Genomic DNA, 281295 nt, shown 5'->3' on the forward strand with positions numbered 1-281295 from the left:
AGATTACTTAGGTTAAAAGACTTTCCAAATTTACAAAAATCCATCCCTGATAATATTCAAATTCATCTAACGAAGGCCAAATAACCCAATGAAGTAAAGAGACGATAAACCCTAACACAACATACACCCACCATCACAACCAGAGTATAAGAAAAACCCTAGAAGTTGCTACAGATCTCTGATTCTTCTTTGTCTTCTTTAAGAGCATCATTAGTTGAAAAAAAGGAAAACGATCTGTTGGTGGTTAAGATTAAATCTAAAAATGCAACATAAGTAAAAAATCCCTTTTTCGCTCTCCTTCCTATTTGTTTCTCTCATGCTCTTTCACTTCAAAATTAGACCCCTCATTTGCCGACTCCTAGCTCGATGTTGGTGAATTGATGGTATCGCATCCTTCACTTCATAGAATTTAGTTTAATTTCCCTTCTCATAATCTAACTACTCTGTTATGTCATGATGTGGCAGAGGAATATGGGGTTCAGGCAATGCCAACGTTCATCCTCATCAAGGGAGGGAAACAGGTGTATAAAATTGAGGGTGCCAAGAAGGAAGAGCTCGAGAAGAAGATCCTCAAGTATCAATCTTCTACTTCCATCTCCACTTTTTGATCATCATCGATATCACTCGTTCATCACATGAGCAAGCTCAATTTATCACTATAGCTCCTCTTTCCCTCTGAAGCAGCAAAGAGTAATAAGAGCAAGCTCAATTTATCACTATAGCTTCTCTTTCCCTCTGAAGTATTAGAGAGTAATAAGAGAAAATCAAACTATATGTATCGATGGAAAGGAGGAAGGAAAGGAAAAGAGGAAGAAGAAAGCAGGAGAAATTGGAAATACCTAAATTGAGTTCATCTAATCCGAGTGAAAACTAGGGACTTCTATTCGCAATACCAATGATGGTGGGTTTTGAACGCCAGAGGTTCCTGTGATGAGGAACATAGATGAGGAAGGTCTTTGGCTCCAATTCGAATTGATTAGAAGATATGTTTGCAGTGGAGAGGAAAGAGAAGAAGAGAGAAAGAAGACGGAAGGAACAACACTTAGATTTGGGAGTCGGGTAACGAGGAGTCTGATTTTGTAAATTAACAAACATTAAACCCTTCAAATGTAAAAAAATATATAAATTTACAAGTAACCTACACCCTTTGATTCTCAACCACTTGATTTCAAAGTATAAGGAAAACATAAACCTCATCATGTAAAAACGTAAACCTCTACCATGATGAGTACCAAAGAACTTTCAACCCTCGATGGCAAACTCTAATCAATTCTCACACATTCAGGTTATGTTTCCACTTCATCTCTTTCTTCACTGCACTAGTTGGAGTATTTGGCTGAACTAGGGTTTATTAATTTAGGTTATTCCCAAGGACGGGCCAAGGTTGATGCGGACTCGAGTTTGACATAGTTCGTGGATTTTTCCGATGGTAAGAAAAAAAGAAAAATAAATAAATAAAAAATACATATACATATGTTCCTAGTATCCGGCAATTACAGACACCAAAGCCATTTGGAACCAGCTGCTCCTCTTTTTACCGATCAATAACCATAACTTCTTGTAATCCTTAGACCAAAAAGGGTAACTTTCAACTAACGATTGTCACAACCCTGCCTTGCCTTATAGGAGGATGACATCCAACTAGCACCTGGCAAAACAGGTAACAGTTGGACCTACCTACCTATAAATAAATATGGTGTAAGAAAACCACCAGGCTGGCATCGCTTAGCATCAGAACAGATCATCTACATTGATTTTTGCTCCCAAGGAATCAACTAGCTCAAGCTAACAGAGTTCATGGCACGCCGGAGAATGAATGCCGGAATCAAATTAACCAAACCAAGAACCAATCCGACCACCAGTTCACTCAATGCATCCAGTTAATTCAATTTCAAAAACGTTTTAGGCAAGAGACAAACGTTTTGGACAAGGTTCTCATAAGAAATATATAATATATAATATATAATAAATATATATGGCTCCAATTATCCTCGACTCTCACTCATGGTCAAACATGGTGGTGGTAACACAACGTTATTTGACTACCATGAGAATCAACCCACCGCACAACATAAGCATCAGCAGGCAAGGCAGAGGAGACTGTAACAAGTAATTTGGCAATACGGAAACAGATGACCTGCATCTTCAGACACCTTGTTAATATATTTAAGGGCAACAGCATCAACCACAATTTGTACACATTAAGCAAAGTGGGTCGAGGATGAACAATTAAAACATCAAATGTAAGATACCAAGTCATTTATGAGCCAGCACACATAGTAAGTAATATATTCTGAAATCCAGATACTAAAGTTTTGCTTCTCATGCAGTAACACATAAATATATAGCAATTACTCTGGCTGCCAATGCCTGCTAAGAGATCTGCTCAAAAACCATGTATCTTGATGTGCTCCTTCTTCACAATGCCAGCCTGTTCAATAACAAGAAGACAAAGGAGCTGATTAACTTCAACATGTGAAGGTAAAGTAAAATGACAACAGTTATCTGCATGATAGGTGATGGATCACCTGCACAAGGAAAGATGACACATTCTTACGCTGGTCACCTTGAAGCTGAATAACCTGCAACCAACGCATAAAATCACCCATTAAGATAACAAGTCATTACTAAATCCAACAGAAGTTTAAAGGACTATTGAAAGACTAGACTGACCTGGCCTAGCTCTGGGTCCTGGACAACAGTACCATTGCAGCAGAATTCCTTCTTGAGGTCCTTGAGGATCTTATTGTAGCTAAATTCCTTCTTCAAACCCTGCACGGTAGTCAGGCTTTTCCGACCATTTCTTTGCTGTATACGGACATGCACATATTCTTTTGATCCAGCACCTGAGTCCTCAGCATTTGCCTCTGCAAAAGGATCTGCATTGCCACAGAGAAAAAGGGAGAATTGGCTTAAACATACGCTTACTGACAAGAGACTTCACATAAAAAATAACAAAATCCCCTGTAATCACAAACAATGACGGATGGAATGCATTGCATACCGAAGGCAGTAGGAATCTGGACGTCGAGTTCAGACATGAACCTTGGTTTTTCGAAGTTTAGTAGTGACAGATGAGGCTTTCTCAGTTTTAAACTAAGGGTCCGCTCAGAGCAGGAGCTGTAAAACTAAATCCATCAGATCAAAGGTAAATTACAGTAAGACACAGGAGAAAGATTGGCATACAAGTTAAGGGCCAATAAGTGTAGAAAATTAAATCCATCACATGCACAATAAATAAACGAACAAGACTAAAAACACAAGCAAAGAGCCACTATGTATAGAAATGTACCTAAAGTAACATAAACTTGGGCATAATAGAATGTTTGAACAGTAGGAACCATGTTGGAAGACAAATTTTGACAAATTCTCAGATAACAATTGAACCGAGAAAGTCGCTTTTATAAATATTTGGCACTGGATAACAATTATCCGTAAAGAAAAACCCCTTCAACCCCAGCCCTCCTCGGTTCTTCCCAACTGCATTCCTACAAATATGGGCGTGTATAAGTTATGTAACTCTATGCCCCCCCCCCCAACAAAAAGTTCTACCGTCTCAAGCACGGTGCCTCTCTTTTTCCCCCCTTGTTTTTCTTTTGGGGTAGAAGAATCACTGTGCTCTAAATCAATAAAATATGTTTTATGCAATTGACAGGAAAAACTAGCACAGACGAAGTCAAACCACATTGAATTAAACCTTCCCGCAAGCGAGGAAACCTTGTTAAGATAATATTATCGCGTTCTTTGTAAGGGAATAATACATGACGGATGACAAGAAATTCACCAGGATCCGCGCACAGACGGACACAGAAGAAAAGGAAATAAAATTTTAACAGGAAGTTGCTAAGCGCTACCGACAAATAAAACCATAGGAATCAACCAACCAATTTCTAGATGAATCCAAACACAGTTAAAAGTCTTCAACATAAAAAACTGAAATCGAACAACCTAAATCACAGATTTAAACAAACGTATATGCGCTATGTATTCCAGAAACAAGCATACATCACCGAACTCAAACAATCCTTATTCAAAAGAAACAAAGCAAAGAGAAAAGAAAGAAAAGGAAATGATCAACAACAAGATACACAAACCCTAGAATTTGACCAAGAAAACCCTAACATACAATTATTATCATCGCACAAATAAAGGAAAAGTAAATCTAAATACAAAACTGCTGAATCGGAATCTGGAAAGAAGAAAAAAAACACGATCCTTGAGACAAATAAAGAATCCGGTGACAGAAGAAGAAAATCACAAGAAACATAAGTAATTCGTGGGAAAAAAGTTCAGATCTTCGAATATTCAGAGATAAACAAACAATCAATAAACCGACATAAGAGAAAGAGAAAAAGAGAACGATCGATACCTGATGAGAGAGCGGAGACGACGAACAAGAAACCCTAAATCGCACAGAGCGAATCGAGAAAAGAAATTCGAAGAGGGTAGAATAGAGAGAAAGAGAGATAAGATAGCAAAGAGTGGTTGGAGCTGTTACGGGCTTTAGTTATATATAGTTATATGCGGAGACGACTCTCCGGTCCTTTAAGTCTTGATTCTAAAGCAAGCTGCAAACTACGCATCAGATTATATTTTAACGGTCCAGATTGGTTTACATAAGCGGTGTAGACTTTCAATGTCGCGTGATTTATTGGACGGTTGATATTGCATCAAGACAAAATAATTAGGTACCGTGCATTATACGTACGCGAGCAGGATATCAATTAACTAGTTGGAGTCATTTGGAGTGTTGTGCATGATCTTGATTCATTGAATCAGATGGCACACGTCGCGCACTTTAGCCCTGTAGAGAAAGGCTGGCCCATGCACATCCAATATAAAGGTTAAAAGGGCCGTGAACCACATGGGCCTGTGAAGCCTTATTTCAACGCTATCTTTATTTTGGAATCTTTGGTAGGTAAACGTAAACCCAAGATTTTGGTTTTCTTGGTTTTCCATTTTCTTAAATTTTTTTATTTTAATTTTTTATTTTATTGGGGTGTGAGGGAGAGAAATGTACATGCTGCCAGTTTATATAAGTAGATACTAAATATTATAAAATATAACCTTACGTTCTTATACGGTAAGTGGGACTATAAGTCCAAGTTTGGCCTTAATGGACTTGACTTCTTATAGAGCATGCACTCAAGCTTTTAGCTTTAAGGACAGGTTAAGGTCAACATATTTTTGCCTTGAATCAAGGTTAAGGGTGGGCTTGGGATTAGTATTTATCTTGTCCGATCTTTTGATTTTTTTTATTTTGATTTTGACTTTGTTCGAACTGACATGAAATCAATTTGTTACAAGACCAAAACATTACCTTGCTCTTTGTAGGCCACCCTCCCCTTCACCCAAAAAAAAAACATTTCTTTGTTTTGGAGATAATGCTATATATATATATATATATATATATATCAAATTTACTAGAGCCAAAAAATCAAACATTAGTTTTCTAGGTTCAAACAATTGCTTTTCTTATATCAAATTTATTAGAGCCATGTCCAGTAGGTAAGAAATGAGCAGCTAAGGAGTTGTATGTCTTCCATTTTCCTATTTTTAGGTAAGAAATTGTTTTCCTATTTCTATGCAATTTATTTGTTTCTCGAAATCATTATGGTTATTTAAAAAATAAAAAACAAAACATTTTTGTAACAAAAACAAGGAATGAAACTAGGAAAAAAAAATTTGAGCTTTTAGAATTTCAAAATGGTAGGATTATCTTTTGATATGACGAAAGATAATAATGCCCCTCTACCTCTTCAAGAAAAACAATTTTTTTGTGAACATGATTAGTGTTGTCATTCCAAATTGTACCAAAGTGTTAGTTTGTTTGGGAAAAAAAAAAATAAATAAGAAACAAACAAACAAATTGGATTATGCATACATGATTTGGGTTGTATTTATTCAAAAAATATAAAAAATAAAAAAACACAAGAAACATGAATATTGTCAAACAACCTCTAAGAGCATTCGAGGCTGGCATTGAGTTTATAAGAGCAAGACTTAACTTGTCCCTCTTTTGAGTTTTTACCAAGGTCCCTCAAAAATAAGGGGATACCTCAAAACCCCACTCCACTTGGCTTGGATCTTTGTAAGAACAGGCCTTGTGGTTTCCTGGCTATGAATGAGAAAAAAAAAAAAAAACTTGTCCTCTTGAAGTCCAAAATGGTACTCAATGTTAGGACCAAACCGTTAAGACCAAACCGGACCAACTCATTACGGTCTAGACCAAATCAATCTAAGGCCTATTGGGCGCAGTATGGGTTGAGGCATGAAAAACCAAACGACTTTGCATTAGTTTGGACCAACCAGTTAATGGCCTGTTAGCCCAAACCAAATAGACTAAACCATTATATATGCCAGCCCATTAAAATTACGTTGATTTATTTTTTATTTATTTTCTTTTCTTTTAGCTTTTATCCTCTTATCCTACTAGAGTTTTACCTTTATAATTATACTTATCATTTATTAGTTTCTCCATTCCATTTGCAAGAATACTCTCTCTCCAAAACCTCAAATATAGATAATATATTAGTATGTGAACCAATGATACGGACTATCGTGTTAGTGATTACTAAACAAACAATTCTCATTAAATCCGAGACCATTTTTTACTGCTTTCTTAGATGCCAATACCTCAGTTAGATCATGCTCATCATTTCGTAATCTTTAGTTTTTAACTTCTTATTCACACCTATTCTTTGAGAGTTATGGTCATCATTTGGTATTTTATTTTTATTTTTTATGTTAGAACGTATATATCTTATTTTCATCCCCCCCCTCCAAAATGATATTATGTACTTGAGTCCACACTGATATCTCATGTGTATATTTTAAAAGATCTGATATGTTCTTAAAGATGCTAAATAATCTAAATAGAGTGCTTTGGTTTGGACCTTAAACCCGGAAGCAAGAAGACCCATATAATTCTTAATTTAAAATGGAGTATAACGGTTGGTAATAGGTATGTCGAGCCCCCCACCCCAACGGACGACAGCCTTGGTCGGTGAATCGATGCCCACGGCCTCCACCTTCTCGCATTCATAGGAAGCGGAGACACGGGGCACTCCGGATCTTCTCGCCAAAATCGGAACGCGGGGACACGGGGCACCCCGGACCGGCCGAAACGGAAACGTGGAGGGAGAGGCGAGCGGCGGGGGGGGCGGGGTTATTGTTTACAACGAAAGCCAATAGGGATTTGATCGGAAAACAGAAGAAACAAGTCCTCAAAGGGCATAGAAGTCGGAGATGCACGCCACCAGGAGTAGAATGAGTCGCCATCGCCGGAGCAAACCCCCTCACCCCAATCCCGAAACACAACCCACCGAATAAAGACAACGGAATACGAACAAACCGAAGAGAATCGCACACCCCAACAAGCAAGCAAACGATCAAGTCCATTCACGATCGATCACCAACAAGAGGAAGGCGGGGGGGGGGGGAGGGTCACAAAACCCAAAGGGGGAGCCGACCGAACCAAGGCGGAACGAAACCCATCGGGGTTGAAGTTGGCCCGGGCCCAAGACCGACGCGCCGGGGGGGCGGGCCGACCGATCGGGAAGCGGGTATCGTCGACATATGGTAAACGGGTGGGGGGTGCGGCCCATGCCGATCGCGCTCGGATAAATCGGGGATAATATACTATGACTAAAACTATTATTTTGCAAATGCTTCGTGTTTGGGCTTTAGTGTTTTAACCCGAACTTATTAAGCCTAAATTGAAACTACCCCAAACTAAACCAGTGATGCCTTTAGTATGTGGAAACATCAATGGTGGTGAATATATATAACAAAGATACTCAACTATTAAGGAGATTCAAATTATTTATCTCTTAGTTATGGGGTGTTGGCCTTTTGCTAGTTGAATGGAAGGTGATACTCAAAACTCTTTTTTTTGTTAGAAAAATAAACATTCAAATCTAATCAAGATGAAGCGTCTAGATCACTTCCTCGTTAGGGGAGAGGTTAGGGGAGAGGTATATGTTGTTTTAATATTTCTCTACCATACAATAAAAGTGGAACTCATTTCTAAATTAAACAAAATAAATCAGATATGAGACATCTGTTGCTCCATATGGTAAAAAATCGTCAAGATAGCACATAGCTCTCCCCTAATGAGAAGGAGATCTAGACTTCAAAAAAAAGATAAAGACTTTGTACTGCGGCTTGAAGTGTTGACAGCCATGAAGCTTCACCATTTGACACGCTCAAGGCCAAACTACCGCCTATAACGCAGCACACATGACCGGCGATTAGCGTTGCCCAGCACCACTACCACCATTAAATTCACACTCATCACCTACCTTCTTCTTTTCTTTCTCATGCATTCTAGTCCTTAAACGGATATAAATGTTATCAGCTTATCTCTGTCTTTGCTTATATTTATCTGCAAAAAAGACCCAAAAAAAAGAAAGAAAAGATGCAGGTTACAGTAGAAGCATTGACAGGGACATTGTTCTATATTCAAGTGGAAGACAATGCGACGTTGGGAGATCTAAAGAATGAGATTGAAACACAGGAGAAGCTCCTTAAGGATCGTCTCATGCTTCTTCTCTCCCATGACAATGATGAACAAGGTGAACAACATTACAGTGATAATCGAAATTGCCATTTGATGATGACGGATGACACAGTTTCTCTGGTTGATTATGGTGTTAAAGATGGATCTCATATTTATCTATGCTTCAAACCCCTTGATCATGATGATGATGATGATTATGCTTTACCTCAATCTCCTATTATTGGTAATTAATCCATTATTAGAATAAAACCAACACCAAAACCTCTGCAAATTCTTATTTTTCCTTACCTTTAATTTTCACCATTTAAAAAGAAACCTCGAGATTTTAGATGATACCTTACAATATATGACAGTAGCTAGACCTGATAACAACTACTTAGTTTTGTAATAGCTAGATTTGGTTGCATTGAGTTGCTCACACATAACACAAATTTTAGTTTCATAGTGATACTGTCCAATTTGGGTTCAGCTCCTCTTCTTGAGAAATCTCACAATGAGTGTCCAATGAGTGATATAAAATTCAGTCATGTTTAAATATCTTAATCTCATTGTACTCATTGGATTTACCCTATTCATTATATTAAAATGATCAATATGATTGAATCCTATGTTACAATCCCATATCCAAGCTTAGAGCACAGGAATATTAGAGGGGAACAACAGTTTAGAAGATGGAATTGGGGAAGAAGAAGAAGAAGCTTAGAGAGGAAGTTAGAAAACTAAGGATATCATTCCCCTTCTCAGTTACCTTCTCAGTTACATTTATGGACTAGGGTATCCCTCTAGTCGTATGACCTCTCTACTCCTATATTCTCTCATATTCCCTAACCCAGACACATGTCTCACCGTGACATCCTATCACTTATTAGACATTCATTCGGAGATTTCTCCAAGGAGAGGATCCAAACGCAACTCTAATTTCCAACCAAAATAGAAAAGTTGGCAATTTCCAGTATATCCTAGAAATAACAACTCTCCATTCTCTATATATCTTCGAAGGTAAAGGATAATCCTACCTTAACATTCCTTTTACCATACATATAGGAGGACTCATCTCTAAATATTGATAGGATAGAAATCTAATGTGGGGTCAAGGTAAGATTATCGAACCCGACTCCCATTTTCTTAAAGTTGGATCGAGAGATTTGATAGACTCAGATTGAGCACCACATTCATGTACTTTTAAAATTTTCTTCAAACACTACAAATAACCATTAAATAAGTTCTTTTTTTCTCTCATTTTCATGATTGGACATTTGATGGAATAATGAGAGCCAAATATGATCTAAAAAGAAATAACATGCCATCTTCCATTAATCTTATACCAGAATATTCCTAAATAACCTAAAATTAGAAGAAGAAGAAAAATTCAATAATTCGTGAAACTAGCTAGGGTTATTTGATATTCAATATCCACGGCTCACAGTTCCTTTGAATACATATAAGAAATCTCCATTTTCTACTCCATGCCAACGAAGGTTGAAATTGTCTCTCATGATCCTTTGTTTGTGGATAAAGAAATAGTCATCCACAGGTAAAACCTTACCATCCACCAAGATTTTCCTCACCTCATGTATGGTGGTAGTATCTTTTATCTCCAAAGGAATACTTGCAGAGTTCAGCAAACAAGAAGAAGTCTGAACAAACACACTCAACCGTTTTGTAGGAGGTTCAGCTGTTGAACGATTTGAAGTTTTCAAGTACCCAATGATTTCTGATTGATCACAGATACCATACTCACTTAAACTGCGATATTCGTCTGCCATCTCTATACCTGAGAAGTACAGTGTTAATCTTTTGATTGGAATGCCATCAATTATATGAATTTTCTCCTTCAAGCTTCTAACAGTTTCTGTTTTGTCTACTGAGATATGTATCTTCTTTGATGATGTTTTAACTGTAACCTGCATCATAGCATCAGCTTCTGTAGGAGGTTGGATGGTAAGATCAATTTTGGTGCCTTCAAGAACAATTGGGTAATCTTCCATGTCAAGTCCATCTAAGAGCTCCAGACCATAAACTGATAGTGTCTGGAAAGCCACTGGAACACCCAAGAGTTGTTCTATCTTGTGCTTGATTTCAAGAATGGTTTCTTTGTCACCTACCTCCATTAGGAATTCCCCTTCAGTTGTTGCAATTACGACCCTCATTATCATCACAGTAATCAACCTGATGAACTTAACAAGGAAGAAGAGAACAAGAAATGATTTAATAGCTAAAGCAGAAGAGATTTCTCAGGATCAAATGAATAACTGCAACAAAGTAAACTAAGTGTGTATTTGTGCGAGAGAGAGGAAAAACTTAACTTTGACACAGATATGGATGAATCAGTTAGGAAATGAGTCTCAGAATTTAAATTTTGATAAACTAACTCTCCCGCTTGTCTTGTTAGAAGTGAAGAAGGGGTGAATTTAAATCTGAGGATCATGTCTAAAGTATGATTTGTTACTGTTTTTTGTTCAATTTTGAGTGCAACTCTTTTGCATGAGAATCGTTTGGTTCATATATACCAAATGTCTTGTGATAATTAACAAATGTGTGATAAGCATGCTGAAGAATCATTTGGACAATAATGTAATTTTCCTTTATTGACAAATAGGGCAAACTTCTAAATTTTTGGGTAATTTTCATTTGAACCCTTAAGTCATTTTTAATCGAAAAGAAATGACACTTCTTGAATTGATTTCCAAAAAATTAAGTAACACCATAAAATTATTATCAAAATATCCTTATACGTTTATGATTTCCTTTCTTTTCTAGTTTCTCATATTTTCTTGTGTCTTCTTCTCCTAATTCCTATGAGATTGAGAAATGACAAAATAAGCAATAAAAGAGAGCGTTTAAGAATTTGTAAATTAGGCTTTATCTGAATTTTGATCATCTCTTTTCTCTTCGCCCCTTGTTCCTTTTTCAGTGGGATGGCTAAGGGCATGAGAAAGATAAAGAAAACGAGTTCAATTCACAGTTAAAGCTTTTCGCATCAAACTCATGGTTGGATCTATACGCTCTGACATTGAAAAAGACTAAGAAATTTATACAGCCCATGCTCCAGGGATTGGCTAGTTAATCGCTAGATTTTTATTTGCAACAGCAGGCCAATGGTCAGGATTTGGCTCGTGGTCTCAGGAATACACCACATAGGGTTTGGAAATTTGAAATCAGGTAGAGTCATAGGGGTGCAAGTTTGGCCCTAACCCACTCTAAGCCTGCCCTGAGCCCAATTGCAATGAAGCTAAACCAATTTATTTATTAATTGAATTTTACCCAAAAAAATAACTAATCACATTGTTACTATGAAGGGGATATAATTCTCTTTTCAGTTGAGCCAAAAAAAAAAAAAAAAGAAGAAGCAAAATTTTGCAAATTTAACTTGCAATTCTCTATCATACCAATAGAGCTTGGATTTAGATATTTAGCCAACAATGAACAAGCTGGACAATAATTGAGAATTATTAGTTTTAGTTTTAGACATCAAGTTTTTTTAACTCTTCTGTGATGAGCAATGCCTAAGAATCATTTGGACAAAATGTAATATCCCCTAAGTTCAAAAAATTTGTACATTTAGTCTATAACTGGCAAAAAGAGCAAAGAAACACATTAATGTCATTGCAAGTTGAGTTCACAATTAAATGGCTACGTTTTGGTACTCTCTTTTGAAGGTAAACATAACTCAACCAGCCATTGAGAGGAAAGCGGCCAATATTTTAAGCTCGAAACCAAAAGGACCTTCTAGGCGAGGACAACTGCTACCATATTGGAGTACCTAGAAATATAAAAGGGGATACAATTTTCAAACTTGTGTTGTATCTCCCCCTTGATGCACTTGAGTAACTGCTAGCAGCCTGTTTCAATTTGGATTGGAGTATAATCTCCAGCTATTGCCTCTAACAGTCTTGTTCTTAAGGGCATCGTCTCACCCTCTAATGCAGAAGAAAATGAACCTGGATAAGAATAGGGCCCCAACATCTTCCCTTCGTGGTTCCTTATAACCACTCCAACACCCCCTGCTTCTTCCTGCAAACCGCGACGCGTTCACATTAACTCACTTGGTTTGTTTCCTCCCAGAATTTTGCCTTGGTGATTGGTTGAGTAAGGCACCATTTGTTTGGTGAATTTAAAGTGGGGTGGAAAAAAAGAAGAGGAAAAAAGTTTGAAAGTAATTTTTTATATAAAATCCCAAAATATAGCTTGTTTGATTCACTAGAGTGGGAAATCTAATGAATGTCATGCTAACTTTTGACCCCATTCATTTTCAAAGTCCCACAAAATAGGTGAAGTTTTGTAAAAAAGTATAGGAAACAACAAAGCAAGACCCATATTTGAAACTTTCCCCGGAAACCTTTCCCTTTCTTGTTCCCCCGCTCCATTATATATGGATCTCATATGTTTTTTTTTCCCACCCTACCTTTCATCTGAACAGATGACATCTACATGTTTTGAGGATTGTATGGGATATACAACAAAGGTAAATGGTTTGGAGCAATTAGGCTTGAAAAACCAGGTTTCATTTTAGACTGATATCTAGTCCATTTCTAACAAGCAAATGGACCATCCATTTCTTTGTAGATGTGTGATAAGTATCTTAACATCACATCCAATGGTTGAAATCTATTTACAAGTCACATCAATTTAATTCTAAACTTTAATCACAATATTTTTATGTGACTTGCAAATGAACATCAACCCTTTGATATGATATTGAACACACGTCACACATCTACAAAGAAATGGATGGTCTACTTCCTTATTAGAAATTGCCGGATAAATTTACGTTTCGTCTAGCGGTTTAAGTGAAGTTGCTAGGACACAATCGTCCAGGTATAATCATTCCTCTTCCGGGTTCCCCCAACTTCAGAGCCAATTGGAAGCCAAACTCCATTGATAGCAAGTCGCAAGGGAGATTTCATGGAATTGGCAACAAAAGTCAATACGAGTAAATGCCCATTCTTTGTCCTCCCTCCACAGTTCCTCATCACCAGATTGCCTGTTACAGGCAAGGGAGATTCTTCTATAACATTATTCATGTCTTCTTGATGTTCAAACTGAAACATGTATTCATCTGCTCTTGTTTGGGTGATTTCCACAGGTCTGACAGTGTTCCATGCCATAGCAACGCTTCAAATATTGCTTGCCATATATACGGTTTGTTAGGTAAATCCTACCCACTAGGATATTCAATCTAACCTCCTTTGCTTGGTATACTAATTCCTCTGCAACATCCAGGCCTTATTACCTGTGGATCTTTGTCACACTCACTGCTGGAGGAGAAATTCTGAAACACTACCGGAGGAAAACTAGTTCCAGAACACTCAAAAGTGTTATTTCTATTTATAATAAAACCATAATAAGTAGAAATGTTTTTGCTTTTACTTGAGATACATAGTGTAGTGAATAGAAATAACTAATTTCTCGCTTACCTTCAGGAGTCTCCCAATGAAACAAAAGTACTTCAGACAGTTAATCCTACGTGAAAAAAATTGTGAATATCCCATTTATAACATTATTGTAGTTCTGTAATTTTATGAAAATTAACATTCAAATCGACCAGTAAAATGCAAACAGAGGTATCTATTACATGGTCTATAATCAAAGTAAAGTTTTGGTTTCGTTTGAAGATTTTGTGGAGAACATTAGTGTCGTCTTCAAATCAAGAAAAGAGTTACTTGTACACAAAAAGATATTCCATCCTTACTTAAAATTACATTCAAGACTACTCCTTTCAGGATGCAATGCGACTCCTCTAAGGATGTAATCAAAGCGCACATAAATTAACCTGAAACAATTTATGTTTCAGGGGGGAAAAAATCACATTCAAGTCAATATCTCTCTACACATTTTCATTCACCACCATGATGCAGTTTTCCTCTAGTTTCTCAGCATTTTGGAATTTCCAACAAAGGTTTGGGGGAGGGGGGGGGGGGGGGGGAGACTCAATTTAATAAGGTTCTATGAGACCCCATAGTGGAACCCCTAATGTGTACTCACATGAAATGATTTTCTGCCGTCTAGCTTAGAGAAGCCCTCGAATGGGGAGGAGAGGAAATGTGGTTGTAAAAAGAGAGCTTACAAGAAATCTCAAGGGTCTGTTTTTCGATCAAAGAAAATCCCTAGCTAGACAGATCAGCTGATTGAACAGGACTAAACTGGAACTTGCCATCAAAACAATATCTGGTTCTCCTTCATGTCCATGGTGTCATGGAAATAGCAACAAAACCAGCATACTGTCAGGATTTCTCTCCACAAATTATGATCTATCAATTTCCAACTCACCTAATTCAAGTAGTTCAAAGATCTGTCAGACCTTCGATAGTACAAGGGAATTGATTTATTTGTCTGCAAAGCTGCAACTGGAGAAGATTGTTTTGGTTAAAAAATAGAAAATAAACGAAGTAAGATGAGTTCATGTTAGACTTAAGTTAACAGGTCAAGGATCTTGGCTTACATACATCTTGACCTATCGTGGCCACACTTCACCAAAGACATCCTTCTTGTTGTACCGTCTGTCCCATGACCAAGGAACATCTGCAGAAAAGAGAGACGGATAAGAAAGCAATAAATTCCCTCCATTAAACGAACCATTGGAAAAATGATCCTCCAATTTTTCACAGGAACCACTGCATGTACCTTCAGATGAGTATGGTTGTGGAGGGAGCTCATAGGGCACAGGCAAGGGAATTAATTCAAAAGAAGAATCCGTCTTCGGATTTCCTCGCCAACTGAGTGTAACAAATTCTCTTCTGTGCTCTCTAGCATTTTCTGATGATCCACATGTAATCTAGTCCAAAAGCAGCAGCAGCTTTATATTAACAAGGATTGACACTCCTGAAATTTACTAACACAGATATAAATATAAACCTATTACCTCTGAGGAACCACCATTATCAGTACAAGAAAATTCATAGACATGCTCTTCAGTGGAAGATGACAGGAACAACACCCCTAGCTGAAATGATGACCCAAAAAAAAAAAAAAACCGTAATTTAATAAATGAAAAGGCATTGGCACAGAGGTTAGTTTCATTTAGATGGAAGAACCACATGCTTACCTTATCAAACACAACTTCGCAAGACCCCATAAGAAGATGCATAATGGGAACTCACATGGAATGCCATTTTAGATGTCCAGTGTTTATTTTCGGGGTATGAATAGGGAGGTACTATAGATGCACAAACTGAATTTCATGTGCTTGTGAAGCCTTCCATGGAAATTGGAAATTGGAAATTACAGAACAATTAGGGGTTCTCTATTCCCCCCCCCCCCCCCCATGGGAGAGAAAGGAGAGGGGGGGGGGGGGAAAGATGTGAGTGCGGGAGGAATTGGTAGGCAGAGACAATAACAAAATACAGAAAAGAAAAGGAAAAGAGAAAAAGACGCAAATTATAGTCATGCTCTAGGGATATAAATTAGTTTCTCAAGGCTGTCAGTAATGAATGCATATAGAGAACAGGTGTAGAAACTAAATACAGTGAGATGCAATGCTGTAACAGTTCATAGTAATTCAAGCAGTACGGTTTTCAGAGATGTCAGCTCTCAGCTCCTGACTATCACAGATATCTTTATTTATTCATTTCCATTTTGTTTTGTTGTTTCTTTCTTTTTTTCCTTTTTATTATTATTATTTTTTGGGGGAGGGGGAAGGTGGTATCGTTTGTGGGGTAGGTTTAAAAGGTGAAAAGGAATACGCGTGGAGGGAATCAATCTCACGTATGTGCTGGGGCAAAAAACAGACTTTGCCATCAGGTCAATTTGGATATCTCACCTTTGATTATCAAGGATATCTCACTGAAACATTACATACAGTCAAGGTGGGCATACACATTTTACCAAGAAAAGGTTGGCAGAAATATCATCAATTATAATGCACGTCTAAGATCAATGAACCAAATATGCTAATAGTAGACGTATCTTCGAACTCCACTTGGAATCAGTGAGCAGGCCAAAAAAGTTCAAATTGCATAGGAGTGCCAGTTCGGAGAAATACCTCATAAGAACGAATCATGAGTTGTGAATTGTTCTTCTGCAATGCACCCCAAGCAGCTTTGCTGAGATTTGCTGAAGTAAGTAGAAACCAACTGTTGCAAGGTCAAAATTCAAAACTTACATGACTTAAAAGTCATCCGAGCTGAAATGTAAATACAATAGTACAGAAAATGAAACAACAGGATAAAAATTTCTTACGCAAGCTTTTGGCCACTGTATCGTGTATATGTCTTAATATGAGGCATTGCACGGCTGTGACATCAAATTAAAAACAGCAGCATCACCACGCAAGTATGTGACAGAATTGAGAGGAACCAAACAAATCCATTAATGAACTAAAAATGCTGAATTTTTTAACTAATGGTTACTAAAATTTAAGGAAAAAATCAATCCAATTAAAAATTAAGCTTCACTGATTTAACAATTTAGAAATAATAGAAACTCCCAACATCTTCCACTGCAAGGATCTGCTAGAATGATATATGGCATTCATACCAAATTCCTAAAACATAATTGTTTGCTCAAATCCTCACCATTTTTTAGAGTCACTTTCCTATTTCCTAGAATTAAACTCACTAGATATTGGACAGGGAACAAATGGTTTTTTATAGTGTTGAAGACAGGCTCTAAAACTGCAGAATTCAGAAATTCTGTCAAAATCCTAACAAATTTGGAACACCTGGAACTAAAATGCAGATTTGTTTTCTCAAGGACTTCATGATGATTGAAGGAGAAAAACAAATAAGGCATGCCCTGAGCATGGTACTAGATTTGTTAGAATTTCACCAAATTCTCAGTCATCTCGCGCCTACCGCAACGAAACATGATCCAAGATGAAATTGAGTCAGTTGACTGAATTTTGATGAAATCTCGACAAAATTTCAGATATTTCAAGAATTTCAAGGGGTTGTAGTCTGTAAATGGTAATTTGTAGTTGTAATTGAGATTTGACTACTTCTCAATATTTGTTCTTGCAATTTAATAAAAATTTCAATGTTTTCTTTTTTATCCATGTTTAGATTGTGAAAATACACAATCTAGTTTGCTCTGCATACAGCCAGGCATGTACGAATCAAGAAGACTAGTTTGTGTTAGGTTTTAGTAAAAATAACGTTGTTATTTCATTTATTGGACTCAAATTAGGCTGTACAACAAAAATAAGACTCAGAAACCACCTAAAGCCCACCAAACCATGTTTCATCGAAATTTCAGTCAAGATTTTGATATCTGGCTCTGAGATGCTGGTTATTTTAAGAGAAACCCTCGAGTCTGAAAAGCGACAGGAAATGGGATCAAAGGAGTTTTAGCAGGAAATCTTCTTGATCACTTTGGGAAGTCTAGGCTTTTCTACAACTATCATCTTCGGATAAGGAACTTAGAAATATGGGACAAGAAATGTAGGGCATTAATAGATCCATGATGCATTATCCAATAAAGCTTGATCACCATGTTTGATCTTGCATGGATACCCCAAGGATCATTGTTCTCTCCTGGGATCTTCCTTTTCAAGTACACTCCTTGAGGGTGGTTGCTGACTTGCTTGTATTTTTCTTTTCTTTCCTTTCTGTGATCTCATATTTCAGGGGCCTTTTCTGAAGTCTTGAAGCACATTTGACATAATTTATAGGGAATAATATATGATTATAAAACAAAGGAGAAATAACTAAGGATTCACTGCCTACAGTTAACCATGATCCATTCTCAAGCAATAAGCCATTATTGAGTTGGGTAATCAAAGAGTGGATACACCCATAACAAATATTTTCACATAAAATGGTCAAGACCTCAATGGATCTTGCCAAAGCACTTTACTTCAAGAGGAGAGGTTGCAATATGCCATATGATGATAGACTGAAGTCATTTTGTCCAGCCCTTGCTACGGAGAATTAATTAATAATTAACAAGTATAGTACCTCCGCCCAGTGTGGCTGGCTTTCCATTTTGCCCAATACTTCTTTAGGAAATCTTTCTCCACATTCTTTTGTGGGCTCGGGATGGCACTGCCAGCTGCATAACCCTGAAGACCAGGTATTAATCTTCAATGACTACAAGTCAAGCCCAGAGCAATGAAGAGATTAGAAAACCTAGGTACAAAGCATGGAAAATAAAATACTCAAACCCATTGAGTCATCACCAATCAAGCATTACTACTACCAATGAGAAACTGATTCACTAGAACCATCACGACAATGATACCCAATAACTACTACATAGACTCTAGCAGCAATTTTTTCAAAGTAAATGCAGAAATGTAGAGGACAAAACTGAACAGTGTCACTAAAAGTAAAATAGCATCCAGCAGCCTATCTTAAAGATAACCATGACTGAAGTGATTGCACTGCACCAGAGCCAGACAATGTACGCCAAATGATCTACAACAAAACGTAGATTGTCCGTCCAACTACGTCAAACTAAACAGTGTTCGATTTGCTTCTGATGTCAAAAAGCATTACTAATCATCCATCATCCTTTCACTCCCAAATAGGGATTATATGGGAGGCTAGGAGCATCATTGTCAAATTGAAGCATACTGTCATTTATAAAGTTAATGATAATGAATTTGACAACTAAAAATATCAACTATCATATAAGCCCACAATGCCAGGATGCTTTTACCATATAAATTTTGGTTCCTTATAATCAATATCTTTTAATCATGCAACATTGTGATATCCAATGGTATTTTATAGAGCCAAATTATTTCCTTCGTTTACAGCTACTGATTTGTATCTTCCAGTACGTATGCTTATCATAATATACTAACGAATAGAAATCTGTCAACCTATACATTTATCTAGAGTGGGAAAGCCCAACAGATAGCTGGAAAAAAATCAATGTTGATGGATCCTTCAACCCAGACTCACAAACACCGGGTTACAGAGGCATAAGGAGAGAGAGTAATAGAAGAATGACATTCTGTTTTGCAGTAGGCTGCCGATCTCAATGTGCACTTGTGACTGAAGCTTTAGCAATTCGATGAGCACTCTTTGTGCTAAGGATTTGGGCCTACAACAAATCCTCATAGAAGGGAATATAATCTGGGGGTGTAGTCATCGTGACAGATATTCAAGAATCATTAAGCTTCTTCTCTTTTGTTAGATTCCAGCATAACTTGAGAGAAGGAAATAACGTGTGACGCTCTTGCCTCATATGCAGCTCGGTACGAACGATGGCTTTTTGAAGTTTCTTCCCCCCCCCCCTTTTTCTCTTCCCTATGTTGGCCAATTCTGGTTGATAGCTTAGGTTGTAATTTCCCAGAGTTTTCAAGTTTAAATAAATTCACGTTTCCACCAAAAAAAAAAAGTGTAATTCTAAATTCTAGTATGGATTTGAAGTACATCCTAGTTGGGAATCCTACTTTATTGGAGTCCTAGACTGAGTTTGTGCTCAATGTTAGACATTGCAGCTATAAATATAGTTGTAATTTCTCAGTAGAGTCCATGATTTACTGAACAAGAATATTATTTTGAGCATTGCTTGGATTTGACAGTCCTATTCTGTCTCCCAATCCCCTTACACTGATTCAGCATTCCCCGAGTTTTCCCTATTCAATCTCTTGAAGCATCTTCTTCTAGTTGCTGGTCATTCTCTGCAACAGCTCCAAAACATTTTCAATTAATCAAGCTACTATTCAAGCAGATCTACGACAAGTTAAATCATCCCTAACCCCAAATCTTTTCCCTCTAATACTTTAGTCATAATAAACCCTAATTTTGCTGTCTTTGGGCATCAACCAACCCTGAAATATCTAAAGACCAAACCAGCCATCAGAACAGTCCCACATTGGGATCAAGTCTTCCCAGCAACTCAATCCAAGCTGCAGTCCCTTCTGACCACTAGAAGACTCAAATTCCTTCTTCTTCTTTCCATAGAACCCAAATTTTAATTTCATGTAATTTCAATCCCTGATGCAGATCCAGCTCCTATTTTGGAAATTTCTTTAGGTTAAGCCTAGGCTTGGATTGTATAGGTTATGGGCCTTTAATGCCATGGATTTTTCAGTTGTAAAGGCCTCCTTAAGGGCTCAGAATAGGGTAAATAGGTGGCACACGAATTTGGGCTTAATTAGTTGGTTTATTTCATACTCAAATGTTTGAACTGATTCAATGTTGGTTAAAAGAAGTTCAGAGTCTCTTAGATTTTAATTTGGCCCCTTTCACACTCCTATGGATATAGATGGGAGTGTGTTATATGTTTAACAGAAATTAGTTTTCCTTTTTAGATTAAGACTTTGTAATGGTTGATCAAAGCTGTTTGCAGGTATCAAAACACATCCAAATATTCATAATTAAATTGATGTCTGCAAAGAGGTTGCCAACTTGCTGCTTTTACGGTCTTCTCCATCATGGGAAACTTGGCTGGTGAGTTGCGTCCAACGGTTTATCCAAGAGAGTTCTTGACCAATATATATAATAACTAGCGGGAGTTTCTTTTTACATATGAAAGGAGAACACCAAAAGATAAGAAGTGATGCAAACCAGGTCAAGGGTTAGGGATACTTAAGTAATTTCACTAGACTTAGGGTTTACCCAGGAAGTTGCAGAGAAAGAGGGAAGGGCTTCAGGGTTTCTAAGGGGGCTTAAAGCCTGCTGAAACTTGAATTCAGATCCAAATTTTTTTATACTCTGAATTTCAGATTTGAAAATTGAATCTCAAAGGCCAATTAGGGATTCAGTTAGGGTTGGGAAAGAGGTTAGGGCTTCCTGTCCTTCAGTTCAGACCTAAGGGCTAAGGATACAACTGTTCTACAATTCAGAAGCTGTTTCAGAGAATGAGGGACTGAGGTAAATGCAATTAGAGTTTCTGAAAACTTTCAAATTTTGCAAAATCACTTGAAGAAGATGACGTGCAGGATTTCTCAAAATCCGAAAAATTGGGCTGATTTGGGAAGATAATGTTAGGGCTATGATCTATACTGCTAAGGACGACCAAAAGGGAAGGGTAATAGGGGTTTGGGTTCTGCAGGTGGGGGACTACTATGGTAGCCGCAAGGAAGAAGGAGAGGGAGGGGAGTTGGCAGGTGTTTAAGGGAAGCAGGGAAGGGGTTGGGAATGTCATGGTGATGAAGGGAAAGGGTTATGGGAGTTGTGGGAATTAGGGGAGGCTGCTGAATTGATGCAGCAGCAAGGCAGGGGGGAGGAAAAAGTTGCACAGGGAAGGGGAGGAAGGGGAATGGGCTGTGACTTACTTGACTTGCTGGACTTGATGAGTTAGCCTTCAGAACTGGAATGTAGGCTTCTTGAATGCTGAAAATCAAATTAAGGACTCTCTCAAAGACAACAGCAGGGCTCTTAGCAACCCTGCCAATCACTCAGGCAATTAAACACTCAAATACTTATTGCATAAGAGGCTATTTATAGCCTAAAAAGAAGACTGACTCAACTTTGGAAATCCTTATCAGATAAGGATCCCATTACATCTTTGACTGAACTCTTAATAAGGAAATAACTCCTGATGGATAAAATACAGAATCTTATCTTATCTCAACTATTGCTTAGGACTCCTTCAAAACAACTGCAACTCAAAATAAAATACTCCCAAACAAATCCAAACCTGACTCAAATTGACTCAACAAAATTGTGATTTTCCTAAATTAATTTCAGAGGTAAATTAACAACTTAAATGCCCAAAATACCCCTCCACAGGGGTTCAGCCAGCTTTATGGTGGCTTCTTGGATCCTTCTTAAGGGCCCCACTTGGCATTCGGCAGGGGGTTTTTGTGTTCATCAAGAAGGGGATATAGAAGAAGGATAGACAGAAGAAAGGGGGAAGGGGACATGCTATCTCAACTCTGGGTGTGTCACCCACAGCTATCTCAGCTGTTGAGTATGGATTTCTCCATACTGAGGCTACTAGGCCACAAGGCAAGTTCTACAGAAGTCTTCTCTATTACTGCTAAGAAATGTCCTATTTATATCTTGGCTAAAGGTTCACAGGATTTCTCCATACTGAGGCTATTAGGCCACAAGGCAAGTTCTACAAAGTCTTCTCTATTACTGCTAAGAAATGTCCTATTTATATCTTGGCTAAAGGTTCACAAAAAATAGAATCTCTCTTTAAACTGAAAATAGAAACTAATAACCTACTAACTAGTGACAATAGAATCACATGGAAAACAATAACTAATTAAACTAGAAATTTTCTATGCTTTATGATTCAGTCAGATGCATAAATAACTAAAATAGAAATTAAACTAAGGTCCCGATGTCCCAAGAATAAACTCTTCATGTAATCTGATTTTGGGCCCCACAAATCCTCTACGAATATTTCCACTGTGCCCAATAATGGGCTGTCACATTGTTCCCGTGAATAGTGATTTGGACCTTTTTCTGTCTTCATTCATGCTCTCCATCGATGCAACAAAGTTGCTACATCATCAGGCTAGGATGCCTCCCATTGCAGTCGCATCCCACAACCTTGATGGGCTGAATTCGGGGCTCGTTGCTATGGGTATATATGGGCTTTTGATCTACACCAAAAACAACCATGGGAAAACATTTTGGTGAATTTCGCCCGAAATATGACAAAATTCGCCTAATTTGACACTTAGCAAAATAAAAATGGGCCAAAAACGAAATTTACAAAAAGTTGTAAAAAAATCACCGATTTTCCGGTGAACCAGCGAAATATTGGAGAAATTGCTGAAACTTTGCCAGATATCTCTTTCTTTCGGTCGAACCTTCATTTGCTTCTCCGACTTCCATTCTTGAGTTGTGAACAAATTGTTGGTGGTAAAAATCAATTACTAAGGAGTTGTAGACTTGTAGAGAAGAGGCTCTTAATCTATGCTGGAATCACTTCGGTAGGGTTGTAGGAGAGACCATTCAATTGTATTCCATAGTGGGCGCCAAAGGCCTTGAACACCTCCTTGAAAACACTGCAGTTGCGCCATAATCCGCAAATAGTTCATGCACCATACGACAGCTCATGGCCGATAGCCTTTTGGGTAGCCTATTGCCGACCCATAGAGACTTCCACAGTTCCACAAGAGGTAAGTCTTGCAGTAGTATGAGTGCAGGTGTGAGCAAAAGATAAGGGTTCTTAATTTAATGAGACAAGAGATGTGATGGGTGAGGAAGTTTCACATTTCCTCATGCCTCAAATGTCAAGCTTGGCTATGTAGCATACTTGAACACCACACACTACACCTGCAAACCTCCACACGCTAGCAGCCACTCAGCTACTTTAAGAAAGAGATCAGAGAAGAAAAGTCACGAGATGCGCCAGATTTCGGAAATGTTGCATCTAGCCGAGATGTCGCACCTTGAAGACAACTCTAGGCGAGTCATATTCTAGTGTTGAACCTTAACTTGGTGAGTCATATCTAGATTATTCTACCCACTATACAAAATTTGATCGAAACATCCAAATTTTCGCACTTTTGGAGCCTTGAAACGAAACTTTGGGTGACCGAAGAAAAATCCCAAGTTTCAATCGAACCGTCGAAATTTCATCAATGCCTAGTTCAACCTAGTTGGTTCATGAGGGGGGGAAAATCCCCAAATTTCGTGGGAAACATGGGAAATTTCGTGAAAATTTGGGATTTTTCCTACAAGTTTCTTAGTTTTCTCAAATTTTTTTATTTTTTTGTTTCTTTCATGTTTCCCCAGATACCACGACAAATACCCCCTCCATCAGGACTTCCCTATCCAAATTATGTATTCCCTCATACTAGTTATTTTAGGCATGTTGGTGACCAGACTTATAAAGTTGTAGTCGTTGATTACCTTGACAACCATAGGCATTAAAAGTCATGGGATGAGCGCTGTGTGAGACCTAAATCATCGCCATTCTTAACCGAGACTTAGGTTAAGCTCCATCTATGTTTGTTGGTTGGAGGAGAGGAACAGGAACAATATTACTCAACTCATAGGATGGATCCACCGAGGCACTCCTCTTGGCACTGAGTTGTACTTTCCTTTTATTGTTAGTTACTTTGTATTTGATGTTTTGAACTTAGAAGCTATATATTGAATGTTATGTACTTAAGTAGTTAAGTTTATAGTGTACTTCTCAGACAACCCTACATTGATGTTATGTACACTAAATGACATATCTACATTGATTTCTTTAGCAATATGCATGTGCCAATGTGTTCTTTATACTCTAATTAGCTTAAATGTAGGGTCCCACCCTAAAATAATCCCTTAAAGTTTCCCATTTTCACCTGGTCAAAACTTGAGTTTCCCTCAAATTTTTTTCTATGATTCTACCCTCTTCTTTTCTTTCCTCTTATGGTACTATTTTCAATTTTGAAGAACTTGTGAATATATTTCCACTATGATCTGAGAGGCCTACTATCCATCACTTAGTAGCCCAAACCTATATCACAAATCATTAACCACAAATTAGACATGGTCAAACCAAAAAAGCAAACTATAAATAAAAGATCCATTATAATAAGATTATTATTTCAACTTTTACACTTTTGAAGTCCTTTATTTTGGAGTAGACTAGTTTCATTTTCCTCATCTTACAGCTAGCATGTAATGAGTGAATAACTTTTCAAGTTACCCTTAAAGCCCATCCAAGCTACTTAAGCATCTCAGTTTAATAGGAAGTCTTGGCATTCTAACCAGAGTCAAATTTCCATGCCAAATCAAAGTAATGAATGTAAAATAACCAACTATGCAAATCAATGTTAAATCAGTTCCAACAAAATTCTAAACCAAATGCTGAACTGAGATATGAACTTGCTGGTCAAATAGATAGAGCCTTCTAACAGATATAAAAATTAAGGGCATGAAGGTTGTTAGAAAACAAGCTTTAAACAATCAAAATAGCAGTTGAACTTGAACAGAGAAAAGAAGAGAGATGAAGAACCAATAGAAAAGACATATGATTCTTAGCTAAAGAGTCTAGAATCAAATAGCACTTTTATTTATAGCTTCTAATGAATCTAATACAACTTGAGAGACAAGTAATTGTCCTCTAGAAGAAGGAAACAAAATATTACAGCTTTAGTAACTTCCTAACTCCAAAAATAGAAAGTTCTTAAATAGAAACTACCACCAAAATAGAAACTATGCTTTCTAAAAACTCCCAAAACTTATGTAGCAAGACTCCCACATTAGAAATAGAAAATATAATCAAAACAATAGCATAATACTGTTCACGTGAACCGTAAGAGTTGTTTTTACTATTCACGTGAACAGTAAAACTCCCAAATTTACGTATACTTCAACACTCCCCCTCAAGCTAAAGCATACAAATCTCCCATGCCCGACTTTGCAGATAGATTGAAAACTTGGTTTGAACAGAGCTTTGGTGAACAAATCAGCTAGTTGGTCAGTAGAGCTCACAAAAGGAGTTGCTATAAGTTTTTTCTTCACTGCATCACGCACAAAGTGACAATCTACCTCTATATGCTTCATTCTCTCATGGAACACTGGATTACTAGCAATGTAAGTGGCTGCCTGATTATCACAAAACATTTTCATAGGGGCAAAACTGGAAATCCTATTTCCTCTAACAATGAACGAAGCCACATCAATTCAGCAGCAGTGTGGGCCATAGCCTTATACTCAGCTTCAGCACTAGATCGAGCAATGGTGGACTGTTTCTTACTCTTCCAAGTCACAAGATTTCCACCAAGAAAAGTACAATAACCTGTGTTTGACCGGCGATCAATGACGGATCCAGCCCAATCTGCATCAGAAAAGGCAACCAAGTCCATACTCCGATTTGGTCGATAGATGAGCCCTTTTCCAGGCGCACTCTTGAGGTACCGAAGCACTCTCATTGTTGCATCCCAATGAGCCTTCCTAGGAGACTGCATAAACTGACTCAACACACCAACAGAATAAGAAATATCAGGATGAGTAACAGTAAGATAAATAAGTTTCCCAATAAGACTCCTGTAACAATGGACATCATCTAACAAGTCACCATCATCACGTCCTAACTTCAACTGAGGATCCATGGGAATGTCACTAGGTTTAGAAGCAAGCATGCCAGTCTCAGTCAAAAGATCTAACACATACTTTATTTGTGACAAACTTACTCCTTTTTTACTGCAGATCACTTTAATCCCCAAGAAATATTGTAGATCACCTATATCTTTTGTTTGGAAAGATTTTTGTAAGTGTGCCTTAACTGTATGGATTGCATCAACATCATTGCCTGAAAGGACAATATCATCAACATAAACTGCCATAATGACAACACAATCACCCTGCTGTCTAATAAACATAGAGTGATCAGAATAACACTGTACAAAACCAAAAGACTCCACAGTCTTGCTAAATTTCTCAAACCAAGCCCGTGGAGATTGTTTGAGTCCATAAGTCGCTTTATGAAGCCTGCAAACACGGACACTGTCCTCCCCCTGAGCAACATACCTTGGAGGTTGCTCCATGTAAACTTCTTCATGAAGATCCCCATATAAGAATGCATTTTTATGTCAAGCTGAAAAAGAGTCCAATCATAATTCATAGCCAAAGATATCAAGACACGGACAGAATTAAGTCTTGCCACGGGAGAAAAAGTCTCAAAATAATCTACACCATATGTTTGTGTATAGCCCTTAGCAACCAAGCGAGGCTTAAGCCTTTCAACCGTACCATCAGAATGTTACTCAATAGTATACACCCACCGACAACGGACCACATCTTTCCCAGGAGGTAAGTTGACTAAAGACCATGTATGACGAGAATGTAAAGCATCCATTTCCACATCCATAGCGGCTTTCCAGCCAGGAATTTTAAGAGCTTCGGTATGATGGGTTGGAATATGAACGGTAGACATAGACAAAGCAAGGCAACGAAAGCTAGGAGGGAGATGAGAGGTAGAAACAAAATTGGAAACAGGATAAACAATGTTAAAGTGTAAAGTGCAAGTATGAGTACCTTTCCTTAAAGCAATTGGTAAGTCATCTGAAGGCAGAGTGGGATCTCCACTAGAAGAATCCGCCGGTGGAGAGGATGAAGAAGGAACATCCGTAGGGCCAGCTTCAGGCTCCACTAAAGGAGAGCCACTAATATTGTTAGGAGGAACTCTACTATCCACAATATGTTATGGCAACTTATGTATTCGCTGATAAACCTGTAGAGGAACATTGCTAGTGGAAGGAACTAAAGAGGGAATAGGAGGAGTATCATCCAAAACACAATTTTCAACAGACATAGATTGACTAATATAATAAGGAGTGTCTTCAAAAAAGGCCACATCCGCACTTGTAAATTATTTGCGAAGAACCGGATCATAACAGCAAAAACCTTTTTGAGTTCGTGAGTACCAAAGAAAAATACACTAAATAAAACGGGGGGAAAGTTTATCCAAAGCATGTGGTATGTGAACAAAACACACACAACCAAAAATTTTGGGTGGAACTGAAAACGGTTCTCTATTAGGAAAAACAATTGAAAAAGGAGATTTTTTCAAGAAGCAAAGGCATAGGCATGCGGTTAATTAAATGACCAACAGTCAAAATTGCATCACACCAGTAACTCTTTGGAACATTCATCTGAATCAAAATAGCGCGTGCAACCTCCAAGAGGTGACGATTTTTGCATTCAGCCACTCCATTTTGTTGGGGAGTGAATGAACAACTGGTTTGATGAATCATTCCAAGAGAATCACACAAGTTAGATATATCATGTTGCACATATTCTAAAGCATTATCAAACCGAAAATTTTTAATAGGAAGAGAAAATTGAGTCCAAATTTCATGAATAAAACTTTTAAATGTAGTTAAAAACTCTGTCCGATCCTTTAAAAGATACAACCATGTAAGACGGGAGAAATCGTCCACAAAAGTAACAAAATATCGAAAACCATCCCTATTACTAATTCTACAAGGGCCCCAAATATCGGAATGAACAAAAGAAAATAAGGACTCACTACGAGAGATAGAGCGTGGAGGATAGGTGGCATGATGATGCTTCCCTAACTCACACGCTTCACAATTTAATCTAGACACTGATTTAAAAGAAGGAAACACAATTTTTAATCTAGGTAAAGACATATGGCCTAAACGTTAGTGCCACCGGAGAGCATCTACACAATCATCAGAAAGAGCCATAATAGGGGTAGCATAGTCCAGATAGTAGAGTCCGTTCCTTTCACACCCTCCACCAATCGTCTTCCTCGTGTGAAGGTCTTGGAAAACACAATAAGTGGGAGTAAAAGTCACAGAGCAGTTTAGTGCTTTAGTTAATTGAATAACAGATAATAAGTTAAAAGGAAAGTTAGCAACATGAAGTACGGATGATAAAGTAAGAGAAGGTGTAGGAGAAACACTTCCAGAGCCTAGAATAGGTGTGGAAGTCCTATTAGCTATGACAACAGAATTTTTAGTGGTAGATTTAGAAAAAGAGCTAAAAAGTGATGACTTACCAGTCATATGGGAAGAGGCCCCTGAATCGATGATCCAAGGGGTGGGAGTAGAAGTGAGAAGTGCTGTGTTACCTGCATGAGAAAGTGTGGCAGCAGAAGTACTAGTGGATGTGGAAGCGCCAGTTTCAATATTTTGCAATCGGCGAAGGATTTGGCTTTCATCATCTCTTAGAGTCTTAGACAAGTCCCCTGAAGAAGATCCAGAATCACTATCGTTGTTTGCTACAATATTAGTCTAAACCTCTCTTTTTTTTTTTCTCCTATTCTATCCTAAGGTTGTAGAATTTTTTTTTTTTTTTGTGCTCTTTCTATTTCAAGTTTTGGAAAACTGATTTGAGTGATATCTACCTCAATTAAATGTCTTCACTTACACATGACTCAATCATGAGTACGGCTGAATCAAAAGGATCTCAAGGAGATCATATAAACGTTCAAATTACATCTATCAAACTCAAAGGTAGTTCTAATTACTTGTTGTGGTCACAAGCGGTTCGGGTGTACATACTTGCAAAAGGTAAGCTTAAGTTCATTGAGGATGAACCTCCTGCTGAGACTGACAAATCTTATTTTAGTTGGATCCAAGATGATGCAATCATCAAAATTTGGATGTGGAATAGTATGGAACCTGATATTGCAGCGAATGTTATGTTCCATAAGACTGCAAAGGGAATATGGGATGATTTGCAAGAGACTTATTCCCAAGCTAAAAATATGACTCGGATTTTTAGTATTTATGAAAAGCTATTTCAATTTCAGCAAGCTGACAAGTCTCTGCAAGATTATTACAACTCCTTTAAAGGCATGATGGAGGAGTTGAATGTCTTTCAACCTCTCACCACTGATATAGAGAAGCTTAAGGCCCAACGGAATGAATTTTTTGTGTCTAAGTTTCTTGCAGGATTGAACCGTGAACTGAAATCTGTCAAATGACATCTTCTTGCTGGTGAGCATGTCCCTAATCTTAGTGAAGCATATTCTAGACTTCAACGTATTGCCTTGCCTGAAGGGAGTTCTCCAAAAAAAAGTTCTAAAGGAGAAAATTCAGCCTTCACTACCTCTTATGGAAGGGGACGTGGTCGTGGTTCAGGGGGAGTTAGTAGGTCTTCTGGAGGTCGTGGTGTTCAACTGTCTGATAAGACATCTCGACTTTGTACTCATTGCGGTAAAACAGGGCACTTAGTGGAAGCTTGTTGGGCCAAACATGGAAAACCAGAGTGGGCCAAGCACCTTGCCAATCATGCCGTTTCTGATGGTGGTACTGATATTGTAGCAAACAACGATAGTGGTTCTAAACTTCTTCAAGGGACTTGTCTAAGACTCTAAGAGATGATGTAAGCCAAATCCTTCGCCGACTACAAAATATTGAAACTGGCGCTTCCACATCCACTAGTACTTCTGCTGCCACACTTTCTCATGCAGGTAACACAGCACTTCTCACTTCTACTCCCACCCCTTGGATCATCGATTCAGGGGCCTCTTCCCATATGACTGGTAAGTCATCACTTTTTAGCTCTTTTTCTAAATCTACCACTAAAAATTCTGTTGTCATAGCTAATGGGACTTCCACACCTATTCTAGGCTCTGGAAGTGTTTCTCCTACACCTTCTCTTACTTTATCATCCGTACTTCATGTTGCTAACTTTCCTTTTAACTTATTATCTGTTAGTCAATTAACTAAAGCACTAAACTGCTCTGTGACTTTTACTCCCACTTATTGTGTTTTCCAAGACCTTCACACGAGGAAGACGATTGGTGGAGGGTGTGAAAGGAACGGACTCTACTATCTGGACTATGCTACCCCTATTGCGGCTCTTTCTAATGATTGTGTAGATGCTCTCCGGTGGCACTAACGTTTAGGCCATATGTCTTTACCTAGATTAAAAATTGTATTTCCTTCTTTTAAATCAGTGTCTAGATTAAATTGTGAAGCGTGTGAATTAGGGAAGCATCATCGTGCCACCTATCCTCCACACTCTATCTCTCGTAGTGAGTCCTTATTTTCTCTTGTTCATTCCGATATTTGGGGCCCTTGTAGAATTAGTAATAGGGATGGTTTTCGATATTTTGTTACTTTTGTGGACGATTTCTCCCGTCTTACATGGTTGTATCTTTTAAAGGATCGGACAGAGTTCTTAACTACATTTAAAAGTTTTATTCATGAAATTTGGACTCAATTTTCTCTTCCTATTAAAATTTTTCAGTCTCATAATGCTTTAGAATATGTGCAACATGATATATCTAACTTGTGTGATTCTCTTGGAATGATTCATCAAACCAGTTGTTCATTTACTCCCCAACAAAATGGAATGGCTGAATGCAAAAATCGTCACCTCTTGGAGGTTGCACGCGCTATTTTGATTCAGATGAATGTTCCAAAGAGTTACTGGTGTGATGCAATTTTGACTGCTGGTCATTTAATTAACCGCATGCCTATGCCTTTGCTTCTTGAAAAAATCTCCTTTTTCAATTGTTTTTCCCAATAGAGAACCGTTTTCAGTTCCACCCAAAATTTTTGGTTGTGTGTGTTTTGTTCACATACCACATGCTTTGGATAAACTTTCCCCCCGTTTTATTAAGTGTATTTTTCTTTGGTACTCACGAACTCAAAAAGGTTTTCGCTGTTATGATCCGGTTCTTCGCAAATAATTTACAAGTGCGGATTTGGCCTTTTTTGAAGACACTCCTTATTATCTTAGTCAATCTATATCTGTTGAAAACTGTGTTTTGGATGATACTCCTCCTATTCCCTCTTTAGATCCTTCCACTAGCAATGTTCCTCTACAGGTTTATCAGCGAATACATAAGTTGCCAGAACATATTGTGGATAGTAGAGTTCCTCCTAACAATATTAGCGGCTCTCCTTTAGTGGAGCCTAAAGCTGGCCCTACGGACGTTCCTTCTTCATCCTCTCCACCGGCGGATTCTTCTAGTGGAGATCCCACTCTGCCTTCAGATGACTTACCAATTGCTTTAAGGAAAGGTACTCATACTTGCACTTTACACTCTAACATTGTTTATCCTGTTTCCAATTTTGTTTCTACCTCTTATCTCCCTCCTAGCTTTCGTTGCCTTGCTTTGTCTATGTCTGCCGTTCATATTCCAACCCATCATACCGAAGCTCTTAAAATTCCTGGCTGGAAAGCCGCTATGGATGTGGAAATGGATGCTTTACATTCTCGTCATACATGGTCTTTAGTCAACTTACCTCTTGGGAAAGATGTGGTCCACTGTCGGTGGGTGTATACTATTGAGTACCATTCTGATGGTACGGTTGAAAGGCTTAAGGCCCGCTTGGTTGCTAAGGGCTATACACAAACATATGGTGTAGATTATTTTGAGACTTTTTCTCCTGTGGCAAGACTTAATTCTGTCCGTGCTGATGAATTATGATTGGACTCTTTTTCAGCTTGACATAAAAATGCATTCTTATATGGGGATCTTCATGAAGAAGTTTACATGGAGCAACCTCCAAGGTATGTTGCTCAGGGGGAGGACAGTGTTCGTGTTTGCAGGCTTCATAAAGCGACTTATGGACTCAAACAGTCTCCACGGGCTTGGTTTGAGAAATTTAGCAAGATTGTGGAGTCTTTTGGTTTTGTACAGTGTTATTCTGATCACTCTATGTTTGTTAGACGGCGGGGGTAATTGTGTTGTCATTATGGCAGTTTATGTTGATGATATTGTTCTTTCAGCCAATGATGTTGATGCAATCCATACAGTTAAGGCACACTTACAAAAATCTTTCAAAGCCAAAGATTTAGGTGATCTACAATATTTCTTGGGGATTAAAGTGATCCGCAATAAAAAAGGAGTAAGTTTGTCATAAAGAAAGTATGTGTTAGATCTTTTGACTGAGACTGGCATGCTTGCTTCTAAACCTAGCGACATTCCCATGGATCCTCAGTTGAAGTTAGGACGTGATGATGGTGACTTGTTAGATGATGTCCATCGTTACAGGAGTCTTATTGGGAAACTTATTTATCTTATTGTTACTCGTCCTGATATTTCTTATTCTGTTGGTGTGTTGAGTCAGTTTATGCAGTCTCCTAGGAAGGCTCATTGGGATGCAACGATGAGAGTGCTTCGGTACCTCAAGAGTGCGCCCGGAAAAGGGCTCATCTATGGACCAAATCGGAGTATGGACTTGGTTGCCTTTTCTGATGCAGATTGGGCTGGATCCGTCATTGATCGCCGGTCAACCACAGGTTATTGTACTTTTCTTGGTGGAAATCTTGTGACTTGGAAGAGTAAAAAACAGTCCACCATTGCTCGATCTAGTGCTGAAGCTGAGTATAGGGCTATGGCCCACACCGTTGCTGAATTGATGTGGCTTCGTTCATTGTTAGAGGAAATAGGATTTCCAGTTTCTGCCCCTATGAAAATGTTTTGTGATAATCAGGCAGCCACTTACATTGCTAGTAATCCATTGCTCCATGAGAGAACGAAGCATATAGAGGTAGATTGTCACTTTGTGCGTGATGCAGTGAAGAAGAAACTTATAGCAACTCCTTTTGTGAGCTCTACTGACCAACTAGTTGATTTGTTCACCAAAGCTCTATTCAAACCAAGTTTTCAATCTATCTGTTGCAAGCTGGGCATGGGAGATTTGTATGCTTTAGCTTGAGGGGGAGTGTTGAAGTATACGTAAATTTGGGAGTTTTACTGTTCACGTGAACAGTAAAAACAACTTTTACTATTCACGTTACTGTTCACGTGAACAGCATTATGCTATTGTTTTGATTATATTTTCTATTTCTAATGTGGGAGTCTTGCTACATAAGTTTTGGGAGTTTTTAGAAAGCATAGTTTCTATTTTGGTGGTAGTTTCTATTTTCAGAACTTTCTATTTTAGGAGTTAGGAAGTTACTAAAGCTGTAATATTTTGTTTCCTTCTTCTAGAGGACAATTACTTGTCTCTCAAGTTGTATTAGATTCATTAGAAGCTATAAATAAAAGTGCTATGTGATTCTAGACTCTTTAGCTAAGAATCACAGGTCTTTTCTACTGGTTCTTCAAAAAAAAAAAAAAAAAAAAAGAGGTAACAAAGGTATCCAAGTTCTGGAACATGTAAGAGTAAGGTAATAGGTAGAGAAGATCAGTTCACATGAATATCTAACGTGAACAGTAAAACTCCCAAATTTACATATACTTCAACAAAGGTGAAAGAATATATATACTATATATAAAAGGAGGCCAGATGTTAATTTTACCTCCAAAGAGCATCTAACATCTTCCACAGTAGGCCAAATTATCATTGGTTGCCCCAAACCCAGAGGTGTTTTATCATGCGAGAATCCTGCAGACATTGATGAAGCTAACTCCGCCATCCACTTCTCATCCAGGGAACCAAGGGAAGAAAACTGCAGTAATGGACTGGAGTTACTTCTCAATTTAAGACTTTTTCCTAGATCAAATAAGGAAGAATGTGCAAGATAAAAACAAGTTTTAAAAGGTAGTAGATGAGCTCTAGAGCAAGACACACCAACAATGTAGCACTATCATTCACAAATATGATAGTGTCAGCATCTTGGTGTGGGCTACAGAAACAGTAGTCTATCCAGGATGATATCTATGGGTAAACCCCCCCCCCCCCCCCCCCATACCAAAAAACAAAAAAAAACAAAAAGATCCTAAGTTGAAGAAAATGCTGATTTCTTCCCTCCTTTCATTATCTCAATGCTTTCATCTCCAATAAAAATAGTTATTCTGTACTAAAATGCTAATTTTCCTCCTCAAACTTGAAAAACTTTTCAAATGCTTTCATTTTACTGGTTCATAAAAAGATCTTGTCTGTTGGACATGATTAAAGCACTTGGTAGCTACTTGTTTAAACCCAACTTTTTTATAAAGCTCTATGTTTGGGAGAGACTTTTTACAAGTAAAACGTGGACAATTGGCACAGGTACACTACATTTTTGAAGTGTCCATACTGTATACAAAGAAATAGAACAACATGAAAGAGACACAATCAACAAGGCCATAATTATCTTGAAAGACAATGTTTTTTATGCAGTATCCTTTTGGCTGGGTGAGCTAATAGATTAATGATTTCTAATTGTTGATTTCCAGCAGCTTAACCACTGAAATCAGAAACAAACAATATATTCAACTCTATTCAGAAATTTTCTCCTAGCACACCGCATTGTATCATTTTCATGGTTGCATTAGTAACGCCGATACACATTTTTCAAGAAAACACACACATAAAGAGAGACAGGTCATACCTGATAAACAAGAGGGGATTTTTGAAATTCTTTGTCAAAATAAGACTCCTGCAGGATGGTACGTAGTTTCATATGCCCCCACTTTTTCAGGTTGGAACCCGTATGATATCCGGGGACAGATGCAATCAGCCTGACCTGAAAATTATAAATGAAAGGAAGAAAACAGCTTGAAGCCAAAATGCACTAAAAGTAAGATCAAAGAAATTCAATGAACAAAAAGTTGATGCAGGAGCACAGTTGCAACAGAATAAGGCAACACCAAGATACCAGCTCTCTTGCAAGCAGGAGAACTCTTGCAGCTGTTGTGTCTTGAAAAAGAAGGAGAAAACAACTTCTTGTTTGCAATTAAATTCTTAGGATTTAGTTATTTGCAAATAGGCCCATCTAGTTCTTTAATCCTTTTTCTTACTTCCCTAACCTTTATTTAGCCACCAAAAGTGCCCTCCACTTTAAAATGTCAATTCATTTGATCCTGTACACACAAGGAGTGGGATTGCTATCAAATTTAACAAAATCACCATTAAAATTGATTAATTAAGCCTTATTGTCGCTAGGCCCATAAAAAACCCAATAGGATATTTTGTGACTTGGATTCCATATGGTATCAAAGCTCAAATGCTCTATTCCCATTACCATGGGTTCAACACTCATTCCTGGTGGTCCAAAAAACTGAGCTGGACCATGATCTCCACAAGCTGTGGTTTATCTTTGAACTCACTTGGACATCTCAGTGGGTCTTTTGCTCTGTTTCAATTTGAAACTTGGTATACAGCCTATTTTGGGCATTTCAAACACAGTGGAACTATCAAATTCTGTAAAAACTCAGTCCAAATATGTGTTTGACTCTAGAACATAGGTTTGTAAATGCTATGATGTACCAGAAGTCTAAAATATCTTATTTTAAACCTAATTTAGCAATAGAGAGCAATCAAATCATAAATTTGATGTACAACAACTTCAATAATCATTTGAAATGGAAAAAAAAAAATTTTAAAAAATAAAATTAGTAAAACTCTCCCACCTTAACATAGCTCACACAAAGTCAAAATGTAGACTTACCCATCATCAAACACTAAAAAATGTTCAACTATTACTACACCATTTCAATGTTCAAACAATAAAAGTGCATTATACAACTAACATGTTTTGGGGGAAAAAAAACAGATCTAGGCAAAAATTGGCAAAAATGGTTTAGGGATTTGTCCAAATCTAACTTGATTTTGTTGTAGCAACGCCTTTGTCCAGCTGCTCTAGCAAATTTTCCATACAAAACCAAGCTACAAATGGACTTCTCAGCATTCCAGGAACCAAACCCAACGAGTTCAGTCAAGATCTGGACAACATACTGTGGATTGGACTGACATCTTTAATGAGATAATGTATTTTAATAGCTCGTAAGCCATCTAGTCTCAATTAACAAAACAAATGGAGAGATTACCAAGATCTTGGCAAGTTCTAAAACTATGCAGAATACTACTATCCATTATTATTTTTTTTACTCTTCTAAAGAAGCTAAAGAAGATATTCGATGGATGGACATCCAAAATTTTATTTTCACAAAACAGGATTCAAAAATCAGAAACTAGACTCTTTCATGATTCTATAAATGCAAAATGGAACATATCAGTAAATACTAGGGAAAAGATATCATCTATAACAACACCTAAATCCTAATTATAGGAACAGAAACATACCGCAGCACTGCTATAGTCAAACTTCTTAAAGAAAGATGAATTGATGGTGGCATTGCCAATATTTGGCAAATTAACACTAAATTCAGGCCACTGCAAAGAATTTAAAGGTAAGCATTAGTTCTTCCTAAGCAGTAAAATGAACATGAAAAAATACTCTCAAGGACACCTTAACTGTTCAGCTGCTTTAACATACATTATCAAGATCTTTCTCAAGAGAAGTTGTCACAATAATGATCTTAACATTTCCATCAGCTTAGTGTTAAAATTAAATGTTTCTTACGGCAGCATGGAAGTTTTACTGATCAGGTATGTGCTTATCTATAATCTTCAATTGTCTCTAGAATCCTTGAAATAATGCATATGGAAACAATGCTGCAAAATCAAGATTTTGATGTAAAAAGCAACAATCATGAATGACTAATACCAACACCAAGTATCCAAAGTAGAGCAGTTCAGCAAAACTATGAGAAAATCGGTGAAGATGATAAATGGACAACAGCAAGATTCAACTTCAAATTCGAATTGGATAGAAGTGGACACAGGACATGAATGCTCACATTTGACTGCAGCTGTAGTATTTAAATAAAAAGGAATGGCTAATAAAGAAAAATAAAGGATTCACATAGCCATATCCAATTAGTTGAAAGGACTCTCAAGATGAAGATGAATAAGTTGAGTATGTAACAAACACCACCAATTAATTTATTCCTCTCTCTTCTTTTTTTAACTAAAAATCAAAAAAGAAAATGAATGACTTACATATAAAAAGTCAAGAAGGAAACCAATTTGATAAGAATAGAAGCAGCCGAAACAGCCTAACACTAAAATCTAACCAGAAAATATGCCAGTCATCTGATTGAAGACTCAGCAAATAGCAAGAAAGGAAGCAGTTCACAGATATGACTTGAAAGTTGGAAAACCAAACTAATTATAAATAATGAAAGCTAGGCATTTCCTCAGAAACATCATTCTTACATATTTACTACATATAGTAATACCTTTAAAACACTGAGATAATCCATCAAGTCATTTTCAAACCCATGTTGTTTCTTCACACCCTTTTGATCTTTCCAAGGGAAGTCTTGCATCCATAAACCTTGACTTTTGTTGTTCCAGTCGACATATATTAAATTTGCAGTATGTACAATAATTCGCACCCCTCGAGGATAGACAAGAAGCATGGCCTTTGAGTGGTGTGTTCCATATGAAATAGGCAGAGGGGGTTTGTGCAGAATCCAGTTTGCAGGCTTGACCTTCTAAAAGAATCACAGAGGACAGCTTTTAGGATGTTCAAGAAGAAACGTCAAATGAATAACTAAGGAGAGTAACAAGACCTTCATATAATCCAGTCTTCCATCACTTTCTCCATGAAGAACAAGAACATGTGGGATCTTTCTTATTGCTGGGCATGCTACAGAACAAAATCACAAGAATTAGGAGACAAACAAATTGAAGAAAGAAAAAAAAATGCAAAGGCAAACATAGATTGGTCATGCAACATGTCTTGTGCCAATTTTTTTGGGGTTAATAAAAGTAAATTATAAACAGGTGGAAAGGGAAAATACAAGATGAAGGAGGGGGGGGGGGACTAGACTATCAATGCGTAGGAGGAAGAAGCAAAATAGATCCTAATCACCAGGTAACAAGAAGAGCCTGTCCCTTGGGGAATCTCAGAGAGGTTTAGGCACAAGAACAGAAAGCCTGGAGCTGACATCCTTGCAGATAGCCTTCCTATTCTGCCCAGGAAAGCAGGAGTTGGGGGTCCATCTACGGAGGTTTTGCTCCCACCAAATGTGGGCAACACAAGCACTAAAAAAGGGCTTCCCCACAATATCAGCAATGGAGGAGCGAAATAAAGAAAGATGCAAGCCAGCAGCACTATATCTCAAACGGCTGAGGGCATCTACTACGGGGCCAAATGACAGCAAGGGCATGGGACCAAATTAGAGAATGGCAGGTGAAGAAAAGATAGGCAAAGTCTTCTATGGTAGGGAAAAAATTGCAGGAGGGAGCTTGGATGGAGCAGCTAATAAGGAAGCATTGGGTGGGCAGACAGTGGGATAAGGCTCTCCAGGCAATGAAGGCATGGCAAGGGGTATGGCCTTTGAACCAGATGAGAGTACTCAAGAAAATCTAAGGGGAAGGAGCTCTAATATGGTTCCAAGCAGAAGCGGAGGAGAATGAACCTTTCTTGGAGGGCAGCCAAACAAGGGTATCTCTTGGAGGGGGGGGGGTTATTGAGAGAGGGGAGAGAGGACCAAATTCAATGAAGATCACAACAAAGGATGGGGGGAATAGCCAATTGACATCAACATTTCAGCACATACCGTTTTCCCAGCTAAAATGGCTTTTTTTTAATAGTGTTGGTGTCCTATCACTTTTCCATTGAGCCACAAGCAAATGATAACAAAAGTTACAAATTCAATAGAATTAAATCAAAATTAACCTGAACCTCAAACAGAATATCACACGTGTTTGAATAACTATATGGCGGAAATTCCCTGTTGATAAAAAAGAAACATAAATTAGGTATTTCATTCCCTTCAGCTTGCAAAATGTGGCAGTTGAACATGGAAGACACCATCATCTACTTTTCAAAAGCATTCTTGCTCCATACAAGGATGGGCGAGAGCGTCCCCTGTTAAGCAAAAAACTGCTTTGACTCATAGATGCAATGACAAGTAGGCAAGGGTTCTTGCACCAGGGACAAGGTATCAGTAAACAAGCTAGTTTCGAAAGTGTGGAATTGGATTAACACCTTGAAACATAGGATCCTTAACAGCTATGGTGCAGGGTCTACCCTTATGACCTAGAGGCTAAAGCCATAGTTGGTGCATTTCATAGGTGAGATTCAGTTCACTCATGTCACACCAGACATGAGTGAAGTTATGTACAATGGACGTGACTATGAAGATCATGCCTGAAAGTTTCAAAAGCAAGAGTATATACTACTAGTACATTTAGTCTTGACATGCATCTCAGCCTAGGTATGACCATAATTATGGTCAGGAGAGCATCAGCTCCGACTATAGTGGCTATATGGTCAGTCAGAGCAGCTGCACTCAGACTATGGAGGCAACCGGATCACTGGATCAATATTTACAATCCCAACAGAGCAATGCACACAGATGATAGTTCAATAGTCTGTTGGTAGTAGCATTTGATTGATCTCATTGCTATCGCATCTTTCATGCCCTAACATATGGTACCTTCAGTTTGTCGATGACCCCACTTTTATGTATCGTGTGGAAGAGTACGTGAGATTCCTCAATAGCACCATGACATGGAAGAACATGTGCCACAGTCAAAGCCAAACCTGCCTCAACCAAGTCAACCAGCATCTTGAGGTTTGATCCAGCACTTATTTGCATGATAGTGTTGAAATTTTGAAATGATGCATTAGTATTTGACACAAAAGTGAGAAGTGACTCAATTGAGAATGAAAGAGTAGATAAGATCTATGTTAAGATCAGTGTATTTTACACTTTTGCATTTCTATTGCTTTTGCATAATTTGTTTGTTTACACTCTTGAGAGTTGAGGCTTATTAGTTACTTTGTATTAGTTGTATGTTTTGATTGCTTTCTGAATCTCTGATACTAAGGTATTGAATAAGGCATTTTTTTACAGTTTAGACTACCAACTTAGGGTTTTAAGTCAAACTCCTATTTGGACATTAACTTTGCAAAATTTGATAGTGCTGTTGTGTTTAAATGACCCAGAATAAGCTGTATACCAAATTTCACTACCAAACTAGGACACCAACCACCAAAACAATCAAATGACTAGAAAAATGAGCATCAACTAGCCAAAATCTGGGCCCTACTTGGTTTTTCTGGCTCATTGAGGTGGGGATGGAAACCAAGTTCTCAAACAATGGATATCTGTCCTATCAGGGAAACTTAGTTTCTAATACCAGAACTTGGTAACCATAGAATTGATAGGCAAGAACTGACGGTGTTTCCTCTATGGAGAAACTTATCCTGCAGTACTCTTCTAAGTTGTCAAGGGTTCTATGAGTTGAAACACCTTACTGTTTCAGTATATTGTTAGTTTCAGTTATAATCTGCAGAAATTTATGTGGGATATGGAATGATCCTTCTGTTAGAGTTGTTCGTATTTTTCTAGTTAAGGGCTGGTCTTATAATACCAAGACCTGTAAAACCCATCCATCAGCAAAAATAGTCTTCCTTGGCCCAATTAAAAACCTCATCTGCATCACCTTCTCCAATAAATAGTCAACTAATGTAAAAATCCATTAAACCAAAGGTTACTCAATAAAACACTCACCTTCATTTTTTATTTATTTATTATTATTTTTTTTGTTTTCGGTGGCTTGTCTGTTAGGCTTGCCTCATCATCGGATATAGATCCAACAGCTTAAATCAAAACTGTGGGGAGAACTTGCAAATATGGTTTTTTTATTTTTTACATCTAAAGATTTTAGAATTTGCAAAATCATGCCCTTGTAGACACCTGAGTCTAAATCCCATTTGCATAAAGCAGAAATACCTAAGTTCCTCTTCCTGGAATGGAAGATGAATAACCCCTTGAATACCCAAAAACCCACTAACCCACCTTAAATTTTAACAAAAACAAGCAAACTCAGATTTAACAGCAGAACTGGAATGTACAACATGTTTTCAACACAACTGTTATTCTTTTTCTTGCTTTAAGAGTTAACCAAAAAAATATTAATTCATAAAAAGATCCATTAAAAAAATCTACAGGAAGAAGAATTCCACTTCACACATCTGGGACAACTCCAGTTGAAAATTGGCGGAAAGGAACTCACCATTGGAAGAAAATCATGTCAACAAACTCACCAAAAAGCTGGTACAGGAATGCCAAAATCACCAGAGAGGGTATGGCAAGCATCTAGGGTATGCAAATGGGATTTAGAGTTGGGTGCTTAGAAGGACATGATTTTGCAAATTTGCAAATTCTGAAACCCTTAAATTTAAAACAAAAAAACCCATATTTGCAAGTGCATGACTGTACTTCTGATTTAAGCCGTTGGATCTAAACCTGAAGATGTGTTAGGCATCTAACAGCCGGGCTACCGCAAAACGAAAAAAGTTTCTATGATATGCTTCTATGTCGTCACTTAAAATTTACATCAATAATATAAAAACGTTTTAACAAGAAAGGGTACAAGGATCTGATTCGTATTCAACAGACTTATACAAAATTTGAAAACAGGCTACTCTCTGATCTTAACTGCTAATAAACTCTTGGCAGACGGAAAATTTTTCTTTTTGTTGGCAAACTGAAGAACATGTTTGCACCTGACTTTGGATGTGAAAATATACAAAAAAAGACAACAATACAAAAAGCCATATCCAGTGAATCTCTCCGACCCCCCACCCCATTTTTTCTTTGAAAACTTACCTACTAAACCCCATGGCCATTTATAAAACATATTAAGAGCATGGAATAGATGAAGCCATTTCAAAAATGAAGGAAAATAAGTCATTTAAAAGAGTATAATAGATTGCTAAAACTCAAACTCACCAGATACCAACCAATCTATATCCACCATGTAATTTGAAAGTATAGCAATGAGCACATTGTCCTAGCAACAAAAACACAGAGCATTTGTTTCTTTAATGGGCAGTCCACAATACTTCCAATACAGGGTGGGGAGCTCATGATGATGATCCATTTTCTTAGAAATTTAATAATGTGTAATAAAGCTGAAAACCGATCAGCACATATTAAAAATGCCACAGGGAAGTTTCTATGAGCAGATATCGAGGGAGGAATTATTGGAAAAGAGACACATTTTGAAAGGAAAAAAATAACCTAAATTTATTTCCAAATGAAACTGACCTAGAAAACAAGTAGTATTACCTGGATGACATCACTTATAGAAACAGAGTTGGAATTCGCCCATGCAGGCAGCCCCTTAACTTGCAATAGTCTAAAGGTTAAAGGTAGTCTATTTTTATGTACATTAAACTGACAAATGGCTTCAGATTCCAAGACCCCATGTGTAGCAGAACTGGTTCCCCTATGAGACCGAGAGTTCTCAGAGCCTTCAACCACCAAAGAACGTTCAGTCACAGTAGTGTTGTTTCCCAGCTCTGCCTGTATAATAATGAAATGAAACATTAGATGTCAGTCAATTTGGGAAAGCCATTGAAATGATCCAATGATCCATGGCTGATAACAAAGCAAACAGGAGATATGACTTTGGGAAGTTTTGTTTTGGGGGGGGGGGGGGGGGGGGGTGTGGAATTCAATTTCCTTTTTCCAACCCTTCAGCTTGTCATGGTTTAACAAAACGAAGCTCAAATATTATAAGAATAATGAAACAGTAAAAACTAATGCATATCCACAAAGACACTAAGCTTCAAAAGTCAACCTAATCCAATATCAAGCGGTGTCATTTTAAAGTGCATTTATTAAGGCTTCACAAGGAATGGTCAAACATAAGAAAAGTTGTTCAGCAGTGAGCATAAGTATCTCAACCAAGAAGCTATACTACATTCAACCCCATTACTAAGGAAGGGCAGAACATAACAAAAGATTTGATCCAATAAGCCAAATGCAGCCACTGAGAAAGCATTGCTAAAATTTTTACAACCAATGAGGTTTCAGATCCAGCCATTTTACAATATCAACAGGCTGTCATAAGAGGGATCTGCTAGGTGGGTAAACGAGGATAAAACTATTAGGTCAAATACACAATTAGGTTCTGACACACTCTCATTGGGTCTGTCTCTGCTTTGGTTCAGAGAATGACCAGCATTAGCTTTGATCATGGAATAGCAATTCATAAAATTGAATGAGGAAACCATGTATTCCAGCCGCTAACCTGATCTAACCTCCATCTAGGGGCAGGACCAGAAATACAATCAGAATCTCATCTCACAGAAGAACTGAAGTAAGGCACAAATTACTATCACCTATAGAATTATTACTATCACCTTTCTTTCTGCACACACGCGTCGGGGGGGGGGGGTAGATTTTATTTTGGAGTTAGTTGGTATTTTCTGGTCAATAAAATGACATGTATTTTGAGTGTTCAAGTAGTTGTGAAATCAATTCTGATGTTGAATATTTTCTCTTAAGAAGATATCCAATTTAAGTAATGGAAATAGTTTGGGTTTTAGTCTACTTCCATGTATCTTACCAAGACTAGGAATTCTATCATTTACTCTTGCTACAACTGACATGTTTTTCTGTGCTTATGAAGCTATAACTAACAAGTTATACCAGGGATCACTGAACATTACTTAGTCTTTGAAGACCAATATGGAGAGAAGATTATATGAAGTCCTTGCAAATGCAATATTAGCTCCCCTTGAAAAGACAAAAACGTATTCTATTGAAGAGATCAAGGTATGAGGATGGAGTTAAAACCACTATCAGAGATGCATAGTTGGATATATCATATTGTTGAAGGAGGAAAAAAAACACCATGAATACATGACCATCAAAATATGTATTGCAAAAAAGTTAAACCGAATTATCAATAGCCCCTGCATGTTTCTTGTAAAAGCTTCATCTTACATGACAATCAGAATATTGCGAGAAAGTTAAAACAGAATTATTTACGGCACCTGTAAGTTTCTTGCAAAAGCTTCATCTTCAGCAATTTGTCTTTTCCTTTTCACTAATGTGTCATCATCACAAAGCTTTCCTGCTTCTTTTGAGGACCTTTTACGCTTCTGGGGTGAAGTGTCCTTCATTTCAGCCGATGGAACATACTTAAAAGCATGATGCCCAGGAATCAACTCCAGAATATCACCATAAGCAATCGTAGCTTTATCTTTAGAACTAAGTTTCTTCCTTTGGTCTCCACATCTAATGACAACTGGATTTGATCCCTCCTACAAAAGATCAAAATCCCAAACACTTAGACCAATTTAAATTCCTATCTCCAGACAAGGATTCACACACCAGAATGCTCACTGTGTTTGTAGTCAAGTCTCAAAGAAAACAAATTGGAACATATAGAAATTGCCAATAAGAAACATACAAGAAAGCTCCGAAATGTATCCATACCACACATGTTCTTGTTCAAAATTCATCATAGGCCAAAAAACATGACACATGACACATACCACAACCACTTCAGCAGAACCGTCAGCAGAAGCTTTCAAACTGATATGCTTGCGGCTCAGTCTTTTATCGGAAATGGAGACATTATTCCGGCCGTAAACATTAACTCCTTCAAGAATCGGTAAATTGGGAATTGAATCATCTTCTTCCGCATTGTTGTTTATAGCTATAGGGACCAGAAACCCAATCTTCATGCGAAGTATTAAGTACGGCAATAGTAGGAAACCGAATGAGAGAGATTAAATATGAAAATACAATAACGGCTTGGTTTCTGAACTAAGTAAGCTGTGACGAACGACTACCAATGCGAAGAGAAAGTACCTGAGAGTGAGGCATTGGCGAATGTCTGCTGGAGTGAGAGCTGAAGGATTTGAAAGAAATCAAATACCTCAGAGTGACAGTGCCATCATAGAAGTTCAGTGAGGGCGAACAGCCGAACACCGAAAGTTTGTTCTTGGGAGCTGATGTTGATTCAGGAAATGGCGGGAGAAGGACAAGTAGATTGAAGGCAGGTTCCTCCGAAACCTAGAAAGGTTTTGAATTTGAAATGATCGACGAATTCAGGAAATTTCTGCAACGGCATGCTCTATATAATGACTCATAACTCTTCGACTCTCTTCTCTGTTTCCTAATCGGCATAAGCTGCTGCTAATTTCACCATCACAAAGTGTGCAATTTTAGGATTTTGCGACCTGTACACGTAGATAACCTCGTTGTACCACGTGGACCCTGCCACCTTGCATTCTTAAATGCACACAACCCTAATAATCCCCGAATCGCAGTAGGGTTAGAATCCGATAACATTAGGGGTGCAAGGTGTAAACGGATCTGATTCAGATCCGATAGTGGTAATACCATATTTGCATCTTATTGTATTCCAACGGTTTCGGATAATATCCTATCGGGTTTTCGGACGGATTCAGTCTGATGGGATGATAATTGAATAGTTATTTTCTTAAGTAAATTCTTCTAAATGGGCATGAATACAAGTTTTCGACTACCTATTTACATCTTTACTATTTTATTTGTGAGGACTAGGTTTGAAATTTAAAAATTTAACAACTTAGAAAAAAAAAAAATAGAACAAAAAAAAAAAAAAAAAAAACACATATTACAGGTAAAAAAATGATAAAATACAAAAAATAAATCGGAATAAATAACTTCATCGGATAATTTTATCGGACGAAAACAGTCACATATTACAAGTAAAAAAATGATAAAATACAAAAAATAAATTGGAATAAATAACTTCATCGGATAATTTTATCGACGGATCATAATTAGTAGGAATGGGGTATACCGTTATACCCCTAGATAACACCATGTGTTGATAAGATGAACACTTCATTTAAAAAAAAAAAAAAAAAGTGCAAAGATGGTACCTAGGGGAGGCTTGGGTTTGCACCCACCGTGGCATTAATATAAAGTCCCCGAGGAAGTAAACGGGCGCAAGCAAGCCCAAGTCGTTCCAAAAAAAATCCTAATAAAAAAATTTAGGGTAATTCAGAGGTTTGGTCAGCATTCGGCTCAAAAAATTGAGACTTTGCATCTACCTCCCTTGTACTATAGAAAAAGTCAATTTAAGGACAAATTATCACATATATGACGAATTTGCCCTTTTTTTATTTTTACATTTTATAGGGTTAAAGTTTATTAATTTACAAAATAAGACCCTCCATACTCGATTCCCAAATCCGGTTTACCAATTCTAAATCCTTATTTCTAAAAAGTTAAACCCTATAAACCAAAAAGAAAAAACAATCAACAACAAATCCTTGCTAGGGCTTCACATATTAAAAGAACACAAGGAACAAAGAAATCCAAAACCAAAATCTAGGGTTTTACAGTATCTAAAAACCAAAAACACAAAAGAAATAAGATAGTGGAGGAGAGGAAGTGGAATATTTTCGTGCGTACCTGTTTTTTTTCTTTTTTCCAGTAAACTGAAAACAATTTACTTTCTATCCCAGCCCTCTCTCACTAGCCACTCTCCTCGCGGCCGCTCTCTCTCCCTCTCTCTCTCTCTCGAGTTTATCCCAAGCCCCTCTCTCACTAGCCACTCTTCTCGGCGCCCGTCTCTCTCTCTCTTCTCTCTTCTCTCTTCTCTCTGAGTTTGGCTCCTATGACAGAAGCGATGGAGATGGAAAATCAGAAATTATTGGTAAAATAAGTGGGTAAAATGAATTTAAATGTGAGTAGCAAATAAGAATTTAGAATTCGTAGAACTAGGGATTTGGGAATCGGTTAATGAAGGAGGGTTTGATTTTGAAAATTTAATAAACTTTAACTTCTTAAAATGTAAATATAAAAAATTTAAATTAAAAATAAAATAAAATAAGGGCAAATTCGTCATAGAAGTGATAATTTGTCCTTAAATTGACTTTTTTCATAGTACAGGGGAGGCAAATGCAAAGTCTTAATTTTTTTAGACTAAAAATGACATAGATCAAACCTCAGGGGGTCCAAATGAAACTTACCCAAAAATTTATTTCAAAAAAAAAAAATGAAAATTGAGATTTCATATACAAGTAATATTTCCTTTTTTTACATTATCAAAAAAATATTATTTTTTAAATTTTTTATTATAAAGATTCATTTACTTTGTAACTAAATTGTTTGGAGAATTGCATCGTAGCCAAAGTGGTTTATACAAATAACATTAGATAAAAATTATCAACGTTTTCTTTTAAATCTAAAATTTTTCACTTTTGTTTTTTCTAATTTCTCTTGCAATGAAACAGAAGTAATTAATTAATTTAACAATCCTTATACATGACGTGAACAAAGGTTGCAAATTGGCCGTGACCCCAGTAGCCCCCAGGCTGAGCCATCACTGAGAATTTACCAATGAAAAGTTGTAATAACATGTTGCTGGCATATTGCTGCAAATTCATACTAAGTTAACTCAGTTAAGAACACTGGTAGCACTTTACCATGAAGTGAAATAGTGACATTAAGTAAACATCTTAAAAACCATTTCCATTTGAGTTTTGGTTATAATTGACCAGGGTTTGTTGCTTCCGCTGACAGCAACATTTATGTCGTACTTCCAATAGGGTTTGTTGCTTCCACCAACAGCCATGTATAAACTACTAGTGCCTTAGCATCAACACCTTGTACCTTGATGCTAACACAAAATGATGAGTGACATCGACTTTTTCAAAAATCGCTTATATATCACCGTGTCCGTCGGCAACAAAATTATGAAGTATGAATCATAATTGTACAATGAATTGTAGGCTTTAGTACTTCTATTCATTGATTGTATACTTATGAATTTTCCAGACTTCCAGTTTTTCTAACATATAGTCGAACATGTGCCAAACAAGAACATTAGATTAAGTGATGTTTTAGGACAAAATAATACTCTCATGTGTTTATTGACCTCAAATTATACTACACAACAAAATTCAAGCCAAAATGACCTTAAATACCCCCCGAAACCAAGGGTCGAATTTTCATTGACACCCTACCAAAAATCGTTGACATGTCAAACCTTGATTGGCATGCGAACTATAGTTCAGTAATCATAGACCAAAATGGAAATGCAAGTTCGATACTCAATACTGCATCATGAAAAAAAAAACTACTTTAACTTGTCTAACTGTAATTCACCAAAATCATTTACCATAGGACAAATTTCAGAGAAATAAAAGTGAAAGAATGTAGAAAACCAAAAAAAAAAAAGAGCAAACGCATCTGCCTCTTGTTAAATAAATTCTCATCTCATCTCCTGCGCTTTGAGTCTTTCCGCATCTCAGCCATGTACTTCTCCATATTTGGTTCCTCCCATAATCGTCTTTGAACAAGATCATCCTTTGTTGATTCATCTGGTAAAACCCCAAACACTGAATTAGATGTACAAAAATTGATCGAACGACCCAACATGCGAAGCAAGTGAGATTAAGTACCACTATTAGAACTCCAAAACCAACAGATTTACCAGTTAGCACTGGATGATGATGCTACTAACATAGACCTAAGGTGAGTCAGAAAGCTCAACAAGGTCTTGATCAACTTCATATTAACCAGTAAATTAAAGCAAGAGCTGGATACAGAAAAGTTGGTATCATCCAAATAAGAGTAAATAAATAAATATGACAATCCTTGGGCTTGTTAGAAAACCTGCCTTCACCCTAACCTAGGAACCTCATCATGCACACCTAATAACGATAAAAGAATAGTAAGTTCAAGACAGACTATAATTGAAATAGACTCGATTACTGGGATTACCAATGTTTCTCCAAGCATCAAGTGATATTCTGAGGGATCTTTGCGTCATATAGCAGGCATCATTCCAACTATATGGAGCTTTTTTCACCCTGTATCTCCAGAACCAACAAATACTCCACAATAATAGCTGCAAGGATTAACTGAGATTAGTGGTACTCACATCCCATGGGAAATACAATCTTCCAAACTTTTAACGTAGGCACATCTTTCAAAGAGGGCATAAGACACATAGACCCATCACACTTCTCATTAAAAGATAAGTTACACCAATAGTTATCATGATTCATGTTTGATGAAATGAGTCTTCTACCTTGCCAATAGTGTAAGGAAGGAGTATAAACCGGACAGCAAGAAGTCCCCACAAGGAGGGTTTTTCAGCTCCCTGTATCTGCAGATCAAGGTCTTTGCCAAGATCCTCGTCCACATTCCTGACATAAGCAAATGAGATTATCATTTACAACCAAGGAAAGAAAAAAGAATGAACTTGCAGAGAGAGCCAACATCTAATGGAAATAAAAATGGCAAACCAAGGAATTTATATTATACATAACTGCTTCATCGCCAAAATGAATATCCAACTGATGGCCGAGATCAGTTGAAAAGTCGTCATTTTGCAGTTTCTTTTAGAAGGAAAATTTGGACAATTCTTTATTCTTTACCATTTTTCTTTGACTAAATAGAAATAAAAATGAAAGCATACTTATCCCTCTGCTTCGAACCCTTTTTCTTGTTTGTCATCCCTTTGCTGCGTTCAAGTTCCATTGCCCGTAGTCTATTCTTGTAAGCTGGCGTCTTCTTAACCATATTGACAGCCTACAACATTAAAGGAACAAATAAATTGCCCAATCCAACAAATTATTGGAGTTCATAAGTATACATTCAGCTGAAAGGAGAAAAAGAAAAATATGGCTCAGAGAGAGATTGATATTTGGAAGAAAATAAAATCAAAGAAAATATGAACATAATGATCGACCAAGTAAAACTTATATGGGAAACCATATCTACAGATTGGCCAAAAAAGCCACACCTAGGCAATAGACAGATACCTATAACTAAGAGAAGCAACCCAACTTAGCCTTATTCCAACGCTTACGCATTGAAACGGTGATAAACAAAATAGGACTACTCTTAACAAAATTACAAGGATTAAATACAACTAGGACACCTTCGATGAAATACTAACTCTAAATTAGAATAGGTTCTAAAGTACCAAAGGTCAGTGATATGTCCTGCCCTGTTCAAGTGCTTCAGTGAACCGTGGACGCAACAAATTACTACATTTAGAAATCCAAAAATCATGTAGTGAAATCAGTACAAGTAAACAGATTTTGCCAATCAACTGTATCAGGTAAGAATATTGGATACATTGTTTTCCTATTAGATTATACTGGTACCTGTGTATACCTTGTCCATTGATTGAAATATTGAAATGCTGATAGAACCAAAAGGAGGCCCACCAAGACAGCACGAGTATCCTGCAAGCAAAAAGAAAAAGAACCATCAAACTTTGTGTTTTTCAATTGTAAAGTTTCATCCATATACATATACAAGGAAAAAGATTAGAAACATCAAGTAGAAGAAAAAAAAATGAACTGACCGTCTTGTGCCCGTAATATGCATGATAGTAGCGTGCCGTATTGTAAAACACCTAAAACAGAAACAGTTAAAAGTAATTATTACAGCAATATCACCCAATGTTTAAGATTTTAATTTTGAATCTTAAAGTTTCTAGGAAATTTTCTGTGTTTTAAAGGAATAAAAGCTTCGGAAAATTACAAAATATTGGCAACAATATGACGTTAGATTTCTTTAAACACAATTATTATCAAACGCTCATACCACAAAAGTGATCACCTAAGGGCCTGTTTGGTTACATGAATCCAAGGATTTGAACTGAAATGGGATTTAAAATCTAGAGATTTCAAATCTACGGATTCATGGTTCAAAAATTAACTGTTTGGTTAGCCTCAAATCTATCGAAGTTCATAGAGTTCCGTTGGATTACCTGTGAGAATCCGCAAATTTCATCAATTTTACGCTATGGTGGAATCCATGGATTTCACCCAATATCCAAGAATGGCTTAATTCACGTTTTTAGGCAAAAAAATGAAATCCCTAGATTTCATGAATCCGTGAAATCCAGGGATTTGAAATCTCTGAATTCAGATAACCAAACGAACCCTAAAATAAAAAAATAGAGTAAAATAGGGTCAAGAAATTAGAATTTTGCGTACAAAAGAACGACATGATTCATCATCACATCAGATGAGGTGTGCTCCTGTCAAATGTAAAATTCATAGAATAAAGCCACATTATCATGAAATGCTAATTCATCATCTTCTAATCCCTCAAATAATTCTGGATCTCTCGTCACTCCCACCCTCTTTTTCCCCTAGCTTCCTTTTTTTCAGATAACTTTCTTAAACTTCATTCTTCCAAAATTGTGAGTTGCTGCTCAGCATATCTACTGATTTGATCCCCTGTCACCATGTTATGATATTGCCACATGGTCCTTGAATAGAAAACCTCACAGCTTCCATGTTTTCCATTTAAAGTGTATTAGGAGAGAACATCCCAATCAAATTTCTAAAGACTCAATTTTTCATTTAATTAGTTGTTTTGCGAAATATGAACAAGAATACTTCTGAAGAGTTTTTGTACCTACTGCTTATATTTCACACATTTTTCAAGATTGTACCTTCGATTTTCAACTGAAAAAAAATCTGTTATCATTGGATTTCACTTAAGACACATATATAGGATTCTTAATTTTTATTCCACCTGCCCAAACTAAGAGCCATTCTGTTCAATATTTAGATAATACACTAACAATATACAAATAGACCCCAGTCTTGAAGCCTGTAAACTCAATTAGATCACCCTCCCACAAGGTGGTACACAGGTGTTTGCTTCTAATTTGAATGATTAAAACCATATGTTCTGAAGATCAATAGATATCAAACATGTATTCTCTTTTTTTCATCTCCAATTTTTATAATTTCATTCCCTCAATTCGGTATTACATAAAGCCCCAATTTTGTCGTATCTACAAGGCTTTAAGAAGCACGGGTAACTGATGAAAGAATAAGGAACGTTGATGATCCTCTCAAAGAAAGAAGGCCATGGCATGGATATGTTTTAGTCCTTTCAGATATTTAACCAAAACATAATGGAACAATTGGCATTTTCTAGAATACTCTCCTGCAAGATTGTTCTACTGTTCTTTGCATCCAACGAGGAGCAATAAATAGGTTTCTTTCTGGTGGAAGTAGCACATGTAGTAGGTTCCCTACATCTACGACTACAACCTTTTGTGCTGGAGTAGCATTAGCACGTGCAATAGTTTTCTTCCCACTAATGCTAGATGATCAAAACCTAAAATTCAAAGGCTCTTTAGTTACAAGCCCAAAGCCATCAACTGAACCATATACCCAATTAAAGATGCTGCATTTTATAGAATCAGTTCTACCACGAGTCCGGATCCTCACCCCATCAGGGGAGCACAGACTGCTCCCCGACAGCTTCCCAACCACACAAATACGTGGGGCCCATAGGTAAAAAACACTTTTTGAAAAAAATTAAAAAAAAAAACTTCAAATTTTCACCTGTGGGCCCCACGTGTTTGTGTGGTTGGGAAGCCGTCGGGGAGCAGTCTGTGCTCCCCCGACGGGGTGAGGATCCAGACTCTTCTACCACATACCCCTTAAGCACTTAGCACCATGAAAGATTATAGTAGGAACTGATGTATCCAGCCCCCAGGCAGCCCCAAAAGAGCCTAGAATGGGACCCAAGCCCATCTGAAATAGGGCCCAAACAAAGGGGGCCGAATCTGACCAAGGGGCAAAATGATCATTTTCTCCCCTAGAATTGAGTCTATTTAGTAGGGTTAGTTCAGAATTAATTCTGATTTTTACTTTTGGGTATATTTTCTAAATTGGAGTCTTAGTGATTAAGTGAGTGTAGTTTCCTTTTATTAAGAGTCTTTGAGTTGTAAACTAGGAAAGAGTTATTTCCTAATGAGGAGTCCTAATTTTTAGGTGCTATAGCAACCAAGTTTCCTTATTTAACTCTATGTCCTTTGTTTTAGGCTATAAATAGCCTTTCTAGTGTAAGTTATTTTTAAATTTGATTGACTAAATGAATTGAGTTTTGAGAATAGACTGGCATAGTCATGGGATCCCTGGGAGGGTGACCTGTGGCTGGGTTAGAAGCTCGTCTTCTTCAATTCTGAGATTTCAGCACCTTCTTCAAGCATTCTTCTGCAACGCCAGCCAAGCATCCATTCACAAGTAAGTTCAAACCATCCCCAACCCCTTGCCCAACATCCTCAGCCCTTTCCCTCAGTTTCAGCCCCACCCCAGCCCTCCCAAAGCAGCCGCAAGTCTTCTTCTTCTTCCCCATGTCCGCAGTCCTAGCCCTAATAGGAAAGTCATATTCCCAGCCCCAATTGAACCCTTTACCCTTTCCTTTTGGTCACCCTTAAGCCTAGAACAGAGTCCTAACATTATTTTACCCAACGCAGCCCTGTTTTCAAGGTTTTTGAATTTCCTGCACTTCGTCTTCTTCAAGTGCAAGTTGCAGGATTTTCAGAAATTCCAGAAAATTTCTGAAACATCTTAAACCTCATCCCTTCTTCAAGTCTGAATTTTAACTCCTAAATAAATTCAGATCTGGGACTTCAAATTCAGCATACCTGGGCAGTGTTAGAACCTATAAAACCCTAAACAAAATACCTAGAAACCCTAATTGTGTGCTGTTTCCAAATTAGAAGAACCTGAAGATTAACCCTAAAACTGGGTATGCATCAGGAATACAACAGAACCCTTTCTGCATGTTCAGGCCTTTAGATCCAGTTTCGATATCAATTCCCAATACAGAGAACTTCTTCTCATTTTGCAAGCAGCTCTCTGCTCCAGCAATCTAGTCTCTTAGAAGGTCACTGGGAAGGAAATTTTTTACATACTATTTCCAGTAAACAGCATCACTGGGCACCAAGAGTGACATAGATCATGTGTCCATACACACCCTTAGATTGTCCACACCTAAAAATTGAACATTGACAACAGTAAGATATTTTATGGTCAATATCTTTACTTGCATCAGTTGTGAATCACAATAATAATCAAAACTACTCTATAAATTTTTACTTCACCAAGCCTCATCTTGAACTTACTGTTGGAGTCAGCTAACAAATATTGATCCACCAATAAAACAAATCCATTTAATACCACATTTGATGTTATCCTCCTATTAATAGATCATCCTCAGCCTCATTCTTGCCTTTCTACTGCCTCTATATAGCACCATAAATCTTAGGCTAATCAACTCAAGTAAAATGTTCACATGTCACATCATCACCTATTAGTATTTCTCCTGAGTTTATTTGGAATTACATTCACTTTATTTTGCATTTCCAACATTTCCTCTTACGACATCTCAATATCTTAATTTCAATTACATTCTACAATAACTTAAATGTGGTTTCTTTATTTTCCAGCATGCCTCAATCTAACTTTGATCAATAGACACTGCTAATGTCAACTTGATTAGAAAAACACTCTAAAAGCTCCTCTCACTATAACTGCAATCCTCTAAATGCACCCAAAATCAATTAAATAAATAATGTAGCTATACCTCCTCCGGATGTGCAATTGCATAATCATACTGCTCTCTAGTGGCTTCATCCTTTAGGATCTGCAGAGATAAATACAGTTCCTTAACAATTAATAACAGTAAGAAAAAGAATAGGTGTCAAGTTAAATGGAAGGAAAAGCACTGCAAACAAGCATTAAGAGGACGAGACTGTTTTACTAGTAAAGGCAGTGAAAGAACTCTAATCTCGTAGGCATATATCATCTAAAATTGCAAGTAGGCCCAAAATAGAGGTAGCAAAGCTATCTATGGGTACAGATTATTTAACTAGTAATTTCTGTTATTATGTGCCCACTTAAAAAGTCATGTGATATTTAGTATGTAATTGGGAGTCACACCTTCCAACGCAAGGTAGTGTTTTTTTTTTTTATTATTAAAATGCCCTACGACTGGGAAATGCCCTACCTTTGAGTGCGGTTTGAACTATTGATTTACGTAATTGGAAGTAACCAATTAGGTTTACGACGAAACCTAGAAATCGATCACTGATCCAATTTGAGTACCTTAAAATTCCTTTTTTATTTAGGACTTTGTAATTGACTACTTAAAAGCTTACCTAAAAATCTTCATCATGGGAGACTAAAACAGACTTGAGAATCTCCAATACTATAGGTAAGTCACATGAAACAATACCAATACTTTAAACCTTGGTCTGAAGTAAATAAGCTTAAAAAAGATGAAAATAGGTAAAGTAATTGATCCAGATGATGTTCCATCTTTGGTACCCTAGAAATTCGAAACCTGGTAAAGCAATGGGTCCAGATGATATTCCAATACAGGTGTGAAACAGCTTTGAGATCAGCGGTGGACTAACCTGATTGAGAAAGTTATCCAATATGATAATGAGCACAAGAAAAAAAGAAAACCTTTCCTTATCAGATGGAGTAGAAGTGTTCCCCTTGATGTTAGTAAAGGTGGACTATAACACAGCACCCACCCCACCTCAACCACCTCCCCCGGGAAAATATTAAAGAGGTTAAAGAAGGCTGACAATTGTTCTTGATTTGGATAATGACCACAGAATCCCTGAAACTTAATCCAACGTACAAACATTTTTTTTAATAAGAAATCCTATAATATCTACCACGTCACGTCATAAAAAATGAAGATCAAATTACTAAAAAGATCCAACAATGTATTCCTTAAGAGATTAGTTACTACTCTCATTCAAATTATTTTCTTCAATTAAGTAACCATAGCTTATCTTTTATTTTCTTTTTCTTTCTCAAAAATAAATAAATATAACATAACGAGAATACACAAACAAAGGAACTGAAAAGATAATGTCAGACAAATGGAGGATAAACATTGCAGTTCTGACTTATTGTAATAACTGTTAAGGAATAAAATTTTTGAATCATAGTCAGAAAACCAGGTTTTTACTTGGGCAAGTCACCTGAGCAGAGTTAAATAAAACCATAAAAACTGATCAAGAATCATGAATCCTCACCCAGGCTTAGAAATGATCGGACTCAATCCTGGCCAGTTCAGTTTTCATAGGACTCAGCATTTTTTACCATAATTAAAGATCCATCAAGTTGGGTCATTACTCATTCATATGAATCTCTCTATGTGGCTACTCATCAAACACCTGGAGGAGGGATTCAAAAAAAAAATGCATGCTGGTTTTAGGTCAACTTCACATTGGTGGAGTATATTTAACCCCCCGTACCCCCCCCCCAAAAAAAAAAAAAAAAAAAACCCTGCAATGAGAAGTTGAAAATTGATGCTATCACCATGCAACCTGAGATCAAAGAGAAGTTGGACTGGCAGGGTAGAATATCAGCAATTAAAAAGTTGAACCATAAATCCGTGGTAGAGATTGAACAAATAAAGAAATACCATCAAATCTGCTAGTAATTCATCCGCCTCAGATTCCACACCAAACGGCAATCTATTAATTTGTGCCTCAAAACAAGCCAATGTCATGGACATACAGGACATGCTGTTTTCAACTTAGACACCAAGATAAAAACAGTAATACAAGACTTAAATGGGGTCAATGACATGGATCCTTGCCTTTCAATCAGATCTATTCGAGACCATATTGGATACAAGGCATAAACCATGCATAACTTTTCTCACCAGTGATATATTTTCACAATTCCTGGCAACATTTTATTGCCAAGTTGCAATCTGGTATCTCCACAAAGTTCTTATAAATCAGGAGCCAACACACAAAACGAGAGATAGAGAGGGTTATGTATTTTGAAAATTAACTAAGTATTTAATTGATAAGTTGCAATCTGGTGTCTTGCAAAATTCACAGTAAATTGAGACCAACTGATGAGAGATTTATCAAGCTCCCGACAAATAAAGAGCTATAGCTTTAAAAATAATAATCAGATTGTAATTTTTTTCCCAATCAATTTTGACATTTAACCAGTAATCCACTGTATGCCAAGAAAATGAGAAAAAAAACTGGCAACGAAGTATCTAAATCAAGCTAAAAAAAATCTAAATCAATGTAATTCGACATTGAGAAAGGGAAAGATTAGTAGTACCTCGTAAGCAGTGGCGATTTTAACAAATAATTTTTTCGATTCTGGATCAGGATTTTTATCCGGATGACTGAAATCAGAATAAATAAAATGGAGAGGCAACATTAGGAACCATAGATCAAGAAAAATGCATGAAAAAAAAATGCTGAAAATTAAAAAACAAATAGGAACTTACTACTTCAATGAGAGCCTGTAGTAAGCTTTCTTGATCTCTGATGCATTGGCGTTTTGAGTAACACTGGAGAAATAGAGAAGAGAGACTGAGTTGAAGTGAAAGACAAAAACAGAGGATAGAGAAAATATTCAGGAAACGGAGAAATTGACAATTTGTGAGAGCTTTCTTACCCTAACAGATCGTAGCAGTCGTCCTCGTCGCAGTAAATGGCAGATGTTGGAGGGATGAGAAGACAGACTACGAGAACAGCGATCGCTAGCCAGCGAATCGCTGGTGACGCCATGGACCCCTGTGGTGGCCGTTCCTGTTGACGTTCGGAAAGAAAAAGGAATTAAGCCATGGACGGTGGCGAAGTTTATTACGTCAAGCTCGTTTCCGAATCGACGCAGGAAGAGCGAGATGTTTGTGTGAATTGACACAAATGTACTTGTATGATTCAAAAATTACCAAAGTGACCTGCCCGGGGCCATTGCAGTATTGCACGGGTAGCTCTTTCTGAAATCCCTTCTACCAAGGAGTCCAGATCATCTCTCTTCACCGACAGTTTTACAACCACAAATTAAAGTAGCCGATAGAATTGGGTGATGAGATTTTTTTAAAAAATATTTTATTATTTTTTCTTGTACTATGTGGTTGTAAAGCCGTTGAGGGAGCACAGAGTACTCCCCTAACGGGGAGATGATCCGGACTCTTTGTGCTCCACTAATAGGAAGATGATCCGGACTCTCTACCAAGTACCAACCCAACCAAGTCGAGTTGAGATGCTCCACTTGTGTAGGTAGAGGTTTATGATTCACTTACATCTTTTCATCATGTGTTAGGAGGGAATCTACTTCCCTACTTCTGATACTGATGAAAAATAAATTCTCCAATAAAGCCCTTGTTATTATTGGTGAAAGTGAAGTAAGGATAAACCTCCACCATCTATATAGAGGATCTAGATTCAATAAATGATATTTGGTCATAAAAAAATAAATTAAATAAATAAATAGTTGCTAAAATTATGTTTGATATTTTTATTGTCTGGTAAGAGGCATAAATTTAGATTCTTGAAACTCAAGTTTAAATTTTTCAATAGGGTTGATGAAACTTTTTATTGCTATCCAAAAGAGTGTCATGAAATTAATAACTAAGAGGTATCAATTTTATTAATCGAACAACCTGCAAACAATATAGTTTTCTATATTCATTAATCTTTTCTAAAAGTTCACCATAATCAATGCATTTTCAAGTAAAAAAAAAAAAAACCATATTTAACTAGTTTTTCCACATTAAAATAAGCATTACTATCTCTAACTATTGTGGGCTTTGTCAAGACATGCATCATGCAAATGTCTTTTCTCTTTGTAAGTTAGAAACATATTCTTCGAAAGTGTTAGTCTCTATTTGAAGAGAATGGAGATGGTTCAACATATACAAATACACTTCGATGTGGTCTTCTATAGTTTTATTGATTTTGATGTGAAAAACACACGCAAATGAAGTCTTCAACTCCCCTATCTTAGAGTCAATATATTTTAACAGTAAGACACTCGGGATGCAAATTTTGTGACAATAATCTGAAAACAGCAAACCATATTTTCACTCAATACAGATTCAGTAATCAAGTATGTCACATCCACTAGTCGATATCGGATCCAACTGAATACCCGAAGGAATGATCCACAGTTACAAAATCAGGTTTACTATAAAATCACAATCCAATCCATATAATAACATAATCATGAGAAAAATGGTAATAAATCCAATAAGTAAATTATGTCAAGTCCCAAAAATCTCAAAAGAAGCTAAAAATGAAGTGTAGTGATTAAGGTTGAAAGTTTACATCTGCTCCAAGCATCTCTCTTAAGGTCTCATTATTGTCTAACTAAGCAAAAGAAGATATAAATTGGAGCAAATTACACTGGCACCCCAAAATGGAAGCGTTAAAGCACTGACACACCTCTTAATGTTTAAAAAGCACAAAGACCCCAAAATTGGATTTTTATTGGACATATTTGTCAAATTTATCACTGAAAACAGTTAAATTACTGTTTATTTTAAAAAAATATCCATATAATAAACAGTATTTGAAAGGTTTTTAGAGACAAATTGGACAAATACATCCAATGAAAATTCAACTTTGGGGTGTATGTGCTTTTTAAACATAAAATGGGGTGTTATTGCTTTAAGACCTCCATTTTGGGGTGTTAGTGCAATTTGCTCTATAAATGGGGTGTTATCACACTTCTCTCACCTTCCAGCACGTGTTCTCTGCCTCCTAACCATCCATAGCAGCAATCCCGAATAGAATAATGAGTAAAAAGGTCGGAATTGTTATATATATGACACTGGGGAAAATTAGGATTAAGATCCCGCAAGTAGACCTGGCGGTCGCTTAGAGCAGTTGATTGGCCAATCAATCACCTCAAGCAACCGCCCCCTAGTACTTTTCAGTACTTGTGCTTTGCTCAAGGGGTTGATCCCCAACTCAAACCTAACCCTATACAACATGTGGGGGAGTTCTTATCTTGGTTCCAAACATCTTCAAACACACCTTGACTTCGACTAGTGATCCACTTTTTTAGTCCATCAGGATTACTAAAGGTTCTTCTTCTGATTCCCTATAAGACAGGTTCTTCAACAGCAGAATCCAGATCCATGGACTCAGGGTATGGATCATGGACTTCAATTCGGATACTTCACAACTTTTTCCGATTGGACCTTCGGGTTATCGGACCTGCAATATGGTTCCCGGGTTAGAATTGCGGAGGTTGTTACAATATGTCCATTTTAAGGTTCCGAGGGCAATGGTCAAGCCACAACCCCAAGTCAAGTCCATGACACTTATTTAACCCACCCTCAATCCATAGCATAACATAGTTCAATAAAACATAGATAAAACATGATTCCAAATAATTTCAGATTAATTTAAGAGTAAAAGAACCCTCAAATGCTTTAAACATATGTATACATGGTTGAAGTCTCTGAACTGATAAGTAGAGTAATTCATTTCCAAAGAATATCAAATGATGGTCTAACACGTCCCAAAATACCCTAAGTAATTTATGGTTTAAGTTCAATTTACATCAGAAAGCCATGCCTCAAAACCTAAGTTCAAAAACCTAGACAGCAGGGGTGGTTGCCTTGAGAGACCCCACCAATCGATCCCAGGGAGTGGTCGCCCCAACCGGGGGGGGGGGAGTCACCTAGGGAGACCCCCGCGGGAGACCCCTATCGGGTGGGCGGGCAACAATCCAATGAAGTTCCCATCGGCTACGTTTTCTTGGTTTTGACGAATTCCAAAATCACCCAAGGGTTCTCAAAACCTTCCCCAAACACAGTTAAATGCTATAAATAATACTAGATCTCAAATCCAACAATAAAAATAATAAATCTATAACCGGGACTTCTCAAAGATCTTCCCTTTAAGGATAATTCAGAAACATAGAGTGATTGGAAAATCGCTCCTATTGCTAGATTCAATCAAGGTTTAGGTTTCCTTGATCAAATCAATCTTCCCTCATTGATCTCTTTCATCGGTAATATCAAAAGCGATGGTTCAACTAGTTGGAAGAGTGACTTACCATCAATTTCGTGGAACAAATCACGGATTACTTTTCAGATCAGTTACGTAACTTCCTCCTTCTCCAAAACAACTTCTCTGACATGTACTAGAGTTTTCTAATGGCTGGGCAATAAAATTATATGTTTTAGGGCAAATATGACTTTAAATAGCATTCACAAACCTAAAAACCTGAATTTGCCGTTTTTCATTAGTAAACACCAGGGGTAGTCACCCAGGGCAACCCTACCTCTAAAATTCCTCTAGGAGGGGTTTCTCAGGGTGTGGCATTTTCTCACCATTTTGCACACATCACTAGAAGGTCTTACTTGGTTGGACTTGGGGACCTTCCAATTGCACCATTTATGAGCTCTTATTCCAACTTCCCAGTCCATCCGTATTAATGTCAGATCTCCTTCCAAAACTCAGTAAAGCACCAAATTCTGCTTCTTCAACATCCATATCTGTTGGTTCTAGTTCTGATCCAATGATTTCTACCTGAATGGCCCACAATTGTCTTCTACTGGCATTCCGGGTTCTTGAACCTACAAAATGCGTTTCGGATAGAATCCTAAGGGACTTCACAAAGTTTAGTCACATCTTTCTCCTTCACAGTGGAATTCTAATGAGAACGCGTTGAAGATACAAGTGAAAAAGTTAATTCAGAACAGCAAAAAAGCAGGTAGCAACCTACAGAATATTCTATTAATTGCTCAATGGTTTGTGGATGATTTGTAACAACTACAGTAACATGATTCCCACACAAAGCACAAAAACAGCGTGGGGAATAGCTAGAAAAGCAAAGCAATGACATGGGAATTTAGTGGCGAAGATGGCAATGAAAATGAAAGCCTTTACAATGGAGAGCTCCACCAAAAGGATGGCTTAATTTCAATGATGATGGATTATGTCAGATTGGAGAAAATTCAAATCCACAAGCATGACCTTACGGGTGTCTCATTCGGGATCACAAGGGTAAACTATTTATATGAAGGAGGTGGAGACACCTCAGCTTTCTTGGCAGAGGCCCTAGCAACAAAGTGAGCTCTAGTCTGGGCGCATGATCTTGGATTAACAAAAGTTGTTATAGAAGGGGATAATCAAGAAATGATGAAGCTAATGAAACACCAACAAAAAGAACCCAGCTGAAAAATAAGATCAATCATTAAAGATGCTAGAGCCTTTGCTGCAAGTTGGCTACGGGCTTTGATGAGAATCAATCACACACGAGAGAAGGAAAACATGCAGCAGGTCTTCTAGGCTTTCAAGGAGCAAAATCACAAAGTTTGTTTAGTTCTAGTACTGCCCCACCCCCGATTGGACTTTATATTTGATGATCTTTCTTGTAAACAAACAGAGGTTTTAAATTGAAATAAATTACTAGTTCACCATTTTAAAAAAAAATAGCAACCTAGCAATCTTAATGATTTCAGCTAGCTTTTCACCATGTCAAGAGTTGTTATACATTATTCTCTAGGGTTTTCAATTAGTCTTATTGGGTTCTTGTCTATCTTGGTTTTATGTTTATTTTTTCTGGTTATATTTAGTGTTTATTCCTTTTGGGTCTTGAATCTTGTTCCCTTTTAAATAGAGTCCCCTCCTCCACCCCAAACCCCTTCAACAAAAGTAAAAACCTTCGACGCACTTCTTGTAATTTTTTCTTACTTTTACCCTTTAATTGTCTGCATTTTCTTTTAATGCAGTTTATTTACCAAAATTTTGTGTATGATTCTCCATTTTTCTTCTAATTAATAGAAGTTACTAAACAAAAAATAACATTCTACAGACAATTCTATTCTATCTTGAGAAAGAAAATTTTCTTTCTTTTAGAGAATTCATTCATTGCATTCCTCCTTGTTTTTGTCATTTTTTTCCCGAGAGTTCTCTTATGTGGGATCCCTTATTCCTTTGAGAGAATATATGCAATTAATGAGCCCACTACTGAATCTAATGAGGTAAAGTAAATGGTATATAGATGTTGGTCATTCAAAAATAAACTCGATGTGAAATAAAAAAACGGTGAAAGTATGTAGAAATCACTTTCTTTATTCCTTTATACCATAGTGATTCAAAGAGAGTTTAATTTGTGAATGAAGTTATATGATACAGTTTTGTGACACAATTGCACCTTTTACTAGTGCTGGAGTTGTCGATTTTGCCTTCCTCAATTCTTTTGGTATACTACTAAGTGTGTCGTCATTGCTACAATGCTTCATTGGTATCTTCTTGCAGGGGGAGGCTCTAGTAGGCAATTGTGTGCTATCTACTATTAGACAAGGTTTCTTGAAGCTCTATGTGGCCTATGAAAACTTTGTTGTGGTTTCTTACTTGTTAGGTCCTAGTAGATGTCTACCCTTGTTTGTTAAGTTGGTGCTAGATGGCACTTTGAGTCTTAAGAACAATTTGATCTATTGTTCTTTTGTTCATCTACAAGGGAGAGGATAATTATCTTACAGACTCCCCAGCAAGGAGGGCCCTATAATTGTCGAGAGCGAAAGAGTGACCTACTTCCCTTCATGGGCGGAGTTGGGCCGGGGGGGTTTTAAATTTTTTTTCTTCAAATAACCCCATTTTAGGCCCCCCCTTTTTTTGCTATTTTTTGGTCATTTGGTCCTCTTCCACTTCGAAATATCAGCAGTTGCACTCCCCTCTCCCCAAATGTTGAATCCTAGCTCCGCCCCTACTTTCCATCCTAAATTGCTTAATCTAGGTGTTTGATCTCGGCTCCAATGAATCTTTTCTCTACAAAAAAGAAAAATAAAAAGATTCAAAATCACAGGGATGAATAGGTGGTAGGGATGATGAATAAATATTTTCTTTTAAATTCAGTAACCATGTCTTTACTGGATAATGATAATGTAATGACTGATGAATCATAAACTTTCAATGGACACTTCTTTTGTCCGTTCGTAAATTTTCTCCCCTTATCCTTTATTCTCAGCCTCGTTCTGGGAACCAAGAAAATCGTTCTGGGAACCAAGAAAATAAAGAGAAAGAGAAAAAAAAAAACCTAAAAAAGATTTGAAATTTCAGAAGAGATAGATTAATTAGATAATCATTATAATTGTTTTCTTATTCATAGTTTTATTTTACTCTCTTTACTTTTCTTAACCACCAAACATTGCCCAAAAAAAAAGAATGGAAAAAAGATCGAGATGATACTCGTATTGTATTTCCATTTCAAGTAAGCTTTTCAAGTTGCTATTTCGAAGTAGTCGACACTCGACAGGCAAACCTTAGGGAATGCCGACTACTCTGTGCTTTTTTTGTCATCTTTCTCACAGTCTCTCTCTAAAAGTCGTGTCGATCTACGTCTGAATCCATCAAGATTAGCTGAAAGGCACTGCTCTTAAAGATTAGCAGAAATGATTTGTCTGATATCTTCTAGAGACGCGTGTTTCACTCGTTAACCAGAGACTCTCAATCCTGTATCCTTCCATTCATCATTGGTTATCTCTCAACTGCCAATAATGATTAATGATTACCCTAGCTTAATTGCTCCTTGCCCTTCCCCTTCACCATCCTCCATCATTATATAAACATTGCTCGCTATCCTAACCCTCTCTGCCACCTTCAGCCCTTCTTTAATTTCATGGTCTTGGACTTGGTTTGATTATTTGTTTGATTATTTCCTTACAAAGCTTCAAGCCTCAACGTTAGTTTGCAATTTTCTTATGTTCTGTGTAAGTGTTGCAAATCCTTACATCTCTTCATGTATTGATCATCACTTTAACATAACTATATATATTCTTCTGAAAGTGATAGGTGTATGCGAGCTCTATGCAAGTTAGACCAGATTTATTTATAGTGTTTGTATTATAAAATGTTAGATAAGTATGAATAATACAAGAAAAGAATTATAAATTGAAACTAGGGTTACATGATTAAAATGAATTGCATGTCAAGATTATGTCTCTTTGAGTTTGAATATATATGAGTGGACATACTGAAATATGTCTGTGAAGAGAGGGTTTTCGTATCTTAGAATGATATTCTTTTGAAATATCAAAGGTGTGAGGTAGAAGGTGGGGATCATACTCTGCAAATGCAAATTTTTACTGATTTTTTTCTTCTTTTTTCTTGTATTTTTTTTATTCTTAATTTAATAAAATGACCTTTTAGTGGGAAAAAAAAATGCCTGAGAAGATAAGTTTGAGTAGAACTCTGACGATTATCCTTTACATCTTTCTTTATCGACAGCTGATGCCCTCACACAATTCATGAGCAAAAGATGGTGTGACACAGATCATATGTACAAATTGCAAACCTTGAACACATTTAACTCTAGCACTTGGATTGAAAGGGATTCTCAACCTGTAGTTTGACCTGTTATCGGGAATTCCAATCCCCCTGGTTGAACAGCAATGGCTCAAGTCTCCAGCTGCATTTGCAGAACAACTTTGATATTTAAAGTTTCTGAAAACTGGAATGCCTCACCGAGTTTCATTCTTTTTATTTTATTATTATTATTTTTTTTGAGTCATAAACTGAGAGACCGATAGTTTCAGATTCACATAAGTTCTTGGTCATTTTTCTAGTTTGTTCTTCTGTTTGATCTGCTAATGGCCATGCCAAAGGCTGATAACATTAAAAATAATATCCAAGGAAGTATAGTTAAAACTTCCCTAAATCTTTGTGTTTCTGTGCTTGTTTTTCTGTGTTTTTGTGTAGCTGTACATATTTATCTCATTCATTTTTAATATATTCACTCGCTGAATCTCCAGTAAAATTAAAATAAAGAATCTAGAAAGTCTAGAACTCACTGAGGAATCTAGGATAAACAGTTTTCTTTGAGCTCAGTGGCAAAGAAGGCCCTTCTTTGCCTGCAGTGCTTAATAATAGAAGATACAATCTCAGTCTTTGAGCTCAGATCTTCTCCGCTTCCTTCCTGGCTTCAGCTCGGCCTGATTCTTGGGGCTTTGTTCCACTCTGAGATCTTTGTTATAATTTTCTCTTTCTCTCCTCTCCTCTTCCCCATGATTCTGTTCTTCCACACCTCACAGAAAACCCTAGACCATATGTTGTACTTCAAAATATCAGGTTCTTATTGATGCTTGAGTAGTGGTGGATTTTAAAATCACCAACAGAAATCTGCATAACCTCAGAAGCCATTTCTATGGGGTTAACAAGATATCTTTTAAGGAAAAGTACTAGGTAGAGATAGGATTTCAGATATAGCTAAATAGAATTTGTTGAAAGTTATGCAATTTTAACTATATTGAAGTGGGTGATCTATATATGAAAACCTTCAATATATGTAAAGTCGTATATAAAAGAACAGTACAAGGGAGAGAGATAGCTGGGACCCAAAATGCACTGAGGAGCTTCAAATGGAAAGAAGAGTACAATCTAAATATAGCCAGGGCTTGAGATGTTTAAGTGATCTACTTTACCATTTTGGTGTGAATCATCTACTTTTAGTTGCACTTTCTCTTCTCATATCTAGATATTTGCTTTTAAAATGCAAAGTGCAAAAGTGAGATAGATTAATGCATTATTATTCTTGGGGTTTCTGAAAAATCTTAGTTGCAGAAGTATTTTATTCCAGTTTATGCAAAAAAAATCTTATTTTCTATGGAAAAAAAATTTCAAAATTTGAAGAATGGAATGAGATTGAATGGATACCCTTTTTTGGTAATTAGATTGAACAGATATGAAAACCTGAGTGTCAATTCCATCAAAGGTGTAAGTTTCTATATGTACATTTTCAGTGACTTGGTGCTTTTCTGGGCTGGTGCATTTGATGTGGTGGTTGGGTGCTTATGGTGCTTAGCGTTGGATGGACGCCATGCGAACTCCATTAAATCTCAGTTGCACAAAAGAATAGTTTCGTTTGGATCAAGGAGAAACTGGTTTATTTCACTTGAGATGGTATAATCTGAATTAATAATATTCTGAATTTTCTCTTTTATGCGGATGAAATTTAATGGAATCTACGTGGTGTCCATCCAACACTAAATGCCACCATGTTAGATGTGGTGCCTAGCAAGATCCGTGCTTCACAGCTTTCTAACAGTATGTAATACGTTACCAGGTGCCACAAAACATGGACTCAGAACCTCCGTTTGAAGAGGCCTGCAAATCCCTATTGCTCATGAAGGACCCCTCAGAAATAAAACTAAGCAATATTACTGAAGAGGAAAGCCAGCTCCCTATTATCGATCTCAGCAGTTTATATGGAGATAATGAAGCTGAGAAAGAAGAGTGTAAGAGAGAGATAGTTAGGGCTTCAGTAGAGTGGGGTTTCTTTCAAGCTGTGAACCATGGAATATCTCAGCAGGTTCTAAAGAGAATGCGGCAAGAGCAAGTGAAACTATTCCAGCAGCCATTCGAGAAGACAGCCGGCAATGGCGGCGGTCGACGGAGGGTTTCAGGTTTACCAGGTGGTAGCTACCGGTGGGGGACTCCAATGGCTACATGTCTACAGCAATTCTGTTGGTCTGAGGCCTTTCATATTCCTCTCGCAGATGTTTCCGAGTTTGTCAAAACTAACAGTGCTCTCAGGTATGGATTCAATTTCAAACCAACTCTTATCTACACCAATTAATTTTCAAAAATAACAATACACTGGTCGCACAAAGTCGCGTAGTCTTACCCTAATTTTTAGAGAGGCTATTTCTAAGACATGAACTTGTTACTGAATATTTAACAAGTGAGCACTTGACGAATGTAAAGGATAAGTCTCTGAATTTAAAGTAAGCCTCTGAATTCAGAAGCTTATCCTTTACAACCAACATGCAAAGCACTCACATGAAATGACACAGCCAGCACATAGGGATAGACATAGAGAAGCACTATCAAATATGGAACACAATGCTGATGGAGAAGTAAGGAACTAGTGGCTAAGTGTATTCTTTTTATAAATATGATACTTAAGGTTATTTAATTATGTTAGGTTGGATAGGGTCACGCTTTTCAAAAATTGATCAACCCTGATTCTAAATACCACAGCCTAACCTTAACCTTGATCTTGACCCTATAATGTCTAGTTGGCTGGACCAATTTTGACACTTGGCCTTCGCTTTGACTATAAGTTTAAGCTTAACCTTAATCCTAATCTAGACCCTAACTACAAAATAGTAAAACAATGCATAATTATATATATATATATATAAAATATATATATATATATATATATATATATATATATATATATATATATATATATATATATATATAATTTTTTGTTAGAAAACAATTTATTGAGCACTAGAGCTATTACAAACATTGACATCTAAATTAAATAAATTCAAAAGCCAAAGATTGGTATTTTGCCAAACTTTCGGCAACTCAACCAAAAGAGTAACCTTAGACAAGGAATCTGCCTCAAAGTTGGAGTTCCTTGAAATATAAGTAAAACTAATAGCCTCAAAGGAGTTCTTCCGCTGAACTAAGTCTTCTGAATCTGACTCCACCACTAAACAATTAGCTCCAGTTCTAATTTCACATAATTGCCTTTATTTTTACCAAAATATCCTACGAAGTAATTGAATTGCATCAGGTTAGGCTGGCCTAGTCAAACACTCAACCTTGACTTACTCTCAAAATGAGAGTTTTGAAAACAAATCTTATTTAGGCTTAAAGACTGTTAATTACGACCTTACACCCTTAAATAGGACCAAATTGTTTGCTACTCCAATTGAATTATGTAATTCGGAGGCCTTGGTTTCTTTCTTCTTTTTTTTTTGGGGGGGGGGGGGTTTAGAGGGGTATTTTATTCAAGCAGCAAAGCCGAGGACAGGGGGAATTGCACAGAGCCACCAGTCAAGGGGCGACAATAGACTACAGAGTCGTGCTCGCAATTGACTGGGCGCTCGAAACTAGGTGATAAGCAACAAAATTGATCTGCTTAGAAATATGAGAAAAGTAGCTAGAACTAAAGTGGCCAATTAGGGGAGGCCTTGGATTCCACCCTTACAACTAATAAATTTGCACTATAACCCAGAAAATAGCCAAAGGAAGATTCTTTCAGAACATGATTAGATGGACCCAACAAAGAAAGGTCATCACAACTTGATATTTGGTTGGTTAGAGCAAACATTGATGCATTGAAAACTTTTAGGGTCCCACAACATGAGTAACGATTAGGTTACCTGAAGAAAAAGAAAAATAGAGTTTTTTACAAGTTGCACACTATAATAGGGGTGAAACTCTGGGTACTTCACTAGTGGCCTAAATTATAGGTTGCACACTTACAAAATTACAAATTGTATATTGTTAGACTTTCATCCAAGATTCTGCTAAGTCACATGAAAAATGACCATATTGCTCTCAGTGGATAAAATGACATAACTACCCCCATTTTATGCCCTCGCATGCTGAATCCTTAGGTGGGTGAAGCTCTCTTCACCCATCTTGTACATATACCTCACCAGGAAATCACTCACCTCTTCCCCACCCCCTCGAGAAAACATCCTCTGTTGTGCACAACATTGCACTTAAATGCCAAATAAGTGGCTAAGAAAAGAAAAAAAAAAAAAAAAAAAAGACTATTGAGGACTTTTTCAATTAAAATCAAGCCTTTAATCACAACCTTCTACTTGGTATAAAAGCGCATTGTTGTGCACAATTGAGGATTTTTTCGCCACCCCCTCCCCCTGCTGGCTGCCACGCCCCCACCTTCCCCTACCAACTAGTCTCTGACATCTACACCAGAAGCTTCTATTTGGCAATTGTTCCTTGGCATATGGGTTGTGCTGCCTCGTCCGTGAGATCCCCGATATTGTTTTATGGGTTCAACATTTCGATATCCATGGTTGATTCTTCTCTCATTAGGAGCCATCAACTCCAAGAAATTCCCTTCCCTCTCTTTCTCTCTTGTTTCAACGTCAACATCGAGCCATCATAGTGTTTACAAGTAAAGAAAATGGATTTTGAAACATTGTACCTACCAATGAGAAAGACAGTAAAGACATTTCTTCCTCTTCTTTCATTCCTCAAAATTCACAAATCCAACTCTTACTTCTTCTTGTGAGGTAGAGTTGGAGAAGCATCTAGCAGTCTTATTAGACTAACATCTCCCACAGCTTTTCCTTTCTTTAATGGCTTAAACCATTTCCTTTTCATCCTTAATTCCTCTCTGTTCTTATAAGTGTGAAAGAGATACTCTAGGATCCCCAAGATTTCTGAAGTTTGATTTCTTCCTCTCTTTATCTCTCTTACAAACCAATCTTCTTAAAGTTTGATTTCTTCCTCTCTTTATCTCTCTTACAAACCAATCTTCTTAAAACCCCAACTGTTGTTTCACTTAGAATCGCTAATCTTTAGTACCTAGATAAGCTTTCTCCCTCTTCTTTTGATATTACCCATTCTAGTTGCAGAAGGGCGTGGTGGGTGTTGCTTATGATCCACGTCCTGGCTGTCATGAAGGCTGATCATGCAATTAGAGAATTAGCTGTGGGTCGGCTAGCATGCCGGGAAGCCATCTTCGATGGTTAAGTTAGTCCAGGAACAAATGAAGGTTCCAAGCGAAGCTTGCTCAGAGAATGATGTAAAAGAGTAAGTGAATGTTTTCTTTTGTACCTCGAGGGTTGACCCTCTATTTATGATATCTTCCTTACCGTTTATGTTCTTTGGAGCATCTAGCATATCTACCTAACCGACTCCTTCGATTGAGTGTTCAATTGAGGAATTTCCTCTAAAGCGGATTTGCTTCCCTGTTTACGTCTTGACAGACATGTACTTTCATATGTACTTCTTCGCAGTTATGGAAACTCCTCAACCAAGGATATTTAGACTATTTCCCTCACGACCTGGGTGGCCACCCAAATTGATACCTGAATAATACATACCTATAACACTGGCCCCCAAGACCTTGCGTTGGTGGCTATCGTGCAGGAGGTTTTTTCTACATGGCAATGGATTTAGGATTATAGTCGTTCATGGAGTCATCTTTGACCCTTAGCATGTTGGCTTGTTAACCGCTCAAATGGTTATATGATCATTGGGCTTCTCGAGCAAGCCCCCAGTTTTGAGTGTTTCTTTCAACTTTTCGAACGCCGATTGGCATTTATTATTCCAAAGATTGTCATCTTGATTTCCGGTTGCCTTAAGAGCTATTGCGTCTCTAACTTCTTCGAGAGCCGGATCGTTGAGTAATCTCTTGGAGGCTTCTCTAACCGAATAGGAATAGCTAAGAGGCCTGCGCTCACAAAGAAAACAAGAACTAGCCGGCCAAGTCTTGGCCGGGGAACCGCCTTCTACGCCCAAGTTAGTCTAGGCAACAATAGAAGACCTTGAGAGAGTTCTCAAGGCGTAATGAATAATGGTCTAATGAATCTCGTACCTTTCTCCTTGTAGGATAAAGGTTTATATAGAGGATACCTGGAAGCGGTGTCTCCTTGTGTTTCGCCTGTTTTGTTGAAGAGAGTGGGCGAGAGATCTTAGGAAGCACACTTCCTTCTTTGGCGAGCCTAATAGAGCCGTTATTCGCTTATCCATCTCCCCAAGTCTCGGAACGGATATGTTGAGTAGTTATCTGTAACTGACCCTTTTGACTTGGTCGTCTTCAACGAATATCAAAACTATTTTGTATTCAATAAATATGATATGATAACTATATGATCGGTACATTTGTACTTCAAATATTGGATATGATAATAACATGAGACGAATTTGGTTCATAACTGTTGCTCCAAAATTTGACTGTGGGCCAACTGGTTCGTTGTAAGACCAAGCCTGGTTCCTGAGAAACAAAGAAAGTGAGTGTGGGCCACCTCTGAGGATGGGAAGCCACCTCCAATGATTTAGTAAGAATTTGGTGAACACAATCCTCACAGAGAGAAGCAAATGCTCCAAGAAGATGAAGATGAATGTTTCCTTGGGTAGTTGTAGAAAAATAAATGACCAGAGTCTTGTTCTTGGACTTCCCCTAACTCATGTTAAGTATTGGAATATATACCGAGTTCATACCTCTGAGGTGGCCAGGAAGCATTGCAGCCCTCAGATCTTTTGTTCCAGATGAAGGGTTGAGTTGGCTTATGATGGGTAGCTTGATCAGCAAGCCAAGAGTCCAATCTTCTTGAAGAAGCTTCAAAACAGATATACCCAGTCCCACTGGATCAGGTGGTCAAGTTCACGTTGATGTGGATGTGACGACAATCCCTTACTTTGGCAGACAAAATGTAAGGGTGTAATACTCGAGGAGTCCTAAGAGAACGAGAAGCTTCCTTGCAGGCATTGAGTATTCAATGAATCTCAGTGCATTCAATGCTAAAATTAATGCGTTGATTGACGTGTGGATGAAGATACGCAGAATCCTCTTGCAACGTTAATGTAGCCGATATATAACTTGTCAGGTGCTTAGTGAAAGGCCATTCGAGAAGTCATCATGAAGCATCATTCTCAGCAAGTATTCTACCGAGAAGTGCCTTATAAACCAAGACTAAGCCAAACGTACTAGTTTGCGTGGACCAGGAGGATTCTAACATTATGTTAAATATGAGTCCTTACCATTTTTATTTTTTTTGTTGCCCAAAAAGTTTCATACCAATTGACATCCTTACACGTGAAGCCATTTAAAAAGTCTTTATTCATGTGAGGGACGAAAAGTCTTGTTAACGGAATATCCCTTGCTAGCTAGAATCTAGGTGGAACCCCACAAAATAGCTAGAATCTCCTTTTGAAAAGTATGAGAAGCTCTTTTTGGAAAGGAGACTATTTCGTGGGGTTCCACCAAGACTCCAACAAGCAAGGGATATTCGTTAATAGGACTTTTTGTCTCTTACATGAACAAAGATTCTTTAGAAGGTACAACTTTTAATTTGCGAATATGAGTTTTATTAAAAAAATCTAAAAATATATTCATTTTATCAATAAAAATGCATCTTTATTTATCAAAACAAAAACATGTGTTCTTTTTTTTTTAATTAATAAAACTACAACATGCTAGATGATGGTAGATGATGATAAATACCACGGAAACAGAGACCAAGCTATATGTGTGTCTTTCTAAAAGATGATGCTGTGTCTTCCAATTCGCTCAACTGTTATGTTTGTGAACTCTCATTTAGGCTCCAGAAATTATACTATGTAGGCCTTTTTATAAAATTTCAGGTTTTTGCCCCCCGAAAAGAAGGAAAACTAACATGCTTGAAAGGTCTTTTTCTCATGTAAGGATAAGACAACATTTAAGGCAATTGCTCTTGTTCAACTTTCCCCTCTCTTAACAAAGCTGGCCTGGGTAGGGGCATGGATATCAACTTACTTGGTCATATGGAGAGTCCGAATTATTTTTTTGTTGAGCCACCAACTTCTAAATGTATAGTAGACAGGTGTGAAGATAGTTTTATTCTCTACCCATGAGTAGAGTTTTTTCACTACTGAAGGAAAGCATCAGATAGTTTTATTCTCTACCCATGAAGTAGAGGTTTTCAACTTCTGAAGGAAACCACCATTGTTATCTTCTTTCATAAAAATTTGGCAAAATTTGCTTTATATTAGAAATAATCACACTAAATTGTGTGACTTTCACCATCTCACAATCTCCCACTTGTTTTTTCTTGGAGTTGGCAAGTTTTATTGAGCCTAGCTAAGATTTGGAATCCATTGTTTTGTCGTGAAAGAAATTTATCTGTTGCATATCTCATAGTGAGTTCCACAGATTCTAGCTTGCAGGGGCCTTAAATGGTGATCCAACTCCTGAAACTACTGGATTCCTTCGAGATTTTTGTTAAAATGGTTTTTTTTTTTTTTTGGTCCTTTTTAATGGGAACTTTTATATATGTTTTCCTAAGTTAATTTTCTGTAATTCTTTGCTGCCACCAGCTTGACGATAAAAGATTTTGTCACAACGGCTTCTTCTTTAGCCCAAATTATAGCTGAAGTTTTGGCAGAAAATTTGGGTATCGAGTCCTCTTTCTTCAGGGAAAGCTGCAGCTTCAACTCTTGTTATCTTCGAATGAACAGATACCCACCATGTCCATTGCCATTTACAGTCTTTGGGTTGATGCCACATACAGATTCCAACTTCCTCACCTTGCTGCATCAAGATCAGGTTCCAGGGCTGCAGTTAGTGAAAGATGGGAGATGGGTAACCGTTAAACCCAATCCAGAAGCTCTCATAATCAACATCGGAGACTTGTTTCAGGTAATAAGCTATAAGCTCATAGGAGTGTAAATATCTAAGTTACCTAAACCTAAACGTTCAAGTTTTGTTAGAAGTTCTGTAGAGATAATAACATTAATTCTGAAGTTATCCTCAATCATGTTTGAGCTTCAGGCATGGAGCAGTGATGTTTACAAGTCTGTGAAACACCGAGTCATGACCAATAGGTGTTTGGAGAGATTTTCTGTGGCATATTTCTTCTGTCCTTCTTATGATACTATAATACAGAGCAACAGGGAGCCTCCAGTTTATAGGAAGTTTAGTTTCAGAGAGTTCAGACAGCAAGTTCAAGAAGATGTTCGAACAACAGGGAACAAAATAGGGCTTCCAAGGTTTCTCCTTTCAAGCCAATAACAGTGGTACGTAATTTTATATAGGAATCTTTCCCAAACTGAGTGTCCATGCAAAAAAAATGTACGGCTCTCATGTAATTTATGTAAGATTCGGGATGAATTCGGATCATGTCCTCGTACGAGGACATCAAGATACTCGGGGAATCATTAACTTCATTCTGAAGAATCCCAATGCGATGGATTCCATGTGGTTGATTTCTTGAGAGTTTTGGACGTCCTTGTACAAGAATGACTCGCTTCAAATAGTGCTTGTTTTGTTGTGTAGATATAATATCACAAGTCAAATGATTTCTACTTTGGTCATTTTTAAAGTACAATAGATACACTTGATTAATTAGAATTTGACATTGTCTTGATCCTCTCCTTGATTAGTCCTAATCCCTAACCTTGTCCCTGATCTTGTACGTTGTAAATTAAACTCCAATTATTTTTATCTAGAAGAAAGTAAAAATATAAATAACATTTATCCTAGAATAGAGGTTAATTAATATAAGTTTATTCTTCCAAATTAAGTTATTCAGAATAATACCAATAATTTTTGCCAATTCCAAATTGAAAAATCAGATTCTTATTAGAAAAAAAAATTGAACGATTGCATGTTCACTTGATTTATTCATTCATTAAAAATATATACATGTTATAAAATAGAGAAAATATGTTAAAAACAAGAAAGAAAATAAAGACAAGACAAATTGAACTGCTTCTTTGAATTGTGTATATTACATAATTATAGTAGAAGTAACATATTCTTTAATATGAAAATATCAAAATCTATAAAGAAATATAACATGATTCTTGTATAGAATAAAATTCTCTTAATATGAAAGAATAGATTGATGTGATCTTCAATTAATATGAGAATGTGGATCTCCAAGATTGAATGCTGAGATGACTAAGATCTTCAGTTGGAAATTACAAGCTTTTGGTATTATCTCTTTAGTGGTGATGGATATCCACAAATAAATATTATTTATAAAACTCCCCTTTGAATGTTCATCAATAGATAATGTACCTTGTTAAATCTTTACTAAAAAATTTTTATGGAAAAAAATCTTAATAAGGAAAAAGAGTATACATATCTAAATAATAAGTCTTACTAGTTATCTTACTAAAAATTTTACCAGAAAAATCCAGTAGGACAAAATCAAATAAAAAGAATAACAAAAAAAGAAGAAGAAAATCTAATACTTAGTGCATGACGGATCCACCATATCAACTTGGTTTGATCCATGGTTGGAATCGGGTCAACTTTATAGCCCTGGGTTCTAACAATATCCATTAGACGCATGTTAAGCTTTTCATTATTGTCAAACTAATAAGATATATGAATATGATTGCATTTACCACAAGAAAATATATTTTCATATAATCAATGCTAGGACCTTTGCAAAAATCTTTGTATCATAAGTTGTGTCATATATCTAACGACTTCATTTTTCTCATTTCATATTTGCACAAAAAATTAATTTGTACGCCATTGGCTTCTTACATTCAGGTGTTTGGACTACAAGTCTAAAAGTTTTACCTTTTAAAGCGAATTCAATTATGATTGAATTATATATTTTAATATTTGACTAATCATTTTTTCATTTACATGCAAAAATGTTGTTGATAACTATATCTTTTTAGTTCCATTATTTTCTTACAGTGACATAACTAATAGAGATCTCTTTATTTTTATTATTTCAAATACTTAAACATCTTATGGGGTTTATGAAATGTTATATCTTCAAGATCAATTGATTCAATATTATAATCATCTTAATATTTATTCCTCTCCTTTTTCTAGGATCATAGAACCAATTGATCTTCTACGCTTTAAACGTAATTTAATTTAATTTACATTGATAGATTGTCTTACTGAAACATCAACTTAAATTAAAATTATAACTGAAATATGAGTTTTAGTAACTCTTAGTAGATCAGTAAATTTAGTAGTTAATTTGTATACTTTGTAAATGCATTATATTTTGAACTTTAGGTTCACATTACTTAGTGCGATGATTTAATGAGATAATGATAGTGTATTCAATTAATATTATTTTTTCAATTGCTTACTCTCTCCCTCTCATGTTAGAAAACTAATTCATAAAAATGATAATCAGCAAGTATTGCTTTAAATAAATCTCCAATCATTGACAAGATATTGAATTATATAAGAAGATATATATCTAACATATATTCCAACTTTCTTTAGGGACTAATTTTATGCATTGTGGTGGAACAATTGAAACATAAACTGAATATCCAAAAATTCTAAGATAACAAATATTGGCTTCTGACCATAAACCAATTGTAATGGGAAGAATTTATGATAACTTATTAGCTCGATGTTACAAATGATGCTGCATATAAAACATCATATCTGCATGTCGATATAGGGAATTTTTTTATGATAAGTAATGATTTAGCTATTAATTGAAGACATTTAATAAATGTTTTATGTCAAACCATTTTTTTTCTTCTATAAACATGAGCAACATGCTATTCAACTGTGATTTAAGATGTTATATAAAAATCATTAAAAGCTTGAGATGTAAATTCACCAACTTTATCAAGACAAATTATATTTATTTTATAATTTATAGATTGTGCTTCTAGACTAATTATTTGAGCAAACAATCTTGCAAATACCAGTTGCGAGTTTATAACGAACATACATGTGACCATTTACTAAAATCATATATTATTTGAATGGTTTACATGATGGGTGAATGAGCTCATATATATTATCATGTATATGTTTAAAAAATGCAAGACATTTAATCCCCACTTTAGCTGGTGATAGTCTAATAATATATATTTTTTGAAAATAAGCAACACAAGAAAATTCATTAAATTGAAAAATCTTCTAGTTCTTTAATAGATGACATAAATTTTTGATAATTTTTTGCATCATATTTGATCTGTGATTGTTCAATCGGTCATGCTAAATAATAGAGCTATCGTAATCAATATTTTTTTTTCATTTACCAATGCATGTGTTTCAACCATGCGAATATTCGTGTAGTACAAAACAAGAGAAAATATCTAACATTTTTGTAGTAATGTAAATTCACTTTTACCATAATTTATAATCTCAATATAATAACCATTTTGACAAATATATTTAAAACTTAATAAATTTCTTTGAGACTTACTACAAAATAATGCATCACTTATGACCATACCACGCCACTTGCTACTCCAATTGAATTATGTAATTCGTAGCCTTGGCTGCTTTTTTTCTTTCTTTTGGTTTGGATAAAGGGGTATTTTACAAGTGGCAAAGTTGAGGCACGAGATTAAATAGAGCTACCAACCAAGAAGTGGCAATAGGTCACATACTCTTGCTTGCAGCTGGTTGTGCCCTTCAAGTGTGGTGATCAACAATGAAGTTGATCTGCCTAAAAATATGGCTAAACGAGTAAGAAACAAACTGCCCACTCAGGAGATGTATTAAAAGAAAATTAAGAACATGATCAGAGGAAGAAAAGTCATCCCAACTTGGTGTCTGGTCGGTCTGACCATTTATGGATGCATTGAAAAGTTTCAAAGTCCCACAAGATTAAAGTTGTTAGAATTAATTGGTATCCAGTTTGGGTTCATGCCTTTTGCATGAGTGTGATATGCAATCAATGTCATGTCACCAAAAAAGTTAGGTTTACCAAAACAAAAAATGTCATGTCTCCCATTTTCAGCAATGATTTACATAATGCGTGACCTACAACCCCTTAATTGTTTCCTTCCTATGTGACTCCATATTACATCATGAGTATATTTATATTTGAAATATTCAAGATTGTATTAATAAGAGTTAAGAGATGAGTTTATTTTATACTATATTAAATATTAGTTCTGTACCAATTAACACCCTTACATGTAAAGCCAAAAACTCTTTTTTAAAAGCTACCTTTTAAAGGATACTTGTTCATATAAGGGACAAAAAAACACTAGTAGGGAATATCCCTTGTTTGCTAGAATCTAGATGGACGAATTAACAGATTTGTCCCTTACATGCACAAAGAATCTTTAAAAGGAACAACGTTTGATTTATGAATATGATCTTTTATTTGAAAAATAAAAGAAAAGAAAAGAAATTTTTTTTTGTTTTACCGATAGAAATGCATCAAAATTCTATTTATAAAAACAAAAATATGTGTTTAAAAAAAAAAAAATAAATAAAACTACAATATGCTAGATGATGATGAAAATACCATGGAAATAGTGACCAAGCTATACGTGTGTTTTGCTAAAAGATGGTGTTGTCTCCAATTCCCTCCACTATTTATGTCTAAGAACTCTCATTTTGGCTTTGGAAAAAGTAGAAGTTATGATTGGATTCTTCCAACCACATCCTCCATTCCCTTTCTTGTTGCCTTAACTCCCTCTATATCTCAAGCATATATCTCTGCTGCACTCTACAGCTAATTTCCCCCCGGGAGGCGGGATATTCGTAGGCCACTTATATAGTCGTCTGGAAATTATGAGCTTCTATGTAGGTGAGGGCAGTACAGCCTAAAGAGCAACAACGTCTCCTCGATCCCCTTCCCTCTTTTCTCCCTGTTTAGGTTTGTACGTTGTCTTGCCATTAATGGCTCATCTACCCAACGTCTCTTTAGACTGGCTGCCATTTAAAGTTCTTCCTAAATTTTCACTTGCCTTTACCACTTATTCCCTTTGTTCTCCCAGTTCACTCCAACTTGTTGTTGTACCTTCTTTAGCGCCTGTTGTGCCATGTTATTTGCATACTTGCCTTTACTTTGATCAACCTTATTGGTTGGTGCTATTGTACGCTTTCTTTTTGTTCTTGCAGGTTTGTTGGTGTAACCATGTAGAGTCGCAAACTCTCCTCCCCTCCCCCTTGCTCGCTGAGCAAACTCCAATTTCAATCTAGCCCCCCTTCACTTGTTGGGATGTCCATCACCAATAGAGGTGGAGAAAAGGGACAGGGATAGGCTCCAGTGTGGAAGGTTATAGGATGCCCTTTGGATGGAAGGAAACGTGATCTAGACAATGACTGCTCTCTTAAGAGGATTTCTATGGCTACGCATTGGGATTTTCACCTCTCAAAATGGAATTATTCTATGCTAGTGCTGCTAAGTTTTGGAAAGATCTTGGTATCACCTCTATTGCTTACTTTGGTATATCAGAGCCACTTTCTCCTCTCATGAAGGTAGATTAGAGTTCTTTCCCTTTCCCCTTGGTGGATTGGTACACACTTGGTACACCTTTCCACTGAACCATTTCTAGATAACAGAAAGAAATCTTTACTCCCACCCATTGCCATTTGGATTCAACTTTGTGATGTTAGACCCGATTGTTTTGCCTTTGAACAACTTTTCAATGCTGCCTCTGAGATTGGCATTGTCCTAGATGTTTTGATGAACTTTGTGGACCTGGGTATGCCTCTAAACACTGCTCGGTTGAAGATACTATTTGATATCAACCAACCTATTAAGCCTTATGTTTCTATCAAAAACATCAAAGGGGAATGGTTCTCTGGCCTTTATGAAGTGATGTTTGTTTGTTCAAACTGCGAAAAAATCACACACCGTTCGAATTACTGATCTTTGTATGAAGGGGTAGTGAACCCTTCTACAGGCTTGTTGCCTGTTGAGTTCTATACATCTGCATTAACCGAACCTTTCTAAAGGGGTGCCTGTCGTGGGGAGGAAGATTGATACCTAAAAAATATCATTTTTTTGCTATAGACCAAGGTGAAAACGGTCCAATTCACATTGTTAATGCATAGTTTGTCAAAGCTTTCTTGCTGAATCAGCCAACAAAAGGTGACTCAATCTCTTCCGGTGAATTCGATTGTACCCTTATGGATGGGATTATTATGTGAATCCCAATAGGTAGATCATGAAGCTCAAAATGGAAAATAAAAAGCAAAAAAAAAAAAAAAAAGTGAAAAAGAAAACAAAGAGAATGAAGAAGCTCTCGTAAAAAGTTTTGTGTAGTAACCAAAGTTGTGTTCTTGCTGTCTGTCCTCGGGATGGAAGCAAGGGTGTTGTTGAAACAAAAGATGAGCAAGCTAGAAGAAAAAGGCTTGCAAAAGAGAAACAAGTGGTTGGGGTAGACGATTTTGAAAAAGAATTTGGAAAACTTCAAGTGCAATCTCAAGTGCATTATGAAGGAATCATCAAGGAGGTCCCGTTTGTGAACAAGAAGCTCTGGCTGAAATTAATATGAGTCCTCCAATAGTGGTGATGGGTGAAGGAGAAAATCCAAATCTTCCCAACTCTGCAATTGTAGAAGAATGTGTAAACCAAATGGCACTGCTATGGGAACCTGATGTACTAAAGTTTTGGAGAATTTGAAAGCAAAGGAGGCTACTATAGACAATACCAAGCAACAATTTTTAACATTCAAGTTGTTGATGTTCATGTTGGAGGCCAGTTCTATCACACCCCACCCGCTCGACAACCCGTGGGAGTGATCCGTCATAGGATCCACGGTCTTACCCATCAATAATAATAAATGCAAGTAAAGATAATCGTGAGCAAGAATAAATTCAATAATTAAAGAAAAGGATTACAGGAATCCAAATATTCCAACAAAATAATCAAGGAAAGAATAAATGATCAAAAAGAATATGAATTCAGCTGAAGCAATAAAAATGAATTAAATAATCTTCTTTCCAGTTTCTTTCTCTAAAGCTAGAAAATGCAGTTCATGTTTAGCAAGGAAGGGGGTTCTCCAGTTCTTCTCCAGACGGTCAGCAAAATGTCTGGCTATCTGTCTCCTATGCCCATCAATGGGTGCTATAAGCGCACTCCATGCACTCGCAAGAGCTCCCCCACAGGCTATCTCCATCTCCTTCATGAGATACATACCAATCCATTTTTCGGCGTATATCCTCCATCTGTACAGGAAAATATAACATAGAAAAAAAAGAATGAGCTTTGACAAACTCAGTAAGAACAACATAATTCTCATCCATATGTCAACACCATCAGAAATGCATATATGATATGTATGAAGTGCAAATGTATGAATGCCACTAAAATCTAACTGTGCAAGTCTCTAACAGTTGACATGCTTTAAGTTATACACCAGCCCTCCTCTGGGTAGGTCTAGTCACTTTGATCCGGCAAGGACTGGATACCTCTGTAGGGATCTTGGGTAAAAGGGTAAGTCCACACCTGACTTCAAACCATGGCTAGGGTTAAGTCAACACTCTCTCACCACGACCATTGGCATGAGTACTGGCGCATGTTGGGGTTTCTAATCCAATGCAAGTCATAATGGTGACATACTACGTGAAGTCCAGATACATCCCCTATGGGACCAACCAACTCGATTCAGTATCCTTCACAACCTAGGAATGAGAACCCTCACGAACTAGCTACCGCTATTGGACTCCACTTCCTAACCATATGGTCATCCACATATTGTTGGGGCGGAAAGCTCTCATGACTCCTCACGACACCCGGTCCGCTCCTTGGACGTCCATGAGCCTAACCCTAATATATGCAACCCTACCATTGTATGAACAACAGTGGACCACTGAGTCTCCGCACGGACTGGTTACCACTGTAGGATGAAACAGAGTCACATCACCATTGTCATGGGTCATCCGACTTCAATTCCCTTTCCAAAAGGGTAGTAGTATGTGGGGTACCTAGCCATGCAACTCTAGACTCTATCTAAGTATGTCATCCAGTAGTTATGATAGTGCTGGAGACATCAACAAGCATGTGTCCCATACCACAACCCTTTGATATTTTAAGCTAAGATATCCAAATGGAATACCATTTCCATTAGAACCACAATACATCAACCATCATCATATCACATTCATAATTAATAAAGTATATGCGAAGACAATACAAACAGCAAGTATATGATAAGATCAGCATGCTATACACAATTACAACAGTATATACAATTAAGGAAGAGTAATGAAGGACACTAAACTAGCATGTTCAAGTCATTGCATAAAGATAAGATTGTATGTCCTACAATTGAAACTCATGATATATTATTTGACACAAATATATCCAACTCATATATAATTTTGTGTGCAGGGTAATCTAATGTATACTTGAGTAGCACATGATGGAGTGTGGGGATAGCTGAACAAGGATGGATACACTACACAAAGGCTAGGAAAGGTGCAATACCAACAAGCTGGAAGCAGCGCTAGTAGCAATTTGTGAAGGGCTAGATTATGGTAGAAGTGCCAACATACCAATCAAGGAGATTTGGTGCCATTCTGAAGTTCTCCATTTTCTACCCAAACCTAAAATTGAGGCATAATCACTACACCTAATTTCACGTTGGGTAGACATCCTAACAAAATGCCAACATGCATCATTTTGTAATTTTAACAAAAAAAAAATCCCCACCCTCCTATCCTACAACACTTCACTAATATAGCCTACAGAATGGATAAGCACTATCAACCCTACTGCTCAATGCATTACTAAAATTTGATTTGGTTATAAATTTCTGCTTTATTATCATGAAAAGAAAAAAAGAACTCTACTTAGGCTCCAGAAATTTCAATAGGGAGGTTTTTTATTATAAAATTTCAGGTATTTTAGGTTTTGACAAAAAAAAAATGTCAATACGCTTGAAAACTCATTTAAGGGAACTGCTTTGTCTAACTTCTCTCTCCCATAAAAAAGTTGTGGGTAGGATTTTGCTTCGGTTCAATGCATTAAGCGTTAGTTTCTCAACGGTTGAGATTTCAATCTTGACGAAATCTCGACTGAGATCTGGATCCGACTGCCCATGTTGTATTGCTTAATGGTTCAGCGCATTTATGGCGTTGAATTGAAGCAAAATCCTCATCAACTTAGCTATATGGAGAGTTTTGTTCTTCTATCTTCTTTCTATTTCTATTTGTATTTTTAATTTTTAGGGTACACTGGTTTCTTTATCTTCGAAAGTTAAGGATAGTAGTATCTTCATGTTCTTTTCATTACACATATATATAAGAGGGGGGTCCACTTTGTCAGTAATCAGAGGTGAGCCTAGCTAACAGAGTCTATATCATGTCCTTATATAAAGAAGTCTAAGACATTTTATAAATCAATCATTTGGAATCCATTCTTTTGTTGTGAACGAGTTACCATGTTACATATCTCATAGTGAATTCCACAGATTCTAGCTTGCGGGGACCTTAAAAGGGGATCCAACTCCTGAAGCTACTGGATTCACTCAAGATTTTTGTTGAAGTGGTCTTTTTGCCCTTGGGGGAAGTTATATATATAATGTTTTCCTAAGTCAGTTTTCTGTGATTCTTTGCCACCAGCTTGACCATGAAAGATTTTGTCACAAAGCCTTCCTCTTTAGCCTAAATAATAGCTGAAGTTTTGGGAGAAAATTTGGGTATCAAGTCCTCTTTCTTCAGGGAAAGCTGCTGCTTCAACTCTTGTTATCTTTGAATGAACGGATCCCCACCATTTCCCTTGCCATTTACAGTTTTTGGATTGACCGATGCCACATACAGATACCAACTTGCTCACATTGCTGCATCAAGATCAGGTTGCGCGTGCAGGCTGGTTGCAGTTGGTGAAAGATGGGAGATGGGTAACTGTTAACCCCAATCCAGAAGCTCTCGTGATCAACATCGGAGACTTGTTTCAGGTAATAGTCTCATAGAAGTGTATATATCTAAGTTACTAAAAACTTAAGGTTGAGGTTCTCGTTAGAAGTTCTGTTGAGATATTAACACTTTGAAGTTGTCCTCAATCATGTTTGAGTTGCAGGCATGGAGCAGTGATATATGTTTACATGTCAGTGAAACACCGAGTGGTGAGTCTGGTGACCAATAGGTGTTTGGAGAGTTTTTCTGTGGCATATTTCTTCTGTCCTTCTTATGATACTATAATACAAGCAACAGGGAGCCTCCAGTTTAGAAAGTTTAGTTTCAGAGAGTACACACAAGAAGTTCAAGAAAATTTTTACAACAGGGAAAAAAATAGGGCTCCCAAGTTTCTCTTTTCATGCCAATAACAGTAGCGATTTTGAATAGAATTTTTCCTAGACTGAGTGTCCATGCACAAAAGTGTAGGGTCCTAGCCTTCATGTAATATAAGGTTTAGAATGAATTTTGATCATGTCCTTGTACGAGCCATGAACCAACTACTTGGAATCTCTCATGAACTAATAGTGGGGTGAACTTAATTCAATTTAAAGAACCCTAATATACTGGATTCCATATGGTTGATTTCTAGAGAGTTATATGAAAAGTCCCTCCAGAATAGAGCTTGTTCTATTGGGTAGAAAATGCCACATGTCAAATGATTTCTATTTTTGGTATGACTTATGTCAATACCTTCTGCATAAAACAATCATCTAAGTCTTAGCAATGCACCCCAAAATGCAATTACAAAGGAACCGAAGAGCTATATTCACCAATCCATTCACAACAACGCAGTTCACAAGAAAAACACAATCTCGCTCTAAGAATGATGCTTTAGAACGAGCAACACTGCAAAGAGCAACAGGTTCTCTCTAAATGCAGCCCAAGCCCATAAAAAAATGTTAGGTGCTAAAGTGGATCATGGGCCGAAAATGCAGTCCAAGCCCAAAAAAATGTTTTCGGTGCTAGAGTACAGCCCATGGAGTGCTGAGGCTAAATACCTCTGTACTGAAGGACAAATCCGACAATATTGAAAAAGATGAAGGATGAAATGGGAATGAAAGAAACTCTGAAAACCCTAGTTTCTATCGGTTCGCAGTATATAGTAATATTTCTGAAACTGAGAAAAACCTCTTCTCGCTGCGCCATTTCGATCGGAGGAGAAGCGAGCGCAAGGGAGCCGAAATGACGACGAGATTCAAGAAGAACAGGAAGAAGAGAGGCCATGTCTCTGCCGGTCATGGAAGAATCGGCAAGCACAGGAAGCATCCCGGTGGTCGTGGTAATGCCGGAGGTATGCATCACCACCGGATCTTGTTCGATAAGTACCATCCAGGTTACTTCGGCAAGGTGGGTATGCGTTACTTCCACAGGTTGCGCAACAAGTTCCACTGCCCAACCCTCAACATTGAAAAGCTCTGGTCGATGATTCCGCAAGAAACCAAGGATAAGGCAACCCCAGAGAACGCACCTATGATCGATGTTACCCAGTTTGGTTACTTCAAGGTTTTGGGTAAAGGAGTGTTGCCTTCACAACCCATTGTCGTTAAGGCCAAGCTGGTGTCTAAGATCGCAGAGAAGAAGATCAAGCAGGCTGGAGGTGCTGTTGTCCTCACAGCTTAGAAGGTTATAATTTTCTTCTAGTTATTGTTAGTTACTTAGTAGTTAGGGTTTTCAATTTTGAGTTTCCTCTTTAAATCTGAGAAACAAAGCATGGATTGGATACTTTTATGTTGGGTTTTGTATTTTGAGTTTCAAGAAACAAATTATGAATTGGATATTTTATATTGGGTTTTGATTTTAAAGTTTCAGCGAGATCCTGCTCATGTCTTGATCGCTTAAATTGAATGTCCTATGAATTCGTTCTCAGTTGTATCTGAAATTTCATTAGGTTTTCATGCTTCGAAAAGAAAACAATTAAACTAGTACTCTTCACAATTCGAAACCAACTAAGACTATTCTACCAAAATTAAATATCTGCTTAGGATGCAGTTCATGTTCATATGGATTTCCCAGTGGGTTTGGGCCAATTTAGCAATTGCTTATGCACCGGTTGGTCTTCTTTGAGAAGCTATCACTCACTACATGTTGTTGCAGGCCTATTCAATCCTTATACTTGCAGATAATCATTTTATTTGAATTACCCTTCAAATCCGTCGTAAGATTAATAGTTGCTGGTCCTCTCCATTTAACATTTGTTGATGCTCCTTCATATAATTTTTCCTGTGCATTAATTGAAATAAGTTGCTCTAGTATTCCTTTATAGTTCTTAAATGCATCAAGAAGGTGACATCCAATTCCAGTTCTTTGGCCAAAATTTCACTGGAAAGCTCATCATCATCCACTAAAAGGAAATAGACTCTCTTTTATGTGTCGCATGGAGGATTTTTGTGTGGCTGTAATATATGTGTGATTAATAGCAGCAAGTGTCTGATCAAGTGTCGTAGATAGATGAAAGGGTAACCATCTCCATAACAAATTATTGGGCTGGTTACAGTGTGGCGCTTGAATTGCCAGATCTAAATTTCCAGTCTCTATGAATACATTTTGGGAACTTGAATTACTTGATCTGATAAATAACATGTATAGCAACATCCCCAGATACAATAGCTTTGATTTAATCTGCCGGGAAAAGGTGACTGCTGATTTGCTTCGAACAGGTAAGTTAGTGGGTATGAACCTGACTTTTGAGTGATCTGATTGCCTCTTAGGGTTTCTGTGAGTGGAGATGCAAAGAAGAGATACAAATCCAGATTCTAACTTTCTTCTGTTCTTGAGTGGTGGGTGTTTGTCAAAATAATTCATTTTTTCGTTCTTAATAACAAACTGGTGAGAAAAGGTTCTTATAGGACATGATATAATGGTTCCCATGATGGAAGTTTGTCAAGACCATCCTCCCCCTCCTTTTTAGCACTTGCAAATCCCTTGGTTCCAAAACTAGAATTTTCGTCTATCAAACACTGCTTTCCAAATGCATGCTAGATGTCATCAACAATCGCAATGGATGGATGGAGTGCTTGATGGATTTTAATTTGCGGCAGCAGCTGCAGGCTGCAGTCGGTCAGGAATTTACCGCGTATGAATAATTGGATTTTAATTTGCGGCAGCAGCTGCAGGCCGCAGTCGGTCAGGAATTTACCACGTATGAATAATTGCATCGGACGGCTGTGAGAAAACATGTGGGATATATATGTTAAAGGTTTAAAATTTTTTAATTTACAAAGTGAAGTCCCTATAAGTCTATTTGACTTGATTCCCCAATTTCTAAACCCACACTTAACTTCCAAATCCCTATCTCTCAGGTCCCTGCGACTTGGATGGAGATGGTCCTCAAGTAAATATACTGCATTGGCTCTACTTGCTTTGCATCATAGAACAAAATTTTGTTGAAACTTGCGAAATTTTTACAAAAATTTTTTATTTTGGGAACTTCGAAACGAAAATTAGGGGACCGGAAAAAAATCCCAAGTTTGAATCGAAACAGTCGAAATTTCATCAAAACCTGTCGAAACCTGGTTCAACCTAGCTGGACCAGCTGGTTCATGAGAAAGAAAAAAATTCCCAAATTTCGTGGGAAACATGAGAAATTTTGTAGAAACTCGGAAAATTTCGTGGAAACCTGACCAGCTGGTTCATGAGAAAGAAAAAAATTCCCAAATTTCGTGGGAAACATGAGAAATTTTGTAGAAACTCGGAAAATTTCGTGGAAACCTGAGCCTTTTTCTTGCAAGTTTTGTATCTTTTCCAAATTTTTACTTTTTTTGTTTCTTTCATGTTTTTCCAAATACCACGACAAATACCCCCTCCATCAAGGACTTCCCTATCCAAATTACATATTCTTTCAAACTGGTTATCTTATGCATGTTGATGACCAGACTTATAAATTACAGTTGTCGATTACCTTGACAACCATAAGCATAAAATGCCATGGGATATCTATGTTCGTTGGTTGGAGGAGATGATGTTACAAGTATAGTACTACTCAGCTCATAGAATGGATCCACTATTATCACTAAGTTGTACTTTCCTTTTATTGTCAGTTATTTTGTATTTAATGTTTTGAAGTTAAAAATTATATATTGAATGTTAAGTTTATAGTGTGCTTCTCAGACAACTCTATATTGATGTTATGTACATTGAATGACATATATACGTTGATTTTTTTTAGCAAAAATACAGCCAATGTGTTTTTTATACTCTAATTAGCTTAAATGCAAAGTTTCACCCTAAAATACTCCCTAAAACCTGTCGAAACTTACACGAAAAAGTCCTAAGTTTTCTCAAAATTTCCCAGTTTCCCACCTAGGTTTCCCATTTTTTCACCTGGTTGAAACTTGAGTTTCCCTCGAATTTTTTTCTATGCTCTACATCGAAACCAAAACCTACCATGTTAGGAAGCCTCAAAGTAGAGTTCAAATATCAAACGAAACAGAGAAAAACGTGATTTAGAGGAAACCTCCAAGCTTGAAACCAAATCTGGACAAAGTTTAACAGCATTTCAGCTACGTTCAAACAAGGTGTAAGTGGCGAACTATTGAGCAAGGTCTTCCATGTTGTTCACTTCAAATGGGAATTTGGGGTTAATCTTTGGGGTTACTTCATCCGGAAAAATGTTAAAAGGAAGACATAGCTCTCCGTCCTCTAAGTTGGGAGGAAAACTACCCATTAAAACTTAAAACTACAAACCTAGAGAAGAAAAAGTAAAATAGAGAAGTTAAAGTACAGAAAGAGAACCCCAAGAACCAGAGACCATAAAAGAAAGACAAGAAAACTCGAAGAAACACTAAATATGGCAGACAATGGAGGAATGGAGAGGGAATTTCAAGAACCGAAAGCAATAGAGCTGCCGAACGATTGAGGTCGAGAAGCCATGGTTTAGGAACTTCACTTTGTAAGTTTAAAAATTTTAAACCTGCTACCGCAAATTAAAATCCATGCTTGACCTCCACATCTAAAGATGTTTTTCCGAGTTTCATAACATTCGTTCTTCATAGCTCCGGCAGAAGAAACGATTTGTATCGATTGTAGTAACCACAATAAAATGGGAAAACAAACGCTCCGGTTACCTATGGGGTGGTGTAAAGTTATTAAATGCATAGCACAGAAGTTGAATCTCTTGTTTAGAAAAGAAAAAGAAGAACGGATCTCGAAAGGAGGACAAATAAAGATTCTTGAATGGACTAAGACATCGTATCCAATAATTTGTAATAAGATTACAACTACAACAACAATAAGCATTATCTCAACTAAATGGGGTCAACTACATGGACTCTTTCTTGCCTTCCACTCAGTTTTGTTTGAAGTCATACTAAATACAAAATCTAAGCTATGCATATCCTTTCTCATCACTTCTCTTAAGGTTATTTTAGATCTACCTCCTAGCTCTTCTAATTCCTTCAATTTGAATTATATCATTTTTTCGTACATGGGCATTTATAGGTCTCTGTTGAACATGATCGTATCACCTCAAATGACTTTCTTGAAGCTTATCATTTATGGGAGCAACTCTCAGACTAACTCTAATATGATCATTCATTATCTTATAATTCCCAGTTTTATCACTAATCTATCTTAGCATCCTCATTTCTGCTACACTGAGTTTATCTATATAGTTTATTTTAACAGCCCAACACTTTGCACTATATACCATAACTAGTCGAATGACGGTTCTAGCGAATTTTTCTTCACGTTTTAATGGAATATGTCAATTACACAAGATCCCGAATGCACATCTCCACTTCATCCACCCTATTTTAATTATTTAGAAAACGTCATTCTCTATATCGTCTTCTTTTAATTGTAATAAGATTACGCATCTCCTAAATACGACCTTTGCTAAAAGTCATGGCAAAGGATCCTATCTTTAATAAAACCCATGGTGATGTGAAGCAAGCAAATCCTACTCTATGAAATCCACCCGAAATAGGTTCTAACGCTAATTTTTGTATCACTTTTCATTTTCATTTTTTTAGGTACATAAACAAACGAGTCAAAGACCCAAACAAAAAATAAATTACTCAATTGAAGGACTTGCAATATTTGTGTATACGATCACCTCTAAATCATGGGAAAGATCCGAAAAGAACACCAATAAATTCTTTAATTCCAAGGATATCTTTGACATCCAATCAACGGTATTATTAGCATCTCTAGTAATGAGAAGAATTGATACCTAGGCTTAGGTATTTAGAATTTCAACCCAAAAAAAAGGCCAAAATATTTAGAATCGAGGTAATTTCTACTAGCTGGTAGGCCATCAATGTAAAACCTCACTAGTGGAGAGGAATCCGGATCTTCTCCCCGTCGGGGGAGCACAAAGGCTTCCTGACCACATATATCAGTGGGGCCCACTGGTGTTGAAAAAGTTTTTTTTTTTTAAATTTTTTTTCAAAAAATATTTTTCACCGTGGGCCCCACTGATATATGTGGTCAGGAAGCGTCGGGGAGCGCAAAGTGCTGCCTGTCGGGGTCGGTGATCCGGACTCAGTGGAGAGGTATGGGGGGAAATAAAATGTAAAATCTCACTAGCGGAGACTGGAGAGGTAGGAAATCACCTCTAGGGAGTCAGACTCAATAATCAAGAGCTGGAAATCTATCATGGCAGCTAAAAGCTCAACTTCAAGAACTGGACGATGGCTAATGTATTTAGTGAAACTCTCTTTATAAGCTTTTCCATGGCCTACTAAATCTCCAATTTGGGTGGGGCTTCCATTATTAGCGTTCACAATTGCGTCAACATTTAACTTCATAACCCAAGAGAGGGAGGTGTCAAACTTATTTTTCTTGTAACAGGCTAACAAAAAGAGTTTAGTAACCATGGTCCTATAAGAAGACCGAAAAAGCTTGGATCCTGCGCATTAAATGCGTAGGATTATCAAGCTAAAATTTCGATCCCACCACCCAAAGTGAATGCTTGATGGTTATTGCGCAGGACCCAAGCAAGGTCTTAAGAAGACCGTGCCTCCATAATAGAAGAAGAAATCAATACTAAAACCTTTTTTTACTTTTTATTATTTTATTGAAAATGAAAATTAATTTGATAATAATTGTTTAAAATAATTGTTTAAAATTAATTATGGAATGAAAAATAACTTTCGCAAGTATGTAGTTGTAAATAGATTCCTAATATTTTCTAATTGAGAGGTAAGTTGGTTTCAAAAATGATAAAATGGAATGTGGGAGAACAATAGTAAAAAATGATATATTTTTTTAACATGTTAAGAGTAAATGACGTTTTTACCTATATTTTTCATGTAATATGAGAACATGTTGTTTAAACCTTGTGCAAAAAATGACAAGAATAAATTTCTTTTCTCAAAAGTTCATAGTGAACTTGGTTCTCGATTATGAGATTTTTTTTTTCAGTTCTTTTTAATAAAAGTAGGTTTTAGAAAAGAACACACCCAAAAATATTTGTCAAAAAAAATGAGGATGAAAAAAAAAAAAAAAAAAAAAAAAAACCTCTTAAATCCATCATAAAGGCCACTTACCAAAGCCTAGCATGAGCTTAGCATTGGTTAATTGGGTAAAATTTCTTAATTCCATCCCGGCCTACTAAACCATGGTCTGCCAATACAGAATAACACTAGTGGTAAGATCAACACCTTTTAGTGAAGAAATAGTAAGTTCAACTCTTGCCAACATTGTATATTATATAACGAAGTTACAAAGCCCATCCCAAAAAATCACCAACATAGGTTTAATGCTTGCATAGGTGGTAGTGCACAGGGGTAATGTTTGCATAGGTCACACTCCATAAAAAGTCCGAACATTGCGTAGCGGGGGACGCTAAGTGGCCGCTAATGCATCCTCTCTTTTCTTTACCAAAAAAGAAAAAAAAAATCACCAACATAGGGGCTAAAGCCCACCTTTATTGAGGACGTACCCGACAATATAGAAAAAGATGAAGGATCTAACGGAAATGAAAGAAACTCTGAAAACCCTAGCAATTTTTTTTTTGGGTCCACAAAAACCCTAGCATCTACTCTTTCGCAATATAAGAGTTATTTCTGAAACTTAGAAAGCCCTCGTCTCGCTGCGGCATTTTCAGCAGGAGGAGGAGGAGCGAGCGCAAGGGAGCAGAAATGACGACGAGATTCAAGAAGAACAGGAAGAAGAGAGGCCATGTCTCTGCTGGACATGGAAGAATTGGTAAGCACAGGAAGCATCCCGGTGGTCGTGGTAATGCCGGAGGTATGCATCATCACCGGATCTTGTTCGACAAGTACCATCCAGGTTACTTCGGTAAGGTGGGTATGCGTTACTTTCACAGGTTGCGCAACAAGTTCCACTGCCCAACCCTCAACGTTGAAAAGCTCTGGTCGATGATTCCGCAAGAGACCAAGGATAAGGCAACCCCAGAGAACGCACCTATGATCGATGTTGCCCAGTTTGGTTACTTCAAGGTTTTGGGTAAAGGAGTTTTGCCTTCACAACCCATTGTCGTCAAGGCCAAGCTTGTGTCTAAGATTGCAGAGAAGAAGATCAAGCAGGCAGGAGGTGCCGTTGTCCTCACAGCTTAATTGATTATTTCTTGTTTTAGTTACTGTTGGGTACTTAGGGTTTAAAATTTTGAGGTTCCCCTTGAAATCTGTAAGAGAAACAGATTATTTAATTTTGCGGTTTGTTATTTTAGTTTCGATCAGATCTTGCTCATGTCTTGATCGCTTGAATTAATGACCTATGTCTTCGTTCTCTGATTTTTGTTTCTTAACTTCGTTAGGTTTTCATGATCTATCCTTTTTTTAAACTTGCTGGTCGATTCATTTTGAATTTGTGATTTGAGAATCATTTTTAGTAGGATTAGTTGTGTTTGATATATGTTTAGGAATGCGCAATCTCTATTTGAATTTGTATTTTATATTTAGAATTTTTAGTTTAAAATCCGTTTGAATAATCCGAATCTTCATGTAACACAGACCCATGGATAGAGTTTGATTGTTAGCAAGAAGGTGGTTTTGAATACATTGCCTTTCTCTGATGGAGAACAAGGAGAAGAATACCCATCAATATTATTCTACATAACATATAACTGTGGCCTTGATAGGTTAGAGTTGGATGAATTTGAGACGTGGTCATGAAATGGTTCATTATTGACATCTCATCTGACTTGGACCAACAAAATTGAGCTAATGCAAGGTTCATATATGACTAGAATTACCATGTTCTAACTTTGTTCTATAACTCTTTTCCAATCCTTAATATCCTGCTTGTTCTGTTTATTTATTTTGCAGAATTGTATTTAATCTTTATATGCTCTAAGATTACTACTTGTGATTAAAACTATTGTTCTTCTATTGTTCTTCTAATAATACAAGCTAGAAGATCAACGTCTGATTGTATATTATAAATCTATATTTGTATTGATCACCCAACAATCAACTATGTTAGACGCCCAAGTTATTCGTATTCACTTTTTTCTAATTGTTTGGAGGAATGCAGTAGTTTCTCAGTTTTTCATTGGTTTTCCATTTTTCAGATTGATTTTGAGGAATAGACTAGTTTCTCAATTATTAGCTTCTTCTAATAATTTGGAGGAATGTAGTAGTTTCTCAATTTTTCATTGGTTTTCCCATTTTTCAGATTGATTTTTTGGTAATCATTTGAGGAAGTCAATTTTCTTGATTTTCAGTTTATATTTTGGTTTTCTTAGAATAGAGCATCAAATAAATTTAAGGAATTTCTGCATGAGTAGTGAAAAATGTTTTGCTCAATCGAGATTATTCTGTGCTTGTAGCAATTGACTTTTTGGCTTTGTACATTCTTCCTTTCTACTTCTATATTAGCTTCAATGTTGTTCTTACTTCTTATTGATATGAAGAAACTTGCTTGTGCATACAAAAACTGCTTTCAGATTTGTATTTTTAAGTGTAGAAAAGTTGGAAGAAATTTTTATTTGAAGAACAATGTGATGAACATATATGAAGATCTAGCTTTTGTTAATCATCTCTAGCAAGATAGCTAGTAATCCCATTTTGTTTGGATTGAATTGTTCTGCTTAGCTGATTCACTCTTTTCTTGTCTGAGGTAATCCAATAGTTGTCAAGATTTTAGGCCAACCTAATAACATATTAGGTGAATAGTCTGAGTTCTGTTCCTGAGACTTAATTTGAAGTTGAGATGATATCATTTACTCTCAAGATTCAGAAGAAAACCTTTTCACTTGATATTGGATTGCGGGTTTACTAGGCATTTCTGGATCCTGTATGCCATTTCTAGAATATCTCCTGACCAAACTAGAATTTGGGTAATTAGATGGATTTTCATGAATACGAAAGGATACATACTTGAGAGATGGAATTTGAGGCAACCAGCGTTCTTAAAGATGGGGTTGGATCTTGCCCATCGTAATTGTGAAGCAATCCTAACTAGCAGACCAATTCCAACTCCTCCTGGGATTTTTATTTGCGGCAGCCACGGCTGGCTGCCGCTAATGGTTGAGATTTCACCAGGCTTTAGAAAAAAATCCACCGGCTGAAATGAAAAAATGGAGGGGGGTATGAATGTGTATCCAATTTAATTTTTTTACCTTCTAAGCTTTTATATTTTAAAATTTTACAAAGTTAAACCCCTGAGCACCTCTCTAGGTCTGCAATGACGACTCTACGAATTTCCCTTTCTCCTGATTCATTGTTGTGAAAGAGTTTTGAAGAATCGTTCAATTAAATATTTGGTAAATATTATTTAGCCTCCTCTATAATGAGCCAAAGGGACAAATAGCACTGAACCAGATCTCCCCTTGGAAAATATCGAATTTGCCTCTCCTGGGAGCTAGCAAATCTATCGAAACGCTCCTCGTTGCTCAGTCTACATTTGGTTGTGTCCGTGCGTGTAGATGGTTTCTAAGCCCCTGGAGAAGATGGACCTTGACAGTTAAAAATGTTTTCCCTTTCTTATAATCCTAATTTATTTTGGTCGGAACTGTAATTCCATAAAATTTACCCTAGATCATTAAAATGATTTCATGGAGAACCGAGATTTGAGTTGTTAAAACCGTAATCTTCTAATTATTAATTAAGCCAACATACGTCTTTTTTTTTAAATATCAAACAATTAAAAAAATCCATCTACCAAGGAGAACCCCTTGGAAATGGCAAATAAAAAAAAATGTGAACTGAAAGAAGATTAAACGGGTCTACTATGTTGGGTTTATTTGTCAACCAAAATTATTTTGATGGGATTTAAAAAAAAAAAGGGCATGTTTCGGGCTTCTAATAATTTACATATAATTTGGGTTTTAACTATGGTGTTTTGGTTTTAATAATTATTTAATTGAGGGTGATTTAGTAGTTTAAGTCTTAGGGTGATTACGGTAATTTAGGGAGAAATGCTTCAATATAAAAATATTTTTAAATAAGGTAAGATTGGGTCTCATGAACCACTAAAGCCAAGGCCTCCAAAATTACAACCCATGCTAACAAAGAGGTGTCCGTGGTTTAACTGTGAAATTATTAAACTATAAAACATTTGAAGGTAAGAAGATAAAAGTGTATTTACATTCATGCGCCCCTTAATATTTATTCCACCGCTTTTAGCATCATTTATAATGAAAGCCAAAGGAGAAAAAGTAGAAATGAACCAGATCTCCCTGAAAATAAAAATCCCTGATGGGAGCATGCACTACCGGAACGCTCATCGTTGCTCAGTCTACATTTGGTTGTGTCCGTGCGTGTAGATGGTTTTTGCTCCTGGTATGAAGATTGGATTGACAGTTAAATGTTTTCCCTTTCTTCCATTTATTTTGGTGGAACTGTAATTCCCTAAAATTTATAGATATTAAATTGCTTTCATGGAGAGTTGAGATTTGAGTTGTAGTGTTATTTCTAAGCATTAATTAATTGCCCACAAAGTCATTTTCTCGAATCTCATATTTAGCATCCATCTACAAAGAGAACCCTCTTGGATAAGAGATGTTGAAAACTCAAAGAAGATTTATTGGTTGAGTCAAATATGGATATGTAACTCGGTTAGTGTAGTATGATATTGTGGGATATTTTAAACCTTGGTGCTAGGAGTTGATTACTCGCTAAAATACATCGGTCAATATGATACAATCCTTGATATTAGGCGATTGATATGATCTCTCGAAGGACGTTAGTGTTGGTGTCGCTTCGAATTCTTGGGAGAAATGCTTCATTATCCAAATATATAATAGGTGAGATTTCTCATGAACCGTTAAAGCCAAGGCCTCCAAAATTACAACCCATGCTAACAAAGAGGTGCTCAGGGGTTTAACTTCGTAAATTTTTAAACTATAAAACCTTTGAAAGGTAAAAAAAGAAAATTGTATTTACATTCATGCCCCCGATAATAATAATAAGTGGGATTTTTTTAAAGAGCGGATAATCTCAACCATTAGCGGCGGGATCCGAACAAGTAAAATCCCTCCTCCGCACTCTTATGTCTTCTGCAATGCTGGAGAGCCTAAGTCTCTTTAAAGGATAGCCACAAGAGCATTCAATGGCCAGGAGCTGCCATGCCACCCCTGTTCGCATTGGATTTGCTAAGCAAGGTTTAGAGCTCATAGACTATCGGATCGGAGTGATTTAAGAAAGGTATAGTCCCGTATTTTTAAATGAATGTTTGTCCTAGATGATTTAGCAGATATTAATAGGGAAATTAAGATGTATCGTATTGATTGCGAGTATGGATGCTGGGATAGAACCTAGGATCGGAGTTGATTACTAAAATACATCGGTCAATATGATACAATCCTTGATATTAGGCGATTGATATGATACTCGTGATGCCAATACTTAAACCTTAATTGTGATTGTAGGAAGAAAAAAATTAATATTTTTTTTCTTCTTGTTCTTATGGGTAGTATCACACATCGCTAATATATAGTGCCCCATTTATGTAGGATATACCTTTCCAATTTAACAACAATTGCTGGTTCAATCCTTCACCCATGGGTAGGGCCATCGAGGAAAATATCTTAAATCCTTTTCCTTCCTTCACCTGAGGCAAACAGCGAAAAGAATCCGACCGCTCTTTATAAATGGTGTAGCGCTCCAGTGCCACTTACTAGTAAATGGTGGCGGAATATATAGCCCTCTGAAAAGGGAATGCCCTCCAAATGGAACGCCCTGGGGAAGAATCCGTGAGCACATAACATGGGTTTCGAAAATAACCACTTGGAAATGGTATGGAAATTAACCACTTGGAAATGGTAGGGACACCCTTTTCCATTAGAAGAAATCCAGAGCTTATAGGATGGGCTGAAAAAACCAATGGTACGGGTTAAACATAGAACCGATTTGATAACCTTAAGTGTTTTTGCTATTAAGAACTCAAGTTTGTGGAGACTTAGAAGATTAGAGATCTATGTTTTGTTATTCCATTATTATTTAATCTAAATAACCATTGATTAGATTTTTTTTTCTTCCTTTTTTCCCTCTTCTTCAATCTATATTTTGATTTGGGACCTATTTATCAAAAAAAAAAAAAAAAAGAATTGGGACCTTTTATCTTAGTCAGCAGAGGATTGTACATTTTTTTGGCACATTTTTAGAAAGGGGTTCAACCTATATTAGATGTAAATTTTGCTTAAAATGTCTGTATTATATAAATTTTGCTCAAAATGCCAGGCAGAGGGGTGTCAGGAAAGTACAAGATAGAAGGGATCCAAGAATCTTGTAATTTGATGCAATCAATAATCTGGTTTTCCGATGAAGAATGTGAATGCTCTCAATTCTTCCGGCATCATTTGTGGTCATTTCCATCAATCAATAATCTGGTTTTCTAATGAAGAATGTGAATGATCTGAAAAAACAAAAATAATTTAAACTTCACGGGCATCACTTTGTGGTCGTTTCCGGGGGAGCCCAGAGGGTGTTCACTAAGGGTGAGGATCTGGATTCTCATTTCCATCTCATAAGATTTAACCAAGACTGAGATTTCGATCTCGCTGTTGGCAGCAAGTGCTGCATATTAGATGTGTAACATTCAACATTCAAGCCTGCCCCTCCCATGGACACGCGCGCCAACGGACAATCCGAAATTTTAAGCCACAAATAACAGGTGCTTCACCCAGAATCACAGGTTTTCTTCCCTTATCGGATCATAAATCATAATAACTGAAGAAATAAAAAAAAAAAACGATGAAAAGAAAGCTTATAGCGATTCATGTCTCCTTCCATTTATTAGTTAGTTCCAGATTCTTTCTCGTCTCTTGCAGTCCCACCTTTCTGCAAATTCGCTACCTTGGTTTAAAAACACTTCAATTGCCCCTATTATATGTAATGTAACCCGATCGATAAGAATCACATAATTATTACCATGGCACCTTCCAGCTTCAGCTTCCCAACACCCACTCCAGCAATCGCTCCCGCAATCTCAAAACCGAGAAAGCACTTGGCCTTTTCATCTAATGATCAGAACATGCAAGCAATTACAGAGCCCGATCCAGACCTGCCAGTTGGGAAGCTGAAGGGAAGCTCCCAACTGAATCGATGGTCCAGAGCTCGTGCCATACGATCTGGTCGAAGACTTGAGCGCCCTCTTCCTGCGAAACCGGTCGCTGATACGAATAGGGTTCGTCAGGTGGAGGAAGGGGAAGGAAGCAGCTCCGAGGGAGAGGTAGGGTTTGAGGAAGAAGATCATGATAATGAGGAGGCTACGAAGGGGACGCCGATCTACATGGTCTCTGATGGCACTGGATGGACTGCTGAGCACTCCGTCATTGCAGCGTTGGGCCAATTCGAGCACTGTTTGATCGACAGGGGCTGTCCTATTCAGACTCATCTCTTCTCTGGGGTGAGTACGAAGAATTTTCTTTCTCTTTCTCGTCAATGGTTGATCAATAATCATTAATTGTTTGCTCTTGAATTTGTTGCCTCTTAACTGCTTGAGCTTGGAGTTTGATTTTATGCTGTCTGTGCCTCTGTGACCATAGTTTGCATTGAATTACCAGCAAGTTATATCTTATTACTTCAAATTGAAGGCATTTGGTTTTTGCCCTTCTCCCTTTACCACCTTCAACTTGCAACAGCCCAGTCTCTAAATTTATTGTATTAGTTGGTTTTCATTGCAACAGATGTGACTTTTTAATTTGAGATTACAATCAATGTCATTTGAAGACTAGACACAATAGCAGGGAAGAGACTTGAAGTAGGAAGAACCCCAGATAGAGAAATTTACTCAGGTTCGAGCTCTGATGTCAATTAATGGATGACAGAAAAGTGAAGAGGGAAGGAGAAGATGAAGGGAAGAAGAGGGGAAACTGCAAAAATCGAAATTGTAGGGGGAGGCAGAAGAAATGTCATAAGAAGATCGCATACACACAAGCTTCAATACAGTTCATTCTATTCCATGCTTAACATGTTGATTCAAGCATGTAATTAATAAAAGAAACATGCCTCAAAAAGAAAACAGTTATAGGGCTCTCATGATTTTAAAACCAATTAAAACTATCCTACCCAAATTAAAAATATGCGTACATAATTATCCAAATAAAGCACCAAATATCTACTCGACTAAAATTCATATTTGGACCCTGTTCTCGATTTGGATTTGCAAATGGCTTTGGGTCAGTCTAAGGTGCCTTATTTTATTTTATTTTTTTCAAGTGTTCAGCATCTTATATGCTCGTGGCATGCATCGCACCCTCCCTCCAACAACAAATTCCCCTTTTCTGCCCTGGGGGCTTTTGGTATTGAATTTCACCCCCCCCCCCCCCCCCCCCCCAAAAAAAAGAAGAAAAAGTAAATAAATAAAAAGAACAAAAGAGTATCCTACTAAATCGAAAAACCTAATTGGCTTTGATTTGTCTTCCTATGGATCTCCCAATTGGTTTGGGCCAATCCACCAAGTGCTTCTGCACAGCTGATCTGCTAAAAGACACATCTTAACATCTTAGGTTTAATATCCGATTGTTGTTTGGGCAGTAGTATAGCCAGTTCCCCGTCGCAAGTCTCTTTTTAGAAGCTGGGTCGCATAGTTCTCACAGAATTTTGAGTATTTAAATAAGCCTCCAGGAATCGAATTGGATTAGAGGTTCGTCACTCAGTACATGTTGAAAGGTTTTCCAGTCCTGATACTTACTAATGGCAGTGATGGTCCAAGCTTCACATTCGGCCTTTAAGTTCGGATATACTGCATACAGACAGATTACCATACTGCACTTTGACTCCACATGTGAAGGATGTTTTGGAGCCCGTCTTTCATACCATCCATTCTTTTACAAATCCAGATACAGAGGCCAAAGAGAGAAAAATAAATAAATAAAAAAAAAATACCAACCCCAATTACCTAATGTGTGGTCTGAAGTTGTACATCAGGCTTTATATGATGAAGCTCATTGCTTGCGTTTGATACCTTATAACTCAATCAAATATCTAGGAACAAGGACAACCAGGACAATAGGGATACTTGAATGGATTAAGACATCATATCCAGCCATATCGAATAAGGATTGCAAATCTCCTGAAAAAATCTCCTTTCACAACTGCCAACATATAGTAGTCTAGTAACGGATGACCATGTGTAGTTAGTTCTTCATTTTGCAAACATTCATCAGAAGAGATTCTATCTACAGTATACCCCAAAGTGATATGAGTGTGCAAACTATTCTCTAAACAGTCTCAATTTCAATATTGTTTTCTGGGGATGTCGTGTTGTTAACCGCCCCCTTTTGCACTAAATTTGTTGTCACCCCAAGGAATTGGGTAACCTTCCAAAAAAATATTCCTTTGTCTTGGGTGGTAAAACTTTTCAGATGATATCAAATTTGAGACCTTAATATTATTGCCACCCAATGTGCTGAATTTACCACAAAAATTATCATTACATAAGGGCTCCATATTAGCATATCTCCAATTCAATTGCTGCTAACTGGAATTTTAGGAATGACCTTTATCTACTGAATATAACTTCTGTACCTTCCACTTTTGAGAATGTCATACATCAATTGAATAAACCGGCTACTACAACCTATTCACAATCTAGTGGAATAAAAAACTTGACTGGGAATTCATCCAAGGATGCTACATTGAAAAATTAAAATGGAGTCTTCAATACCATTTTTGGACTGTAAAGCCTATAATGACATATATTCTTTCTTTTTTCTTTTCTCTTTTCTTGCTCGATGTTCAGATTGAAGATGTGGAGCAGCTAATGGAGATAATAAAACAAGCAGCTAGAGAAGGTGGAATGCTTTTCTACACTCTGGCTGACCCTTCAATGGCTGCCTCAGCCAAGCAAGCCTGCAAGCTATGGGGAGTTCCTGCAACTGATATACTAGGACCTATCATTGAGTCTATCTCACACCATATTGGAGTCTCCCCTTCTGGCATTCCTCGTGGGGCACTTGGACGGAAAATACCCCTCACAGAAGAATACTTCAAACGAATTGAAGCTATTGAATTCACCATTAGGCAAGATGATGGTGCCCAACCCCAGAACCTGCATAAAGCTGACTTTGTCCTTGCTGGTGTATCTCGTACTGGAAAGACTCCATTGTCGATTTATCTTGCACAAATGGGATATAAAGTGGCTAACATTCCGATTGTCTTAGGGGTAGAACTGCCAAGTTCTCTTTTCAAGATACCGGCAGAGAAGGTTTTTGGACTAACCATAAATCCTGTCATCTTGCAAACAATTAGAAGAGCAAGAGCAAAGAGTCTTGGTTTCAGTGATGACTCGAGGAGTAACTATTCAGAGATGGATCATGTGAGAGAGGAGTTGGAGTTTGCTGGTAGAATTTTTGCAGAAAATCCAGTGTGGCCTGTAATTGGTAAGCCAGATAATATTTTGATAGTCCGAGTTACTTTACTATGGTTTTACGATATCTTCTTTTGCCTCATGGAAAAATCTGAAATCGTGAGTATGGTGTTTCAAATCCTTAGAAAATAAACCATTGCCTGTAGTGTTTGAAATGCATGGATGTTGTTTGTGGGTGTGTATTGTGTTTTTAATAGGAACTTGATATTGTTCTAATAAGTTGTAGTAGAGGGAACATTTTACAAGGGGCTTTGACATTATGGACCATAGATTCATATCAGTCAGACACTGCTGCGTGCCTGAGTGTGAGAATTATGCCATACCCCTTTTTGTTCAGCCTCTTAGTTGTACATGCTTCTGCTTTGTTGAAGGATCTTTCCAACTGGGTTGTCTTCCTTCCCATACCTTGTCCATGAACTTACTTAGCATCTTAATGGTCTAAAATCTGATTGATGCAATGGTGCGTAGGGCATGATAACATCAAATGGTGATTGTTTTGGGTAGAAATTTTGAATGCTGCATTTGTTAGTTCTGATGATATCGGAACTGTAATTGCAGAAGTGACAGGAAAAGCGATAGAGGAAACAGCAGCTGTTATCTTGAGGCTCTACAATGACCGAAAGCAGCAGAATTCAATGCCGAGGATCTCAAAACGCTACTAAACCTACTAAAGCAAGCAAGGTTTTGGTTCCAGGTTAGTGGAATGAGATGCTGGGAGCAGAGCTAGTATGATTCTGTTCCTGGCCAAAAGATGAGTTGACCTTTCCTGGTGTACATGTAAATTACATTAGTACTGCTCGAGCTTCTGTTCGAGAGCTATCAGAAGGCAAGCCCTGAGCGATGCCTTCACCTTCAGATCAAAAGGTTGGTCACTTGATTGTTCGGTGGTAATTCAGGATTTCCTTTTTCCTGCTATCCTGCAAATGTGCTTTTGATGGGTTCCACCAGAGAGGTTTCCTGCATTTTGATGTCTTCTGCCATATTAAATCTATAATCACTAAAAGAACATTATGTATATAATTGCTATGAATATATTTCAGTATCTGATATTTTTAGGTTGGATAAATCGATTTCCCGGTCCCTGTCATCCTTTATGTTTATCTAATTCTTTTGAATACATCTTCTAGATAGCATAGTCACAGCTTCCTGTCATTGTCATGTAAAATATGTACATAGTAAAGTTTACAGAACAATTATTGTGAAAATTCTCCATTTCATTTCAAGTTCTTGCTTGCTACAAATTTCATTTACTATTTTCACCAACCATAGCACTAACTTCTCTGGTGCAGAAAGCTCTTCTCTTGAGATGTGACCTACTACCTTGACTGATATACAGAGAGAGAAAAAGAGAAGGGGGTTAGGGGGAAGCAAATGATTGATGCACTTGCTGTGTGTGTGTATTCAACATAGTTACTTACTTGAAATGGAAGCAATTTTTGGCTATTGGATTACTTGGCTTTCACCCAACGTTTTTTTCCTTGGAAGTATTTTACTAAATCGTTTGCTTGGAATGATAATTAGGACATTGCAGAAAGGTTACTCTAATGAGGTTGGAGTGTTGGAATGATGACAGGTGAGGAAGTACCTTATTTCTAACATTAATCATTTTGAAATTAGGTTCACCTGGGGCCATATTGTAGTGTTTGCAATATAATTTTATTTCAAAGAGGATCATTCCTGAGTCCTAAGCAACCCTTGAAATTTCAGTTTTCAGTCATTCGCGTCCTCCCAAAACTGAAAATTTGAAGCAGTATAAACCCCAATGAATTCATAAAATGTCGTCTTTCTGGATCATTTTGCTCCACAATTAAAAATTTGTCAGATTGCTCCAAGTATGCCTAAAACTTAATTTTAGTTCTGGTTTTCCATTTTTACAAAAAATATCTTCAAATGCCGAGTAGTGATCAAAAGTTCAAATGATCTCTCCGTCACGGGAGTGGTATGTGTTTTTTTTCAGATTTTTCCACCACATAATAAGGATGAGACCTCTTATGAAAAATATAAAAATAAGAGTCAGACCTATGGGAGACCTACGAAATCTTACATTTATTTTATCAATATTTAGAGGTGGACTATATTCGTGAGAAGAGCACGTAGCTCTACTCTTATTGAAAAAAAAAAACCCAAAGACTAGTGATAATTTTTAAAACATAAAAATAAATAAATAAATAAAATATAAAATATAAAAATTTCAGTTCTTCTCAAGCCATGTTGAAGGGGACCACGGCTTCATTGGGTTGCAGGTGGGAATGTCATGTATCATAAAAATATGCGATTCTCTAAGATCCTAGGAATGGTTTACCAAGAAAAAGAACAAGAGGACCTAGGAGCGCATGAACCTTTTTCCTCCACTTCCCAAACACATTGTCAGAAGTTGCAAGCCATGCCAGCATGTTTTGAATTTGAAGCAACAGGAATGGATTCAGAATCTGGGAATTTCCTATGGAAAAGTCATGGGTAGACACTTTTTGTACCATTTCAGGCTCTCTGGTTAGGCCTTAAGGGAGGGAGTTAGGGAAAAAGGTAAGAGAAAGTGAAGCGACCTGTTCAGAACTAAATGGTGGGCCTGTTATGGAAATGTGTATCTTGTGAGACAGAGGCTTTGGCATTTACTTTGATTCCTTGGTCACATGAAAACCACAAACAACAAGAAAGGGGTGGCTGAGGGAGTTTGGACTGCAAAAGATAAATTAAAGAAACAGTATTGTATAAAGGAAGTGGCCTGTTAGGCAGGCGCACAAAATATGTCTGATCCTCCATGCTATTCCTGAACCTTTGTTTTTTGGGTAATATTTACTATTCTTAAACTGGGAACTCAAAAATAACACATCATATGCTTCCTTTATGAGGTACTTCAAAATAGTCTATTTAAGACAACCAATGGAAGTCATAAGAGAAATAAAAACTGTAGAACTGAGACAAATAAATGCTGTGAAATCAAACTTTTTCCTTTTGGTGTATTTCCTTATGTTCTCTTTTCTGGCACCATTAAGTTCCTTGCCCATCTATCTTGATTCTTACATGCTTTACAACCTCCCTAGACCTACTATTTTTCTAAGGAGAAAAAAAAAGAAAAAAAAACCATTCCTAGAAAGAAATAGTTTGAAAATTTGAAGGGCAAGGGGTCTCTGTGTCTTCTTTGAAATGGTTGTCAGCAGTAATTTTATTGTAGCTGGGCTCCTGAGAGGTCATCCTCGCCGAGTTTCTTCATGGAGAGTGTGAAATATATCAGCAATATCGTTCCCACGCTTGACCTTTGAGAAGAAAAGAGAAACTCAGTTATCTCCTTTACTTCCTAACGATTAGAACAATAAAAGATAAAAATTTCAATTAAATCTTCCTGGGGTTGATTCCAAAGCAATTAAATCTTACTGGGTTTGATTCCAAAGCAATCAAGTCTTAATGGGTTTGATTCCCATTTGACTGTTCTTCATGCTCGAATGGCAGCCCAGAAGCAGAACTAGAGATGGGATTCTAGCAGATGGCAATGATGAAAGTTTGAAAACAGTTGGGTCGGTTGGTCTTAGTGGTTGGTTGGATCAGCAACCAGGAATTTGAGGTTCTTATGCTTTGATTTGAAGTGGGGTCAGTGGGCCAATCGTCATTACTTTTCAGCACAAAAACACAGACGAGAATAGAGACTTTCAGGTATCATATATTCCATGAATCTACACTTACAAGGTGGCGAAGAAGACGACAACACTCCTTGGACCAAAGAACGAAGTCAGTGGCCGCTTCCCACCATGTCTTCTACTAAAACTATTACTGGTCCACCTACCCTCACTGCTCATCGTCATCATCATCTGGGTTTGTTTGTTCAGGGTCTCTGCAACTGGGTTCATCATTGAAACCGTAATAGACTTCCCTGTTGTGGTAACGCCACCACTTCCTGCGCAATAGATTCAGTAATTGATTAATAAATTGGTACAAAAGATGAATATTCCTGTTCCCACCATACAATTCTGAATTAGTTTATGAAGAAAGTGAAAATTACAAACTAAAGGTCACCTTTGGATGATCCATCTCCATTAGTTGCTTCAGTATCTGTAGCTTTGTCATGACTAGTAGATATTGCGGCAATACTGTTCTTCTTCTCTCCTTTCTGCGACCCTTTCCGGGAAAGGCTTCTCTGCAACTTAAAATATTTCCCCTTTTCCTTTTTAGTAAAAAAATTCATGGCTTAACTGATGAAGGAGTAAATAATCCATTATCAAACAAGATAAACCAAAACTTTGATTCAAAGAGAAAGAAAGAGGGGTTCTCTTACAGCTATCCTCGAATTAGGGGAGATGTCTTTATCGGTTACATGAGATAATCTTTCTATGTCAACGATGACGCTATCTTGTTTAACGCCTCTGTCCGGGAATCCTTCTTGATTGGAAATCGCCATTTCTGTATTCTCTCTATCAACCCAAGTTGCAGAAATTCTCAGGCGAGCGGTTTCAGTCAGTTGAACTGAACGAAATATCTCCAGTTAGAACCCGAGACCCAATAAAACAGTTATCTGGAAACAGTTAAAAAAATTTGAGAACTCCAAGGAAAAGAATTTTAAATCGTTTTGAGGAAACAAGAAACAGAAATGAGAGGAATCTTAATTCTGACCTCTCGTGCTCACCCAGAAAAAATCGCACAGGAACAGATAAAGAGAGAGAGGAAAGCCAGATTGGCAATTGATGTTCCCAATGATTCTGTATCTGTATCGTCAGAAAGAAGATTCCACATATGAAACGTAAACAGATTAATTGATATTCAAGTAAAAGATAGAGAAAAATCTTCTTTAATCTCCCTGAAATCCGAAACCTGAAAAAGAAGAAGAAACCCAGATGATAAAACGGTTAAACGTCAAGGAAGGGATTATGAAGCAATCGTTTGGTGACCTACTGACCTCTATATGTCTATGGATATGGCGGCTGTCGCTTTCTTGTTCAGTAGAAGAAGAAGAGAGAGAGAGAAAAGGGAGAAGCAATGCGTCGCGTCAGTGACAAGTGAGCTCTGAAATGAAGAATCTGGAATTTGTCTTGGGGGAAGGATTTTTGCGTCTCATATTTAATGAGAATTCAGAAAAGATTAAGAAGAAAACCAAAGGAGAAGACAGCAGAAGAAGATGAGACTCTTAAATGGAATCTATTTTGGATTTTTAGTTTCTAAAGTAATTTTATCACCTAACGAGGACAGAAACAAATTACGGGAAAGAATTTAATTTTCACGCTTTGCGGTCTCCAAATCGGATCTTTTTCTCCCAGAAGAAGAGCAAAACATGACATATTTGCCCCTGTTTTTGGCTTGTTGCCCACTTGCCCTTACGTCCGTAAATCCAACTCCAGTTTGCTTCTATCCTAAAATAAAAAATTAAAAAAATCAATTCGGTACAGTTTCAATACATACTGACAGTATAAATACCTGAAACCGGAACTGTACCGAAGAAATTCGATTTCAGCCGTACAAAATTAAAAGATATAAATGTAATTTTACAATTAAAACACTTTACCTAATTCTCTGTTTCAGTTTTTCGTTTCATCCTTCACTCATTTTCTTGGACTTACTTGCTTTGTTTTTGTTAATATTGGATTCTATTGATTGTTTGATTGCAATTTCATTTAGATCTTAATGAACTAATAACAAAAGTGGCATGAGTTTTTGTTCATACATACATTGTACCGTACTAGATAAAATATTTAAACCATTTTTTTTGCACTAATTTAATAACGAAATCGTATTGAACCATTTTTGTAAATATCGAAATCGTATCATATAAATTTGGTACGGTATTGTTCTGATTTTCGGTATTCAAAGTTGGTATCGTATCGATTGATATCCTTAGCTCTACTTAGGGGTGTTAACGGTGCGGTTTGGGGCGGTTTGAAGCTGGGCCTAAAAGTTTCGGACTAAAAAACACCTAGCCCAAATACGGCCCATTAGCAAAATAATGGTTTCGGGCCGGTTTCGGGCTGGTTTCGGTTTGGGTTCGGGCTAATTAACGGTTTGGCCTAATGGTTTAGATTCGGGTTGACTAACGGTTATGGTGTGTAAAAGAAAAAAACAAGAAGAAACAATTGAGCATCCTGCAACAAAAGCGAAAATTATATGAAAAAGCAAAATTGCTATTGATCAATTTCCATTAAAAAAAATCCACCCATTCCATAAAAATCAAGAACCTAGATTTTAAGTAGTAAAATGACTATTTGATCTTTGAATTCATGTTTAATTTTTTTAATTGTTTAAACCAACTATCTAATGACAATATAATGATTCAAATACTATTTAATGTAAAATTACAAAACCAGTTGCGGTTCGATTTCTGGTTGGTGCGGGCTCCACAACCCTCAGCCCAATTATGGCCCATTAAGGTTCGGTTCGGGCCTATTCGGGCTATAATGGGCTGGTGCAGTTCGGTTTTAATGGTTCGGGCTATAAATTGACACCCCTAGCTCTACTGCTTGCCTTTGGGTCCAATAAATGGAGGGAGAGTCTAGATCAATTTTCCATCAAGAAAACAATCAGCTCCCATGGCGGTTTTGAACCACACAGTAAGGAGTGGGACTCACATGACGTTTTTACTATTTATAAGTGGTCCCTACCTCCTACTATTGTGGTTCAAAACCATACGTGAGCAAATTGTTCTCTCCCGACCGAGAGGCTATGCAAACTCGTGAAGCAAAATTCTATATTGGGGAATGTTAAATCAGTAGACCAACCTCTCTTTCTTTTAGGAAATATTTTTACGATTAGACATGTTTCATAAATCTAATTACGTGAGTTGAAAATTTTCTCCATTACCTAGATAGAGATTTCAAATAAGATAGTCAGCAAACTTTGATTTTTTTTTTTTTTTTCTTTCCCCTAAAGAATCCAACATTTTAACGATGGATACAAATTCTTGTGAGTCCTTTGAAAAAATATTTGAAAAATATTGTTAATGCAGGGTTGGTAGAGTAGTAAGATCTCAGTGGAGAGGTCATGGGTTCGATCATTGTGGACAACAAAGCTCCCTCTAAAGATGTAATCGAGGTGCGTGCAAACTAGCGTAGATGAACCTCAGACACAAAAAAAAAAAAAAAACTTAGAAAATATCGCTTCAAGGAAGACTAGAGGTTATGGGATTAAGTGATGTTGATCGTTGGATTGGGATTCTAAGGACATTTATTAGCTGATTCGGAAACATGGGACAACACTACAAACAGTTCCTTGTCTCAAAGGTAAGAATATCAATCCTTGAAAGGAAGGTGTGGAAAAATCTTGATCGCCAATTTTTGTTTTATTTGGTAACCATCACCAACTTAATCCCTCTTTTATATTTTTTTCCTGATAGAATCATTTCCTAATATTTATTATACGGCAAAAGAGTTACATGTTGTGAACCCTTTGGCCTACGCATGGGGGTGCTCAAATTTACAACCCTACCCCCTGAAAATTTAAGAATTTTATTAGTTTTGTGCCCTTGCTAGCTAGGTCCAATAATTACACAACTAGGCAATTGTCTAATCATCATGAAAAGGACATATTTGGTTATTCCTTAGTAGCAGTTGTTCGATATATAATTTAATATAATATGGAGTTTTGCCCCTTTTATTAAGGTTTTGAGCTCTAACATTTTACACGGAGATGTTCGTCTTTCATGAGCTGAACAATCCTTCGAGATTGAGGCACGTCGGTTTTTCTTTAGTTCTAACATCTTACATGGAAATATTGGTCATTCTTCAACTGAGCAATCCTTTGAAATTTAGGCAGTTCTTTCTTCTTCCTTTTTTGAAAATTTAGGTCCGTCGGAACTAATTTATGCATACATTAATAAATACTCCTTGTGGAGATAGATGTTACATATAATTTAAATATAAGATAACTCGAGGGAAATCTAACTTTAACCTCCTACATCGAGCTGTTGATTTTTAGTTAACCGAACAATTCTTCAAAATTATTTTGTAAAGAATAATTTTTATTTATTTATTTTTAAGGAGAGAATAAAGAGACAGTGAAGAATGATGGAGGTACGGCTGCAATTGGGAGTGCCAGAATATGGAGTCAAGCTTTCCCACTAAATGAGTAATAAGAGTTATAAACTTATAATTAAATCTTGATTACCCAAAAAAAACTATATCTTATTAAAAAAAAACGTTATAATTAAATCATAAACAGGCAATAATTGAAAAATAATTGAAGGAGACAACACTAATCTTCTTATCCAGGGGTGCGGAGATTGCTGTGAACAGTAATACCACGTGTGATTTTATTTGTATGCTTATTTAAATCAGACCGTTTTTCGCATTTCTCGTAGGTTTTACTTAATGGTTGATGTTCCCCATGCATGCATGATTCTGTATCTGTATCTTCAGAAAGAAGATTTCACAGAAAACTTAAACGTGGAAGAGCAGATTAATTGATATTCAAGTAAAAGATAGAGAAAAATTCATCTTTCTCTTCTTTGAAAAATTCATCTCTCTCTTCTTTAATCTTTCTGAGGAAGAAGAAACCCAGATGATAAAACACTTAAAACGTCATGGAAGAGATTATCAACCAATCGCTTGGTGACCTACTGACCTCTCAATGTCTACGGATATTGCAGCTGTTGCCTACTTGTTTGAAATTACGCGAATGATGTGCATGACGATCAAGTAAAATTTGGGTACATTGGATCCAAATTTCTGTCGAAATTGAAATTTCAATCGTTGAATTTTAATAATTGAGATCAAAATTTCAGTCAAGATTCTATTCAACGGGCCAAAATAATTTGCTCAACAGTCCTCTACATTAACTAAAACAAAGTCCTCAAGAGAGAGAAAGGGAGAAGCAATGTCCTAGTGACAAGTGAGCTCTGAAATGAAGAATCCGGAATTTGTCTTGGGACTTGAAAATTAGGGTGCATTTTCCAACTTTAAAAAAATTTCAAATTTTGACCCTCTCGATAATCAAATCATAATGTGAATGAGCTAAATGAAATGCCATGGGTTTCGATGATACTTACCCCATATGTTTATGTAGGCTTGAGCCCGAAATTCTACGGCATTGTTTTCGATCATGTACTTTTACAAAATACATTCTTGTTGCAGAGCCCCTTAGACTCGATCTTAGACATGATCATCCAACTTTGTTCGAAACTTCATTAGGAAAAATCTTCAATTTTTTTTGATGCTTTCTGTTTTATGGGTGACTTTCTATTTCATTTGGAAAGATAGAAATGTGGTTGTTTTTCCCAAAGAAAAGATTAATACAGGTAAAACTCTACATTCAATCTTGTTTTAGACACATGAAATGAATTCAAATGGAATGAAGGGACTAATTGTGTCAATAATCTTAATTTAGTTCTTCAACCTACGAGCCACAGCATTGGTCGCTGGATCATATGCTCTGTTTTTGTTATTTATAGCTAGGCACTTTGCAAGGATTAAATTTGGTACATTCCCCTTTTTTTTTTGGTCAAGGTACATTCCCTTTTATGTGAGGTGATAAGGGACACTTAACCATTGTTGATGTGTTAACACACATCAAGCGAGATTGTTTTGCTATGTTACTAGTTCTTTAATAATATTTATTTCGTTGATTAAAAAAATATATGTTGATAGACAAACCGTTATTTGTAGGACTTGGGGAAGAATTTTTCTTTCTCATAATTAATGAGGATTTAAAAAAGATTAAGAAAGCCCAAGGAGATGAAACTCTCGTAAATGAAATCTATTTTGGATTACATGAATCCAAAGATTTCAAATCTCCAAATTCATGAATCTGAAATTTTTACCCGTTTGGTTGTGAAAATCTCTAGATTCATGAAATCTAGAGATTCATTTTTATACACTAAAAACGTGAATCTATAGATTTATGGGTATGGGGTGAAATCCAGAGATTTCATTGCCACTATAAAAATACTACACATTTATACATTCACAAAATTACGTCCACCAAATATCTTTTTAGGATGAATCCACAAATTTTATTCCACAATCAAACGGTTAATTTTATGAATTATGACTCCATAGATTTGAAATCTATAGATTTGAAATTTCTAAATATTTGAAGTCTCCAGACTTATGTAATCAAACATACCCAAAAGTAATTTATCACCTAACGAAGACAAAATCAGGGTTTGATTTTTAACTTTTTGCCTGAAAAGTTTTTACATATCTAGAAGCCTAGAATGTCTGTTTTGAGTCGGGAGAGCACAAAGTGCTCCCCGACGCCTTTCAGACCACAAAAACAGTGGGCCCACAGGTGAAAAACACTTTTTGAAAAGAGAGGGAAGAAAAGAAAGAAAAAAAAAAACCTCAGAATTTTACCTGTGGGCCCCACTGTGTTTTTGTGGTTGGGAAGCCGTCGGGGAGATAATCCCGACTCGTCTGTTTTCAGCTCCAACAAATGGAGGGAGACTCCAAGAGAGAACATTGTGCTCCTTTAACGGTTTTAAACCACATAGTAGGGGGTGTGACTCGCATGATCGTTGATTAAATTTTTCACTTTTGATTTTATTAATATTTACAAGTGGATCCCACCTCCGACGTGCTTCAAAAGAATCAAAACCGTGACAGAGATGTGATGTAACTTGCGGAGAGAATATCATACTCTCAAAATAAGTTTGAATCAGTAGCTTTTATATAAATAATCAGCAAACTTTGATTTTTTTTCCCTTGAGAATTTAACATTTTTACGATAAACACATTTTTTTATTATTTTGGATATGAGGTTCATCCGCACCAGCTTGCACGCACCATAATTACATCATCAAGTGAGCTTTTATATAGTTAATGCCGCGAATGGGTGCAAACCCAAGACTTTCCCTAAGGAGGCTAGGCCTTTAACCGCTTTACTAACCCATCATTGGCTGAACATATATTTTCGTGAGACCTATGAAAATATCTTTTCAAGTAGGATTGGAGGTTATGGAATTTACCAATGTTGATCGTTGGATTGGAATTCCAAGGACATTTATTAGCTGATTTGGAAACATGAGACAACACTACAAACACTTCCCTATCTGAAAAGTAAGAATAGAAAAATCTCATTCACCAAATTTTCTTAGTATTTGGTAACCATCACCATCTTAATCCCCCATGCATATATATTTTTTTTCTGATAGAACCATTTCTTAGTATTTATTATTCGGCAAAAGAGTTACATGTTGTGAGCCCTTATGCCTACGCACAGGGGTGCTCAAATTTACAACCCTACCCCTATAAAAATTTTAAAATCTTATTAGTTTTGTGCTATTGCAAGCTAGTTCAACAATTGATGTTAATGATGAGTTATAGACTCCTTCACACATTAGCATGGGTTAGTAAAACAAGTTAATCATGCTTATAGATATATTAAGGACAAGTTGGTTGTTGTGATATTCATATTGTTGTCACTTTTGAGATCCTTGGTCCACTTAAATATGTTGCACAAGCATTTGACAGGGTTGGGTAGTACTTTATTAAAAAATTTATTGTTTCTTTTGTGCTGTACATAGTTGCGAGTTATTATAAACATTGACACACACCACTGCTTGAATGTTTTATTTAGCATTAATTCAGAAAGAAAAGAATTGCAGAGATGAAGTATAGATTGTTGGATGAGTCTTTCTATCCTCAGGACTTAGGGTCCTGCTGCCCAAATCCTCTTTGTTTAATCACAAGAAAATAAAGTATACCGGATGGACTTTGCACAATGGCCAAGAGGGTAATTTATATATGTTAAATATGAGTCAATGAGAGTCTAATAATTTGAAAATTTTCTGAGAACTTCAATCAAGAAGTTGAACAAGAAACTAAAACATGATGTAAAATCCTTAAGACAATCAAGAAGTGTCTGACTTTCAAAAACAATTTCAGGTATCTTTACTTCAAGGAAAAAAAAATTGTGAATTTAAAACATAAATTAAAATTTATGAGAATTTCTTGTTCAAAAACTATGAACCAACAATTGTTGTCATCATAAACATGACAACCCAACTAAAAACCTTTTCATGCTACGGCCCAGCAGCCACCGAAGAATAGGGATTGTTTAGTTCTTCATCTTCTTTATCTTGATCAAAGGTCCTCCATCTTTGTGTAAGGATCTATGTTCTTCATCTTCTCTATCTTAAACTATTATAATAAAAAATACATGTTGATACTATTTTTATTTTCAGAAATAAATTTTATCAAATGCCCATAAAAATATTTCTGCTTTTAAAAATACTCAAAATTAATTTGGGTGCTTTCATGGCAAAAACAGTTATGGGTTACAAACAAAACCCAAATATACCACATATCATTCAATCTAGTTTAATTTTTTTAAATTTTTTATAATAGACATTTCAATACGTGAGGACGTAAAAAGGAATCCTCAAAAAACGGAGAGAAGACTTCAAGTATTTAAATGCCAAACAATCATTCCATGCCATATTTAATAACTCATAATTAAGAATCAAATATTGCAGATTTTGATCCCATGCACTCATAATTTATTAAATTAATTATCACAATCATAACAAGTGCAAAGAAGGACTTCAAGTCACCTAAGCTTCAATGCATTCTGCACAAGTCAATTTGCCATCTCTATATTTTTCAACTTAATTACTATATATAACATGTATGCTTGTTTATTGCTGTTGCAATCATCCCTTCATAAGTCAAACTTGTCACTAAATAAAACAATAAATTCTCCACAATAATTAAAAACCCTAGTAAACCACAAAAACCCATAAAAATAAAAATAAAAACATCAAAGTAAAACTTTCAAACATTAAAAGTTTTCAATTTCAATTCTAAATTTACTCTTACTATCAAAAGTTTTATAAAATTGCTGAATGCAGTGTTAAATTCTTCTGTACAACTTAGAGTTTGAGAGATGATTTTTCTAAATAACTTTACTTCAGATTAAGAGAGTATTTCAATGCGTTGAGAGTTTAGACCACAATTGTAGCTCGCAGGTCATTACGTCGAAAGCTAAATTGTCGAATAAAACCCAGCCAACATCACAACCAATGAGTCTTAATTTTCATTAATCATCGTTTTCAAAGTTTATTTTTTTCATTATTTTCTTGATTAAGTTTTCACTATTTAAACCCTAAGAAGAATTAATGGAAGTGTTACAAGCAACCATTGTTCTATCACTCTCAGTTGTCTTCATCTTGTTACTATTTGATGTGAAGATTATTACTATTAAACAAAAGCATCTTTATCTTTCTTCTCTCTCCAGAGTCCAGCTACAGCAAAGAGCAAAACCTAATTTTATGTATTAGGCCGGCGCATTAAAAGAAGCTAATTAGAAAATTCACAAAAACAAGCTTCTGGGTAGTTTGAAGAGAACCAATCAGTGCTTAACAAATGGTTGACTTAGTTCTTATTCCCAAGAGGTTAAGCAATAAATTAAGAGATGATTACAGAAAGTGCTGGAAGAAGTGGTTGTCATCATCTCTTAAAACCCACAATGAAGACATGAACATGACTTCCATTAGCTTATTCACCACCCCATCCTCCTGTACATGAACCCTAAATTAATTCAATTTTTTTTTTCCTTTGGGTTATTTTAGTATCAGTTCTTCCAGGTGGCTGAGGATCAACCAACAGTGTCATCTGTTAGATGGTAAGTCATTGAAGGTGGCATGAGATGTTTGATCTCTTCTTAAATATTAGATTTGTGGACCATGCCCAATATTACATGAATCACAAGAGAAATTTTTAGATTTTGAGTGACAAAATATATGTCAATTTACAGGATTATAGCAGATTTGACCTTACCTAGTATCATGGATTTGGTGCATCGTATTAGATTATCAACCAATTCAAAACTGACTTAGATAAGCATGAAGATGATCCATATAATGCCAAACAGTTCAGATGATCATCAACAACTCACATTAGGGAAAGTGAGAGCTAGAACCATTAAGAAACACATTTGTCAAGTGATCCACCTTACAAAATTTTGTTGTTTTTGTTGTTTTACTTGTGGGTTTCAAATGACCTTGAAGTGCAATGAAAAACATATTTTCAATGAGTGCTGTCTTTTCTTGCCTTCCAAATAGTCCCTTGCCGATAGTGTGGAATGTCTGATCAAAATCAAGTCCAGTGAACTTGTATCCCCATTAAGTGAGCACTGGACCCCTCTTGTAAACTTTTGAAAAGTTTTGCTTGTTTTTGTGAGCTAAGTCATAAAGATGTGGCTATTGTTGGAATTGGATATGTTTTCGAGTGCTTATATTCATTGAATTTGACTCACAATGCCGAAGGATTATCACCTGTGAGTGGTACTCCAAGTCACAAGAGTAGGTTCTTTTTAGGGGACAAACCATCTAAGAGTTAGATATCAATTGATAATGATCAATACTTCTTAATGAAAAGATCGAAATTCAACTCTCTCTGTTGATTATTGCAATAGCCACGCCTCCAATATATATATAAAAGTGACTCCTCAATATTATTCTTTCTCTTTGTCCATCTTATCTCTTTCTTCTAAAGCCAGAGATGACATACTTGGGCCAGGCTCCGGTCCCAGACATTTTCAAGGCAGTATTTACACTTGGGAGGCCCATGGGTCAAGGCCCACCAATCAAATGGACATCTCAATGGGTGGTATATGGGGCTTAGCCAATGTGCTGACCAGCGTGCACGCAGAGGCCCGAGCGCATCGGCCGCTCGCGCCGCCGAGCCAGCCTCAATGCTTGCGCATGGCACAAGGCATGTCGACTGGGCATTTTATCACATACCCGGCGATTGAGAATTTATCTGTAAAAGTAAAATTAAAAGAGTTTTTTACATGCACCTCCTCGTAAACGGCTAAACAAAAGGCACAACTGAGTCGGGTCAGGTTAGACATTTAATTCTACCTTGGTTCTTACCTTAACCATAGAACAATAAAACAATGTATATCTCCTTATTCTGCTTTTATAAAAAAAAAAAAAAAAGGGGGGGAAAATCTACACCATAGTAAGAATGAGCCAAACACTAAACTTTAACTCAACCTTAATCATAATTAAGACCTCTTGATCGACCCTAACCTACTCCTTATGGTTAGAATTTTAACTTAAACCTTATTTAGACTTATAAGCTAAGAAAAATGTGGACCATTGAAGAAGCTGTCACCCCTATATAGAATGTATAAAAAGACTAATGGAAGACTTTGGATAAAAATATAAGCTGTGCCCTGACCTCTTCAGGTTGACATTATGTAACTAATCCCAACACTTATCTTTTTATCTTTTTCCTTTTGTCATCTCCTACAAAGTTCCGTAAAGCATTTGAATTTCACCTAATATAACCTCCTTCCCTTCGAAGTACCTTCATGGCTCCTTCCCTGCATGTTGTAATTCTAATTTTCACATTGTTTATATGCCACAAGGATAACAAAGGAATTAAAATAAGCAACCAATTAGTTTATTGTTTTGGTCTGATAGATGATAGATAATCAAGAACAAGTAGCTCATTCCTTTTTAACAACCTATCTGTTAGACCAACTTAGAGGTGCTGCGTACTTCTCATAGCTGGACTCTTTGTGTTTCTATCTAACATCAAACGATATAACTATGAGTTATGAGAGATCAGGTAGTTGTGGGAAAATAGGAACAAAAAGTTGATGTTGTTTGTCACCGATAAATGAATCAAGTTCGGCTCAGATACACGTTACTATTTGAATTTGATAAGCAAAACCACTATTCGAATCCAATACAATATTCAACAGAAATTTACGGAAGGTGTCCAAATTCGAATACGGAATTTTATCAAATATCTGATAATAATCTGATCCGATAAACTATCCGATTACTAATTGCCGAATTTATTTTTTCTTTTAATTTTTTTTTCGATTTTCTAGTTACCGATTAACAGTTTTTGAAGCTGATTATCAGCCTTTTCTTGAGAAAAAGATCTTTAATATTTTACTCTAATTAGATAGATTTTTATCTAGATATTATTCGACCCGATAAGCAATTATCTAAATCTAAATCCGGTTGCTTATCGGACAGATATGAATATTTTATGGTAAGAAAAATTATGGATTCAGACACCCTTAAACGAATATAAATGCCACTTTGGAGGTGAATGTTAACTATTCATTTACAGTTCTGGATGTTAGAATGAACATCAACAAATCACAAATAAAAACAAAAACAAAATGAAAAAGAACATAGAGGTTTGATGCGGTCCACACACTAATGTAGTGTGCTATGTCCATAGATGATGAAGAATAACATTTTACTCTGTAGAAGAAGAAAATAATGGATACCTCTAGACCTCCCCCATATCGGCATTACAAAATGCTAACCCAAAACCCTAGAGTGAAAATTTCCAAATCTGACAACAACCTTATAGGAGAACGTAGAGTACATGTATATAGACTTTAATCGGGTAAACGAGCCGTTCTATCAAGTTGGATCATACTGTGCCGTAGGGCTTCCATCACAGATTCCCCAAATTAGATCATTTGAGTTGTCCATCAAAATATGTCGGTGTGGATCCATATTTCAAGTCTGGTACAAGATTCGGGTCACAACATAACATATCCAAACATGAATTGAATAATAGATAAATGGCATATTCTTGGTGGGGGGGGGAGAGAGAGAGAGAGAGAGAGATTGTGTAATTAATGGTAATGGCATATTCTCACAAGAGCAGGTACTGTCTCATCCTTTGGACTGAACTATATGGCATATTATTGTCAGGCAGGTATCACCTCTCCTTTGGGGCTGTATGCAAGCTATGCTGATGATGAACCTGCTCCACATTGGATTTGGTTTGAAATAACTAAATCCATAAAGTGGATTTCACATACCACATATTTAACAAATTTCAATGCTTAAGGAAGATTATGAGAACAAATCAAGTTCCACCGATTTTAAATGCAGTCATGAAAGATGAATAAACAAATAATTAGAGGAATAAACAGAAGAAGGTAGATGCGTAGATGAACAGAAAGCTTGGGCTTACGTAAGTTATGAGATATATAAGACCCAGATAATAAATACATTTCCCATTTAAACATGCTTAACTAACCAGTTTTATACTAAAAAGCACATGGTAGTTAGCTATGAGACATAGTAGTTAGATCTCAGTGTAGAGGTTTGACCTGCTTTGTCTTAGCTTTTTGCTTAATTCAGAAAACTGGATGAGCTATAAATACTCTCGCGTGGGTTTGCCACAAGATCATCAGAAGTGAGATTCTTACTGAAGAGATCGATACATTGAGAGTTCAATTCTTTGGAACTTATAACAATGGGAAGCTTTGGCTGTGCTGCAATTATAATCCTGAGTGTTTTAGGCTTTCTGGGTCCTGCTCTAGCTGATCTGCAGTTGAATTACTATGCTGAAACTTGTCCTAGAGCTGAGGAAATTGTATTAGATTATGTGAAAAAGCATATTCCCAATGCTCCATCCTTGGCTGCAGCTTTGCTGAGAATGCACTTTCATGACTGCTTTGTGAGAGTAAGTTTCTGTTCATGCGTAGGGCTTCTCTATAGCAAAAATGGTATATCTATAGTTGACTGTTATGACAATGTTTATAACCCTATTCTCCATTGATAGTGAAGCAGAACTCATCTTTGCGATTTCCATTCATTTTCTATGTAGTTTGAGTATATTTGGATGTTAGAGCTCTGGCTTGTTTCCTTTTTCTGTCAGGGTTGTGATGGATCAGTGCTCCTGAATTCAACATCAAATAACCAAGCTGAAAAGGCTTCAGTTCCAAACATGACTCTCAGAGGCTTTGGCTTCATTGATGGAGTGAAAAGCTCGTTGGAGGCTGAGTGTCCTGGTGTAGTTTCTTGTGCTGATACTATTGCTTTGGTTGCAAGAGACTCAGTGGCCACAATAGTAAGGAACCAATAACCCTAGATGATTCCAAACTGTTTCAATGAAGTTTCCTGCAACAACTCACTTGCTCTTTTACTTTTCCCTGCAATTTTAGGGTGGACCCAGTTGGGAAGTTCCAACCGGAAGAAGAGATGGACTCATCTCAAATGCTACAGAAGCTTTAAACAATATCCCTTCCCCATTTAGCAACTTCACCACTCTAGTAAGCAAGTTTGCTAACAAAGGACTTGATGTCAAGGATCTTGTCCTCCTATCCGGTAAGTTATACATATAAATGAGAGTTCCTAACAACATTTTTTTTTCAAGTACCACATATGAAATGATACTTTTAACCTGTATTACCTCAGGTGCACACACAATTGGAATTGCTCACTGCAATCAATCTTTCGCGGTTCGCCTCTACAATTTTTCTGGTCGTGGTGATGAAGATCCTTCGTTAGATAGTGAATATACTATTCGTCTTAAAGAGAAGTGCAAGACTCCACTTGATAACACAACAATATTTGAGATGGATCCAGGAAGTTTCAGGACATTTGATCTGAGTTACTACAAACTAGTACTCAAAAGAAGGGGTCTTTTTGAGTCTGATGCAGCTCTCATCACAAACTCAGCTTCGAAGGCTGAAATCCTTCAGCTTGCACAGGGACCACTTTCTAATTTCTATGAAGAGTTTGGCAACTCTATGATAAAGATGGGAAAGGTTGGTGTTTTGACTGGTTCAGCAGGCGAGGTCAGGAAGAATTGTGCAGTGTTGAATAGCTAAATAGCTAAGCTCATCAGTTGGGTTTGGTACTGTTCTTCATGGGCTTCTTTGGAACTGGGAATTGTGATAATAAAGAGTTAAAAAATTTTCTTTTTTTCATTAGGAGATTCTGTTAAGGGAAGATTGTGTGAGTGGAATTTGAGAAACTGAAAAAAGAAGGCTGTAATGTGGTTGCCACCCTCATTTAAATCATTCTGTTTTGATTTTATATGTAATTTGTATGGCTTGTTGATTTTTCCAAAAAATAAATAAATTAGAAGTCCACTTTTTTTAGGAGTCCAATTGATAAATGCTGGAGTACTGTAGTTCTTTTCAGTAAAAAAAAAATTCCCATAAAAATGTAAATTTTTAGTTAAAAATATTTTACCACCTAGATGGTGTTAGAAGACCAAACAAAAGAACACATGCACAAGATTGAGATTTATGTAACTCATTCAAAGGTTTTGTTTAGGACCTAGCAAAATATTGTTTCACAATGAAGAAACAAAACAAATACAACCTAAAAAAAAATGACTAAAAGGCCTTTATACTCTAAAACACCCAAAATGGTCATCTAGGACTTCCAAACAGTCTAAGGCTCTTGATTCTAGAGTAACGATGGTCAACGTAAAAAAATATGACAGGAAATGGATCTTTTAGTATTTTGCATGGTGAAAAAATTAATTTTCTATATATCTTTCTCCTTGTCCTTCTTCTTCCTTCTTTTTATTTTAAGGGCTTTTACCATAGCAAGTGGGCCATAGAAGAGCAAAACAATTTTGACGAAAAGGGATCCGGAAGCAAGACAGCATTTCTTAGTGAAAAGTGTTGGATTTGAATATCTTATAAGCTGCTAGTCAATATAATTATAGTTTGGTTTTATTTATAAATGGAACAGGCTTATGGGTTAATCACTTGTACCCAATATAAAATTGCAAGTATATGACGGTTAGAGTTTTAAGTTTTTCTATAAATAATCTAGGAGAATTCTCACCCTCTCACCCTCTTGAGGGAATAAAAAACAAGCAAAGGGATAACATTTTGTAAAGAGTGAAAAAAAAGAGACTTTCAAGATAATTGGAATCTCTTTTTTTTTTTTTTGGTGCCGTTAAATTTCTTGCGATTGTGAGTGTATTTTGCTTATATTTTTCTTTCTTCGCACCCCCCCCCCCAAAAAAAAAAACCAATTTGATCCTCCCTCATGGTACATGTAATGAATCCCACCGATTAATATTAAAAGCTATCTACCAAAATATATATATATATATTAAAAACTACCAATTCAAAAAATATATATATGTATATCAAATTTGTATTTCTACTCCAAGAAAAGAAAAAAAATCAAATTCATATAGTTTCATTATTTTTTTTGGCATAAATTTGAATGGTAAAGGTTGCCTATCTTATGCTACCTAGAATCGTAGATATACCTTGCCATCATATGCGTGCAGGTTCCACTTTGCTAAACCAACACAGAGAGACCAAGGAAGAACAAGTATATATTCTTTCCCTTCTCAAACCGAAAGAACAAAGTGTTGCTCACAGAGACTTGATCACTTCTCTTATCCACAAAACCACCATGCATGCATTTTCCTACTTAAACAACTAGGTCTGCACATACCCACAAACGCCGGTTCAAAAATGTCGACGGCCGGCCAAACTCCGTCCCACACTCCTCCTCCTCCTCCTCCTCGTCCTCCACCAAACCAGCCGGTAAAGCGCCGTCACCGGCCACACTATCATGTGCACAGTGTTGGAGATAGCATTCCCAAACGTATTCTCAAATGCTTGTGCGGCACCTTATTGGTTTTGCTTCTGGTGGTCGGAATCCTCGCCTTCATCTTGTGGCTCAGCCTCCGACCTCACCGGCCGAGGGTCTATATGAGTAATTTCACTTTCCCAGCTTTGTCTCAAGATAACGGTTTTCTTAACGCTCAGATAACGTTTAACGTTTCGATCCGAAACTCTAACCAGGCTATGGCAGTTTATTACTATTCAATGGACGCCGCTGTGTATTTTAGAGAACAACGAATCGGGGGAACGCCGTCAAAGTTACCGTCAACGTTTCCATATTACCATGAGCCGAAGAGCACGATTTTTGTAACAGGGCGGCTGGGTGTACCCACCACTTTGGTGGTGGACGATTTGAGGTGGGAGGAGTTAATGCAGGACCGGGCGACCGGTACGGTTTGGTTCCGGCTGGAGCTGATATCAAGAATCCGGTTCAAGATTGCCATGTGGACTAGTAAGCCCCATTGGATGCATGCCACCTGTCACGTAGCTTTGGGTCAAGACGGTTTGATCTTGCCTCTTTCTAAAGATAAAGACAAGAAGTGCCAACTTTATTTCCTCTAACCCCGGCCGGCTTGAGGTATCCCAGGAGACTCTGGATTTGGTTGGTTCAGTTAGAAACAAACATTCCGGTTCAAGTCAAGGCATAACCTGATGAACTGGAGGGCCTCATTCATATTTGTTCAGATGCGAAGATGCATGGCCAAGTAACATCAAGCTTAATCATACTTGTTATTTCACCAAGATCTAAGAAGTTCAAAGTTTTCTTAATTCACAGGAAATAGAATTTCTGTTATTATTTCATGCTCACTTTTAGAGTAATGGCATTCTCAAGAGTGACAAGGTATCCTTTTCAATTCAATTTAATCCATAACAAGTTGGGCTCCCTTCACATCCTCCTCTATCTATATTTAGTAAAAAGGTTTACTTCTAAGCATTGATAATTGAACTCTCGTCAAAATGTGTAATGAGAAAAGCGTACTTGTGCAAGCTTTTGAGACCTTTGTGTGGAGAGTGGCAACGGAGCTGGGTAATGACAGAGCTAGTGGGTTAGAGGAGTTAAGCCCAACGGTTCATGAGTTGGGCCGGGCTCGCTTGGAGCATTCAGTTACTCTGTGGATTGATTGCAGTGATATTTTAGGGTCAGAAGGAGTCGTTCCTGATCAGTTTTCACAGAATATATATTTTTTTTAGAACTCTCTTTAGATTCGTGGAAAGTGGAAACCCCCGAAACGCGTCGATCTTTTCTTCTTTTCTTTATCTCTTAGCCGAAAACCTTTGCGGTAAGTGGTAACCGCTACTACACTGGAGAAAATCGCCGGCGGTAGCTGCGTTTTCATATAAGTCTCTCTCTGTGAGACGTTTTATAATTCTTCTCCAGATTCAGTTACTCACCGTGGAGATCTCACAGAGGAAGATTTCTTTATATATCCAGAGAGGGAGGTAAGTCTCTAATAAGTCTCTTAATTTGTGTGTTTGAAATAGATTATCAGTGGCCATCGATGTTGCCTCTTCTGCTTTTACTATTTCCTTTGATCATATCTGCTCTTTGCAAAGTGGCTATTTTTAATTTACTTTTCTGAGGTTTTCCATGCCCTGTATCCTCTCTCGACTTTTTGGTTTTCTCACTGCAATGTAGTAGGTGGTCACACACACTAAGAAGGTAGACCAGGCGAATTTTTTCTCTTTTATTAAGAAGACCCAAACCAACCCTAAGAGTGGAACCCACAAAGGAGTTGACTGGTATTTTGGGTTATTATTGAGTCCTTCTAGGAAACCCTTCCTAGAAGGTTGGTTGTAAATTGTAATCAAAATTTGAAAAGATTTTTAATTTCAACTACCCTTGAGTTTTACCCCAAAAAAAAAAATACCCTTAGACTTGACTTTTCTTTTGGTCATTAATATATTTTCTTTGTTATTCTATAAGGCCTATAAGGCTTTGTTCGTTTGTTGAAATAAAAATATGGTTGGAAAATTCTTGTAAAAAGTGTAGATTTCTTATTTTTTCTTTCAATTCTAAAATTTTATATCATTTAGTTACTTAGGGTGGAAAAGTAAGAGACAAGTTTCCTTAAATCTGCGGATGTGGCAACCCAACTTTCTCATTCTAAGCCATTTTAAAACCCCACAAACTTGGTGGAATTTTGTGGAAAAAGTTTGGAAAAGTAAAAAATATGACTCACTACTATCACTTTTCCACAAAACTTTTCATTTCTTTCTCCCTCACCCCACTACACATGGGGCTCACATTTTTTTTTTCCAGCTCTTTTTTCCCACCCCACCTTTGCAAACAAACGCAGCTAAGGGTCACACGAGATTGTTTAAGGGTCTCTTTGATTACATGAATTCATAAATTTCAAATCTCTAGATTAATAAATGAAAATTTTATACTTGTATGGTTGTGTGAATCTCTAGATTTATGGGTATGAGATGAAATCTCTATAAAAGCGCTAAACATTTGCGCATTCACAAAATCACCTTGACGGAACTTTTCGAACCACAAATTCAGGTTAATCAAACAATTAATTTTATCAACCATGACTCTATAAATTTGAAATATCTAGATGTTTAAAACCTCCAAACTCAAGTTAGCAAACAGTCCTAAAGCATTTAGACCATTGCTTCTAATTCTAGCTAATATTTATTGGCTTTACTAATCTCCTTTGTCAGACTCAAAAAAAAAAAATACTAAATTTCCTTCAAGTTAGGATTGTAGGTAGAGCATTTTGCTTTTTGCACCTTTTAGTCTTTTACCATATATTAGAAGGGATCTACCTCTCGTCTATCTCATCAATACCTATTTTGTGGGTAAAGGATCCAAACTCATGTCTTCTTACATGTTGGTTATTGTTGAATCTTTCTAGGAAGCTATAAAGTTTATAGAATATATTACATATTCTTTCTTCTTCTTCTTTTTATATATTTTATTATTATTTATTTTTTTAAAGAAACCATACTTACATCTACCTCTATATAAACCAGAGTAGCATCAGAGTAGCTTCTCTTGTGGAGTTGGAATCCAATGACCGTTGCTGATAAAAGAAGCAAGAGTAGCTTGTCCCAGCCTTGCCCAAAAAGGAAGAGCTACTCAAACTCCCTCTTTTTCTCATAAAGAACCAATCAGTCAAAAGAAGAACAGCGTAGCTTATCATCATCTTCAAGAATATTAAAACCTGCAATCTTTCCTTTTGTCCTCTCCACCCCAGAAAAGAATGTGTGAAACTAGAAATTTTTATCTATGGCTCGCCCAAGTTGTAGTTCTCTCAATCATCCTTTTCCTCCTCCTATGGTTTCTCTTACCTCCCAGAAGCCCAAAATACACCATCATAGACTTCTATGTTCCAGGCTTCAATGAAGCGATGAATACCACTAGCAAAGAGATACTGATTCATAACACAACCGTCACCTTTCTTCTGGAAATAGAGAATCCAAACGATGATTATTCTATTACTACTGATCCAATAAAGGTGACATTGTTTTATGGAAATGAGAGTCTGGGTGAAACCACATTTAACCAGATAGTGTCTCTGAACAAAGGGTCTATCAAAGAGTATGGAACAGTGAACGGTGATAAATATGTACTTCAGAAAGCAGTTTCAGAGGGATTGCGGAACCAGACAACAGAGAAGACGGCGAAGTCGAAGATCACGACCATGACGACGCCGCTGAGAATGGATTTGGTGACCGGAATTAAGTACAAAATGTGGTTATGGAAGAGCAAGCATCATGGGGTTAACATGGAAGGTAAGGTTCCAGTTGGAAAGGATGGGAAGGTACCATCTAAGAAGAAAAAACTAAAGCTTCGTCTTTCTCCCAAGAAACACAAGAAATGAGTCTTCGATCTTCAAGGCCATTATTTCCTTTGGGTTTTGGTTTCTGATGAAATCATTACCTTCTTGGATACTTAGCTTGTAATTAGAACATGTATATGAGCAATGAACAAGAGAGATCATATGGGAACTAGAACTATTCTCTCTCCCTCCCCCTTCTTTTGGATACAGTTTGGTTTACCTCATGTATGCTTGTTCTTTAATGTGCTTTTAATTTCCATAGATGGAATTTCATGGTTTGGTTTGATAAAAGATTTTTAAGTGTACAATTTCTTAATTATTATTTTTTTGAGAAAGGGAGCTTTGATTAAATAAAGGAAGAAAAAAAATTACATTTCGAAGAATTTCTTACCGTTGGCATCATCCCAAATAAAAGCAGAAAGAGCTAATGGAAGAGCATCTACAATTAGATGGATTTCTTGGGAGGTATTAAGGAAACCTGTCAGGAAGTCCACACAAACGTTAATCTCCCGAACATGATGAACAAAATTACATATAAAAAAATTACCCCTTAGCTCCTTAATCTCCATGATCAAATCAACAACCCTCTAAGATGTAGAAAAATGCCCCTGAATAGATTAGATGGCCACCATAAAATCAGATCGAATTTCTATCATCGTTAGATCCATGTCACGCTTGATCGCATATAATTCCAACCGAATAATGTTTTTCTCATTACTATCACTTGCCAAAGCAAAAATTATCCTTACCGTGACAGTATTAGGCAATAGCTACGTACCCACCAATGTCTAGAATCATCAAATTTATAGCCACCCAAATACCTTCTAGCTTGGGCCATTTATGACAAACTGCCTTTGGATGTCAAAAAATCGCCCCAAGGCACTTTGGTTCATTGACGTTTGAAATTTGAATATAATGGTGTTAGTTATTTAGGATTCATCCCCCCATAATATATTGCATTAAAGGACCAATATGATTTATGGTCCACTAAAGGGACTCGCATGTAAAAAAATTCTAATAATTAACAAAAAAGAAATAGGAGAAAAATTAAGAGTCTTTCATGATTGAGATAATTATCCAATCGTAACAATTAAAACCCAACTGAGTAAACTAAGAATTGTACGTTCGGTATAATACTTTAAACGTTCGTCTGGCGACCCAAATTGCACGCTGTATGGCACTGACGTAGAGGGACCTGAAACAAGTTTATGTCATCTCTCAACGGCCAGTATCAGACAACAACTGCAAGGGAGCATGGCCCTACATGAACGTGGGGACCACGCGTAAGACCATTCCACTCAATTCATGAAAAGAGTCAAGCTTTCTCACTGGAAAGTTCTCAAGAAATGAAATTCCTCAACTCTTCTACCCAAAAAGAAAAAAAAAGAAATTCCTCACCTCTGCTATGCTTTTCTCGATGTAGAAGTTATTCCTTCCTACTTCTCCAATTTCTTCGCTTCCCCTCTCTGTTTTTCTTTTTGTTTTTCTTTTTTTCCTACTTGTCAAACATGTCAGAATCGACGAGCTGCTGCAGTTGTTGTTTGAGCTTGATCCTTTCTTTAGGATTCACCGCTCTCTTCGTCTGGCTGAGCTTGCGCGCTTCTCCACCCACCTTCTCCATCCAAAACATATACGTTCCTGCCCTAAACACCACCAACACCACCGCCGCTGCCGCCACTGCAACCACAGTAACCGTCTGGATCAAAATCGAAAACTCCAACAAGTTCAAAGGAATTTACTACGATGCCCTCATGGTTACTCTCTATTACGCTCCTAACCTCAGCAGCTCTCCCGTTGGCAACGATTCCATACCTGGGTTCTATCAAGGGCATCATAAGAAAGCCACCAAGCAAGTGAACCTTCAGGAGGTGAAGATTCCTTGGAAAACGGCGGTGAACACAGTTTCGTCAGACGAAGAGGTGAGTTTCAGGGTAGATCTGGCAACGGCAGTTAGGTACACGATCGTTGGCCGGAAAACTGGACGGCACAGGTTTAGAGTTCATGGTGATGTTAGTGTAGGCAAGCAAGGCAAGAAAACCAAGAAGAAACCGATTAAGATGAAATCCGCCGCTTCCGGCGGTGGCTTCCGCCGGCACTGCTTCGTTAGGGTTATTTTTTCCCTCTTGATTTTGTGTGTCTTGAATTCTTTTCATGGACGATAGGTTTTTCTCTCCATGAACACTGTGATTGTTTCCTGTTATGCTCGGATTCTTTTTTTGGTGGTAGCACGGCTGAGATTGCGCCACGTGTTGTCGAATAAATCTGACGGTAATTGTAATTATAGGTTTCTTATTTTACCTTCTGAGATTTTAATTATTCACATTTACAATTTGAAACCCCTGATGGAATCCCTTTCTGTCTCGCGCGACAAACCTATTCGTCCTCTCTGTTTCCAGTGACTCGGTTGTTTACAGGGACTTACTTTGCAAATTACAAATTTCTGGAAAAACAATTACAAGGCACCCCGACCATGACAAGGCAAGCATTGAACAACGCAGCTGCAACTCTGGTAATGGATGAATTAACCAAAGACATCAAGATGAGGTCCCGGTGATGCTCGCGGATGAAGTGTGATTGATGAGACCCAAGGGGGATAATACCAAATTAGAATCAGGAGAGTAGCTTGGAATCAAAAGGCTTTAAACTAGTAGAGACGAAGAATATCTAGTTTGAACTAGTCATGACAGTGATGAAGGGGATATTGACAATAAAGAGATTCCTCGAGTGATTGTTAGGTATCTAGGTCAATCAAAGTAAAGAGGTGAAGAAGATGAGGTCCCAAAGAATTAAAATAGGGTGGATGAAGTGGAGGGCACGGGGTCTATGGAGATTCCATAAAGGTTCATACCCGAGTTGTAAAAGACATAAGAAAACTCAGGCGCAAGAGGAGAGGGCAAAACGGGGGAAGACGACCTATTGTGCCCGCTCCCCATAAGTGATAGCTTAAAGAAAGTCGTTTAGCAGGGACTTACTTTGCAAGGAACTTACAAATGCTCTGTCAGAAGTGATATAATCCATATTGAAGGAACTACAAGTGCAGGGTAGACCTAAGTAACCTCAGGACAAGTGGTGAGCATCGAAGGTAACGCAGCTGTGCAACTCTGGCACTGCAAAAACGAAATCCATTTATATTGCTGTTGTTATTGATTAAGATAAGAGAAAATGATAAGATTACAACCAATTGGATTTTTTTTCCTTGTATTTAAAATTTAAGATTTGTTTATTATAATATTACTGTTTTTTTTTTTTTTTTTTTTTTTTGAACAAGGAAATTGTATTAAGATAAAGGAGAAATAGGAAAGTTACATTCTATAAAAGGATTTCCCTGACGTGTCGTAATGGATAACAAAGACCAGCCCGGGGGAGACCTCCATGATCAAATTGCATCTCACCAGGAGGTTGATGGAGACCAGCAAGCAAATCCGCTCCTTGGTTCAACTCCATGACATGGTGGAAGAATATATAGTCCCAGCATCTCTGCCGAAGGCAACGGATGTTGTCAATCAACATATGAGGCACTCTATGGTAACCCAAGATCATGAGGATAGCCTTGCGGGAGTCAGAATGGATTTGAATCCTTCGAACCCCAATCTTGTTAGGTTTCTTGAGGTCATTTTTAATTGCCAACAGTTCCATAACCAAGACATGATCTTCACCCATAGCATCGGCAGCAACAAAAATCACACCACCTCGGTAGTTTCTACTCAAGTAACCAAAATCATCGAGTCCTCTAATAGAACCATCGCAATTAACACAGCGCCAACCAACATATGGAGGTTGCCATCTCAGAACTTCAAGAATTTGAAGTTGAAAATTAACACCAAATGCACTATCTTTTTAAAAAAGCATGATTACGGGTTGTATCAAGCACTAGCTTGGAAATGCTCGTGAAACGATGGCATCTTCACTACTATGATTGTTGCTCTGCAATAATCGGTTATTCTATTCTTCCCATAGCCCTGTAAATAGAGCAACAAAAATTGAATTTTTAAACACTGCCAATGAGGTCTTTGCCCGAAAAATGATCGACTATCCACTTTAACTCTTCTTGCCAAGAAGGCTTGGGACGAAAAAACAAAGCCATTCAAGGACAGAATTGCCTCCCAGGCCACTCGAGAGAAAGAACAATCAAAGAAGAGGTGTGATTGAGACTCTTCCTCAACACCACAAAGGCCACATGTAGTATCAATCAGATTATTCCAGGTAAAGATTACTACTTTGGTGGGGAGACATTCTAGAGAAGCTAGCCAAGCAATGAAGCTGAAGCATGGTTGGCTAAGGGAACACTAAACAATAGTATGCCACGAAACAGTGGCCATTGGAGGACAAGTGGCTATGTAGGCAAAAGCAAGAGAGTAATGACCATTGTAGAAGGGGCCCAAACCATAGAATCTGAAGGGAGCTTAGGGTTCAACTTCACCTTAAGAATATCATTCCAGCGCCTAAAGAGAATAGGGTCGTAAACTGCTAACCGCCAAGAGCCTGGAGAACCTTCACAGTATCCTCTTTCTTTCTTCCCAGAGCTTCAATTATCTATGCATCGCATGATTTGAGGGCACTATTTGGGGCCCAAGGATCATGCCAAAGAAGGGTTCGCTGCCCATCCTTAAGATGAAATTGTATGCATTTCATCACAATGTCATAGGTTCTCAAAATTACTCTAAAAGTCGAGGAACGCTTGCTAGGGGCAGAGAGGGACCAAATGGAGTCCTTAACCAGCCATCTATGATGAATAAAGGAATCCCAACATGATGGTTGGTTCGAGACAAGGTTCCAAAAATGCCGAGAGAGAGAGCTGCCTGTTCTAGTCGACCAAACTACGTAACCCCAACCCACCTTCTTCCTTGGGAGAGCAGATGGCTTTCCAAGCAACTCTATGTGAACCATGATCATGCCCACCTTTCCAAAGAAACTTTGCCATCGAACTCTCAAGATGATTAATGACAATTCTAGGAAATGGAATAATATGAAGCCAATAAGAGATGGTGCTCATCATAACAGATTTGATAAGGGTAAGTCTACTCGCATAAAATAATGTCTTGCTTTTCCATGAACTAAGCTGCTGGTCAACCTTTTGGAGAAGATCATTGAAGTTTTGAACTCTTAAGGCTTTGCAAGAGAGGGGAACTCCCAAATATTTAACAAGAAAAGAACCATGAGTGAATCCCAAAGTGGAATCAAAGTGACCTATGACATCATCAGGGTAGTTAGATTCACTCCGATTAATAGAAAGGCCAAAAAGTCCATTAAGAGTTTCTGCATTCTTTATGTGGCTGCACCCATGACAAATAAATCATCAACAAAACACATTGAAGAAATATCAGGCTTCTTGCAATGAGGATGATAATTGAATAAACCTTGCCTAACTGCCATAGATAAGGAATCTGTAAACACCTGGAGAAAAATGCTAAAAAGCACCAACGACATAGGAAACTTAAGTTTACTCAACAAGGAAAAAAGGAAACTCCACTGAACAAAGTCATAAGCTTTATGGAGATCAATCATGGCCATAAAGCACACTTCACCCCTTTTTTGCTGGTAATCATGGAGAATCTCTTCACCCAAGAGGATGTTATATGTGATCTGTTTTCCTTCTGTAAAGGCGGTTTGATTAGGGCCTACCACCTTGTGTATCACCAAATTTATACTATTAGCAATAATCTTGGCAATAAAGCGGTTTAAGCAACTACTAACAACAATTGGGCGGAAATCACCAAAAGTATTCCACACCTGCCCCTTAGGAATGAGAGTGAGCCTTGACAATTTAAGAGTATCATGCATGTGGAGATTTTCAAAAAAATCTAAAATACTAGCGCGAAAATCCCCACTAATGATATTCCAAGTTTTTTTGAAAAAAAACCGGACCAAAGCCATCTATACTAGGGGCACTATCATCATTAGCATCGAAGACTACCCCTCAATCTCTTCAACGGTGACCGGCCTAGTAAGCAACATGCCACCTTCCTAACTAATGGATCTGTCAATCAGGACGTCAAACCACAGGCAAACAAGAGGAGGGGAGCCTCCAAAGGTATTTCCATGGAAATTAACCACCTCAGCATGGTAGCATCTTCATTTGTAATAAGCTAGCCATTTCCACCTTGAATTGCAAAAACCCAATTCCTTGCTCTACACAAGTGGATAAATCTATGGAAAAAGGAAGTGTTGCCATCACCATCATTTAACCATTTTATTCTCGCTTGTTGTCTCAAGGCACTTTCCCTATCATTAAGCAAGCGGGAATATGTTGTGAATTCAATCTTTTCCTTTTGAAGCAAGGCCTCAGAGACACCCCCCCCCCCCCATTTTGTTGTAACAGTGATTTGGTGGTATTAAGAGAAGTCCAAGCTACTTCAATTTGTTCATCAAGGTTATGATAGACATTTATGTTTCAGCTTTTAAGCTCCTCCTTTAGTTTTTGAAGCTTTGCAAGAAGAGAAAAGAGAGGAGAATCTCTCACTTGTTGTTGCTAAGCTGAGTAAACTAAGGGCAAAAAATTAGGATGGTGAGCGCAATGGTTATAAAAGTAGAATTGTTTCCTCCTTCTGATGAAATTGGGAACATCAATGCTCAATAACATTGGGGAGTGATCAGAGATACCTCTATTAGCAAAGTTGGCAAAGGAGGCAGGAAAAGTGTTAAGCCAAGTTTGGTTGACCACAACATGGTCAGTCTTTGAAGAGATTCTCTCATCCCTTCACTGTGATTACTCCAGGTAAAATAATGGCCAATATGCCTAAGCTCAAAAAGGTTCATATCATCCAAGCACATGCGAAAAGATCTATATTTGCGGCTAGGGGTAGAACCCCCTCCCACCTTGTTGTCAAGGTTCAAATAAGCATTGAAGTCACAATGAGCACCCAAGGTGGAGAAGTTTGAGAGTTGAGCTAGCGTATATCCTCCCATAGAGATAAAGGGGAACTTTTTAGGTCAAGAGAATGCTACTTGGTTGCAGGCTTCCAGCCCATGTAACCTTCTTTTTTTTGGTGATAAAGGGGAACTTCTATTTTAGGGCTTTTTAAAAAAATAAAAATTGGTTACTTTATGTATGTATGTATGATATATATATATACTAATTAGAAAATGTACCTCCAAATGCATGTCACTCTTTGTGTCTTCATCAAGATTGCCATGGAGAAAAGCATTGTTAACATCCAATTGATGCAATGACTATCCTATGATAGTAGTAATTATAAGAAGTGTTTTAACAATAACCAACTTAGCAACAAGGGCAAAAGTCTTATGGAATTCAACCCCCTTAAATTCAGTATGACCGATTTGAATGCCATTTGATTTTGTAAACTCAATTACAACCTATAGGTTTCTTATTTCATGGCAAAGGTACAAAAGACCAAGTGTTAATAAGTTCAAGTGCTACAATTTCACAATCCGCATAGTGTGGGTCCCACATTCATGTAAGTATGAGTAAATGAGTGGAAGAATAGGTTGGGTGGAAAGCATTAAGGCCCGGCCCATAAGGCCCAAACTAATCTACAAATCGCCCATGATTTCCGATTATACACGTTTACGGCTGTATCTAGGTTAAAATAAACGTCTCGACTTCTTCGGTTCCTCCTCCAGAAATCATAAAACCCTAATCGTTATGGGCTAACCCTAGTGATGAACAGAAACTCTATAAATAGGGATTGATCTCTCTTTTCTTCCATCTTCTCCCTTCTTCTGTTCTACGATCCTTAACAGAGCTTTCGATTTTGAAGAAGTTTCTTTCTATTGGGATGAATGTTTTTTCCCTTTCGGATTTTTCTTTCTCTCGTCGTTTGAGATTTTTCTTCGTTAAGATTAAGATTTCCTCGTCTGGTTTTTTCTTGCTTCTCTCCCGTATTGTTTTGAGTTCTCATTATGTTTATTTTTGAAGTTACTTGTTTGGTATGACTGTGTGGTGATGAAGCTTATGTGGACTAGAGTTTCTGATCTGGGCATCGTCCCTGAATCTGAAGACAAACCCTTGGCTGTCTGAGCACTTATTTATACCTGAGTTTTTCTCTTTCTTTTGGATTGATTTTCGAATTTACGATTGTGAAGACGATTTATTTTTCTCGCTTTTTGGTTGATTATCTCGAACCGACGATTGTGAACAAGAAGAAAAGAGAGGAGGAAATGCGACCATTACCAATTCTGGGGGAGAAAAAAAGTTCCTCTTAGGTATAATGGCTTGGGCGCTAAATCCAAATTGTGGCTATCCTGATTTATGGCTTCATTTCCGTGCCATTTGATCGTGGAAACACCACAGACAATTTTTTAACTCTTTTTCTTTTTTCTATCTTTTAGAACCGTTAGAAGAGAACAGGAGGGAAGAGATACTATTCTTGAAAGAATACGTTCGCAAGCAATTCGATGAACAACTTGGCATGTCTTCAGCAAGAATCCCAAACGTTTTGATTATTCTGAATTGAAGACCCCAACAATTTTCACGAAGACAAAGCAACTGTAACCCTAATACGGTGATAACCCTCCTATAAATTTTCAGATGACAAAAGCAACATAAACCTTAGAAATGGGATTAATTATTTTAATTTTAGAAAAAACATTTTAAAGAACAGATTTTGATTAAGAATTTAAACAATATTGTCACAAAAACTTGGAAATTCACCTGAAAATCCTACAGAAATCGAGCTCCAGCAAAATGGAGATGAATTGTTTGTATTTCCCCAGAGGAACCCAGGTAAATGTTATCTGATGAGGAACCCTAGCAAATGTCATCAGATATTAAAGAACAACTATTTTTACATCTCAAATCCCACTCCTTCATTTTCTGTTTGCTCTTCAAGCAGAGGAAGTGGCAGTTAGAATAGCTCTACAACTTGCTATTTCACGTAATATAAGGCAGGTGTTTATTGAAGTACACAATGAAGCATTCATCCAACTGATAAACAAAAAAGAGAGACAGCAGCAGTTACAAGAGCTCCACAACTTGGTATTTCATGTAAAATAAAGCAGATGTTCATTTGAAGGAGACAATGAAGCCATCATTCAACTGATAAACAGAGAAGAGATCATACTTGGAAGATTAGACACTGGATGGAAGATACATTTAAGACTTCTTCAAGAATTTGATTATGATGCTGAGTTCAATCACACTCTTAGAAAAGGGAACAGTGTTGCCGATTTACTAATTTCTTAAAAGTTGTATCTTTACTTTCTCCCCTCCCCATTTTATCCTTTTTTTGGTCTCTGTATCATGATTCTGAAGGTTGTATACTTGTATGTTCCCTCTGGGGTTTTTCTTTCAAATATATAATTTTATCTAAAAAAAAAGCTAAGAATCAATTGCCCATCACCTACGGATTTTAATCTCCTTTCACCAATAAAAAGAATAAGAATTTTTATATGTCACACAGAATAATAGGAGTTTTGGTACTCTGATTTGTAATGTGGGAAATAACGATAAAGCCTTTTGGGTTGTAAAATGACATTACTATCCTCATTTAATATTTTTTCATACGCAATCCTTAGTCAGCTGAAGGAATTTTAGTTCGAATCTGGATTCTCACCCGGGAGCCCCGGGGTTGACCCAACGGGGGCCCCCGGAAATTATTTTCTTTTGTGTTTCCCAAAAGGCCCCGGGGCCCCACTGCTGGGGACCGCGGGGAGCTGATCTTAGTTCATCCATTTTCTATCTCCCCCTCGTTGAAAACTACCCACCCCCACCCCGATGACTGCCCTCACCTTCCCCTGTCGGTAATTGCCCACCCAAAACCCTAAACACCTTCCCGATGACTACTTGCATTTTCCCGGGAGCTCGCCGAAAAGATCGCCTTAGCGCAGGAGGGTGGTCTACGATCAGCTGGAAGGAGGCAAGCAAATGATTCAATCGTGTTGCTCATTCCTAATTCAGATTGTCTATTTATAACACCCGGACCACTGCCTTCACCTTCCCCTGTCGGTCATCGCCCACCCAAAACCCTAAACACCTTCCCCGGTGACAAATTGCATTATTCATATTCAATCGTATTGCTTATTCCGAATTCAGATTGTCTATTTACAACCCCTCCATATTAATTGTATTATGATACATCCATCGATTTGAGTACTTTTTCACCATGGGAACAAGGATCTCGATTCTGAGGCAGATGCTCGATTTTTTTATCAACTAAAAATTTGGTACATTGGCTTAACGTATTGACTGATAAGAAAAACCCAGTCAAATGGCTCAAGATATGGCATTCTAGCGCCAAAGAGCATGAATATGATTTAGAGGCCTTCATGTTTGAAAGCATTCTTGTCAAATCCACTGCAAAAGTCCTGGTGAGTTGCAACTCAAAAGTTGAAACACCAATCCAAGCATAGTCAAAGGAACAATTGTTGATAGCATTAACCCAAGCCCCATGCTCCAGAATCTTACAATGAACAAGATTGCTACAGGGCTCCCCCGAAAAACCCATCGGGAATTTTTGCTACCTGTAGCTAGTATATACTCCCTGCTGCAGATGGCTTTTGAATGAAATCTCAGCTTTCAGCAACATAAAATCACCAAAGAAGCAAGTCCAAGTTTAACAGATACAGGCCACATGACAACATGTCAGCAATGATAATCAACTTGAATTGAAGATTTAGCTCAGTTGATTTGCATATAATATACAATGAAGTGATGGAAACCTAGAAAACAAAATGCTAGATTTAAGTTATTTTTAAATCTGTGAATGAGAAGCAATGTTTAACAAAATTATGAAGGGGAAAAACCGATAAAACACACAATTACATTTCAATCACTTTTCCTCCAGGCGCTTCAGCACTGATTCAGCAAATATCTGTTGTCTGAAAATGTGAAGGAAGCAGAAAGATGAGATGAAGAACAAAACTTGGCCAATATGAAGTACATTAGAATGCGATTAGCTTTACTATATTCTAGCAGTCCGTAAAATAAAGATGAACAGAACAAAACCTGAACAAAAATATAGAGCCATACGATGAGGTTAAAAAACACCACCTGAACTTTCGCCACAACAAGAATGAATTTAATCTTCCTCCAGAAAGCAGTGTTAAACGTGGTCTAACCAAACAAATCACAATGGCCTAAAGCACTTGATTGTAAACCTTCAATTTTCTCTGGAGATGCTACTATAATTACCAGATAAAAATCAAATGGAACAGATATTCAGATGAGGTTTTGGCCCTGGCATGCCTTAATGCAACTGGTGTTAGTTCCGGTGTTACCCCTGATTGCCTGTCAGACATGTACCAAGCCTATGAGCCCACCCCTACAACAACCCCCCCCCCCTTTTTTTTTTCTTCTTTTCTTTCTCCAATCTTAAAAGACTGGGAAAAAGAAATAAAAATAACCATCTATAAAAGAGGACATTAAATGACCACACTATAACCATGAAGTGTAGATATGACCATTGACCAAGCTGTCAATCAAGTCCACTGTCTTTAAATCATTAAAAGGATCATGTGTACACTTCAAAGTTTCTGATAAGCCCTATAGACTAATGCATTGGGTATTAATTTGGGAGTTACCCCGATTGACCTCCATCAGTTTTGTATCAAAGCTGAGGGGATACTCATCCTACCAACATCCTAAAAGAAAAACCACTTAAATGAACCTACCACCATACCCACAAAAAAGCAGACATAAATATTGACCAGATTGTCAATTATGCCAACTAATCTAGATTTAATCACTGAGGCTTACATATAAGCCTCCAATACCCAAAAGGAGAAAGTTTCTCATATGGCTGGCTGCACCAAGTCATGCATTGAAAGCAACATTGTTCTGTATAAGACAATAGTAACCAAACCAGATAATTTGCAAGTTCTGCCGATATAAAGCCAACTTAGTTAATTAGAAAATTTCAGCCTACAGATCTTTGAATGACACACTCTAAATTCTAAAAGAAATGTGGGGTATTCAGAACAGGATGGCAAGAAAAAGGAAATTATATCAATGTACAAAGATAAAGGAGATGTTTATCATACTTTCTCTCTGTCAGCTTTGGGCTTGGACGAGAATACTTGAGATAACCATCCCAAGGGACCTTTTTAAGACCTGCTCGAACTGAAATTATGTCCCTGACTCTGCATTGAAATAAAAATTTGATGGATGAAAAGTCATCACTTACTGAACATGAAATAGAAAAGATCCTTTTTCTATTACAAGCGTGACACAGAAGCAAGCTCACATTAAAACTTTAACAAAGGCCAAATATCACGATTCATCAAATAAAAGTGCATACAGCAAGAGAAAGTTTATCACCTCTCTGCAAATTCAATGGATGTCTCTCCTGGTTTTAAATTTTGTGGCTCCAAGTACCACACATCACAGACAACAGCCCATGATGTCATAAGGCGTAGCAGATGCTTGGTAAAGGATTGCCTGCACAATAGAAGTATCCAATGTCATGCCCATTATATCAACAACATAGCCATGACCTTTGCACATGTACAAAAAGGAAAACCATCCATTTAATGGCTCCAGTTAATCCAGATTGTGAAGCAAGTGTTTTTGGAGGATAAAACCCACTCTTGAAATTTCAAAAAAATCAAATAACAAAACAAAAACCCAACTTAGTTGAAATAAGGCTTTATACAGTTAAGAAATCAATGTTTCAACAGTCAAATTATTGCTAAATCAAATGGTTAGGATAACCTGACATCACATTATCTGTTTAGAAATATTTCCCTGGTTGAGATGGCATCAGATTACAGGATTAACTCCTTGCATGAATTACAGGTGTAAAAGTTAGGTTTGGCTTGGAATTTGAACTATCCACCAATATGGACAACTGTCTCAACAGAACAACGGAGTAACAAAGTTATTACTCAGCAGTATGGTTCCCGGTATTGTGAGATCTTGGTAATTGTCCCAGTTTCAACAATGATTATACCAAGATAAATCATTTTTTTGGTCCAAAGACTAGCCAAGATACTGAGATTTTGAACCTGGCGCAGTGGTAAAACAGGGCTTCACAAATTTTGTCAGTTGCATCCAAAAGTCTTGTTTGTGAACAGAGAGTAATAATTCATTAAATTTCCAAATTGATGAACTATATCCATGTTGTTTCATATGATCTGGACAGGGTATATAACCTTATCTGTATAGCAGTAATACAGCACTATCCCACACCAAGGCAGAAAATCTTTGGGTCATCTGCAATCCCACGCCCAATATCCAACTTGTTTGGCCATGGCTCAGGATGTTGTCTGTAATTATAATCAGCGGTAAAGACTCATAATCATTAAGGAGTTGTCCTAGCCTTTTTTGGGAGAGGTCAATATTAATGATAGATTATTTTGCACAATAAACTCATTGATAGAAGTTGGGTCAGGGTACTGGTTATTTACAACCTTGAAACATATTTTTGGGTCTCACTGACTGTTCACCTAACCTACTAAACTTGTCAATTTGGTAACATTCACCAACTTTCTTCTTTTCTAATTTTTTTCAATTATTAGATGAACATGGGTCCTCTGCCAAATGGACCAGTCCATGTCACAGCCACCACAAGGCAGCTACTGACAGTCAACAGGTTAACTAACCTTGATGAATTTGTACGGGAGACATGATTTTTCTTGAATGAACCATTTCATTTGAGGGGCTCCACGTTTCTACCCTTGATACCATCTCCCTTTTCCCTTGATTGTGGGCCTTGTCATGTAATGCATGAACAGGTTCAACTTTGAGCTTAGAACATTCTGGAAGACACAACAAACCATCTGATGACAGATAAGTAGTTCATATTGTGGATCTTAATTTTTTCTAACCAGCAGGTTCTTATAGATAAAAAGAAAGCACAAGAATTCAACAAACCACCCCAACCATTTCTGATTGACCTGAGATTTCTTATATTATTGGAATATGGATGAAGATATGAGCTTTGCACTGGTATTTTCTCTATTACCATGCCAGCCAATCTGATACAAATTTGCAATTTTGACTTTTCTATAGAAATTAGCTAATTGAAGATTTGGGCCTGAAGTTATTGCTAGTACTTCATGAGTTTAGGCAGAGTTAAATGCCACAATAGCAGCAGTGTAACCAACCAACTTGATGGGATAGGGTTAGTTTAACATCTTTGAATTTTCATTGGGTTAAGAAATTAGTTATCTAGTTTGGTATTGAACCTTAGAGGTATGAATGGTGTTTCTAAATTGAACACAACTATCGAAGTAAGCCTATCTTTTACTGAGGGTGCAACCATTTGGCAGCAAGGAATGTTTTTGCAATACATCTCCAGTGATGAAAAAGTATGATGGTTCTATTAACCTATCAAAATTCAACAACCCATAATATTTACAGAAACAAGAAAGATTCATTACAGAGGCTGCTACATCAATGATCTGTATTCAAAAGAAAAGTTGAAAGCTTAACCATTTCTTTTCACATTGCAATAACAATAAAAACCTTTCAGTGCCACAATAAACAGTTGAAATATGTTATGTAAGCAACAGATGCAGATTGCAAAAAGAAAACTACAACATAAGCAAATCCTAAATGTATTTGAATTAGCACCAAGGAGATTCTTACTTCCTACTGTTCCAGAAAGCATCCACAAAAATTTTGTTGTACTTAATGGCTATTGGGCAAACGGTGCACCCAAGTTCAAAGGCACCCTGGACATGTAAAAGAATGGCATCTGTAAGAGACCTCCATAAAAGAATCCAAATAAGCACAACTTCACAATAAACTTTCAGATAGAACATATCCATGACTACACGGTTAAGAAAAGTGCTATATGAGACCAAACTGGAATCAGAAGACGCCACACCCAGACCATAGTTGGCACGCAACGAGGCTTTTGCTTTTTCTTTTTCATTTTTACCCCTTTTTTTTGTGGGGGTGGGGGGGGGGGGGGGGGGGGGGGGGGGGAGGTTGGGGGAGAGACTATAATCCAGGTATGGACCAGCCCATGCTTGAGATGAAGATGCCTTTTTTCTATGTTTTGGGAGGGGATATAGAGAAATGGGGGAATGCATTTTACCTGAAGAAATCATAAAAGAGAAGCAACAAACCTTTTTGAACATAACCGTATAATGGTTATTTACACAGGTTCCTTCTGGGAAAATAAGAACAGGATTGTTGTCAACCCCTTGAATGTGTTCTCTTAACCTGGAAAATGTAGGCCCAGGATGATGAACTATGTTTTGAAAAGAAATATACCCAAGGCTTATATGCCAAGAACATAATGCTTACTTTTTTGCAACAATTTCACGATCTTTTGCTTCACTGCGGTTGAACCAGATACAACCTACACTCTCCAAAATAGTGCTTTGTATCATTCCTATTCACAAGTGTAAGTAAACGAGGGTCAGATTTTTGGCTATCCAGGACAAACCTGATCATCTTGCTGGTTGCTAAGATTCCTAGTTCCAAACTTCTATCATTTTTGTACCCAAATAGACATCTATAGCTATCACCTCAGAAAAAGTCGTTCAAAAAGCTCCTGCAGAGATTCCATTCAGTAAAAAAACCCCTTCACAGACATCATTCAGTAATTTGGAAATCTACCAATTACATCTGTGCAGGTCTCTGTAAGAACAAACTTCAAAATAGCGTTCGATCCTAAATGAAGTTTAACACTTACCAACCCATCCAGGATGCTTTTGCATAATAACAGCAAATGGAGTCATCTGCTCTAGAATTATGAAATCTATCATGGAAGTGTGATTGGCCACAAACACCTGCATAAACCATGAAATGGAAGATTTAATGTGTCAAGATATAGAAAAATAACACTGGAGACCATGAAATTGGAAATACTGAAGTATGAAGATATTTAAACAATACAACAGAACTAAAATGATCATTTGTAATACTTGTTTGGGTCGCATGCTAGGTCGTGGCCCATGATACTTCACAACTCCAGTCCATGACGCAACAAAAAAGCTACACATTAACTCCACCAAGTACCTCTGTAATGAGAGAGGGGGGGGGGGGGGGAAGGAAAATATAAATGGAGTTCAAGCAAAGAAAACTCACAACATATAAAATACATGACCATTCAATAGCAGCACACGTCAGACTACACCAAACTTATCTGAGGGCTATGATGTTTTTCCAGCACATGGATGGCTGTCAGTTCAGGACCAGATTCTCAACACAAAGTCAATTTTGACAAGGTTATCTTGTGTCAACTCAACCAACCTGAACCCTTCTAATTTTAAGAACATAACGTTATACAACAATGACAACAACAACAACGATGACAACAAGCCTTGTCCCAACTAAATGGGGTTGGTTACATGGATCATTGCCTTCCAATCAGCTCTATTTGAGGCCATACTAGATACATGGCCTAAGTTACGCATATCATTTCTCACAAATTCACTTAAGGTTATCATTGGTCTGCCCCTAGTTCTTCTAATTAGTTCGATCTGGATAAAGTATAATATGATAAATCCAAAGTTACAACTCATCTAGTATAACTTGCAAGATCATCTTATTCGCCTATATTAGTATGATGAAACATTAAATATATGCAACTATTATAGTAGGTCATAGATTTGTAATTCTGGCCTTGTTGGAAGAGCGAACTGAAGCGCCATAGTCAATCAAAAATATGGTTTTTCAGCGCCATGTTAAGGTGAGCCCAAGCTCCAAAGCAAGCAAGCAAAATTAGTGTTAAGGGACTTGAACCTGAGGTTGGACTGCACTGGGGTACAATTCTGAGAATGTACCCTGTCTGAAGCCAACCAGCCCAAGTTGCACCCCTACCGGATTCCCTGAACTTAAATTTTGCCACTAATGCATAGCCTGAATTTTATAAAGAAACACAAGAAATGGACAATCATATTATGCCCTACTTAAAAAGTTCATAAATTCGTCTTTCAGTTTTAAGAAAGAAATAAAAGAAACTCAATGCTCCAACAACAATTAGAATTAACTTTTTTAGCAATCTTAATAAACTCTGGGCAACCAACTGCATTTAATTCTTGCCTCAGAAGTCTGCTTCACTACTTATGCAAACTGCAAAAACTGGAATGAGGAGACAGATCCAGGAACTGATGTACATACAGAGAATTCCATTAGAAGTATTCATGCTGGAACAAGCCCAACCCAAATCAAAAGCCTAATAGGTAATATCGATCATGGGCTAGGAATTATGTTAACTTTTGCAGTGCGCCTATTTTGAAAGCCTAAATTTGAAGGATAAGTGGCTCAGTTGTGAAAGTCTTGGGATATCAATGGGTTCTTAGGGATCTCAATAGTCTCCCTCTTGGCTAATTAAAGACCTTGAAAATGGAAGGTTCAATTAATATATTTAGAAAGAAATGTACAGGCCAATAAATCTATAAGGAAATATTAATGCCTAGAACCCTCCCAACCTCTTATAAAAGGAGTGCCTGTGAGGATTTCAAATAAATTAAGTTTATGCAATTCTTATGTGAGAAATAGAGCTGCAGTGGTATGTTGTCCCTAGTGAGAGGCAGCAATTCTTATATCCTCTTTTCTGTACCTGCAATATCAAGTGTGTTTTGAAGTTGTATAGTTGTCCTATCATTAATTTAAAGGTTAGTTGAAGACATTCACTGTTGTAGTTGTGCAGTACTTCTTATTCAAAGCAGAAGTTTCCCCTATATCTGATCCTTGGGTGCTGAGGCCCCAATTATCTTGGACTGGTTTTGAAACTTTTTTTTTTTTTTTGGATGAATAAATAATTTAATTTACAAAACAGGAACAAGAAAAATGGTATTTAAGAGGAAGACCATAAATTTAGAGCTTAGACCCCAGGAGACAATAATAAGTCTGTTCCTTGGGGTATCATCAATCAGGGGGTGGGGAGAAGCGACAAGTCTAGAAGAAACATCAAAATAGATGGCATTCCAAATCATCTCTTTAGAGCAGGATTTGGAAGTCCATCTTCGAAGATTACGCTCCCACCATAGATGATGGACAGTGGCAGCACAGAACACTAACTTACCAACCCGATCACAAATGCAAGAACCTGAAAAGTTTCTCAATATCCAAGACCAATCACTAGAGAAACCGAAGGAACGCCTCGAACGGGGCCAAATAGAAGATAGGGCTTTTTCCCAGATAGATCTAGAAAAAGGACAAGAAAAAAAAGGTGATCAAGGTCCTTCAAACCATTCCAACAGTGGATGCAATTTGGGTTTACAAGGATATGGCGGCCAATAAGGAAGGATTGGGTGGGGAAGGCAAGGTTAAGGACTCTCCAAAGGCTAAGGGAGTGACGGGGGATGTGGCCTTTGAACCAAACCATGGGAAGCCAAGGGGGTTTAGGGTTGTGGGCACAGAAGAGGTGGAAAAGGTTTTGGTAGGGGATGGAAGCCAAATGGTAATGTCACGGGGGGAGAGCTGGAAGGGGGGTAGTGAGTCCCAAACCTGTGTGAGAATGGGGAGGGGAGCGGGGGTCCAAGAACCATCAGAAATTAAGGCAAACAAGGAGGTGGTTTTGGAGATGCGGATATCATAAACTGAGCGAGGGCCAAAAAGGCAAAAGAGAATACCCATCGAATGCCATAGGTCAAGCCAAAAGGATGTAGAGAAGCCAGTGGAGACTGAGGTAGAGATAGTGAGAGAGCGTGGGGTTGCAACAAGAGAATTTTCCTCCAAATCCATAAAGGGTTGGAGGGCATGGGGACCGTCCAGAAGGAGTCTGACCTGATAAGGTAAGAGTAGACCCAGTTGACCCAAATAGAGTCTTGCTGGCAACCAAAAGCGAGAAGCCGCCATCACGAACCCGCGAAGCGAGGCCGCCCGGAGATGGGAGAGGCAACCAACAAACAAGGGGGAAGCGCGCCCCCCCCGGGAAGAACAAGGACCCGCAGGACTATGGACCGAAGGAAAGATTCCGCACCAAAAAGAGAAGGTTGAAGGCCGAGCGGTGAGCACCACTCTACTGGAAAAGGAAAGGAGTTTGCCTTTCCAAAGTTTAAGCTACTTGTGAATGTGGTCAAGCATGGGAAGGCAGTGATGGCAAGTGAGTCTACCAAGAATGAGCGGAAGACCGAGGTAGATAACGTGAAAGGAGCCAGGCTTGAACCCCGAGAGCTGAAGAAGGGAGGCTCCCATCCAATCAGAGACACTAGAGAGGAAGAGGGTGGATTTATCAAGGTTGACCCGGAGACCAAAGAGATTCAAACAAGGAGAGAGCCGGAGAGGATGGAAGAAATGGACAAGTGATCAACTTTGGAGAAGATCATAAGATCGTTAGCAAAAGCGAGATGGGTTAGGTTAGGGATTCGGATTTAGGGATGGGAGAAATGAGGAGGTGGTCCGTGTTGGATTGGAGGATGCAAGAGAGAGCCTCCAAAGCCAAGGAGAAGAGGTAGGGGGAGAGGGGGTATCCTTGGCAAATGCCAACACGAAAAGAGAATAATCCAACCGGGGACCCATTAGTGATAATGGAGAAGCGAGGGGTGGAGATATAGATCTCAATCCAGTGGATGAAGGGAGGAGGGAAACCCATGGAAGAGAGAACATTACTAATAAACTCCCAACGAATGGAATCAAAGGCTTTATGGAGGTCTACCTTGAGAAGAGCGGCCAAAGAGTGAGAGGATCTATCAAAACCACGAACAATTTCCGCACAAAAGAATATATTATCCGCTATACTACGGCCCAAGATGAAAGCAGATTGGTTCGAGCTCACAAGAGAAGGCATAACCTTTTTTAGCCTTTTGCTAGGACTTTAGAGATGAACTTGTAAAGGAGATTATAGAGAGAGATAAGGCAGAAATCAAAGAGAGAGAAGGCACCTTGCTTCTTAGGAATAAGGCAAATGAAAGTTTGATTGATGGAAGAAAGCTAAAAAGGGTTAAAAAAGAAGTTGTCGGCGGCATGAACAAGATCATGCTTAAGAAAGTCCCAAGTGGAAAGGAAGAAACCCATACTAAAGCCATCCGGACCAGGGGCTCGATTGGTCTTGTGGGAGCGGACGGCAATAAGGATATCTTCAGGGGAGGGGATGCCACAAAAAGAGGGAATAGAAGGGGGATCAATGAATTTGTTGAAGATATTGGGAGGGAGAGGAGTGTGGGGAGGGAGGAAAGGAGGGGAGAGAAGATTGGAAAAGGAGGTAACCTCAACCTTAATACTAGGTGGGTCCAAGATCTAGGTACCATTACTAGTAAGAAGGGAAGGAATGGAGTTGAAATTATTACGGGCTTTGAGGGACCTATGAAAATAGGAAAAGTTAGAGTCTCCGAGCTCAAGCCATTTGATTCTAGCTTTCTGGCGAAGAAAGCTTTCTTCAAGGGAGAGAAGGGAGAGAGATTAGAGGAGAAGGGCTTTTCCCTTATCAACAAGGGAGGGGTTGGAAGGGTCAGTTCGGAGGAGGAGTTGGGTTCTCTGGAGGTATGAGCGACATGAGGAGACTCTAGAGGAGATGCTGCCAAAAGAGTAGGAGTTCTAGGAGCGGAGGGCTTCCTTAGTATTACGGAGCTTACAAGAAAAGGCAATAAGAGGGAGAGAGTGACAATGGACAGGCTTTGACCAAGCTTATTTAACAATGGAGATGAAAGAGGGGTTCGAAGACCACATATCAAAGAATCTGAAAGGCTTGGGGCCAAAGGAGATAGGGGGAAGAGGTGGATGAAATAGGGAGAGTGATCAGAGAGTCCCAAGTGAGGGAAAAATGCATGGGAGGTGGGAAAGGAAGAGAGCCAGGAGGCATTCACGAGGAATCGATCAAGTTTGGAAGCAATTCTAGAGGGACCAGAATGACGATTATGCCAAGTGAGGGAGTGGCGAGACCAACGGAGATTTGAGATACCTGAGTCCTCAATACAAGAGTTGAAATCATCAATCGCAGCGGGATCCAAAGGGGAACCACCCACACACTCATGAGAGTATCAGATAATATTGAAGTCACCACCGAGTCCCCATAGGAGATTGAAGATAGAGGTAGAGATAAAATGAATATCCTCCACTAGGCTAATACAATCTAAAGCACGATTGAAACCATAAATGATAGTGAGGAGAAAGGGGGGAGAATTGGGAACAAGGATACTAAGGTGCATGATTTTGGGGGGTGGATTTTAGGAAAGTAATTTGGAATCTAGAGGGGTCCCAGAGAATCCAAATGCAACCATTGATAGAGACAAAGGAGTTGGAGAGAAAGGACCAAGAGCAGGAGATGGACTGGGCAATCCGATGGGCATTATCCATTTGGACATGGGCTTCAATGAGAGTATAAAGAGAAACTTTAGTGGTCTTAATGGTATTTTTCACCTCAGTTTGCTTTGCAAGGGAATTGAGTCCCCTAACATTCCAAATAAAAAAAATTAGACATTTAGACCAAAAATAGGGGGCATCCACATTGCTACTGGGGGTGGAGCAAGAGGGGTTGGAGTGGGGAGTCTCACACAGGGGGGAGTTTAGAGGGGATGGAGTTTCAAAGAGGTCGGGGTCAATGGTTGAGTTGGTTTTGTACCTTATTATAATGATAGATAAGCTTCCTTTAGGATCTTGTAAGAAATGGTTTCTCTTAGTACCTTTGTGATCAGTAATCCGAGTATTTCTATAACAAAGTATATGAGGTTAAGAACACCATAACAGTAGAAAATAAAGAGGACCCTTATAACAGTAGAACATTCAGCTGTCAGCTTTAGGCTGAAGGTGTACCTCTATTTTCCTCTTTCGCTTATCATTCCCCTTCATTAAAAAATGTACTGGAATGAAGGCTGACAGGAATACTATCCAACCCCATGTCAATACCAGAGCTCTGCAGATTTAAAATTAGACACATCAAATTGGCAAACAAGTCACAACGTAAAGATAAATGATGTATAAGTAGGCAAGCATGGCAACGTTATTGTGATCTGTAAGTATGATCTCCCAATCATCCTGTTTATTCTGGGGACATGCATAAGAGATCAATTCATTGTTATGGTTCTTTCTTGCTCATGGCATCCTAAGTCAGGACACAAAATTTATAGGTTCTAATCACAGTCAGAAGCCTCACATTGTGATAGTGAGAAACTAAATATCCAAACAAGAAACCCCAGAAGAGAGAAAAGGGGAAACTTCCTACTAAAATCTAATATTATTTAAATAAAATTTGACAATCTGATCTGTTTGGAGCCGTAAAAACATGCTCATGTAATGTCCAACTAAAATATTTATAAATTCCAATACCATAATACCCTCAATGAATCAGTTGACGCGATTTGTCTTTAACTAAGGTAAGGCACCTCAAAGAATAATCTTATTATGTTATCTTACATGGTATATCCTCAAATGAAACCCTCTTCTCTTTTAGGGTTCCAAAGAGAAGTGAGGAAGAATTTGGTCCACTCTGAAACCAAACTCTGATACTGAGAAACTGTAGTGGTCAACAATAAACAGAGATCAAGAGCAGAGAAGTTGAGGGAGACTGAAGGTGGACGAAGAAGCGAGAAAAGTTAAAAGAAAGCAAATCATAGGCACGAACAGAAAGTTCTCTGGTCTATATTAAGTACCTGAAATATCAAAAATGCATCTACCTCCCGATGGGGGTAAAGAGAAGAAATAGAATACAGAAATTACAACCCAAACTGACATAGATGGATCAACAACAACAATAAGCCTTGTCCCAACTAAATGGGGTCAGCCACATGGATCCCTGCCCTCCAATCAGTTCTGTTCGAGGCCATGCTAGATAGACGGATCATATGACTAAAATATACCTGTATTACATCCTCCCAGTCCATAGCAATTTTTTGGTGCACCAACATGTCTAATTTCCAAGAGATGTAAGAATGCCACACAAGAAGGGAAAAGAAGGTGAGGTGGGCAATAGGAAGAAAGCTGCAAATACAACATTCAACCATTTCAGCAAATCAAGGTTTCCCACTTTCCATTCACATAAATGCAAGGAGAAACAGACTTGAAAACCATTGGTCTGAGTTTTACTCCTTATTCATGTTGCTTAATCCATTAACTGTCCAAGAAGAGAAAGCATGTTGATGAACCAGAATTCGCAATTAATAAAGATAATAAGCAAGAGCAAAATCAACATGATAATACCAATTTTTATCTTGCAGAAAATATAACATTTGCCACCCAGGATAAAGAGACCCAACCTTACTGGAAAAATAATCCCATATCTGAGTACCAACCCACAGCACCAGAGAGGAAACAAATATATATTCCAATTCCAGGGTTCTGGAGGATTTGATTTAAAACAACGTGTGAAAGAATCCTGCTCATGAAAAGAAAATTTTCAACAGATTAAGGTAATCATGGACAGAAGAAATAAGACCAATGACCTCAAGATATTGAAATATCAATCAAAATTGTAAAGGAGAAAGCATGTGCTGAGCCAAGACACTAAACAAGATACGCAGATAAAAAGACAGAATTATGCATAAAATACATAAACCTAGATGAATTTTTAGTCTTTCAGAGCTTGGTTCATACCAATCAAGCAATGCTTTCTCAATTTGTTATCTAAATAATTTTCCTTGAAATATCACAAAATTGTAAATGAGAAAGCATGTGCTGAGCCAAGACACTAAACAAGATACACATATAAAAAGACAGAATTATGCATAAAATACATAAACCTAGATGACTTTTTAGTCTTTCAGATCTTGGTTCATACCAATCAAGCAATCCTTTTTCAATTTGTTATCTAAATAATTTTCCTTCTTCTAAATTTTATTTAAGGCCTGGGTAGACTATAGTTGACTAACTTTTCTTGACCTCATTATTTTTCTGTTGCAGAATACAGTCACAAACTTTGATACATGATTAGGATTAGATGACTTGTTTCTCGTGAGATGGATTTGAATCAAGCCCAACCAATAAAGCCTGAAAGACAGCCTTATCAGTGACTAATTGTCTCCAGCAGCAGACATATCCATGGTACAGATTTCAACCTCAAATGGGTCAAAATCTCAGAAATGTCTCAGTTTTCCAACAAACCAAGACAGAATGTATGTGGAGTTCTAAAATTTTCTTTTCTCATCCCAGTTCAATGGTTCAAATCCTGATTCAATGGTTCTTGACTACTTTCACATGCTTTAACTTAAAATCTTTATATGGTTCACTTATCCCCCACCAAAACTTGTGGAAACCCTGCTGGTTATTGGAACAAGCACCCCATTGACACTTACTTATGCCTAACATAATTAAAGTAAATGTCACAAACCAACCCAAACCCCCCCCCCCAAAACAAAACAAAAAAAAAAAAAGAGGAAATGAAATAAAAATAGTTAAATCAGCCAAAAGAATGGGCTATGGGTTAGGTTATTTGTTCACAGCAGGACTACATCTATTTGGCAGTTTCTTCAAAGTTTTATCTGTTTCAGATCACTCAATTCCACTGAAAACAACCTCCCTTTGGAAGCAGCTGTAAGGCTGCATATGTTAAGACCCTTCCCAAACCAGTGACAGGTTCCACAGTTTTTAGTCACTCCATTTGACAATGACAAACCACTCCGACCAGAATCGGCTTATCTATTTTTCCCTAAACATAAGAATCCTAAAAATTCAAATATCACATAATCAAAGAGAAGTTTCATTCAGGAATACTGCCTCATCAAATATGCAGCTTTTGCTTTGTCTGGTAAGTACCCATCAGCTTCCAACAGTATTAGGAAATCTCTTCTTGTAAGGGAATTCATGAAGAGGTTATACCCCCACGTTCACCGTTACAGAAGGCACACTTGTACACGGATAACTAGCACTTCTATACTCACTTGAATATTAGGTTTTGTAAAAAGAGAACAGCCATCATTCTCAAAAAAGGTTTACTGCTGTTCAGGACTACAAGCAAAAGATGTGCAGAGCCACATCTCCTATTTATATTTCCACCAATTGGATCGTGCAAATAAGAGCTAAAAACATAGAAAGAAGTTGACCCATGACAATGAAGGTATCTGGAAGAGAGGTAAAGCATGCAACAGTGAACATTTGATGCTGTGAGGGGGGAAATTTTGCAACCAAAATAGAGGGTATTCACATTGTCTATTGTAATGCAGAGTATGAGAACGGTCCATTGTGGTATCTCTGCCCTTGGTAAGAGAACCCACAAAATACAACCTACTTAAAGACTAGAGCTCTCACTGCGTTCCCCTGTAGACCCACTTAAATGATACCGGGTTCTACGGCCACCTAAAAGGAGCTGATTTTATCTTGAACTCCATGTCAATCTCGTGATGCATCAATTTAATTGTTTCTTACAATGAAAATATAAACAGTGTCGATCAAGGTCCTTTTTTCAAAGATTTCGTTGGCATCACTTAAGGTTTCTGCACAACGAGGATTTCTTCATCAGTTGATGATGTTTTAGTGCAAGTGGTAATACCCATATGCAATGTCTAAAATCACAAAGTAAACGTTCTCTAAGGTGATTACCAAACAGAGGCTAAATAAGCTGACTACTGCTTTCGCAGCCTTAATTTATCAAAACTACTATTCTCAAACTCGAAATCACTGCATAAATAAACTACAACGCCATTACGGATCTCAATTCAAACAACCATAATTCCAATTAATGTGCTAAGAAGAATAAGAAGTAACATACATCAACAATAGCTCCAGCAGCCTCTGTCAAAGCAGGCGAAATGTCGAGCAAATCACGCCTGATCACCGTATTCAGAAAAACAGTCAAATAAATACAAAGAAATAACGACTATGAAATAGAAGAAGATGGAAGGAAAAGGTGGAAACAATTACAATCGAAGCTTCTCTTGAGATTCTTGGATGGAATCAGGGGGTAAGTATTCTTCTAAGTTTGGTCGATCTAAATCTATCTCCGAGTTCGATGAATTAACCCCACTCATGTTTTCTCTGTGTCTCGCTCTTCCCAAGCTCAATCTGCAAATATGAGATGGGGAGAAAGGAGCTGTCACGGTTCTTCCAGGTTATACGCTAAATTGGTGAAAACGGAAGTATCTATCTTTCATGCTTTGCTTAGATTCTCTGGCTCTGAATTCTATCCGATTCATGCGCACCGAAACGATTCTCACCCAAACCCGCATTTACACTTCCATCGATCGATGTAAGAATTTGGTCGAGATTGAGACTTAGATGATGACGAAGTCGTAAATCTGCAATTTTGAGCTGGAAATAGTGAATAATTTCTCTCTTCGAGAGAACGTATGCCGAGACGTTAGATTCAGACATCATAGTCGATTATCGAATTCAACGGTTTGTTTGGCTACTTCAAACAATTTTTGTTGAAAATTCCAACCTTCGCCTGTTTTACACGCAAAAGTTACCCCGTTTTGAATCTCTCCGACACTAAAAGCGTGTTTGGTTGGAAGGAAAGTGATTTTCAATATTAATAATATGTAATAAAAAATTTAAAAAAAAAATTAATGACACCTAAATTCTTCACTGCCTCTTAAATTGCTAAAATATCACTCTCATTTTTTTGACCTTTTTCAAAATGTCAAAAAACCCACTGTTAAGTTTCCCATTCTTGACTATTGTATTTTCAAATTTAAATGTTTAATAGACCAAAATACACTTGAGTTGATAACAATACTAAAATGCCCTCTCTTTTCATGTCTTTCCTATCATTCCTAAGAGCTCTTAGGACCCAGGATTCAACATTGGAGGATCAAAAAATAAAAGTCCAGATAACCTTTCCGTTGGGGAAGAACTAGTGCTTTTGTTACACATATTGTGTGAGCCCTTATAAAATCTATTCGGGGTCTCACCTCTGAATTATTTTATTAATTAATGAATAGATCCACATATATTTTGTATGGCCTCACACATTTGGAAAAATTAGGTAAATTATTGATAATAATATTTTTTTTGACAAAATATAAATAAATTAAAGCAAAAAAAAAAAATCAACCCTAGAAAGTTATAAGCAAACCCAAAATTTTCAATGGTAGTTTTACTTTTACCTTACTAACTAGACATTTTTTCACAATAAAAAATCAAATAACAAAAATTGCAGGAAGAATAAAAGAAACCGATAAGATAATATCAAATAAGAATAATAATAAAAAAATGAGAAAAAATATAAACGATAAATCAATTGAGAAATAAAAAGAGTACCTAATTGTGGAGAAGATTTTTTTCAATTTTTCCTTAACCCACACCTATAGAAAGGGAAGAGAATAAATAGGGATTGAGGAGTTAGATTCTAATTAGGAATGACATTTGAAATACCTAATAAGATTTTTTTTTCAAAAATTTCCTTTAACCAACGCTTATATAAAGAGAATAAAATAAATAGGAAGAAAAAATGAGAGAAAAGAGAAGGGAGAATAAATAGGAATTGAGGAGTTAGTTTTTAATTAGAAATGACATTTATACTCATTATATTACTTTAAAATTTGTTTTCAATATGGAGAGCAAATAGTGACATTTCACATGTGGGAAAAGAAAATACTAAGGAAAAATAAGAGCATTAGTATAAAAACCAGAAAAATTAAATAATTCATTAAAAAAAAATTTTAATTGGGGGTGGGGGCCGGCCCACTGCGGGTTCACCCCTGATCGTCCCTCTTTCTTCAAACCCTTCTCCTCCTCCTCCAACAATCAAAAAAGCGAAGAGAAAGACCTTTCGTGTTGAGATCCACATCTCTCATCCCGCCCCCGCCCCCGCCCCCCGCCCCCACCCCACCCTCCCCTCCTCTCTCTTCTCTCTCGCGTCTCCACATTGAATTTTTAAAAAGAAGAAAGAGAAAATGACATCAAGAAACCTAAGCGCTCCTCCTTGCTATGTCTGCACTCAACTTTGTCTACTTTGTCAATGCAAGGTTGGTAAAATGGTAAGATCCATACTTCTCAGTGGAGAGGTCATGGTTCGACCCTTGCGGACGACAAGCATCCCCCTAAGGATGTAATCAAGGTGCGCACAAGCTGGCCCGGATGAACCTCAGATACCCCAAAAAAAAAAAAAAATTAAAACTTTGCCCACTTCATCTCTTCTTTATAGTACGATGGGAAATTTAATCAGTCCATTTAGAAACTTTGCCCACTTCATCTCTTCTTTATAGTACGATGGGAAATTTAATCAGTCCATTTAGAATTAGATCTTCAAACTCTGTTGCTGATAATATTGCTCGTGGAGCAAATCTTTTTGCTTTATCTAGGTTTTGGTGGTTGGTTCCACCTTGTTTTATTTGTGTAAACAATATTTTTTCCAAGTTTATTACCTAGGATATGTTAATATAATATTTGTAGTTGTTGGGCAAAAAAATAAATAAAGAATTAGACCATCATTTCATTGTAGATGTGTGACATGTATTATAACATCACATCGAATAGTTAAAATCCATTTATAAGTCACATTAAAGAGTTGTGATTAAATTTTAAAAAATAATAATGTAACTTGTAAATAAACATCAACCTTTTGATGTGACATTGCAATGTATATGACATTAGTCCGAGTACAATGTGCTACATTACTATATGTCATTATTCACCGATCTCCACCCTCGAGGAGAAACAATGGAACATAATTGGTAAATAAATTTAAATTCACAGTTTCAAACTAATCTTCTAATTTTTAATATATATTTAAAAAGAAAAGATAGAAAACTTTTGTAAATCTTGATAATAGGGATTACATGATAAGAATTGGCTTTCTTATTTTCCTCCTTTCTTGCGTTTTTTAAAGTAAGATATGAAGATTTGTTGGGGTGACTATAGGGTCGATTAGTAGCAAAGATGCATCATCATCGATGGTGCCTGTGGAGGAATCGATGCTTTTGGATAATTATCTTTTTTTTTTTTTTTGGTTGCCAACCCCGGTTCCAAGGCTTTGCCCTGACTAATCCGGTGTTCGACCCGAGTCGCACACCTGGCTATGGTGGGTGAGTCTCCCAGCGAGAGATTTTTTGCATCCACAAGATTTTGATACCGGAACCTTGCTTAAGCGGACCAAGCTGCTTACCACTTGGACCAACCCCCGTTGGTGATAATTATCTTTTTTATCATCTAGAACTTTGTTGGTTCTAATTTCAGAAAACCCTCATGGTAAGTAGTAATTTCAATCGCAAATTAAGTCCTAAACTGTCTCTATGGATTTTTTTTTTTCTTTCTTTCTTCATTCTTTTGGTTTCAAGTTCTTGATTCTTTACACCTTTTTACACAGCACACTTCACATAGAAGGTCTTTCCCTTCACTTTTCTAGTTGCCAGAGGTTTGAAGGAGGAGGATGAGGAGTAAAGGGGGTTGAAGAAAGAGGAACAATGGGAGAGACATAAAACGAAAGGGCATTTTAGTAAATTTTCAACTGAGGGGTGTTTTGGTCCATTGACCATTTAAATTTGAAAACATAACAATTAAAGATGGAAAACTTAAAGTGGGTTTTTTTGATATTATGAAAAAATGTCAATAGGGGGCAGTCTAGTCATCTAGATACTTTAACCACTTAAGTGACCAGTTAAAAATTTAAACTCAATTTAAATGGACACCATGAAAAAAAATTCTAAAAAATATATAAATAAATAGAAGAAGAAATTTCTATCAAAGAAAATTAGAAAAACAAATGCTAAAGGTTACGTGCATGACCATCCATTGCATACTGGAAATTTCTTTTTTTTTTTGTGGGTGGGGGTATAAGGCATTGCATAGTAGATATTATATGAGAATGACATAGATTTGAAATCTTATAAAAAAAACAATAATAATAATAATAATAATAATAGTAGTAATAATAGAAATTCGAAATGAGTAAAATCCCCCTCCCCCATTTCATGAATGGTTTGAATCATCATGAGCAACAAAGTGTCTTATATAATTGGTTCGTACTAGCGATTATCCACGGTAAGGGTATTAGTGTATTACGTCATAAATAATATCTAACCATTTAGACCGATGTACATGATATATTGGTCATGATTTTGAAAACAAATAGTCTTTATGCTATCAATATCAATGCAAGGTTGGTAGAGTGGTAAGATTCATACTTCTCAGTGGAGAGATCATGAGTTCAACCCTTATGAACAAAGCTCCCTTTGAGAATGTAATCAAGGTGAGCGCAACCTGGCTCGAATGAATCTCAAAAAAAAAAAAAAAGGAAGAAGAAGTCTTTATGCAACCAATGTAAAAATCCCATCCTACTCTTTGCTAATAAAGATCTTTGCGTTCATAACATAAGTGGAAACAAGAATATTTTACTCTCATAAAATTCAATTCTCAAATCAGAGTTGGAACCATGATTCAATACTTGGGGGCTAAAAAATGAAAGTCCAAATAACCTTCCTGTTGGAAAAGCATTAATGTTTTTTTGCTACACATTTGTGTGGCCCCTTATAAGACTCATTTTGGGTCCCACCTCTTATTTTACTATATTAAAGAATAGACAAACGTCAATGCATGTGTTGGTGGAATGGTAAAGATCCATACTTCTCAGTGAAGAGATCTTGGGTTCGACCCTTGCAGATGGCATTACATTTACTTTGTGGACCCACCAACCCACACATATTTGAAAAAAATAGTTAGATTATTGATAATGATGATATTTCTTTGGACAAAATTTTGGAGTAAACCAAAAAAACAATAGTAATTAGTTACCTTACATTTTATTCACAATATAAAATCAAATAACAAATTTGTAGAAGAAATAAAGAAACAGGGAATACAAATCAAATAAAAATAATGATTTGTTTCCAAATTTTTCTTAACCACGCTTATGGAGAGGGAAGAAAATGAATAAGAAGAAAAGAGAATAGAGGAGATATGAGAGAATAAATAGGGATGGAGGAATTAGTTTATAATTATGAATGACATTTTAAATACCTAATAAGATTTTTTTTTTCAAAAATTTCTTTTAACCCATTTATAGAAAGAAAAGAGAATAAATAGGAAGAAAAGATGAGAGAGAAGAGGGGCAAGAATAAATAAGGATTGAGGAGTTAGTTTTTAATTATGAATGACATTTATACTTATTATTTTATCTTTAAAAATTGTTCTAAATATTAATGGGACCAAATAGGGATATTTTCAAAAGTGAGAAGACAAAAAATTTGAAAAATTAAGGTAATTAGTTAAATTAATATAAAAACTCAAAAAATGAAGGTAATTAGTATAATTTTTTTTTTTTAAATTCGGAGGCCATGGCCCCCGACCCCACTGTGGGTCCACCCCTGTCTTGAAGTGTCATACTACAGATCATTCCATCTCTCACGGTGTAGACAACAATTCATTACGAACAACTTAAGTGAATATGATGTCATTGGTTGTGAGAGTCTGAATCCTTTATCTTGACAAGTAGAGGATTGTGCTTAGGCTTAGGATCGCAACATTTATAAATGTTGGTTAAGAGAAAAGGAATCACAAAAAAGGAGGGGGGCCCACCGTGATGCTATCAAAGATGCAACCTTTGCCTTGTATGGACTATGAAGATAGTAATTTCCCATAGACATGTATATGGTTCATGGGTTTTTCATTGACTGACATAGAATTAAATATTTTGTGTTTCAAATATCAAATAAAACTCATATTAACCTCTATAGGGAAGCGCACTCTGAGGCTAAAACTTAGGATTATAAAATGAAAGGAGGCAGGAAAAAGCACCAACTTTACTACTAGAAATTTTCTATGCTCCACGATCAAGAAAGTCAACTAGAATATTCTCAAACCAAATAAATTGACAAAATTTGACTGAGTCAAAATGAGAAACAAAATTAAGAATTTCTTTGGATAAATTGCTAGTAGTCCAATCAAGAGAATGTGACCGTCCATTGAAAGCCAGCACGGCAGATTTGCAATCCAAGATGATTTGTACTCAAGCAATTTATTCACCAACTGCCAATTGAATGTCATCTTTAATAGCTTCAAGTTCCATTATGTTCCATTATGGTGGCTGAAAGACTGACTCACCATCGACTTAGCAGATACAAATGCTCCTCCCGGATTCCACACAGTGCATCTTGAGCTCCATCCCAAGCTCTATCTGTGAAAATCACTTAGTCATTATCAGCTTGACTTTACCAACAAAATAGAGACCTGTATGGCATGCTGTTCGAACTCTCTACCTCAGCTTGGTTGGCATTATCATCAATATCATTTATCATTCGATTTAACATCATTAAGGGATTTTGGATTGATGAAAATTTTTATTTGAAAAGGACATCATTCTTATCTTTCAAAATAATCCAATAAACATGCTGTATGTGGAATGCACTAGCTTCATGGTACCAGAGTTATGAGTTGGGACAAGAACGGCCAACCCCAAGGGGTAGAGTAGTAGGGGTTCAACTTCAGCGGTGCACATTAAATGCGGCATTGAGTTGCATATGACCATGATAAAAAAGAAACGAGTGGTCGACGTAAAAAAAAAAAAACATACGAAACGAGTGGTCGAGATCAAAATCTTGACCACTCATTCAATCCTCATCGTACGCAGCTCAGTGCTGTGCATTAATTGTGCAGGAGTGGGATGAATTTTTACTTGCAGCAATTGCTGTTACCAGCAGCCAACTATTGAAATTCGACTACCTTATCAAATTTATATTTAACGGTCCAGATTAAAAGCTCAAAGGTATGATTTGAAAAAATATTTTTTTTTGCACATTTTAAGGGTTTTAGAGTTTATAAATTTACAAACCCAGCCCTAGTAGGTAGCCGAATCTAAACCCCAACAAAAGATTGATTCTCGCGGTCGAAATCTTTGCTTGCAATTGATACCCAACAACATTCTTTGGCGAGGACTTTTTCCTGTTTTGCATCCCTCTCCTCCTTCGTCATTTTCTGGAGAGAGAGAGAGAGAGAGAGAGAGAGAGAGAGAGAGAGAGAGAGAGAGAGAGAGAGAGAGATGACGAAATCGGGCGTAGAGAAAAAAAGGGTCGATGATTTGCAAGAAGAGAGAGAGAGAGCTGGAGTGAGATGACGAAATCAAGCGTAGAGAAAAAAAAGGGCCTGACGATTTGTAGCCGTTCAAAACAGCCCCAGAGATTCCAACAATGGTACTCAATTTGTAGCTCGAACCGTTAAACCGAAATGCACGGCCCGTTATAGCCCAAATCGGCCCGGACCGACCCTTAATGGGTTGTGTTTGGGCTGAGGGTGGCAGAGCCCACACAAATCCGAACCCAAACCACAACCAATTATAAACCGTTTTACAACCCACTTTATAGTTTTACATTAAATATTGTTTGAGTTATCGTATTACTACTATGTAGTTGGTATAGACTATTAGAAAAACTGAATATGAATTCAAATATCAAATAGTCTTCTACCACTTTTAAAGGACAAGTAGAAGGATTAAGTATGAATGTCTAATTGAATGTACCAAGTTTGTTTAAATTAAGTAAATATTTATCCAATCTAAAGGTATTTCTTTGCATATCAAGCTAAATACCAACAAAAAAAATAGACGGATTTCATAGAAGGGGAAAAAAATTAACATTATCACAAAACAAAAACCCAATTTCAAAACAATCAATCATTGCAGAAGTTGGAAGTTAAAAGGATTTTTAGTTTGAAAATTTGTTTTAGGAAGACTATTCGGTGGAGCCTGAGAAATGAACTTGTAATTTCCATGATACTACTTACTATTTGAGTTATTGATTTTTATAAAGTGGGTGTAATTTTTACAATTTGGAATGACTTTTCATTATTTAATGGGAATTGATTAATAACAATTTTGTTTTCCATAGAATTGTGGCTCTTGTTGTAGGATACTCAACTTTTTTTTTTTCTTTTTCTTGGATATAATAAATTGTTAGCCCAAACGATTGTCAACCCGAGTATAGACCGTTAGCCCAAACTGTTAGTTAGCCTGAACCGAAACCATTATTTTTCTAACGGGCTGTGTTTGGGCTGGGTGTATTTGAGCCCGAAATTGTTAAGCCCAACTCGAAACCGCTCTAAACCGCACTGTTGACTTCCCTAACTCCACCCAAGGTTTGTCTCTTTATCTCTCTGAATCTCATTCGATCTCACGATCTTATATTTACTTTACCCTCTGGTTTCAAATGGAAGCAATCGTAATCTAACTCCACATTTTGAATGGATACGGTTTTGGGATTGTTTACTTAGGCCTTAATGATCTGTAATGGAACTTTGTTTCATTGCATGTTGAGAGAAATCTATGAATAACGGTTGAAGTTATAAAAGAATTGCAGATAGATTAAGGTTGGTGGTACTTTTGATGCCTTTGATGGAGAGGTAGAAAACATGAGAAATCATGGCAAAACCAAACAGATATGTGAAGGATTCATGTGGAACTTGGGAATATTTGGTTATGTTTGCTTGTGCCGTTAACCATCATGGAACCGAATTTGTGAAAGACGGAAAATGACAAAGGAGGAGAGGGATGCAAAACTGGAGAAGTCCTCGCCAGAGAATGTTTTCAGGTATCAGCTGCCAGTAGAGATTCCCATTGCGAGAATCAGTCTTTTGTTAGGGTTTGGATTAGGTTACCTATGTGGGGCTGAGTTAGTAAATTTATAAACTCTAAAACCCTTTAAATGAAAACTATTATATGTCCAAGGTCTAATATTAAAATCATTTCGAAGGATTTCCTTGACTTTGTCCGTGTCAGCAAACAATTCGAAATACCTTGACTTTTTTAGAACAGGTCCGAGTCGAATAGCAATGATTCGAAGCACTTCTTTTTGCACTATTTCGAAAACCTAAGGACTCAATCGTATGGATATGTGCCCTTGAGCTTTTAATATGGATCCACAAATATAAATTTGATGTCAATGCAAGGTTGATAGAGTGGTAAGATCCATATTTATCAATGGAGAGAGGTCATGGGTTCGACTCTTGCGGACGACAAGCATCCCCTGAGGATGTAATCAAGGTGCCCCAAGTTGGCCCGAATATGGACGGTTGGCTGTGGGCAGCAGGTGCAAATAAAAATCCGCAGGAGCTATCCTAGAGTTGACTAGGTGGTTTAATACAAAATTTACGACCGATTCTGACCGACCCGAACTAAAATTTGGAGTTTTGGAACTCCGAGTGCGCCGATTCAACGACTTTCTGTTTAGGGTGTTCTGAACTGGATTTATGTGCAAACTCCGACGAGAACACGAACGGAGACAGAGTGAGGAACTTCCAAAGAAGTGCAACTAGGTTTATAGTTTGCATTCTTCCAAGTTGGAATCTTTCTTTTCTGTTTTGCAAAATTTCGAAGTGGCTTTTTTGTAGCAATGGCAGTTTCTTTGCGAAGATTTACCTCCGTTTTCTCTTCCAAGGGTGTCGGTCATCGCTTATCTGAGTTGGCATGGTCTCGTCACCTCCATGCTTCTCATTCTTCGTCAATGGTTTCTCAACCTTGTCTCAGCTGTCGACAATTTTCGGAATGTACATTTGATAGAGTTGGCCCAAGAGCTTCCTCTGCTACTGGTGAGTCTACTCAAAATTCCATCGTCATTGATCAGTTTGATACACTTCACTCCATCTTGGATGCCTTCATCGATAGGCTGTCTTTGTTTCGATATATTAACATAAATCTACCGTTCATTCATGTAAATAAAGGGAGCTTGTTCCGCTCTTTGCGTGTTTGAGTTTGATATTTTATTTGATTGTTTTTAGTTTTGGTGCCCAAATGATTCCTGTTTTTTTTTTCTTCATGCTGTTTATGATCTCATGTGCCTCCTTTCACTAATTAAAACCTGCATCTGCTGAAAAAATTCAAGATTATGGTAGCGTGGATTATATGGAATTCGACAAGTGGAATAATGGAGGTGGCTTTTTCCACAAGTCTGCCTGTATTGATTCAACTGCAGTTATAGAAGTTGGTGCAGTAGTTCATCCAAAATCTATTCTTGGTGCTTATGTTCATATCGGTTCAGGTGCTATCATTGGGTCTGCAGTTACAATTGGGCAGCTTACGAGAATCGGGTATTATTTTGTGTTAAAATCTACATATTTTTCTGTGATTAAATTAGATTTTTAAATATTTGTACAATTTCAATATGGCATCAAAGCACTAGAATAAAAGAACTTATCCAATTGCTGGGTGTTTAGGTGAAAAGTAGAAGATTTAAAAGAATAGTAGGGAAACACTTTTAAGGGAGTGGTCCTGATTTTCTCTTCCGTTCAAAATTTTGATTTCCTTTATATGTTCTCAAGGGATTATTTTGGGAAAGTCGTTTGAGGTGGCACGACCACATTTGACAAAAAGGCTAGTAAATGCTCTTGTACGGAGAATTGATATAATCCAGATTGGAGGAATTAGAAGAGCTAGAAGTAGACCTAAGATAACCTTAAGAGAAGTGGTGATAACGGATATGCATAGTTCAGTTCTCATAGTTTAGGCCTTGCATCTAGCATGACCTCAAATAAAACTGATTGGAAGGCAAGAATTCATGTTGCCAACCCCATTTACTTGGGACAAGGCTTGATGATGATGTTCTCAAGTGATTATTTTTGTTCCAACTAGGATTCATCAATATACATAAAGGCTGCCACTGAAATATTTGCTTGTGGTTCCTTTTTTAGTTGGTACTGCATAAAATCACACTCCATGCATTCCTGTTGTCATTTTCCCCCTATCCTAATCCATCTTATGTTCACTAATTTTATTAGTTTGACATATCTTGGTTGTGATTCCTAATGTGTTTGTTACATTCTATCGAATTGAGCTTTATGCTTCAGATATGAGTTAACATAGTTTTCCTCAAATTCATCTGGGTGTTTGAGACTCGTTTCTTAGCAATAATTTATTGGTGGTCTGATTGCATGTGTTGTCTAAAGCTTTGTAGCACTAGTTATTGATTATTGCATTAATGCTATAACGACTAGTTACTTAATATTCATGTTTGTGGAAGTAATTTATCATTCCATTTTCCTTATCTTGAGCTATGTTTTTCTGATACATGGTTGACTGTTCCTCAGGTTTAATTCTGTTCTTAGTAATTGTTCTATTGGCGAGTCATGCATTATCCACAATGGAGTATGTGTTGGCCAAGATGGTAGGCACTGGATATTGTAACAGTAATGGATTTCAATCTTTAAAATCCTTGTAATACCTTCTGGACTCTATGAAATTTTGCTTCTTATATTGATGTTCATATGATGGTATTGAAGAAATTCTGTGGTCCATATTCTCTGAACTTCATTTGGTAAATGTTGACTCTTCACTAAATGTTAAGATTTTCAAATATCTACAGTACTTTTCCATCAATCCACCTACGTTTCCATCCTCTTGTACCATATATTGGAGTTGCAGAGGCTGGTTCAGAGCCACAGAGATTCTTCCTATGACTTGATGTTGTATCCAATGCTATAACTATTTGTCTGGTGGTGCTGGTGTTACTGTTGCCATTCCTTCTATGTGGCCATTGTTTTGCATTCTAATGTTCCTACTCTTTTTCCCCTGGGTGACACTGCATGTTGTTTCATTTGCCAACAGGATTTGGGTTTTTCATAGATGAGCAAGGAAGCATGTCAAAGAAGCCACAGGTAGGTGAGTTCTAGATTGATTCTTTTATCAATATCCCTGTAACAGTGTATGTGTACCCCTCCTGTGCACACATGAATTCTTAAACAATTGCCTGTAAACTTACTAATTCTCGTAGTCGATTAAATTTGTCAAAATCTTGTGATTGAACACAGCCGCTATAGAAGAAGAGAAAACTAAATGCTTTTAAGAGTTGTTTGGGTATTATGGGAAAATGCCTTTTTGAGAAAATATCATCAGTCCCAGCAAACAGAACCTTTCTTCACTTTAGTACAAAGTTAACCTCTCACATTTTCTACTTCTTTTTCTTGTGTATTTCTATTTCAATCTAGAACCCAACTTATGTAACTATGAAGTTCATTCATATCTGTATGATGCTGGATAGTTTGTTCTTTCTTGGATATTTTCTGCAACTGAAACTCATCCCAGCTTTGGGTTTTTAACAATAGATGCCATCACTTTAGAATACTTAATCTTGACTGCGGTTGACCAGCCATTGAACCTTTAGTTTTTGCAGAAATTGTCTGTGGTAAGCGCTTTGATTAATCCGTTCTGTTTTTCATGCAGCTTGTTAAACAGAAATATAGAATATCTTCGGTTGCTTCTCACAAAATGAGATTGTTTATTAGATTGATAATTAGTGCTTAAGTTCTTATTCAAGAGATTTATCCAAAAAAAAGTTCTAAATCAAGAGAATGATAATATGAAAACAGAATAATATTTTATCCGTAACTTAGGTTTTTAGATGGAAATTCTCATGGTCTACCTGATTTAACAACACACAAGTTTATGTGAACATGAACCGTAACAGTAGCCTTTTTGATGGATGGGTTTGATGTGGTATGATTTTAGGTGCCTGCACATCCATCTTTTCATATATAGGATCATGTCAAAAGGCTAAAACATAGGGGGATTGGGGGAATGTTATCTGAGAGGACTTTTAGTATCTATCCTCCAACCAGTGATTTTTCTGTGCTATTGAATGAACAATCTGGGCTGTTTGTTCTTTTGGCGGCTTCAATCCTCATCATTTGGAGACAATTTTGAATGAGAATCTTCCCATCACACAACGTGTGAAGAATTTAAAAAAAGAGGGCTATCTTTGGTACATTGTTGGGGGTTATTATGCTTAGTCATTAGCTAGTGAGGGAGTACAAGATGAACATGTTGCCATTTCGCAAAATACCTGATTGTCTATTTCTTTTTGTAATGAACCTCTGTCCACCACATTCTTACACTAAATTCTTAATGGGGGTAACACCTGTGGATTAGAGTTCAGAAACCCCATATACCAAAACAGCAGAGATTGTGACCAAAAGTCAGGTTCTAGTAAATAAGTATCAACAAATCAACACTTCTGAAATTGGGATTTTCCAGGAGTTGTTGTGGAATGATTTATTGGTGAAGACTACTTTTCCTAAATCAGAATGTGCAAAGGCCCTTTTCGGGGTCTTTGAATCGATATGTTGCGGAAGCCTTAACAGTTAAAAGGTGCTCAGGGGCGGTTTTGTCAGATACGTTTTGGGCATTTTATGGATTTAGGATTGTCTCTATTTAGTTTCAAATAGATCTCTCACCTGTTTGAGAGGGATAGAGAATGCTTTTGAGGCTGTATGTGTTTCTTCATTTTTTCATAGTGAAACCTCACCTAGATTGGCAGTGGACATAGAGCCTTACGCGGTTCACGATTTTGGTCCAACTTGGTTTCTACCCTTGTTGAAACCAAAACATTTCCAGTTTTGCCCGTTATCTAACTGAAATTCTACATGATTGAGCTGACTATTTCGGTGGTCAAATGGCCATATTTTTGTATGGAACTTCAGAGAAATTCTAGGTTAAGTATTTCTAAACATATTGAGACTGAAAGATGCTATATTCAAGTGAGGAAAAATACTCTCTGTGAATTCCTCCGCGAGGGAGGGGGGGAATGGGGTTAAGGCTGCATTCATCATGACCCTCCCTAGGTCCTATAGTGTAGGAGCCTTGTGCACTAGCTACGCCTTGTATTGAAACCTTTATATTGTTCAAAGAACACATCTAATTGGTAATTTGGTCACACCCTAGGTTGGTAGTCTATGGTGTATGCTTTTGTATACTTTCTCAATCTAGACATAATTTATAACACACAATGTCTGATAGCTCCAACTAAAATATGCATTAGGAAAGAATTAAAACCATTTGGTTCAGTTGGTGTCCGGGTCTATTTCCACCTGTTGAGAGATGCATTCGGGCTGCCTCTGTCCCCCCCCCCCCAAAAAAAAAAAAAAAAAAAAGCCTCCTGGGTTTGGAGGAAACTTCTTATCCTTATGCCTCTCACAATCCTTGCTATTCCCACCCATATCGCAGATAGGACCTCCATTTATTTTTGGCTTAACCCTTGGGGCCCCATGGGTATCCTTTATAATCTCTTGGGCCCACACCAGGTCTATGCTTCTTGCATCCCCAAGCACACCCTCCTCTCAGAGTTCATCTTTGACTATTCTTGGAATCCCCCTCTCCCCGAGTCACACTCAAGTTTGGTCCAACTTCCCTCCCCCCCTTGATTGTGGCCGCCTATATGGTCACCCTTTCCCATTGGCTCCCTTTCCACCTCCTCCACATGGAACCTTGTCTGTACGTCCTGTCTTGCATTTTCTTGGCACCCTCTAGTTTGGTTCAAAGGTCATATACCCCACCATGGCTTGGAGAGCCCTAAACCATTGCCTTCCTCCTAGGACTTCCTCTTCCACCGGTTAACCCTAATTGCATTTTGTGTTGGAACGGTCCTAAAGATATAAACCACCTCTTCTTCTCTTGCCCCTTCTCTTGTTCCTTATGGGCAAAAGCCATTATCTTCATTTGGCCCCGCTCTAGACAATCCTATGGTTTCTCTAATGATTGGGTTTGGATTCTGAGACATTGTGGAGGCTCTTCTATTTGCGATGTGGCACATAAATTGGTATTCAATGTGATGATCTCTCACCTTTGGTGGGAGCGGAACATGAGAAGATGGATCCCCAAATCTAGATCTCTCGACTTGATTTGGAGAGCCATCTTTCGATGTTTCTTCTGGATTGTAGTCTCCCCCACCCCCGGGAACCCCAAGAAACAGGAGGCGAACCTGTGCGATAGTAGGTTGAATCTCCCCCCCCCCCCCCCAAAAAAAAAAAAAAAACAAAAAAACAAAAAAAAAAAAAAAAAATCCCCCTCTCCTCTCTTGTACATTCTGTCCCCCTTTTAATACTACAGTATGTAATAGTGTTGTGAGTACAAGACAACAAATTCAGGTTTATAGGTGTTATAATTTGGTCACACACTTGCAAAACCATTCCTTCAGTTCTTGGGTAGTACTGCATAGAATTCCACAAAAGGTTAAAACCTCGCTCAAATTGTGGCATATCAACAATATAGATCATTATAGTAGTGTCACACTTTGTTTCACTAAGAAATGGAGGTAACTTGACCAAAATTACCACATCTTTTTATTTTGCTTTCTATGTTGGAGTTTCCCCTTCTAACAAGTGAAGCCACTTGAAATTTTCATTGAGATAGTGTAAATATATGTAACGTTTTAGGGACTGACACAAATTTGAAACCCTGCATTCCTACTAGTTGGCTCCAGTATTGTTTTGGCCTTCACCAAAACTGAAGTATTTCGTGAAATCTCAACAGTTTTCAACCAAGAATTTCAAACTATAGATAAGAAGAGGATATTTAATTCAAAAGTCATTATCAATGACTCAGAATCACAGCCAGAATTATATTGAATCACCTTAGCAGGTCTCCGAATCAAATGGTAAAGTTCCATATTCTATACTAATATAAAAAACTCAAAACAAGGCTTACACTATGCTTACAGCATACCTTGGGGATGTTCTTAACTGACTAGGATACTATAATAATGAAGAAAACAACTTGAGACAAAGCTGGTATGTTGTTTTTATAAACGAGGTTGTTAGAATGGCAGGTTGTTTCCTCAAAAGCATGTGGCAAATGCACAACATGTATAAAACTCAACCCAAGGCTTCTTTTGACTAAAATAAGCATATTTATATTACTTATATGCATCAGTTCTATAGTTAATTTCCCAGTTGCCTGGCTGAATTTGGTACTCTGATTTTTCAGATTTCCCTGTTAGAGGGGTTTTTCATTGTTCTTCAATATCCTATTGTTCTTTATGTGCTGAGCCCTCTTTGTTTGGTAAGGACTGGTAAGATAGTTTGATAAATGTGCGAATTACTAATTTAACCTCACCCCCATCCTGGGAAATTAGGATATCCAAAACCAGAAGACATATTGCTTCTAGCAAGTTCCACGGGTGTGCTAGATGTGCCAAAGCTAGTTCTGAACTGATACATAAAAGTGTTTATAAGATGGGAGTGAATATTTACATAAAATACTTTCCATGAAGAACAAACTAAAAATTAAAAGAAAAAAGAGTAATGGGTTGCTTGATTTGGATAAGATTTCCTGTCCAGGTAAATGCAAACTGCATGCATCGATGTGTTCTCCCCTGGCAAGCAAGGAGTTTATTTCCATGTTTCTGTAAGAACTAAGTATTCTGCCGTAAAACTTGAAAACCTTTATACCATAGCTCCAGTGATGGTAAATGATTCACCAAAAGATTCATAATGTGACTGAACTATTCTAAGTTTTAGCATCGTGATGTTGATCTATGCCTTCAACATCAGGTTAATTTCTGTGCAACTCTTTAATCAGATTTAAGCATAAAGTTTTGGATTCCTAATGTATTATGCAGAGAAAATTTTCCAGAGGTGGGAAATACACATATTACAAAATTAATACCAATTAACAAAAACAAAACAGAAAAGAAAATTCTTTGTACTATTTAAGTTTTTATGGTCAAACTTTTAATCATGCTACCAACCTGACGTACAGGAGTTTCTTACTAGATTTCACTAGAGAAATAGGTAATCACTAACAATCAGGACCATTTTTGCTGCTATTTAGCAGTATAGTTGGGAAGTTACTGATTGTGTGTCAATAATTTGCACCTGTCATCTGCACTAAATCAATGTCGGCCCCCTAGTCCGTTGATTATATCAACCAGGGTGTCCTGAGTGACTGAGCCAGACATTGGTTTAGTCTAGAGTTGTCAATGAATTGTCTCTTTTCTTTTTGCTTTTCTTCTTCTTCTTTTAATTTTTTTTAATGAATCAATGGAAACCTGATGTGAATCCGAAAAAGTGTCGTTATATGTTTTCCTGTAACCTCACATTACATGATTATCCATTAAGTGGTTAAATATTGAGTTATAACTAGAAGATTGTTGGTTTAAAATCGGTAATGTCTTTAATGTATTGTCATCTTAAGGAGTCTATATGGGGGGGGGGGGGTTGGTTTCAAATACTGTAACTTGATGAATAGTTCAATATGTTGTCCCCTTTTTGGGGTACTGAGGTCGAAGATAATGGAAGAGTAGCATCTTTTCCAAGAAAAAGGCAATAAAATACTGAACAAACCCACTATGACAGTTATCGGCATGTCATATCTTGTAGGAATATCTAATTAGATATGCATGAATCATATTGTTTCTTCTTTTGGTAGATGTTGCAAGCAAGGATAGGGAACAATGTGGAAATAGGTTCTAATACGTGTATTGACAGGGGCAGGTAAGTTGCAGCTTGTATGTTTCTCTTCTCAGTTTTACTTTATTTAAAGATTTGCTTGCCAGAATCCTTGAATACAACAATCTCTGTATGAGGGATAATCTCATGTTCTTTATGCAGTTGGAGAGATACTGTCATAGGGGATCATTCAAAAATAGATAATTTAGTTCAGGTGAGGTTTGTCCTTGCATCAATTTTTTCTTCTTTTTTGGTTAATGGGTTTATTACTATGTTTCTCCTTCAATTTGTAGATAGGTCACAATGTTGTGATTGGGGAGTGTTGCATGCTCTGTGGACAAGTTGGTCTTGCAGGTTCAGTGACGTATGTAACTCACCTTTCCCAATTTGTCTGAATTTTGAAAGGTCAAAGATTATATAAAGTGATCTGTTATCTGAATTTTGGTTGAGCTTTAATTAGTTTTGTAGGCTGGTAAGTTTTTAACATCTTTGTGTTGGTTGTTAGGTTGGGTGATTACGTCACTTTGGGGGGCAGGGTAGCAGTTCGGGATCATGTTAATATTGCATCAAAGGTATTTACTTGTGCCAGGCTGCTCTCTTTCTGAAGACCTCATAAAAATTGTCACGTCCCAGGTACTCTGCTTCAGTTGCAGAGCTGGATAAATATTGGAAACTATTATTTTTATTATTGAAGCTTTAATTGTGTATGAACTTCCTCTTACGTGGGTTGTTGTAGCCTATTCTGTTTGGGTTTAAAACTATGATCTGGTCGTCTAGATGGTTCAATATGAGACATGTTGGTTTTGCATATTATTTGATGGGAGTTTCTTTATTAACACCCCTCAAAACTGTTAAATAATTTGTAAACCTTGCTTTTTTATTGACATACAAATTTTTTTTCCAGTGAAGGTAATCGGGCAAGTGTAGTTTCTCATGTATTCAAAAAATGTGTATGACTCATGCTTTTATGATGATATAATATATTACAATCAAATTGCTTTTGGATATACTTTTATGGCCCTATTTTGGCACAATGGTTGCTGGACCACAGTTGTAGCTCCTAGGTCAAGGCATTGAAACAGCCTGCCAGCAAAAATTGTTGGGGGTAAGACTGCTTAGGAAAATTGCAACCCCCCCGGGTTGTGCAAGTGCACAGGTCTCCACTTATGCGGAAGCCTTTGGCACCGGGATCACCCTTTTATAGCCCTATTTTAGACTTATTTTTGGGAACAGGATGAAGAGCAATTAAAGATGGTTTCAAGTTCTAAATACAGTGATAGATGTGTTGTTTAGACATTTCGTTTCAGAACTTTATATTTGATATTCTTGTCCTTCATATCATAATGTATTTCATATGAATTTTTAACAGGAGAGCTCCTAGGCCAGAAGTGAAACCTGTGTGATCTTATAATTTTCTCTTGTGCACATAATATGAGTTTGACAAGGGTCTGATGGTTATTTTAGTTTTCATCAAGGAGGCCTAAAAGGTGAGGCACATCCCATGCGCATCATTCCACCATTGTGCAGGCCAAGTGGATGGATGATCATTGTCAGTCATTATACTGATATATTTTCGTAGTCTTGAGTTTTCCATTCCATTGCTATCATCCATTGTGACACATCTCCAGTATTGATTGGATCAGTCTTCTCAACTTTGAGGCCCTTGGTGTTGTGTTTTTTTTTTTTTTTTTTGCAGTCTTGAATTTTCCATTCCATTGCTATCATCCATTGTGACACATCTCCAGTATTGATTGGATCAGCCTTCTTAACTTGGAGGCCCTTGGTGTTGGTTTTTTTTTTGGGGGAGGCCCTTGGTTAAGAAGATGTCTTATTTAAGTGTTGATTGCAGGTTCGCCTTGCAGCCAACAGCTGTGTTACAAAGGACATTAGTGTGCCTGGTGACTATGGTGGTTTCCCTGCAGTAAGTACCATAATGTTCCCTTCTTATGTTATCAGATGGTTTAAGAAAAGTGATGCATGAAATTCTGGTGTTCCATCAGGTTCCGATCCATGAATGGCGCAGACAAGTTGCTACCCACCGCTTGAATGCAAAGAAGAAGATGTTTTAAGTGGTGTTTTGATGCTATGCATCATTGGTTCTTACTGCAATGAACAACTTATTTGCTCACAGTTAAAAGTTCTGGGATTGCAATGTTAAAATCTGATATGTTTTTAGTAGTGGACATACAGCTCAGCAGAGATCGTTCTTGCATAGATCAAATGGATGCAATTCCACTGTTCTCTGGTGGCTTTTTGGTGATCTACAGCATTCAAACACTGATATGTACAGATTAGTTTCATGTACAAGCTTGCATTTCCCCCCCTGATAGTTAACTGTTATAAGCCAGTGTTTTACTTATATGTGGTGTGAATATATGAGATTATAACTTATGATTTGCTGGAAATTACTAGTCCATTGCTGAGACTATGATTGAGATGCCAACCTTCGATGTATATCACCAAAAGGCTCCAAAAGAAATTAGTAATTGTAAGGTAAATACCTCTCTGAAAAGTGGAGAACCCTTCCCCGGAATACACTGGTCCCAAAGGCCCCAACCCAAGGAATTCATTGCAGAGTAAGCGTTTCCTGCATTCACCAATATGGTAAAGCAAGAATTAGACACCATTGTGGAATGTGACATGAGAATGCAGATAAAGGTAGGAGACAAATGGAGTGGATAAAATGTGCAGCTTACTGCAATGCCACGGTGAAAAGTTTGAAATTTCATCAGGACGTTTGCACATTGTAGAGTCTTGGAAGCCCAAGCATCAACATCTTTGCCATACAAATTATTTGATTTGCTTTATCACCCAAGAAAAAAGGTTATTTGATTTTGATTTTGATGGGACTGGATTGAGCGAGATGAAGGGTTCAAAGTTCTTTGACAAAGTTAGGTTGGGTTGGTGTATGATTCAATTGATCAATCTTGCGGTCTGAAGCCGTTATTCTTTTGTCCTGATTGCTCTCTCCTCTTATCAACATAATTTCCTCATTTCTCCATCTAATCAGAAGCCTATCTAGTTACTAATCTTCTATTTTGATTACTAACGTGATCTGCCCTCTTGATCTCAAATTTTTAGGGTATCTTTCTTATTTCTTTTGAATAATCTCTAGTTTAGTCTATCTCAGTTCCGATTTATAGTTCTACTCCTACATTGAAGTACAACTTTGTCACTATTATTCTAATGTTATTCTGTAATTACCATTGTGATATAACTCTAAATCTATAAAATCTGGAACTCATCTATGTGAAAAGATTTTTTTTTTGGTAAGAGTGAAAAGATCTCCATTGAGGCATTGACTACTATTTTGACCATTCAAATTAAGTACTACCTTATGCAGAGTCTAACTTGTGATGCCAAAACAAAAAATAAAAAGATGGAGAGGTGAGAGAATGGGGAAGGAGAGATAAGCGCATTAGTAAAAGACGAGAATGTATGCATTGATGCAGTTCCAAGGAATTGCATCAAACCATCTCCACAGTCCAAGCAACTGTAATACATTACCCTCACATGTCCTGTCATCTCATCAAGCCTGCTCTCTCACCATCACTCTTGGTCCGATCATTGTCCTAGTCACCATCACTAATCACAACTTGTCCGCAAAAACACAACCCACAAGATTGTAGAAGAAAACTGATTCCTTTTACTATTACACCGAACCCGAAAGCAAGATGACACTGGTCCAAGAGGACAGCGATATCTGGGGATCACCTTGTTCCAGATCTGGCACTCATGGAGGAATGATAACTGGTGCTTCTCTGTTTTCTGTATGAAGTATAAACATCATCGTACTGACTCACCTCATTTGGATTAGCTGAAGCTCCAAGCCCCAACCGTCCAGAGCCACTGGATCCTGGTTTCCGTTCCACACTCCCATCAGCAAATGTCCCTGTCTCAGGGTCCACCTGAAGATTTGGGGGAGGAGGTATGCAAGCCCCTCCCTTCCGAACAGGAGGCTCCATTTCATACTCATCCTCGTTATCATTTGAGTCGGACGGTTTCATAGGCCCTTCAGATGGGTTTACCTCTCCAATCTCTTTGAAAAACCTTGAAACTCTCTCCAAAGTATCTGAAGGAGGTACAGTGGATGGAGGGATCACAGTAGGGATGTCCAAAGGACTCATGGGGGAGTAAGGCACCCCACTTCCAATCTGCATCTTCTTCACCATTCCAGGAATAAGGCCGGGAGGAAAGAGAGGATAAGGTGGTAGCTTATCTCCGACACTAGCTGCTGAAGTTGGCAACATATTTGGGACAGCAGGTTGATTTACTGGTTGAAGAGGGGTAGATATTGGCATAGAGCCCCCAAAAGGAGTGGCAGTGACTGGTGGGTAAATGCCAGCTGGACCTGCACTTGAAAGATATTGCTGGTTAGCAGATGGAGCAAATTGAGAAATTGGCATGGATGATGGTGTGGTTATTGTAGAAGCTTGTTTATCTGCTTGTTCCTGATCAGAACCTTTTTGCTTGTCGGATTGCCATTGGGAAAGATTCTGGGCTGGTGGTTGATGTGGCAATCCTGCAGGAAAAAACAGAACAATTATATATTTGCAGGATTAAAAGAAGGCATTAAAGAATTAAAAAAGCAGTAGCATCACATAGCTTTATGTACTTGCATGTGTGTGTGCTGCCATTTGAAGGCGGAAGGAAAACAGAAAGAGAAGAAAGAGAGATTAACTACCAATGTTGCTTGAGGGGTCTGCAGAAGCAGAAGACTCCTTTGCATGTCCAGAAAATGAACCACTTGGTGGCCCATTCATCATCTCACTCTCAAGGACAAAAATAGTCTCACGGTCATAAACTTCTTTTGAGGCCCAGAACTGCAAAATTTTCTGCAGCCGAGACTGATTTGCCTCTTTGTTGTGAGGATTGTGATAAACCCTTGCAAGCATTGTCCCCAGAACAGGTTTGAAGGCAAGGGCCTCGTTATCAAGGTCAGTAGGATTAATCCGCCGCTGCAAGCTGAAAATTATTAAGGGTTAAGGTCATTGAAATTGCAGATAACACTTGTCAGCATCACAGAGTATTCAAGTAAATGCAGTGAGGATGGTACTCTTGTCACATCACAAAGCCCATGAATGCCTTCCAGTGCCATAAAATTAGAATGAAGTGGCAGAAAAGTAATAAAATCTAACATCCTAATCTCCAAACAATAACCTTAAAAGCATTCCAGTTACTACCTTTGGGTACTGTAACCATTCAGGAACTAAACCAGAGGTCTTGCTCAACTTTAATGGACCTCTGTGGTTAACACAGAAGGGGCGTAGGAAGCAGAACTGGAGAAAATAATAGCAAACGTTCGAGGATTGAAGCTTGATGTAAAGTTAAATTGGAAGAATATGTGATTATAGAACCTATGCTAATAAACACATTGCTAAATAAACAGTCAAAGAATACAATTTCCTGCTTTAAAGGTTAAGTAGAATGAGATCTGCAAATAAAATTGTTTCATCAAATAACCAACAGCGGAAATGCACAACCAGGAAGACGGGGAACTTTTTGCATTTCGAGTTAAAAAAGCATTGGCAAGCAGGGGTATATGCTTGCTTCTGGCAGGGAAACTGAGTTGTGGGATCACCAACAAAAATCAGATTGAGAACTGGAAGTCAATAGATAGTCTTTAGCAACTAAGGAAACCAGGACCTTGTTCTGGGCTCTCAAATCCACAAACAAAGACACCTTAAAGTTTGAGATACTGACCATAATAGTTGACATAAATACGTCAAGAATCTTGAACAAGCAATAGTTTTTCTCATTTGAACCTAAGCAATAGTTTTTCTCAATTGAACCTAAGTACTTGACTGAATTTGGTAGGATGAGAAGCCTCTTCACTCATCATCCAGTGGCACTCCATCCTTCAGACTTTAGCGATCCCCTGACAGGTTCAGCAATTTCAGGAGATACAGTGGCTGCATGAGTCTCCGCCCTATGAGGACTTTGGGATATTTTAACATTAGGGGTTCAAGCATTGGACAGTTTAACAGACTACTCACCATGTGAAGCAGATAAACACAGAATTAGGCTTATTTTAGGGAAAACTTACTCCTAGGTTGGGTTGTTTATGTTGTAGGCCTTTGGTCCAATGGGTATTTTTCGTACGACATTTTAATTGGACTTAATTATGGATATGAGGCAGGAAAACAAGATTTACTTATTAGTTAGCTTGAGATAATTCTCATTGAATAATTTTGTTATTTGCTTGGTCGTTAACAATAGGATAAGAGTCTTGACAGAATAGAACTCTTATTCTTATTATGCACATAGTTTAAAATTTGTAAACCATTCTACTAACTAGGTGAGGATGGGCCTTAATAACAGTAAGGTTGCCCCATTGCAACCTGCTGATTGCTGATTCAAAGTCAGTGAACCATGTAAGAATGAGTACAGAATATTTAAAAAATCCTTTACAGCTGACAGCTTGGGATTTTGCCTAGTTCTGTGGGAGCAGACTCCAACAATTAAGTTGAACTGTCTTAAAGCAATTTGTTCAGAGCACAAGATGAGTTATTTTGTGGAGGTTAAGAGAGATGCCAAAGACAAGAACCAGGTTGCAATGGGTACAAGGAAGCCACTTGTAATTCCTTGTTTAGAAAATTCAGCAAACAGTGGAGTTGGTATCTGATTCTAGGAGATCTAATTTACTAATTTGTAAGAAATCATACATACATAAAGTAGGATATGTAACAGATGTGATTAATTGCATCACATTGGTTTAGCTTTAGATTCCAAAAGAAAAAGGTCATCTCTTCCACCAAATGCATGGAAAGCTATAGAATATCTTCCTGAAATCAAAATGTCGCAATAAATTAATGGGAAATTTTACCCTCTTCATAACCAAAGGAATCCCTGGAAAATAGTTTCTTGACAATTTGATCCGTACCAGTTGTGCTAAAGAACAGTTGTTTGACCAGAGGATACCACATAACTAGTACAACAAACAGTAGAACCTGATAGTGTAGTTATGTAACCTGAGACCTAGTGATATATTGACTAGACAAATCAACCAGATCTATCAGCTCTCGTGCAGAGAACCAAAAACAAAACCTAGTGATATATTGACTAGACACATCAACCAGGTCTATCAGCTCTCATGCAGAGAAACAAAAACAAGTATCAGCCATTGAGTAAGCTTGTGTAACAGCATATGTCGACCTTGTATGATCCCTATCACTTGACTGGTGGACACCTAGCTCAGGTTCATGGACGTTACACTTGATGCTCAAGCATTTACCTTGCAAAGTTGATACAACCCGGCATTCTTTCATACGCAATGCAGCCATGAAGAAAAAAATTTCCATCCTCCAGCGTCAGCTGACGATAAACTTAATGCAGAAACTAGTACCAATATAATGTATAAGCATGCAATGATCAATTCAAGACTAGATTTTCACATTTTACATCCCTACAGAAGGACATGCTGATGTGAACACAAAAAACCCCTTGGCTGAAGCCCTAAATGGAGCCCCCAGGATGGCTCCAAGAAGCCACCCTAAGCTAACCAAACCCTACAGGAGGGGTATTTTGGGCATTTTAGCCCCCTCAATTTACTCCTGAAATAGGATTTATTTCAGAATTTATTTGAGTCAGTCTGAGTCCAATTTGAAGCTGTTTGGAGTCTTTTACTGAGAGCTGCAGGTATGTTTGAAAAGTCAAGAGTCACAATCGAGGTAGGATAGGATTCCCTATCTTATTTAGTCAGGAGTTGTTTCTTTATGAAGAGTCCAATTTGATGCGTAATGGAATCCTTATCTAACAAGGATCTCCTAAGTTGAGTCTGAGATTGTTAATTTAGGCTATAAATAGCATCTTCATTTTAAGTTATTTTGAGATTTGATGAATTAAAATTTTGTGTCTAATTGCTTGAGTGTGGCAGGGTTCCTTTGAGGGGGACACAATGGTTGTCTTAGAGATTGTTTCTGATATAATTCCAGCATTCAAGCAAGCGTTCCATCAAGTTTTGAAACATCAAACATCAAGTCCAGCAGCCATCTTCAAGTCTCCAAGCCTTTCCAAGTAACTCACAGCCCCCATTCCCATCCACGCAAGCCTCCTCTCTACCAACCCCCCCCAACCTCACGCACCTAGCCACCTATAACAGCCCCTCCCCTCTCTAGTCTAACCTAAAAACACCCCTAACCCCATCACAATTGTACCCCCACCCTTCCCCTTCTGGTTCTGCAATTCCAGCCTCTTTCCCCTAGCAACCGTAGGCCACGCCCTTCCTCCACTGTTTCTGTGCAAGCAGCAGCATCACCCCTTGATTAAACCCACCTCCCCAGCCCCTCTTCACCCCTTTCCTCCTTTCCTAGGGTCCCACCTAACCCTAGAACACAACCCCTATGCCAATTGCCCTATTCCACCTAATTTTCCTAGTCTGAAAATTTCTGCAAGTCTTCTTTAACCTTGGAAATCTGCAGAATTTTTCAAATTTTCAGAAAAAAAAAAACCCTAATCCCTCAAGTTTCAGCCCCTATTTCCTGAGATAGCTTCTGAAACACAAAATAGAAGTATTCTCAAGATCTGTCCAAGCATTACAGCAAGCCCTAACTCTCCCGAAACCCTAACTTAGAGTTTGTTTCAACTTACGAATCTGAACTTCAGTCATCATATTGGTTCAGATATGAAAGTCACTCAGCAGGTTTGAACTGCTTTTAAAACCCTAGAAACCCCACCCCTCTTCCAATTGCTGGAATCTCCTGGGCAACCACCTAATCTAGGGAATTCAACATAAACCCTATCCCTAGGTGGCTAGATCCATGGTTACATTACATGCACAGGAAATAAGTTGGCAAAGGAAGAAAGATAAAGCATCTATGATGTCACATGTAGATGTTTTATCTGGGATGTGCTTTCATTTTGTGGTTTAATTATTTTCATTTATACTCCTTTCTCTACTTTCTTTTTTACTTTTCTAATTTTTTTTCATTCTCCCAGTTTAGTTGGGTCAAGGTTATGGTAGTTGTTAATGATGCATACTGGGGGGGGGGGGGGAATCAGCAATTACAAGTGAATAACAATGCTTTTACACTAAATATTAACAAAAAATGAAAAGGGGGAAAAAGGAAAATTCAATAGATCGAAGGGACCAAGATAAACACAGTAATTTAAATGTTATTGAAGAACAGAGGGAAATTGCAGCAAAATCTGCAAAACATGGAAACCAACTTATTTTTCTCAGCAAGTAGAACTAATTCATAAATGAGCAAGTAAATTCTTCATACAGGCTGTGTCCATTTCACCATAAATTTTTTCACAGGATAGTTGAGAATCAACTCAAATAAGGATTAGAAAAGAGAGCATATACAACAGCAACGACAACAACAATTCAATCTTATAACAACTAAATAAGGTTGGCTAAGTGGATCCTTGCCCTCCTAGAAAAGGGTGGATATTTTAACTAATTGCAAATATACAAAATAATGAGAAAGAGAGAAGGAAGTTCCAACATTTCAAAATTCAAGATTTTTCTCTCAACATTGCCCAAGAGAAACAAAATTTTGCTCATTGTCTCCCAAGGAGGATTTAACCCCCATCACATGGTTTCCTTCTTTCCTTATCATGTATAAATATAATCGTTGGCAAATGACCGAAAATAGATAAAATTTATAAGTATAATTATTTTCCAATAATATGTTTTAGGGTGAAACAAATGTAGCCTAAAAGAGACCAAAATTTTGCTCAGGATCAATTAGGCATCAAAGAAGTCCACCTGTCAAAAAGAATGTCATTGGCAAGGTATATAATATGCAACTGTCTCTCAGAATCATCAATAGTGAGCACCCTTTCTTTGAGAGCTTCTGCCAGAGCTGGTGCAAATGGCGATCTTTGCATGAACCACATCTTAGCACCCTTTATTGATTCTTTTGTACCAGTGAGATTGATGAGAACATTAGTGAGCTCAGTTCCTACATCAGAAGGCAATGGTCCAGAGAGACCCTTGAAGGACTTCGCTGAAGGGTCATAATCTGGTCGAGTCTGGCCCATAAAATGTTGAGAATGTTGCTGCTGCTGGTGGTGGTCATAAAAGGGAGGGAAAGGTGGCTGGTGCAGTTGAGGAGTGCCCAGCAAGGAAGCAGGAGCCACACCACCAGAAGCTGGGGCATTCAAGGGAGAAGGGTTTAGGGGAGACGGAATCATCATGGGGTTGGGAGGCATCATTGATAAAGAGGAAGGAGGATAAGTAGGATTGAAAGGGGCACCTGAGGAACGTGTAGAAAGCCAAAGCTTGTATCGGTAGTAATCATGCCCCTCAGCTCCAAAAAGGAAACTATAAGCAGGATTTTCTTTCTGCTTCTCACGTATCATGGATTCAAATTCAGGGCCATTCTTGGCAGAATACTCAACAAGTTTATCAATGCGTTTCTGGAGCTCAGGGTCAGATGGAGGAGCAACAGGAGGAGGAGGAGAGGAGTCAAATGGGCCGAGGTATGGAGAAGGAATGTGGTGAGGGGCCAAATGAGGTGGAAAGGCTGCTGGTGGCTGCTGGGGCTGTCGAAGATGGAGTGGATGGGAAGGATGGGGTGGATGAGGATGGAATTGCTGTTGCTGCTGTTGCATATGGCGATGGAAAGGAAACTGTTGTAGAGAAGGATGTTGAGGCATGAAAGGAAGACCATGCATTTGCTGAGGAAATGGCTGGTGCTGCGGATGAAACCCAAAAGGTTGCTGCTGTTGGATGTTGGCTGCTTGCTGTTGCTGTTGTTGAGCAAATGCCATGGCTGCTGCCGCTGCATAGTCATGAGCCTGCCGATCCATCACAGTTTGCAGATGGGATGACTGAGAAAAAAACACTAGTGGTTAAGCAGAACTTCTTTAATAGACTGAAGAAACTTACATATCAAAGGAGTACAAGCATAAAGCCAACATAAATTTCTAATGAATAGCATAATAATTTCCAGCATGCCAAAGGAACAGCCAAGTATATTACTAGGACTGCAATTTACCAAGTTTTGATTATAATAGGGGCTAAACTCCCTTAAACCCTTTACTTTTTTTCTTTAACTTTTCTCTCAAACATAGGAGGTACACAGTTGTATTGATAGAAGCAGTGAGCAACCTAAGAAGAGATGCAGATGATGCCTCACAATTGGAGTTGGTCCACAGCTGGACCACCTTTATACACTGCAAAAAAAAACCTCTTCTTCTTATCCTATATAATTTTAACAAAATCACCTATTTAGAGAGTTATCTCCCAAAAAGAAAAAAAAAATTCACCACCCAAGACTCTGGAACCTTACAGACCCAAAATGACATCAAATTGCAACTCTAGTACTGACTCCATAGTGGAAAATTCTTGAATTTCTTTCTGCCCATGGGCAACAAAATACAGCAGAAGGGACAATTATTCTAATGATCATATATGTTTCCTCACCAAATCTCCACCTCATTCCACCACAAACAATGATGAGAAGCTAAAAAGAACAATGTCATTATTGTGAGCAATAAAAAGCATGTTAAGCAAAAAACTATAGTAAATATGCAGACTCAGCCATGGTCAGAGATCTCGCTCAAGATCTTGCTGTTTTGTTTTGGCGGGACGAGATGTATGTCGATACCAAAAAAGTCCTCCAAGTCAACCGAGATCTCAGTTCAACCCAAGATCTTGTTCCAACCCAAGCCTTTTTTATGAGACTCGATTGAGTTGATACAAGATCCAATTTCGTCTCAACTCTATCTACCTCCTCCTGCCTCCTATCTCAACAGTGAACTCCAAAGGGTGAATGGCCCGATTTTTTGCCTGATTCTCACCAGATTCTGTTATAAACTTATCAACTTATGATGGTTGTACTACTGTATTCTCAAGAGTCAAGAATGATGATGTTGTATTAAACTCGTATGAATGGAATTCTGAACAATTTAAGTTGTTTGATGCATCTTTTCACTTGATTTACATTTATATGTCATAATGATTGTATATTTCATGTTTTATAAGCTTCCATATTCATTCTTGCAACATTTTGGTTTCCTGAGTTAGAACTCAAACATAGGGTGGTTTTTTCACAAATCTAAGGCCATCAACGTGTCTAGAAGGCTAAAATAGGCTCGATACCAACTTTGAGCCCAACCTAACCCTTAAAACCCCTCGAGATGGGTCCTCAAATCACTCAAGTTGGGACCTCGAGATTTACCATATCTCGCTCGAGATCTCAATTTTTCTCAAGGGCAGGATTGCCCTCGAGAGTGAGATCTTGAACCTTGGCCTCAGCACCCCTTAGTCCTCACCAGGTAATCAGTGGTCAACGTAGTGAAAGCAAACCTTGGAGGTACTAATGATTTCACAGAATTTTTCATTCCACACATTCTGAAAACCTAAGAAAACCTCCGTTTCGAGAGAATGCATAAGGCAAATGTAAAGTCATGTATGTTAAGGCTAACACAAGCCACTTCCGATATGTGAATTCAATACTTAATGATCCAAAGCTCATAACAACTGAAACCTAAAGGAATTCAACCTAATCCCAATTAGGTGGAGTTGATAGGCTAGATGGGTTGGTATGCTCCATTTACCTCTATTCGAAGTCATATCGTTATTGTTATGCATGTCTTCACTTTCACTTCTCCAAGAGGCATTTTTTTTTTCTTTTTTTGGTGGCAATGTGATCTATAAGGCTTGAACCAAAGTCATCCTTGTAGCAATGGACTTTTAGACACCACAACCTACCAAGTGCATCAGGCGCTTCTTCACTCCTAGAATTATTTTATCCTACTCAAGCCACTTTTTATCACCTAAAATATAAACCAAATCATTCCATACTAGAGCATTCATAGGCCTCCACTGCACATGTTCATGCCACCTCAAGTAACTTACTCACAACTTCACAATCAGGTTGTGATCATGAGTAACTAAGATGCTTAATCTGTATTTTTATTTGATGTTATCTTATTAAATTGACGATGATTCACATTAAAATTGTGATTGCAGGAGCTCAAGGTTAGAACTGGATTTTCCAAAAGAAATAAATCAATGAATATTCCTGTTCCACATGCTCCAAGTTCCTATTTTATATTATTTTACCCCATCTTAGACACATCTCTCTCTCTCTCTCTCGCGCCGTATCTCTAATACCTCTCTCTTATTACTCCATCGCAAACATCTCTCGTGCACGCCATATCTCTAACATCTTTCTCTCTCTTCCCATCATCTCTTTTGCTCATGCCCTCTAAGATTTGTTTCTTATTGTATTTCCCTACTTGAACCAAGGGTGTCAATCTGGCACCAAAACCGTCAACTGTATAAACCATACTATACCAAACCGTTTCAAACAAATGGTTTCCATTTTGATACATTATAGTACCCGTTTTGGGTGTGATACCAACAATATTTATTGAACCGTATCGAATAATACCATTTTTGTACCGAAACTGTAGCACACCATATCCATACCGTTTCTGTACCATTTACATACCGAAACAGTACTATACCTTTTAATACTGTATTCATACTGTTTCCCCAAACTTTTTCGTACCAGTAGGGTATCAAATTGTAAATGTGGATGCAAAAATGGTACTGTATGTTTACAGTTTTAGGTACCAATACCGTACCAAATGACTGATAATGTACCATTTTACACCCTTAACTTGAACTCACATCTTCTTCTTTTAGAACTTCACTACTGACAGTTCTCTTTAGGAAGATCCTGTTGCGCCAAAACCCAATCCCTCCCACTGATTTCCTTAGGTTTGTTGATTATCATATAGCTTTTAACCAATCTCTCTTCCTCTTCCAATTTTTGACCTTGCTAATTTTTCCTGTCTCTTTCTATCTATCTTTCCTTCAACAGATCCACTATTTTCCATATTTCACATCCTTCTGTGTCTCTAACTTTCTACTTTTTTTCTTTTTTCTTTTTTAGTTAATTTATTTGGCTCTACCTCACTTTCTAACCCCTCTCCCCCTGCACAACACCCCCCCCCCAAACAAAAATAAATAAAGAAAAGAAAAGAAGAAGAAGAAAAAGACAGAAAAGAAAGGAAAGATAACACCTCCACTGAAACAGCTCTTTGATGCAGATCATGGATAAAAGAAGAACAAAGGTCCACTGAACCAGATTCAGATGAGCAGAACTTGCCTAAATCAAACCCATCAAGCTGGTACTTCTGGAAGGATCACCAAGAGGTCAAAACACTGTTCACGTGAGCAGTGTCACAGCCCTTTTTTGGCCTTAGAAGATACTAGGCCCTAAACCCAATCACTAGAAGGTCTCTTATGAAGACTGGAGACCCTTTTGGAAGTTTCTAAATATTTATTTCCTTAGTTTCTGAATTCCGCATTAAGTTTCCACTTTTAAAGCTAAAAATCAGTTTTAGTTCTCAGTAAAGTTAGGATGTGTTTGGCAATGGTCTTGAAGAACAGTTCTCGTGTTCTTCTGTTCTTGGAAAACAGAATAAAAGGTGGCAGGTGTTTCTCAAAATGTTTCATTTTTTTGTTCTTAAGAACAAACTGGTGAGAAAACTGGTTGAAGAACCGCAGACAAGTTCCTTCAGAGGGGAAATATTGAAAAAATGGTATCAATGGTTACAATCAGCCATGCTTCTCAGGAGAGGTTCTTCAACAAACCACAGGCATTTGGTCAACAATGGCACCCTCACGGATCTCCATCCCCGTGTGGTTTTCAAAACCCTTCTGCCATTCAGTACTTCATGTGTAAAGGGCAAGGGCATAAGAGGTCTCAGTGCTCTAATAGATTGGTGCCTTACATTGACAGGGACAACATAACTTCTGAACCAAAGGAACCACCAATAGGAACAATCAATGTGGTGGCTGAAAGTAATCCAGAGCCTTATCATGTTAATGACAAACAACGATACTGCTATATTATTCAGCCCCTCTTGGTTACACATAAAGTTCCTGATGAGGAAGATATAGATTGGCGTTGGAATAATATTTTCCAAATCAAATGAAAAGAAAAAGTATGTGATACAAGCACGATGATCATAAGTGCTTCGAGAGAGCCATGGGAAGGATTCCAGTACTATTGATTGATTACACAACTGCTTAACAACTGTTTGATGTGTTGCCCTTACAACAGCCATGGATGGAACCCAGCCTTCACAAAGTGGTACAACACTGCCGGAGTGAGCATGAAGCTAGGTTTTTTTCACCGGAGGAATACGACTGGAATTGAAGATGAAATGGAACAAAATGATGGCAGAACAGTGTGAAGAGTGCACGACGGTAGGAAGACGAAGATAAAATGTACGTGTAATCCTCGTACAGAAGTTCGGTTTTTTCAGAACATCAACTTGCTTATCTTTGGATAAACCAAGGTGGCATTCTAAATTTGGGGGGTAACAGAGCGACCCAAAACAGAAAAAATGAAGAAAGAAAAAATTGTCTTTCTGGTTAGTATACTGAGATTACATTACAGTCGATTAACCTAAGGCAATGAATCTCAACTTTCACAACAAATGGATCTGGAAATCAAGATAATGAGAGGCAAATATTCAGAGCGACCTTTATACGTATTAGCTAATCCAAAACAGGGTTTTCGACTCTGCAAATACGGAAAGGATGAAATTCCCTGCATCACACAGCGGTTCATTGTGTTCCTAGACCGATATCTCCCCACAGCGTTGAATAAAAGGAACGAGAGGGTTTGGGGTTTTTAAATTATGATGAATTTAAAACCTAAAATTGCGTACCTGCAGAAGCTCAGAGAATATTGAAAGCCAAGTAGTAAACTGCTTTGAAATACTTTAACGCAGGTTCAGATTTTAACATCAACTCCACACTCCAGAGCTCGTTGCGACTTGCGATTCGAAACTGGTAACAGGAAACATGGAACTGCCCGCAAAGGTTTTGCTCTGTGCAACATGATTCCAGCCCCCGGGACGTTCTCTTCGTTCAAAGCTTATTCGAAGCATGGACGCGCGGGCGCTGCGCCAGCACAACGAATGCCCGCGCCCACGGGTCCGGGTCCGGATCCGGGTCCGGATCCTCTCCATGGGGAACAATCGAACATTGCCCATAGAGTGCCCCCAGTGAATGCCACGTGTCCAATTCCAATCTAAAAGCTAGGATAGAAACAGCTCTTTCTTTTACCCAAACTCAAAAATCCATACGACTGTAAATCCTGATTTAGTTTTCAAGTTTCTCTTTACTTTCCAAATCATCTATTGTCTCGTCTTCTTCAGCCTTCGTCTTCTCCACCCTGTTTCTGTCTTCACAGACTTCGTCTTCATCTTCTCCATTTTGCATATCCATGAACAAGGCACGTTAAAATCAAATATTTATCTTAGCCTTCAAATGGACATCTTACACATGGCATCTCCTCAAAATTCACTCGGCACTCTTTGGGAGACATCCTCCCTAGAGGGGAACCTAAACAACACCCCAAGCTTGTGATCATGTAAGGTTATATTCTACGGGCCAAACCCACATTAAGCTTAGATGAGGTTCAAATCCAAGACCTTTTCTAGTCTTATTCTTTGTAATAGAGGATTTTATATATTGGGGATGAAGGTTTTATATAATAGGTGGGGGTACGCCACTGGCCTCTATAGAATTTGAACTCTAATCTTCTACCTGGAATTGTTAACTTTATACCAATTGAACCACCCCTCGGAGTTCTTCATCCGTCTTATTGCTTCTATCTAAAAGCCTCATTGATTAAACTTATTACTTTATGTTTTGAGGAGTTTTTTTGGGTTTTGGATAAAAGATTTTGAATTGTTTCAGGGATTGTAGAAAGTAAAGATGATTTCTCATAGTACATTGGAAGGTGAATGGGACAGAACTTTAAGGTAAAATGAATCTATTATGCCCTAATAAAAACTAAGGTTAATCAGAACCAAACAAGGTCAATCAAGACCAACTTTGGACAAACTTGCTAGATCTAGATCAATCAGGGCTGGGCTATGCTAGGTTGGGTAGGACAAGGATGTACTTGAGTTGAGGTTTTTAGATCTTGAGTCAGGATTAAGGAGGGCTTGGATTGAGTAAAATAGTGCTAACATTGGGTTAGGGTTTGTAAAAATCCAACTTAATCAGGCTCTGTTGTGCCTAGGTACCAAACATGGGTAGGACGGTCATTTTGTCAACGCTCCATATCGACGTAAAGTGCGTATGATAGCAACATAGGGGTGAAGCCAGTTCCGAGATTTCCATGCAAGCAAAATCCAGGGTACTGTTTTAGGGAGGCAAATCCTATGGCGGACTTCGTCGCCAAGTCTGCTGCGATGCTACAACCATCATCCCAAGTGGATCTATGGCCAAGAGCTACAGTGGAGGAACTAGAATGATGTTATGGGTATTTTTGTTTCAAGAATCAGCTGTGTTCAAGGGTAATCATGGGTGGACCCAAGATTCAATATTGGAGAGCGAAGTCTAGATTGGGAAAGCACCAATGTTTTTTTGCCACACATATTGTGTGGGCCCTTATAAGACCCATTGGGGGTAGCACCTATAAATTATTTTATTATATTAAAGAATATGACTACATATATTTTGTGGGGCCCACACATATTTAACAAAAATAGATTAATTATTGATAATGATATTGTCACGATATAGGTAAATTAAAGCGTCAGTACAAAAAAAAATAATACATATGAATTCAACCCTAAAAAGTCAAACCAATTTAGGTAAGAGATGCAAACCAATAGTAGTTAGTATCTTATTTACAATATAAAATCAAATAATAAAAATTACAAAAGAAATAAAGAAACAAAGAATATAAAATCAAATAAAGAATAACAAAAAAATAAATAAATTGAAAAAGAGAAAAAATACTTAATTGTGGAGAAGATTTTTCCCCCAAATTTTCTTTAACCAAGCTTATAGAAAGAAAAAATAATAAATAGGAAGAAAGAAATCAAAGAAAATACATAGGAAGAAAAGAGGAGAGATGAGAGTTGACAGATATGAGAGAATAAATAGAGATTGAAGAGTTAATTTCTAATTAGGAATGACATTTTGAATATCTAATAAGATTTTTTTTCAAAAATTTTCTTTAACCCACGTCTATAGAAAGAAAAAATAATAAATAGGAATAAAATACGTGAGAGAAAAAAGAAAAATATTGAGACTGAGCAATTAGTTTGAGGGGGACAAATAGTGACATTTCACAAGGGAGAAGAGAAAAAAAACTGAAAAAAATTAACAAAATTAATATAAAAGTGAAACTTTATTAGACACTACTAATCTTAATAAAAACTCCAGATTTCTATTGATAAGTAGTACGAGTGGTTTTCTGCAGCTTCGTTAAGTTATTTAGTTCTTACCGTCACAAAAACTCTATGGATCAGCACTTGTAAAAAATACCGATCAATGTTAACATACCGGGATTTACTAGGTAACTACAAAATCTAGGGGTTTGGTGCATGGTCCAACATTCTTTGTTCTTGTTATTTAATTCTCAATTGTCCATAAACCTAAAATCACTTGCAACTTGAAAGGGGGAAAAATGACAAATTGGTGGTATGCTGCAGATCACCATGCAGTATTAATGTTGAATTGTGTCATTTTAAGTACCAAGATATTGAATAGGAGATACAGATTTCACATCAAAGAAGGAAGCACAGAAACCCCAAAAATGAAGAGGTGAAGAGCAAAGAAGAGCAAGGCTTGCATTATCTCCATAAGACCATTTTAGCTTTCTGATTAGGTTCAGGCAGCTTGGTAGTCAATAAAGAAATCAAATTAAACAGATGCAGATGAATGTTGAAAAAAGAAAGCTGCATCTACTGCCATTAGCCCATTAGGTACGAATCTCTTAATAACATCATAATTTTCTGGCAGTAACACAAGGTATAATACTCCACATTCAAGAATCTTTGTTAGAAAATGTATCAGCTTGTGACAACTACTTCTTGCCTGCTAAATAGACACCAGAAATTATGGCTGCCCCAGCAACTACGACACCCAGGGATTTAAAGATCGTCCTGGCAGAGAAAGTAGGTTTTCTTGTAGGAATTTCAAGGAGATCCTTCACCTGCAAAACATGAAAATATAAAACACAAGCACAAAACTGAAAGTCTTAAAAAATCAGAGGCTGCAACAGATTCCTTGATACAATTTTTTTCACCAGATCTTCTTTGGATCCTAGCTCTAGCAACTGCCAGCCAGATAATTTTGAAGGGCATGGCAGATGAGAGCTCCATGGGAAATTTAGAGAAGAAGGTGAAATTAAATTCTAATTCACTTTGCAACTGATCACCTGAACTAGAAAAGGAAAATATAAGTACTTAATATCTAAGCGTTTTATGTAGGCGACACAACCATGATTACAAAAGTTTGCACTTTTAACCAACTACACTTCCTTTCTACCTGTGATGATAGGAATGTAGTATTATAACAAAAATTATTTTGCAAGTTGGCCAAGTATTCGAGACTAAGGCATTTCAAACGGTATGCAAAAGCCCTAAATATCACAGCAGAAATTTGCTTCCTCTTTCTTCATAGAGATTGCAGAGATCTGCTCTAGAAGCAAAATGGTGCACCTTGCTTTGATAAGTGATCTGGATACAAAGGTAGGACTAGAGACTGCTAAGCCAAAAGTCTGCCGATTGGTGCAGTTTTAAAACATGGCTTAATGAGAAACTTCATCAACCTTGAAAGAATAAATCTACTCTGCTAATCTGCTAGTTACCAGCGGACACAAAGTGACCAGCTTTGCCCATAAAGATAGAGAACGCCTTTCCATCAATGTATCCCAGAGCTGGAAGTAAGGAGGCTCTACTAAAGACTAGCTAGGGATGATGTTAAACTCTCACTGGATGGCACTAAGGCAACGGTCCAGGAATTGTCATAGAGCAGCTGTTAAGATACTAACTAGAGTTTAACATGGTAGGACCCCTTGATGGAAACATTAAGGCTGAGTTCCATGACCATTCATGTGCACTATGCATGGATATATGTCAATAACATGCTGCAAGCCTGCCACAACATTCTATCAGTAGGCTACTTCACTGTATCATGGATTTCAGAGAAAGGAAATACTGACATCAACAGGCTGCTTCCAGTGCTTCTTGATTCCCTGCAGGTGCCCCCTGCCAACAACTGCAACAACAGAAGTATGTTCACTAGCGACTCTCAGTAATGTGGCTGACATGTACCTGAACAAGAGAAAACATTAAAAATCCAGGTCCAGGTAAGAGAGGAAGCAAGAAGATAATCAACAGAGGAAGCTCATATCCTTGTGAAAAGAAAACACAATTAATTGAAGGACTATAACTGCAGCCAATAAACCTGAATTGCCTCCTAAAATCTTTCTTTCTTTCTTTTTTTTTTTTTTAACCTTCAGGTGTGCAAACAGATATATTTCTAATGTTCGGTCTGCTTCTGTTTGAAATGCAGACACATATGCACACAGCACACACACACAGACATGCCAAAAAAAAGATGTGCAATGGACACCTGCAGTGAGTGCAGTGATATCAATATAGGTCAAACTTTTTCCTTCCTCGTTCCTCAGGGAGAGAGTTATACAATGAATCTTTGCCTTCCTTACAATAGGAAATCTAGTGGGGGTGAAGAAAAACGCCCAAAATACAGAAGAACTACATAATGGTACAACACTGAAAGATAGTGCTACGTTCACCACATAAGATAAATAGTTCACCAAATAATATTTAACTTAAACAGCTAGGAAGATCAAAGGCAGAAAGAGGAAAGAAAAAAAAGGGCAAAACCAAAGTAACATGCAACGAAGACAAGGGTTGAGAGGTGATGGGCAGAATGTGAAGATGAGGAAATGTGGGGATTGCTGTTGCTGTAGTTCTTCCATAGAAGAGAAAAGGCAGAGGTTACAGGGAAGAAGAAGATATAATAGGGAAGAGAGACTCAGAGAGAAATTTACCCATATGTGGGCTCTGATTCCAGTTATGGGGAACAACATAGAGAAGAAGGAAGAAAATGGGACGAAAGACCTGAGAAGCAAAGTTGCACCGTAAGAAAGTATACATCTATACGAGGAAAAAGAGAGGAAAAAGAGGGAAACAGTGCACACGCACAAACAAGCATTAGCCTTGATTCATCTTTTTTCTATTCTATACTCAATAAGCTAATCAAAAATCTGCTAAACATAATTATCCCAACAAAATATGTAATAAAATCCTAACAATCTACTAGATTAAAACCCTTCTTTGTAACTGGTTCTTCATCTGAGTTAACAAATGGCTTTAAGCCAATCCAAGGTCGTGCTGCATCAATGCTAGAGCAGTTATTTTGTACATTGATGACAATAGCTAATGCAAAACCTACAGGAGGAGTATCAACTGAAGTCAGTCAGTTCAGGTTTTTTTAATGCCAGGCTTCAGTTTTAAGTTGACTGAAGAACATAGAGTTAAGATTTACAATTACAGAATTGCATTCCATGGATATTTTGAGTGGGTGGCATAGATGGTTTATAAATTCCTTCATGTGGATTCCAGTTATCATTTTAATGGATGTAGTCACCTTACACCCAGGTTCACCTTATGTATACAATATCATCACACATGCACTAATGCAAATCCAACACTGAATTGGCCTATTTCCCTTTGAATTCAACCTAGGGTTGATAAATATAGGTCTTAGGCCTTTGTTTCATATGTTAGAGTCATCATGGGCCTAGCCTATCGGCCTAAAAGTTTAGCATCTAGGCCAAGTACGAAAATAAGTTAGTTTTATAAGTTTAATTGGACTAATTATGTAAATTCTGCCAAAACAGTCTTTGTCCTACGTTTTAATGTCTAAGTCAGTTCCTATTTACCAAGGTTAAGCCAGTTTCTGAGTCCTAATTTCACTAGGACTTCTAATGCCCCCCCCCCCAAAAAAAAGAAAGGGGGAGGGGTGGGGGAGATGATTCCAACAACTCAGCCTTATCACAACTAAACAGGGTCAGCTACATAGATCCAAGCAAATCCAAGCAAAGGCACACATAAAACAGCAATAAAAGAAGCACATCAACTCAGCCTTGAGTGCTTTTACATGTCTGTTGCTGCTGCAACTATTGGTTTATGACAATTTTGGTCAGAGAAAGACAAGAGTTGAATATCCATTGAGGTTCTTGGTGAAGTCAAGCAACATCCTTGCTATGGCTGAATAGGCAGCCTTCAAGAAACCATTCCATCGATCTAGACATCTATAAGGCTCCTCATCGAGGTATCTGGCAATCTACACCCCATTCCCCTTCTCATACCTCCCTCTCTTTTTTCCCTTCAAGTTTCTTGAATTTTCCGACTCTTCAAGAGGCTCAAAATTCAAGGTCAAATCTACATCAATCTAATTGTTAGATCTGGGGGCAATATAATCCTTACGTAGGGGCCATCCTATCCAACTTTCAGGCATCAAGATTCATTTCAGGCACGGATGATTATCATAAGATATTCCCAACATATCATAAGATTCCTGTTCTTGAAATCTCCACGTCTAGAAAACAGACGGAATTCTCGGTTTCCTCCTTAACACAAAAACTTTATGCACACCTCTTCTAGTTGATCCACCCCCACAATTTAAATACATTATCCCCAAACTCAGAGACCCTAGATTCTAGTATGACCCCATTCTGACCACCAGAATTCAAAATATAGTTGGTTTTTTGAATTTCCGTAGTCCCTAAAACCCTCAAAACAAGAACATGCATATCTTCTAATTTAACCATCCAAACCCAACCAAATTTGGGGAATCATATCCCTAAATTATTATGATGTAATCCAGATTCTAGGGTTTAGGAATTTTAATATCAAACCCTAAAATTGGGCAAACTCCAACATCCTCTCCGTGTGAACCAGCAATCAAATAATTAATCCTTGGGAAGCCTGCTTCAATTATTATAACCAACAGTAGTAGTTTAAGGATTGTGGAATGGAATTGGGACTTGGCAGACATTAGGTTATAACAGTATCCAATATGGGATGGTTGAATTTGAGAAACTAGTATATGGGATCCCCCAGGGGAAGGGAACTGAGGAAAATTGGTTAGGGGAGGGAATGGGGGAAGACTTAGGGCTCACCAATATCTCAGAAGGGTTGTCTAGAAGGGGGACAGAGGTTTTGGGATGGAGTTAGAGAAGCTTGTGGTTAGGTCTGGTATTAGTTTAAGGATAAAATTGTGGCTGTCCTAAGATTCTAGAATGATTCTTGAACCCTTGTTCGTTCTTTCTTGCCTTTCTTGTTCTTTCTTTCTTTTCTTTTCTCTCTTTTTCTTTCTTTTCTTGAAATTCTGCACTTTTGTTAAAGGAAGAAGGTAATTGCAGAAACTCTGCAAATTCAGGTAAAATGGATGGTTGGGGGATTTTAGAGGTAAAGGAAGAGGGAGAGGGAAAGTCTAAAAGGGGAAGTGGATGGGGTTCATTGGGGTTTAATTAATATAGGGTACGGGAGGTGGCTGCCATAGGACAGAAAAGGGAAGGGGAAGGTCTGCGGTGGGAGAGAAGAAGGGAGAAGAGTGGGGCTTCACTTACTTGATGGGAGAGTGGACAGGTTCAACCAATGTTGCTGTGGGTGCTATCATAAGGCTGCTGCAGGAAGAAGAAGTTGAAGAAGAAGCTCAACACACTCAACTGTGGGGATCCCCCTTGGAACCCACGACTTCAATTCCTTCAACGCTCAAATTTTATTAATCTAGGCTCAATTTTAATGCTAGGTATGAAGCCTTTATATAGCTTCTTACATGGAAGGGGTGACACTTGGACTCTTAACTAATTAATAAATTGGGCCTCTAACTAATTAACAAACTTGGACTCTAACTAGGGAATCCACTTTGGATAGGATTCCTTTACAACTCAAGAACCTATTAACCAAATAAAAGGAATCTTCTTTAAAATTGATTCCAACTAGAACTCCTACATGAACAAGGACTCTTTAATAACTTGACCAAAACAAAACCAAACTCAAAAATATAAGTAAATATGGATTCCTCACAATAGTCTGCATATGACTAGCCCTACTAGGGATCCAAAAGAGGGGGTAAAATTACCAAAATACCCCCGGACAGAATTCAGCCAGCCCTTGGTGCATCAATTGGTCTTGGTTCTAAGGTCCATCTTTGAGGGGGGACATCATATTACCTACATTTCTCCAAGTTTCAACCCATTCTAACACCAATAGACTCCAATTTCTCATTTGAAAGAATTTATCCCAATCTCCTATGGGACGGACTAAGTATCCTTGATACACTAAACATCATTTAAGAGCATTCAATTTCTAACCACAAATCCCAAAACTTAACCTTTGCCCCCTAAAACAAAACCTTCCCACCCCATATGAGTCGGTACTCTTAAAGATCTTGAAAGAACTAGCCCTCATTCTACTGAGGCTACATCTTGCACTCTACTACTACTGGGAAGAAACTATATTGAAGTGCCAAGGTTCCAGATTGGATCATCAGCTCAGGCATATATCATATCTTATATCCATACATTGTGAGGCCCAGCCCACATAAAATCTCTCAAGATCTGGACCACCAACCAGGCCCCATAACATAAGCACAAAATTCCCCCTGGCCGAAACCGCAATTCGGGCCCCAAGGCCCAGCCCAAGTGGTGCAACTAGGGGCTGGCTGAAACTCCCTAGGGGCAATTTGGTCATCTTCCCCACATATTTAGTTAATTATTTTTATTTCAGTAATTTTGTTTTATTTTTATAAGTCCAAATCTGATTTTAGTTCCTTGTTTGAGTCCGTTAATTGAGTCCTAGTTAGAGTTGGAATGCTCATAGGAATCTATTTTAAAATAAGATTCCTTCTGGATAATTAGGTGTTTTTATGCAAGTTATAGAGTGTTTGGTATAGTTTTTCTTTTTTATTTTTACCCAAATAAATAAAACTAGCAGTGTTTGGTGCAATTTTTACCACCTATTTCTATTTTAAAAAGGTCGATACAAAAACCAAAAAGAGGTTGAGACATGTTTTTGGTTTTTCTGTTAAAACCATTTTCAGTTGTTTTTGCAGTGACTTTTAAAACACACATGCTTTCAAGGAGGATAAGTGAGGCTAAAACAGTAAATTCATACTCCTTTATAAAACCCTCTTTATCCTCGCCATTTATTTCATCTTCACATAACTGTAGATCACTGGTGTCAACGCAATGGTGAAACACATGCACACTGCTTGGTTGTTGGCGTGGCTCGATGCTCTTTTCTCTTCACTGCAACTCATGAGTCACCAATGGAAGTTTTGGTTTGAGTAAAGTTGGCAGCAAAGGAGTTTTTCTCCCTTGTCTAACACCAGTTTGATCTTGACGGTGCATAGGCTTCGGTTGAGGTATGCCACTCTTCTGAATTCATTTCTTATCGCTGTTCCTTTCTCAAGTTCCTAAGCAGATCTCTGAGATTCAAATATGGCAACCATCCAGCTCGTCAAAGCCAGACAAATCTTTGATAGCCGTGGCAATCCAACTGTTGAGGTTCGATTAGTTCTTCCATTCTTGGTTACTCCAGTACAAAGGAAACTAATGGAATTTGATCTCTCCCCATTTGCAAGATCTGTTTGTTAAAATGGTTCTTACCTCATCCGATTATTCTTTCTTTTCAGTGGATTTTTAGGTGGATGTTCTACTAAAAGATGATACCCTCAAAAGAGCTGCAGTTCCTAGCTAGTGGTGCATCCACTGGTTAGTTCATCAGTTTTATTCAGTGTTTAATTTCTGTTGTTTGATGATTAAATCCATGCTACGTTATAGTTCTATCCATAGAATGAACAGTTCCTCTTTGGTGCTGTTATCTTATATTAACAGGAAAAATAAATCTGAAGGCAAGATTACTCCAAGCTTCCTTTTCACATCTCAAAGGAGATCAAATAGAATAAATCACATGGCAAAAGGAATCACTCCAAAATTCAAGTCTTGAAAAAAGTGCATGGGGACTATAGACGGGTAAGGAATTGACCTATATCTAAGATACTTTTAGGATCCTATATCTATTTTTTGTTTTTCAATTGGATTATTGGTTAAGAGTCCTTGTCTGAGTAGGAGTCCCAATTGAAATCCAATTTTCAAATAAAATTCCTTCTAGAAATTGGCTATTTGTTTTTGCAAGTATTTTTTTCAGGAGATCTCTAGAAGCCTCCGTTTTAGTTTTGTTATTAAGCTGCTGAGTTGTAAAGGGACTCCCAATCCAAAGTGGATTCCCAAGTTTGAGTCCAATTAAGTTTCCTAGATTGAGTCTAAGCCTGTCTCCCTCAAATATAAGGCTATATAAAGCCCCACCTAACTGTAAGCAATTCAGTTGAAGATTAACATAACTTCAGAGACTTGGAGTCATGGGAAGCTACCACATGACCTGGGTTTGAGGGAATTGAGAAAGTTTTCTACAATTAGAACTTTCTTCTTCACCTTCTGAAACCTGCGGCAGCCCCAGAGTCCTGTTCAACTCAGCCTTCAGTAAAAATTTCCTTCCTAAACAAGTATGTATGACCCCAGCCCCATTCCCAACCCAATTCCCTCCTTACCTCATCGCAAGCTCCCTCCTCCTCTACTCCCTCTTGTGGCAGCAGCACCCTACCCCATCTCGTAAGTCTTATACCCCCTACCCCTCCCCTCTATTAACCCTTCCCTAGGATCACACCCTTCTTCTCCACCCCCCCCCCCCCCAAACTACTTTTAAACTCAACTACAGCCCCTCCTTTGAAGTTGCAGAATTTTCCTGCACTTCATCTCCTCCATTGAAACCCTAAAACCCTAATTCGATAGAAATCCAATATCTCCTCAACCATTAATCCAAAGCCTAAACCCTTTTAGAACTAGCATCCCGACCCCCTACCCTGCCTTCTATCCAAACCCTAACCCTAACCAAGAGTCCTAAATACATTAGGAGACCTAATTTTACTTGAAAAAATCTGCAATTGCAGATCATCCCCTTCAAACATCCAAGGCTTCGAATTAACCTAACCCTAGCTACAGGACTCTCGGAGCATTTTCAGAGTGCTTTAAGTAAAGTTTTATTGCTGTTAATAAATATTATGGTTTGGACAGCAAGGTTCCCAACCCTGAGTGACCTATTGAGAATCTATTTGAAGGATTGACTGCTGTACCTTAGTTTCAGACGTTGACAGTAGGGTTATCAACCTAAAACCCCTGTTGTCCTTTGAGTTTTGACCACAAACAGCAAGGTATTCTACCCTAAAGTGTCAACTGCATTCTTATAAGAGATCATACTACTAGCCCTGGAATCCAGGGCTTCACAACAACAACAACAACAACAACAACAAGCCTTGTCCCAACTAAATGGGGTCGGCTACATGGATTATTGCCTTCCAATCAATTCTGTTTGAGGTCATGCTAGATACAAGGCCTAAGCAATGCATATCATTTCTCACCATTTCTCTTAAGGTTATCTTAGGTCTGCCCCTAGCTCTTCTAGTTCCTTCAATATGGATTATATCCTTTCTCCGTACAGGGGCATTTATATGTCTCCGTTGAACATGGCCGTACCACCTCAAACGACTTTCTCAAAGTTTATGACTTATGTAAATCCAGGGCTTCACATAGTCTAAAATCTCATTTCGGTATTTTTTTAGCCCTGACCAAAGTTTGGTATTTTTGGTGCAAGATTTTGAAGGGTTAGGCCAAATTAAGATCTAAAGTTCAACAGAAACCTACTTCAGACTAAATAAAGACATTTACACGATCATATAACCCCCCCCCCCCCCCCCAAAAAAAAAAGAAAAAAAAAAAGAAGGAAAAAGGGTTACCCGATGTTATCTTTGGGTTTAAACTCTTTATTGGCAGTAAATGGTCGAATCCTAATCTATGATTACACAATATTTCTGTGCTAGAGTACATAATAAGCAATTTAAACAAGTAAATCATTTCAATACTGAAGTACAATTTGGATGACACCAATCTCTCCTAAAATCTTAACACTGGTGTCTATTAAATACTAATAATAAGTTAAAAACTACTAAGTCGTCCAAGAACAATCCCACTGAACATCCAATGGAGCCAAATTGCAAGATTCTTTGACTGCATGGACGTACAAATGCCATGTCATAGTCTACAGGGAAACAAATATAGTCCTCCACATTTCACACGTACATTGCATCACCTGCATAGAGTAGGACATGAATACTGCATCACCGATATGTGCAACGTGATGCTGCTGGGAGCATGTCTACAACAAACAATCTAGTCTGTCCAGAGAATGAGTGGGAATTGTACTCAAAATTTGAAATGGATGAAAAGAAGATATATGCTCCCCCCTGCCCATATGGTCATGTATTTAATGCATTGTACTCTGATGTCTGATGGCAATGTAACCCAGGGTTTGGGTTAACTATACCAGGATCTTCTAGATAGGAACCAACACTAATTGGATCTGACTGCTAACAGAAATTAGGGCTTTCAGTATCTACAAGTCTTCTACTAGGTGCAGGAAAGTCTCAAAAATTTTCTTGTTCTGTATCAAGAAACAGATCCGAATTGGGGTGGGAGGCTCCTAACGGTCTGAAACAGCAAAGGGAAGGGGTGTAGGGCTTGTGGGGGTGCTGCTAGATTGATGTGGCACCAGGGACAGGAGCTGGGGAATGTTGCACTGGAGAGGGAAGGGGTGGAAGAGGTTGCTTTGAGCAGGGGAGGGGCTGGGGGTATGGTGCAATGGCTTAGGGGGGTGGGGAAAGGGAGCTTTGCACTAGAATACTAAAAGGAATTGCTGGAACTGCTAATTGACTGCTTATAGAAGAAGAAAAAGGTGAAAATAGATCACCATTACCCAGCCGCAGGTCACCCCAAGGGATCCCACGACTTTCTCTCAAAGCCAATTCTTCAAACTCAATTTTTATTCAGCAAACCAACTCTGAAAATTACAATGCAAGAAGAGGCTATTTATAGCCCCAAAATAAAAGGCTCTGACTAAGGTTGGGAATCCCTAATAGATAAGGTTCCCAATTCTTGACCAATATACTCAAAACATAATCAAATTACTACAAGACCTCAACCCTTAGATTGGAATCTTGTTAGGACACTTAACAACTTCCAAATAAAAGAAACTCTAAAAGAAAAGATCCCTAATAGAAAAGGAACCGTATTACAACGAATTAACAAATCTTATCACAACCAACTAACTCCAACTTAAACTGAAACTTAAACAACTCAAATTGAATAACAAAAATATAAAAATATAAAATTAGATCCCTGACCCTGGGATTGAGAGTAAATTTAGACCCATATTCAGTCCTAAAAGGGCAGGGGAAATGACCAAAATACCCCTGCGGTATTCGGCCAGCTTTAAGTGACTTTTAGGGTCTGGTTTTTGGGCCAGTTTTAGGAGGTCCAACCCAGGTTACAACAGATGGTCCGGGAGATGGACTGCTCTCTTAGCCAAAAAAGGGGCATGCAAACCCACTCGATTTGCTGCCCTTAGTGCCGATATTGAATCCACTAGGCACCAAAAAAAGCTAATAAAGGTATCAATATCCCAGTGATTTTGAAATTTATGCAGCAAAGAATTGACCAAGAATGAATCACTAAAGACTTCCTTCCACTAGCGGTATGAGACTTAAATAAAAGTATCAGACAAAATTTCAAACAAGAGTAACAAATATGGTCTTTATACCAAGTTTCTGAAGGAGATGTTACAAAGAGTTCATTTTTTTCAATTCGAGATGTCACTTCATTTTGGCTCGACCAAAATATTCACAATTTCCAATATCTCACGAAACTTGGTCAAGTTTTTGAACTATGTATCCATGCTAAATACAGAAACTAGTCTAAATCAAAACATAAGAACCAAACATGATTTAAATAACCTAACTAATCTGACAAATTCATCTAAGGCATCAGATTGAGGGAGGACACTACAACAACAGAAAAAGAAAAAGAAAAAAAAGAAGAGGAAGAAGAAGAATTAACAAGAAATGAAGCTAATTGGCATGAAATGCAGGTATTGATCGTCATGAATTACAGAATGTGTAAAGGAACAAAGAATACTTACAGATCTCGTTCATGAACAAGTGTCTCCATCATGGTAGGGAATCGCTTGCTCATCTCCTGAATTACAAGTGTTAACATGTCAACGTCATCCATTTCCTTCAGCTGGAGAAAATTACAGTCAACTGATGGTCAGCCAAAATATTCACTCACATTATTCCTACTTAGAAGATTTTCTTTCTCCAACAGAAACACAGTAAAGGCCCCAAAAGGTTTAGAATCGTGCCTATATTATTTGTTAAATATACGGACAAGAAAGGTTACCATTTTGTTTAGATCCTCAGGGCTTGGCAGAAAGATTGCTTGGAAAAGTATACTGTTCAGAAATTTTGCCTTATGCCAAAGTGACATTTTTCCCCATGTCCTCCGAAGTGTAACCTATATGAACCAACAGAGGAGTTATGTGAAAAACAATCAGACTATCTAAAAAAAACTGTTAAATTAGCTTCTCTTTATTACTGCAACTAAAGAAGCATAGCTTACATGGACTGGACGATCACCCAGTATCACCTTGCCACCATATTGCATTGCTTGTTCAAATGCCACACGGAATTCTGCCCCAGGGAAAACCTCTAGCTTGCTAGCAACCTGACATGAAGATGACAAAATGAAATGAGATGCATAGTAATCACAAAGACTAATAGGGAGAATGTTTTAGATGAAATGAACAGAGGGGAAAAGAAACATATGATCTCAAGTTCAAATAACCAATCAAGGACATGCCTTAGCGAGAAACCAGCTGTAAAGAATCCCAAATATGTTCATATTCTTTTTCTGCCACATTTCTACCATTTCTTTCATGGTTGGTACCTGTTTAAGTAAATGAGTAAGTAGATTTCACACAAATCCTCATATAAAATAGAAGAAAACATCTGGACATTATAGTTTTTGATTTTGGAACATGAACCAAGGAAAGACACCCGGATATATTATGACTCAATGACGCCTTCGGCCAGGCTAAAATAACCATCAAAGTCTAATAGTTGAAGAATATAAACTGGCAAATAGGGTAAAGACGTGTCTACACATGCTAACAATCAATTGGATAGAGCGCTCAGTAGTAGTAGAATGGTCTCAAAGATAAACAAATTACTCCATCCGAACTGTAATAATGATGACATTGTAAAACCAACCCAAAAAAAAAGGTTAAACTGATTGTCTTTTGACAATATAGATTTTTTGTAGTCTTTTACAGTTTGAGCTTTTGGATAAGCATTCTCAAAAATGTCATGGATAGTAGTGATATTAGAATGATTATTCTTATAGATATAATTATCACCACAGGTTGATCATTGTCATCCCCGTATGTAATTGAAAATTCCAAACCATTACGAACAGTTTGTGCTACATTTTGAGGAAATATCCAAATTTTATCTCCCAATCTGTACACGTAACCTCCTATGAGTCTAAGTTTCAATTGTTCGATTGATACTAACTGTCCTTCGATATACAGGTAAACTACTAAAGTTCATAGATTGAATGAACCTGGCAGAAATGCACAGCCCCAATCTCATGTTCTCACCATGTAATTGAGTGAAATTCCAAGCTATGCATGGTCACCATTCCTCATTAAATGCATGTTCATTACCATTCCCTAGACACCTTAATTTAGAGTAACAACAATACCCCATGTCAACCTCTCCCCATTCTCCATCTATTTTTCCCCCATCCCTTTTTTACTTTTTTCCAAGGTGCATTTGGCTTTAGCAAACCTGTAGATTCTGAGGGGCCAGTACAGATATTCGACTGGAACACAACTCCAGGAAAACAACCTGGAAAAAAAGGCAATCAGAAAAAACAAATATTAGCTGCATTGACAATTTAGAAAGATGAAAATCAATGGATACAACATTTTAAAGCAGGCATCTAACCTGCTAAATTATCCATCCATCAATCAAGTGTTCATAAGTTTCAAAAGGGAAGCACCTGCGGTTTCAAGTAACTGACGACAGCCTGAACTTTTTCACAAGAATCCTGCAATGACATGAACAAAATAAGAATCATTAGCTGTCATTCTCACATGTTTATTCCTCATCCTACGTCATTCATTTAACAAGTAAATCATCAAAGAGATCTATGATCACCACCTAGGTCACAGAGAAGCCCCAGTCATTATAATGATTTACAGCAAATACAAGAAAAAAACGATATAGAGTACAATTTCCTTTTACGGGATTCTATAAACATGGTTTTCTACTAAAGATTCACTGTTCCACTTCTAGCATTAGTAAATAACATGGTGAGTTAATTCATTGATCCTCTGGTTACAGATCGTGGGGAATTATACAAAGTTTTCAAGATCAATGGTCTGGCATTCATAGTTTTCAATAACAATAAACCTAGTTGATGTTCAAAATGCAACAAGCAGCATTATGTAGCTAGTCTTTACACAGTAAAAACATTAAATAAATAAATAAACCCTTCATTGCAGCATATAGAACATTAACGACCAGAACAATATATTCATCCCAAAAAAAAAAAAAAACGCAGAACAATATAAACAAATTGTTACTGAGTTGGGGATTTTTTTTAAGCCACATAGAGAATCAACACCCAAAACAATCAGATGCAAATTGTCCCACAGCCGGAAAGTTGGTTTCAGTTTTATCCGGCTCGAGAAGGTTCAAGCGCTATCATAAGCAGCACCAAAAAAAGTCCTGATTATCTCAGAAACGAAAAATATGGGGAATTTGAAATGCTCATAGTAGGCGAAAAATAGAACACAACAGAGTTAAGAGATTATGTGAAAGTTAGACGGTCAATTTGAACCTTCTAATGGGAACACTGTATAACATTTAGGCATGGGCTTCAATAAACTTGAGAGTTCTTGTTTCTGGGACATAGCAACGGATGATGGTCAGGAATCGAAAAAGGTCCAATCTACCTGAGAAACATGAGCAGTTCCGACTAAGTAAACATCGCAGGTACCGCCCTCAGCCGAAGAATCGCATTCCAGCCTCACAACATTATTAGCGAGTTCATCTGGAAGATCTTTCCTCTCTTGTGTCTCCATTACTGTAGATTCATACGTTTGAGATTCGGTGGATTCAAGAGCATCCTCATTTCTGGATGAAGTTTCAGAAAAAGAAAAAGATTGAGGGTTCTTTGAGATTTCGGAGACAGAATTCAGATCCTCTCTTTCATCGATCTCAGGAGGACTGATATTCTGCACATGAACAAAATCATCCTGACGAGGAGACGCATCAGTTTCCATTGCAATGTTGAATTGAGAATTCCCAGCTGCTGCCGCCGCAGCTGGATTAGGGTAATGGAAAGACTCGCGAGCTCTGAGATTCAAAGCTTGTGTGGTTTCTCCTGTACGCGTGCTTATGAAAAATACCGAATGTCGTCGAATTCCGATGTGGAGACGTCGAGGGAAAGTGATGAAACTAGGGCGATTGACAAGGCGAATCGGACAACTCATAAATCGCCGATGAGAAAAAAGCTTCTTATCTTCGTCGTCACGGTAACGTTCATGATCTGATTCTTCCTTTCGCTTACCAGGCTCGTTAGTCACCAGCGTTTTGCCAGTTGCCACACGACTCGCACCAACGCCTTGGTGTGATATCTTTGTCGCCTGTACAGGTAAGACTTCGGTGGTACGGCAGTCTAGCTGGCGGAGAATCATTCCGTGCTTCGCTCGGTAGATGTTTATGACCGTTGGATCCTTTTCTGGTCTCCCAAGCCAGATGACACTTTCAAAGTCAGGACATCCGTACAAGAGTCATTTTCTAAATTTTCTATGCATTTGGAAGTGCAAGTTTGACCCAAACTATTCGGGCCCACCTTGAATCTGAATAGAATTTGGGCGGTGAAATTTCAATTTTGAGGCGTAGGTAGGCTGGGTCGGCATTGAGACCACAAGTTGAACCGGTCCGAGTTCTTATCTTGGCCTGAAAATTTGAATTCTTGATCTCATTGTATACATCGTTGGAATGACATCATGGATGGAGTTGGTAATGAAAGATTGATTTTCCCCACCTCAATCTGAACAGATATTTAAACTAAATTATGATGGAGTTCTTAGAGGTGTCAAAACCTAACTCGAAGAGTTAAAATCGGACCAAATCGACCTATTATAGCCAAAACTAACTCAAATCGTTGCTAGTGGGTTGTGTCTAGGCTGAGTGTTTTTCAGCCCGAAATTAACCTAGCACGAATAGTTAACACCCCTAGCTTGAATCCAAGAGATGAAAAATAATGAACATTGGGCCAATGATGGGTTAGTAAAGCGGTTAAAGGCTCAACCTCCCTAGGGGAGATCTTGGGTTCGTACCCATTCGGTGGCATTAATTATATAAAAACTCCCTTGAGGATGTAATCATGATGCGCGCAAGCTGACCTAGATGAACCTCATATCAAAAAAAAAAAAAAAACATTGGACTGCATTGTTCGGGACTCAAATAGCAAACATATAACAACTCTCCATGGCCATTTGGGAGGGGCTTCTTTAAGCCCTTAGATGTGAGATCCAAGATATTCAAGTGAATCTCATTGCATGGAGTTGATTAAGTAAATTAATAATTCTTCTCCTCTCAAGTTTCTTATGAAATTCTTGAGCTTAAAAATGAGTTCCGATCTTGTGTATTTCTATTTTCTCCAAGGGCATGCAATGCAGTTGTAGAAATCACATCAATCTTTAACTACTCTGTTATGTAATTTTAAAGCTAATGCTTAACTCTTTTCAATTGACTTTTTCTTATCAGAAATTTTTGTAAGGGATTATTCTTTACCATTTTTTGTACGAACTGAAAATGGCATTATATTTTTTATCAATTAAGCCATTGGATTTTTTATCATAATAAAAAAAACAAAACTTTTTGTTGATCGAGTTGCAGGAATAATATCAGGCTTAAGCCAATGAAAGTGAATTCAAAAGGATATTTTGAAATTACAAAACAAGACTCCAGGAATACATCAACCAAATAATGATTGAACTATTCAATTTCTTAAGCTGCAAGCATGAGCATTAGCCCAAAAAATTTATGCAATCACTCCCTATGAATGGTGAAGATGTCACCTTTGTTGATGCTTCTACGCCTAACCTTTGTACTCCATATTTAGTTACTTTTTATCTTCTTTAATATAAATAAAATGAAATTAAGGATTTTTGAGCCGGACCCTCTAAAGCTCACATCAATGGGTGCTTCTTTTTTTGTGGATAAACCATGTGAGAGGCAGCTTATGGATATAGAAAACAGAAGACATAATATATTATTATTGTATATGAATGTGAGTACTTACAAGGATGGTATTTATAGAAAACTATATAACTATACATGTGTGACCATACTTGTGTCTCTATATCTCCCCTCAAACTAGGCCAAGGTGGGAGACCTCTATATCTCCCCTCAAACTAGGCCAAGGTGGGAGACCTAGTTTGCACTGATGGGGTAGTGGTTTGGTGAAAATGTCAGCCAACTAATGATTAGAAGACACAAAACGAGTGACCAAGGGACCGAGTGCCTCCTTCTCCCGAACAAAGTGATAGTCTATCTCAATATGTTTCGGGTGACTAGGAAAAACCGAATTAACGGTCATGTGAAGTGCAATAAGATTGTCACAATAGAGGATAGCAGAGGCTGGTTGTGATATATTGATATCTCTTAGTAAGAAACTCAACCAAGTTAGTTCCATTGTGGTAGATGTCGTAGCACGATATTTGGCCTCTGTGCCAGATCGAGCGACAGTTGGTTGCTTCTTTGCACTAAAAAAAAATACAATTGGTACCCAAAAATGTACAAAAGCCGTCTACTATTTGGACAATTACCGGCCCAATCTGCAACAGAGAAACCATACAATTGAAAAGAACTATGCTTGTGAATGTGAAGCCCATGATCCAAATTGCCTTTAACATACTAAAGGATACGTTTCAGAAGTATAGAATTACCCATTGTGGGCTTGTGCATGGTCTGACAAACGGTATTAACAGAATAAGAGAGGTCCGGTCTAGTCATGGTGACGTATTGCAACCCACCTACCAAGCTTTGAAAATGATGCACATCAGATTATAATTTCTTATCAGAATGCTAGGCAGACCGAGCCACCATGGGCATTGGCATTGGTTTAGCATCTCCTAAATGGGCCTTTTGAAGTAGATCACAATCATATTTCTTCTAAGACAAGAAAAGCCTAGTATTTGTAGAATAAACTTCAATGCTCAGGAAGTAATGCAAAATACCCAATTTTTTAATTGCACAAGGGGCACCAAGCTTTCCAATAAACTCTATAAGAAAGAATGATTATTCCCGGTCAAAACCCGACCACTGACCTGATAAATGAACAAAGAGCTGTCAAAAGTACAACATACAAAACCAAACTCTAGCAAAAAAGTGCTAAAACGATCATACCAACCCGTAGAGCTTGTTGGAGTTCGTATAGGGATCGATGTAACTTGCACACAGCAGCGGGCCTTTGTGGGTCATGAAAGCCAGGGGGTTGAGTACTCATATAAACCAGTGTCTTCAACAACCAATGTAGGAACACATTTTTTAACATCTAATCACTGAATTGTCCATTTCAATATAGTGATAATACTAAGCACAAGCCTAAAAGCTATGATGAATGAAAGTTTTATTACCAAAAATAAAAAATGTTTCTCAGTAAATAATCATGATTTGATGATTCTAACTTTGGATTATAAATTTGCAGGTATCAACCATCCTCGATGTACGATCCATTGTCTCTTTTTTAAAATTACAAAAAGAGGCATGTTTGGGTTTGTAACTATGTGAATCTGAATTGGTACTAAGTCCATTGGCCATGACGACGCAATTGGTATGGATAGCAATTGTTATATCCCTTCAACGTTGCACCAAATTTCTTGAATTTTTAGTTGTTTGGCCACCAGATGATTCAACCCTTCTTTAATAGCTACCAGCATAGCTTACAACTCAGTTCCTTTGTCTAGCCTTCCTGCTTTACTAAGATGCACCTTTCCATTGCCTACTAGCCCACATTCCATTGCCTACTAGCCCACATTCCATCCAGTCCTGTGTAGAAGTTTGTTATATACCCGTGCACATAGTAAGATAGGTGAGTGAATCATGTTAGTCTCATTGAAAACATCACATAAACAAATTCCCCTAGTGTACAATCTTGTAATGGGGCACCATTATCATGTGGGATGTCCCGAATTGGGCTAATTTTTTGTTCTTCCGCGCATTTATTAATAAGGAGTAGAATTTGATGGGGGTTGCGCTTTTAGTGTTTCATGGTCACAACATTTCTTTCAATCCATAAAAAATAACATGTGATTATAAAAACAGAAAAGAACCACCGAGTTATTTTGTTGTCTAGTTTGTGTCCAACTAGGAAGTAGTTGCATAATTTCAAGATAGAGTATTGGGATAGCTGTTTCAGTCTCAGCCAAAGCAGTCCTAGTACTCAAATTATTTTGGTCTATTTGCATGATATAAAACATGACATAGAGTCTCTATCTTATTTCTACATAATTGGCAATCAGAGTGCATGTAGCTTCGTCCATTTGAAAATAGTAGACTTAACCGGAAGTCCTACATGGGAGAGACGTCAAAATAACAATTTAAATTTTGGATGTAGTGTTAACTTCTGATTGAGAAAAATTACAACTCGGTTTGCTACTTGGAAAGCAACCACACTCTCTTTTGCAGGAAGAACAATTTTGATAAAATCAGTTTTACATCTGATTTTTCTATATCACATGCATTGCTTTCGCTTTCCCAAGAGTGTGTAAGCGAATTGACTCTCCGTACCAAAAGTTTTGGCTTGAAACCACTTCAAGACAAAAACAACTCACTATTGTACTCTTTATATACCAAAACTATATTGTACTATTCATACCATGACGAATACGCTAACTAAGTACATGAATTGGTCTCACCCTTCAATTTGAATCAGCAAAAGCAATGTCTCCTTACATAATATAGATTCCAAACATTCATGATCTATAAGTGAATGAGTTGAATTCGTGATCGATGCTTATTATACATTGCTTCGACTACTGTGTACATCCCTAGCCAATAAGAGAAGTACAAACCGACTGATGGTGAAGAATCAACGGATGAGTTGTGGTTAGGGGTGAAATGCTATTCAAACTCAAAGCTAGCTGGTTTTCCCTGAAATGTGTTGAGACTACCCAAACTACCCTCTATTATTTTTTGGACTCATGGATCACCCCTCTTCACGAACTTGTAGAATTGATGCCACAGAGATAGCCAACTCTATTAGTACGATATCAATACGCAAATGTGGATATAAAAACGAACTATACAGTTTCAGTTTTATGCATTATAACAATATCATACCGAATTATTGTTATCATGTTGTATTATTTTACACCCTTATGTACAAGGAAATAGAAGAAAAAAAGTTTGGTATTACTTTTAAATTTTTTTTATATTGGCACTCTTATGTTTATATTTAGCATATTATTCTTATAAAAGCATGAACTATAAATGGCTTTATTTCTGTTTCCTTAAAAGTCCTTAATCTTTTGATTTGCATACAATAATAAATAATACCCAAAACTATAATTTGTTTCATAATATAATAACAAACAATATTATTTGAAACCCCATTTTCGATAATACATAATTACTTGATAACCATTTTATTTTTCTATGTTAATTAATTTATGAAATAACTAATTTTTTTTTATTTCTTAAATGTTTAATTTAGGTAATTAACTGTTCTTTCCCTTCTCTTCAATTAAAGGAAATAGGATAAATTACTTGCGCTAGAAGATGAAAAAATGAATATATAATTTTTTATTCAAAGTTAGAATATCAGTAAAGACTAAAATGTCCTTTGATTAACTTAATACCACGATAATTTCAATAAAACTTTACTTCCCAATTGCAAAATTATAATTTTATTCAACTAATTCTAATATAATAATATTTCAATTTGTAGTTTATAATAAAAAGAACATATCAAGAACCTCCTAATATGTATATTGAAATATATAAAAAGAACATGTCAAGAGCCTCAATGCAATACTACAAAAACCTACAATGCAAAAGTATAGAAACCTCCAAGTATTACAAAATAGTGCAATTAATCTAAACCGCCAAAGGGTTGGTTTAAATGCAATATTGACACCTCTATTATCAAACAATGTCAAATTGCTCAAGTAGGAGGATTTATTAGAGACCATAGTAGAGTTTTTTGAGGCGGATTCACTAAAAATGTACGAAGTAGTGAAGCTCTAGAAGTTGAAGTTTTGGCATTGAAGGAACGATTGGAAATTGCTTTCAATATGGGGGCATGGCCTATTGAAATGGAATCCGACTCCTGCCAAGTTATTATGCTTATTCATCCTTATTCGAAGATCCAAGAAAAGTTTGGGAAAATTATTAATGATATTCGTCAAACACTCATATCAAACGGACATGTCCGTTTCACCCACATTAGACGGTAAGGAAACCAAGTAGCCGATTGGTGTTCAAGGATGTTCTGTGATGAAATGAAAATACCTGAAAAGTCCTTTAAAATCTACTTCTGGAATTAGAGAAACTTCCTCAAACTGACATGTTGGCTGGGCCAAATTAGTTTTTTCTTTGTTTTATTTTCTGTTGGATCCTGAATGACCTCGTTTTTTCTACAAAAGTCCAAATCATCATTAAAAATAAATGTCTAATTTAGTTCATATTTTGTCATGAAATTATAAACAAAAGTTTACCTAATATTTTCTTCATAGGTTAGTAGTAGTTTCAATTGCCTTCAGTGTATCAAACTCATTTGTTATAAAAAGATATGCTAAAAAAATCACCGTGTTAAACTATAATTAAATACATAGGATAACCAAAGAAAATGTCAATAGCCACAAACAACCAAAGAAAATGACAATAGCCACAAACATTTCAATTATCTATGCAAATTTTATATGATTGTGTATTATCCTTAAACATTCACAATGTATTTATATATGTATAAAAAAAAATGCATATTGTATGAACAAAGTAGTTATAAATCACTAGGAAAAATGGCTACTAACAAAAAAAAATCACCAAGAAAAATAAAAAAGAAATGAAGTATTCTTAAAACACCTCATGCCATTAGCATTTTTTAATAAATATCACAATTTAAACATTTCTCTGTTTTTCTTTTTTTTTTTTTGGGCCCCCTTTTTATTTTGAGATATATTTTTTTTTTTTATTATATACCACAACCCTTTAAAAAAAAGGGGTCTCCCCCCGGAAAAAGGGGGTGGGGTTTTTTTGGTGGGGGGGGCGGTTCTTTGTCCCGCCGTGGTATTGACTAAGCCAACCGTGCCGGCACTTAGCACTTTCTTGCACTAAGTCAGCCTAAAACCCAGCTAGAGAGAGTAGAAGAAAGCTTAGAGCTCAAAGAGAACCTTGAGAGAACTTGTATTGCTCACTTGTTTGATGCTTTGTACAAATGAATCCCTCCCCTATTTATAGGTGAGGTAGGATACAATGAATGGTTGTGATTTGTACAAGTGTCTAGAATCTAATGGTTAAGAATATTCTAGTGGGTCTAGATATTTCTAGGGATATTTCTAGAGACAAGATACTTTATGGATGTAGATTCCTCTAGAATCTCCCTCCCTTCTAGAATGTGGGCTAAGTGTAGCCCATTAGTGTTATTTCTAAGTTGGGCTAGCACATGTGTGGCCCATGAATATTATACCATTGGGCCTATGATAAATTGGGCTGTGTCATTCTCCCCCACCTATTCCGTCGACGTCCTCGTCGTGTTTTCATCGTGGAACCTCCTTATATATTCTTGGAACTGCCACAATGCGTTTTCTGGTTCCCAACTTGCTTCGCTCTCAGGCAATCCCTTCCACTTCACCAAATACTCTCGACTCGGAGGCACCCCACGTTTGCGCATTACTCGATCCGCCATTATATGTTCCGCCTCCTTGTCATAGGATGTTGTTATGCTTGTAGGTGCCCTTGTAGAAGTCCCACGACTAGGATCCTCCGCATCTCCTTGGTAAGGCTTCAACATACTTGCATGGAAGGCAGGATGGATCTTGAGCTTTGGTGGGAGGTCTAGTTGGTAGGAAACCTTACCCACTTTCTTCACGATTTTGAACGGGCCTTCGTACCGACGGACCAGTCCTTTGTGCACCTTTCGCAAGGACTTGAATTGTTGGGGTAGTAACTTCACCATGACCATGTCCCCTATTGCGAAGTTTGCAGGTCGTCTATCTTCGTCGGCCCACTTCTTCATCTTCTTTGTGGCTTTGTCTAAGTAGGACTTAGCCACGTCCAACCTTTTCGCCTTGGTTGTAGGCTTTTGGGCAACTCGGGGGGCATCACGTCCTTGAACTCCTCTAGAGTTCTCTTGACCTCCTTTGGTCCGGCTGCCTTGGGGACATCCTCCTTGTCTTCCAAGAGTGCCGCCAAATGTGTGACTTGCCCCTCTTTGGCTCCCTTCTTCAATTGCATGGCCGAAAGAAGCTTCGGCCCCTCCTTAGTCCCTTGTATCGTTGGGACCATACAAGGTGCTCCTTCCTCCATAATGCACACCTTGTTTAAGAATGGCATGGGTACGACCTTGACCCGTGTCAAGAATTCCATGCCAAGCACCAAGTCGAAGTCGTCCATTGTCACGACCGACAAGTCCACGGTGCCTTTCCAAGCCCCAATTGTCATCTCGACTCCCTTGGCAACTCCCTCGATAGGGCGTGCCTTCGAGTTGACTCGCTTTAAGGCTCCCTCTTTCCTTGCTCGTTTTGAGCCCCAAACGCTTTGCCTCCTCCGTTGAGACAAAGTTGTGTGTTGCCCCGTATCAACCATGGTCCTTGCCATTTTGCCGTTGATACGCACCTCTACGTACATCAACCCCTTTGTTGATGTAGGGGCTTGTCTTCCTTGGCCTTGATAGCACCAAGCCGCTGCAATGATCCCATGTGCACCTCCTCTTCATCCGTGTCTTCGAGGAGTGCACTTAGGGCCTTCCGTTTTGGGCAATCCCTAGCCCAATGTGGTCCATCACAAAGGAAGCACTTGTCTTTGGGCTGGAATTTCTTCTTCTTTTCTTGCTTGCCACCCTCCTTGTTCGAAGATAACTTGTTTGTGCCTTCCCTTGTGTGGTCGGTCTTTGACCCCTTCTCTCCCCCACCTTTGCCATTATTGCTCTTCTTGGCCTTAGACTCGTCCCTTCGAAACTCTATTAAGGACTCCGCCGCCGCTATAGCCGTAGCAAGATCTTGTACACCTCGACGTTGTAGCTCTTGCGAGGCCCAATTTTGGAGCCCATCCATGAAGTCGAAGAGAAGTTCCTCTTCGGTCATACTCGGGACCTCCAACATGAGTGTTGAGAACTCCTTCACGTAGTCTCGAATCGACCCCGTGTGTTTTAGCCTCTTGATGTTCTTTCGGGCCAAGAATGCAGCATTCTCCGGATAAAATTGTTTCTTAAGCTCTTTCTTGAAGTCTTCCCATGTGTCTATGGTGCACGTACCTCTTTGCATGTCGTTGTACCTTCGTCTCCACCATAGAGCTGCGGTCTCGGTGAGGTAGAGTTGCACGGTCTTGATCTTGATAGACTCATCCTCCATCGACGTAGCCTCGAAATACCGCTCCATGTGCCATAGGAAGTTGTCAACCTCCCGAGCATCTCTTGTTCCCTCGAATGCCTTAGGCTTTGGCACCTCCACCCTTGGTGCTTCACGCCACACACTCCCACCAATTGTGGTTCTCCTGCACGTTGCTACCTCTCTACTCAACTCATGCACACGAGCTTCCACCGCGGCGATCCTTTCCACCACTTGGGTTTGAAGAGCATCAAGCTGTTGTTGTTGTTTGTGCTCCATGGTGTTGAGAGCACCCAATAGGAACTCCTTGAGCTCGTCCATCCGGCCATCGAGCTCATCGGTCCTTTGCTCCCCAACGTCAAGGCGTTCCCTTGCCTCGGCCATCGCCAACTCCACCCGCGTTAGACGTGGCTCCATAGTTGCACTAACTTCAACAGACTTCTCCTTGCCCTTGCGCCTATCCTTGGTGGTGTGAGTCTCCCTCCCACGGTTTAGCTCCTCTTGTGCACCATTGAACGTCTCGGACTCGCTCGTCATCGTGTTTTCCCACACGCTTGACACACCCAACCGAAGCTCTGATACCACAAATGTCACGGCCTTAGTTATTGACTAAGCCAACCGTGCCGGCACTTAGCACTTTCTTGCACTAAGTCAGCCTAAAACCCAGCTAGAGAGAGTAGAAGAAAGCTTAGAGCTCAAAGAGAACCTTGAGAGAACTTGTATTGCTCACTTGTTTGATGCTTTGTACAAATGAATCCCTCCCCTATTTATAGGTGAGGTAGGATACAATGAATGGTTGTGATTTGTACAAGTGTCTAGAATCTAATGGTTAAGAATATTCTAGTGGGTCTAGATATTTCTAGGGATATTTCTAGAGACAAGATACTTTATGGATGTAGATTCCTCTAGAATCTCCCTCCCTTCTAGAATGTGGGCTAAGTGTAGCCCATTAGTGTTATTTCTAAGTTGGGCTAGCACATGTGTGGCCCATGAATATTATACCATTGGGCCTATGATAAATTGGGCTGTGTCATGTCCCTTCCTAATTTTGGAAAGTTTTAAAAAAATTTTAAAATTTTATAAAAAAAAAAAAAAAAAAAAAAAAAATTTTTTGTTTTGAATAAAGAGTATTATGAGGTTTATTAGTAATTTTATATGCAAATCTGAAAAGTAATTAATTATCATGCCATTTATATGAGATACATTACACCCCTCCTCTATCTCGTATATTTTCTATACCTTCATATATGGCTACCGGTGCATATATGCATGTTCAATGTTTATATATGTTTATATCTGTAAAATTAAACAAGGCGCCTTATTCTTGGTTCTCAAGCTCACAAGGACTCAAACAATGGAGCCCTATTAGCCGTTACTTGTTTTTATTGATCATGGAGATTTTATTGAGACTGCTTAATTGCGTTAGAGATGTGGATGCTTTTCGATGTATCAAAATTGCTAGAACTGCTAAAGAAATCTCTCATTTTTTTTTTTTTTTTTTGATAGATGATATTTTCTTACTTTGCCATGCAACTATTGAGGATATTTGTGTGATCACGATTGTATTGGACATTTTTGGTAGCATCAATGGTCAGGTTATTAGCTTGGATTAGAGTGAATCTTTCTTTAGTTGAAATGTTTCTGCAACCAGCAAATTAGAGCTCCAAGGGATTCTAGGTATCAAAGAAATTAACAGTAATACTATATACTTGGAATCCAAAGTCTTGTCTCTGAAGACAAAAACCAACAACTTGAAACCTTTGCTACAGAAGATGACTTTAAGTTAGTTAGATGGAAAGCCAAAACCTTATCCTTTGTTGGGAGAGTCATGCTCCTACAATCTATGCTTCAGAACTCTTCTAATTTACCACATGCAGTACACTATATTTACTAAAACCACTTATAGGAAGATGGATTCTGTATGCCAGCAATTCTGGCTGGGAAACACCAACATACGTAAACACCTCATTCTCATTGCTTAGGACAAATGCTACCGACCAAAGGATAAAGGTGGCTTAGGCTTCAAAAAGATAAAGCAGGTCAACCTTCTTCCTGAAACAAGGATGGAGACTTCTTAACAAACTTGACTCAATTTGGGCCAATTGCCTAAAGGCAAAATATTTCCCCAAGGTAAGAATAATGGTTCAAATTCTTGGAATAAGTTACGAAAAACTTTTCCTTATTTTGCAGGTATGGTCACTAGAAAGGTGGGAAATGGTTGTGATACTTCCTTTTGGTTTAATGCCTGAGTACCAACAATTGCAGATCACAGAATTGGAGAGGTTCACACCCATTTTCAGCCAAGGAAATCCAAGCTCACTAATGTGGTGAATAAGATATCCCACCTAGCCGAGGCTATCAACCAAACTTTCACCCCCACCATTGTTGCAACAATCAATGAATCACCCAACCTCTAAAAGAGATTCTTGGCAATCTCTGATTTCCCCTAATGGATGCTTCTCCATTAAGCTTGCTTATAAAGAATTATTGCGTAGACAATCTGCTCACTTGAATAACAATTTTACTACTTTGTGGAAAATCTTTTGGAAGATTCAAATTCATTCGAAATTTAAATGCTTTTCTGGTTTTTGATCAATGCAAGATTGCGGTTAAGGAGACACTATCCAAATGCACTGCAATTCAACATCATTGTATGCTATGCGGTGGTAGAAGCATCTATTTAAGAATTGTGACTGGGTCAAGCGCATATGGGCGGCCGGACCCTTAGGGATAAGAACAGAATCACTCCCTCAAACATTTGCTACAACTATGCTATTCATTATTCCATCCACCTTGATAAACCTATGTTACATTGGATATTCTCAATTTTGATGATCACTTGTTATGAAATTTGGTTGCCATGTAATGATGTAGTTTTCATCTAGAAATATCCCAATCCTACGCGGGTTATGTATTTTGTCTCAAATTAGACAAAAGACCCTCAACATCACCCTACATGGAATGATCAAAGAAATAATATCTAAAACGGCACCTATGCCAATGACCAAATTAATGTATACGTGAGGCACTTCAGGAAATTGACAATTAGAGTAATTCAATCTTATTGTGTGTAGGAGTCAAAAATACACAAAAGAACCGGACAAGCTGTTGTTGGGGGTTAATGGGTAACACCTATAGATGGTACTTATGTTAGGGATCCACATCTTCTGTAATTTATTTCCCTACTATAATTCCCTCGTAGGATTATGCCATATAGCATAAAATTCAAATTTATGGGTGGGTTTAAATAAAATTTAAATTTAGTTTGAATTGGGTAACCATTGGATTACTTAATGCCACATGGCACAATCCTAGGAGGGAATTGTAGGAAATTGTAGAGAAATGAATTAAAAAGGATGTGAATCCAATCTCTTAATCTAGCAATACATGTAACACAAATTGGGGGATAAAGGGTGAATATCAGACATCTGTGCTTGTAAGTTGTAACATAAATTAGTTCTCTACCACCGGGGGTGGTGGTCTAGTGGTCCCAAACTAACTTCCAAGTGGTTTGGTAAACCTCATGTCCTAGGTTCTAATCCCCTCTGCTCCTCTGTTTCTTGCATTGGACATTGTGCTCTTTGGCCTGAGCATGAGTCATACCGGTTTCTGTGGACTATACTAGGCCTCCGGTGGTGCTCCGCCGACAGGGCTAGTGCTTGCGTTGGTAGTGCACAGGACTAATGCTTGCATAGGTCGCACTCGATAAAAAGTCCGAACATTGCGTAGCGGGGGGCGCTACTGCGAACCCTCTTTTTAATTACAAAAAAAAAAAACATAAATTAGTTATCTAAATTATCTTTTCCTTTCAATCAAAAATAAAATAAAATGTACAAAATAGTTTTTATTATTATTATTTTTTTTGTTGATACAAGAAGAAAAAACATAGATTACAACTGAGATAGGTGGGATAGGTTATCTCAGATCCTAGGTTGTCTACTACCTATTGATTGTAATGCAATGATGCTGCCTACACTTACGATATTACAATGTTTTGGCATTGCGATTGGGGGATTATTTGTATTAGATATTATGGAGATGAGGTATAGAATTGACTCTAAAGGCCAAGTTTTGTGAAGGATTGGTAAATATTCCTTAATTTGCTCCAGATTGACCCATATAGAATCAATTTAAATAGCAGCTTGTTGGGCCTTTTCCAATCCACGCACTATTCCTTTGACAACTGCGTTAATAATGGTGCCACCATAGAATTTGCCACTCCAGCAATAGATCAATTGGCCGTGATGCACTACACCCCAAAAGTACCCAACCTCTTGAGCGAGAGGATGTTTTGCACCTGCACAAAAAATTACTGTAAGTCCCTGTGGTATGTTTCTTTGAAGGAGTAGATAAAAAGTATCCATATTTTCGATACTCCTATATGTGGTAATTGGAGCATTCTGACACTCCGGCGGATTAAGTTGCATCGCAGATCGCCAATAGTTAATATAATTTAAGACCTACAAGGGGTTTGATTGTTCATTTCTAAAAAGAATAGCATTACGCATCCGCCAAATACTATAGCAAGTTATGATTATTATGGAAAAGATCCACCTTAAGATTGGTCTAGCATTATGTGAGTTATAGAATAAATCCACACAAAAATCTTTAATGCTAGAGAAGGGTAACCGATCCGTAATTAACCCTAGAGGTCCTGTCACCCAAATTCTTCGTGTCCATCCACAAGCGAAAAAGAGATGCCAACTTGATTCGTTGCCTCCACCACAAAGCACACAGCAATCCGAAATTTGGAACCCAATTGGTAAGAACCGCATTAACTGGAATTCCTGCATGAAACTGACGCCAAAAAAATATAGTAAATTTCGGAGGGATTTTAAGTTTCCATAAAAAGGACAACCATCTTGTTATACCTGTTCAGATGTGAAAAATGAATAGAGGACAAAATAGTTTTTATTTTTTTAAAATTTAGATAACCCATGTACAAAATAGAGCTTAAAACTAAAATAAAAACATTATTCCACAAACTTTTGGATTTTCACTCCCTCCAATATACCTCCCCACACCCGCTGCGCGGTGTAGGAATGGTAGGCTGAGTTGTTCGACACTGTGCAGAAGTGATTCTTCCAATTTCCGACTCTGCAAAAGATTGTATTTTGTTTATCGATGTAGAATGGCGAAGAGAGCGATAGGGTCTGAACCAGTGGTGGGATCGCTTAACCCATCGAAGAAGGTAGAGTACAGGGTAACTAACAGACTCCAGGAAGGCAAGCGTCCTCTTTACGCCGTCGTTTTCAACTTCATTGACGCCAACCACTTCAATGTTTTCGCTACTGTCGGAGGCAATCGTGTATGATTTCTTATTCACTCTTCTATTCCATCTTTCGTTTCTGTTGGTTTCTATCATCGTCAGGTTCATACCTTGCTTAGTACATGTTAGTGTCTTGTGTATTGCTCGATGAAGTATCAAATAGATTTGTATTGGTGTTTCAGTGATATTGGGTTAGGGTTTCTCTTTAAATGGGATATTGGAGCTAAATGGTGCAATTTCTGGTTTTGTGACTTTATTCTGAAGAAAATATAAAATTTGGCGGCAATGTTTTGTTCACCCATCCAAGAGCTTCTTTGTGGATGGATTACCATATCTTAATGTGTTAAGAACATGACTAGAATTTGGTTTAGGTGGTTTGAATGACAAATTCTTTTGGTTGCCAGGAGGAGCATTTGATAGGTAATTTTACCTGAATCTAATATTGTGGTAATGATAATGCTTTTTCAGGTGACTGTTTACCAATGCCTTGAAGGAGGTGTCATCGATGCATTGCAGTGTTATGTTGATGAAGATGTAAGATTGGAAAGCTTTTCCTTCGTTTAGTGAATAGTGATTGCTTTGTTATTGGTGTATGTTCTAAAGACTACTTGGTGGTATGATTTGTTCATGGTTCAGAAGGATGAATCGTTCTATACTCTGAGTTGGGCTTGTAATGTCGACGGTTCACCGTTCATAGTTGCAGGTGGGATCAATGGTATCATTAGGGTCATTGATGCTGGAAGTGAAAAGATATTCAAGGTATAAATATACATGCAATTGTTATTGTAGTTGAATCTTACTACAGCATCGTAATATTGTTATTTTTATATTGGCGCTGGGAGTGATATTATAGAAGTTTTTTTTTTCTTCTTTTGCCATTGTAGTTGAATGTTTCTACAGCATTGTCATCGTGTTCATTTTTCTACCCATCAGAAATGATTGTATATTTACTTTTGACCAGAAACAACTGGTTCTTTTAATTAATTCCATGCACTCTATATTGTGGATTCAAGATCCATATCGAATCTGAACCCTTTATTCTTTGAGAGGTGTTTTTTCCCCTCTTTTCTTAGGGGTGCCCTGTGAAGCTTGGATTCTGAAATTGTCAACCCTGAAATAAGATCAGGTCATGAACCTAACCCCACACAGGATATCTATTATGTTCAATTCAGATTATTATAGCTGCAATTGCACCAATCAATGAAGGATTTCAGTAGCAGGGAATACACTGATTGAGTGCAGTCGAACTTGCAATAGGTAAAACACACCTGAAATGATTGAATAATAAAATAACATAGACAATAGAAGAAAATGGGTAAATAGGGTTGAGTCTATCAATCACTTCCTTGGGTTAAAAACCAAACCAGTTTACTCATAAACTTTGAGCTGTAGTCCAATCTTTATCCACTCAAATCCGATGCAGCTGCATGGTGCGTTAGGTAGTGCACCATACACTTGAGAGGGTAAAGGTCAAAATACTCTATGAGTGCGCCACCTGATGCATCACATGGGTGCACTAAACTTGAGATATAGTTTGCTGCTGTATTTATTCTGTTATTTTTTTGTATAGTAACTGAGTGCAACCAAAGTCTGTCAGCAGTCAATTGGCCAACAATTAAGCACTCCTAGAAGTAGAAAGTGCCAATTACATAAAACAACTCTATAAGATAGAAACTTCGCTATTATGATATACAATTCACAGCCAATGCATTACTGAATGTTATAGTATTGAATCATACAAGCTGAAAGAACCTCCCATATTCCCTCTTCACAATTAGCAATTGGCCTTCAACTTGATCTTTGAAAACCTGGCCAGGCTCCTATACTCCTATGCAATGTGGACATTATCTAAGGGTGTCAATCGGTGCTGTACCCGTTATTTGGTTCAATTTCAGTGCAGTGTACTTTTTGACAAGACAAAATCAAAACCTAATGAAATAGGAGTCAAACAAAATAAGAATCGTTTTGCATATTAGTGCTGTCTAACAGTTCTATTAGGTATTCATTATCTGATTTGCAACCTGTTTGTAGTGTGTGGTAGGACACGAAAATGAAGACAAGCTTAGCTTTTCAAACCCTATATATTTTCGTGTTTCCCCATTTTTCTGTCAATCTTTCCCACGCATCCTTGTTCTCATGCCTTTGTGATAACTAAAACATCATCCATGTTTTGCTTTCATGTTCTTGTTTCCGTTCATCTCCCCTCCCTTCGTAGATAAACAAGCTAATTCTGCTATTACCGGTAGGATTTTGTTAACCAATTCATCATTTCCAATTTGTACTTGGAACATGTATTACTATATATAGCTAGTCCCAACTACAAGACAATTTACATATTTTATGCTTAAAAGTATGATGCAAATTTTTTTTGCTTATTGAAATCATCAATTATATTCTATTAATTTACCAACCTGGTGCATGTACAATTGTTAGATTGAGAGATGCTTGTTTCTATTCAGTTTTCAGTTCTTGGTTGGTTTAAAATTGATGGTTTTTGGGTGCAAGTGAAAAATGAAGCGGAAAGAGAACCTATGGAATTAAACCTGATCGTTTTCTATGGTTTGATGCAGTTTAATTGTGAAGTCAGTTCTGGCTTTGGTATTCAGTTTCAGTTCCATTTTGACAGTCTTTTGTCTTATTAACTGACAATAGATTATGGGAAATATCTTCTTATTAAAATGCTGGCTGATCCTATCCCATTATGGAAATTAGAATACCCACATAATCTGTCTGGTGACTCTGATTGCTTATGATGTACTCCTCTTGCACATGGAATTTGCTCCATCAAACCAAGCAAGAACCACGTCACATCAGACCGATCTGTATATTCTGGACTGGTTTCTAGGCCTTGTACTTGTGGCTACACCCGAACTGGCGCCTGACGCCTGTGACCTACATCAATTCTCTCCTTCTAGTTTGGTGTTATCTTTGTATCTCAGTTTTTAGCCATTGGAAATGACTGAAATTTACAGCGTAGAATCCCTTCTTCTTCATCTTCACTCAGCCTGAATTTGAGAATGTTTTATTGGCTGCTTTGATTCCTACCTCCAAATATCTAATTCTGGTTTACTGCTAATTTAACATTCTGGTGTACGATGTCATCAATCAACTGTAGAATGGATCTTGCTTGAACCACTTCTACATTAGGTGGCCATGGGGCCCACACAATCTGGACATTTATCTCCTCAACCAACAATGAAGTATGGGAAATATACTTGTTAATTTGCTGGTTGATATTCTATACAAGTTGTGAAATTTTGATCCCCATGCAGTCTTTCTGATCACTTGATATACTCCTTATGATTGAAAGTCTGACCCTATGGAATGCATTCCATTGGACCCACCAAGAACCAGTCAGACCTTGGATGTCTCTCACAGAAGCTGAGTTGCATGGAAATTCTGAACTGGTTTTTGGGCATTGGTTCCTTCAGTTACACCTGCATTCTGGAGCCAGTGATCTGAACGAACCCCAGATCCTTATTTTATATTTTCTCCATTTATAAATGGAGGCCCAAATATCTAGATGCCAGAAGGGGGGACAATAGGAGAGAGAGAAAGAAAGAGTGGAGGCCCAAATCCCTGTAGAATACATCATGCATTGTGTAATTGAGGAAGCAGAATTCCTTCTGAGATGCTTCTATGCTTGCAGAATTTTGTTGGACATGGGGACTCAATAAATGAAATCAGGACTCAAGCATTGAGACCATCAATTGTGGTCTCTGCAAGCAAAGTAAGGAAATCCGATTTGCTATAATTGAGACATTTTTATCATGCTTGGCTTGTAGTGTGTTGGTCTGATATTTTGATACTGGAACAGGATGAGTCTGTCAGGCTATGGAATGTACATACTGGGGTATGTGTCTTGATATTTGCCGGAGCTGGGGGTCATCGAAATGAAGTTTTGAGTGTGGTAAGTGTTGTTAACGTACCTATATCCTGTCTTTTTTCTTCCTTATATATTTGTTTTGAAAGGAATCTCCAATGTTACAGGACTTCCATCCTTCAGACATATACCGCATTGCTAGTTGTGGTATGGATAATACGATTAAGATTTGGTCCATGAAAGGTAAACTATCTTAATTGACACTTGACGAGGCTGATCTGAGTCTCTGATTTTATATTGCTTTTCTCAATTCTGTAAGAGGGTGTGTAGCTAATGTAAGGGTTAATGCTACCTAAACACCCCCCACCCCCCTCAAAAAAAAAAAAAAAAAGCAACACACACAGAGGTTTGGCATGAAACACATTTATCCATTAGAATTCGACTCAATGAAGTACAAAACTTATTTAAAATACAGGCTTATGCAATCATGACATTTACCTTTTAATTCTAACACCCCCCCCCCCCCCCCCAAAAAAAAAAAAAATTTTAATTATGACTTCCGACCATTTTCGTTTTTCGTTTTTCCTTTTCATACTAGTTTCAAGAATTATAAACCATTGATTAATGTCATTTTAAGGTTTTGCATCTGAGAGACTGAATGCTAAATCAGCACCAACATCATGTCATCATGCAGGGAATGTTTTTAGAGTATAATACTTTCTTCTCTCAATATTCTGATTGTTAACTTATTAAACTTGCTGCAGAGTTCTGGAGATATGTTGAGCAGTCTTTTACGTGGACTGACCACCCGTCCAAATTTCCCACTAAATATGTGCAGTTTCCTGTGAGTGATGATGAGTTCTATTCTTCTGTACTTTTGTTTTTACTTTTGTAACTGATGCAGCCTTTATTGCTACAGATGGTCGTAGCTTCAGTTCACTCAAACTATGTTGATTGCAATAGATGGCTTGGGGATTTCATTTTATCAAAGGTGAACTATTGCTTGAAATAAATCTTCTTTTCTTGCTAAGTTTATCCTGTCCAAGTCATATTGAAGAAACGAGGGCCCATTTCATTAATTTGTTTGTAGCATATCTGGCATTTCCTATACTTGTGATGCAGCACAATTGCAGAAATTAGCTTATTTGTGGAAATAAATCCTGGTTGTGCCTTTAACCTGTGGTTTTTGTTGTAAGAGTTTGGAAAACTAGTTCGTTTGACTTTCTAAGTAGTAGACAGTTTAGGAATATGAGGACTGATGCAGATCTGATGGTCTATCAGAGGGGGATTCAGAAAAGGCAAGCCTAGTGTGGCCTAGTGCATTTGGTCTTTTTAAGTCTGCCTTAATTTACCTTCTCTAATGTGTTTTAGTGCTTCTCGCATATTATCACCTCGCCGCCCCCTTTGTAATATATATATATAAGTCAAACCTCACTCACTTTTATCTTGCAATGCAGAGTGTTGACAATGAAATTGTCTTGTGGGAACCAAAAACCAAAGAGCAGATTCCTGGTGAGGTTAGATTCTCCTCTTTGCATCAATTCTCTTCTGACCTGTCAAGTGCTCTTTTCATGTCTTCAATGGATTTGTTAATCCACTGCTTTTTCAGTGACCTACAAGATTAATAGTTTTACATTGTCTTTGACTAGGGAGCTGTAGACATCCTTCAAAAGTACCCTGTTCCAGAGTGCGATATCTGGTTCATCAAATTCTCATGTGACTTTCATTACAATGCAACAGCTATTGGTAAGTACACTTGTCTTGTGTGTGTGCTTTTTTTTCTTCTTTTCTGTTTCTGTTTCTGTTTCTGGGGGGGGGGGGGGGGGGGTGTTAACTCATATACCCAGGCAAAGGAAGGTTCAATTGATGTGAAGAATGAGATCAATCAATCCATCAAAATGGGAAGATTAGTGTATGTTTGATGTTATTGTCAGGTAGATGAGGGTGGACCTTGGGGCAACAGTCAGGCTGCTCCATTGTGATCTAATGGTTGTGAGTTTGAGTCAGGAAACAGCCTCTCTGCAAATAAGGCTGCATACATTGTGACCATCCCCAGACCCACTGTGGCAGGGGCCTTGTGCACTGGGTATATGCCCCTTTTTTTTTTTTGTTGTTTTGTAGATACATCTTTGTTGAGTTGAATTCAGTTGTTTTCCTGTAATAAAGCATATGTTAAGAATGATTAACCATTCTGATATGCACATTTCCCTGGTCAGCACTAGGCTTTCCATATGTAGTGCTCCATCATAGGAATTTCTTGTGCTAAAGTGGAGGTTAATATTGTATGTGATTATCAGATTTAGGACTTCACGTTTTTTTGGTAGATATAGCCTCTTGGTCTGATGAGATGCTAGTGTGCCATCAGTATGACGTTGACACATCGTTGTATTTTCACTCTCTTAATTACTTTGGAGGAGCAACCTTTCAATTGTGAATTTCACTGACTTAATGGTCCACACTAAGTGTCATGTTATCTGTGTTTTCCATGTTTTACATTCACATTTAAAAGAAATTCAGCTAATGTAGTTCTCTTTTACCAGGAAACAGGGAAGGCAAGATCTTTGTATGGGATCTCCAGTCCAGCCCCCCTGTCCTCATAGCTAGGTATGCTTAATTTCTGTGACATAACTGTTATATTTTTTAGTCCCCTCCACCCACTTCTTCCCGCCGGGTGGGGTGGGGGGGGGGGGGAAGGAACCATTACTACTGTTATAAGACCCACCAGTGCTCTATGATCGATTGGGCATTCACGTCTTCAAGTTTTGGCTGAACTGTCAATGTTTCAGGCTGTCCCATGTGCAGTGTAAATCTCCAATCAGACAGACTGCCATGTCTTTCGATGGAAGGTAAATCTAATATTTAGTTTGGTGGTTAACATGTGTACTTCCTCTTCATGTAACAAACCTGTTCGAATAGCAAGGCTAGAGTAATCAACCTGTTTTTACCTATTGCAGTATCATCCTTGGCTGTTGTGAAGATGGGACAATCTGGCGTTGGGATGCTACTGCTTCTCCATAAGCTTCCCAGATGACATAACCATACCTCTTACATAAGAATCTTAAACAGTTTGGTTTAAGGATATTCTGGTGTTGGAATTCCCAGATGACATAACTGTACCTCTTGCATGATGATCTTAGACGGTTTGATTTAAGGAAATCTGATGTTGGGATGCCACTGCTCCATAAGCTTCCCAGATGACTTAACTGTACCTCTTACATTAGGGTCTTAAAACGGTTTGGTGTAAGGATTTTTGGTACACAGTTTCAACAGTTTTGGTTGTAAATTGGTTTGAGTGTTTTCTTTAGGCTCCCTTTTTAATTTATTGATGTGATGTAAACTTAAAAATTGAATTGATTTGGTTATTGTTGTCTATTTTCTGATAATTATAAGGTAATATTTGTGTTGATGCATTATTTTTTATTCAGAAAGTTTGTATTTTTCATTTTTCCACCCCTTTCTATATACAATTGGTTTTAATGGGTAATCAGCTAATGGACTCATTTGACATGTAAATGGTAACAATTTTGCCTTAGCTATGCGTGTTGGACTTTTAGAAGCTTTGGGAGATGGTCATGAATATGTGGAGCTCCATTCAGATTGCAAGGAATTAATCAAGTTAGTAGTGAATGGGTCCACCCCCCTCCATATATTCTTCCGATACTCTAGGATATAAGGTATATAGCTTCAAAATTTCTGCATTTTAGTGCAAGGTACATTTCTAGGAAATCCAATGTAATTGCGGATATCCTATCAAAAAAGGCCTTCAACCTTCAAAGCCAAGTTGAATGGCCTATTTTCAGCCAGTGGTTGTTAGAGCTATGTTTGGCCACTCTTCTGGTTTCTGAATAAAATACTATTTACCAAAAAAAAAAATTAGTAACAATTTTGAAACTAGATTTGAGCCAATTTTATAGGTTTTGGTGGAAATGATTTGGTTCGTTTTGCTTCGTTGTTGTTTGACATCACAACCTCATTAGGCATATTTAGAACTCCAAGCTTAATTTCAGGGAATACTCGCATCTCAAGCTTAGTTGTTTTTTTTTTTTTTTTGGGTAATCGCATCTCAAAGCTTAGCCATTCTTCCACCAATATCTAATTCTCATCATCTCGGGTTACAAACATTTCTGCAATTCAATTTGCAACAAAGTATGCCCTTTTCAGGGTGTTCGATCACGATCCTGAGCGTGAACACACAACGGTTCACAAAGGAATGACACGAAGCACATAATATATTCATTATTATCATGTCTAAAAATCATACATGCGGCTCTAATTTTTCAGGCTTACAGAACCTCTTTTGCTACAGAAAATTTTGCCTCTAACATGCTCAACCTGTGTTTTTTCCTTTATCTATGTTGTGTATATATACAATAAAGAATGCCAAAATCTGTGGTTGGCAAATTAATGCAACCCTCTATCAACTGCGGATATAGCAAAAATCCACTTAAAGTTGAGTCCGCAACTGCTTCAATAAAGCTTGCATGTTTTCAAGCTTCTCGTTAATTTGTTCAATATCTAAAATATGTCTCTGTTGTATGGAAAATTCTGGACTATGAAATTCACCAATGAGGGCTGAGCATTTGGCTTTTGAATCTGAGATTGCTGTCTCAAGGGAAGCAACTGTTGATGCCAAACGATGCCTTGGGCTGCCACCCATCACCTTCGGAGACTGGCTAGATGCGAGGAGACCACTATTTTGCCTGCTGAGCTTTTCTGGAGTAAAAATATTCTCCAAGCCCTCACTTCCTGCAAGTTGCTTAATCACATGAGGAAAGGAAACCAAAGGAAAATACAAAAAATAAGCACGGTGCAAGGCCAATCACCCCATCCTGAACTGTTCTGAAACGCAAGATGAGTGGTTTGCAAAATATGGCAAGAGGTGATCAAACTAAGAGACAAGCATGAGAGGATAGGGAGGGTGTGAACTACAGCTATGAATTAATTCCGCTCTCTGGAAGTTGTACCACACTACCATGACTTATCTTTTCCTTTTTAAATTATATAAAGGAAGCATTAACCCCCTACCCCCCCACCCCCCAAAAATATAAGGGGAAGAAAGTTTTTGACGGTTCAACTTATTTTTGGTGGTGCCGAATTGAGTCAACCATCTATATTTTTCTTATAGTTAATGCAGCAGTTTGGGCAAAAAAGTTAATGCAGCAGTTAGTACCAAAATGGGAAAAATGCTGTACCTAGTGCACAATGCTTTTAGGTTTAGGGAGGCTAAAAATGTATGCAGCCTTACCCCTGTTACCAGCGAGGCTCTTTCCAAGATATGAACCCGTGACCAAGCATTCAATGAATGAACACTTGACTAACGCACCAAGCACAATCTTTTTAGTACCAAAGTAAAAGTTTTATGTGAAGTTACCAAGATTGCTTAGCTGATCTAGGGCTGCCTGGCCAACAGTTCCTTCAAGTTTAAGTACCCGCAGAATTCCAGCAGTTATTCGACCCATAGAATCAACTTCAGACTTGCACAACAAGGCTAGGTGTTGCAGCTCTTCCTTGGTTGCAACTGCTTCAATCTTCATAATAGTATTTCATCAGAATCAAATCAAATAAAAAAAATCAATCAATAGAGAATATTAAGAAGAGCAAAATGAAAATATTCATTGTTTTCAATCCTACCAACGTAAAAATAAATTAGTGTTTGTTACCGGCTGTTTAACAGAAAACTTCATGTCCTCCACTATCCATTGGACCATTTCAATGTTCTCATTATCCTCAGAAACCACGAAACGGGCTTCAAGATCCACTCCTCCAGTGTTCCCAACAGTCTTCTTGTTCTGACTGCATAAGACACCAGTTTGATAGGAGTCCTTATGTGCTTGGGGCTTCAGGGCCTGCAGGCCTTCCACACCAACCTGCATGCCTCACAAGCACCAATTAGATAAATAGTATTAATCAACCCCCTACCCCCAATGGGGTAAAATACAAAAGATAATAAATATAAAAAAGCAGTTCACAAGCAAGGCCAACTATCAGGGAGACTGAAGCCTTGACTGCTGTAGAAAGGGAATTACTGTAAGCACAGTCAGCATTATACAGATGCAGATACTAATGAACGTTCTCCAAAATATTTTTTGATTAGGATCGATTTGCAACAGATGTAATTTAGTTAATCACGAAGGCTAATTAATTTTGAGAGTGAATGAAGGGATCAAGACATTGAAATGGCCTAGCCTATGCTTTCAAAATAATATTTCCTGCTGGCTGCTTACAAAACTATTATGAGGAAGCTTAGATGTCTGAGGTGTCAGCAAGGCATCCAAGCACTGTGGTCGCCTTGATTTTGGACCCTCTCCAACACTTTACGTAACCCCAGACTCCACAACAACTATGTGAGGATGAATATTTGCAACCTAAAAAAAGTGAAAATAGACATATCCAAGTGTACTGGTACTTTGTAACATCAATAGAACCAAATTACCACAAGGTGAAATATTATTTTTCGTGAACTAGATACTCTATATATATATATGTAGATTTTGGCATCTTTTCTTTTATTTTCTTAATTCTGTAGAGGAAGGATTTGAGATGGCATGCCTAGCAGTGATGCCTCTACCATCTCCTAGGCCTCTCTACAATTTTTGTATATTTGCTGCATTTCTACATCAGATAGATAGCTTGCACATGTACAGAGAGAACGCCAAAATAAAAATCTTCTTAGGCTTGTCTCTTCGCGTACTCGAGCGAGCAAAATTTCCGGCCAAACCATCAAAGTGGTGTGTATATATATATACAGTATATGGTTCTTTTTTTCTCTCGCTTTTCCTTTTGTCTTTTTTTGGGGGTGTTTGTTGGTTATTGGAGGAAGGTTAAGGACTTTTTTCAACTTGGGTAGACTAATAGATAGTAGCATAAGCATGCAGTCGAGCATATATGAAAAATAACATTTATAGCCACCAGCATATAGTAGTTCATGCAAATCAAAGGTTTCTACAAGTGCAAGTCACCTGATAAGGGATCGGACTGAATGCAGAAAAGTTAGGAAACGAAATGGACCCCAAGAAAGATTCAGATTGGGAAGAAAAAAATTCGTGTTGGACAGATGAGGAAGATGATTTCATGGCGGGGGGGGGGGTTAAGTAGGATGAATGCAAGGTTCAGAATACACATCCTTGTAACCAGATTTCCATAAAACCTCAAACAGAAAAATCAACCATTTCGGATGGATTTCAAATTCATGTAAAGGATGTTGGTTGATGTTAGGAAACAGGTCCCCAGTAGGCTGCAAGGATTTAACAATTGGATTGAGGTCAACATGGTGAAAGAAGTAAACTTAAGACACCGAAGGGGGCAGGGATGGGAGAAGTTCTATAAGTCCAGATCAGCAGACAGGATCTGTATCAAGCCTTGGTCAAAAGTCTTCAACAGACCTTAAAGTGTCCCAAAAGGAATCCTTAACCTGATGTCTGGATACTGAAATAGGGATCAACCTTCAAGTGCAATTTACAGAATTTGCGAGTGAGGTGCTTGCATCAGTATGCCACCTAGGCTGCTGTAAATTTATTTCTTTTAAATGGTGGCCTCAATTGACAAACAAAAGAAACACATCTCGACCAAGTTTAATTTGGCTTATGATTCTCAATAGCATTCCTCCTAAACTAAGCGAAGCACAGTTTGGCTCATGCATAATGTAGCCAGAAAAAAAAAATTTAACGGAAGCCAATACTTACCGTGACCAACTCAACAGGATATTTGTGTACCCCGTTTGATTCTCCTCTACTATTCGAACCCTGTTTTGGACTACTTTTTGCTTTCACTAGCAAACTATGGAAACTTGTGTGCCAACACCTCTCTTCTCTGCTAACATCCTCACTGTTGCAAAACTGCCACTTTTCTGACATATCCTGGGCACCTTCAAGAGCAAATAACCAATCTTTCAACTCTATGGATACGTCTACATCATCTGGCTTTCCCAAGTCCAATAAACTCCCAGGTACTTCATCCTTAAAATTTTCATCTGACACAACAAATTAATCAGAATAAGAGACTTGCAGTATGCCACTACAAGGAAAGAAGAACTTTGAGTAGGAAAAGTAAATGAAAGGCAGAAAAACACAGCAGGTGCAAAGTGAAACAGTTCATGCAAGGAGATCCATTCATTAACCAAGAATTCATAAGTTTTTCCATACCTCTGTTCCTGATCATCCTCAATAAGAGGTGAAGATCTGAAAAGCTTTGACAATGGTCCAGCAGAGAAATTCTTCAACCATTTAGAAAGCCCCTCACTAGGACCACCATCAGGTCCAAGTATACCAAAACGATGAAGCAAAGCTTCAGAGTAGTTCATTCCACCACCAAGGCGAACACCAGCGACCTTAGCAGACAAATTCAAATTATGACACTCTATATCTTGAGCATCAAATGGCATCACATGCACTATGCTTATGTCCACAAATGGAATTGCCCGTGCAAAGCCATTTGGCTGATGCTTGCTTCTGTTATCAATCCAAAACACAGTTCTGAGTTGTGGTTTCCCATTCCCAGTAACCAGTTGTCTAGAAGTCATCACCATATCATTCTCATGGGTTGGATTTCCCTCTGCATCTACACAATCAACCCGAACAGCCTGCCAAATAATACTGGATGAAACTGCCATGGCGCCACCAAGGGTCCGATGAGCAACTTTTATAAACAGATTGTCTCCAACGAACTGAACCAAAGGCACTTCTTGCACATCCAGAGATGAAGATTCTAGAAATCTAAGCTGGAGGTCATTTACTGTTAAACTCACAGCTGTATCACTTGGGACCTTTTCCATCAGCCTTCCACCCACGGCTTCCAATTTATTTCTCTTGTCTCTGTTATCCTTTCCAACTTTTGCTATCTTTTCACTAACCCTACCAAAGTAGGCATACAAATTTAGAACGAAGAACAGCTGCTCAACCGATGTGTTGGATGAGTATTGTTGGCAAGCAACTCCAATCCTGACAACACCTCCTGGCGGGGGAACAGAAATCAGTGGACTTCCATCAGCAGTTACCATTGCCACTTCAACACAAGCATCATGCAGTTCAACACATCTCCACAGATCTGTAGACCAATCAAAGGAACCTGGACAAGTTATGCCACTGCAGGTATGAAGAGACAGGTTAATGTGCGAAGCTTGACTAGTCCATTTCTTCTGGCTGGCATCTACTGGTTGATCATCCCAGAGACAGAAGCAAGCAGGATCTTTCTCCAGGTTCAGAAGCCTGGGCTTTAACTTAGGAGACTCTGAGAAGAATAAATTCTCAATATGAAGCTTGGCTCCATCAAAAGTTCTCTGCAATTCATTGCTGCTGTAAACCGCATAATTTGTAGAATTCCCAGCATCCAAAGGAACAGTGAGATCTAATTCTTTTAGAGTGAATTCAAGAGAATTAACAGAGAAATCTGGTAAAACAGTGCCAGGATTGACAGCGATACCATCAGCTAAGAATGAAGCAATCCTCAAACAGGATACCTCCTGAAGATTTACCTAATAAATAAAAAAGAGGGAATAAGAAGAAGAAAAATATATCAAGCCAGGAAAAAAATTGTTGAATGTAGGAAGTAGGAACTTAAAATTATCTGCTGATATACCATAAGAGGCTGGCACGCGATCATTGTTTGTGAAGCAAAAGAAGGAGGAGCTGGTGAGGGTTTGATCTGAAGGGTATATAGGCATAGAAGAGGAACAATTTCAAACGAATGCCATTCCTGGTTTCCCAAAGGATAGATTGGAGGGCAAAAATCGACACCTGCTCAACAAAAAGACAAGAGAAGACATCAAACTTAGACAGAAAAACTTATCTCTCAACATCTCGTAAACATAGGATATGAAATATTAATCAAGAAGTACATGATGGTGTTAATATATACCAAATTCTGGAACATGCGGAGTATCTTCCGAAACAGCCTGCATGGATGGCTGTATTAATGTACATGGAGGATGAGAAAAGGTGTCCCTGCATTCCAATCAGTTAAAAATTGAATCCCACAGCACAGCAGGATATAAAAACTTGGGGAAGTAGTAGCTCATTTTTTTTCTTCTGTTTTCTCCAGTTCTTAACAGCAGCAGTTGATTAGCTTGGCAAGCACTCCACAAACTATGCAAGCATTTGCATAGCCAATTTGTTCTGGATGCTGTAAGAACATTTATAAATGCTTGACCAGGATTTAGCTAGTTTTAACACCAGTGATAAGGAAAACAATGTTCCTACAGAAGCATGGTTGTCAAAGCACCGCCTTGGCATCCTGGTGATTTCCTAGATCTTAAGCAGGGGGTACACCATATAAAACCCTCAAAAGGAGGTTGCATCATGCCGCTTTACAATGCCTCATGTACCACATGAAGCCTTAATACACCTTATGCATTTATGTGGTTTTTGAAAGAAAAAAAAAAGTGAATTCTAGAGAGATTCCATGTATTAAATTCTGGTTCGTATATATACACAAACCAGAATGCACGTGCTGAATGGGACCATATAGAGTTGGACTTCCTTAAGACACAAAAAGTCGTCAGCGAGTCTTACGCTCTTAGGGCTCAATGATATATCCCCCCCCCCCCCCCCCACCCCAAAAAAAAAGAAGCCCCCCCCCCCCCCCACACAAGGGGGGAGGGCGCGCGACCAGCCTAAGCCCGCCCAAGCCCGAATAGGGCGGGCAAGAGGCCCTGGGCGGGAGGGCAAAACGGCGAACAGGGCCGGGGGGCGGAACGCCGCCCACCCATCCCGGCCCACCGAAGCCCCGACCCAAGCCGAGGCCGATCTAGCCCGATGGCGACACCGACCGGCGGGGACGGCGATGGCCGATCAGCCGATGGCCGATCGACCCCGACCCAGCCCCGATGCCCCGAACCAGCCGAGGCCCGACAGCCCGATTTGGCCGATCAGCCCGATCTGGCCCCCGATCCGGCCGAGAGCAAGACTCGGACCCTCCACCCACAGAGAGGAATAATTGTAATACAATAGGTGGATACGACACGGTCAAATTTTAAAAAATGATCATGTTTTGTAGAAAATAATAAAAATAAACTATAACCTCATTACCAATGTAATAAGCATCAGATGGCCGATGACCTAATGGCTCAATCTTAATATTAATTTGCGATGATCAGACCAGACAGATTTTACCGACTCATACAACAGATAGAGCTGAGATAAGCACGATCAATTAGACTATAAATTCACTTTTATATATTTTGGTAATTTATTTTCCAACAAAGTCATTTTAGTTCAATAAAAATGGATTTGTTTTTTGACTAAGGCGAGATAATATATTATAAATAATAAAAACTATTACATAAAGAATAATATCTAATAAATCTATACCTAACCACATGAATATCTAACAAATCGTGATATTTCAAAAAAAAGTATTAAAAACAAAGAAGTTTGAACTAAAACATCATTTTCTTTAACATGAAAAAATACTTTTTTGTTGAATACTAAATTATTGTGATTTACTTGTTAACAAGGTTTGAATATGATTTTTTGTATTGAATAAAGATATCAATTTATTGAACAGTTGTGAATGAAAAAACCACCACGGCAAATCGACTGAAGATAAAAAACGATCCTGAATAGAGAGAAGACAAAAAGAGGGGAAAAAGAGAAAAAAAAAAAAAAAAAGAAAAAAGGAGAAAAAAAAGGAAAAAGAAAAAAGAGAGAGAGAGAGAGAGGAGAGAAAAAAAAAAGAAAGGAAAAAAAAAGGGAAAAAGAAAAAAGAAAAGGGAAGGAAAAAAGAAGAGGGAAAAGAAAAAAAGAAAAAGAAGAAAGAAAAGAAGGAAAAAAGGGAAAGGAAGGGGGGGGGGGAAGGGGGGGGAGGGAAAGGGGGGGAGAGGGGGGGAGGGAGGGCGAGGAGGGGCGGGGGGGGGGCGGGGGGGCGGGGGGGGTGCAAAAAAGAAGGCCTAAGCCCAACTTTGACACAAGCTGGCCGAATCCATCCCAGGGGTAGAATGGTCAATTCCTACCCTTGGATCGAGTTATATTAAAGAACAAAGTCTAGTAGTTTAGTCTATTTTGAAGAGAGTCAGAGTTGTAAAGCAGTGTTTCCTTTTAAGAAGTCCTCTTTTACAAGATAACTTAAATTAGGGAACTTTTATTTCCTCTTTGAGTCCAGTTTGTTTGTTATCTAATTAGTATTAGGTAACTTGAGTGTGATCTCAGACCCAAGGGTTGAGATTGTGTAGTAATAAGATTCCTTTGTCAAGTCTAATTTAAGTTGTGGTGGGGCCCTAACAGTTAGAGAAACCCAGTAGGAGTCTGCGTCTTTTGTTTAGGCTATAAATAGCCTTTCTAGTGTAAGTCTTATTCAGAGTAGATTGAATAAAAGAGTTTTGAGAAAAAAAAGCTGGTAAAGTCGGGGGGATCCTGGGAGGAGAACCTGCGGCAAGTTTAGTGAATTGTTCTTCAAATCTCAAGACCTTCAATCACAAGGACAGTCAGTCTTCAGAAAGCATACTGCAGTTCCTCTATTACACAAGTAAGTTACAAGCTTTTCCACCCCTCCCCCTTGCCCATGAAACCCTAGAAGCCCCTCCCCTGCAACCGTAGCTTTCCTAGCCCCTAACCCCCCCTGTTTGACCTTGGCTATCACCCCCCAACCCCATTGCAATCCCCTGCAGCCCCCTTCCCTACTAATTCTACAAATCCAGCCCCCTTGGACCTTTCCAAGCAACTGCAGGCCTCCCTTTTTCCCTCTGCTTCTGCACAAGCAGCAGCTTCAATCCCTGATTAAGTCCACCTCTCCAGTCCCTTTTGAAGCCCTTTTACCCTTCTCTAGAATCACATCTGCCCTAGGAACACTTTCCCAAGCCCTCAGTCAATTCCAGCCCTTAAAAACCTAATTTGAAATTTTTGCAACTCATCTTCTTCATAGAAAAGTTGCAGAAAATCAGATTTTTCAGATTTTTCTAAAACCTATCCACTTCAGTTCCCCAACTTTCCAGATCTGCCTTAACCTTGAAGAAACCCTTTTAGCAACCTTAAACTACCAAGACAGCAAACCCTAGACCAACTTCTAACCCTAGCCGAAACCCTAAACCTACCAATTGGCTACTGCAACTTGCATAAAAGGTCTTGAAGTGAACCCTAATTCTGGGATTACATTACTCAAGTTTGCTAGTGGCTGCAGCAGCACCACCAAGCTCCTTCACAACATTCTTCTCAGGTGACATTAGGATCAGGTACATATATAATTTTTTTTATAACTAATTGACATTGTCATTGGCTTCCTTTTTTTCTTTTTTCTTTTTTTAAGTTTTTCATCAATAACATGCCTAAAAACTACATCCATTTTTGTTGAACTCCCCCAACTTCTTCCACCCCCCCCCCCCCCCAAAAAAAAAATTTCCATTCTCTATATCATGGAATGCTGAATTTTTTTATTATTTATTTATTTTTAACTGGTTAACAATGAGTCAAAGATATTTTGCTCCTTGTGTGCCAAATTTTTCTGCTTCTTAGGCAATTTTTTCCCTTTATCCTCTATTTCACTGATGTGAACCAAAATTCTGCCCCTGGATGAAACCCTGGAGTGGGCCCCAAATGCACTCCAAAGTGGTGCACCTAGGGCTGGACAAAGCCTCTTGGAGGGGGTATTTTGGTCAATCCAGCCCTAATCAGTTGATGCTTATAATTGTCAGAATTTTTTTTTTTTTTTTTAAATTTTCAGAAGAGACTTGGTCAGTTAGGTGTCTAGCTTGGGCTAAAGATAGTTTGGAGTCGGTGGAATTCTTCTTTAAAGATAGACTCTTAGTAGTCTTTATTTACGAGAAGAGTTCCTCTAGTAATTAAGTCTTTGGATGAAACTATTTTCAAGAAAATTCCATCAGGTCTTTGATTAATTATTTGGATGCTTGAGATTAATTATAGACTCTTTTACTTCTCGTCCACTTCAGTGGGGGTGAAACTCATGATTACCACTTAAGTGGGAAAAATTACTGGTTGCCCACTTTCTACAAATCCTAAAATTACCTGTTATCCACAATTAGTTTTAAACCCATTTTTTGTTAAGAATGCAAAATAACGGAATTGCCCTTTGTGCAGAAAATTGACGTTATTGCCCCTTCTCTCTCACTCAGTCTCCCTCTCTTACCCAACCCTTACGTGTTCACCCATCTTCTTCCTACACCTCGCTGGAAACCGCCTGCAACAGCGACCACCGCCCCCACTTTCCCCCCCCCCCCTCCCCCTGCTGGAAATCACCATCGACGGTTCCCTCATTCCCTTTCCTCAAATTTGAAGACCTCAGGTCAGACTGTGGAGCAATTTGAATCGTCCTGCAGCAACCCATCCTTCTAATCAGATAAAAGATGAAGCCACTCACAGAAACCCATAAAGCACAAACACAAGGCACCATCTTCCTGAACAGAAACTCAACAGCAGATCCTCTGCTCACCAAATCAAAATGGGCTTTGGAAATAAACATCATTTGGGTTGCTATCAATTCAATCCATCTTGATTGCTGATCACTTACTGCTCCTTCTATCTAAAGCAAGGATTTAAGGATAGTTCCTGAAACTCTTCATTTCCTCTTTGAGTTACTTTCGAGACGAAGGGCTTCTACCAGTACAAACGATATTCCTGAAGAAACCGAGAATTGGGGCAAGAGTTGAGAATTAACCCACCTAGCGGAATTACCTAAGCTAAAACCCTAAACTACCCAACCGCTTGAAATATCTTGATGTGCTCTCTAGTCTCTTGGCCGCCTACAGCACTCGAACAAAAACTAAGAATTAAGAAATTAAGTAAGAAATTAGACAATTTCTTCTCAGTTCATCTTTTCAATGATCATAAAAAGGAAATTCCAATTTCTTTGTGATGATTCAGAAAAATCACCACCAAGCATTATTGCATTACAGAATCTCTTCTTTTGCTCAATTCGTTCATCTAGTTTGATTATAGGGCTCTCTAGGATTTTGGGTTGTGTTGCAATTTCAATTCGATTCCTGAAATTTGTATGCTTCTAATTGCTCCATCTCAAGTGTGGATTACGTTCAATTTATTAAATTTTTAGGATTTTCAACCAGTGGTGGTGGGTGATTTCTAGCAGGGGGCAAGGTGGGGGTAGTGGTTGCCGGCATGGAGTGGGTGGTGGTTGTCGGCGGTGGTGGATGGTTTCCGACAAGGTGTAGGAAGAAGATGGGTCCCTTCACCCACCTAAGGGTTTACGAGAGGGAGACTGTGAGTGAGAGGGAAGGGGCAATAACATCAATTTACCGCACATAAGGGCAAATCCGTCATTTGGCATTAAAAATTAATAGAAACTTGGTTTACAACTAATTGTGGGTAACAAGTAATTTTAGGATTTGTAAAAAGTGGGCAACCAATAATTTTTCTCACTTAGATGGGCAGTTAAGAGTTTCACTCCACTTAAGCAAAAAACAAGTAAAAAACTCTTAATTATAAGAGGATTCTAATTTATAAAGGAACCCAGTTAGGATTAGAGTCTTTTAGTAGGAAATAACCTATTCTTTCTTTGTAATTCTAAAGTCTGATTATTGAATGAAAACTAAATCTGAGTCGAGGATCGTGGTTGCTCGTTAAGGGGGCCACAGTTGAGTAAAGATGAGTTCTTCTTTGAAGATCAGCAACGACTTTCTGTCTAGCAGTCTTCTTTCAGTTTTCATCAAATTCTTCAAGAGTTTACAGCAGTCTCCAAGTAAGTACAGCAGACCCCCACCCATTTCTCTCACCAGCAAAAACCCATCACACTCCTTCCCCGTCCCTTCCCCTTCAATTGCAGCAACCCTCAGCCCCTCCTTAACCTTCCCTAACCCCTGCAAGACCCTCCCCACCCTCCCCTGTTCTGCGCAAGCATCCCCAGCCCCTCCCCTTGCTGCTGCACCTTGACAACAGCTTCCCTAGGCCCCCATGACAGCCTTAATCCCCTCCCCTACCCCCTACGACTCCTCTACCCCTTCCCCTATCCCTCCCTTACCCTCTTAACCCTCTCAGCCTCTCTCTCTATCTCCTCCTCCTTGCAGCAAACCAGAAACAGGAAAAAGAAAAGAAAGAAAGGAGGAAAAGAAAGAAGAAATAACAAAAGGAGAAAGAAAGAAAAGGATGAGCAACAAAGAAATAGAAGAGATCCTTTCCCTTTCAAGGATCCAACCCATATCCATGACATCATCATCCAATTAGGGTTTGTTAAAACCCTAAAATTTCCCCAACAATCCCTTTACTTCTATTATGCAAATCCCACACAACCCAAACCATCCCAAGATCCTCCCCACACCCAACCGTAGATCTCCTAGGAAGATTTGACACATCCCATATTTCTTTGTTAATCCTCAAACTTGTTCCCCCTCTATTCCATCTAGTTTTGTTAAACCCATATGTTACCCATAACCTCCACATTTAGACCCTATATTTATTTAATAATATTATCCTTCCACCTACATCTGATATTACTTTGCTGGTTCAAAGAAATTTCTCCTGGGCAAACCCTTAATTTTAGGGAATCCTGAAAGAAACCTTAACCCTAAAATTGGGCTTTACATCATTCATGCAATGTATTCTGTTTTCTTTTTCTTTTCTTTTTTTGGGTCAAATTTCTGTTTTCTTTTTCCAGTCAGCCATTGATTCTATTATATACTTCACCAGCAGGAAAGGCAATGTTGGTGACATCTTATTGAACGTATATTATGCATCTATTTCCTTGATCCCATTTTATTAATATCTTCAATTGAATGGTTGATGATACTTTCTAGTAATTACTGGTTTTTATTTTTATTTTTTAAAATTTACTTGGTACTTATAACTAATCTAGGACCTAGTGAATTACTATACCTGCTTCTCATTTGTTACATGACTAATGGTAATTTAATGTTGATTTTTTATTATTGAAGATATGATAGATCTATGACAAACAAGAACAGTGTACAGGGATGTACAGTTAGAATGTCATATGCTTCAGTAGCGCCTCGGCAGACACCTCACCGCCTAAGCACTCCAACCGGCCTAAACCACCTCGCATCGCCTTGCTACTGTGACAACCATGTACAAACAACGGTGTCAATAAAACCATGTCAAACCGGCCCAAACCCACCTTGAGCCTAACTCGTGCTTGGCCTAACTTTTTTAACTCAAAGGGAGGGTTTGGTTTACAAAATAACTAGCCGTGGTGGGGTTTATCCCCCAGGCCAACCCAGCCCGCCCTACCAGATCCTACGTTACTTTACTCAAATTAGAATCCTACATAAATTGAGTTTGAATAATTATTTAACCAAGTATTCAACTATCTCAATGGATTAGCTTAGTTGGCAAACACTACCAATTCACAACAAAAAGGTCAAGAGTTCAAAATCTCCTTGGTGCCACTAACCCACGCATTTTGTTTTGTTTTCAGGGTTAAAAATCACGGTCAAGTAACGGTAAAACAAGCTAACCCAACCCTATTAGCGTAAAGTAAGGTGGGACAGGCTTCAGAAAACCTGACAGGGTAGGGTTTGGGTTTGGGATTCTCAAGCCCATAGCAGGGTTGGGTAGGGTTTGGATTTGGGGGTTTAGGTCTCTGGGTAGAATTGGGTTTAGACTGACCCGACCCAACCCCATTCATCAACACCCTTATGTACAAAAAGCCACAATTAAAAGCACCTTAATTTGATCGATAGTCAAAACTAAAATTGGATCTTGAACGTATGGAATATTCTAGATAAAGAAGCCAGGACCATATAGAAAGCAAAGGCATACCTTAAAAACGCTCCACCAATCATAATCCTAGACAAGTTTTTTGTATTTTCTCCATCTGATAAACTCACCTGCCAAGATAACAGTCGAGCGCAAAGAGTTGGAGCACATGGTTCAACTAATCTAAGGCAAAAATAATACCATGCACAAAGATTAGCAATAAACATGGACATCAACTACAAGAGGAGGAAAAATGGCTTGTAGAGCCGCGGTGGAGCCCATGCAAATAGGATCTATCATAAATTCTAGCACAATGGCTCAATCCATGCCACAAATGCTCTTTCCTCCACATAGACACAGCATAGAAAATACGCAACACATCACGAGCAAACGTGCTAAATTTCTATTTATCGTTATTAGCACTTCCGTAAATCGAGTACAAGCCTCAGCGCAATGTTAAGTCAATCCACCGTGACTTGGAGGTTGTGAGTTCAAATCTAGAAATAGACACTTTCCTGAAAAAAGTGGGGGCGAGGCTGTGTACATATGTCCCTCTGCATACCCAACCTTTGAGGAAGCCTCATGCACTAGGTACTCCCCCTTTCTTAAAAAATTTTTACACCCCCCCCCCCAAAAAAAGGCAAAATTTTGGACACCTTATGGATGCACAGTTGCATACCCGAGAAAAAAGAAGTGATTGCATCAGAAGCTCAAGCTGGAATTCTGCAGAGAAATAGATTTTGTCAGAATTCCTATCCTGGAATAATATTCAAAACTAGTTGAATAATAAAAATGTTGAATTTTGGTTTCCTCTAATGATTCAGGGGAAAAGTAATACTTCCAAAGATCAACAACATTATCATTGCAAATGAAATAAGTTGTAACGTAATATACGATAATTTTTTGCAAAAAAACTCTATGAACTTCTCTTCTACTTATAGAAGTTCCTTGCTGGGGTTCAGCCCCAACTTATCTGTCAAACAACTAATAATTTCATGGAGATTTGAGTCAACAAGATAAATGAGTGATATTTTGTCATAAGGAACTAAGAAAGTAACCTGCATCTTTTATGCAAAGAAATATATGATCTATAACCAGGCAAACTATGGACCGTCCTGCTGCTTCTGTACACCGCTGCAAGCACCAATAAAGAAATATTAAACTATCATATCTTTACACAAAGATAGCATAACCTTCATAAAAATTGTTTTCTCAAATTCTTAAGTAACAACAAAAGGTAATACACCTGTTGTGCCTCAGGGTCCACATCTCCTCTATTTAGACAGACATATAATCCTGTCAGGAATCGTAGTAGAGCACGGAGTCCTAATCATACCATGCCATCAAAACAACATTACATTCATGAAAATCGAGAGTACTAACTTCTAATAAGACTGGGAATAGATTTGTCATATTTGTTCACCTGGTTCACTCAGAGCAGGACAAACGGCCTCTGGAATATGTAATTGAACCTCCAGCCCTAATGGAGTGTTTAACGCTGTCCTTTGAACTGTGATCTGAACAATGATTGCAAGTAAAAGATTTAGAATGCTACATCCCATATAACCAAAGCAACATTTTCTAGGATATCCAAACAAAATCTTTGAATAATCAACTTGAAAAACACAAGTTAATTACATTTGCCTCTCCGGATATTCCTTCGAGAAACCTTTCACCACCAAAGAACACTCGCTTTGCACCATCATCGTCTTGTCTACTTGCTCCATCACTAGAATATGAATGAGCATCCGCAAACATATCAGGGTGAGGTAGTAGATCGACAGATAATGATTCCCATTCCAGTTTCTGGACAGAAAAAAGACCAGCATAATCATAAGTTACAAGGGCATGACTGCAGAAAGTTCTTTTCATCAAAAACATTGTTAGAGATTAAAACACAAAGGAATACATAAATCTAAGTGTAATAGATTGTAGTTGTTTAAAATGCAAAGTATGAGAACCCACAAGAAGTACAGGTTAACATAATTACTTTGAACACGTATATGAACTTTTTGTCATTGGAAAAATCCCTCGCATCTTTGAGATTAACAACCTGTACCAATAAGGCAAGAAACAGTACCAGTTACCTATGACAGATTGACAGTTATAAAAAGAGGTGATGAATCATCAAGTAAGTGACCATGCAAGCAATAGCAAATACCTTCCAATTCTCATTTGTTGTATAAAGAAAAAGGTTGCGTATTGTGATGGATGCTAGAGGTGGTGCCCTGATCAAAGAGTAAGAAATACATATCAAATTGCAGTTCATAATGACAAACGGGAAACAAAGCTTCATAATAAGGTACATAATCTTTACTGTGAGAAGTTCACATACCAAATCAACACTTTCAACACAGTGAAAACTTCATCAAATGATTCACAAAATCAAATGAACAAATTTCAATGATGTTTACTAAACGAAAAGAACAATTAGAGAACATTTAGGAGTCAAAATTATAATATTCTGTTATTGCAAGCATAGTTGGAAAACCAAGGAATTTGACCTGACTTGTTCTTACCCAGAATTATGACCCAGACAAATCTTCTCAAAGTCAATCCTAGTAAGGACAAATCATCCACTATGTAAATCTTGGCCTATCAGTACCATAGCGCTTTGCTTGATATTCTTAAGGAAAATATATCAGATATAGGCCATCAAGAAACGACTTTTTGTTAAAGTGGCTCACAAACTTGGCACTTCAATCCATGTATACTGCTAAATCTTGGGTTTGGTCTGATGTACTGTCGATGACCTATTTACATGCGCTTAATCTAATATAAGTTTTTTATCAACTCCCCCTCCCCCAAAAAAAAAAAAAAAAAAAGCACAAAGCCCTCATAGTTAATGACTAACTTAAAGAGGGAATAGGAGTACAAAATAGTTTAGGAAATAGAAGGAAGGCATAAAAGTTCTAAAAGGATGAGGATAGGGCAGTCCTAATTCGATTAGGACTCTCCCCAATTACTTGCACTGGTTTGAGTCCCTCGCTGAAAATATTAAGGGTTAAAGGGACCCGATTTGTTCTAATTTAGGGGATCTTGGTCTTGATAGGGAGAAGGATGGGAAAAGATGGATTAATAGGGTTATGTAACAGACAGGTAAGAAGGGATTCAGGTATTTTTAAGAAAAAAACCAAAAAAAAGGGCAGATGGAGCTCTGCGTTTGAAGCTTTCATGTTAAGGGGAAATCAAAGCACAAAGAATGCAGATTAGTAGGAATTTATGCATGTTTACTTTTCTCTTTCTACCAACTATTTCTATTGTAGGAAATATCCGGTTGGAAAGATTGCTTCCATGTATTTTCATCTCTCTCTTCTCCTTTGACAAAGATGATGAAATGAAGTACAACACCCTAAATTTCTTGAAGAAGTTTGAACTCTGGAATGAACCTAATCTTTAAGTCCCATGAAAATGGTGAAAAGGAAGTTGGATTAGGGCATACAGCTATTTACCATTCAAGTTAATGAATGGCTTTTGGATAGCCAATACATAAAGATTTGACTCGGTGAGTTTCCGCATAACATCAAACAAACCAGGCCAAGTTACCGAAAAGTGAGTTTCCTTGACACTTCACCAGGTTTTGGATCAAATTGACTTCACTTGGTTGACTTGGCCAAGTTAAAACCTGGTTTCCCAACTATGAGTGCAAAGGGCAAATGAAATTACCAAAGTTCCACGCATTCAACTTTAAGGCTCAACTTGTTTTAACGTAAAAGATTGTAATTATTTACTAGAATATGGTGCTATATTTAGATAAACGCCAGTTTTAGCCAACAGCTTTTATTCTGTCAATGGCAGAAAATAGATTTATAAGGAAATGCAAGGATGCACCAATCATAGTCATAGAAAAGTGCAATTTCATGCTCCACGATGAAATGGTTGCCTACTGATATAGATATAGCTTCAAGAAACTTTTATCCAAAGATTTAATAAATGAAAACGGATGAAAACAGATGGGGGGGGGGGGGGGAAGCTCATCTGTATTCAGAATTAAAATGTTCATAATCAAATCGACAATCTTTAATGGTCAATGTTTAATACTAATTGGACAGTGAGAAGAAACTACCAAGTTGCACCCCCTTGGCGACTACCACCTCGAGTTTCAAGCAAAAGATTGACAATGCCCACTTCTAAAGTCATTCCATCTGCAATCTAATATAGATATTTAAAAAGGTTAAAGTCCATCACTCAGCAATAACGCTAAAAAAGAAATCAGAAAATATAATGACCTAACTTTCTACAGAAATAGATATGAAACTACTGATGAGTCTTTCTGTCAATACTTAAAAATTTGAAGAACAGTACTAACTATATTTTCTTGAAAGGCAAATCCTCACCTTCAAAACATTTGGATACATTGTCCCACTGCTATCATCAATCAAGATTTAAGTTCATGCTGAACTGTGATTTTCCTCTTAAAAATCCTTGGACTTATCATGATTCAGAGTACTATGAAGTTGCTAGTTGCTACTGCATGTCTTCGTCAATGCATATCATGCCATCCTGTGATGGCATTCATCACCCAACATACAACTTCATGTCAAGGGGGAAATATTAACGGGAAACTCTATATTTGCAGGTACCCAACCTTTCTTTTGCCCCATTTTTTCCAATGGAGGAGAGGAAAGAGAAAGTAATCGTAGAGTAATCAAACAAGAAAGAAAATTTGCAAGTCAATGGGAGGTGACAATATCTCAGTGCAAGCGCCCACAAACTAGATGATCAACCCACCCATCATTTTTTCACACTTTTGATCTATTTCAACATAAGAGACAAACAAATCTGAAGTAGATCGAGTTCACTTATTGCCATCCAAATAGACTCCCAATTTGTTAATACCACTCAGCATTGATAACCAGTCATTAAGCTACCACAATCCCATTTGATAGCAGAATAAAAGCAATCATCTATACTTTCCACTAGTATATGGCATTTGTGTTATATATTTAAGCTTGTAAAAAGATGGACAGGGGCATTCATGAGGGACAATTACAGAATACAGATAAGAGGCATCTACATATATGAACAGGCTAGAATCAAGTCAATAAAAAGAACGTTCACAGTTCCATTAGTCCATGAAATGCAATATATTCCTGATGATGATATTGCATACATCTCCAATGGCAAATAATCAGATATTTTACCTTGTCAGCAAATCCATAGCCACTGCCCTTCCCTGAGCTAGATGATGATTGGGTACTGCACATAACATAAATAAAGCGCAGGAAGCCCATTAAATATCACTAGACAAACTGAACTAGAATCAATCACTGCCAGTCTTAGTTGATGCCCTAGACAACTTTGCAATTGCATTACCTAGTTGAGCTCTTCGGAGAAAGAGATTCGGAGCTCTCCTCTAGAACCAGATCAAGTTTATCAATTTGAACGATAATTGGTTCCGTCTGTACATTACTGACCGACGGAATCTGAAGAAAAAAAAACCGACAAACTCGATTACAACAGAAAAGGAAAGATAAAGTACAAGTTCTTATCCCATTTTCAGACCTTTCAAACCCAAATGAAATTAAAACAACAACAACACGAACGAACCTTTATCTCAAGCTTCCCAACCTTCGCAGTTGTCACGTTCAAAGCAGGTGGCAATCCAACGCTAGCATGCAAAGCATCTCCATTTATATCTAAAATTTTCCATTTAAAAACTTGTAATTAGTTCATCCACAGAGGAATAATCTACAAAAGCTTACTTCTTCGTCCATTTACCTAAATTCGAAAGCTGAACAGTTCCACCCTGTAACTTGAACTGATCTCTGGAGAAGGATTTCAACCAGTACTTGAGCGTATACTCCAAAGCCCAAGACAATATCGACTCCATTTCCGAGCTTCTACAAACTCGTAGAATCAACCCTAAGAGCTCCGATTAAACACTACAAACGGCATCTACCTCAAGATCCTCATAGAAATTTCACTGAAAAACCAGGAAACAAAATCGGCATTTCCGCCTGGTTTGCACTTTTGGCCGGTGAATGCGTTGAGATCGCACTGGCGTGAAGCATGTGCGAAGGACGGCGAATGAGGTTTTTGGTTCGTACGTTAGCACGTGCGACGTTGGATCTCGGGGAGTGTCAGAGAAGTAGACGATACGAAGAGAGCAGATTTGTCGGTTCGTTTGGACTCTGGAGTCTGGAGTTTGATTTTCTGGGGAAGTGAAAAAGGTCTAGAGGTAGCTTTACAAATTACAACATGAATTATGGTATCTTTCTGAATATTTTAATCCTTTTTCAATAACTGGCGTGTAGTGGGCTTCCATTAACTGTGTCAGCTATCATTGACAGGTCATTTTGATTCATACCCTAAAACAAGGAAGAAGAAAAAAAACGTGACAGGTCATTTGATTCTCTCCGATGAAAGCAACTTCCGTAGCGGTATCGGTAAAGAACTCTCATCTTAAACTAAAGTCATTCAATCAGAAGTTCAACCGAAAGATCACCGGGACAAGGAATTTATTTGCATTAGACTTTAGTTTCAATCCAGGTACAATGTGTCGGCAATATATCGTCCATGCACCGAGGCCGACACAACTCCTCCCAGCCAAACTAAGTTTACAAAATATCGATGATATATAGCCGATTTGATTTTTTTGGCAATATATTGAAATTTCGGTCGAATTATCGACCGAAATTCAATTTGATTTTTTCATATTTTCTCTCTCATCTCCAAACTTTTCCAAAGCCTCTCGTTCCTATTTCTTGTACTTTTCACCATATTTTGGTCCGATCTTCGACGTCCACAAGTACATCTTGCTTCGTTATTGTCGATATCACGTTATTTATGTTGATCAAGAGGAATTTCGCACTAGTAGTAACATCATCAGGCATCAAGGACATTCCTTAACCCTATTCTCACTTCCCTCACATGAGAATTATCTTGGAGGCATAAGATGAATAATATAAAGCTGCAATTGATGACCATCTGGAGCACATCAGTATCAAATGAGATACAATCAATATGTAAATTGGTTGAGGGTGAGGGTGGGATGGAGAGAGCACAATCAATAGGAGTTGGATCCACCTAAGCACAATACATGGAATTGAGAGTTAGAGATTTGAGATGATTAGATGACTCTATGTACTTGTATGAATTGTAAACTTTAATATTTTTCTTCAGTCTTCACTAGTTGTCTAATTGTGTTCTTTTTGCATGTTTATATTGGTTTGGTTATATGACTTTCTAGACTTCTAGTTTCGCCTGCATATTGTCGGACGTGTGTCGATCAAGAACATTAGTTTAAGTGATATTTTAGGTCAAAATAACACTCCCAATATAAAATTTAACAATCGATCACTTCTTACCAAACCAACCAAATTTTTTTGTGTGGGACCGACTAGTATTTAGAACCAAGCTTGTACATAACTCTACACTTCCATTATAACAACTTTAACGTTTCATTGCATTGCACCATCAAATAAGCATCTCCCATTGTTTTCCTTTCCACAAAACAATGGGCTGGTCAGCAAAATTTGATAGGATCTCAAATTATACTTTCTTTTCACTTAAAAGTATGTTGGACCTATGTAACGTTGAAGTCCCAACCAATGACCATGACACTTGAGCACATAATCTGGCCTTAATCCATGTGTCACATTTGTTACAAGTTTGAAATGCTGTCAAGCCAACCAAAAGATTTTAGTAATGATGTGCTTTCACATAAAGTCACATATTCCATATCTCTTTATTCATTTCTAGTGCTTCATAAGAAGGACGGTACATCTACATGGAGGATTGTTTGTATTGATGGTGTAGGAAGAGATGAATAGTCTTTTTATGCCATGTGAATGACAGTAAAGATTATGAATAAAAAGGGTAAGTGTCACTTGTTTTCTATTTATTTGACCAAATGATACTTGGATCTCTTTTAGTTGAATAATGAGACTTACTTCCCCTCCTAGTTTTGAACAAAGTTATCAGTATAGGGTTGGTAGAGTGGTAAGATCCAAACTTCTCAGTGGAGAAATCATCGGTTTGACTCTTGCGGATGACAAAGCATCCCTCTAAGGATGTAACCAAAGTGTGCACAAAGCTAGCTCGAATGAACCTCAGACACCAAAAAGAAATAAAAAATTAAACTTTTATGTTAAGTATCTTTTAAAACCCAAAATTACCTATAATAAATTATGTTTTAGTTTAAATTTTAAATTATTCTTAATTACTATAGCAGTCAATATCTAGATTATTCTCAATTAATATTATTGTAAAACCAACAATACCCTCAATTATTATCAAAAGATTTTTTAAAATCCAAAATTACCCTTACTTAAAATTATGTTTTAGTTTAAATCCTAAAACCTTCAATTATTATAGTAGTTAAAATCCAAATTGCCCTCAATTAATATATTGTTAAAACCTAGAATACCCTCAATTATTAGCTAGTAGTTAAAACCCTAAATTACCACACAATTAATTTTATTATTTAAAAGCTAAAAAAATCCCCTATATTCTTTAATTTATATGTTTCTTTTTCATTAGAATTAAAAAAAAAAAATCAAACAAAGAAATATAAATGTCTTTCTTAGGTTTCAATTTTTTTTACCCCTAATGAAAGAAAGATATTTAGATTAAAAGGCATAGGGATATTTTAGGGTCTTGGAATAAAATTAATTGAGGTAATTAAGGTTTTAACTATTAAAATAATATTATTTTTGGAATCGTCCATCTCCATACCTATATTAAATAGTATTTTTTTAATCCAAGGATTTAAATGTGCCAGCTTCATTCTCAGGTATTATTACATTCTAAATTGCGATGACAAGTAGTGCCATTCTAAATGTGTAGATATAAAAAAAGTAAGCTAAGAGATAAATTTTCACATTATTGCTAAAAATCAACTTGGTTCTATAACATTTAATATCTTCGTTTGCTACACACATTGAAATCTATGTGGAATAATGTGCAATTTCTAAGACCAAAAAACCTAATCACAATTAACTTCTAGTTTTAAGTTGACATCTGGTAAATGGCATATCTATGAAACCCTACACCCCATAAGTTCTAAAAAACATTAGAGACATCAAAACGAATAAGATGACTAACAAAGAAAACTCACACCTAATACTGATATATGTAGAACTGGACATAGGGTTTCCCTAGCTACAAACCAATTGATTGACAACCATTTGAAAAAGTGGAGAGAGCGACGTGCATTTGCACATGCATGTTCTAACTAGTAAAAATAAAAACAAATTGAGAAAATATGAAGTTTTTGGAAGGTGCTTTTTTTATATGTAATAACTTATTATTTTCCTCCCCTATTTTTAATATAATATCCCAACTCTCTGAAAATAAATTAGAAAAAAATTGTTAGATTGCGTTAGTGGCCAGGTATTGGAGGATGCTTGTGAAGTGACTGAAAAAGGATGACCAAGTCGATGATCCCATCTAGTCTTGGAGACTTTTTTTGCCAATAAATGCTTGAGGTGGTGAAGGAGCTATCTACAATGAGGCTGGAAAACAATATAGGCCATTGTTGTTCAATCATTGGACTTGGTTGGTGCCAAATTGAGAATCCTTAATTCACAAAAGAAGAAGAATGATGAATTTCTAAAATCACATTATTGTAATATGTGAACTTACTAACAAAGAACATGTTATGGGGGTGAATAGGTTCCAACTAGTAGATCAATATAATTTTTTAATTTAATTGTAAATTCAAGATTAATTAATAAATTAAATGAAAGTAAACAATTGCAATAAACCATAACACAATGATCTTATAGTGGTTCGATTTTACAAGTCTACATCCACTCCTCCCTTGGCTTTAAGAGAGATTTCGATTAGTGATTCTCTTTTAATTAAATGAATAGATAATCAAAGCCTTTAAAAAAAAAAGTTGGTCAATGGCAAGAGCACACCTTACAATCTTTTTTCTAAGTAGGACAAATGCATTATTTACAATTCTTTGTTTATACTAGGGCAAAAGCACCCCTAACAAATTATGATCAAACCTAGACTAGAACTAAAACAACAAATTACAAAAGATGAAATGATATTACCTAACAAGGGGTGTGACACTTTACCCCTTGTGTAAGTGTAATGCAAATGAGATGTATACTTAAATAAGAATGTGATTACCAAGGGAAAAAAGAAAAAAAAACTTAAATAAGAATGATATATATTCGCCACCAATGAAATACAAAAACCTTCAATACTGAAGCGGCCCAAGAGCGCAAACACCTGGGGGTTCTTCAAGGATAGGTGTGAGAGGCAATAACAATAAGTTTTTGCAATTCAAGAGTGGTTGGAGAGCTTAACCTTTGCAAGGTGAAACTCTCCCCAATGGGGCTAGTTGGGCTATAAAAAAATAAAAAAAACCCCCCCCCAATTATCAGTCAAATTTTAGCCTAGACAGCATGCCTTTTGGTTAGATGGTGCGGCATCACTTAAAAAATAGTCGTTAGGCTATTTTAACTTAGACCAATTGTCATCTAATTCAGACGAGGAGTTGTCACCAAGACGGCTCACCATCTGCTCAAATGGAGTAGTCCTATGAGCCTTTATGACTACATAAAGTCACATATTACCATAGGGCGCATCATTTGGACTCAAACAGTGTGTTGTCACCTTAGACGATGCATTGTTTGGGCTCAAGCACGAGCCATCTAGTGCCCAATGTGGAATTGAGTGGGATTTAGGTCCTCTTAGCCAACCTTATGTCCACACACACTCTCCTAACATGTCCTAGGTCAATTTAATGACATGATGCACATTTTTGTTTTGTTTTATGCAAATGAATGCATTTATATTTTCATGTGCAAAGAGGTCTCCTAGGTCATAAGTGTGAAATCCCTAAAAAATTCTAAATCGATAAACCTACATCTCATGTCCACTAACTCGAAGTACTGGTAGAAGGTAGTTTTGGACCATCTGAGTTAAACCCGAAAGTTTGAAAAATTGAACCTATGGTTTCGAGTGAACTAGAAGATGACCTTGCCACCCTAATTGATTCCAAGAGGAGATAAAGAATCAGCCCCGAAGGCATAAAAAAAAAAGAGATTTTTCCATGCACGGAAAATCAATGCTAGAGGACTCAAATGCCAAATTAAATTATACCATTGATTGGGGGAATGTTTAGAGATTTCTACACTCTGAAGCTAGTTGAAATCGACCTTTGCATGAAGGAGATAGAGGGCGGTCGATTGGAACCGGTTGCACGGTTTGATCCACCGCCCCTTGACCAAAATTGAGGTAATTTCGAAAATTTGTTTTTAAAACCCTATATTTTGCTCTTTAACCTCATAATGGGATTTTTAGTGTGTTTGGAGGTTGAGCCTGTGGGAGAGGACAAGAGAAAGGATTTTATAGAGATTCTTGCATTGGAGGAGCCAAAGCGCGAATCGAAAGGGTAATCATGTGTAGAGGTAAGAGTGCTCTAAAAAAAACCCTCTTTCAAGCTTTCTTCTTGGTATTTTGACGGATTGTTGGCTTTATGGATGAGACTGGTGAGTTTGGGTTGAATGGGATGCGTATTCTACTACCCATTGTGTTTCTCAACCCCATTAAGTGATGAATCATGCTATCCCTTCATTTTTAGACCAATTTATCCTCTCTGAGATGTCTGCGGGCGACTCTTTGAGAACCAAATTGGGGCTTTTGTATTGGAGACTAATTGGGGTATTTGGAAGGTGTTCTTAGGACATTGATAGTGTCCTAATTGGGTTTCGGAAAAGGCAAGAAGAGGTCTTTTTGGTTTGGAGCCAATGGACGGTTGACTAGGTGAGTGAGTGGCCCTATCCAACCAACCCCTACTCGGGTGTTGTGTTTTTGGTCTTTTGAGGCTTAGTTTTGTCCCCAACTTAAACCTAATTTAATCTACTTGTTTCCTAGGGTTATTTTGGGTCATTTGCACTCTCAAATTTGCGGAGTTATTGAACTTTGGGAGTTTAATTTGTCATTAACAGGAGAGTGAGGGATGCATTTTCATATATCGTGTACTTAAATTGATTGCTTGTTACTATATTGTGAGGGAAACATTTCATGTATTGTGTATTTGATTTGATTATATATCTTGTTATTATAAATGTCAATTATCATCTTATGAATTGCATGAGACATTGCACAGATAAAAAGGTTATTTGATGTTTATGTTTATGTTACTATTCAATTCATTCAAATTAGGGTTGTAAATGTGATGTGTTGGAAATTGGGTGATAATGTGTTGCATGTATATCAACCGGGGTTGTGAATTCACCAATTGTCCTTGGTGCATTTACATTTATCTAGTCATTTATGTACATTATATGTAAGTGTCTAAATGCATGGCTAAATTACCCTTTTTACATGCTACTACCCACTCGACATGGGTATTAAAGCCGAATAACCCATGATAGTAGTGGTTGGGTCTTGTGGGTGTCCAACAGAGATATCCAGTCCTTGAGGAGACACAGACCCACTATTATCATGCAATGGTAAGGTTGCATATGTGGAGGGACAAAGGTAGCCCGTCCATGAGGAGACACGACAACATCCACCAAAGCAAATGTATACGACCATTGGGTTATAGAATGATAATCCAACAGAGGAAGCTAGTTCGTGAGAAGTAACATTCCTAGATGGGAATGATACTGGGCCAATAAAGATAGCCAGTCTGTGAGAAAGGTATCTACACCACATGTAGTATGAAACGTAGTTGACCTTGCATTAGACTAGTGTGAAATCCCTCGGATTTCTAACATGTTAACCCATGGTTTTAGGACCGCAAATCCGGGCATCGAGTTGGCAACAACTATGGGCCATTCGATTCAAACCCGAAGTTTCTAAAGAGGACCCAATGATTTTGGATGAACCTAATGATGATTTAATAACGCTCATGGAGTTTAAGAGAAGAGAGAAGATTAATCACGATGGTGTTAAAAGGCAATTTTGGCACTTCCGTAGAGCGGCGATTGAGAATTCGATTGATGAGAATAAGGTATTAAATCGAAGATTGTCAAAAGACCTTTCCATCAAGCCAAAAGTCATCAAAATCGAAGTCCTTTTGGGGGTCCAACCATGGACCGGTCGGTTGGGTGAACCAACCCCCCACCCGATTTTTTGCTCAGGGACAAAAATGGATTTCTGGTTTTAAATCCCTATTTTATGTTTTAACTCACTTCTAAACGCATTTATTTTTATGCTAGAACGAGGTTGAGGCTGTGGGAAGAGGAGAAACCAAGGAGAAGAGGGGATCCCATCCATTTGAAGGTGTTTTGTGACTCAGATCTTTGCGGAAACATTAGAAAATGTTAGATTTCTTAAACCATTCTTTTAGACACAGTTTTGTGAGTAATTATATTCTCTCATTTGATGAGATTGTGGTAGTGGGAGCATGTTTGGTTCATTGAATATTCTTGAACTCTCTTGTTGAGGTTGCTTTTTAGTATAAGAGATAATGGTGCGATCCCTTGCGAAGGATTTTGCATTTTGACTCTCTGAGTCGCCCATGGGCGATATCAGAGAGCCAATTTGGGGTTTTTTGATCATATAGAATTGGATCAAATTCATAGCACCCTTATGATCTTTTTATTACCAATTAGACTTTCCCAAGGTTTCGTTTCGTTTCAACTTCGAATTGATGGCGAAATTATAACTTTTAACCTAGTTTTTAGTTTGGTTTTTTGGGAAGATTTTGAGATATTTTTTTAAACCCAAATTAACTTCTACTTTATTTTTGTTAATCCTCTTGCATGATTAGGTTTAATTATCTTTTTGTCACCTTCTTGTGGGAGGGAATTTTTTTATCTTTGGAGAAAAGAATCCAATTGAAAGGTGATAAATAACTAACCACATTATACTTAATTAATTGTTGCTATTTTAATTTCTCTTGTTAATATAAATTTCTGTAATTTATATTTATCATAATATGATTGTGTGACTTTGCGTGAATGGAAAGTAAGGTTTGATATTTGAATATTTCTCTTTGTTGTTGAATCATAAGTTGTTGATATGAAATGGTATGATAAACTAGGAGATGAAAGAGGAGGAGTACTATTATTCTCCTTACCTTGTATTTTCTACTAGGGTTGTGGGTTCGCCATTACCCTAGTAACCATATGTGGTGCCATTAAACCCAAATGCATGATTGATAAGTGTCTAGAAGTGTTGGGCTAGGAATCCCTATAAGTACTACTACCCTTCCAGTAGGGGTATTGAAGCCGGTTAACCCGTGATGCTAGTGGTTGGGTCATGTATATCGAGCATGCCCACTATCATCATAGAGAGGCAGGGTTGCATATAATAGATAAGGGCTCATGGACGCTCAAGACCGGTAACCCAACCCGTGAGAGGACATGGAGAGCATCATGTCCACTATATATGGATGACCACTGGGTTAAGGAATGGGATCCAACAAATGGCTCCTGTTGAGGATTCCATTCATAGGTGGGAAGGTATTGAACCAAAAGAGCACTAGGTGTGAGGGGAGATATCCGGACCATATGTAGTACAAGACCGTATGACCTTGCACTGGGCTTAGGTTTATCCTTGACACACGCCAGATTTTACACCAATGGTGATGTGAGAAAGTGGTAACCTAATCCCCAACCATGGCTCGATAAGACTTTACCCAACAACCGTGGAGAACCCAATAGACGTCTCTTGTTGAAGGAGAGTGACTGAGACCACCCAAAGAAGATTGGTGTTTATACTTAATGTGTGTCTACTTTAGAGACTACATTATAGAGTTAGGAACCTCATATCATCACCATGCATCTGTTTATTTATATTATTAAATACATGATTATCTTATGAATTATGATAGGGAATATGGATGAATATATGATGTGAATGTTAGTTTACCTCACTGAAGTTCTATGAATTCATTTCTTTATTTTGTTTGTTTCTTTATACTACTCTATAGGTTATGAGGACCCCACTTTTGTTGAGGATATTTTGTTAGGTGGCTATCAGGACATTGTATTTGGAGAAGAAGTGGAAGCACATGACGCTTCCTGTTCGTGTCAGGATTGCTCTTATGGAGTTACCTTTCTTTAGAGTTTCCTTATATTATTTTCCGCTGCAACTTTAAACATTCTTTCTTTTCTTAGAACTCTGATGTTTAGTTTTGATTGGAAGTTTTGGACTATTATAATCCTTTCTTGTTCATTATTGATAATTAAATACTTGAACCTGTTTTATTTCCTGTCCATTTAATTGTACTTTATCATGTATTGTATGGAATTGTCACTGAACCTAGATCTTAAGGTGTATCACCTCCACGGGTATTCTAGTATCACCGGATCCGGCTGGGTGGGGTGTGACAATAGGCTTATCCGTGACACGCGCCAATACTCATACCAATGGTGTGGTGAGAGAGTGGTGACCTAATCCCTCAGTTATGGTGTGATGTGACCGTACCCCTATACCACGATATCCCAATAGAGGTAGCCAGTGCGTGAGGGATCATAGTGACGAGACTTCCCAGAGAAGGCTGGTGTTATGACTTAATGCGTGTCCGCCATAGAGACCAACACTTGTTAGAGTTTAAGGGCATAGTTGCATAAATACATTACTCCATTCGATTGACATTCATATTTCAATCTTGGTATATATATTGGATGCACAGTATGTGATTTTGTTTTCACTTCACTAAGTTCTATGGAACTCATTCATCGAAAATATATTTTTCTCTAGGGTCTAGACTCTTTTACAGGTTATGAGAACTCCATCATTCCGGAGTATTCATCGCCGACCGAGCCGTATGACATCTTGGCAGGTGGAGATGTGGAGACCCATAGAGACACGTGTCCATGCTTGGACAGCTCATACGGTGCTCAATCCTTTTGATTGTTGTTTGATTGTTTTAGAGAAGTGGCAATGTTTGATTGGGATTGCGTAACTCTCTTTTGGGAATCGATGGATTAAACCAAATTCTCTTAAACCTTTCTTGTTAATTTTTAGACTTCCGCTATTTGACATTAACTTCAACCTTACTCTGATTATAACTTTGATAACATTTTTGGATGACTGTAATAACTTTAATAATTGATACCTTCTTCTTCCTTTGCTCTTTGAATTATGCTATATTGTATTATGGTTATGGATTGGCCATTAACCTAGATCTTATAGTATGTATCACTCCCACGAGTATTCGGACGTGTCCGATGCTGGCTGGGTGGAGTGTGATAATAAGTATGCTAAGTCTTCTTGCTTGAGCTTGAATTGATTTTCGTTGACATTCTTGAGTCTTCTAGTACTTCATTCTTCATGCTCATCTTGATTTAAACTTCATGTCCATCTTGGCTTGGTCTTTGCCTTGATTTGGGCTTGGGCATTCGGTGTTAAGTTGGGTTTGGTCCATTTGCTCTCATCTTGGACTAGGCACACAACTCAAAATTGTCATTAGTACTTTGTATTTGTTATCATCAAAATAATGGAGGCTATTGTGGCATTGATGTGGAATGCTGACATGACATTTCCCTAATAGAGCAGATTTTTTGTGATTTTAGGATAAAAAAGAATGTCATTTAGATGAAAAGAATGAGCATGGGTAGAAAGAATAGAATGTCTAGTATGTGTTATGGCCAAACCTTCATAGTTAACAACTTTAACTTGATTAGATCCATCATAAGGAGTGCTGGTGTGTAGATTGTTTAGAGCATACTGCAGAAGAAAGATGGTGAGATGCGCCTAAGTTAGGGTACCACACTGTATCTGAATAAGGGTTTGCTAGCAAGCCTGCAGGAGATCCACGATAGGGTGGTCCTTGAAAAGTTGGATTATACCTGTTATAGCAATTGAGAGTACAATGATTGTCACATTGATAGATCTGACAGAGAGTAGAGCCTCTTGGATGATTAGGGGTACGTAGGAAGTGTCCACGTCTAATCGAATATCCACCACCACGACCAGATTGGAAGAGGGCTATGATTGAGAGGGGGTGGTCCAGTTGCTATATTTGCTTCAACCGATGGAAGATCCAAAATAGGAGAATGTTGCTTTTTGAGAATTTATTGACTAAAAAGAAGATCAATGAAGTCATCAAGGCTAAGAGGATTAGTAAGAGTTGTGATTAAGGTGGAAAACAATTCATATTCAGTGCCAAGGCCACAAAGAATGATGAGAATGTTGTTTGCATCATAAACAAGATGAGAAGCTATGGCTAAATTTGCAACAAGTTCTCTAACCTTTGGAGATAATTAGCCATAGAGGAGGAGCCCTTTTTAATTTGCATGAGTTGATATTTGAGTTGCATTATCTGTGCTTGAGAGTGGGAAGCATAGGTGTGTTCAAGAGTGAGCCATCTGTTAGAGAAGAAGATACACCAACAATACAAGCCATGGATTGCACAATGAGAAGAGAAATAATCCAGCTTAGAATTAACTGATCCTTTCCAAAGGGCATCTAGAGTTGTAGGTGGTGGGAACGGAAAGCTTCCATCAACATATCCTAAAAGATCTTGAGTAAGAAGTATGGGCATGAATTGTGCACGCCACAAGATGAAGTTGGTGCTGTCTAATTTAATGAGAAGATGTTGGATCACGTTTATAGTTAGTGATATTTAGGTGAGTCACATGTAATTTTTGGCACTTAACGAGAAACTTCATTTCACCCCATTGAACTACAAGTACAAACTCTTTCTTTACATTTCCATCACAAATCACCGTAACTTTTTTCTTCTTCTTCCCTTTTTTTTTTGTTTTTTTCCTTTTCTTTTAACTTCCACCACAAGTCACGACTAGTGTAACAGACTAGGAAGAAAAAAAGATTTTAAAGAGGATGAATGTGGAGAAAAATTCACAACAATTGCTCTCTCTCTCTCTCTCTCCTTCTTCTTCTTCTTTCTTTCTTCTTCTTCTTCTTCTTTTTTTTTTTTTTTTTTGCAATAACCACGCAAAGAAGAACCGGCGGAAAGAAGAAAAAATTGAAACAGAGACGAGGGAGAAGAAAATAATAGAATTGAGGATGAATTTTCATTTGTGTCAGCCATTGTTGGATGCTACCAAGGCCACATATTCAAAAATAAATCGAATGGTAGCAAGAGAAACTGTGGGGATATATATATATATAAATACAAATTAGTCCTTAACTCTACCCAAGTCAATCTCTAAATTTCCCAAACCCTATGTGCTCCTCTGCTCCACCTCCTCCTCCAGTCATCATCGTTGTTCCACCACCACCGCCATTACGATGGGAACTCCACCACCGAAAACCCTAAGTCAGAAGTTGGGAACATTCACCCATCATAACTTTACACTCACATTAGCACTGCATTAAATCACATTCGAAAGAGAAACTGAGAAATATTGTTTGATTCTCAGGCCATCATTAATCAATTTTAGTTCTTTTCAAAAAACCCATGTATGGAAAATAGTGATAACAAAATCCCACTTTATTGTTTTTTATGTTTTTTTTTTCACAAAATCCCACTTATTTTGTGGGGTTTTGAAAAGGCATGAGATGAAAAAGTTAGCATATCACATCAATGAAAAAAAAAAAATTTTTTTCAAACTTTTTCCCACCTTACCTTTATTCTAACAAACAAACGGTACTTAAAGTGAATGTTAGGTTGGCTGATTTGTATTTCAAGTATTCAGAATGCATTGGATTACGGATGGGCTATGGGAATGGCCTAGTCAACATAGTCAACTCCAACGGCATATTACATGCATTTTAAAATGAGAAAATTTTCGAGACAACCACATATTTAAAATTTTTTTTACTCAATAAAACATTTTGTGAAAAATTATTATTCAAATGGATTCTATTTGTAAAAATAATTATCAAACCTTAAATTTTATAATTTTTTCTACCCAATTAATATTCTCTTATGAATTACTAAAATTACTCTCAACACTTGTTAATTTGTAGGCCCAAGCAAAAAAGCCAAGGAGGCCCCGGAGGACGGACAACCACCCACGAAACCACGGGCCAAAGGAAACAATAATGGATTTTTCAGATCTTATCTATATGTATGGGGTATACCATCTATACATCTATGATAGTGGGTGGTATATATACTAAAAACTTAGGATCATGAACCATTTAGGATTCAATGTACTAGTACATTATCAATAATAATAATTAGGGTAGGAAGCGGCCACCGTCGGGATGCACTCCTGGGAGACTCACCCCCAAGGGCGACACGGGTTGACGGTTAACCGAGGGCAAAAAAAAAAATTGAATTTTTAAGAGTACATTATCAAAATAAAATAATAATTTTAATGGTAGTATTTTTTTTTTGCCAACCCCGATTTCCAAGGCTTTGTCCTTGACTAATCCAGGTGTGCGACCCGGGTCGCACACTCTGGCTGTGGTGGTTGAATGGTAGTAATTTACTCTTATCTAAAAAATCTTAAACAATTGTCTATCTATATTTTAAGAATCGATAAGGGTCCGTTTGGTTACTTTAGTCCGGAGATTTAGGGTTTGTTTGGTTACTTAAGTTTGGAGATTTCGAAAATATAAAAATTTCAAATCTATATAGATTTTAAATTTATAGAGTCATGGTTCATAAAATTAACTATTTGGTTAGTTTGAATCTTTGGAATGAAATTTGTAGATTAATCCTTAACAAAATTTATGGAGTCATGGTTCAAATGTTTAGTGCTTTTATCATATGGGTGAAATCTCTGGATTTCACCTCATACCCATAAATATATAGATTCACTTTTTTTAGTGTAAAAAGGTGAATCCCTAGATTTCATGAATCCAGGAATTCACCCAACCAAACGGGTATAAATCTTCCATTTGTGAATCAAGATATTTGAAATCTTTGGATTCATGCAACCAAACAGACTCTTAAAAAATTTAGAGATTTCAAATTTATAGATTTTAAATTTATAGAGTGGTTTATAAAATTAACTTTAGTTGGCTTAAATCTTTAGAATGAAATTTGTAAATTCATCTTGAAAAAATATCCATGGAGTCATGTTCAAATGTATAAAGTTTTAATGATAGGGGTGAAATCCAAATCTGTGAATTTTACCTTATACCCATAAATCTATAGATTAACGTTTTTAGTGTAAAAAGGTGAATTCTTAGATTTCATAAATATAGGAGGGATTCACACAACCAAACAGGTATAAATTTGAAATCTCTATATTCATGTAACCAAACGAGTCCTTAAAAAAATTTTAAAAATAAAAAAATACTAACTAAATTTATATATAATATTTTTTTGGTAAAACTAAATTTATATATAATGACCTGGGATAAATTAGGTGTGAAAATTTATCAAAAATTTAGTAGTTATTTTAAAAAATAGAATCCGCCTTTTCAAAAATATCTTATTGAGTAATTTTTTTAAAAAATCTGATCATCTGAAAAATTTATCCTTTTAAAATTCAATTTCATAATTCATCATTTCATCTCCAGTTTTTGCCTTTTTACTAATTTACCCTTTCTCTGGGGTTTTACTGCGTGCGAGTTGGACGTGACGTGCTGAGATTTTTAGCTCTAAGAAGAAAGGAAGGAAAGAAACGGAAGAAAGGGCAAAGGAAAAGAAAGAAGAAATCGAAGGGAGAGACGTGAGTCATCATTCGTTATCCGATTATAAGCGATCTGTCCATCTCTCTTCTCTGCCCATGAAAGCTTCTTCCTCAAGAGTTACTGTTCTTAGATCTAAACCTGTTTGTCGGGGTTTCTAACACAACTTAATCATCCATTTCACTTCATCTGTTCAAGCTTGATTTTCATAATCTTTTCATCTCTTGTGAATCCGTTTTAAAGTTGATTCTGGAGTTCTTGTTTCAAGTTCAGCAAAAAACAAAAAAAAATTCTTTCAGTATTCTTTTAAATCGTTGTAGTTCCATTCTATTTCGAGTTTTTTTTTTGTGAGGAATTTTTAAAATTTTTTGGGAAGTGGATCAGGTAGGACGGACAAAGAGATTTAATAGCTCTTGGATTGATAAATACATAGAGTAAAGAAAAAAAAACATGATCTTTTAGGGTTTGCCGAATTGAGGAAGAAGACGACGAGAAAAGGTTTCCGACGTTTGAGTTATTCGAGAAAGGGAAAGAAGATGGACATGGTGATGACTTGAAATTGGAATTAGAAGTTAGGGGTGTTTTGTTTCTTCTGAGGTGAACAGAAACAGACAGTTGTTATGATTAGGGCATTATTTGGAGGAAAAAAGACTTCTTCTTTCATTTTCATCTATATTCATTTTTCTTGTGGATATTGGGGATGAGGAATGATGACCAAAAACCGCAGGGATTAGTTCAGAGATCGGGGAAGAGTAATGGATTTATCCCTAACTCTTTCCGCACGATCTCTAATTACTGGAGGATTGTTTCATCGGGAGCTTCTACTGTTGCTTCCACAGTTCGTTCAGCTGGTGCATCGGTTGCTTCTTCGATTGTGGACAGAGATGAAGATGGAAGTCGTGATCAGGTAACAGTTCGTTTGAATCGGTTAATTTTGTTAGCATAATGGTTCTATATGGTAGATAGTTGGGAGTCAAGAAGCAATTGCTTAGTAGTAAGTAGCTTTCTGTTCCCTCACGATGATTTCGTGGTTATGGTTGTTAGGCTGAACTTAGCGGAGATATTCTTTACTATCATCACTTAAAAAAGCAGTAGCTCAGATTTCCCCCCATTAATTGGTGGCATGGTGTCAATGTTTATTGCTTGGGCTTTTTTGGAAAAATAATACGATGACTGGCTGTTTTAATCGTTAGCTTTGGATCGTGTTGATACAAAACAGTTCTGTATCATGTAGCGGTGTTAGTTGCCCTGTGGATTAGTTTTAGCAACCAAATTGACAAGTTAGCTATGCAAAAGCTGCTCATGTGGTTTCATCACCAACCTCTCTTCATGATGGTTCAAGACCTTGTTTCCTTAACCTTGTAAGACGACATATAGGCTGTGTTTGTTGTACACTTAGGTTTTCGGTTGTGCCTATGTCATATCCAGGATTCCTTTGCGTAACACTTGGCCTATTTGTTGAGAAGTGGTCTATCACTGGCTCCGTTATTCCAAAATTCCCTTTTTCCCTTTGCTGCTTTCCCTTTTTTGGGAGAGTATCGTCACCCGAGGCATTCCATCCGGTGTGAGAAAGTTATTAAGCTAGTTTGTTTGCACTGACTTCATCCCAATAAATTCAATGGTGCGAAAACAGTTGTTGGTCCCAGTTTTATGACTTTATTCTGTGTGATTGTTTTCTGGGGGGTGGGGGGAATAGAGGAGAAGGTAATTATGTTTCTTTATCGAGTGTACTCTTTAATTTTTTAATTAGCTTCAATTGTAATTTGTTGAAGGGAAATTGCAAGTCCTCATTTCAGTTTTCATTTAGACTATTAGTCTTCTTTTAATTAGGTGGCCCCAGGATTGAACTCATTACCTCATAAGTTTGAGGTTTTTGTCCTTTGAATTGAGGTATCCCCGTTGGTAAGATCATTTGAGTGTCTGGGAAGAAACTTGCAATTGCCTGATTTCCTTAAGTTGATTAGAAGAAACTATTTTTTAGTGCAAGGGGTTTTTATCTGTGGTTCGCGTGATTGAAACCAAGAAGCATTGCAACTTTGCTGAACATAGTGAATTATTGAACATTTCATTAGGTCGCAAAAAGGTCAGCAACTTAGTGAGTGTACCATGAAATTAATGTCACATTATGCCCTGGTCTGATTAGCTTTACGTTATGCTCTGGTGCAAGGTGAGCACCATGAAATTTCAGGAGGTTTTAGTTTTTAATTTCGTTTTTCTTTGCTCCATTGGGGGAAAAAAGTATCCTCCTCTTGCTTATGCATGTTTCTATTGTGCATTGCTTAGAGACTTAGACTTACTTAATGTGTAGGGATTCTAGAAGGAAATACAGTCCCATTAGTGAATCATAAAAGTAGGACAATGTCATGGTTCTTTGAGTAAATTAAAGCTTGGGTGGCTTCTAGATTTTCCTGAGATAGGTATTATTGGAGAGTTGTTTTGGAACAGCTGGTTTAGTTTATGTGTGCCCATCCTAGCCTTCGTTGCAGATTGACTGGAATTGGCTCTTAGAATGACCTAGGCCCTTTGTTAGGAATGTGCTCTGGTGGCTTGGGAAGAAGTAGCATGTATGTGGATGGCTGCTTGCTAGTAAGTGATGGATTTGAAGGATTTGAATGAGAGATGTGGGGAGCTGTTGGATTTTCCCAACTTAAAATTTGACGAGTGTTCCGTCTTTTTTTCTTCCTTTTTCTCCTGGTGGTAATAGGATATCGAATATATGGATGAGTGGGGAAATGTTTTATAAAACCTGATACGCAAGCTCGATTTGAGAAGAGTTAACTGAGCCTGGGCACTGATGACAATGGAATAGAGTTTCAAAACTCACCATCAAGCCATGACCACCCTGAAAATGATTTTGATTAGCTTTGCCATTTTACAATGTAGGATTTAAATACAAATTTTATTTGCGTGTTACTTTTGCATTTATTTGAAAGTGGGGTTGTGGGCCTTAGACTTGATGTAATTCTAGATGTTAGGAGACCAACTAGGAGCTAATATCAAGGATCTACTATAAACAAGCCAAGTTTGAGTAAGTCAAAACAAGGTGCAGGGTCCACTTCGGGACTAGGTTGGTGTGATGTTGATGTTTAGTCAAGTAATTGATGGGGATGCTATTTGCTATGTTTAAGGTTTCACGGAAGTGTTTCTAGGGCTGAATTTAGGGTTGATGAGATCTAGGTTTTCAATGGAGGGAATATGGTTGTTGGAGTGTTATGGAGGTGGATTGAAATGAGAAATTTATTGGTTAATGGTGGAATCAAGTGGATGAATGGATGAAAGGTGGATCAAGTGACAGTGGGATGGCCAATAATCCTAATAGGGTTTGTCAGATGGAGTGGGGAGAAGAAGATTGTTTCAACCAATTAATTTTTAGTTGTAGACCTGGATTGAATGGATTAGCACCAGCAATCCCACACAAGTAGCTTGAAAGTGAGGTGATGTCAACGTGGTAGTTGTAGCAACAGCAGCAGTTCAAGAAAAACCTCAATGAATTCTGGATAAGAAATAAGAGGTATAAGACAGGTTGATTTAGCCAGCTTAGTGAGGCTCCTTCAGCCATAGGGTTCTGCATTAACAAGGTTGCCTAGACCCTAGGTGTTTAGATCTCACAGCAAAGCCCTATCCTTCTTATAACCCAACTTTGAAAAGAGAATAACATACTCAAAGCAAAGCTTCATTAGCCAACATCCAAATCATTCTTGGCGGGATGAGAACAACCTAGTACATCTTATATAGAGGCCTAATGCTTGCGTAGCAAGTTCTGTAGGATTTAAAAATACTTGTGCTTTAAAAAAGAAAGTGGATATGCTGAGAATAGCTGATCCTCAGGTTTGAAAATTGAAAAACGTTATAGTAATTAGGATTTAGGACACCCTTAACTGCATCGCTTGATTGCGTATCGACTAATAGTCGGTTTAATTGCTTAACGTTATCTTACAGAGCTTTCAGAGATGCTCTAGCACGTGTTATCTTAGGTAATTCGCTTAAAACTTAATTCATTAAATCTGATTAGGTTATCTATTCATTGTTTCTTCTATGCCAGAACCGATTGTAACCCATTTTTGTTTGTTAGTCTTCGTAGTTTATTAATTGACTTATTTATTTTCTTTATGAAACAGTCTCTTTGCTAAGTGGAGGTAAGGCAGTGTAATATGACCCTCCCTAGACTCTATAGCGGTGGGAGTCTCTTGCTATGTGTGCCCCCTTTTGTGAAAAATCAACTCCTATAACTGTATCTCTTATGTCTCCGCGAGCTATGATTTCATTGGTCACCTTTCGTGCTTTCAATGATAAGGCTACATAGATTTGACACCCCCCCCCCCAACCCCAAAAAAAGAAAAGAAAAGAAAAGAAAAGAAAAAATGTGCAGCAGCCTTGAGCTCTGGAAATAGCCCCTATTTATTTATGTTTTAAATGGTGATCTCGTTAACTGGCCAATTCTAGTAAAGAGATGTCGAGTAAATGTGTGAATGTAACTAAGGGCCTGTTTGGTTACTTGAGTCTGAAGATTTAAAAAATCTAGAGATTTCAAATTTATGGAGTCATGGTTCATAAAATTTACTGTTTGGTTAGCCTGAATCTTTGGAATGAAATCTGTAAATTCATTATGAAAAAACATCTATGGGGTCATGGTTAAAATGTTGAGCGCTTTTATAGTAGGGGTGAAATCCTTCACCCCTGGATATCACTTCATACCCATAAATCTACAGATTCACGTTTTTAGTGTAAAAAGGTGAATCCCTGGATTTCATGAATCCAGGGATTCACACAACCAAACGGGTATAAATCTCCCATTTGTGAGAATCCAGAGATTTGAAATCTCTGGATTCATGTAACCAAACAGTCCCTAAAATAATGTAAGAGGGTGTGGTGATTGGTGTAAGATTTGTGCAACGTCAGGCAAAGACTTGCAATTGGGTTACTCCAATGATCAGCTTTAAGCCCTTGTGTATTTGTGGTTATCATGGACGGTGATCAAGGGCTATTCAATAGGGGTCCCTGTGGTGTATGCTCTTATTTGATGATATAGTTTTGGTGGATCTGTGATGTAGGTCCCAAGGACTACCCAAAGGGAGCCTTGAGGCCCTAAGGAATCCCTAGGCTTGCTGCCCAGCAGCATAGGACTTCCGCTCAATACATCAGTTACAATTTTGTAAATACAGAACACATACTCGATGCCAGCAGTGTCAAACTTTTAACTAGAACTACATTAGGGTTTTAATTCTGTCTTTTAAATATTAATTGATCACATAGGTTATGTCTGGTCTATTATTGATAATGTAATTAATTAAATATACTTGGTAATGAGTCCTTTTAGGGTAGTAGGAGAGTCCTATTTCAATTCAAGCTAGAGTGTATATTGAGTACAATTAGGAAAGTCAGTACATAGGCTATAAATACATGGCCTGTGCATATAATAGAACTCACAATTCAGAGTACAATTTCTAAATTAGTCTGCGCTAATCTTTTTTAGTTGGAAAAATCTATGCAACTTTGGCTGGTTGAATAGTGCTAGTGCGAACCTGTGCAACCTACGCTCTGAAGGATCAACTCATAATCCTTTTATTTAATCTGGGTTGTCATGATTCTGAGCCTTCCTGCTGCATTTACTGTCTCCAGGTTGTTCATGATCGGTTTAGAATATAATTGGATGATTTGTTTTACTGCACCAAAATACTATGTTTCGGACTTTATCATTCAAGCACAATGATTTGTTTTGCATTTTCCTCCTAAAATTTATGTACCTTTTGCTATATATTCTCTTAAATGAAATTTTCTTCAGAGCTATATATAATTCAATGTGAAGTTTTCCAGTTGTATTTTCTTTCATTTGTATGGAATAGGTACAATGGGCTGGGTTTAATAAGCTAGAATGTGATGGCGGTGTCATCCGTCAAGTTTTGTTGCTGGGTTATCGATCTGGTTTCCAGGTTTGGGACGTTGAGGAAGCTAATAACGTACTTGAGCTAGTATCTAGGCATGATGGACCTGTTTCATTTTTGCAATTGCAACCAAAGCCAGTTGCATCAAGGGAATCAGAAGACAAGTTTGCAGATGTTCGTCCACTGCTGGTTGTTGCTGGTGATGGCAATAACCAGGATGATTTTGCCGACCGTTGCAATGGGAATGTTACTTCTTGCCAGGAGTCTGCAAATGGCAACTTTGTTTCAACTACTGTTCGGTTTTATTCCTTGCGATCTCAATCTTATGTACATATTCTGAAGTTAAGATCCCCTGTTTACTCAGTAAGGTGCAGTCCTAGAGTTGTAGCTATTTCTCAGGCGGCTCAGGTATATTACTTATATGTGCTTCTCATTCAGTGATATTTTAGCCTAAAAAAAGTTGACAAAAGTCTTACATTTTCATCGTATCTTTTCATTTTGTCGCAGATACATTGTCTTGATGCTTTAACATTGGAGAGACAGTATACTATTGTTACATGTCCTTTAGTTTCGGGCAGTATTGGTTCTGGTGGTAATGGCTATGGGCCACTTGCAGTGGGTCCCAGGTGGTTGGCTTATAGTGGAAGTCCTGTTTTAGTTTCAAATACAGGCCGTGTCAGTCCAACACATCTTACATCTGCTGCAAGTTTCTCTGGTTCTCCAGATGGCAGCATTGTGGCACATTATGCAAAAGAATCCAGCAAGCAACTTGCTGCTGGTATAGTGACCCTTGGAGATATGGGATACAAGAAACTGTCAAGGTATTGTTCTGAACTCCGACCAGATTGCAATAATTCTCTTAAAACTGGAGGTCCAGGCAGGAAAAACAACGGCACTGTCAACGGCCATTTGCTAGATGCGGACAACATTGGAATGGTATGCTTTTCTCTCGATGTTATTATCATGTATTTTCCTATTTACTCTTGTAACCTATGTTAATATACGTCCTATTTTTAATTTCCATTCACTTGATTTCTTCCATGGAATCTACTTTGATGGTATATTAATTTAATATGTTTTCAATCATTCCAAGCAAATACTTAGGATTTTACCCTGTTATATCCCAAACTGCTTTAGATCTTCTTAATAAAGCATGTGTATGTTCCTTGACCTGACTTCTTCTGTGAATAAAACGAGTGCTGTGATAAGAATCTCCTGTGTAACTGTATTTGTTCTTTGTTTGACAGTATGCCCTATGTTGAATCCTGCAGGTAATTGTCCGGGATATTGTCTCTAAATCTGTTATAACCCAGTTTAGAGCACATAGGAGCCCGATTTCTTCATTATGCTTTGATCATAGTGGACTGCTGTTGGTGACTGCTTCAAGTCAAGGTCACAACTTCAATGTCTTTCGTATAATACCCCCAACTGCTGGAAATTCATCAGAATCTGATGCTGGTGGTTCCTATGCTCACCTTTACAGACTGCAACGTGGCTTCACAAATGCGGTAACAGTATGGTATTGTTTTCTTTTTGCTTAGATATGGCATTTATTTTGTTACTTTATTCTTCCATTTGGTTACAGGTTATACAGGATATCAGTTTCAGTGAGGACAGCCACTGGATTATGATAAGTTCTTCGAGGGGAACAAGTCACTTGTTTGCAATTTCTCCTTCAGGAGGATCTGTAAATCCTCAGTCTACTGGTTCTGGTCTTAGTAATGCAAACAATGGCATGGGTGTAATTTCTAAGACTGCAGTTTGTTGGCAACCAAATTCAGGTCCATCAAAGCTTAACCAACAGAGCTTCTGTGCATCTGGTCCCCCTGTTACATTGACGGTTGTTAGTAGAATAAAGAATGGGAATAATGGGTGGAAAGGCACTGTGAGTGGTGCTGCTGCAGCTGCAACTGGTAGGGTCAGTTCCATTTCTGGGGGTATTGCTTCTGCGTTCCACAACTGCAAAGGAAATGATTTTTCTGCAGACGACAGAGCATTGGGTACCAATTACCATCTTCTTGTGTTCTCTCCTTCTGGTTGTGTGATACAGTATGTATTGCGTTTATCTAATGGACCAGAATCCGGGATAGTTTTGTCGGGATTGAGTACTCCTCATGAATCATCTCCAGATGATGATGCAAGGTTGGTCGTGGAAGCGCTCCAGAAGTGGGATATATGTCAAAAGCAAACTCGAAGAGATCGAGAAGATAATCTTGACATTTATGGTGAACAGAGTAGTGGCAGAAAAATTTTCCCTGAGGGAGTAGAGAGGATGAACCCTATTTATCCTTCTGAAGGGCATGCATTTACGAAAATGAAGATGAATGCTGAGGAAAAAAATCATTTGTATATCTCAGCAGCTGAACTCCAAATGCATGAAGCCTGGACTCCTCTATGGGCAAAATCTGAGGTATTTTCTAATGCTGTGGACCAAAACTGAAACTTTTCTACAGTCTGTCTTTGTTGGTACTTGATTGATCTCTATATTTTTGTTTTCTTAGTTCTCATAATTATTTTTCAGATGTACTTTCAGGTAATGATTATGGATGGTATGAAAACAGTGGGGGAAAATGCTCCAGGAGGGGAAATTGAGATTGAAAGGATTCCAGCTCGCATGATTGAAGCAAGACCAAAAGGCTTGGTTCCTGTTCAACAGCCAAGGTGCACTGCCATTCTTTACATTTGTTATCTACATATGCTACTCTCTTTATCTGTAGACATGGGCTATTCATACTTGACAATCTTCAGATACCAAAATTTCAATAACCAAGGTGCACTGCCATTCTTTTACATTTGTTATTATGCTGTTCCCTTTATCTGTTGACTTGGGCTTATATATATATATAATGGATATATAAATATAGATTGTGTTTGGTGGTTCTTTGCATCAGACACATTTCAATCGTTGACAAGGCCTTGGTCCTTGTTACTCTTTCTTTTTGTTAAGAAAATGCTCCTTGTTACTCAAATCAGGCATGAATCATCCTGTATTGAAACTAGTGGAAGATGACAATTGGTTCTCCCAAAATTCCTTGATCCACACACTATAGTTTAGTTGAGCAGTTAATCCCTTTGGATCATTCTTTCTAGCTTTCGCTTTCAGTGTTAATGTGGTCTCTTATCTGTGGTTGCTTTGACTTCACTGTTGCTTGATTATCCAAAATTTTTAAGTTCAACTTGGGTTTTTACTGCAAGGTAGGGAGCATTTATTGTGATTAGTTTCTTATAAAATGAAGAGCCTTGTGTCAATAAGGACCTTATCATCTACAAGCCTGTTTCCTTCTCTATCTTTGTTAAGAGACTGGTCATCACGTTGTATCCTGCCATTTTAGTTTTTTTTGTCAGTGAGAGTAAAGCATGTCAACAGTCTTGACAGTTATGGGAGTATGTAAACTGATTCTTATTCTTTTTTTGCCCTTGATTCAGGATGCCTGCTTTAGATAGCAATCAAAACTATTCTTCTCATCAAAGGACTCGGCTGTCTGAAGATGGGAGGGTTTCATGCAGAAGCAGCTGCAGCTCTCTAGACCGTTTGTCTGAAGTTGGCACTGTAGTGGGGGAACTTCAAAATGGCATTGAAGAAAATGGTTGGGGTGGTTATCGAACTTCGTCGGAATCAACTGAGGGCTTTGTAAATAATAAAGACAGCCCCATGATGAAGACTCAGGTCGAGTTTGTAAATACTAAGAGAGAGCCTGATGGATACCAACCTCGAGTCTGTAAATAACAATAGAGAGAGCCTGAAGATGGAGAATCACCTATAGTATATCAATGAGTCGTTCTAAAGGTAAGGTATTTCTGACCAAATGTAAACCATGGAATTCTTCCCCGTGTTGGAAGTTTTCTTAACTGTCTCTGAGCTTGATAACTGTAAATAATTGCTTGATTGAATCATAGAACTGTGTTAGATGAAATTGATTTGTTCTATCGTTATGTTTGGTTTTATGCCCAAGTCACGTTGATAAATCCAATTTTAGGTTCCTATATATCATGTAGATGAAGGCTTGTTCAGTAGGTAATAACTTGTAAACTTTCTTTATGTTTTTGTGTTGCTGTGCAGGAGGCGATGGTTGGACTTCTAGGTGTTTCATCTTTCTCAGGTGTGAAATTCTTTTTTATTCTTCTACGAGGTTTATTAAACTAGAGTTTATATCTGTGGGTGGTAAGTAGAGAACAAAGCGGAAGAAGGGTTTACTGCCAGAAAACTGTGGATATTGTGGTCGGGATTCCATTTCTGTTGACACTGTAAATAGCAGATTCAGTGATCATCGGTTGTAATAATATGTAAATAATACGAGCACCATAAAATCTTTCCTGGTACGATTTTTTCTACAGAGACTACTGCATAGAGAGAAAGAGCCCTTCCTCTGAGCGATGGTATTTTGGAACAAATATAATTAATACAAACTTGAAAACTGATTAGATACTAAAGAAGAATTGTTGTAATGGACACACTGCAGTAAAAGATAGTGCTTTGCTTGCAGGGTAAGGCTAAGACTTCATTCCTGGTTTTGTCTAACCCTAATCCCAGGTTTGAAGGACTCATTAGAAGTAAAACATGTTGTGTTCCCTTCACCCACTGGAAGGAAAATAGATTAGATTGATAGGGTTTTTTTTTCCCCTTCTTCTGTAAACAATAAATTTATTCTGTCGAAAAGGGCAGATTAGATTGATAGTTTTGTGCTTGATTTGGACTCTTTTACCAACCCTAGATTATTCAAATGTGGGTATCTCTAAGATGGAAGGAGATGGCAAAGTCTTTATCTAAATGGGTGGAGCTGGCGGCCACTATAATACGGATTCAAGACATGAATATTAAAACACCGAAACTTAAATCCTTAAGATTCTAGATGCTCGAACGTTGGTAATCCAGGATAGAGACATTGTTTTGCATATATTTTGTTTAAATTCTACATTGTTAGGATGTTCATCTGTTTAACGACATGATCAAATATAGGAAGATGCAGTGCAATTTGATTTCAATTCTTCAAATAAAAATAAAAAATCGAATTTTAGTTTCTCTGTAAGAAAGATGATGATTAAGAACAAGACTTCACCCAAACAGTGGTATCTGCCTTATATAATTGTATAAGCTAAGCCAAGGATTGGACAAAATGTTATACAGTTGAAAGCTCAGTCGGCACCGATGTACCTTTTGCTCATGTTCTCCGAGAGGCGAATTTTGCTGCAGACGAGTTTGCAAAATCTGCAGCAATAACCTAGGATTGATTTGTGTATAGTCATTTCCCACCCCTCCTTAACTTGGATCCTAATCTTTGATTCCCTTAGGCGTAGGCTTCCTAGAGGCTTTTTTCTTAATCAATAAAATACTTCTTCTTACCCAAAAAAAAAGAAAACTCAGTCGGCAGGATCACCCTAATAAGTAACAGGAGTTCATGCAAATAGTGATTTGTCTTATATAATTGTATAAGCCAAAAAAAGGATTGGACAGAAGTTATAGAGTCGAAAGCTCAACTGAAAGGATCACCTTGCATAAGTAACTTGCCACACAATTTGCAGACCTGGAATAAAAATTGACAAAAATTGATACAGATTGAAGGAGTGAGTGTTCTTAGACTCCCCCCCCCCCCCCCAACTTTTTCTTGGTAGAGAATTCGTAGTTGCATAAAGAAAGGGATGGAGAGAAACACATTAATGGTACAACAGGTTTCATGGTTTGATTTTTATTGTTTTAATTTTATTTTGAGCAAATTATACGGCACTCGCTATACTTTGGGGTAAAACTCTTGATCACCTGGTATTACCTCTTAAATTAGATAGCACCCACACTAAAAATTACAACTTACCCATAGTTACATTTCCATTTAAATGGACATATAAAATGACCATATACCCTTACTTATATTTAAAGCATTTAAATGATCCACCCAACCCCTAGCTTCACCCATCTCAAAATTATAGCCGACAAGGGATGGGAAGATGGGTGAAGCCAGGGGTTGGGTGGATCATTCTAAACGCTTTAAATTTTAGGAAGGGTATTTTGGTCATTTAATAAGTTCACTTAACTGAAAATGCAACTATGGGTAACTTGTAATTTTGAGTGTGGGTGCCATGTAGTAGCGAGTGGTTAAGAGTTTTGCCCCAAATAAGTGGCTGCCGTGTAATTTGCTCTTCTACGTAAGTTTTTAAGTGATTTCAAATTTATTTCGAAATCCACTTTTACACTTCAAAATCAATATCATATATTAATTGAAAAATGCAAATGCGATGGAGGTGTCAAGTTTTCGCAGACGCTTTCTCTACTACAGCTCGCCAGGGTGATTTTACTTATCATCGGCATTGTTGGTAGCAAGATATCGCTTATGTCTATTTTGCAGATTATATTTTTGAAGTGAATAAATCTTCATATAATAATTGAGAAATTGTAATAGAAAGAAAAAAAGTGGAAGGTTTGTGATGATTTTGAAATCTTTTCTACTAGGTAATCTATTATCCTTATGCATGGAGATAATCAATTCGGTCATTATGGTCGGACTTTATTATGGATTTCTGACCATTCTCCATAGGACCCTCTTATCTCTTCTTTCTCCGAGCTCGGGTTATGAAAAAAAGTAACCGAGAAGAAGGTATCAAGCTATCAGCAACAACTGGTTTTATTACAGGACAACTCATGATGTTTATTTTTGGGAAAACCAGGGTTGAGAATGCTAGTCTTTAATCGCCTTTTTTCAGATTATGATCTTTTTTGCCAACACTTCTCCTGGCCGGCCCCCGGGGGGGCCCCCCCCCCCCACCCCGGGGCGGGCCCAAAAACAAAAAAAAAAAAACCCCGGGGGGCCGCGGGCCCCCCGCGCCCCCCCGGGGCACCATATCTTGGGTTCTTTTATGTCACCTTTCTGTTCTCCTCAAAGACTTGTAAGAAAGCTGACTTCACTTCTTTGATTGAAAAAGTGGAAAGACATATCCTTGGTTGGCAGCTTACATATCTCACTTTTTTTTTTCCCTTAAAAAAATTTATATTTATAATTAAAATAATGGTAATTTTCATCTGGAACCTTTGAGGTTTGATCCATGTCATTTTTAGTCCAAATAAATAGACACTTTGCATCTGCCTCCCCTGAGGTATCCAATAAGATCAACTAAGGACAAATTGTAATTTTTATGACAAAAATACCCTCACGTCTATTCTACCGTAAGATTTGCATCATGTCTTCATAATTAAAATCAACGGAGAAAATCAAAAGAGTGGGTATTTGCATCTTGTAAATTTATGAATTATTAGTTAGTGTGGGAGATTTTATTTACAATGGATTAGTGGATTGGGTTCCATCTCGCCTGAGAAAAAACCCTGGTCTCTTGTGAACGAATTACCTGTGTCATCTTTTATCACAAAACTGTTTCAACCTTTAAATCTGATCTCTTAATGCTCATCGTTCTTCTCGAAAACCACTTAACTCCTGAGACAGATTTCAGTCACAGAAGAATCATTAGTTAGTTTTTCGATTTTAGATTAGGGTTTTCCAGAGTTAGGTTTCGATTTTATTGATTAGGGTTGCGCTAGCCACTACATTGTTGATTTTTATTATTTTGAAAAACAATAAAAAAAAACTGCATTGATAGGATACTTAAACACGATAAAAAACCAAGGCAAGTAACGGGCTAGGTTTTCAAATTTGAAAACCCAGAAACCCTTAAATGTAAGAAAAGGAAAAGTGGGGAATTTGGAGTGAGATCAGCCAACACCACGCTCCACACCGGAACGAATTAATCGCCAATCGCCGATGTTCCTTAAGCTTTTAGGATTCTCTCTCCCAGTGAACGGTTATTTCTCCTGGAGATTAATTCATCTTCTCCTTTTTGGAAAGAAAAGAAAGAAAAACATAGTGCAGCTTGTGAAGGAAATAGCAAAGAGTTGCAGACACTTTCTCGTGATCTAAATTGCAGAACTTCTTCGCATTTCTATATTGCAGCGGAAGTGGATGTTTTGGCTGGAGATTTCACAGAACTTCTTCGCCTTCAATTTCGACGTGATTTTATTTGATTTTATATTCAAAGGTTTAATAATTCATAAAATACCTTCACTTTTTCGATTTTCACCGTTGGATTCAATTGTGAAGACATGATGCAAATCTTATGGTAAAATAGACGTGAGGGTATTTTCGTCATAAAAATTACAATTTGTCCTTAGTTGATCTTATTGGTTACTTCAGGGGAGGCAGATGCAAAGTATTCATTTATTTGGACTAAAAATGACATGGACCAAATTTCAGGGGGTCCAAATGAAAATTACCCTTAAAATTAAATACCTGAAATTACAAATTTTATAAGGGTGAATTTTAATTGTTTGGGTGACTAAAACAACAAATTTCAATGACATAACATTTTCTCCTTTGTTTTTCCATTTCATCCTTTTGTTATGTGTAAAATGAAACGATTTCGTAATGAATGGAAAGGAAAGTTAAAATGAATTCCCACTAAAGTGGACGACTTAAATGAACACAAAATTAAATGCAATTTTAAATGGAAGTTGCAATATCTTAAGCCTCTTCCATTGATTGCAAATGTATGAAGAAATTTTCACAAGAAACTATATTAGATTCAATACTCTTTTCGTTTAACTTTCTTGTCACCAAGATGGAAAGAATCTAAATCTACTTATGAGATGATGGAGGAAATTGACAAAACAAACTTATTGATTTTGGCAAAACAAGCTGAAAATGAAAATGTTCACATTATTTATAATTGCTTATTCCTGATTCTTTGTTAAATGATTCGATCACTTTCAAGCAGCAGCAGAAGACAGACAAAATGGCCTCAGGAAATATAAACACATTCTAGAGGTGTGTTCTTCAACTATCATGAGAAGATGATTGCTTTTAATTCTTAGGTGGATTGGATTGGTTTAATACAATCAATCATTGAGTCGATCTTAATTAAGCTAGACCAAACACTGTGGTGCGCTCTTTTGGAATATTGGGAAGACAACCTCTATCATCAAACTTGGCTAAAGGAAAAAAAAATCAAACACTTAATCTTCATCTTATCTTGAACTCAAATTTTGATCACCAAACATTAAAACCGTCTATATAATCTTTACGCATTTAGTAAAAATTTCCTATAAGATGATAGTATATGGTTCAGGATTTTTTAATTTTTTTGTTGGGTAACAAACTAACAATGTGGCTTCAAGATTAGAGCAAAATGGCATGAAAGGCTTGTTGTTCTGTTCCCAGGACAAAATGGTAATGGTAGAAATTTGTCATGCTGTGCCTTGGACATAATGGTCATTATAGTTAAAATTGGGTGACATATCGGAACTTTCAGTTTTAACTAATTTACCCATTTACCATACAGTATATTTCGGAATTACAAACCTACGTGTCTTACCATTCTACAGACAAGGAGTAAGCAAGGTTTAAAGTATTGTATCGGTCAGGTGATTTTAAGAGATGTATCGTCCTATATCCAAGGTTTAAAATATCGGTATCTAGTATCGTATCGGTTAGGTGATTTTAAGAGACGTATCGTCCTGTATCGAGTATTGTATTGCTCTGACTAATGTATTTTAGTATAATTTAATGGAGAGACGTATCGAGATGTATCGTATCTATTGGTCAAATAAAGATACGTATCGGTTAGTATCGTATGGTATCGTGGGATACTTTAAACCTTGCCTGTATCGAGTATTGTATCGCTCTGGCTAATGTATTTTAGTGTAATTCAGTAGAGAGACGTATGGAGATGTATCGTATCAATTGGGTCAAATATGAATATGTATCTGTTAGTATCGTATGGTATCGTGAGATACTTTAAACCTTGGGAGTGAAGAGAAATGACTTTCTTGAATATTATACCCAAAACACGAAAAAGCTTGGATCCTTAGCATTTAATGCTCAGGATCATCAAACCGAAATTTCGGTCGATTTCGTTTCCACCGTCCAAAGTGAATGGCTTGATGGTGCGCATGACCCAAGCAAGGTCGCCCAAAACAAAATGATTTTATTTAATGTTGTGTCTCCAGGTCATCATTTTCCCAATCCCAAGAAAATCTAACTCAATCCAATGATCCAAACACTACCAAAATTATTAACACCAAAATCTATGCCCTAATCTCTTCAGATCCCTTCCACTATTTTGACTGTTTGGACAAATCAGTATACCCAGTTACCATTTTTGCTTTGTCTCTCTGGCACAGAAGCTCATTATGTATTTTATATCAAGTAGCTGCCACGTGTCAAGCTCTCGTGCCTGACCCATCTCTAAACTGATAACACATGGGCACCTCACTTTTCAGAGTCTCTATTTGGTAGCTTTGCTTTGATTTTTTGTTACCCTAGATAGAAACCCAGGTGGAGAAAATGGTGTAAATGCAAAGTGGCGGCGAAGAGGGTGAGAGCCAGTCGGAACCAAGCGAAGGGGAACCAACAACACCGAGGGTGTTGACGGTTCTATCGTTCGTTTTGGAAAGACTGGTGGCTCGGAATGATGGGTTGGTGGTGCAGAAAGAACAACCACCACCGGAAATGGAGGAGCTGAGGTCGCCGGGAGGAAGGGGATTGAATGCTTTTCATGGAGTAAGAGCGCCGAGTATTAGTATACCAAAGTACCTGGAAAGGATATATAAGTACACCAATTGCAGTCCTTCTTGCTTTGTGGTGGGCTATGTTTATATAGATAGATTGGTTCACAAGCACCCTAACTCGCCTGTGATTTCTCTCAACGTTCATAGATTGATGGTTTCTAGTGTCATGGTTGCGTCTAAGATGCTTGATGACGTGTAAGCTCTGTTATCTCTTTCTCTCTGTTACTGTTGCTCTCTCAGACACACACACAAACACTTATTGGGGCTTATGAATTGGGTTATTGATAAATTGAATGATTTTTTCTGGGTTATTTACAGATTTGGTTTCTGGGTACTGGGTTGGATTTGAAATCAAGTTACCTGGAGATTTTAGTGAGGGTTATAGGTCAAGATGATGGGTGAAATGGGTTTTCTGTTTCTAGTTTTGTTCTTCGAGTTGAATTGTTGGGTTTTCTGATCTGCAAAACTCAGATTGGTGTCCAGTATCTTAGGGATTTTGTACTAAAACCTGCTGAGAGGAGAGGGAGGTTATTGCAAGAAGCTTTAGGGTTTCAGGAAGCAAAGATTCAATTTTTCTCTCTCTCTCTCTGTGTTTATGGTTGGCGGCGGAAGTGGGTATTGGGTGGATTCACATAGAAGATGGACCAGTTTGTAGGAACATATGGGTTTCTTGAAAATGTTGAGTTCTGCCCAGTTTCCGAATTTGTTCTCTGTGCATGCCATCTCAGCAACTCTTATCCACTTAGAGGAGTGTGAATAACCAAATATAATTGGTTGGACCGATTCGAACCAGTTGGAAAAACCGAACCAGTCTGTTATTAGACGGGTTGGTCCAGAGAGTTTCTAGGAACCGGCAGAAAACTGATCTTTAAGACTGAATCAAAACTGGAAATCTAGCTGAATTTTTGTTTTTTTTCTTCTTTCTTTTAGAATTTCTTTTGGGTTCTTCTAATTGCTTAAGTTAATGTAATGTAACAGGCACTACGATAATGCATTTTATGCGCGTGTTGGGGGTATAAGCAATGCAGAATTAAACCGGTTGGAGTTGGAGTTATTGTTTTTATTGAATTTCAATCTTATGGTCAATTCACGGGTCTTTGAAAGTTATTGCTTGCATTTGGAGAAGGAAATGATGTGGTTTGGAGTTAGTCAACAAATTGAGAAGTCTCTTATGTTTGTTTCTATTGATGATAATGATGATAGAACAGAAATACCAGTTAGAGATGCTCTGTCAAGCTCTTCGCCACCCCAATTAATAGAGTGATTTGATATTTTCTCTATTGTAATTTTATTCTCACCTTATTTTTATTTGTGTAATTTAGTTAGGCTAATTTTATTTCAATACCCTAGTCTTAATGGATAGAGTGTCTTTTCAGTGTTTTAAAATTTGGAAGAGCACAATAATAGAAAGAGTTTTTTTTTATAGTGTACCTACTTTAGTAGGATGAAAATCCAAGCATCCTACTTTAGTGTTAAAAATTATAGATTATCCACTTCGAAATTATAAGTTACTTACAGTTAATGATTATTATAAGGTATTTAAATTTTGAAAGTAAAATGACCATAATGTATCGTGCCCTTGGTCTTTGGGAGTCTTGGACGTCGGTAGATTTGGCAATAGCAAAGAATTCGTCGTGTCTCGTGTAGGAAACTTATAAGAATCTTCCACTCTTCAGTTCTTTCTTTTATGGGTTTTCAAACTGAAGTAATTATATCTCATCTATCGACGATCGGCTACTTGGACTTCCATCCCTTAAAATGACCATGAAAGTGCACGTGCACATCCACATCCCCAACTCAGTTTTTTTTGTAAATGAAATGCATGGGAAATTTCTCAAAGTTCTAGAGGATATTAGAACTTGAATGGAGTGGTGTAACAATGTTTTTATAAGTGATTTCCGGCCAGGAAGGGAGGGTGGGGGCAGCCAAGCAGTGGTCGACACAAGGGGAGGGGAGAAGGTGGTTTTCGACTTCCAAAGGGTTAGGTATGGGAGGGTAATTAGGTCATTACATTACCTCCAAGGGTATTATGGTCATTTCACATATAAAATTTGAAGGACTTAACAAAATCATTAACTTTGGATAACTTATAATTTTGAAGTGGTGACTTGTAATTTTTTGCAGTAAAGTAGGATGCCTGAAATACCCCTCACTAAAGTGGATAAATTGTAAAACCTCTCATAGAAAAAAAGGGAAGTTCTTCAAATTTGTCAGATGTAGTGTTTTGAACGCGTAAATCTTTTAAAGCCTCAAATTAAAGCATTTACTATAAAGCACTCTTTCTTATACAGAGGGGATAGAATGAAAGTCAAATGAGAGAGGGCGGGTAATCTAGCTTGTTCATTTTTGCTGGCAATTCCAGCTGACTTTCAACAATTTTAAAAAAAAAAAAAAAAAAAAAGGTGAATCTCAACAATAAATGTACACCTAAGAAAGGAAAGAAAAAAAATCCAATGAATCTCCCTGTAAATTATAAAGATCTTTTGAATTGCTTTGGATTTTTTTGATCAGCTCTTCCAAAAATGAAAAAGATCCTTAAGTTACCTTGTGTAGATTTCAACAATGGACGTGAGCATAAAGTATAACAGACCTCCCAATAAATAGAACCTGGCCACCTCCTTAACCAACCCACCACCATCTACCACAAAATAATTCAAACCAAAGAAGGTGATGGTCTGGAGGTGTGCTTTGGTGAAGAGTTTTGACCATCACCTTCGTTGGTTCGAATTATTTTGTGTTATATTTACAGGGAGGTTTGTTGTATTTCAGGTTCACATTTATTGTTGAGATCGACATGAATAGCTTAGGATCTTTCTCATTTTCGGTAGAGCTGAAATAAAAAAAGATATGAAGCAATCAAAAAGAGATTTTCATAATTTACAGGGGTTCATTGGATTTTCAGATTTTCTTTCCTTTCTTAGGCTCACATATTATTGATAGATTGAATGATCTTTTTTGGGTCATCAACAGATTTGGTTTCTGGGTACTGGGTTGGATTTGAAATCAAGTTACCTGGGTTTTTTTTAGTGAGAGGTTTTAGGTCAGATGATTGGTGAATTGGGTTCTTTATCTCTAGCTTTGTTCTTGAGGTTGAATTGTTGGGTGTTCTGATCTGCAAATTAAACTGCTATCAGTGTCTCAGGGATCTTGTACTGAAACCTGCTGAGAGGAGAGGAAGATTATTGCTAGGAGCTTAGGGTTTCAGTAAGGAAGATTTAGTTTTTTCTGGGTGGATCCACATAGAAGATAAGGTCTTAATTGTATAATTGGCTGTTCGTAGGATTTCTTTCTTGATTCCTAGAATGGGTTTCTTGAAAATGTTGGGTCCTGCTCAGTTTCTGAATTGTTCTCTTTGCATGATCTCAGCCTCTCTTATCCAGTTAAGAGGAGTGTCGGTAACCAAAGATAATTGGTTGGACCGATTGAAACCAGTTGAAAAACCGAACCAGGCCTGCTGTTAGCTGGGGTTGGTTCTAGGAACCGGCAGAAAATTGACCTTTAAGCAAAGTTCGGTATGTCGACCCGTGTCGCCGTGTCGGACCCTGGCGACACGGCGACTCGGGCGACATATCGCCCAAAATCGCTCGACTTTTGGTTGGTGTTCACGCCGAAATCGCTCTTTTTATAAACTCAGCTCCTCCCACAAATTCTCTCTCTCAACCCCATTGACGACGTCCTCTCTCTCTGATTACTTTCTTCTCTTCATCACGATCTCTCTCTTGATCGCAGATCGGAGACGAGAGAGACATATTTCTGTAGTTAAGCTCGATCTATCAGTCTTTGCAGCGGAGATTTTGTGTTAATTTGCAGAGGAACGAAAGTGGGGTCACCGGATTCATCTTCCACTGGAGCGTGGAGAGCACCAGAAGCTCCATCCTCTGAATCGTTTTGGCCTCAAACACATACTTCGATTCTTCCACCTGATCAGAAGGGATGGACCAAAACCCAGGTACGCGGTAACTGTTAAATCTGTGATATTGAAAAGAAGAAAAAAAACGAGCTTTAAGACATTGTTGAACTTGGGAGTTGGAATTGCGTACTTGCAGGTCCAACAGCAGAGGCAATTGGGTTTCCTGACTTTCCTCCACTTTGGCGGCCAGGGAGAGGCAAGCGACGGCGGCGAGCTGAGCCATCCAAGGCTTGTCTTCGGTGGCCTTCTGCGGCTCTGCCCTCTCATTGCCGTTCTTGCAGTCAACTACATCGATAGGTTCCTCTCCAGCTTCCATTTCTAGAGAAACGAGCCTGTCAAGGAGGACACTAAAGCTAAGGAAGTTGCCGTCGTCGGCGAAGAAGAAAAATTAGCCGGCCATGAAGAAGGAGAGGAGATCAAAGTCGACCGTCGCGATATATCGCCGCGATATATCGCCGACTTTTGGTTAATTCGGTGTCGCTGGGGGGTGTCGTGTCGCCCCCCAGCGACATGACGATTTTTCGCATCGCCGACACGAGGAACCTTGCCTTTAAGACTGAATCAGAACCGGAAGTCAAAAAAAAAAAAAAATCTGTTTTTCTTTCTTCACAATTTCTTTTGGATTCTTCTAATTGTCTAACTTATGTAATGTAACAAGCACTATGATTGATATGGATGATTCATAATAGATTTACCTACGTCGACCAGATAAGAACCAAACCAATCAGGTTCAATACGGTTCGACCACGGCTTGGTTGAACCAATAATGAGCCATATGACTTGCACGTGAAATAAACGTGGATTCATAGAATCTTGACTAAATCTCTCGTTTCTTTGTAGTTGAGATTCCTTGTTAGGAAAGGAGGCACATACTTAGAGTTATAATCAAATCTTGTTACCACGACTTGGATCCAACGATCAAAACTTATTCAATCGTATGGACGAGGTAATTTCTAGACAACTATATAAACCTTATATATAGCCATAATGAGGTAGGCACTCTTTGGTTATTTTTCCTAGCATCCTAAGCTATGTGAGTTATTTTCTTCTTCTGAAGTGGTGTGCTTCCATTAATTTGATCATCGAAGATTTATCTCGACCAACTTGGTCAAGCATGTTTTTCGCAGGTAGTTCGCTTTCACCGCCGAACAGGTTTTTGGAGCAACAATAATAATGCATTTATGCTCATATTAGGGGTGAAAGCAATGCAAAATTAACTGAGAAGCGTCTTATGTTTACTTTTCTGTTGATGATGATAATGAGACAGAAATACTATCAAGCTCTTCACTACCCCAACTAATTAAGTGATATGATATTTCCTTTGTTGAAAATTTATTTTTATCTTATGTTCATTAGCTTCATTTGTGTAATTTAGGCTCTTTTTAGTATCAATTATTATTGTCAATTATGAGAATTTTACATTATTTTAAATTGTTTGGCATTTATTATCAATTTAATTTTTATTTAAAACAATAAAAAAAACCTTCAAAATCCATAATAGACTTTTGTCTATTATGGATTATGGTGAGAATTTCATTCTCTTCATTTATGTGCCAGTTTACTTCTAATTTTATAATTAAGATGAGGGTAAAATAGTCAATACACATTCTTTTATAAAAAACATTTTCTTTTTCTCTTTTCTCACTTGCTTACTATTATTTTCTAATAATTTTTTACTTTGACACCATTTTTTATTTCATAATTTGTTTTTGACAAAATACACCAAACCATTTTTCATTCTTGACCAATAATGAATTCATGTACTTATTATTATTTTTTTTTTTGTTCAATGGGACTTTATTAAGCCGGGGGATGAGATATTAATATGTTTTAGTGAGAAACAAATCTACGACCTCTTCACTAAGAGGTGTTGGTTTCAACCACTAGAAAAGTTATGCATTAGCGTATTTGGTACTCTTATGGATGTAAGATGTAATGCGCCAAATATGTAAACCTTCCAAAACCTCAAATTGAAGCATTTTGCACATAGAAGAGACAAAATGCAAGACAAATGAGAGGAGATGGGGCATCTAGTTTGTCTACTTTCTGAAGTAATGTATCATTGTGCGTTCTATACTTAGGATTCGCTCCCGAGAAGAGGTAGATAGGCCAGAAACCCCTTTTATCTATATAATAGAATTGATTGTCAATTTTGGCGCCCTTCGACACATAATAGAATCGCCACTGAGTGTGTCATGCTAACAAATATATTGACGGAGTCATTGATATGCAAATCTTCATTTCAAAATTCAAAATTTCAAATAAATCTTCATTTCACAATTCAAATTTTAGTGTCCAAGATTAAATGTTGATGCATGCCATTGTATGAGCATATTTATTGAGGTGGTGCACCCAGAGTATCACAATGGGAGGTCACACTATGGATACACCACTTCAGGAAGTAGATGAGGTTAAGGTTCTTTTTTGTATCAGTTCTCATTATTTATTATGCTTATTTAAAAGAAATAACTACAAGAATTCATTGTTGGTCAATAATGAAAAATGGTTTGGTGAATTTTGATAAAAAGAAATTATGGAATGAAAAATAATTTTGGTATATCAAAATAAAAATTTATTAAAAAATGACAAATGACATTTAGCAAGTGAGAAAAAAGAAAAGAGAAAAAAAAATTGGTTGTTTATAAAAGAACGTGTAATGACTATTTTACCTTCGAGTCGAGGTCAGCGACCCAACGGGGAGCACAAAGTGCTTTCTGACGCTTCTCGATCACAAAAAACAGTGGGGCCCACGGTGAAAAATACTTTTTGGAAGAAAAAAATTTAAAATTTCACCTATGGGCCCCACTGTGTTTTTGTAGTTGGGAAGCCGTCAGGGAGCACAAATCCCTCGACAAAGAGATGATCCGGATTCTTTACCTTTATCTTAACTATAAAATTCTAAGTAAACCTTTGTATAAATGAAGAGAATGAATTCTCATCATAATCC

General features: G+C 37.6%; 22 protein-coding genes, 2 non-coding genes and 3 pseudogenes across 37 annotated transcripts; 16 read left to right on the top strand and 11 right to left on the bottom strand.

Annotated features, from left to right (window-relative positions):
* Nucleotides 1-2214: 2214 nt before the first annotated feature.
* Nucleotides 2215-4505, bottom strand: LOC149004308 (protein translation factor SUI1 homolog). Of its 2 annotated transcripts, none has more exons than XM_089169068.1 (5): nucleotides 4370-4505; nucleotides 3005-3120; nucleotides 2674-2879; nucleotides 2529-2582; nucleotides 2215-2431 (listed from the first exon to the last, which is right to left on the bottom strand). In XM_089169068.1, the coding sequence occupies exons 2-5, from the start codon at nucleotides 3039-3041 to the stop codon at nucleotides 2387-2389; spliced, it is 342 nt and encodes a 113-aa protein (XP_089025194.1). In that variant the 5' UTR covers nucleotides 3042-3120; nucleotides 4370-4505; the 3' UTR covers nucleotides 2215-2386. The 2 variants fall into 2 exon arrangements, with proteins under 2 accessions (XP_089025194.1, XP_089025193.1); XM_089169067.1 differs by having other exon boundaries at nucleotides 3005-3128.
* Nucleotides 4506-8419: 3914 nt separating this feature from the next.
* Nucleotides 8420-8752, top strand: LOC149004309 (Ubiquitin-like superfamily protein). Its single transcript, XM_089168603.1, has one exon. The coding sequence runs from the start codon at nucleotides 8420-8422 to the stop codon at nucleotides 8750-8752; it is 333 nt and encodes a 110-aa protein (XP_089024729.1).
* A 1175-nt stretch (nucleotides 8753-9927) lies between these two features.
* Nucleotides 9928-10677, bottom strand: LOC149004310 (Ubiquitin-like superfamily protein). The gene has a single exon (XM_089167958.1). It carries the CDS (start codon nucleotides 10675-10677, stop codon nucleotides 9928-9930), a length of 750 nt encoding a protein of 249 aa, XP_089024084.1.
* Nucleotides 10678-14433: 3756 nt separating this feature from the next.
* TDP1 (tyrosyl-DNA phosphodiesterase-like protein) lies at nucleotides 14434-45516 on the bottom strand. 3 transcript variants are annotated; one of them, XM_089169003.1, is made up of 17 exons: nucleotides 45146-45516; nucleotides 44827-45012; nucleotides 44323-44592; nucleotides 42608-42844; nucleotides 42269-42329; nucleotides 38090-38166; nucleotides 37754-38011; nucleotides 36756-36845; nucleotides 35062-35196; nucleotides 34048-34197; nucleotides 18415-18518; nucleotides 16700-16753; nucleotides 16503-16593; nucleotides 15384-15464; nucleotides 15146-15296; nucleotides 14968-15043; nucleotides 14434-14868 (listed from the first exon to the last, which is right to left on the bottom strand). In XM_089169003.1, exons 1-16 carry the CDS (start codon nucleotides 45158-45160, stop codon nucleotides 14976-14978), a joined length of 2028 nt encoding a protein of 675 aa, XP_089025129.1. In that variant the 5' UTR covers nucleotides 45161-45516; the 3' UTR covers nucleotides 14434-14868; nucleotides 14968-14975. The 3 variants fall into 3 exon arrangements, with proteins under 3 accessions (XP_089025129.1, XP_089025130.1, XP_089025131.1); XM_089169004.1 differs by having other exon boundaries at nucleotides 14964-15043; XM_089169005.1 differs by lacking the exon at nucleotides 36756-36845.
* Nucleotides 45517-48366: 2850 nt separating this feature from the next.
* LOC149004312 (Chaperone DnaJ-domain superfamily protein) lies at nucleotides 48367-57752 on the bottom strand. The gene is made up of 10 exons (XM_089168853.1): nucleotides 57556-57752; nucleotides 57386-57448; nucleotides 57214-57280; nucleotides 54692-54751; nucleotides 50655-50705; nucleotides 50452-50532; nucleotides 49758-49870; nucleotides 49368-49485; nucleotides 49058-49184; nucleotides 48367-48654 (listed from the first exon to the last, which is right to left on the bottom strand). The coding sequence occupies exons 1-10, from the start codon at nucleotides 57666-57668 to the stop codon at nucleotides 48551-48553; spliced, it is 897 nt and encodes a 298-aa protein (XP_089024979.1). The 5' UTR covers nucleotides 57669-57752; the 3' UTR covers nucleotides 48367-48550.
* Nucleotides 57753-66975: 9223 nt separating this feature from the next.
* LOC149004313 (gibberellin 2-beta-dioxygenase 8-like) lies at nucleotides 66976-74388 on the top strand. Its single transcript, XM_089169651.1, has 3 exons — nucleotides 66976-67433; nucleotides 73695-74016; nucleotides 74149-74388. Exons 1-3 carry the CDS (start codon nucleotides 66976-66978, stop codon nucleotides 74386-74388), a joined length of 1020 nt encoding a protein of 339 aa, XP_089025777.1.
* A 6650-nt stretch (nucleotides 74389-81038) lies between these two features.
* LOC149004314 (gibberellin 2-beta-dioxygenase 8 pseudogene) lies at nucleotides 81039-84357 on the top strand (annotated as a pseudogene).
* A 731-nt stretch (nucleotides 84358-85088) lies between these two features.
* On the top strand, nucleotides 85089-85825 carry LOC149004315 (large ribosomal subunit protein uL15x pseudogene; annotated as a pseudogene).
* Nucleotides 85826-91976: 6151 nt separating this feature from the next.
* On the top strand, nucleotides 91977-93283 carry LOC149004316 (large ribosomal subunit protein uL15x pseudogene; annotated as a pseudogene).
* Nucleotides 93284-98037: 4754 nt separating this feature from the next.
* Nucleotides 98038-103323, top strand: LOC149004317 (putative pyruvate, phosphate dikinase regulatory protein, chloroplastic). Its single transcript, XM_089169317.1, has 3 exons — nucleotides 98038-98724; nucleotides 101062-101701; nucleotides 102247-103323. Exons 1-3 carry the CDS (start codon nucleotides 98248-98250, stop codon nucleotides 102348-102350), a joined length of 1221 nt encoding a protein of 406 aa, XP_089025443.1. The 5' UTR covers nucleotides 98038-98247; the 3' UTR covers nucleotides 102351-103323.
* Nucleotides 103324-104475: 1152 nt separating this feature from the next.
* LOC149004318 (uncharacterized) lies at nucleotides 104476-106781 on the bottom strand. Of its 4 annotated transcripts, XM_089168736.1 has the most exons (6): nucleotides 106574-106781; nucleotides 106304-106488; nucleotides 105956-106192; nucleotides 105697-105844; nucleotides 105367-105577; nucleotides 104477-104942 (listed from the first exon to the last, which is right to left on the bottom strand). In XM_089168736.1, the coding sequence occupies exons 3-6, from the start codon at nucleotides 106076-106078 to the stop codon at nucleotides 104852-104854; spliced, it is 573 nt and encodes a 190-aa protein (XP_089024862.1). In that variant the 5' UTR covers nucleotides 106079-106192; nucleotides 106304-106488; nucleotides 106574-106781; the 3' UTR covers nucleotides 104477-104851. The 4 variants fall into 4 exon arrangements, with proteins under 4 accessions (XP_089024863.1, XP_089024862.1, XP_089024865.1 ...); XM_089168737.1 differs by lacking the exon at nucleotides 106574-106781 and having other exon boundaries at nucleotides 104476-104942; nucleotides 105956-106143; nucleotides 106304-106567; XM_089168739.1 differs by lacking the exon at nucleotides 106574-106781 and having other exon boundaries at nucleotides 105697-105817; nucleotides 106304-106567.
* Nucleotides 106782-118756: 11975 nt separating this feature from the next.
* On the top strand, nucleotides 118757-120300 carry LOC149004319 (peroxidase 3-like). The gene is made up of 4 exons (XM_089168312.1): nucleotides 118757-119051; nucleotides 119247-119438; nucleotides 119533-119695; nucleotides 119786-120300. Exons 1-4 carry the CDS (start codon nucleotides 118842-118844, stop codon nucleotides 120199-120201), a joined length of 981 nt encoding a protein of 326 aa, XP_089024438.1. The 5' UTR covers nucleotides 118757-118841; the 3' UTR covers nucleotides 120202-120300.
* A 1521-nt stretch (nucleotides 120301-121821) lies between these two features.
* On the top strand, nucleotides 121822-122832 carry LOC149004320 (NDR1/HIN1-like protein 26). Its single transcript, XM_089168604.1, has one exon. It carries the CDS (start codon nucleotides 121822-121824, stop codon nucleotides 122533-122535), a length of 714 nt encoding a protein of 237 aa, XP_089024730.1. The 3' UTR covers nucleotides 122536-122832.
* Nucleotides 122833-123161: 329 nt separating this feature from the next.
* LOC149004321 (protein NDR1-like) lies at nucleotides 123162-126090 on the top strand. Of its 2 annotated transcripts, none has more exons than XM_089168663.1 (2): nucleotides 123162-123414; nucleotides 124954-126090. In XM_089168663.1, exon 2 carries the CDS (start codon nucleotides 125184-125186, stop codon nucleotides 125802-125804), a length of 621 nt encoding a protein of 206 aa, XP_089024789.1. In that variant the 5' UTR covers nucleotides 123162-123414; nucleotides 124954-125183; the 3' UTR covers nucleotides 125805-126090. The 2 variants fall into 2 exon arrangements, with proteins under 2 accessions (XP_089024789.1, XP_089024790.1); XM_089168664.1 differs by having other exon boundaries at nucleotides 124965-126090.
* A 1016-nt stretch (nucleotides 126091-127106) lies between these two features.
* On the top strand, nucleotides 127107-128188 carry LOC149004322 (protein NDR1-like). Its single transcript, XM_089169041.1, has one exon. It carries the CDS (start codon nucleotides 127109-127111, stop codon nucleotides 127922-127924), a length of 816 nt encoding a protein of 271 aa, XP_089025167.1. The 5' UTR covers nucleotides 127107-127108; the 3' UTR covers nucleotides 127925-128188.
* Nucleotides 128189-129071: 883 nt separating this feature from the next.
* Nucleotides 129072-130683, bottom strand: LOC149004323 (uncharacterized). Its single transcript, XM_089168606.1, has 2 exons — nucleotides 130599-130683; nucleotides 129072-129553 (listed from the first exon to the last, which is right to left on the bottom strand). The coding sequence occupies exons 1-2, from the start codon at nucleotides 130681-130683 to the stop codon at nucleotides 129072-129074; spliced, it is 567 nt and encodes a 188-aa protein (XP_089024732.1).
* A 2968-nt stretch (nucleotides 130684-133651) lies between these two features.
* Nucleotides 133652-133748, top strand: LOC149004324 (small nucleolar RNA Z157/R69/R10). Its single transcript, XR_016170032.1, has one exon. It is a non-coding gene; the product is annotated as a small nucleolar RNA Z157/R69/R10 (small nucleolar RNA).
* A 143-nt stretch (nucleotides 133749-133891) lies between these two features.
* Nucleotides 133892-134019, top strand: LOC149004325 (small nucleolar RNA snoR80). The gene has a single exon (XR_016170026.1). It is a non-coding gene; the product is annotated as a small nucleolar RNA snoR80 (small nucleolar RNA).
* A 2173-nt stretch (nucleotides 134020-136192) lies between these two features.
* Nucleotides 136193-151826, bottom strand: GPAT9 (glycerol-3-phosphate acyltransferase 9). 2 transcript variants are annotated; one of them, XM_089167785.1, is made up of 12 exons: nucleotides 151348-151825; nucleotides 151196-151253; nucleotides 148749-148867; nucleotides 147310-147409; nucleotides 141537-141632; nucleotides 141305-141401; nucleotides 140914-141001; nucleotides 140733-140829; nucleotides 140248-140333; nucleotides 137977-138096; nucleotides 137700-137798; nucleotides 136195-136538 (listed from the first exon to the last, which is right to left on the bottom strand). In XM_089167785.1, exons 1-12 carry the CDS (start codon nucleotides 151452-151454, stop codon nucleotides 136490-136492), a joined length of 1116 nt encoding a protein of 371 aa, XP_089023911.1. In that variant the 5' UTR covers nucleotides 151455-151825; the 3' UTR covers nucleotides 136195-136489. The 2 variants fall into 2 exon arrangements, with proteins under 2 accessions (XP_089023913.1, XP_089023911.1); XM_089167787.1 differs by lacking the exon at nucleotides 141537-141632 and having other exon boundaries at nucleotides 136193-136538; nucleotides 151348-151826.
* An 8706-nt stretch (nucleotides 151827-160532) lies between these two features.
* On the top strand, nucleotides 160533-171371 carry LOC149004327 (putative UDP-3-O-acylglucosamine N-acyltransferase 2, mitochondrial). 2 transcript variants are annotated; one of them, XR_016175466.1, is made up of 10 exons: nucleotides 160533-160938; nucleotides 161232-161436; nucleotides 162433-162509; nucleotides 162950-162999; nucleotides 168545-168609; nucleotides 168727-168778; nucleotides 168858-168928; nucleotides 169070-169136; nucleotides 169934-170051; nucleotides 170414-170487. XR_016175466.1 is itself a non-coding variant. In XM_089167766.1 (10 exons), the coding sequence occupies exons 1-10, from the start codon at nucleotides 160743-160745 to the stop codon at nucleotides 170631-170633; spliced, it is 924 nt and encodes a 307-aa protein (XP_089023892.1). In that variant the 5' UTR covers nucleotides 160533-160742; the 3' UTR covers nucleotides 170634-171371. The 2 variants fall into 2 exon arrangements, 1 of the variants encoding a protein (XP_089023892.1); XM_089167766.1 differs by lacking the exon at nucleotides 169934-170051 and adding an exon at nucleotides 170565-171371 and having other exon boundaries at nucleotides 170414-170485.
* A 160-nt stretch (nucleotides 171372-171531) lies between these two features.
* On the bottom strand, nucleotides 171532-184384 carry LOC149004328 (SWAP (Suppressor-of-White-APricot)/surp RNA-binding domain-containing protein). Of its 5 annotated transcripts, none has more exons than XM_089167770.1 (5): nucleotides 184210-184384; nucleotides 178277-179343; nucleotides 173246-173529; nucleotides 173027-173086; nucleotides 171532-172915 (listed from the first exon to the last, which is right to left on the bottom strand). In XM_089167770.1, the coding sequence occupies exons 2-5, from the start codon at nucleotides 179320-179322 to the stop codon at nucleotides 172275-172277; spliced, it is 2031 nt and encodes a 676-aa protein (XP_089023896.1). In that variant the 5' UTR covers nucleotides 179323-179343; nucleotides 184210-184384; the 3' UTR covers nucleotides 171532-172274. The 5 variants fall into 5 exon arrangements, with proteins under 5 accessions (XP_089023896.1, XP_089023895.1, XP_089023897.1 ...); XM_089167769.1 differs by having other exon boundaries at nucleotides 171533-173086; nucleotides 178277-178661; nucleotides 178767-179343; XM_089167771.1 differs by having other exon boundaries at nucleotides 171533-172915; nucleotides 173249-173529.
* Nucleotides 184385-186976: 2592 nt separating this feature from the next.
* Nucleotides 186977-202038, bottom strand: LOC149004329 (uncharacterized). The gene is made up of 9 exons (XM_089168608.1): nucleotides 201295-202038; nucleotides 200337-200384; nucleotides 200123-200182; nucleotides 199134-199220; nucleotides 198894-198998; nucleotides 198675-198788; nucleotides 198415-198515; nucleotides 188511-188622; nucleotides 186977-187499 (listed from the first exon to the last, which is right to left on the bottom strand). The coding sequence occupies exons 1-9, from the start codon at nucleotides 202036-202038 to the stop codon at nucleotides 187371-187373; spliced, it is 1500 nt and encodes a 499-aa protein (XP_089024734.1). The 3' UTR covers nucleotides 186977-187370.
* A 7046-nt stretch (nucleotides 202039-209084) lies between these two features.
* On the bottom strand, nucleotides 209085-209591 carry LOC149004330 (uncharacterized). Its single transcript, XM_089168609.1, has one exon. The coding sequence runs from the start codon at nucleotides 209589-209591 to the stop codon at nucleotides 209085-209087; it is 507 nt and encodes a 168-aa protein (XP_089024735.1).
* A 6297-nt stretch (nucleotides 209592-215888) lies between these two features.
* On the top strand, nucleotides 215889-223479 carry FIE (Transducin/WD40 repeat-like superfamily protein). The gene is made up of 13 exons (XM_089167640.1): nucleotides 215889-216208; nucleotides 216638-216703; nucleotides 216806-216928; nucleotides 219819-219899; nucleotides 219987-220079; nucleotides 220160-220235; nucleotides 220757-220836; nucleotides 220912-220983; nucleotides 221450-221509; nucleotides 221642-221738; nucleotides 222533-222596; nucleotides 222779-222838; nucleotides 222947-223479. The coding sequence occupies exons 1-13, from the start codon at nucleotides 216032-216034 to the stop codon at nucleotides 223008-223010; spliced, it is 1113 nt and encodes a 370-aa protein (XP_089023766.1). The 5' UTR covers nucleotides 215889-216031; the 3' UTR covers nucleotides 223011-223479.
* A 296-nt stretch (nucleotides 223480-223775) lies between these two features.
* Nucleotides 223776-243736, bottom strand: LOC149004332 (amino-terminal region of chorein). The gene is made up of 20 exons (XM_089167641.1): nucleotides 243320-243736; nucleotides 243149-243237; nucleotides 242915-243024; nucleotides 242743-242797; nucleotides 241665-241750; nucleotides 239760-239826; nucleotides 239589-239651; nucleotides 239237-239404; nucleotides 239022-239115; nucleotides 238845-238924; nucleotides 238657-238732; nucleotides 238278-238321; nucleotides 237662-237729; nucleotides 229845-229930; nucleotides 229566-229723; nucleotides 228164-229461; nucleotides 227675-227969; nucleotides 225653-225859; nucleotides 225364-225520; nucleotides 223776-224738 (listed from the first exon to the last, which is right to left on the bottom strand). Exons 1-20 carry the CDS (start codon nucleotides 243429-243431, stop codon nucleotides 224437-224439), a joined length of 3615 nt encoding a protein of 1204 aa, XP_089023767.1. The 5' UTR covers nucleotides 243432-243736; the 3' UTR covers nucleotides 223776-224436.
* A 14235-nt stretch (nucleotides 243737-257971) lies between these two features.
* On the top strand, nucleotides 257972-268792 carry LOC149004333 (autophagy-related protein 18f-like). Its single transcript, XM_089168060.1, is given in 9 exon segments — nucleotides 257972-258920; nucleotides 263857-264303; nucleotides 264403-264831; nucleotides 265167-265403; nucleotides 265481-266305; nucleotides 266429-266556; nucleotides 267322-267589; nucleotides 267591-267682; nucleotides 267956-268792. Coding segments are annotated over 8 exon segments (2610 nt in total). The 5' UTR covers nucleotides 257972-258713; the 3' UTR covers nucleotides 267660-267682; nucleotides 267956-268792.
* A 5359-nt stretch (nucleotides 268793-274151) lies between these two features.
* Nucleotides 274152-275828, top strand: CYCP2;1 (cyclin p2;1). Its single transcript, XM_089168793.1, has 2 exons — nucleotides 274152-274633; nucleotides 275417-275828. Exons 1-2 carry the CDS (start codon nucleotides 274224-274226, stop codon nucleotides 275700-275702), a joined length of 696 nt encoding a protein of 231 aa, XP_089024919.1. The 5' UTR covers nucleotides 274152-274223; the 3' UTR covers nucleotides 275703-275828.
* Nucleotides 275829-281295: the final 5467 nt, after the last annotated feature.

This window comes from Hakea prostrata, chromosome 9 (assembly GCF_041222555.1).
Source record: "Hakea prostrata isolate BN-2017 chromosome 9, UWA_Hpros_2, whole genome shotgun sequence".
NCBI lineage: Eukaryota > Viridiplantae > Streptophyta > Magnoliopsida > Proteales > Proteaceae > Hakea > Hakea prostrata.

What these genes read in the sequence shown, in the direction of transcription:
- LOC149004327 (XM_089167766.1), top strand. Translation starts at nt 160,743, where the DNA reads ATGGCAGTTTCTTTGCGAAGATTTACCTCCGTTTTCTCTTCCAAGGGT. An exon ending in AGTATGTGTTGGCCAAGATG is followed by an intron (nt 162,510 to 162,949) that starts GTAGGCACTGGA and finishes ATTTGCCAACAG; the next exon opens with GATTTGGGTTTTTCATAGAT. An exon ending in GCATGTCAAAGAAGCCACAG is followed by an intron (nt 163,000 to 168,544) that starts GTAGGTGAGTTC and finishes TTCTTTTGGTAG; the next exon opens with ATGTTGCAAGCAAGGATAGG.
- LOC149004322 (XM_089169041.1), top strand. Translation starts at nt 127,109, where the DNA reads ATGAAATTCCTCAACTCTTCTACCCAAAAAGAAAAAAAAAGAAATTCC.
- LOC149004317 (XM_089169317.1), top strand. Translation starts at nt 98,248, where the DNA reads ATGGCACCTTCCAGCTTCAGCTTCCCAACACCCACTCCAGCAATCGCT. An exon ending in AGACTCATCTCTTCTCTGGG is followed by an intron (nt 98,725 to 101,061) that starts GTGAGTACGAAG and finishes CTCGATGTTCAG; the next exon opens with ATTGAAGATGTGGAGCAGCT. An exon ending in TCCAGTGTGGCCTGTAATTG is followed by an intron (nt 101,702 to 102,246) that starts GTAAGCCAGATA and finishes CTGTAATTGCAG; the next exon opens with AAGTGACAGGAAAAGCGATA.
- LOC149004318 (XM_089168737.1), bottom strand. Translation starts at nt 106,078, where the DNA reads ATGGCGATTTCCAATCAAGAAGGATTCCCGGACAGAGGCGTTAAACAA. An exon ending in CCCCTAATTCGAGGATAGCT is followed by an intron (nt 105,845 to 105,955) that starts GTAAGAGAACCC and finishes TTTACTAAAAAG; the next exon opens with GAAAAGGGGAAATATTTTAA. An exon ending in TGGAGATGGATCATCCAAAG is followed by an intron (nt 105,578 to 105,696) that starts GTGACCTTTAGT and finishes TCTATTGCGCAG; the next exon opens with GAAGTGGTGGCGTTACCACA.
- LOC149004323 (XM_089168606.1), bottom strand. Translation starts at nt 130,683, where the DNA reads ATGGCAAAGTTTCTTTGGAAAGGTGGGCATGATCATGGTTCACATAGA. An exon ending in CTGCTCTCCCAAGGAAGAAG is followed by an intron (nt 129,554 to 130,598) that starts GTGGGTTGGGGT and finishes AAATTCTTGAAG; the next exon opens with TTCTGAGATGGCAACCTCCA.
- LOC149004312 (XM_089168853.1), bottom strand. Translation starts at nt 57,668, where the DNA reads ATGGCGTCACCAGCGATTCGCTGGCTAGCGATCGCTGTTCTCGTAGTC. An exon ending in CAATTGCACATCCGGAGGAG is followed by an intron (nt 50,706 to 54,691) that starts GTATAGCTACAT and finishes TTTCTGTTTTAG; the next exon opens with GTGTTTTACAATACGGCACG. An exon ending in TTCCTTACACTATTGGCAAG is followed by an intron (nt 49,185 to 49,367) that starts GTAGAAGACTCA and finishes TAATCCTTGCAG; the next exon opens with CTATTATTGTGGAGTATTTG.
- LOC149004309 (XM_089168603.1), top strand. Translation starts at nt 8,420, where the DNA reads ATGCAGGTTACAGTAGAAGCATTGACAGGGACATTGTTCTATATTCAA.
- LOC149004328 (XM_089167767.1), bottom strand. Translation starts at nt 179,322, where the DNA reads ATGGATCGGCAGGCTCATGACTATGCAGCGGCAGCAGCCATGGCATTT. An exon ending in AATGACATTCTTTTTGACAG is followed by an intron (nt 173,530 to 178,276) that starts GTGGACTTCTTT and finishes AATAATTTTCAG; the next exon opens with CTTGCAGCGGCGGATTAATC. An exon ending in CCCCTCAAGCAACATTGGTA is followed by an intron (nt 173,087 to 173,245) that starts GTTAATCTCTCT and finishes TTTTTCCTGCAG; the next exon opens with GATTGCCACATCAACCACCA.
- LOC149004321 (XM_089168663.1), top strand. Translation starts at nt 125,184, where the DNA reads ATGTGTGAAACTAGAAATTTTTATCTATGGCTCGCCCAAGTTGTAGTT.
- LOC149004319 (XM_089168312.1), top strand. Translation starts at nt 118,842, where the DNA reads ATGGGAAGCTTTGGCTGTGCTGCAATTATAATCCTGAGTGTTTTAGGC. An exon ending in TTCATGACTGCTTTGTGAGA is followed by an intron (nt 119,052 to 119,246) that starts GTAAGTTTCTGT and finishes TTTTTCTGTCAG; the next exon opens with GGTTGTGATGGATCAGTGCT. An exon ending in GGATCTTGTCCTCCTATCCG is followed by an intron (nt 119,696 to 119,785) that starts GTAAGTTATACA and finishes GTATTACCTCAG; the next exon opens with GTGCACACACAATTGGAATT.
- GPAT9 (XM_089167785.1), bottom strand. Translation starts at nt 151,454, where the DNA reads ATGAGTGGGGTTAATTCATCGAACTCGGAGATAGATTTAGATCGACCA. An exon ending in CTGCTGGAGCTATTGTTGAT is followed by an intron (nt 148,868 to 151,195) that starts GTATGTTACTTC and finishes TTTCATGAGCAG; the next exon opens with GATTCTTTCACACGTTGTTT. An exon ending in AGCGAAAGAGGAAAATAGAG is followed by an intron (nt 141,633 to 147,309) that starts GTACACCTTCAG and finishes CTCTCATTACAG; the next exon opens with AGGTACTTGGTGGAGTTAAT.
- LOC149004330 (XM_089168609.1), bottom strand. Translation starts at nt 209,591, where the DNA reads ATGAAGAAGTGGGCCGACGAAGATAGACGACCTGCAAACTTCGCAATA.
- LOC149004332 (XM_089167641.1), bottom strand. Translation starts at nt 243,431, where the DNA reads ATGGAGTCGATATTGTCTTGGGCTTTGGAGTATACGCTCAAGTACTGG. An exon ending in TTGGGAAGCTTGAGATAAAG is followed by an intron (nt 243,025 to 243,148) that starts GTTCGTTCGTGT and finishes TTTTTTCTTCAG; the next exon opens with ATTCCGTCGGTCAGTAATGT. An exon ending in AGTTTTCTGTTAAACAGCCG is followed by an intron (nt 225,521 to 225,652) that starts GTAACAAACACT and finishes ACTATTATGAAG; the next exon opens with ATTGAAGCAGTTGCAACCAA.
- LOC149004310 (XM_089167958.1), bottom strand. Translation starts at nt 10,677, where the DNA reads ATGATAATGAGGGTCGTAATTGCAACAACTGAAGGGGAATTCCTAATG.
- LOC149004308 (XM_089169068.1), bottom strand. Translation starts at nt 3,041, where the DNA reads ATGTCTGAACTCGACGTCCAGATTCCTACTGCCTTCG. An exon ending in AGGACCCAGAGCTAGGCCAG is followed by an intron (nt 2,583 to 2,673) that starts GTCAGTCTAGTC and finishes CGTTGGTTGCAG; the next exon opens with GTTATTCAGCTTCAAGGTGA. An exon ending in TGTCATCTTTCCTTGTGCAG is followed by an intron (nt 2,432 to 2,528) that starts GTGATCCATCAC and finishes GTTATTGAACAG; the next exon opens with GCTGGCATTGTGAAGAAGGA.
- LOC149004329 (XM_089168608.1), bottom strand. Translation starts at nt 202,038, where the DNA reads ATGATTCTCCGCCAGCTAGACTGCCGTACCACCGAAGTCTTACCTGTA. An exon ending in TCAGTTACTTGAAACCGCAG is followed by an intron (nt 200,183 to 200,336) that starts GTGCTTCCCTTT and finishes CTTTTTTTCCAG; the next exon opens with GTTGTTTTCCTGGAGTTGTG. An exon ending in CTTGTTCATGAACGAGATCT is followed by an intron (nt 188,623 to 198,414) that starts GTAAGTATTCTT and finishes TCTCTTGTTCAG; the next exon opens with GTACATGTCAGCCACATTAC.
- FIE (XM_089167640.1), top strand. Translation starts at nt 216,032, where the DNA reads ATGGCGAAGAGAGCGATAGGGTCTGAACCAGTGGTGGGATCGCTTAAC. An exon ending in AGTGTTATGTTGATGAAGAT is followed by an intron (nt 216,704 to 216,805) that starts GTAAGATTGGAA and finishes TTCATGGTTCAG; the next exon opens with AAGGATGAATCGTTCTATAC. An exon ending in TTACAATGCAACAGCTATTG is followed by an intron (nt 221,739 to 222,532) that starts GTAAGTACACTT and finishes CTCTTTTACCAG; the next exon opens with GAAACAGGGAAGGCAAGATC.
- TDP1 (XM_089169003.1), bottom strand. An exon ending in CTTTTGCAAGAAACTTACAG is followed by an intron (nt 42,845 to 44,322) that starts GTGCCGTAAATA and finishes ATTATTATACAG; the next exon opens with GCAGAGCTGGGAAACAACAC. An exon ending in AATCCCCTCTTGTTTATCAG is followed by an intron (nt 34,198 to 35,061) that starts GTATGACCTGTC and finishes CCATTACTGCAG; the next exon opens with TTTTCTTCCCTTGGTTCCCT.
- LOC149004320 (XM_089168604.1), top strand. Translation starts at nt 121,822, where the DNA reads ATGTCGACGGCCGGCCAAACTCCGTCCCACACTCCTCCTCCTCCTCCT.
- LOC149004313 (XM_089169651.1), top strand. Translation starts at nt 66,976, where the DNA reads ATGGACTCAGAACCTCCGTTTGAAGAGGCCTGCAAATCCCTATTGCTC. An exon ending in AAAACTAACAGTGCTCTCAG is followed by an intron (nt 67,434 to 73,694) that starts GTATGGATTCAA and finishes TGCTGCCACCAG; the next exon opens with CTTGACGATAAAAGATTTTG. An exon ending in ACATCGGAGACTTGTTTCAG is followed by an intron (nt 74,017 to 74,148) that starts GTAATAAGCTAT and finishes TTTGAGCTTCAG; the next exon opens with GCATGGAGCAGTGATGTTTA.